General features: G+C 38.4%; 16 protein-coding genes across 22 annotated transcripts; 7 read left to right on the plus strand and 9 right to left on the minus strand.

Annotated features, from left to right (window-relative positions):
- Positions 1 to 1,495: 1,495 nt before the first annotated feature.
- Positions 1,496 to 8,877, plus strand: rraga (Ras-related GTP binding A). The gene is made up of 10 exons (XM_041800549.1): positions 1,496 to 1,656; positions 1,987 to 2,106; positions 2,988 to 3,087; positions 3,181 to 3,247; positions 3,347 to 3,569; positions 6,436 to 6,531; positions 6,625 to 6,747; positions 6,839 to 6,930; positions 7,024 to 7,139; positions 8,299 to 8,877. Exons 2-10 carry the CDS (start codon positions 2,080 to 2,082, stop codon positions 8,400 to 8,402), a joined length of 948 nt encoding a protein of 315 aa, XP_041656483.1. The 5' UTR covers positions 1,496 to 1,656; positions 1,987 to 2,079; the 3' UTR covers positions 8,403 to 8,877.
- A 4,987-nt stretch (positions 8,878 to 13,864) lies between these two features.
- Positions 13,865 to 19,938, minus strand: LOC121518957 (cyclic nucleotide-gated cation channel-like). The gene is made up of 6 exons (XM_041801666.1): positions 19,838 to 19,938; positions 19,618 to 19,728; positions 18,503 to 18,679; positions 17,959 to 18,066; positions 17,750 to 17,856; positions 13,865 to 15,488 (listed from the first exon to the last, which is right to left on the minus strand). Exons 1-6 carry the CDS (start codon positions 19,936 to 19,938, stop codon positions 14,008 to 14,010), a joined length of 2,085 nt encoding a protein of 694 aa, XP_041657600.1. The 3' UTR covers positions 13,865 to 14,007.
- A 5,025-nt stretch (positions 19,939 to 24,963) lies between these two features.
- On the minus strand, positions 24,964 to 54,167 carry LOC121519092 (plastin-3-like). Its single transcript, XM_041801880.1, has 16 exons — positions 54,096 to 54,167; positions 44,291 to 44,395; positions 41,863 to 42,014; positions 38,143 to 38,272; positions 37,818 to 37,950; positions 35,121 to 35,202; positions 34,867 to 35,032; positions 34,613 to 34,755; positions 33,574 to 33,669; positions 33,283 to 33,478; positions 32,622 to 32,700; positions 31,337 to 31,454; positions 31,123 to 31,253; positions 30,388 to 30,511; positions 26,185 to 26,309; positions 24,964 to 26,085 (listed from the first exon to the last, which is right to left on the minus strand). Exons 2-16 carry the CDS (start codon positions 44,349 to 44,351, stop codon positions 25,953 to 25,955), a joined length of 1,869 nt encoding a protein of 622 aa, XP_041657814.1. The 5' UTR covers positions 44,352 to 44,395; positions 54,096 to 54,167; the 3' UTR covers positions 24,964 to 25,952.
- Positions 54,168 to 56,956: 2,789 nt separating this feature from the next.
- On the plus strand, positions 56,957 to 83,128 carry LOC121518568 (transcriptional regulator ATRX-like). Of its 2 annotated transcripts, XM_041800930.1 has the most exons (35): positions 56,957 to 57,115; positions 58,457 to 58,563; positions 58,649 to 58,701; positions 59,146 to 59,174; positions 59,466 to 59,587; positions 59,926 to 60,042; positions 61,332 to 61,438; positions 62,317 to 62,384; positions 62,510 to 64,278; positions 64,886 to 64,946; positions 68,249 to 68,403; positions 68,602 to 68,763; positions 68,846 to 68,951; positions 69,541 to 69,634; positions 69,742 to 69,930; positions 70,083 to 70,227; positions 72,986 to 73,095; positions 73,285 to 73,428; positions 73,575 to 73,749; positions 73,854 to 73,991; positions 75,323 to 75,498; positions 76,120 to 76,237; positions 76,520 to 76,641; positions 76,721 to 76,794; positions 76,978 to 77,072; positions 77,151 to 77,307; positions 77,398 to 77,489; positions 77,579 to 77,684; positions 77,798 to 77,975; positions 78,499 to 78,690; positions 78,805 to 78,948; positions 79,193 to 79,261; positions 79,356 to 79,451; positions 82,441 to 82,569; positions 82,659 to 83,128. In XM_041800930.1, the coding sequence occupies exons 1-35, from the start codon at positions 57,096 to 57,098 to the stop codon at positions 82,749 to 82,751; spliced, it is 5,712 nt and encodes a 1,903-aa protein (XP_041656864.1). In that variant the 5' UTR covers positions 56,957 to 57,095; the 3' UTR covers positions 82,752 to 83,128. The 2 variants fall into 2 exon arrangements, with proteins under 2 accessions (XP_041656864.1, XP_041656865.1); XM_041800931.1 differs by lacking the exons at positions 56,957 to 57,115; positions 58,457 to 58,563; positions 58,649 to 58,701; positions 59,146 to 59,174; positions 59,466 to 59,587 and adding an exon at positions 60,656 to 60,710 and having other exon boundaries at positions 59,959 to 60,042.
- A 2,982-nt stretch (positions 83,129 to 86,110) lies between these two features.
- Positions 86,111 to 95,788, minus strand: ccdc61 (coiled-coil domain containing 61). 2 transcript variants are annotated; one of them, XM_041801620.1, is made up of 13 exons: positions 95,557 to 95,788; positions 93,139 to 93,296; positions 92,977 to 93,059; positions 92,231 to 92,391; positions 91,261 to 91,413; positions 90,967 to 91,174; positions 90,801 to 90,883; positions 90,445 to 90,662; positions 90,281 to 90,359; positions 89,998 to 90,195; positions 89,878 to 89,911; positions 87,363 to 87,429; positions 86,111 to 87,277 (listed from the first exon to the last, which is right to left on the minus strand). In XM_041801620.1, the coding sequence occupies exons 2-13, from the start codon at positions 93,284 to 93,286 to the stop codon at positions 87,183 to 87,185; spliced, it is 1,527 nt and encodes a 508-aa protein (XP_041657554.1). In that variant the 5' UTR covers positions 93,287 to 93,296; positions 95,557 to 95,788; the 3' UTR covers positions 86,111 to 87,182. The 2 variants fall into 2 exon arrangements, with proteins under 2 accessions (XP_041657554.1, XP_041657553.1); XM_041801619.1 differs by having other exon boundaries at positions 90,445 to 90,665.
- Positions 95,013 to 102,642, plus strand: itpkca (inositol-trisphosphate 3-kinase Ca). Its single transcript, XM_041801621.1, has 7 exons — positions 95,013 to 95,118; positions 99,421 to 99,520; positions 99,636 to 99,849; positions 100,095 to 100,299; positions 100,409 to 100,510; positions 100,597 to 100,668; positions 100,796 to 102,642. The coding sequence occupies exons 1-7, from the start codon at positions 95,107 to 95,109 to the stop codon at positions 101,000 to 101,002; spliced, it is 912 nt and encodes a 303-aa protein (XP_041657555.1). The 5' UTR covers positions 95,013 to 95,106; the 3' UTR covers positions 101,003 to 102,642.
- Positions 102,643 to 108,296: 5,654 nt separating this feature from the next.
- Positions 108,297 to 109,770, plus strand: LOC121519310 (potassium channel subfamily K member 13). The gene is made up of 2 exons (XM_041802192.1): positions 108,297 to 108,642; positions 108,761 to 109,770. The coding sequence occupies exons 1-2, from the start codon at positions 108,297 to 108,299 to the stop codon at positions 109,768 to 109,770; spliced, it is 1,356 nt and encodes a 451-aa protein (XP_041658126.1).
- A 3,541-nt stretch (positions 109,771 to 113,311) lies between these two features.
- ppm1nb (protein phosphatase, Mg2+/Mn2+ dependent, 1Nb (putative)) lies at positions 113,312 to 123,812 on the minus strand. The gene is made up of 6 exons (XM_041801583.1): positions 123,085 to 123,812; positions 121,954 to 122,525; positions 118,294 to 118,411; positions 114,779 to 114,893; positions 114,633 to 114,696; positions 113,312 to 114,528 (listed from the first exon to the last, which is right to left on the minus strand). The coding sequence occupies exons 1-6, from the start codon at positions 123,488 to 123,490 to the stop codon at positions 114,511 to 114,513; spliced, it is 1,293 nt and encodes a 430-aa protein (XP_041657517.1). The 5' UTR covers positions 123,491 to 123,812; the 3' UTR covers positions 113,312 to 114,510.
- A 7,454-nt stretch (positions 123,813 to 131,266) lies between these two features.
- On the plus strand, positions 131,267 to 139,008 carry rtn2b (reticulon 2b). Its single transcript, XM_041801734.1, has 7 exons — positions 131,267 to 131,335; positions 133,175 to 133,382; positions 133,570 to 133,708; positions 133,856 to 133,925; positions 135,624 to 135,670; positions 135,922 to 135,980; positions 136,096 to 139,008. The coding sequence occupies exons 1-7, from the start codon at positions 131,323 to 131,325 to the stop codon at positions 136,208 to 136,210; spliced, it is 651 nt and encodes a 216-aa protein (XP_041657668.1). The 5' UTR covers positions 131,267 to 131,322; the 3' UTR covers positions 136,211 to 139,008.
- Positions 139,009 to 159,141: 20,133 nt separating this feature from the next.
- On the minus strand, positions 159,142 to 186,592 carry nectin3b (nectin cell adhesion molecule 3b). Its single transcript, XM_041801963.1, has 6 exons — positions 186,453 to 186,592; positions 170,765 to 171,112; positions 168,833 to 169,132; positions 167,626 to 167,743; positions 166,593 to 166,744; positions 159,142 to 163,407 (listed from the first exon to the last, which is right to left on the minus strand). Exons 1-6 carry the CDS (start codon positions 186,529 to 186,531, stop codon positions 162,734 to 162,736), a joined length of 1,671 nt encoding a protein of 556 aa, XP_041657897.1. The 5' UTR covers positions 186,532 to 186,592; the 3' UTR covers positions 159,142 to 162,733.
- A 4,891-nt stretch (positions 186,593 to 191,483) lies between these two features.
- LOC121519219 (odorant receptor 131-2-like) lies at positions 191,484 to 192,404 on the minus strand. The gene has a single exon (XM_041802058.1). The coding sequence runs from the start codon at positions 192,402 to 192,404 to the stop codon at positions 191,484 to 191,486; it is 921 nt and encodes a 306-aa protein (XP_041657992.1).
- A 5,027-nt stretch (positions 192,405 to 197,431) lies between these two features.
- Positions 197,432 to 204,056, minus strand: ppme1 (protein phosphatase methylesterase 1). The gene is made up of 14 exons (XM_041801472.1): positions 203,775 to 204,056; positions 202,125 to 202,218; positions 201,777 to 201,869; positions 201,566 to 201,623; positions 200,226 to 200,277; positions 199,932 to 200,086; positions 199,672 to 199,762; positions 199,392 to 199,457; positions 199,168 to 199,294; positions 198,940 to 199,069; positions 198,682 to 198,726; positions 198,516 to 198,580; positions 198,108 to 198,175; positions 197,432 to 197,824 (listed from the first exon to the last, which is right to left on the minus strand). The coding sequence occupies exons 1-14, from the start codon at positions 203,858 to 203,860 to the stop codon at positions 197,821 to 197,823; spliced, it is 1,134 nt and encodes a 377-aa protein (XP_041657406.1). The 5' UTR covers positions 203,861 to 204,056; the 3' UTR covers positions 197,432 to 197,820.
- Positions 204,057 to 211,809: 7,753 nt separating this feature from the next.
- LOC121518749 (mitochondrial uncoupling protein 2-like) lies at positions 211,810 to 214,467 on the plus strand. 2 transcript variants are annotated; one of them, XM_041801312.1, is made up of 8 exons: positions 211,810 to 211,970; positions 212,202 to 212,334; positions 212,521 to 212,659; positions 212,747 to 212,954; positions 213,038 to 213,235; positions 213,320 to 213,421; positions 213,512 to 213,692; positions 213,785 to 214,467. In XM_041801312.1, exons 3-8 carry the CDS (start codon positions 212,534 to 212,536, stop codon positions 213,897 to 213,899), a joined length of 930 nt encoding a protein of 309 aa, XP_041657246.1. In that variant the 5' UTR covers positions 211,810 to 211,970; positions 212,202 to 212,334; positions 212,521 to 212,533; the 3' UTR covers positions 213,900 to 214,467. The 2 variants fall into 2 exon arrangements, with proteins under 2 accessions (XP_041657246.1, XP_041657247.1); XM_041801313.1 differs by having other exon boundaries at positions 211,865 to 212,020.
- Positions 214,468 to 217,651: 3,184 nt separating this feature from the next.
- LOC121518737 (mitochondrial uncoupling protein 2-like) lies at positions 217,652 to 219,855 on the plus strand. Of its 2 annotated transcripts, XM_041801284.1 has the most exons (8): positions 217,652 to 217,804; positions 217,916 to 218,066; positions 218,298 to 218,501; positions 218,608 to 218,824; positions 218,911 to 219,108; positions 219,191 to 219,292; positions 219,386 to 219,566; positions 219,717 to 219,855. In XM_041801284.1, exons 3-8 carry the CDS (start codon positions 218,376 to 218,378, stop codon positions 219,829 to 219,831), a joined length of 939 nt encoding a protein of 312 aa, XP_041657218.1. In that variant the 5' UTR covers positions 217,652 to 217,804; positions 217,916 to 218,066; positions 218,298 to 218,375; the 3' UTR covers positions 219,832 to 219,855. The 2 variants fall into 2 exon arrangements, with proteins under 2 accessions (XP_041657218.1, XP_041657217.1); XM_041801283.1 differs by having other exon boundaries at positions 219,191 to 219,566.
- Positions 219,856 to 219,919: 64 nt separating this feature from the next.
- Positions 219,920 to 224,194, minus strand: dnajb13 (DnaJ heat shock protein family (Hsp40) member B13). Its single transcript, XM_041801285.1, has 8 exons — positions 224,031 to 224,194; positions 223,810 to 223,913; positions 223,349 to 223,510; positions 223,126 to 223,274; positions 222,860 to 222,973; positions 220,553 to 220,666; positions 220,377 to 220,453; positions 219,920 to 220,073 (listed from the first exon to the last, which is right to left on the minus strand). The coding sequence occupies exons 1-8, from the start codon at positions 224,108 to 224,110 to the stop codon at positions 219,920 to 219,922; spliced, it is 954 nt and encodes a 317-aa protein (XP_041657219.1). The 5' UTR covers positions 224,111 to 224,194.
- An 802-nt stretch (positions 224,195 to 224,996) lies between these two features.
- On the minus strand, positions 224,997 to 235,816 carry rab6a (RAB6A, member RAS oncogene family). 3 transcript variants are annotated; one of them, XM_041801149.1, is made up of 9 exons: positions 235,479 to 235,816; positions 231,764 to 231,822; positions 231,589 to 231,642; positions 230,830 to 230,935; positions 230,378 to 230,489; positions 229,919 to 230,012; positions 228,310 to 228,376; positions 226,502 to 226,578; positions 224,997 to 226,403 (listed from the first exon to the last, which is right to left on the minus strand). In XM_041801149.1, exons 1-8 carry the CDS (start codon positions 235,546 to 235,548, stop codon positions 226,514 to 226,516), a joined length of 627 nt encoding a protein of 208 aa, XP_041657083.1. In that variant the 5' UTR covers positions 235,549 to 235,816; the 3' UTR covers positions 224,997 to 226,403; positions 226,502 to 226,513. The 3 variants fall into 3 exon arrangements, with proteins under 3 accessions (XP_041657083.1, XP_041657082.1, XP_041657079.1); XM_041801148.1 differs by lacking the exon at positions 229,919 to 230,012 and adding an exon at positions 229,404 to 229,497 and having other exon boundaries at positions 224,997 to 226,578; XM_041801145.1 differs by having other exon boundaries at positions 224,997 to 226,578.
- Between the last annotated feature and the right edge of the window lie 3,357 nt (positions 235,817 to 239,173).

Consider the following 239,173-nt stretch of genomic DNA (forward strand, 5'->3'; position numbering starts at 1 on the left):
CTTGCTTTGTGCACTGGTGCACAGACATGTTGGAACAGGAAGGGGCCATCCCCAAACTGTTCCCACAAAGTTGGGAGCATGGAATTGTCCAAAATCTCTTGGTATGCTGAAGAATTCAGAGTTCCTTTCACAGGAACAAAGGAGCCAAGCCCAGCTCCTGAAAAACAACCCCACACCATAACCCCCCCATCCACCAAACTTTACACTTGGCACAATACAGTCAGACAAGTACCGTTCTCTTGGCAACCACCAAACCCAGACTCGTCAGTCAGATTACCAGATGGAGAAGTGTGATTCGTCACTCCAGAGAACACGTCTCTGCTGCTGTAGAGTCCAGTACTTTACACCACTGCATCTGACGCTTTGCATTGCACTTGGTGATGTATGGCTTGGATGCAGCAGCTCAGCCATGGAAACCCATTCTATGAAGCTCTCTACACACTGTTCTTGAGCTAATCTGAAGGCCACATGAAGTTAGGAGGTCTGTAGCGATTGACTCTGCAGAAAGTTGGCGACCTCTGAGCACTACGCGCCTCAGCATCTGCTGACCCCGCTCTGTCATTTTAAAGTGGCCTACCACTTTGTGGCTGAGTTGCTGTCATTCCCAATCGCTTCCACTTTGTTATAACACCACTGCTAGTTGACTGTGGAATATTTAGGAGCGAGGAAATTTTAGGACTGGACTTGTTGCACAGGTGGCATCCTAGCGCAGTACCATGCTGGAAATCACTGAGGTCCTGAGAGTCACCCATTCTTTCACAAATTTTGGTAGAAACAGTCTGCATGCCTAGGTTCTTGATTTTATACTGCTGTGGCCATGGAAGTGATTGAAACACCTGATTTCAATTATTCGGATGGGTGAATGAATACTTTTGGCAATATAGTGTATAAGTTACAACAGAAAGCTGTAGCTTTGCTTGAGTATCATAGTAAAATTTAAGATAAGAGCCCAGGCTTAAGTAGTCTAAAAGTAATAATTACACACTAAAGATTCACAAATACCGTATATCTCTGGATTTTTATGAAAATATTTTAGGATTTACACATAATTGACCGTTTCAGAAAAATGTTTTTCAGCGCTCACAAAAATATTTGCCTTAATAAATATAAAAATCATATATAAAAAAGAAATATTCACAAATGTATTAATTATGTACACAAAAAATATATTTATTGAAATCTGTAAATCAGAAATAAATATTTTCATTGCAAAAATTTCTATTTTTTATCAAAAACATTTTCGTTTGTTGTGTGTCATTTAAGTACAAACCTTATAAGATGTATTTACAAGCCCCTCTTTTTGTGAATCACGCTGCATTTTCGTAAGACTTTAGACTCCTACGGCTTTTTCTTCATTTCCATAAGGACAGACGCCTTTTCATAATAAATTATACCGTGGTACCTTAACATAAACATGATCCGACGTAAGGTTGCCACTAACACGGTAACTTCTTGAGCCGTAACACCTACCGTCAGACAAAACTCAGGGAATACTGAATTTTTTAGCTCGTCATGTGATTCTGTCGTAAACAGGAAGCAGCTGATCTTGACTTCACTGCCTGCTTCTACCAAGTAATGCATACAACTTTGTTCTTCAAAAATAGAAACCATTGTCTGAAGCTGCTTGAATTTAAGAAATCTTTCTACTCTCCCGGGGTAAGTACTCGATAAATTACTCATATTTACTCAGCTAGCTAGCCTTGTTAGCTTGGCTGAGCTACCTGACATCTATCTGGACTGTTTACCGTGCCAGCTAACTTAGCATTAGCTTAGGTTAGGTGTTTATTCCGAGTAGACAGGATAATTTTATGAATTTATAAGCTATTTTTAAGTTAGTAAGTGTGTTTTTTAAACTAACGCGGGGTGATACGTTTATGACGTATCCGCTTTAATCTTTTTCTTTGCTGTAACATCGATATTCTGCTCCATAGAGCTAACATCACATGTAGCAGCTAGGTGAAAATATTTGTTTTTGTCGTTCCGCAGAAGGAGAGGAACAGGAGAGCTGCTGCGGACACTCACTGAAGTCATCTGACCTGCAGCTCAGAGAAATACTCCATATCGTGTCTGTAAAGGGGGATGTCAAGCACAGCAATGAAGAAAAAGGTAAAATAGATTGACACATTTTACTTTTTGTAGCATCATCAGAAGTGTTGAAGAATGATTTTAAGCCAAGTCCTTAAGATTTAAAGCTTTATCTTAAACAGTTGTTTTAAAATGAGAATGGTAGCTGTTATCATATATAATGTTCATGTATAAAGGTCACTTTGATAATCTTGTGGACTTTTCTGTAGTCAAATACACTGGATAAAACCATATGCCTAGGACAAGATTCTAGGAAATATTTCACCCCAAGGCAAAGAGCAAGGGTAGTATCAAAACAATACAAAGATTGCTTTAAGTTGAAATAGGAAATAAAAATACAAAGTGTATCAAAATCATGCTTAGTTATCAGTATGCGTTAGTGTGGCTTGGTTACAGTCTTATCTTCCTGACAGACACAAATTCAGCTACAGTTCTTGCCTTTATCGACATGGATTCTGTGGATTAAACCATCCTAGTATCTTCCTGAGAATTTAAGCTTAAAGTTGGCTTAAAGCTTTCAATTTAAATTTTATAATGTCCCATTAAAATTTAAGTAAAACAGTGGCAATCTTGGTTAGACAAAATTAACATTTTAACAATAATTATAAAAAAATTATAGCATCAGATTCTCTTATTTGAACTGTCACAATGAAATGATGGAGAGGTTTGGTCATCTCCATAAAAAGTATTCCTAGTGTTGATTAACATTACAAAATTATTCCACTGATAAAGCTATGGTGCTGGCATTTTTCTATTACTGAGAACCAATGTGAAATTCATCAGGTATTTTTTCATTGTAATTTGCTCTGAGTCAGGTGATTTTTATTTGCAACACAAGTTCTTACAGTGAGAGAAAAGCTTTAAACGTCATTGATTGTTAAATGTTGACGTCATGCTTTCAGGTGTTACTGATGGGAAAAAGTGGGTCTGGAAAGACCAGTATGAGATCAATCATCTTTGCCAACTACATAGCTCGAGACACACGCCGCCTTGGAGCTACAAGTAAGAGTACAAAAAAAGTGGTACATGGAGATATGTGTTTGCTGCTGGATGTTTCTTAAGCTTCTTACTTTTTTGTTCTTTTGTGGAGTGTAGTTGATGTGGAGCACTCCCATGTTCGATTTCTTGGCAATCTGGTCCTAAACCTGTGGGACTGTGGAGGGTAAAGCACAATTCTTCTTTATATGCAGGAAGATTCAAAGTTGTCCTCCTTTATTAATCCATGTTTGTAACTCTTCTCTGTACTTCTTCTAAATCTCAGTCAGGATACGTTCATGGAGAACTACTTCACCAGTCAGAGAGACAACATTTTCAGAAACGTAGAAGTGCTTATTTATGTTTTTGATGTCGAGAGCCGTGAGCTGGAGAAGGACATGCACTACTACCAGTCATGCCTGGAGGCCATCCTGCAGAACTCCCCTGATGCCAAAGTGTTCTGCCTCGTTCACAAAATGGACCTGGTGCAGGAAGACCAGAGAGATCTGGTAAGCTTAATCCTTATTTTGTGTGTGGTTTCTCCTATAAGAGGCACAGAAAGTTCTCATAGAGAAACAGTGCAACAACACTCTATCTTCTGCAAAATCAGTGCTGTCACTGTTTGGAATTAAAAAAATAAAAGGCTTATTTATTACCTGCATGACAACAGTGACACAAAGAAATTTTAGAATATTTTATTATACATAAAGTTGTCCAAAATTTTGAAACTACTTTTTCTTTCAATATCTTTCAATCAAACATATTTTTTGCAATGCCATTTTTTTGCCACACATTGCCGTGATTTCAAAACAGGTGTTGATGATTTTTACTTGTGTGAAATCAAAATTAAAAATCTGATGTCTTGACAATTCTGATATGAAGGCTCAAGAAGTTCTTATTACAGCCAAGTGTGACTTATTTGACTATTTTTTACACAGTAATGAAAGAGTATAACCAGGAAAATGTTGTACAGCAAGGCTATTCAGTTAGTTTGGAATTAGGGCCAGATCTAAAAAAGGACCCCACATGAACAGCCTGAAAGATATCACTTCACATAAAGCATGTATTATTATCTTTATAGCTTTCATCAATACAATTATTTTAGATTTTCTCATCCATAATAACTTCCTTCATTGACGCAAGCATAAACATCTTTGCAGTTGTGAAAGTTTTTACCCTTTTTTTTTTTTTTTTTTAAGATTTTTTTTGGCCTTTTTGCCTTTATTGGATAGGACAGTGGACAGAGTCAGAAACAGGGAAGAGAGCGGGGAGAGACATGTGGGAAACAGCGCCACGGGCCGGATCCGAACCCGGGTCGCCTGCGTACATGGCACATGCCTTAACTACTCGACTACCGGCGCGCCAAAAGTTTTTTACCTTTTGCCTAAAATCTATGCCACTAGTTTTGATGCTGATGTAGCTCTCTCTTGTTCTGTACTAGCCTGAAAAGGGTGCCATGAGTCTTCAGATCTTCTAGCAGCAAAAGAAAGTTGTCCTAAAATGCCTTCTCAGGTTGTATTCCTTGCACGCCAATATGCCAGTAGGCCTGACACAAACGGATAAAAACACATACTTCTACGTCCTGTCCCTGTTGAACTGTCTGTTCTCTGTATCTTTTTTTTTTATTATTATTATTTTTTTATCAAAGTAGGAGAGACCTTTTGTCTGGCTTTCTGGCCAAGAACATGTTGACAGGTGCTGAAATTTGTGCACTGAGATGCTGGATTAAAAAGCAGTGCCTTTGTCAGGCAGGAATGAGAGGAGATGTAAACAAGGATTACTGCAACATCATGAAGTGAGGTGAAAAAAACTAGGAAATTAATATGACATGTTCAAATATGCTAAAACTTGCATCTTTTTGTTAAGAAAAACTTGTGTGGATCTTTTTTAAGCATAAGTAGTCTAAAAGTAGTCTTAAAGTGTCACTAAACATAACCTTTGGGGCCTGGCCTGGCCCCAGGGCCTCCAGTTGAATAGCCTTGCTGTCCAGTATTAAGGCCAGTTCACAGTGTCATTTAAGGTCATTATATTAACACCCCTGTGATGGGGTGTAAATATAATGCTGTATTCAGAGATAGTAATAGAGGCAGCAATGGGATCAATAGGGCCATCAGGGGGTGCAGCGCTCTATGTGTCCAAGTCTGACTGTGTGTGTGAAGAGCTCCTGCTGTGCTGTGTTCCCTCGCCATCCTACAATGCCAAAACACACTGCAAAGTAACAGATATAATCAAGTATCATGTTATGGTGGAATCAGTATCAGTGTCTTAAGCTGTAATAAAAGCAGGGCTTTGTTTTGTTGTTGTTGTGAAAATGCACCACGAAGCTACCTTTGATCACGACTAAACAATACAATCCACTCATCACATTACATATATAATAGATTTTTAATGTACAACACCTTTTAGCAGTGAAAACAGCATATTATATTTTTGGAAGATATAGTCTACAGAAGACTGAATATAGAACCATCACCACTTAAAGAGAACCCTGCATGTTAAGACATGTTGTCCTATTTTAACATTTGTGTTTTCTACATGTACTGTATGTTGTACAGAGAAACACAAAAGATTTCTACATTTTAGGACATTTAACTAATAAATTCCCATGTAGGTTGCCATTTTGTGCTGTGCACTCTGTGTAGTGGTGTCATCTGGTTGCATTGTTCTTCTTCCTAAATCTCTCTGATTGTATCAACCTTGATCTGCATGACAGTAACTTCTCCTTTTTTCTCTTCACCAAAAGTGAGTTCCAGTTAAAGTTAAAAAGGTTTCAAATATGAAACTCCATAGGAAGAACAGTGCGTTTATGTGACAGCACTACTAGTGTGCACTGCACAAAAATGGCAGCGTACATGTGAATCTATTTTATAAATTTTTCCCCAAAATGTAGAAATCTTCCAAGTTTCTCTATGCAAGGTGCATATAAAAGTTGTGAAAGTTAGCAAGGATAACCGCAACTGGATGTAATTTGACATTTATTTATCTATTAATCATACTGAATTGATTTTTAAAGTCAGTGATGAGAAATATTTGCAGACATTGGTTCGGGAAAGCTTAGGGTGTACACTGTAGCTCCAGGCACAATGAACCCTCATAGGGTTTGTTGTGCCTCAAGCACATATTGGCTCAGGTGGGAGAGTGGGGTACTAAAGGGGAGGAGATGGCCAGATATGAATTTATGGAGACGCAGGAGGAGATGTGGTTGATTTTCTTTTTGAAATTCTGCTATAAAGCAACACTTCATAAAGGCAACAAGTCTAAATATGTGGGGTTCCTCCAAACAGTTAAAATCAAATGTCTACATTCTTGACTTATGAAATGAATTTGTTAATATTTCAAACTGGCAATCTTACTAACTGCCATCTGTTTTCACAGATCTTTAAAGAACGTGAAGAAGATCTGAAGAGACTGTCCAGACCTCTGGCCTGCACATGTTTCAGGACATCAATCTGGGATGAAACCCTCTATAAGGTTGAGATATACGACTGTCTGTTCATAAATATGCATCATAATAAAGTCATCACTGTAGTGATGACTTAATTATTTACTTTAATGTCTTCATAGGCCTGGTCAAGCATAGTGTACCAGCTCATCCCCAATGTCCAGCAGCTGGAGACCAACCTGAGAAATTTTGCACAGATCATAGAGGCAGATGAAGTTCTTCTGTTTGAGAGAGCCACCTTCCTGGTGAGAGCAGTCATGTGTGGTTCAACCATCCATACAGAGAATCTGAACCTTTTTGTTTAAGTTGTGTTATGTTTAATTTTTTTTAATGCAGGTGATCTCCCACTATCAGTGCAAAGAGCAGCGTGATGCTCATCGCTTTGAGAAGATCAGTAACATTATCAAACAGTTCAAACTCAGCTGTAGGTAAGTTCAATCTGCAGAAAAACATCCTCTTAACACATGCATTCTGCTCTATTTCTTCAGTGTTTTTAATCAATAAACTTTTTTTCATTCCAGTAAACTTGCGGCCTCTTTCCAAAGCATGGAAGTGAGGAACTCTAACTTTGCCGCCTTCATTGACGTCTTCACTTCCAACACATATGTCATGGTCATCATGTCAGACCCCTCCATTCGTAAGTTGTGCCTTTAGCATTTCTCTGCAGTGAGTTAAAACTAGACTTTGGAGGTACTAGGTTTAAAATGATCTTGCTGTTAAAAAAAGATACCCCCCCCCCCAACCACAGAAACACTTCCTCCTGGTGTGAATCCATGAAAGTGTGTTGAGAAAAAGACAAAAATGTCGACAGTCTGCAGGAGTTTGCTTGGAATTTTCAAGAACAGGCACCATTATTTGTTGCCCAGGACTTTTTTACTTTTTTGTGTCCATTTTATGAAAGAGAGTATGGATATTGTTTGATTTTACTACATTCATGTGACAACTCTATAATGTGAACAGGAGGGCCACATGAATGTAAGCAGTCAGGTAAGTGTTAAAGGTGACATATTTTACCCTTTTAAGACAAGTTTATATTGTTCTCAGAGGTCCCCAAAACATGCTTGTGAAGTTTATTGCTGAAAAAACACTGCAGTATAGGATTTTTGCATGTCTAAAACCCCCTCTGTTTCAGCCCTTCTCAGAATGAGCCGTTTCTGTGTCTGTAAATGGTAATTAGCTGTCTGACTCCGCCCCTGACCACATCTCTCTCAGGAAATGGATGCAGCATTCGTGATATTACAGATACTTTCTCTGTTTTCCAAAGTTCAGACTGGGATTCGAATCATCAATCTCCTAGATTGTAGTCAGTAGGGTAACCCGCTTAGCTATCCAGTATCTCAGCTAGTAGCTGAGAGGATCAGTAGAGGAGGGCGGAACTTTCTTCCAAGTGGGGGAGGGCCAACCAAACCTGGGGGCAGGTGCTAAGGGCCCCTGGCGAGGTCACTAGATGTAAAATCTGATAACGGCTTGTTTCAGCACACATTTTCTGAAAGATGGAGAAAGAGAGGGGGAGAGGGAATGGATTTTTCTGGTACTTGAGGGGATTGTGGACAGGCCAGGGACATATATTTGTGTTAGACAAGCCTTTAAAAGTGTTTTTTGCATAATATGTCCCCTAAAACTAAAACTGATTGAAATAATAGGATGAATCAGAAAAGATTTTTTTCCTTTCCTGTCATAAAAGTTGGTTATTGACAAACCCCAAGGAGACTGAGGGATCAACGGCAAACAAAAAGAAAAAAGTGGCTCCTTCCATCTTTAAGACTAATCTACATCTCCATATTTCTTTCTTCTAGCATCTGCAGCCACTCTCATCAACATCCGTAATGCTAGGAAACACTTTGAGAAGTTGGAGCGGGTGGATGGACCCAAGCACAGCCTGCACATGCGAATGCGCTAGTTGGTGCATTCATCCCAGTGGAAAACTCTCAGCCAATCAGACTGCAGACGACATGTTGCGGTCTTTCAGCTCTGATGCATATAAGCAGTCCTGCACTGTTTTCTCTATATCTTCACATTCAATCACAGTCATTTCTGGGCAGGAATCATTTTTTCATTTGTCTTTTCTTGTCAAATTTCTACAGTGATTACTAGCATCTTGAGAAACAACGCATTCAGTTGAGATATTTGCCCCCAGCCTGATGCATTGGATTATAAATGTTAAGTTGTGTTCACTCTGAAGGGGGGCTACCTTTGCTGTCACCTGTATGATCTTGTACAGTAAGTTCATTTGCTCTATGCAGTGAATCCCAGTGATTGGGGGATGTTCATCACCAAATGATGAGCAGCAGATACTGTTTGATTTTCAAATGCCGTTTGTAAGTTGTTGAACGGATGAAAATTATAGTTATATTCAGAAAAAAATGATTGTGCTGTTTTTTTCTTCGATAACATTTGACAATGCTCACTAATTTAAACATGCAGAGGTGGAAAAAGTACACGACTATTGTACTTGAGTGTAAATACAGTTACTTTGGTTACAATTTTACTTTTTCTAAGTAAAAGTACTGGTCAATAAAAGTACTCAAGTAAAAAGTATTTAACTTAAAGTTTACTTGAAGTACTGAGTAGCTACTAAGGAGTTGTACAGTAAATATGATCTTTCCTTATCGGCAAGAACAAGATAATAGATCTCTACCCTGGTTGTTCAGGTAAAGTGCTGGATCTATAATAAAGTTTAAAACAGCAAAAATGATGGTTAGTAAGTTCATATAGAGTTAAATCAACACTTAAAAGTGTCTATATTGGTCCCCACTACATCAAGTTAAACTACTGTACTATTGCACAGTATGGCAAAGATGGAGTCATTCTTCTGCTGTGTGCTACTATGTGGTCAACAAAAGTGGAAAAAGTACAAGAGTATTATACTCAAGTTAAAGTAGTGATGGGAATCCCAGCTCTTTTCAGTGATCCTGATCAGCAAGAAGAGCCAGCTCTTTTGGCTCTGAAATGAGTCTTCATTCAGGCATAAGTTTGGCTACATTTTGCCAAATTTAGTAGTGTCTTGACATATGATTGATGTTTGTGCTAGTCTTTTACTCCAACTAATGCTCATTTTTTAAACTGATGAAAATATGCAATTACGTTTCAAAATAAACTCTCTCCCTAAAACACCACACAGGCCAGATGAAATCTGCTCTATGGCTGGTCTGAATGACATATATCATCTAAAACAATGTTAGACCAGCAAGCACGGGTCCTTCAGCATGGTTTAGCTGTAGTAAAATAGTGTAGAAAAAAAGATCAACACACAGACACACACAACATATACTATATAATAGTGATAGCAATAATGATATAACTGGCTCTCAAACTGGATCCGGACCTTATTATTCAGATAAAAGAGATGGCTCTTTGTACCAAAACGTTCACAAACAAACCATCACTAAGTAAAAGTATAGTTACTCTGGTTAAAACTTACTTAATTAGAGGTAAAAGTACTGATCTTACAATGCTCTCAAAAATAGCAAGTACTCCCAAAAAACTACTCAGTTACAGTAATTTGAGTTAATGTAATTTGTTACCTTCCACCTGGGACATTCTGTATTTGGGACATTTATGTTCTAGTTCTTCACTGAACTGCTGCAGTGTCTAGCCACGACGTCTGTTGACACTCTGGACCAGTTGTCCCGGACAAACGACACATGGTGGCAAGTGTTTGACGTGGTGGGGTGTTCTGTTTGTGTAAGTGGGGAAGGAAAAGTGAGCTCATTGCACCTGTTAAGAGAATTACATGGAGTTGACATCAGTTTTAGTGCAGTTATAGCTGATCATTAGAAAAAGAAACACCAATTAATTTGCATAAAAAATACAATAATAAACAGCTCAGTTCAGCTTGCTTTAATCTTTTTGTTAGTTTCTGAATTAATACTTAAACCTAGCAAACCTTACCTTCCAAACTTCAGTCTTTGACTGCATTATGAACATTCATGACTACATTGTAAATGACAAATTTTCTCACGGTCACTACTTTTAACCAGGAATCTCGAGGTTAGTTTAATAAGTTAGAATGGGGTTGCTGATAGCAATAGCAGCAGCACCTGCTAAAAAACCTGAAGCTAATACTAGGGAGTACAAAATCTAAAGCTGGTTCTAAAATTAATTCAACCCCACTGAGCTCCACACAAAAATGGCCAACTATACAAGAGAAGTATTCATGTCTAAATGATTTGTCATAGTTTTCAAAAATAGGAAGGCTAAAACAGTAATAAGAGGTGTGGTGGCTTTGAGTTAGAGGTGAATGCTGCTTGTAATTTGTAGCACAAAGTTAGCCCAAAAAGTGAGCTCAGTGTTGAATTTTCAATGTTGAGAGGAGAACAGTCTTTCCTGATTAAAAAAAACAAACACATTTAAGTTGTTCAGTTTTGTTTATCAGCTAAACAACTCTGGTCAACAACCAAAAACAGAATCTAAATTCATTTAAAAAAAAAGTTATCTCATTAGCAAGGTGATGGAAAAGTGAGAAAATGACATCTACTGCATCCACCATGTTTGTGCTGAAACTTATTTATTTTTTTAGATTATACATTAATAAATAGCCTATTATATGAAAGAAAATCGTATCAGAGCTGTTTGCCTTGCACAAGTCCTGCAGTTGAGAGCCTAATCAAGATACTTTTTACTGGTCCCAGAGCTGGACTGGGAAAATTTGTCCCTGGCATTTTTTGGTGTGAACTAGCCTTTTACCCCTGGTCCAACATGACAAAACCAGAGCTGGCTACTTTGAAGGGACAGTGTTGTAAACGGACACATTCAGAAGAACACAACACACGATAGCATCCAGGAGACAACTCTGAATCAACCAGTGGTTTGGGTTTAATTTCCCATAATTTTATGACTTTATAATGTGGTAAATCTTTGACTTCATAATCTTGAAACTTTCAAGTTTATAAAGAAGTCTTTATATTTTTTAGAGTGGCTCTAATTCATCTTCATACAAAAAAGATAAGATTAGATTAACTTTTCTTAAGGGGTTTTTCTAGAGTTTTTTCCTGTATGTTATTTCTGTCAGAGGTTGGAATGGGTCACTTGAGTTAAACTCAAGTAAGAAAAGTCAAGCCACAAATTTGATGACTTGAAAGTATCATAAAGGACTTGCAGCTTGATTTCGAATTAACACCAGCCTTGACTTGAGCCTTATGACTTGTAAATACTTGAGATTTAAATTAGAGTCCATCAAATAAAGTGTGAGGAAAAATCAGAGAATTTGTTCTACATTTGAAGTTGCACAACGAATGGTAAGTTGAAGCTGATCTTTGTGGCAAGGTAATGCTGAAGATAATGTCAGCTAAACAACTAGCTTAAGTCACCAAAATGCTTAGCTGATTAAATTGTTGAGGCTGGATAAGGCAAAGTCTGAAAAAGCACAGGTAACATTATCTCATTTGGTGAATAGTGCTAATGTTTAAGAGTTGAAATTAAAGGTTAGGGTTTTTAGGACTTTGGACTTGCCTGAACACGCTTGTTTTTACTCAGAACTTGACTTGGGAATTACAACCACAGGCTGGAGACTAACCTGTGACTTGCTAAACGATGACTTTGACCTCAGAGTGTTCAGATTCTCTTCATTTCTGCAGTATAAGGAGGTTTTTTTGTTTGGTCTGTGGTACTCGATCCCACCCTCTCCTTCAGGGTCTGCAGTGCCTGTACTCATTACCTCCTGCCTCTTTATCACAGCCAGTTTTAGCACAGAGGCATTGTTCCAGCAGTGCTTATCGACATCACTCACGTGGTTGAGTTGTATCCCGGAATGTGGAGGCTGAATGACTGGAAAATCTCTGTCCCAGCTTTAGAGAGAGTCTCCAACACAGAAAAGAGCAATTAAAGACACTAATAACACTGGCATAGTAAATTTTATGGCAAGCTGCTGGGAGTCATTTTACCTAAGCTGAAGTAACATCATACAAAAGACAGGTAGAATTATCATCATTGTATGCTTGATATAAATCTGATCTGGAAAATAATTGTTTGTGCATTTGAACCCAGCAAACCACCTTCTGTTGTCTCTCCTTGGACTTTTACCCAGGAGAAGCAGCAGCAGACAAGGTGTGCAGGGCCAGAGCGTAATATACAACACAGCAGGAGAAATTAATCCCTCTGCTGACGCAACCAAACAAAAGATGTTTACAAGCTACCCAAAAACCAGTGGTGTTTCCTCCTGGAAACCAAGTGAAGCCAGGTTTCCTCAGTCTCTGCATGCTGTCTGAATACCATTTTTCCTTCTTGTTGCTCCCATTTCTTAAACCTACCACTTTTTATTCCCCTGAATGTGTGAATAAACGCCCCACTAAATCTTACGTGATACATGTATGGTGAAACTACAGTGGCCAAAAACTATTTATGTCTTTTCCCGTCTTCAAGGAAGCTAGCTGAAGTTGGTATCGCTTTGTAAAATTACTTAATTAAATGAAACTGATGGTCATGACACACCTGCAAATGTAATAACTGCCAAAAACACAATAATCCACAAAGGTAACACAAATCTTCAGGTTTTTTAAATAATAATCTCACAAACATAATAAATTTCCCTCAAACTATTACAATAATATTTGCATGAATTTATGTTTGTGGGAAGGTGAAAGTCTCTGGTCTTTAGAAATTGTAATAATTCTCCACAAGTGTAATATAAATATGAAAACTCAATGTTTGTGGTCATTGTTGTTTGTTGTAGCCTTTTTTTCCACAACTGCCAGTGGGCTCTGGGTAGCTTAAGTTGGAATCACATCCACAAATGTAGTCATAGCAGTTTTTTGTACACGATGAAACAGGAAGTTGTTATTTCAGAGTCTTAAAACGCTGGTAGAGCCATGAAATCTTAGCAGTTTTCTAGTTGTTCCCAGAGCCAATCTCTTTTAAATCTTTTCTGAAGATATGTTTATCAGAGAGCCTATCCTGATTTTTATGTCTTTTTGTAATTCCTTCATTTTATTTCTTTTGGATGAATTTGATGTCTCAATATTTTTCATTCTTAACAGTCACTTTGACTATGATCTTGTGACCTGCCTGCTTTTTGTTTTTGTTACTTTTCTTTTGAAAAGTGATGTAAAAAAAAGTATTATCATTATTATTGTTATAAAGCTGTATAAGTACAGCTTCATACAGCTGTTTTAATAGCATGCTGTTAATTGGCAGCAGTTTTATATATAAAAAACAAACAAAAAAACAAAAAAACATGATAGTCTTATTTTTCATTTTAGGGAATGAAGACATCAATATCCATTTCAGTTAATTTCATCTCAGTTAAACTCCTTGGTGCAACTTTGAAGATCACTCAACTGGTCTTGTATAATCAGAGATTGCATGGGCATGACTGCCAAGTCTAACACTTTCTTTTTGGACACTTTTTTAACTCAGTTTCATATTTATTGGCATGCATACTTCTCTTTACACTCAGCTGAAGTGAGAAAACATTCTTACTTTTTAGGCTAAAAAGGCATCATGATGTTTTGCTATACTCAAAATGAATCTTTGAGACAATGAGGGTAGAGATATCCTAATCATGACAGTTAATGTTTTGATGTTGGTCTCTTTATGTCCTCTTTTTGCGCACCATTCCAACGTGAAGACCCATCAGGTCCAGAGTTAGTTTCATTGGTAGTCTCTGCACCTGCGTCATTGTCATCGCTTGCATCTGCTCCACAGTCTGTTTGGTTCAGCTGCCGCTCCAGCAGAGTGATGCGCTGTTTCAGCCGCAGCTGAGTGTGCGTGTACTCGCTGAGCAGACGGGCAAAACGAGTCTGAAGAGTGTCCAGAGAGGATTCCAGCCTCTCCACCTTCTCCTCTGTGTCCTCTTTTTGCAGCCCACCGCTCTCTGCGTTCTCATCCAGCAGACCCTCCTTCATCAGGATCTCTCTGCCCCTCTCCTCTAGAACAGTCTTAGCATCTGGGTACTCGGTCACAGCCTCCATCAAGTCGTCCTTGGAGAGACAGAAGAGATCAGAGTAACCCAAGCTGCGAATGTTGGCTGTACGCCGGTTCCCCATCTTGCTTCCCTTTATGTTCAGGATGCTGATTTCCCCGAAGCAGCTCCCGGCTGTGAGGAGAGCATACTGTGTGACCCCGTCATCGCCCACCACAGCCAGCTTCCCCTCTTTAATGATATACATCTCCTTCCCTATGTCCCCTTTCCTGCAGATGTAGTCTCCTGGGCTGAAGACCTGCGGGCGGAGTTTGAGCACGAGCTCAACCAGCAGTCCTGCCTCACAGTCTTGAAAAATCCGTACTTTCTTCAGTGTCTCCAGGTGAACATTAATAGCAATCTCAGCCCGCAGTTTGTTTGGCAAGTTCTTCAGCACTTCCTGCTCGTCTACAGCTTTCTTATTGGTCCAGAGGTAGTCAAACCATTTAATCACACGTGTCTCCAGTTCTTTACTGACTTTGCGGAAGTGCATGTAGTGCTTGATGGCATCTATCCGAGCCTGAAACTCGGCACGAGTGGCATTCATGTTGGCAATCATGGAGCCAACATTTCCAACAATTGTGGCAAATATCAGCACTCCAACAAGAAAGTCAAAGACCACAAAAAGGTACTCCTCATCTCGCACTGGTGCTGGCATCTCTCCGATTGTGGTGAGAGTAAGTGTGGACCAGTACAGACAGTAGACATAACTCCGAGTCAGCGAGGAATACTCTGGTTTGGAGATGTTTGGAAACACCCACGTGTCCGAGCCAAACCCCAGAGATTTAGAGATAGCATAATAGATGCAGGCGTTCCAGTGAATGATGACCAGGATGTAGAGCACCAGGTTACAGATGCGGAAGATGTTGGGGTAGTTAGTGCGCGTTTCTGTGCGGTCAAAGAATTCAAACATGCGTGGGAAGCGCAGCAGGCGGTTAAACCTGAGCTGTGGGGTGTGGATGCCAGTGGAGATATAAGCCAGGTCAGTGGGCAGGATGGACAAAATGTCCAGCTTGAACTGTAATGTTCGGACGTAGCTGTCTCTAAGCTTGGCATGGTCCTTCACCAGCAAACCTTGTTCCAGAAAACCTGAGGCAAGAAAAACAAAGTACTAATTTAGCTGAACAGCAATCTCAGCTCACAGATTTCTTTATGCAAATCTGTGATTAACAAGTTTTTTACAGTAACAATCGATTAAATAATATGAAACAAAAACCTATGAGAATAGTCTTTGAACTCTTCATCTTTCCCCAGCTCTAAAGAGCTTTTGAGTAGAGTTATCCTAGTGCCAATACTTAATTGTGAAATACTTTAGATATGGCTTAAAAAAACAGACTGCAAAACCCATTAAAAAATAAATATATAGTTAAAAGGCAAAGCTGGCCTTTTGGTCTTATGAGCCAGGATAAACATCATACTAAATCTGTAAAGGGTAAGAAGTTTGGACTTCAGCTGTTACAAATCTATATTACTGATCCAGACTGAGATACATTTATTTAAACCATACTGTTTTATCCCAGTGGAAGAGTACTTGTCACCTAAAAATGTTTAAGTGTAGGGCTGTGTCCAAAACCCCTACATGCTACTACTACTACAAACTCAAACAACACACTAAGTAGCGGTTAGTACGCCATTCTGCCACAGTTAAAATCATCTCTGCATCATTCGACCTTGTTGTTGATGTATTTCTGGTCTGATCTGTACTGGCTAATAGACAACAAGTGAGAGAAATGGTCAGTCTTTAAATAGAATTCAACAACAATAAACATAATAATCATTAGTATAGCTTCATAGTACTTTGAGAGTTATTTAACAAGAGTTATATGTATTACAGTAGGGTCACTCCTATGTTTGTGCAGTTTGCTGGATGGTCGTTGAGCTCTGTTATTGGATAGTCCAGGAGCCACAATGCATTGTGGGATGGTTTAGTATAACCAGTGTAAACCAGCTCCACATATACTGGTCTAGTCAAATTAGTTTAGTATAGATCCGGGGATTTCTCACATAAACAAAATAGCATATTGAAATTTCAGATTGTACCACATACAGGAAGTGACATCACATTTAGTATAATTAGGGTGATAGCGTACTGTTTTGGACACAGCCTAGGTTTTGGAATAAAAGACTTTATGTGAGGATGGATGGGGAAACAGTCTCCCAGATGGGAAGCCTGAACATAGTTCTAGTCTAGTTCTTTCATCCTGCCTCCTTCACATGAACAAATCAGACATGGTCAAGCTATCAAGTTAAAATACACATCAAACAATTTTTGTACGTTTTGAACTCTGTCATAAGTTTTGATTATCATGATGCCCAAATATTTATTTTTCTGAGCAGCTTGGTTTGAATTAGTTTTTTGATGTAGAATAAAGAAAAGAGCAGATGTAACAGTGAGATGGACTGCTTTGTTGACTAACTGCTCATGTGCAGGGCCATTTGAGCATGGCAAATGCATATCAGCATGGCTCGGTTTGGCGCAGCCAAAAGCCATAGTGGAAAAGCCCCTATAGAGGCAGTTTTAGAATAACCAAAAAACATTTTAAAAAGAATAATTAAAATCATCTTTTATGATCAACGGTCCTTAAATACTTGATTCCGTGTTATTTTTCAGACTCAGGATTAACAAACACAGCCAGAACATTTTAACTCATGTGACCTTTTTATCATTTATTTTGTCTAATTACAGCCAGTGTCATGCTAAAACTGGTGCTGGATTAACTTGTGACACTCTGCTAAACATTCTACTGTACTGCTCACTTCCTAGTTTTAAGAACTTATAAGTGTCTTTGGAGATGTTAATGCTCTGTGGGAAGAATTTTTCTGGGCTACAAAATACAAAAAGAAAATTTTGGTGGCTTCGCAGTTGCCTCATTAAACCAAATAAACATCAGTGACTTATAAAATTTACCTTTTTATCAGAAAACCAACATTTGCATTGAAATTCCCTGTTTCTGAGATGGAAATATGAAAGCTGAATAAATATTGGAGTGTGTGGAGTGGAGTGTTGTAGGTGCACAAGAACTTTGGCAGGACCCAGAAGATTTTCAGGTCTCAAATTGGGCTGCGTCATACTAAAATTTGGGAAAAGCTGCCATAAACAAATAAAATGATATGCATTAATTTTTTCTTGTCATCAGAGGTGAACATTATGGACAGAATATCCTTACCCAATATAAGAACATATGCCTTTTATACCAGATTACAGTCCAGCCATGCACATTTCCATTTTTTTTGTACAAGTTTAAAAACCTCTTTTCATTGTTTAACTGGTTGAAAATGACATACTCTCCCAACTTCTCCCAGTTTTTTGCACAAACAAAAATGTTTATCAAAGTTATTTTAAAAAATACCTGTGCGTAGTCGGACGCAGGTGTCCATGATGTACACAAGGTCAGAGATGTAGTCCAACACCAGCCAACAGATGTAATTGCTCACCTGTAACTTGTCAAAGCACGCCCTTTGAATGTAAACAAAGAAAAATAATTTAGTAGGGTGTACATGCATTCACTAAATCTATCATCTCTCAGTGGAGGGCCTGCCAAGACTGTGGTGTTATTACCTGGCTACAACAAGGAACCAGTTGTAGAGCACAGCTGTGGCAATGACAAACAACCAGCGGTAGTAAGCATTATCGGCTGGAGACACCACAAAGAGATCCCATTTTTTCCTGAAAGTATCAAGATAGATAGATAAAATACTGGTGCTGCTGTCTGATAACAGCATAAGTATTACATTACACATGAAGAGTGATTTACAAAAGCAGATGTGAGATTAAAACAATGCAATACAACAGCTTTGCAATTAATGCAAACATCATTTATAATGTGAGAATTCTGCCTTTTGTTTGGCTTTGTTTCAAAATATCTCCAGTTATTCTTAAGGCTTTGTATTGATTCATGGCAATATAAACTATGGACCAACACAGACCCATGCTTTTAGAAATGTGAATTAAAATAGAACTTTTCTATCATCTTATGATCATTTTGGGGATTCATTTTTTTTTAATCGTATCTTTATCTTAAGAAGTAGCGCTAATACAGGGCTGTTGATGCATATAATATATTAAGTGTACAGTCATGTTTCAGGCAGACTGGCAGACATACCTAAAGATCCCTTTGGTGTTGTTACCATTTGCATCAGGCTGTGTGTTGCTGCTGCGGCTCGGGGCGATTCTCAGCTCAGGACCACGAAATCTCTCTAGGAAAGAGTCTGGTCTTTCCTCCTCCTCTAACAGGCTTCTATGTGCCCATTCCCTCAGTCTCAAAACCAGGCTCACCAGTCTGACACACAGGAAATATAAGAGCTTTAGCGAACATTTCATATATTGTAGTCAGGCAACAGTTTAAAAACCTTAAATGACTGCATCTTGACAAAACCGCCTGTAATACAATCCTATGTTGTTAGATGACGGCGTTAAAGTTTATTTTATTTCAAGTATTAAGGGATGTGCATTGATATTGATTGTTCATAAATTTAAATGGAAAAATGGTTGCACCAGATTTAGTTAGTTGCAACTCATACAGCAAAGCACCGACGCAGTAAGGACTATACAGTACATGTGACGACAAAAAGAACATAAACGGCATTGTTAAAATATAGAAAACAACGATTAAATATAAATTACAAAAGGTCATCTAGAATATACAAAAATATATATTGTTAATTGATCAGTACCAGGTGCTTAGGCCTTATACAATAATTAAATAGGACAACCTTAAATAAGCACAACATCACAAAGTGACCAAGATGCAACGGCAGCATCACCAAGTTACCAAAATGGGTCCAAGATAAATAAGCTACATTATAGAGCTAAAATAATTTGACAAATTACTTTTTAAAGCAGTAAAAATAAGATTTAATGTATTGTCAGAAATAAGATCTGACAATACATCTTAACAGAAGAAAATGTTAAGGAAATCAACAAAGATTATTTCTCATGAAGCTTGCAAAAACTTACACCTACAAGAGAAATTTAAAAAAGCATACTTTGGTTTTATTTCTAAGAAATAAGTATAGTGTCTCATCAAATAAGAATTCTGTTTTTACAGGTCTTATTTCCAGCCTGTGACCCTGAGAAGAATTCAAACAAACTTTTTGTCGTCTTTCAAACTTTGTGGGTACAAACGACCATGAGCTGTCTTGAAAAAAGCCATACCCTGATCGGTCAGACTTTGTGGTGGAAGCTGATGTGGCACAGCTGGACTTCAAAAGTTTTTACCTTGAGATCGCTCCACTCCTTTGAAAAGAGTTTCTGGAGTTTCCTTCATGAGGGTCGAGAGCAGCGACCCTTTGTAGCTCTGAGGATGTGTCATCACACACAGATGGTACCCTGAGAGCAAGAGAGAGAGAGAGAGAGAAATCCATTTTTTAAATATTACACATTTTTTATACATCAGACAAAAACTCTGAAAATTCTAATAATAATGAATGTTTTTCACCTGCTCAGAATACTCTCAGCTCTCTCGATCTCCTCCTCCAGTGTTGCCTTCACTGACAGATTGTGAGGAGACCGCTCCCTCTCAGCTGGCTGACCAGTCATCTTCAGATCTGCAGGTGCAGGTAAACATTTATAATACAGCAGTCTTTGGTTCTAAGTGAGCGGAGCCTTTAGTACAGAGCCACGATGACAGCAGAGCAAAGTGTTTGTAGTTAACAGGGAGTCTCTGGGATGTTTATGGTGTGTAGGACAGATTATAGTCAGGGGACTGAGGGAGGGGGAGGACTGGGACTGTCTGCCCCTAACCTGGCCTGTCATAGAGCAGCTGGTTGCTGAGGCAACTGAAGATAAACTCAGTGACATGACAGAGACGCTTGAAATAGACTTTTCAGTTATTGGAGACGAACGTAAAATTTGTTTCCAAAGGATGATAAAGCATCTAATGACACCGCTTCACCTTCAGCTGCACAGACAGGTGATGGGGTGTTTAGGGGACTGTTACTATTGTGTAACTAATTGGTGGATCATTAACAAAAACACATGCACACAGTTGGCCTGAAGCTCTGAGGCTCAATGAGCCAATCAGTTGCTGTCCCTGAGGAGCTGCATCACTTAGGAAACCAGGGAGCTGGGAGCCAAGTGTGTCATGTATGTAACATAACTGTATGATGGCTGCTGGTTGCAAAACGGTGTTTTCTCATGGTTCACGTTTACTTTAAGTATCATTTATTCTCAGTCATCTACCAGTTATTTTGTAAAAGAAAAATCATTGTAGAAAAATGGTTGTTTGGCACACTGATTAGTTTTAAGTAACTGCTGATGCTGAGAAGTTTGTCTGCAGAGGAAAGCAATTCGTCATAGATTATCAACACTGTTAGTGCTGTATTGTTTTCCTAACAATAGAGTTCATCATTAAGAGTGAATACGTTTTTACTTAAGCTTGAGTTTTTCTTTCAGAAAAACCCCCATATTTTTTTCAGTTAGTGTCGAACAGATTTTTTTTAAAGAACACACTGACTATATCTTAACTACCAATCTTAAGTAACATGGGGATATATATTTCCCTAAAGTTACATATAAATATGCTGCATTATATACTTTTAAATACAGTTGATGAAATTCCACTTCTCTTTACTAGCACTAAATAAGAAGTAGCTAAACCATTAGGAGTCTTCTGACACAAAACTTTCTGATTTTTTTTTACATCTTTACTCTCCAAAAGGATTTGGTTTGTTACTCATTGTAATTATGATAACAAATAACTGAAGAGGAAAATGGGGAAAAAAGGAAAAGAGTTGAACAGTTAATGAGTTTGTATAAAACTGTATTCTTACCTTTAGTTTATCCAATAAAATCCTCACGGTGACTTCACACAGACACACCCAGAGCAGCTCTTTCCAGTCATATCCATCCTGAGCGCTCACAGTCAGTGATTTAAGAAGAAAATTTAAACTGCTTCAAACAGTCCTGAAAACAGTCACATCATGGCCCGATCTTACAACATTTCTCTGTGATTTTTCCCATGAAGTGTTGCCCTCCAGAGCAAGAACACGTGCTCCACCTGATCCTCAGATGGTTGGCAGGATGGGAAAAGCGGGGTGGGGAAATCTATGTACGGTTAAGAGCCCACATGTCAGCTTGAGACTGAGGAGTCTACAGGGAGGACCAACGGAGCTCCTCCTCTGTGTGTTTCTGACACTTGAGAGACACAGAGCAGAGACATGAACAGGACGTTCGGTTTGATGCAAATATTTTTTTAGCCTAACCAGTAGATTGTATAATGATGCCAATGTAAATATACTGTGTGGAAAAGCTGTAAGCCTGTATTATATCTCATGTAAAGAATATTCTGTATCCTCTTCATCAATTTCAACAATTATCTTTAATGTACTGGCATTGTGTAGTGATATAAGACAATCGATTTTACACTTTTTACTTGAAACATTAGCTAGATTTCTTTTAAGTTTCACACCACAGCAAACAAGTCAAAAAACAACAACAAATGAATAGTGTAAACAAATGTAGCAGAATAAATGCTGACCAGCTCTTAAGGAAAAAGGGTACCAACTTATCGATGCATCACTATCAATGTTCACTGACTTATATCATGAAACATTACACATTGTGTTGTGGTCACATTGCCTGTTTTCCCCCTGTCTTTTTTTCTTTAAAAGATAATTGATAATATTTCTGTACTTACTTACAAGAGAGTGAATATGGTACTTTCATTTGAAATGGGGTAGCCTACTTTATATCATGGTACTATTGTTTTCACTCAGAAACTAGGATCTGAATACTTCCTGGCCTGTTTGCTTGGTTTTATCATAATATCAAACTTTTTAAGCAGTTTTTCCCCATGATGCACTAGTCTGCTTTCAAACAATTTTAAACATTTTTACAGTTTCAGATGTTTGTGTTCTGAAGCTTTCTCTTTGCCATTCAAACCTGTTTTCACCACATCCTGAGGTAAAAATTAAAATGATGAAGGCCACAGGTGACTCCTTTTCATCCAACATATAAAGCTGCGTATTAAACAGAGATTTAAAATACTCAGGAAATGTTAACATATTGAAGCCCAGAGGACTTTACATCTGACTGAGTTTCAGTTCAGTGAACAGTAAACTACTATCTGACATGATTATCCTCTTTGGTATTATAAGATAGTTGATGGAGTGTGAAAGACTCATACCAGTTAAAAAGACTGGAGGGATTTTACAGATCACAGCTTAGCCAAAATTATGATAAAAAAACAACTATAATCTATTTCTAATATGATAAATAAGAGTTTCTTGGCATGCATACTGGGATTTTAAGTGTTTGTGGAAATTTTACATTAGGCTCCTTGCCAGTACAACAAAAAGCAGATGTGGTAGGAAACACAAACAACAATAAAAAATATGTTGTTTAGTTTTTATGAGGTACAATTTACACTTTTTTGCCATGTAAAAGAAGGAAGACCATAAAAATATGAGGACTGTAAAACAGGAACTGAGATAAGAGAAAGGGGAACAAGGCAGTAGGTAAACGATTAGGAGACTGAGCTGTTTCATAATAGTGATGTAAGTTTATGTGTATGCTGTTTAACTTCAGTGGGGTTGGTCTAGACCCAAATGTATTTAAAGACAAGGACTTGGTCCGTGTTAGTTATGTATAATACATGTATAATATATTTCTGTAGTTGTAGCATTTTTCCATTTATTTACTTTGTCTAAATAAAAGGGAATAAATGTCGTTTACTTACAAATTCCCCAGCTGGCAGGTGGATGCTCAGTCTCCGATCTCCTAATGCTAAACCTATTGGCCATGCATTCTACTATTCCTTGCATTTAGCTTCAACATTTAACATTGTTTTAAATGCTGTCTTGGTTTTAAATTAAGAACAAATGAAAAAAAACAGTCTAAGAATTTACATACTCACAAACATAATGTCTATAGCAAAAGACTGTCCGCAAATAAGAGTTTTTATGCTTGATAAATGCGTTAGCTAGCTTGTTTGAGTTGCTAGCGCAATAATAAAAAAAAAAAACACCTGTAAATAAATATCAAATTCAGAACCTTTTCTTCCACAATGAAATAAAGGGGTTTATTACAATTTTATTTTAGGCCTGCTGAATTATTTTGTTAAAGACCGTAAGTAGGGGAGATTTTTGGTATGTTTGAATAATATAATTTATCTCATATATTGACATCTCAAACTCTAAAAATGTCAGGTCTGAGTATATGAACAGGTTGACAATGTAAAAACAGCACTTTAAATGTGAGTAGGGCTGCCAAGATTAATTGCATTAATTTTGATTAACTACAATTTGCAATTAGTGCACACATTTTTTAAACTGAGACTTAACTGCATGCTTTTCACAAACTGGTTAATCCATGTCAGCATTAAACTCCTCCTCCTTTACTTGTCATTTCAGTCTAAAAATCTCAGACAACTCCGTGGACCATTCAGAAGTCACCTAAACCTTGGGTTATTAAAAAAAGTACCTTTATGCTGATCACTTGTTTCCTTTCCATCCATAACAAGTTCCTTTTTCCATGGTTAAATTCGTGTTAAAATCTTCAATCCACCTTTATACGCACGTCTGTATCCAGGCAGGAAGTCAATTATCCTTTGTTTGGAACAGTGAAAATCCAACATGACACAAAAAGTCTTAAATGCAAATTGAACAAACCTTCCAATGATAACTTTTGTCAAAAATTAAAAAGCTCAAAATGCACTTTTCCAAATTATTATGCACAACAGTTTCAAAACATATTTATTATAGGTTGTAAAGAACTGAAAATGGTCATCTGTTGAATTTGCAGCATTAGGAGGTTATATTTACTGAAATCAAAAGCTATTTCAATCATAAACATCTTAACAGGCCATCACCTTCACAATTCTTGCATCCATTAAACTTGTGAGTTTTTGGAGAGTTTCTGCTGGAATTTCTTTGCAAGATATCAGAATTGCCTCCCAGAGCTGCTGTTTTGATGTGAAGTGCCTCCCGCCCTCATAGATCTTTTGCCTGAGGATGCTCCAAAGGTTCTCAGTAGGGTTGAGGGCAGGGGAGGATGAGGGTCACACCATGAGTTTCTCCCCTTTTATGCCCATAGCAGCCAATGACACAGAGGTATTCTTTGCAGCATGAGATGGTGCATTGTCAGGCATGAAGATCATTTTGCTACGGAAGGCACGGTTCTCCTTTTTGGAAATGAAAGTAGGGCTACCTCAAGTCCACTGAATTAGACTGTGTCAAACTGAAGATGCGCAGTAGAAGATTTACAGTAGAATGCTTATTTGAGTAGACAAGGCTTTACTGTGGTAAAACATCTCAGTGCTACTGTCAAAACTGTAACAAAGCCAACATATTGATAAAATAAGAATGAACATGTAATGGCTCAATGCTTCATTAACACTTCATATACAACCTTGAGACACTTCAAGGCCAGTGTTTAGGAATGGATTTTGTGATCTAAACATTTTTGAATTTGAGGAATGTAAACAACTTCTAGTCCCTGTTACTGAACAACTTCTGCATTTCTCATCCATACCAGACCTTTTTTTTTTAACCATTTTTAAAACAATGGAGCAAATGAAGGCCGTCAGCTCTTTGCCTTTACTAGAATTCAAGATAGCACACAAAATTAGCTTTCAAAGACATATTTATTGTAAAGCACTTAAAGGTAGATATGAACACGATACCAAATACAATTTGGCCGTTGTCACTGAATATTTATTAGCTACCTGGAATGAAGCAACTGCTTATATTTGGTAATGTTGAGTACAATGATAAAAGAGGAAACCTCAAAGCCCTTTTATACGTTGTCTTTGAGAAAAGAAGAAGGCACAGAAGATGGCAGGAGAGAGTCCAGTCAGCCAGCTCCTTATCCAACGTAACAGACAGAAACAAAACAGAAGTCCCATACAACAAAGACCAGACAGCCCCCCAAAACAGCATTTACCTTATGTAATAATCCCAATACACAAACAAATGACAAGAACAAGAATACAGAGAGAACAGCAGACTGATCATTTGTAGAAATTGACTGCATGGCTTCTGCATAGCGATATGTATGAATTCATAGTGCCAGTTATTAAGACATGCTTGTAACTTGATAAGTTTGGTATTTCTCAACCTGTGCTTCATCTATAACAACCACCTCTCTGATTTCTTCTTTTATCTTGTCAAGCATTTATTGATAAGTGTAGTATTCGGAATGTGTGTATCTTATTCAAGGATATAATTTACTTATCAGTCTGAATAAAAATATGTAAACAGCCTTGCAGCTAGAAATATGCACATTCGCTTTATAAGACAGCATTCTCATACATTAAACAGGAGGTCGGCATATTGAACGTAACAAGTTGCCCTTTAGCATGGGAGCAATTTCTTTGGGAATTTTTAGTATTTTGGACTCACTTAAATAAGAGGAAAGCTCATTATTCTTCAGTAAACACCCCAGAAGAGGCAAGGATACACACAAATTCTAATTTTGACTTCATACAATCATGTTACTCTCATACAATAACAATCTTTTTCTTTATTCCTTCAGTTGGGAGAGCTATTGCTCGTTTAAAATGCCAATGGCTTGTGGGTTGTTTGGTAAGTGTCATACTGATCCCAGAGAGTCTCTTAAACCTGCTTCATTCCCCGACCCATCAAGCAGGCAAACACTGTCATCACCATTTTGCTCTTGACCTCCACAAGGTCCTCTGGAAGGGCATAGACACGGGCTCCAATTTTTCTCGCCATAGATATGGCATATCTGGAAATGACAAAAAAGATGACGCATTTAACAATAGAATATGACAGTTTCAAAATCATAGCAGAAGACTTCCTCTCTTGTTTGTAATAAAAATCTTACTTGGCATTTTCAAGCTTGTCCTCTTCACTGAGGGAGCCAGTTTTTACCAGGTCGTAGTTGATGGAATCTGGTTGGATGGCGTCTATCAGTTCCAGTACTGCCAAACTGCTGCTGATCTCTCGATCCTGATCACCACGACACGCATACATTAGTGATGTAAAATATAAACTTAAAAATAAAATAAACTATAAAATGTAAACTTGTAATGCCTTTTTTCATTACACTGTTGAGACCTGTTTCATAGGGCAGGTTTAAATCGAGCTCTGAGTCTGCAAACCCTGGAATGAAAAAATTGGTGTTTTTGGTTTGAGAGGGGCAACTCAATTACAGGAATGATGGCTAAGTCAAGTCAGTATCAGAAAGAGAGGTAACTTGTTTCTGAGTTAGTTATCGTAACCGAGTCTGTGAAGCCAAACCGGGTCAGGAGAAGGCTTTCTTCAATGAACCCCAAGGTTTTCTCTGTCTCAAATATGGTTTATTTCTGCATTTTTTTTAATGTATTAAGTCCATATCAGTCATTTTTCATGTTTATTATGAATAAGAGTCCATGTTATTTTATATAAACACAAACATACCACATAAAACCTTTTTTTTACCGAACGTGACATACTTTTGTCAGAGAGCAAATAAAGGGGCTGCATTGCTTGGCATAAAGATACATTTACAATAATAAATGATAATTAAATCTGGCTTAATTGGTGAACTAAGCAGTATATAGCTGAGAGGATAGTCATGTCATGCGTTTGAAACCAGTGTTATGCTGAGGATAAAGCTAATATGAAAATTGTGCACTTTTATGAAGGAAACTAAAGCTTTGAGATTCAAGTCATAATTATGAGATAAAAGCCATACATTTATTACATTAAAGTAGTAAATTCACAGGATTAAAGTTGTAATTTCCATGATTAAAGAAAAGGCTAACAGGGGCAATTATTTTTATGGGCAATTTATAAATTCTCTTGATGGCTTATTCTGAATGTCCAATGTTTGTATGCTTCAAAAGTTATCATTATAAGCTAAGTTAACGCATGGTGATAGGTAATAAACTATGATTCTGATAAAAACATGTTCATACTATGTACAGGTTATCTGAACAACTATTTCTAAAGCTATAGGCTAAATATGACCAAGCTAAAAGCCTTAATATACTTTATAGGCTTAATGTTTCACCCTTCAAAACAACTTATCAAACCAAATACTCCAATCTGGTAGCTTTATGACTTAAAAAAATAAAATACTTTGTTCTTTTAAACGTATGACATATTTCAGGAACTATTTTTATGTTTTTTTTTTAATATACACAGTCATGGACGAAAGTATTGGCACCCCTGGAATTTTTTCAGAAAATACACAATTTCTCCCAGAAATTGTTGCAATTACAAATGTTTTTGGTATACATGTGTTTATTGCCTTTATGTGCATTGGAACAACACAAAAAATCCGAAGAAAAAAGACAAAATTGACACCATTTTACAGAAAACTAAAAAAATGTGCAGGACAAAATTATTGGCACCCTCAACTTAACATTTGGTTGCACACCCTTGGAAAAAAATAACTGAAACCAATCACTCCCTATAACTGTCAACAAGCTTCTTACACCTCTCAACTGGAATTTTGGACCACTCTTCTTATGCAAACTGCTCCAGGTGTCTCAGATTTGAAGGGTGCTTCTTGCAACAGCAATTTTAAGATCGCTCCATAGGTGTTCAATGGGATTTAGATCCAGACTCATTTCTGGCTTCTTCAGAACTCTCCAGCGCTTTGTCTCCAACCATTTCTTGTTGCTTTTTGGGGTATGTTTTAGGTCATTGTCCTGCTGGAACACCCATGACCTCTGACACAGACCCAGCTTTCTGACACTAGGCCCTACATTGCGGCCCAAAATTTTTTGATAGTCTCTAGATTTCATGATTCCTTGCACACAGTCAAGGCACCCACTGCCAGAGGCAGCAAAACAACCCCAAAACATCCTTGAAGCTCCACCATGTTTGACTGTAGGTACTGTGTTCTTTTCTTTGTAGGCCTCATTCTGTTTTTTTGTAAACAGTAGAATGACGTGCTTTTCCAAAAAGCTCTACCTTAGTCTCATCTGTCCACAAAATGTTCTCCCAGAAGGATTGAGGCTTACTCAGGTACATTTTTGCAAACTCCAGTCTGGCTTTTTTATGTCTCTTTGTCAGCAGTGGGGTTCTCCTCGGTCTCCTGCCATAGCGCTTCATCTCATTTAGATTATGACGTATGGTCCGAGCTGATTCTTTTGCACCCTGAGTCTGCAGGACAGCCTGAATTTGTGTGGAAGTTGACTGAGGATGTTCATTCACCATTCCAACTATCCTGCGTTGCATCCCTTTTTCAATTTTTCTCTTCCGTCCACGTCCAGGGAGATTAGCCACTGTTCCATGGTTGTAAACTTCTTGATTATATTACACAGAGTGGACAAAGGGCTTTCAAGATCTCTGGAGATGGTCTTAAAACCTTGAGATTGTTCATATTTTTCCACAATTTTGCTTCTTAAGTCCTCAGACAATTCTGGGCTCTTCTTTCTCTTTTCCATGCTTGGTGTGACACACACAGGCACACAACACAAAGGTTGAGTCAACTTTTATACATTCTAACTGGCTTCAGGTGTAATTTCTTGATTGCCAGTACCTGTTACTGCCACAGGTGAGTTTAAATGAGCATCACAAGCTTGAAATAAAATGATTTAGCCACAGTTTTAAAAGGGTGCCAATAATTTTGTCCGGCCCATTTTTTGAGTTTTGTGTAAAATTACGTCAATTTTGTCTTTTTTCTTCTGATTTTTTTTGTGTTGTTCCAATGCACAAAAAAGCAATAAACACGTGTATACCAAAAACATTTGTAAATGCAACAATTTCTGGGAGAAATTGTTGCATTTTCTGGAAAAATTCTAGGGGTGCCAATACTTGCGTCCATGAGTGTAGGTTCATACTCACTCTTTGTCTCTGACAAGGATCATTTCTAGTTTGGGAGGATAAGGTACATGGATCTGTTGTTGTCACCTGTTGCCATGGTGAATTGTAGCATCGATATTCCATCAATGATGGTTTTCAATGGCTGCATAGCCCACTCTGTTCTGTAGCGGGACTGCAGCAAAATCTGTTGTTTTGAAACCGAAAACTCAAAGTTTCTCATCTGAGTGTAGAGTAACTCAAAGCTCAGGGTGAGACTCAGAGTTTGATGAACCTCCTTCTTGAAATGGGTCCCAGGTGTATTACCTATATTAAGTGGTGTAGTGTAGGCTATATGCTGGTATATGGAGTATACCCACTTATTTTTGTCACCATAGCGTATACCCACTTTAGAAAGAAGAGTGTACCCACTTCTAAAGAGTATATAGATTAAGAACAACTTCTGCACCCACCACAACACCACTGCCCATATTATACCACAGTTAGCTGACAAAGTACAAGGCACAAGGCATTTAGTCAGTGTTGATATAAAGTTCAACAGCAATGAAGATTTTAATCATATGTATCACTTAACCAGGTGATATTTTTATAAGCATATAGGTCTTAAGGTTGGTTAAACCAACAAACAACCAGAGCACTGTGCACAGATTCTTCTTACAATAACTTGATGAATAGAAATAGATTAATGTACATAAATTACACAGTATGGCTTTGGTAACGTGTAGACATGCACACAGTAGCAAGAATTGAGGAACAAAGTTTGTTTTCCTTTTCTAGCAAAATATGCTGTTTTTCACAAGTGTTGCTACAATATTATGTTGTAGTTCCAAATAAACACTGTTGTATTAAAATCCTACTCAAGGTTGGTATGACCAAATCATAGTTTTACTGACACCAAATTAGTGTTTAATCACCCAAATAAAAATTATTTCATGTATCATTAATTTAGAATAGCCTTTATTCATACAGAAGGAGAATCTCCCACCAAGGACTTAATCACCTTGCACAGTGATGTTTGAGTACCACATTTATCACAGTAAAATTCCACTGGTTGTCACAGTTACCATCAGAAGTGATATTTGCAATATGGAATCCATCAGATACTGCTAATATTCCCACTTAAAAGGTCTACTTTTAACTGTGTCCAATGATCCTCACCAGCTAAGTAGGAGACAAGACATGACTGACACGTTGTCCAGTTTATATAAAAGAATAATCTAATCAACACACAATAAAATGTTGACAGTTACAGTAAACAGGGAAAGATGCTTACCTTAAAGCTTGATATCTTGGTTGTTTTACCAGCATCTGCCAATGTTTGGTTCACCCATTTTACGATTATGTCATCATTTGCTTTCTGTCCAGCACCAAGATCCTCCAGTACATTTAACGTGTATCTGGAAGAGTGGAGGAGAGGGAAGGAGGTTATCAACCTACAAACTTTAAACTCAAGTTTCATTAAAACTGAGAGGAATTTAACTGAAAACTTTTTTTAATCATTTTGTAAGAAGATGGTTGTAACCCTGTGTTGCAAAAAATCCTTGCTCTGTTTAATAGCACTTGAGGTTATTTGGGAACAACTGATATTTGCATAGGGTGTAATAATTTCATGTTATTCTGTAAATGACAATTTATTTAAAACTTCCATCTGCAAATTCTTAAGCATCTCAGTTTACAAATTAAAAGACAGCATCATAAACTTATCTAAACCTACCCCTTAATTTCTACCTCTATCTTGCTATACTTCCTAACTAAAATCATAAGATTGTCTCAATTTGTCCATCAATTATGAAACTTGTATTATGAATATGCAGTTTATTACTCATACAGAAAATATACAAGACATGCTTTTACATTCAATCGTGCATGCTTACTGTGCATACATATTTAATATAAACTGCAATATTTTAATCCAAATAACAAGCAAGCACCTTGTGATAACTATTCATTAAGGCACCTCTTGAGAATAATTTCTTTATACCGCTTTCTAAACTGAACTATGTTTTACCTTCTCATCAGCTGCCACACCAGAGCCAGAGTCAGGGTGGGATTGCCATCTGCCAGGTCACCCCCAGCGATGCCAACAAGGGAGAACTTGGCATCATGGCCCAGTTCTACAGCATAGTTACAATTCTCCAACTATGAGCATAAAAAGACAAATGAATGGAAGAGAGTTTTTTTTTTTTTTTTTCACTAGAGGTGACAGACAGAGCATGATTTACCTTCTTCATGTTGGCTCCTAGTTTGGGATAAGGTGGCTTGTTGACTTTGTTGTTCCACTCGACACAGATTTTAATCTTCTCATAGAGTTGAAGGATAACCAGGGCATCCTGTAAGTCTCTACAAGACGAGATTGTTGCAGAGATCAATTTATAAAATACATTTATATGATTAAATACATGCAACCGATAAAAATGTGCTCAGTGATGAGCTCAGGGTGGAACAGACACTGCCTTGGCTCTGTTTTTTCAGTGTGTCGTACAGCGCATTGAAATTTATTTTTAAAAAAATCACACTTTGTGACCACAGAGAAAATATCTTAAATTAGTTCTGATAGTATGCAGCGTTTCGTGTATTTTGGTGTTTGGATTTTTACGTCAAACAATGACATGGCCACCTACAACCAGGGCAAATGAAGGTGAGGATTTGATGATGAAATATATGTCAGGATAAATATTAACACATTTTCACATTAGCAAGTAAAATAAGGCTTAATGGGCATGTGTAGCAATCAAACTGCTTATGTTTTCCCTCTGCCTCTTAAATATTCATACGCATGGGTCAGATTTTCTCACATGTGTTTTTTTATAGGTCACATACTTTGCATGGGATGTGGCATACAGCAACTTCAGGCCCTGTTTGTGCATATGCACCATTCACAAACAAGATCCCAGCATTGTTTTCTACACATAAATGCTTTAAACAGAGTTTCTAAAATCTTCACTGTGGAAGGAGTTTTCAAAAATTTGCATTTTGAATGACTTAAAATGCTGTTTGTGTGCGTACAGAAGGTAAAAAAGCACAGAAAACACTCCCCTGGTTTACTGATGGCTGTAGTCTGATTGCTGTTGCCCATGCTTAGTCAGACTGCCTTATGTGGTGGGGTGTGGACTGACAATCATGTTCTTGTTTATGGTTCTCTATCTCTCTCTGGAACTTGGAAATGCTTCATGCTATTGCTACTGAAGAAAGGATTTGATACACTTTGAATTAGCATTTGACTAATGAACTGTTAAGGGGCTATTGTGTTGTTTGTTCTGTTATTATGTTGTTTTTTATGTATTGTGCGTATTTAGTACTGTTTCATGTCAGGACACCCTTCTAAAAGCTTTTGGAAGCTTATCTGGGATGCCCTTTTCATGCGCCTATCCTTCCCTGGTTGTTTTGTTGGATTCCTGTTGTTTCCCTGGTGTATGAATTAAAAAAATCGAATTAAAGTAAAATAAATTAAATACACCCTTACATGTGGTCAAGGCCCAAGATCAGACTTAGGATTGTGGTACTTACCCGTACAGATGGTTGACATGTGGGTTCACTCCCAGGGAGTTCATCCAGTTTCTGAATGTTCTTTCTTCCCTTGTCTCACCTGGACAGCAAAAGAGTAGTGGAATTTAAGTGGATAGTAAGTGAAGTTCTAAGCATGCAACTTGTCTGTTGTCATCACATCTCAATAGGTCTGTTTACATCTGTAACTTTTCTGATGTTGCTCCGAGAGCTGTAATTACTAAATGTTCTGCATATTTACCTGTGTATTCAGCAGAAGTCTAACTAGCAAACCACTACATTAAAAAAGTTACCACCATTTCATTGCAAAAAATATTCACAAACAGCAGAGTAATTGCTCTAAACATCTCAATCTTTTATGTTTTAAACTTTTTTTCATAAACAGCAAATGCTCATTTTGTTGTTCAAAGGCATGATTGCCTTCAAATAGCAATGACCCAACAATGCTCCTATATCACCACATTATATGACTAACACACCTCTAGGTGCTCAGATCAGCACATCTGCGATTTCAATAAAAAAAGCATGAAAATGACAAGCAAGTAGATCAGAAAACTACAACTGACATTTACGTACATTGACCTATGCATCACTTTGCATAAGGTGTAGGATCAAGCCAAAATGTCTAATACTAGAAGAAGTGGAGTTTTTTAAGTTTTCCCACCTTCCAACAGTCCCCAGTCGATGTCCTCATTCTCTGGTTTCTTCAGTGCTGGATATTTGTTGAATAGATTGGCCACAAAGGCGAGGTTGAGTTTGGGGTTTCCACTGACCACGTCTGTTGGAGTGACAAACTGTCTACAGCCAAGCTTGTCAGCCTGACACAGCATGAGCTCCGCCCTCTTCATGCAATCTTGCTCCTGAACAACACATAGATCACAAGCCCCATCAGAGAAACTGTACAGCTGTTATCATGTCATGAAGATACTCAGCTGTGGGTGCTGACTCCGCTTACATTGAGGCCTTTCATGCTGATGTCTATACAAGGTTCATCATCCTCTATGCCTTTTGGAGCGATTTGGTTCAGAAGGTGGAAATAGGCTCTTGAGTCCTGTGAAATAAAAACACTTAGAATGAAGAATAATTCTAATATTGTAATAAGCTATTTTGATTTTGTGCAGTTTGTTATCAATTTATTTCTGTCCACTGCTGGGTTGAAACCAAACTACACAAAAACTGAATGCAATATTAAACAAAAAAAGGAGCCAAGAATTTCAGACAACTTTAAATCACTAAATAAAAGGTAAAGAGAGACAAACCAGAAAGGGAAAAAACCCCACCAGTAACTAGATAGATGAAGGAGACAGGTGCAGAATGTTCTCTCTTTACCTGCCTGGTTGATTTATGGGGAAATGCCCTTCAATGAAAATACTTTTTTTTCAACTGACAAATATTTAACATCCCGCATAGCTGAAAAGCTGCTATCTAGTTTACTTTAGGCTTTTATTGATCCCAAAAAGGGGAAATAGCTCAAGCTGCTGCAACAGGAAAGAAGTTAAAATAAAATAACAGATAAATTAAACAGATAAAATAAAAACTCTCCAGTTTTATCAAAATAGGAACACATGAACATCTGAAGTGACATTGTACTGTGTCTGACAGAGGCTACATGTAAATTTATCTGAGAACTTAATAAAAAAGCATGCTGCTAAAGATACCAAAGAATTTTATTACCTCTATATAATGGGAAATCCTGCACACGGTATTTTTAAGAAGTACACCTTACACTTTGCCAGTGTTAGCCAGGAAAAGACACTACCCATTCAGTCCTATTATATGAAGCAGATATTCCAACATGTCAGAACAAACACAAACATTCACTGTGCTGACAGAGACCCTTGTTGTTGGACCTTGTTAACGGACAAGTGCGGGAACATAAAGCCTGCAAAACTTTCTAAAATGGCTCTAAACATATTATCATTTCTTAAAACTAAGAGGGTTTTCTATGCCTGCATCTTTTGTTTTCTTTATTCAGTGTTAGGGATTAAGCCCACCTGGATGTCAGAGCTGAAGTTGTTTATCTTTGGCTGGCCAGCATTTTCCAGGTGAAAGTTTGCCCAGCGTAACAGCAGTTCTTCTGGAGACAGCTTCATCAGGTCCTCCAGGGTTTCCCCTTCTCTCAGCAGAGCAGCCAGAGCTGTTGAGGGTGTCTTAATGATTAGTAAGGCTTCTTGACAACAGACCAGGAAACCCAAGTAACCACAGCAAACATGTGTAACATGATTAATCTATTAGCTCTGACCCATACCTTCATTTCTGCTAAGTTCAATGTCAGCAAAAAGGCCAATTTTGATGATCTGCCACAGTAGGCCGAGCACCAGATGGGGCTTCCCCTCGCTCAGGTCTGATGCACCTATGTTCACCACATGGCAACCAATAGCAGAGGCCGAGTTCACAGCCAAGTTCAGATTTTCCTGAAAAGTAAGAAGCAACAGCTGCTGAACAATTTCCACTGAATTATAAGAGAAACATCAACTGTATCTGATGGCTAACTTAGCTGACCCGATGTGTAAACACTGATCCCTTTCCCGTGCTTATGGTCCTTGGATCAATAGTGTCTGGAACTGACAGGTTGATCATTTTGCTGTGCAAACATACAAAACAAAACATGAAGTTTTATTTTCTTTACAAAGTATTTGTGTTGTAAACCAAAAAAAGTTTTCCTCCATATTTTCATAGTATAGAAAAGGTAAATCTTTTCACTCTCTGTAATAAGTCATTTGTTGTTCATTGTTACATTGCTATTTGTTTTTCTATATTTCAGATATTATTCTTTACTACTTTAACTGCGTTTTGACATCTGCCTGTTGTGTCTTTTTTTTGGTCCCTTCATTTGTGTGATTTTGTGATCTTATTGTGGTCTTTCCTTCTTGTTAAACTTTTAAAGACCTTCTCTATTTGGCCAGATTGTTGATGTTTTTTTTTTTTATATTATTTCCTCAGTTCATAGCATTGTCATGTCTGTAAAATGCACTTTGTTAACATCTATTTTTAAAGATTCTTTATAAATTAAGTTAATATATAATCATTGTTATTATTCTTAAATGTTACAATTTGGAGTTCACCTTTGTTCTATTTCATCCTTCCTGAATGCCAGAGGCAGTGCAGGTCAAGTAACTATACCACTAGGGTCACATGTGACATCTGTTGACCTGGACAAGTCTATATAGTCAGGTGTCATCAGGGGCTCTGCTCCTTTACATCTTCTGGCTCTGAGGTGTTAGACAATCAGAGTAGAATTTATTTGAAGCTAGTCGCTGGTAGCCCTTTACCAAGCCCTGTCACCTTGTAGCTTTTCTACCAAAGGTTGTTCCAAGGTCAAACCTTGATCATCCGATACAATTGGCTTGGTATGATCCTTCTCCAGGGGAAAACAATGACAGGTCAGTGCTGCTATCCCAGTGCATGCCTTAAAAGCGTATATGGACAGCAAACCAACATAGATCAGACCAACCGTTTATCATTGCAGTCCTAAAAAAGGTTATGTTCTCTCTAAGAAATGTTTGTCCTATTGGATTGTGGATGTTATCAACCAGACGTATAAGGCAGCTGGGCCCTCTGCCATCTGGTGTGTGGTGCCATTCCACAAAGGGTAAATTCACGTTGAGGGTGGCCATGAGAGGAGTATCCCTTGAGGCCATTTGTGCTGCAGTCTCTTGAGCAACTCCAAAAACATTCACAAGGTTCTACAAAGTGAACATGCCCATCCTCCACCCCATGAGTGTGATCCTCTTGCCAGATTCTGCAGCTTTGATGCAGTACGGTTGGTATATATTGGATTACTTGTGTCCATGTTGGTATAGGTCATCCAATGCTCCAAGCATTGAAACCCTTACTTTAACCCTTACCATAACCCTAAATGGGAGCTTGATCTCATTTAATTTCTTAAGCTTTAGCGTGTATTTCCATTCTGACAAAGACTGCAGCTTAGATGAATAGTGTGTGGCGGTGGCATGAGGCCTGCAGCCAAACTAAGGGGCAGCTGTTGTTATTTATGCACAATTATCACACACAGAGATTGTGTAAATCTGTATGCCTCTACTCAATTTGCTGCAAGATTGTGAGCATATGAAAGAACTGTAAAGGTTTTTACATCTGTAGTGGTGTTATCAGGCTGAGTTACTAATTATGGACCGTAAATTAGGCTGTACATTGACAGCAGAGTCTACACATCCAAAGGCAGACATACTGATGCTATGCGTCATTTTCACAACTGACAAGTGGAACAAGGGGTTAAAATGTTTTAACACTTGGTAACACAAAAGTTCTCAATGCATCAGTTTTATCAGTCGGTAAATCTATAACATAAAATTACTTTTCTCGGTACGCAACACAGTAATCTTACGAGTTACAACATTGTCACCTATACTTTGATGAAGAATTACCCTTTACTTCCCAAACAGCTGCATTACATATCCAAACACACTAAAAATGGATAAAACAGTCCATAATTTTGTAGGCTTTCATCCCGGTGGCTGTGAAAGAGGAAGAATTCTTCACCTGCTGTAGACATACCGGTATGTACACGTCACTGGAGCCAATTCTGGCCCAAACTTTTTAGATTTTAGTGATTTAAGTAGTGTCCCACAAGTGTCTAAAGTAAAAAAACTTACAATTTAGAATGAAATCTGTTTTTTCTGCTGTTGCAAGATGATGACATTCACTGATTTGAAATCATGGTGGTGGATGCAACATGGAATGGATCTATACACATTTATTAATAAAAAAAAAAAAAATCAACATTTTATGAAAAATGTGTGAATTAAATTAAGTGTTTCATTTTAGCATGTGTTGGCCTGCATTGTTTTGGTTGTCATTACTTATCTTCAGTGTGCTAACATCGTTTATTGTTCTTGGGTATTCGACAATAATCTTGTTTATACAGATAAACATAAGGGATTCTTTAAGTTTTGATTCAACAAATCACAGTAAGAACGGGAACAATATGTCATTGTTTCTCAACGTTTTACATGAAATTTAGTATTTATTGTTGTATCCTCCTCTGCAAGGCCACTTTTATTCTTGACAAACTATCTCCCGTACAGACTCATACTATTTGTTCATCATGGATAAGCTCAAAAACAGTAAGTGACGTTAAATGCAGGTATTAGACATTTATATCAGAGTGACAGCTGAGCAAGGGTGAGAGGGGAGTTGGGAGCATGCACGCCGACTTAAAGTGAACACAGGAAGTCTCACCAGAGGACGATGCCATCTCTGACAGACTTGAAAAGAGAGTCGTTGTTGGGATTCATGGGTAAAACATGCTGGCAGTCGGGGTCATTTGCTAGAGCAGTGTTGATCCAGTTTACAAAGGCATATCGCTCCTCCTCTAGAAGCATACACATAAACAAACTTAAAATATTACAGTATTAAATGTAATACCATCACATTTCATCATTTTAGTAGGTCACATTGTCCATTATGGACATCCTTACTGTTAAATGGTGCATTCTCAGATTCAATGCTGAGAAAAACACAAACAGCGACCTGATAACATGGTGGGATTTCTGTGTGTCTTTACCAGAATATGAGTGTTGTGTGCCTTCGCTTGACAGGTCAGACGTCCCTCCTATAGCCAGGATGCCTTCCTTTTTATTGATGGCCTTGCGGAAAGTTTTTGCTACCTGACTGCCCCTCAGCTCCTGGACAATCTAAAAAAAAAGATAATTACAGACAAACATTATATAACTCCTCAAAAGCCTGAATCAGATGGGGTCACAATATTTAGGCCTTACTGTAGCTGCTTTCTGTTCAGACTAAACCACAAACTATGCAGCATTCTCTCTTATTCTCCCAACAACTCACAACTGAAAAACATGGTGGCAAAATGCAAAACAAAAAACACCTAGGTCATTGCTTTACACTAAAAGTAATCTCTGAAACATTTTTACCACTGTAGAACCAACGATTTTTACTCACTTTTGCCATAAATGTGTTTGACTGTATATTCACATGCATTCAGAAATGCATCTCAAAATAATGTATTCCTATTCTGCACCATCTGTGACTATGGCCTCAATTCCTTAACAGAACTTAAATGGACACTTCTGTGATGCTATGTACAAAAACAGAGTAATAAAGGCGTTATGAAAGTCGGCTTCGAAGTGGAACGTTAACGCATAATTTTTGTACAGGGTACCCAATGATGTAACTGTCAAGTAAATGAATCTACACATATTTTCAAAAACAGAGGTAAATCACATGCTATAATATTACAACATCATTGTTTTTTTTTAAAGTTGTTTTGCAATGTATTTTTTTGTCATCCCTCATTATGATTTCTAGAAAAAAAATTGAAGAATTAACACATGGTTTAAAAATCCTTTATTGTTTTTAAACTACAGATTATATGCTTTGCAAAGTCTCAATCATCTTTTCTGTTTTACTGTTTTTTCCCTTGATGTCTTACCAAGCTCCTGTTAGCAGCCCAAACAGTGTGCAGTCAAAGCAGTACAACAGGAATTTCTCCTCCCTTGCATGAAAACATACAAACCTGCTCAGTGTTTCCCACAGATTGACTCTGCACTTGAATGGTAGAGATGGCCATTCTGCCTCCTTCTGTTTATGCTCTATTGACAGTATCCATGGACAGTATGCTTTATGAAGATGCTCAAATGACACCATTCCTCCTGTGACATGTTTAATTTGATATTCTGTAATCATAGCAGGTGAGCTGCAGGTGTGAAGGCTTGTTGTTGCTAAGGCAGCATATGACAACCATCATATGTGGTAGACTGCAGGAGCAAATGATGATATTACAGCAAGAAGCTGAAGAAAAATGCTGAAACAAAATATGAAGTTTTATTTTTCTCATAAGAGATCCCACATTAATCAGTGCATTAATAGGAGGGAAGTACAAGTAGCTGCTCTTTCACTTGCACAGATAGTGACTGTATCCAAATATTAAAATAAAAGACAATATGGTCAGCAAGTATATGGTAGTGGCTTTAGGTAGACCTGGTTGGCTCACCCAAGTACTGCAAGTGTGTGGGAAACACTGCTGAAACAGGGCTGAGAGGATATATGAAACAGGAAGAAAAAATATCCAGAAAAACATCAGCTGATAGGATTTATTAAAGCAACTGCACGTTGTAGTGATTTGAATTGAACCTGTGCTATTGGCTATTCAGCTTTAGAACCATTATGTAATGAATGTTATGGACAGTTACAGTAAACCACCAGGGCTACAGCTGTTAACCTTCTCCACTGGCTTCTCCCCACACATCAACATTTAATAATTATCCCTGAACATTAAATCAAACTCATCTCATGCAACCATAGACAGCTCTGTGGTCTGAGTTCATAGTGCTTTGACTCATGCACGGCATGTAAATGGCTTCTGACAAGTCAGCTTATACAATAACATATTCTATGGTCATAAGTGTGATACTTCCTGAACCTGAAGTAATCACTGCTTCATCAGTGACCTCAGTCCCACAGGCGCTGCTGTGACCACAATGAGCTATTCAGCCTGGCACTGGGAGACATTTTAAAAACAGCACAGCCAGCTTGACCACAAACACTCACTCACAAGGCCATGCAGTGCCAGCTGGCACTTTTTGTTGGCCAAAACAGGTAAAAGAAGTTACCACAGCTACAGACAACTGCAACTATCACGTTCTGCAAATGAAAAAAAAAATGACTTTATAGAATTTTTCTAGATTTAAATAAAGAAAAAGATACGATTCATTTAATATAGGGAGTTATTATTGATTCAAACATATCTTTACAAAGGGGTGCATTAGGGGCACACATATTTCCAAAACAAAGACTGTGCTGTTAAGCAGCTAACAGACAGACCCAAATGTCCTTCCTTCCCCCCAAATGCATTAACACAGCAACAACTCATTGGAACTAGACTTATTATCTCAAAAATGTTATATATAATTTATGTTTTAATGGTGTTGATTAATTTGGGGGATTTCTGGCATGTTTTGACCATCTCATTAGGTAAATGTAAGTAAAGGACATAAGAGGCTGTAGGACATAGACCGGATGATATACAGCAGAAACTGGGCAGACATTAAGCCTGGACTGATTTCAAAGTATGTGCCACAAAGTAGTCACTTTTTCACCAGTTTTGAGAAAGGGCAGAAAAAGGCTTCAACAAAACCTTGTCCAACTTGCAGCAATACACTGGTAGCATGAACTTTGACCCTAATTTTCAAAGAAATTATTTAAATATCTAATGTTTGCAGGATCAGTGGCATTGTTTGAATTACTTTACATCTTTGAAAAAATTGTTAATGATGCTAGTCGTTTGTTTGTCCTTACTTAAAAACTGTAACTTTTCAGAGTTATTTTTGATGTGAACAACACGACTGATCCCCATGCGTGTCCTGTTTTGAGCATTCATGATAAGAAACTTTTTCATTACCTTTAAAAAAAACAAACAAACAAAAAAAAAACAAAGGTACAACCCAGGAGGAACTCAACAAAGGCCCTCTCTTCTTCTTTCCAGCTAAAGCTAACTCACTGAAAGATGGCGGGCATTACTAAACATATACTAAGAAAGTTTTTAGCTTTGCAGTCAGATTACAGGGATAGAACTACATTTGAGTTCTTACACATCTTAATTAAAATGCTGCGTTGTAAATCTCTAGATTATAAACAAGCCCAGTGCAGCTAATGTTCATGACTGAAATAAATCCTAGCTAAAGTCAGAGTCATGGTTTATTTAAAATTTACAGGATATCAAAAGACATGTAAAAGACAAAACACAGCTACACTAGATTTGATCCACACTAACACTTGTACAAGAAGTCGTCTCTGTTAATGACTGTGCTGAAACTTAACACTAGAACTTTCATCACTTTGCCGACCTCACCTCTGTATTTCCTGGTTATGTATATGTGTGATTTGTGAGGGCTTTTCCACTGTCATGCATGAAACTGCTACAAGTTGCTGTGCTTGTGTAACAGCCCCATAAAGGAAGGTCAGGTGGGAATACAAAACCTGACTCATAGTAGAAGTTAAAATTTGCGGGGCACGCAGATGGTTGAGTGGTTTAAGGCGCTACCATGTACACGGGCGGCCCAGGTTTGAATCTGGCCTGTGGCCCTTTACCGCATGTCTCTCCCCACTCTCTTCCCTGTTTCCGAGTCTATCCACTGTCCTTCCCTTTACCAAACAAAGGCATGATAAGGCTCAAAAATAAATCTTTAAAAAAAAAAAAAAAAAAAAAAAGTTAAAACTTGCAAAGTTGGACAGTACAAATTGTTCAGCGGTCTGCTTTACTTACCGCCAGAAATTCATCAAAGCTGATCTTATTATCCTTGTTGCGATCAAGTTTCTGAATGATCTCTCGAACCTTGTATCCAGCTAGGGGATGGCCGGACTCTTTAAGGAGGACATGGAGCTCACAATCATCAATGTAATTGTCGCCATCCAGATCTGGAGAAAAACAGACTCATTAGTCAGTGGGTAGAAAGGTGGCGCTATAGAGGGTATGCATTGACATCACTGTCCTACTAGGGCACTCCTCCTCAGTCTGGTTGGATGTCAAAATAGCCTAAAATATGACTGCCTTCAGTAATGGAAAGACAGGAACTGCCATCCCTGCAGTTTATCACAAAGTTAGAGCAAATCAAAGTCCCCAGGATATCATTGTATGATTCACTAAATGAAAACTGGCACGGCCCCATGTTTATTCCTAATTTCACAACAGCACAGTGCAACTCTTAAATTTAATATTATATAAGTTTACGTTAACACAAGCAATCAGAATAAAAGGCCTGATGTGAATAAAAATGCTTCATCATATAGAAGATTCTGATCTGGCTCATTTATGTCTTCAGTCATAAACATTTGAGAGTTGATTTTAACTCCCATATTGTAACTCCATTCTGAGTGAAATGGTCTTCAGTGTTCGTCTTACTTGACAGTGTTGATCCACCAGAGTTAGGTCAACCCCCTATCATGCCTTTGGGCAGAGTGTTTAGATGTGTCTGATGTTGTAGGTTGTACAGTGATCCTTGCTGGGGTTCTTTAAGATCTTTGTCCCTAGTGGATTGTTGTAGTTTTCAACTTGAGACACATTTGCACCATGAGTGGTTATCCACCGAGTTATCCACTTGACTCTGGTTTATTCTTGCCAGAGGAGACCCACTTTACCACAGATTTTCAAGAGTTACTGCAGCTCTGTCATGTTTAAGAATATAAGTTTAACTATATGTAGTGTGAACCAATATAAACACATTTAAAGTGTTAATGTAACAGTATATGAGTTAAATTAACAGTCAGTAACTATATGAGTTAAATTAGGACTGTCAATAAGTCTATGTGTTAAATTAACACTGTCAGTAACTCTATGAGTTAAATCAGGACTGTCAATAACTCTTTTACTTGTACTTGGGTAGATTTATACATCAGAACTTCTACTTTTAATAAAGTACATTTTAACCCAAGTAACTGTACTTTTTACACCTTTGTCAGTTACATACACTGCTAATAATGTGTATTGTAATACATACTTTAAGTAGTCAATATTGGCCCTGGAAACCTAATATGGCTCAATCCTTACAAACCTACAGCATATGCTGTGGCATAGGTTCAACACTGAAGCATAAATAAGGCTTTAGATTGATTATTTAGCAGGGTAAAAAAAACATGAGCCAGCTTCATGCCCCTGAAAATGCTGACTTTAGGCACAAATTTGTCCCTTCCCTCTTTTCTCGAATATACCCCTCAGCTCTTTTCATTTTAGAAATCTTAACTGTGATTTTCTCAGCATTCAGGATAAACACTGATGCTGCTCCTCAATAACCTCCATGCTTTTTGCCACTCAGTGGATGAAATTGTTGCATGCCTATTTATACTGAGTATAAATTGCTATTGATAAATTGATTCATTCAACACTCTACTGCCCTTTTTGCTGAGCTTCATATCTATTTTAATAATCCTCATGTTTTTGTTTTATTTTTAAATTTGTATTTTATTTCAATTTCAAAGGATACATTTTTACATGATACAATAGAATTTAGAAAAACACAGTTCATAAGTAGCTCCAAGCCAAGTTCCTAATTGCCCATCTCCTACACTACAGATGTATCCTTTATAAAAATACCTATAACATAATTAAAGAAAAACAAACAAAAAACAAACAAACAAGGAACAAAAGAACATTGTAGCATTGAACCAGGGTGTAAAGAAAGATCTTCCAATTGGTCCAATTGGTATAATATTTAGGTATACTCTTATACTTGTCCAGCAAAAAATAAATGAAACAAAAATGCAATACTGCTTGGACAGTTGCAACACCCCCTATACAAAGTCTGATCTATATTGTCTTCTGTACTTTAACCATCCTTTCCAGATATTTCTGAAATTGTCCACTTCCAGCCTAACGGATGCAGTAACTTTCTCCATGTTATAGATACTGAGCATAACATCCACCCATTCATCCACCTTAGGCACCAAATCAGTTTGCCATCTCCTGGTGATTGCCTTTTTACTAGCCAACAGCATGATTCTCATCATTTTATTGTCATCCCTTCTTCTTAAATCTAAAATATCAATCTTTCCCAGACACAAAAAATAATCCTCATGTTTTTATAGAGTCTAAGCTTTATGTATGAATGGTGCTCTATAAATACATTTTTTGCTGACATTCATTATTTCAAGGTGATCAAATTTACAAACAAAATCATTGTACCATAGCTTTTACTCACCAATCTTTCCAAAGATCTCCCTCATCTCCTCTGTGTCTTCTTTTGTTAACTTTCCAGCCATGTTTCTGTGATTGACCTGAGCTGGTCAGTCAGAGAAAGGTGAGACTGTAGAGAAGAAGAAGAAAATAAAGTTACCAACAGGGTCTCAAAGGTATAGGACTGAGAATCTCTGAGAAACTCACTGACTGCAAAAAAAAAAAAAAAGAAAAGAAAAGAAAAGAAAAAAAAATTTAATCTCATCATGAGCACTGAAAAAAGACACTTGATTGACTTAAAAATGATAAAAACAAGCAGAATAATTAAATAGGATGATACCAGCAACTTGTAGACATTTTATTAGTAAGATGACTGAAAATGTGAAAGTAAAATAGTAAAATTATCACATTCATGGTTGCAGTTGTTCATTAGCTTGCTCTTAATCTTTTTTAAACTCTGAAAACATCTTAACTTATCCAGGCTACCACAAACCCTTCAAAAACCATCCATGACAGGATCTCCAGCCTCTTAACTCAAAGTCAGTCATCTCACAGCTCACTGCTCTACTTCTCAGATCACAAAACAGCTTGCAACTCTTCATTCCTTGCCAACACATATGTGACCTTTTCTCTCCAATGAGTTTTCTGATAGGTCTAAAGACTCTTAAAATAGCCTGATTCCTCCTGATCCCCACCCCTGCTGATCATATCTTTAGGCACTCTCTTCCTTTTCCAAGCCGTCTCACTCTCCCACAATCAGAGTCATTTCCTGTTAGTTCTATTGTGTAGAATGACCCCATGCTGTTAAAGAAAACCAGCTAAAGAGGGAGAGACCAAAGCAGCATTAAGGTGATATGATGAAGTTTTACAGCACTTTCTAACAAATCTAGGAACTACTACAGAATGTCCTTAAACAAATTACTTAGTTCAAATAACTTTATATTCTGATGTTAAAATTATCTTTTATGCTTCATGTGCTAGCTGTGATGAAAAGAGATAGAGACTTCAGTTATGGCAAAAGTAGCCTGGCAGCCGTTGTTCATGGTTCATCCTGAGGCAACTTGGATTTTTCTTTTTTTCTTTTTTTAAAATTTTGCTAGAAAAATGGTGTCATTGCCTGGCAAAAGTGATTCATTTAACCATCTAAAGACTCAAACCCTGTAACAGTCAGCCAGAATTATTCCCCGAGTTATTCTGGTCAACTAGAAAAACACAAAGTAGGAACCAAAATGACTGAAAGTAAGGAATTCCTCTGAATACCTCCTTCCCGTTCTGTGTGGCGGAGGAATGCTTGAGGCCTGGGCAGATCGGGCTTCACTCACAGAGAGTGGAGCAGAGTGTACTGCTTCGTTTTCCAGGGCTAAACTGGTATGATGGCATTCCTCTCCAACACAAGTGTTCAGAAAACAAAGATGGGGTTTTTTCTGCGGGTAGCTAGGGATCACTGATTTTTCCAGACAGTAAACGTGTCCCATTTCCTAATTCAAAACACGGATTGGGAATTTTTTTTCTGTCACTCTGTATTTTTCAAATACACATTTGTTAAAAGACCAGTTTGCTAAATGGATCATACTTCACCTTATTACTAGCAATCATTTCATATATTGTGTATTATTCTAAAGCTGTCTTTCTGTGTCAGCCTCTAGTGCAGATAAAAGCACACCAACAATGAATGCTACAAGTCTGTGCCATCCGTGCATCCTCTTTCATGAATGAAGCTATGAATAGCTGTCATGACAGATGATTCAATACTAGCCATGTGGTCTCTGAGATATGACTCACTTCCTGTAATACTATATCTACAATGAAAAAAGCTGAGGCAAAGATAACACTTTGTTTTACAAATCAAAGTAGGTTTAATGAAGTCATAGGATATGTTGTGAAACCTTGATCTATTTCAAAATAACAAGGTCAGACTGTAACATTTAACATATTCAGACTCTCCATGAATCACAAGGAACAGAGTGTTTTGTATAGAGACACACTAAATGAGGGCAAGCACAAACCCCTGACTAAACCATTAGGAAAATGGCGACGCCACAGTTGCTATATTTAACTTTTCTCCAAAAGGATGTGAAATGTGGCTGCTGAAGTCAGCCTGGCTGCACTAAAGGCCGACAAACATTACGTCCCCTGCCATCCCTCGTCACACCCTCGACAGGGGGAGAGTGGAAACAGAAGAGGGGTTAAGTACATGGAGCAAGGGCACAGATGGCAGAGGACAAATGTGTGCCGTATCGCAGAAGAATAGAGGGTTTGTTATTGGTGAAACCAACTGCGGCCATAAATCCCGTGTAAGAGAAGAAAATGAGTTTGGAGCGTCAGGCTCCAAAGACAGTTGCGATCTTTGACAGCTGGACTGTGTGCGGCCTCCCAGAGAAGACAAACATTGTGCACTGCTGAGGAGGAGATGGGCGATATGACCTGAGATTTCTGTCATGGTATTTTGTTTGCGCTTTGCCATTATGGTATTACAAAATTAAGAATATTCAAATGCATGTTCAAACACGACTTCCCTCAGTAGTTGATTCCGGTGAATTGTTGTTGTTTTTTACCATGAGTGTAGTTACCAACAGAGTTACAGTTCATGCCTGTGACTTTTTTGTCCTAAAGGAGGCATAGCACATGTGCATTGCCTTGCTATGAGGTTTACTCTCTGCTTTGTTCTTTCCATCCACCTTGTCACAGATTTCAAGAGTTTCAGCAACTGTCATTTTATCAATGTTTAAGACTTTTAAAATTATAGTTTGACTATATATAGTGTGAATCAATATAGACACTTTTAAAGTGTAAAATCTAACTCTATATAAGTTTAGTTAACAGTACCAGTGTTGCTGTGTATTTTACTTTATTATAGAAGTGACATTTCCTTAACCTGGTTGGGGATCTATTCACTTGCTGTCATGCCAATAAGAAAACATATTTTGCTGTTTAACTCCTCAGTAGCCACCTATTACTTCATACTTAAAGTAATCTTTCAGTTAGAAACTAGATTAAAAGACCAATACTTTTACTTTACCTTAAGTAAAGTTTAACCAGAGTAGCTGACATTTACTTAAGTACAATAGCTGTGTGCTTTTACCACCTCTGCAAAAACACTGCATTTCCTGATAAAGCTGTTTCATAATAGAAACACTTAAATAATCAAACAGCAGAGGACTTTCATTGTGAGGAACCTGTCATAAGTTAGGTGTTTATAACTGAAATTAAAGAGCTTTAGTAGAGCTACAATGTTTATTGTTTACAGCTGCCTTTTTGACCATTATCAGAACCACAGCCCATTTCTTTAAAACATATTTGACTTCAAATCAGCGAATCGTGGAATAAAATTCAACCTTAAGCAATTTTTAAGCTGGTATAATGAAGATGCAGTCACTTCTGTGCTGGGCTCTAGACAAACTGAAGCCAATCCGTTAAAGCACCAATCCCGTGTTTAAGTCTAAGATAAGCTGACAGCGATGCTCTACAAAGTGATCACAATCCCTAAATGTTAATGTTATTGACTGACAAATGTGAAAAGGAGAGAACACATGTTCACCTGTCGCCAATTTCCTTAAATTGTACACACAGACACCTGGTCTGACACAGGGAGGAGGTGGTTGTGTGTGGTGTGCAACTGTGTACATCCACATGGCTCTCCTCTTCTCTTGAAGTCACAGAGTGAAACATACAAAAACTGGGGCTCAATATTTGCTGTTGACTGCTCCAAAAAAACTTTTAAATGCAACTTTTATTTAACCCCCCACCATCACTGTACGGTAGAGCTATCGATAGCATAAGTCAGTATTGCCTAATGTGTGCATTACAACCAAACACAGTTGTTAAAATCGGTTATAACAGTATTGCAAAAATCCATTTCATGACGAAGTAATGCCATAGATGGTTTTGATACCATTAACTGCCCAGCTACTTTGAATGCAGTTGATGGATCCTAAATATAGGCGCTTATATACTGCTGAGAGACAGAAGGGGTGTGTGTGTATGTGGGGGTGTGTGTGTGTGTGTGTATGAGACAGAGAGAGAGAGAAAGAGAGAGAGTCAACTTAGAAAATCTGATTCAAATCTGGATCAAAATTTTGGACTCATACAACCCATTTCTCTTTATGGTTGCGAGGTCTGGTGTTCACTTGCCAACCAAGACTTTACAGTATGAGACAAACATCAGATCTATTCTATAAATCCATTATCTGTGTCCAGTGAAAAACAGCACCAAATAATGCATGCATAATGTATAAACCCAAAAGAGAGCATTTAAATTTTGTACACATCTGGAATGAAGCTCCATAACAAAGTCCTGGCCATCATAGAGACTGCTAAGAGATTCCTCCTTAGAAAGCTGGTACAGAGACTCTGTTTACCTGCAGAGTCCTCACATATGAAACCAACCAGCTTAAAACAAATGATTCAACAACAAAAAGATAACTATTTAAATCAATGACAAGAACTGACCAAAACACACACAGCAAACTAGAACAGTACTTGTCCCTAAATAGGGAATATGCAGTCGCAGAATACTTAAGAATTGGGACTGATCCACAGCTGAGGAAAGGTTTGTCTATGTACAAACTCAGTGAACACAGCCTCACCAATCGAGAGAGGACGCCACAGACAAAGCTCGATTGCTAAAAAAAGACAGACAGTGCACCCACTGCAGCCAACAGGGGGTGGATACAAAGCTGCACTTACTAACCACTTTTCATGCGCAAACAAAAATAATCCACCAGTATGAGCAATGAACAGAAACTTCCATATCTGCAGGGTGAAGTGCAAAAATTTGCAAATGTTGCAGCACATTACGTGAGCTGTTGTGACCAAAGAAGAGCCTCACACACCACACTACCATCATGAACATGACTTTATGCATATTAAAAAAAGAATAATATAAGATTTCTATATTTTTTCTCCATAATTTTAAAGTTAAATAAAGATTATTGGATAGCAATTATAGCACTTTTTCTGTTTATCATTATTACAGATTTGTAAACTAGTTTGACAATGACAAGTGATGTTTTCCATGCCAATAAGGCCTGCTGAATTGAAAATTAAGAGAGAGAGAGAGAGAGAGATACCAGTAAATAAGTATCTGCTGTAACATTATGACTACCTCTACAATCAAATAAAATCAAATTTAACAGTTCAACCATACTCTTACTTTTATGAAGCCTCTACATTTTCAGCATTTGTTGACATAGTCAGAAAGGTGGTAAATAAATTTAAGTCACAGTATTAAAATGCATGCAGGGAGCTACACTGTCAATGATCCGATGTCATAATTCAATATTCCCTCTCCCAGGAGAAGTTGGAGTAGAGTAAAATATGATCAACACTTATAGGGTATTGTCGGAGAGTTTGATGTTAGTTATGGCTAAAACAATGCTTGAAATAAAAAAAAATCAATATTTTCATTTGCAAAGTTATTGGAGGAGTACTTGAAATTGTTATTGTTAAAGTCAGGGTATCTGAGATGGTGAAAGTAGTACTGTACATTTTTATCAGGATTTTTTGTAATAAAACTACAAGATTGATGTCAATTTATCAAAAACTGGATTATTTCATTTTAGTTTTCTTACAATACAAATGCAAAGGGTCCTGTTGTATTAAATTTCTTTAGAAACATAAGTGATACTCTTTTAGCCATCTGTTTATAAAACTAAGCTTCAAAATCATGAAAAATGAGACAGTGAAATCTGCTCCAGGATGGTGTGGGTGTATTGGTTGGATGAGCTGAAGCCACGCCCACTCAGGAGAAATACGATCCTCTCAAATTAAAAAAATGCTACAATCTGAAAGGAGGAAAGCACTCACAGCATTAAACCGCCCCTTGACCTTGAACAAAAGACAGCATTAAACTGACTGTTAACTTCCAATAAAGGCAGGGACATCAGCTAACAACAGACTACAAAATAACTGCACTATGATTTTATATCACTGTAGCGTTAGGGGGGCAGGGCTATTCCCCACTGTGGGCTGATGCCCACATCTTTGGCTGGCCCACATTAAAACCAGCCAGGAAAGAGGTGAAAAACCTTTTAATGGTCTAAATCCAAAATTCAGTCACATGTAGATCTCAGTGTTTTCACATGTTTACAGCAACCTTATTCCAAGATAGCTAGAGTGTGAAGACACAAATTTTGGATTTTACTTTATAGGGTCTTTAAATGGTCCATATTTTTTGTCCTTTTTAAAAACTTAATAGGAAGGTTAAGTTTCATTAGAACCGCTTTCATAATATTTTTGTCGGGCCACGTGCACTTCGACTCCATAGTTTACTATTGCTTTCAGCTCTGTCTGCAGCATTTTTACACTGTGGTCATTAGTACAACTGTTTGACTATGAATACTGATGTTAAACATTCTTTGACAAACCTTTTTATGAAAGCAACCTTTGGTGTGCCTCTGCATTTTCATACTTTAGCAAAATCAGTGCACAAAAAGGTCTATTTTCCTCCCAACTTAGAGCTTACTACACACTTTCAGCTACACCAGAGATCAGTGAGCCTGTCCACTAAAATAGATATCAGGCTAAAAAATCTCATACAATCTGGGCCGTTGAATTAGGAGTGATGTCAAATGGAATGAAAATAAACAACAAATGCCTTTACATATCCGACAGCCCCTCTGGTCACATGACATCTAGTAGTAGCAAAACAACAGCAGCAAGATGAGCTTTTAGACCCCCAAGACATTTCACTAGTTACCAAAGACTCCCTTTCAATCCTCGGTTGTTTACAACTAGATACCAGCATTTCTTTTCAAGGAACAGCTTTAATTGTAGTGCTAAAAAAAAAGTTTATTTACAATGTTTACAATCGACTTTGATGAATCTTTCAGTCGATTTAAAGCTGAGGTTTGTTCCCAGATGGCTGAGTTAAATGTGTAGAGCCGACACACCACGCCCCATCAGTGTTTCATCCACACAGTTACATGGGAAATGTGAGGCACACAAATAGATTGGGCACCCTTCCCAAGTGTGGTCAAGTTCATATGAACACACCCAACAACGTCTGTAAGGGGAACACGGGCATTTTTTACTCAGTCACAATCGCCTGCAGATGTCAGGCAAACTGACTCATATTTACACCCAACAGCCTGTAACACACGGGCCCTTTATTTCCTCATCAGCTTGCATGGATAAGATAAGCACAGACACACTGACAGGTAAGAAGGAGATGACAACAAATACAGTACATTGAGTTTACACGCATCTTACATCATTTACAGCTGTAAACATCACGCCCTGGGCTGAGTTAAGGACGATTATAAAAGCTCAGGAAGCTGGGCATACAGTGAATCATCACGGAAATATTCAAATTCAATGGTCACTTTTCAGCATCCCTGATCACTATAGCTTGCCTTCTGTAGTGTAATACTTCCACTGAATGAAACATCGTAGCAAATGATGCAGCACATTACAGAGACGCTTAAGCCTACAAACATGTTAACACAGAAATCCCTACAAACCATCACACAAGAATGTCATTCAACAGGTCACTGGAACTGTTGTATCCATTGGCCACAGCCACACCCATGAGGGTTAGTCATTACTAAGCAAAGGCACAGAAAGCATTATCCTTTAAATACTAAATAATCACAGAGCAAAATTGTGTCACACTGCCTTTTCTTCACGCAAACATGACATGTGCATGCCCTTTAGTAGGACACTTCATCACTTGCTCGAAGGTGGCTGACCCTTAACTAGCAAAGGGTGCAAACATACAACATTTCTTTGAGAAGATAAATGAAAATTTTCCCTTTTTATTTTGTTAAAACAGCTGAGTCAATGCAATCTAGTGCTTTTCATTAATAGCTATCCTACATACAATACTAAAAAATATAGTAATGTGGCTTTTAACATACTTAACTTGATTCAGTCTTGCACAATTCATGTTTAACTCATAATATTTAACTATTGAAAGGTTTGTCCAACAATGTGTACATTTCTGCTGATTAAAATTTAATCCATTAAAATCACATCATGGCAAAGATAAGAGATTGTGCAGCTTGGTTGACAATTACTTATATTAACATTAATTTCATTATACAAAAAAAAAAGCAAAAAGTTATATATTGAGTAACTTTACCACTTTCATTTCCTTAAACAAGTTAAGACACCTGTTTAAAACCTTCAAAGCACAGAAAGTGGGGTAACCTGTTCATTTGCACAAGTGTGAGTGTCTTCAAGTGCAGAAACAAAATACTTGTACACACCCACTCCTTTCTTGACAGTCTGGTTTGTCTTTACACAGATAACATCAGCATGTAATGTCTGTATTTTAAACACTACGTGCTCATGTGTGGTTCTGTGGCTGTTGTAAAGCTTGGTACACATACCACGTAAACACATGCACATTCATAGGACAATCTGGCCACACCATTTAGGGTAATGGCAGGTACAGTCAAAATAATTACAGTGAAAGCACATTTTTCACTTCTGACACAAGAACAATGGCTTGTCCCCCGAGTCCTGACATAAGTAACGGATTTAACTCTTTTGTCTTTGGCCCTTTTCTGGGAAAAAAACAAACTCGTAAAGGCACCTGGCAATCAAAAAAAAAAAAAAAAGAAAAAAAATTAAAAATTAAAAATAATAATAAAAAAAACACCTGAAACAAGGACACAGAAGAAGAAATACTGACTTGTTACTGAATGTAACATAATCTTTGTTCCAATTAAACAAGATAAAATATAGGTCAGAGCGGTACTCAGACAGTCCTTGCTCAACACTGTCCTTAAAATAATTCACAATCAGGATGCCAGATGTACATGTGCTGCAGTCCCAGATGTCTCCACAGGAAAAATCTGGTAAGTCAATCAGAGCAGCAAACAAGTTCACATAGACCACTGTTTTACATGAGTGCCAAAACACAGACCCAGACTGCCCCATTTCAGAGGTAAAACCTTTAACAACATACCAAAACTCCCACATGAAAGAATACCAAGAGCAATGTCTTTTTAGGATCAATTAGCCCATACCTAATGATGATCACAGGGTGAGTTCTATTCTGCAAATGTGTCTTATTAGTTCAAACAAATGTGGAGAACAGAGAGGGCAGGGTATCTCCATTCATCCCAAAGTTAAATATTTGTGCTTGCATTGTGTAGTGTCAGGAAAGTACGCCATATGTCACAAGGTAATTGATCAGGTAACTTATTAAAACCACATGAAAGCGACCTCTTACTTTAATGTAAACCTTAAGTAAAGAGTTAAGGTATGAGTGTGCCATGTATGGCTCGTTTATGTGCCTGTCTGTGTACCGGGAACATTTTAAAAGTGAGTGCAGACTAAGCTATGCTGCTTTCTCCGGTGTGCGGAGGTGTATGAAAGGAACCCACCCATTTGTGTCCCACTTAATCCTTACAGTTACATTGATCATATTCTAAAAAAAAAGGTTATATCAAAAGCCTTAAGGAAAACATGAGACGAGACTAATTTTCCTAACTCACACTGACATTAACGGCTATGTAGAGTTACGAGTAACCAGAGTTTTGTCTTTCGGAGGCTGGTACTATTTTTTTTAAAAGTTACTCTATCACAAATTAAGGACCCAGGGACTATCTAAGGTCATTTGTTATCTCTAGCAACCATCCTGCGCTGTGATGAAAAGGCTACAGTGAAGATGTAGCTAACGCTAACCGGCTAACGACAGACATGCAAGTTTCATGGGCAGGGAACTATCCCTGTGTACTCCAGCAAATTCAAGCACGCAAAACAGAGGATGAAGGCTATCGCAGAAAGAAAGGACAACGAGGTTATTTTAGCAAAAGCTTCTGAGACAAAGCCTAGCTGTAAGTAGTTGTTGATCTAGAAGTTGCCAGGAAATTGGTACTCACTGTCGGTGCGCCTGAAATTCCAGACAGCGTCCAGTTCGCAGTCCTGCCTCCTCCACGTAGAGACAAAAGTAGACGGCAGTTGGAATGTTGGCCCTGCCCTGTCGGTGACGTCACCTCCAGACGTTGGTCTGCGCTGTGTGGCGCTTTATCTGTGTCGAAAAGCATGAAACATAATGTGCTGTCGGTCTGTTACTCAAGTTAAGTATAATTTAATAGAAATAAGTATGAATTACATTTGATCCGTGAGAACTGTAATTTCTAAGTTGAAAACTAAAACAAATAAAACAATATCTATCTATCTATCTATCTATCTATCTATCTATCTATCTATCTATCACCTACACGCATGCAAATTTATATTAAAAAATAAAACAGCATTTCAGTTGGACAGTGCAGCTTTATGCACCTGAGCAACGTGGAGGTGGCAGAGTATACATGGAAACTATATTTTGGTCTGTATACAAAATATCTATTACTCATCTAAAAGTATAGATTAATTAAGATATAAATAAGAGAAAAAAAAAACAGAAGGATCCCCGGGTAATTAAACAAAAGTATCATGGCAAGCTGTGTCACAGACCAGTATTGTGTTTAGCTAGTGTTGTCTCATTTGAAACCACACGGTGGTGTAATTACCAACAGCAAAGTCAGCAGGTTGCTGCACATCTTAGAGTAATATGAGACCGCACTATAAAAGCATTGAATATTACATGAAAGTCTTAAGTGATAGCACTCCAGGTTTGACTTGATTCTACCTTATTTTATTGTTGGTTCTCTGATTTACTGTCTCTGTCATATGTAAACAGAGTTTGTATATTCACTATAGTTGTTTTACATTTTATAGTCTTCTTTACTTTTCCCAACCACTGATTTTTTTAAAGTATGGGAACCCTTGGCCTAGTGATGTGTCCCATGTACACTGGTGACCTTGGTTCAAATCTGGCTTGTAGCTCCTTTCCTACATGTCTCTCCCCCAATCCCTTATTCCTATTTCTGACTATGTCCACTGTACTCCTATCTAGAATAAAGGCAGAAAAAGACCCAAAATATATCATAAAAAAGGCATCTCTGTGAGATAAGGCAAAAGAAGAACCATTTAAAGCCTGAATATCAGAAACCCTTTTACTGTAGAGATACATATTTGATAAAACAAAAAACAAAACAAAACAAAACAAAACAAAAACAAAACAAAACAAAAACAAAAAAAAAACAACTAAAACTGAAATTAATTATTCAACTGGCCCGTAGTGTAATCTGTCCACCAAATCTTTAGCAGGGTAATCTTTTTTTTAATTAACTGCTGAGGCCTTTTTTAGAGTTGGAAGACATTAAAAGCATGATATAAGGAAGGAAATATCCACCTGTAGTTGTTGCTTAGCTTACTCTTGGACTATATATACGAACAAACACAATGGTTGTATGACTATAAAATATGGTAATTCATGGGCAAATTAAGAGGATACAATGAACGAGACTGAGGCATTATACACAGTCATGTTTTCTTTGTGTATTGCAATCTTCTAGTGGTGGAAAGTAGCTAATTACATAAATGTGATTATGTTTAACCATTTTCAGTATCTCTATGCACACATACTTACATACAGCTATGTATGCATATTTTGTGCAATATTACATACATAGATACACTTATGTATGCTTTTTTGGTGCAATAATATATGCATAAACACGTCTGTTAATGCTAACTATGTGCAATAGGGATGTGTGCAATAATATTAGCACTTTAACTAACCAGGCCAAGGGCGATGTGCAATTTTTTCTTGAAGCACACTTGTGATCATGTGCAATATATCAGCACACTTGCACTTTAGCACTAAAGCACTAATTTCGTCTTATGCACTTTAAGTGCAATGGTCACTTTATTTCTGGGTGTCCTAAGCGAAGTATCATTATATTTGGGTTTTTGTATTTTATTATACTGTCCATGTTGTCTGATTCTGATGTTGTCTGATTCTTATGCAGATTTGTAATTGACTCTCTGTTGTATATACCATCAACCTGCTGGGGACTACAGATGGAAACTAGCCTATGGCTACAATCTGGCACATTTACATGTTCATGTCCATTAATGTGCATTGTCCCTTGTTACAAATAAATTAATAAATGAATAAATAAAAATTAACTCAAATTACTGTTATTGAGTATCTTTTTTATGTAGTTGCACTTTTTTGAGTTCATCCCAAAACAGCTGCATTGCTGTAGGTTAGTAACACCTTATATTAAACAACCTAGTTGAAGATCCATATTTTCTTATAGTAACTGCACATGAATGAAAGATCTTATTTCATTTTGAAAGCCCTTTGGGTATCAAAAGTACTTTCAGAAACTTTAAATGATTTACTTTTCACTTTTACTTGAGCAGATTTAGTGACCAGTACTTTTACTTCTACTTAAGTAAATTTTAACCAAAGTAAGTGTACTTTTACTTGAGTAAAATAGTCTGGTACTTTTTTCACTTCTACATCCTTCCTTTTAAGAGCAGTAAGAGAAGAACTGACATCTCTTAGGCCAGTGGTTTTCAAACCACCCCTGACATTAAGCCAAAATTTCAAGGCACACCATATTCATATCCAAGCTAAATAGCCTCTTAAAAGTTGTTATAATGTCTTTTGCCATTCTAAAGTTGAGGTAATAATAGTTGCAAAAATTCTCAAGGCACACCTTGACTTGCCTCCAGGTACACCAGTGTACCTTGCCACTTCATTTGAGAACCACTGTACGGAGCATGTGAGGGCAAGGTGGAACAGGTCAGTCCCACTCCGGAACAGCAGGTGGCAGTAGTGCAGAAAAGTTAAGGCGCGTCACAAAAAATACTAAAAGAAGAAATAAAACGTTCCCTGGCTGGTGTCAGCTTTTTCTGCTGCTTTCAAGCAAATGATGGGGTGCTAAAAGAATTTTGAGCGCCATGTTTTTACTTGAAAATGCCCTTATCGTGAGAGGAAAGGGAGTCGAACTCTGTTAGTTGTTTGTCTGCAACACGATATGTCCGCGGCGATGCTCAGGTAAAAACTGTTCTTGATATAGTTTTATTTACTGAATATTATAACTGAGAGCTAGCTTAGCAAGTAGCTCGTATTGCTGGCTAGCTGTGTGAGCTAATTGTCACATTCAAAGAAAGCATGCACAACAAAAATTCTAATTCCACCAAAATCATAAAAACATACCTGTTCCTTTAATAGGGGGTCCCCGGCGTGTGATTTTTGAACGATGGGTTTTCTAAAAAATAGGTTTTATTGATGTAACCGAATAATCAATAGCATAATTTAATTTTGCAGGTGTTACTCATCATTAGCTTAATAAATGCGTTAAAAATGTTCTCACGAATTCATATTCATATTGGGTTACTTGAACGTAACCTCTCTAAAATACTTCACCATGTTTCTCATCCTGCATAGCCCTCTAAAGAATAGTAACCTCTTTGGGAATCATTTCAATCTTATCTATCAATTTCATAATATAATTTGAGGGACTGTTGAATTTTAATTACGTCATCCTGATAGGTGTTTTTGACGTATCGGTAATTGCTTGCATTTAGCTTTTCAGTGTTTACTTGATTAACTGAAATATTAGCGTAAACTTGGAATTTGAGTTTAGGTTTGAGTCTTTCAATCTTCAAAAGTGGACAGTGCCACAAACTTTAGGGTTTGGATATATTAAAAGTGCCCTATAATCCTTGTTCAACGAACCACGAGGGTAGGTAAGGCTGCTGAGCTCACAAACTAAAACTCCACTAACTCCACTGTAACTTGGTCTCACAGCCAATATTAACAGCCCATATAGGAAGATGTTCATAGCCAAAATATCTGCAGAAATGTTATTATCTACCAATATGATCACTTTTTAAGCTTCTGTCTGCTGATAATGATATTAAGTGGATAAATTCATGCATCCCTAATTGATACACATTAAACTGGGTTACTAAAGTCTATTAGTCAAGATTGCGTAGGTTGTATTGCTTAACTGCATTTAAAAGACAAAGTGGAAGTCTTACTGGGTTTCATTCATACCTCTTTTTGGAAAAATGAAACATAATATAGGCTAATATTCTGTGTAACATGATCTGTTCTTTCCATATTCCAAAGCAGAAAGACTTCTGATACTTTACAAGGCAATAGAATATCAGATATTGATAATCAAATGGGTATGAGTTGATGGGAAATAGTCTATCCTACAGTAAACCATCTATCAAATTAATATATTCCAAATAACTGATATTAACAACATACTAATTAGAAAGCCAAAAAATGTCATGATTGATAAACCATTAATAACCTGTGTTGACTGTAAAGTTTACTATAACCATGCTCTGTTTTTTTGTTTTTGTTTTTGTTTTTTGCCTGTAGCACCACGCCCAGTAAGCTCAATGTATTGGTCAACAGACTGCACGAGTACCTAGCTCAGTCCACTGTCGAGGATGGCAATGGCTCTCCAAACTCACGGGATGCTGATGGTACAACTTTGTATTAACTACAAGTGATGGAAAGATTCTAATCATCATACTTTAATAACATTTTTAACTAATCTTTTCTTCACAGGTCTGCCAAACAGGAGTTCTTTGGGAAACTTGACAGGTCACGCTGAGACAGAGGTAATCAAACATCTCTGGTGTTTGGACCTTCTATCAAGTTTTTACATTTGGGTCAATGATGTTGACAGAAACCGTTTAATAAGGACCTCACAAATCTGATCAAATTCAGAAATTTTAATTTTGCTTGTGTTTGTTTTCCCCCAATGAGGGCGGGTCACATTGGAAAGTGGGGAGTGACGTTGCACTGCTCTTATCCATTGTGTCAAGATGGGCAGAACTGCATATTCTTCTATTTTGTTCCCTCTGAAGCCTTGTTTTCTAATTTTTTTGTGACAAATTCTGATTTCTGATATTTGCAGTACTTAAAATCTATAAATAGATATTTGAATAAGGAAACTTTGAACTGCTTCGTAGACAGCCAACTTTGATACATAACTGAAGGTTTTAAAATTTATGGTGAAACAGATAATGAACACTTGATTAATAAACTTTCTCAATTTTTAGGCTGGATTGGATACCAGATTCTCAAGAAGGTATGTTTGCCTTTCATTCCCCCAGACTAGATAAAGCTCTTTTGTGACAAATTGATCAGTTTTCTAGTTAATTTCTGAAAATACTGTATGTGTTATCAATGTAATGCTGCTATGATAGACCTCATCTGTGCCAGTTTTGATAATGAGGGTGGAAGATAATGATGACTGTGAAGTTTTTTCTGTGTATATTTTGATGATACTCTTAAAACTTAAGTAGTATTTGCCTCCATTTTGGTATTCAGAATAAGCTGTAAACTTCAGCTTTTTGGCTCATTTTTATGTGTATTACAGAAAACCATCTGTAGTAATAAAACACTCTGGACTAGATGAATCTGGGGACTCGGAGGCAAGTGAGGAAGTGGATTTACCAATCAACACAAATGGCCATCTCGATGTCTCTAGATTGCCCAAAGGTAAGTTTTAATGTTTCCTAATATCTTTTCTTTAATAACTCTGTCTCATAGGTTATATGCAAATTTACAGTGATGTCCTGTCCATTATTTTTGTTGCACACTTAATATTTGAATCGGTAAATATTTTAGGGCTGCCTTGGACTAGAAAACTAGATTTTTGCAAAGTTTTGCATGCCTTCATGAATTTTTGCTTGCTGAAAAGAAATGAATCAGTCCTTATAATTTTTGCATTCTGTCTTTTACCTCCTATAGGTAATAAGAGGATGTTAGGGCTGTGAATAACTTTGTTTTTATGCATGGATTATTTTGATTTATTGTGGTTTTGTTTTCCCTGACAGGCACTGTGCTGGTGAGGCCTGAAGCTGTTGAAAATGGAAGAGATGATTTCAGGGGTCCAGAGTTTCGCAGCCGAAAACCTGGTGTTCTGCGGAAAGAGTTTCCGAAAAGACGTGGGGGTCAGTCACTGCTGATGACTGCAGTCATAAATTCACATAAATTCACGTTATCTCAGATTAACGTACCCTGATGGCTAAGGAATGTCTTAGTGATTAAATTTATCATTTTAACAGCAAGTTAAACGTCTGTTAGGCAAAGTATCACTCCAGTGGTCAAAGTGGGCTGTAAATTAATTACAGTTTGTGTCAAAAGTAGGCTAATAATTATGTTTTTGGTAAAGGAAAGTTGGGTGAAGACAAACTCATCCAGATGCTACATAAAATTTCAGTTTCATAGTTTTGATGATAGTTTTGGTCGGTGTAGACCTTGTGGGGGATAACAGTGAAGGACAGGGATCTTTGGTGTCATAATGTTGCCCATTAAACACTATTCTAAGGCAGGCAAACGGGTTATTCCCTTGAGTCCTGAATCAGTAGTATTTTAGTATTGTATTAGTTTTAAATTCGGACGGACATTCAGAATTTTTTTGACAATATTTTATTCCTGCTGCATTTTTTGACTATTCAGAATATGTGTTGTGTCATTAAATATCCATTAAGGAAACATCCAGGGCATATAGCTGTGTAGAACAATAAATTAGATACTTGACTGAACATTTAAAATGCGCTTCAGGATACTTGGTTGCAACCACAGACAGACTGACTCATCAATGCATCAGTGACAAAAGGTCAGTGTTATGTTGACAATAGGTAATATTCAGTGTGAAATGAATCATTCTCCTTTTTTGATTTAGTACTCAAAAAATGGTATAGTTTAATTCTCTTGTAATTTGTTATGGACTAAGCACTGTAAGAAGGTATATCTTTGAAAATCTGTGTACCTGTTTTTGTGTCTGACTGGGCCTTTCTCTGCATTAACTAACTGAAAAAGAGACATTTGCTTACTTCAATGACAACGAAAAAATCCTCTGTGAGAGATTGTGACCAGTCCTCCTTCCTGATTTTCTTTGTATTTTATCACTTATTTAACATCCTTAAGTTTGCTGAACAAATATTTTGACCTTTTGACAGCTAGCTAATTTGTCCAGTATTTAAACTTTAGTAGACTTCTATGTGGAGTTTCACATTTCTCAGTCAATAGGTTTATTATTGCTTTAATCTTTGCAGTTGCTTCACTTTGACTCCACGCTGCCTTTGGCAAGAAGTGTCCAATCCAGTGGAGCTATCCATAGAGACATGAAATGTTTGATATGTTGACTTAAAGCGGAGGCTGAACAGTGAAGTCTGAAATAGTTTAAAACTGTATTGAAAACCATGATTGTGCTCATCTTAGTGGTATTCTTTCTCAGGTGAACACATGGAAATTGTCAGTTGCACAGCATGTGGCCGACAAGTTAACCACTTCCAGAGAGATTGCGTCTTTCGACATCCCGCTCTGAAAGTCCTCATTTGTAAGGTGAGTTTTCTTAATATGAAAAAATCCTCTGCATTCATATTTTACTTTTCTGTCCCCACTTTTTAAATCAAGTTGTAAATGTCTTTTAGATTTAAAAAACATACAAGATACTCTATCTACCTGCACTTTGTTTTTAAAGCGTGAGGTGTACATGAGATTTATTTTACCTTAATGAAGTAGTCCTCATACATTTTCTTTTTAACAGCTCATAATGTGGCATGACTTTAACATCACAGGATTTTCATCAGCCCTGCTGTGTGCTCCGTGTGGTTAGATAAATGAAAGATGTGTTGATTTTCAATGAACCATCAGTGAAAAGAGTCTGGCTACTGCTTAACATGCAATTAAACGAGAAGTCAAAAAAACATACAACACTCTAAAACAGTCAGCTTTCTTTAATCAAGGGAAAAATGTTGCTGACTTTGTCATGAATTTCACAGTCTAAAAAAAGCATATTTGATGTTGAAGAATAGAAACAGGAGAAAAGTTGATTTCTAAGGATCCCTCAACCCCCTGTTAGTTGGTTTTCTGTTAATTACTCCAGGTTTTCCTAATAAAACACTGGCAAAATATTTTTATTGCATAGTCCATGTTCTCTGCAGCCACTCCATCATTGTGATTTAAAGATGTTCAGATAGCATTTCTTTCTTTCTTCATGATCACATGAGAAGGATTGCCGTATTCCTTACTTTTATTATTCTCTGAGAAGGGCGTAATTACTGGATAAGAAAAGAATAGAAAAAATAGGGACCAGCCTTTTGAAATAGTACAGAAGAATTGAAGTCCACTGCATACATTTGTGTTGCTTACTTGTTTCTGATTGATGTTTTTGTGAAGCTGACTGTAACTTCATTTTATTTTCTTTATTTTTTGGTCAGTCTTGCTACAAGTATTACCTAAGTGACGACATCAGTAAAGATGGGGATGGTATGGACGAGCAATGCAGGTATAATTCTGTATAATTTGTGGAATTTAAAAATGTAACTTAAATCTTTAATCTCTACCCTTAACTTCCTTTTTTACAAATTTGTTGTAAACTGTGTTTATTACTTCCTATTTTTCATCATTTAGATGGTGTGCTGAAGGGGGCAATCTGATCTGTTGTGACTACTGCAGTAATGCCTTCTGCAAGAAGTGTATTCTAAGAAATCTGGGAAGAAAGGAGCTGTCAAGCATCCTGGAAAGCAAATGGTACTGCTACGTGTGCAGCCCAGAGCCCCTTTTTGACCTGGTAGTGGCCTGTGACAACATCCTGGAGAGCATGACGAGTATTTGGCAACAGCAGCGAAAGAGGAATCGAGTAGGGCCAGAGAAATCTGAACTTTACAGCATGTTGCCAGACTTAACACAAAACATTTCCCTGGATAAATGGGATCACACCGGTATGGATGGTAACGTTGTGTTCAATTATAACACACTCCAGGTTTCCAAGGAGATCACCAAAAAAGCCAAACATATGGTGGACTCTACAAACATCTTAAACCGAACTTTTGTCAATTTTATTCATACTGTGACGAGGAGCAAACAAACACCTGGAGTTCGCAATCTGTACTTGAACTCTTTTTTGTCCGTTGTGAAAGGTTTGCGAAAATCGCTGTCAGCACTCGAGGACAGCCTGAAAGAAGAGTTTAGTGACCTTGATCTCGTAAGCTGTTGGGAAAAGTTCTTCAGTGACGACATTGACGCCCAGTCTGTACCAGCTGCAGATGCAGAGCTGGATGCCTCCGATGAAAGATGCTTGGGTGTCTTGCAGAAACTGGCATCTGAACATCTAGAAGAAGATGACTCTGACTCAAAGGGCTTCACAGATGGAAGAAACACCTGTGACTGCCGTGAGGAGGATTCACATGAAGCACAAAATGATGGTCAGGAGCCATCTGAAAGTGAGGTTGATGTGTCTAAAAAACTTGTAGTGAAATTATCACCAATGCCTATGGAGGAGGAGCCACCAGCTGACAGCCCAAAGATGGAGGAGGACAGCCACATGAAAGATAACAATTCAGAGGAAAAGGTTGAATCAGAAGATGAAGAGACAAGTGTGGTTGGTAATGCAGCTGACAGCAAAATTGGCAATGACAACTCCAGTGCATCTCCGCACTTAGAAGAAGAACACGGCAACAGAAGATCTCCCCGTGTGAAGACAACCCCTTTGCGCAGGCAAAGTGATGTTAAGGTAAAACCATCTCTTTCAGCTGCTGAGAGCGACAGTGATACTGACCCTGAGGAAGCCTCCAGCGCAGTACCAGCCAAAAACCCTGAGGAACAAAGTCTAAGCAGAGAAAGGGATGACTCTGACTCAGATGAAGTCCCTGCAGCCCTGCTTGAGCGAGCAGCAGTATCGAACAGCTCTGATGATGCTCCGAGTGATGAGGATGGTGGAAAAACATCTACTAAAGTGGCGAAGAAATGTCTCTTTTGGCTCACTAAGACCACTCCACTCTCACCAGAGAAAATCCGCCGCAAACGCAAGATGCTTGACCGGGGTTCTCCTGAGCCTGACACACGGGACCAAAGAGTAAAACCTCGAAGGGAAAGCAGGACCGATTCCTCCAGCGATGATCAAGACTCCAAGAAGGAAATAAAGCAACTGAACACACTGCGGTCGATAGGAAAGCCTCACCTTGCTAAAAGAGAGGATGAAGGTGTGGCTAGGAAGCAGTGCAGTTTACGAGCTGAGAAGTCAAAGTCTAAATCTCCTCGGAAAGTAATGGAGTCATCTTCTTCATCCAGTGAAGATGATCATGTTGAGGACTCAGAGAGTGATGCAAGTGATCAGAAGATGAAGCCAATCACAGAGGACATGGCCTCACTGGGAGGAGCAGCTTTCCACCAGTCGTCAGGTGAGTTTCCTTTGATAAAAGACTGATGAGTGTTGTCCCAATTAATTTGAGATTGATTTTATACCTGAAGTGGTTTATACCTTCTACTACTCCTCACTGCATTTAATCAACTTTGATACAAACCTGCTTTAATGAAAGCTGTTCTAGAGGAATTCATCAGTTCCTACATCAGAAAAGTCACAGAGCAAGTTTGCATTACACGTTTCTACTCTCAAGTATCACATACTCTGTTTGATTTTGTACATTTTCTAAAAAATGAGTGACAGGTAAAAGTGTGCTTGTGAACAACACTTAATTTGAAATCCTGACTCTCACAGATAACAAGATGAATGTTAGAAAGTGTATTAAGACAGCAAGTGACTTAGTTTGAAACCAGATAGGTGTTGCTCACAAAGAAAATTCATTATTTACAGTTTTCCTCTTGGAATTATCCTCTTCTGGTATTTACATAAAGAGTAGTTGCATGAAGGCTACTCAGTAACTAGTGAAATACCAGGCATCTTCTCTCGTCTCTGTTATCTGCTTTTTGATTATAGACTCTCTGCTGAACCATCATGACTTTCTCTACTGAGCAGCTAATGTTTCTTATGATTTTTTGCTCTTTTAGGAGACGAGGAGCAGTCTGGGCCCTCTTGGGCAGCAGAAGATGATGATGATCCAGAAAATAGGTATGGTTCAAAAAGCCTGGATTTAGAGTCAGTAAAACAACCTCAAAGTGGGAGCAAAGCTGCAGCTAGGAATGCCAACCTCTCGAAATCTAGTAACACCCGTGTGATTAAGACTCAGTTACAGCCTATTCAAACAAGACCCAAGCGTAGCTGCAGTCGAGCCCTGGCAGTCAAATACACATTCTAGAGGTGCACTGTGAAACACAGGCCGGTATCTTAAGAAAACCCTGCTTATAACTAGCTAAGGCAAATACTGTGCTTATCAGTGTTTCATTTAGTGTGCAAGCTAGCACATTATAAATACTACAGATGCATTTTAAACAAGATTTTTTTATGATAATATTGCTTTGGCAAACCCTAAACTGGTATAAAAGGAAAACCTCCAAGTTGAGCCTATGAATTTCTTTTTTTGCTTTACAGCTCGACTTTTAATGTGCTACAGTTTTGTTTTCAGTGACAGTATTTTTACAATGCAAACTTCAGTGTACTATTCATTTTTACAGAAAGCACAAAGCACTATTTCATGAATTATCTGCTCATGAAACATTGGGAAAATAACATCTTAAATTCCTGTTTACTTTTGGTTTTACTGATACTGCAGTGGAAACTATTTTCTGTGTTCATTAATGGTTGGTAAGGCTTGAGAAGATTTTAGCATGTGTGATGTGGTTGTGTTTCACCCTCAAACCATCTTATTCCTCATATTTTGTTCTTAAATTAACCCCTCGGGGTCACATTTTGAAATAGTATTTCAGTTTTTGTTATGATAATATGCTCTACAATATGTACTGGACCATATGAACATATTTATGCTTTTCAGCTTCTGACTCCTTTATGATGAAAAGATGCATTTTCTTTAGATGTTGTTAGTGCTGGCAACCAAATAATCAGATTTTATTTAACCCTATTATTTTCATGTTGCAATCTTTGACATACTGACACTTTTGGTAAAAGTGCTTTGGGCTTGGCAACCTGTCCTTTTCTGTATAACTGTTCTGTGGTGAAGAAAAGGAGGATGACGTGTTGTTCAGGACTTGTGTCCCATACCTAAACAATGAATACAGTTGCATTTTGGACACCTCTAGCATAAAGATCCAAGGACAGATTTTCTCCACCATACCACTCACAGTACTGCGTCTAGTCATTCCCTTATTTCCACTTTTATCATCTGAGGTTTTAAGATGCCATCTGACCTGCCCAGGTCAAGAGTTAAGCCTGAAATGTAGTCAGTGTTCGAGGTTGGCCACAGAGAAATAAAGATGACCGCCTCCCCAAAAAATGATTACAAAAGATGCAGCAATAAAGCACAAGAGAAAATCTTCTGCCACTTACAATTAGAAATTATTCTTGGTCTGTAGTGAAGAAAAAATTCATTAGCATTAGTGTTACCTTTACACCCGTTGAGCTATACCCAAGATGCCTCAGATTTATTTTGGAAAGAATTGGCACCATCATCTTTCTGCCATTATGTTACTGCATCCATTCTCATTCACAGACGTCACTGTCATCAGAGCCATGCCAGTGTTTTTGTATGTTTTACCCCACTTTCTATACACAGAGAATACATTTCTGCTGACCATTTTCTAAAGCAAACTGTAGCATGTAAAGCTGATTAATGGAATTTACTCTATAAAAACTCACAGACACTTAACCATCTTGACACAAAAACTTGCTGTCACTTTTTTCAAAGGAAATGTGGATTAAAACAATTTGAATTAAAGCCTTTCAGGTCAGTTTTATCTAACACATATGAGACTGTTGTATATCTGAGAATTGAGAGTGGGCTATGAAACAACATCCATTACAATGCACGAAGCACAGCCTTCACTTTGTGCTTTTAATGACACCAATGTTTCTTTCTTATGTCTTTCCAGGTCGGATTTTCTGACAGCACAGCAGTGATTGCAGTGTTTATAGGCAACAATCGCTTAAATGTTTGGTACAGTAGCTTCCTATGGGCAACAAGTGTTGTTTTTCCAGGATTTTTTTGGTGGAGGGCAGGAGGCTGTAGAGGTAGCAGACCTTATCTGTAGAAAATGGTCAGCAGAAATGTAAAATTAAATTTGTGGTTTGTGGGCCAAAACATAAACTCTGAAAACTAGAGGCATGTGATTACAGCAGGATTTATGTCAACAAATGAGCGGCATTAGGTAGATTCTCTTCAGTGTTTTGCTGTTCATCTTTTTTCATAGCCTAAATTTGTCAAATATGATTCAAAGCCCTGTCCGTTTTTTAACGGCTGCTGTCACCTGGCATCACTTGAATAAAAACTCATTCGACTTTGGATCAATCATCAGTGAAATCAGCTGTCATCTCTGGCATTTGTGGTCCAACCTGAATGCACAACACAGGGATGGACAATAACCGTAGAGAAAGACTTTTAGCCAAATTAGTGCAAGCTTTTTGATTTGAATGACTTCAGGGCAAGCACATCTTTAGAAATTCTTGTTTAGTAGATGGTAGATGCTGAAGGATAACTCAAATAAGTTATCAAAACCCAATGTTATTAAACTGTTTTCCCTTTTTTTACAAACTGATATTTATTTTACATGAGCAATTTTTTCATCTTTATCCTTCACTGGCGCATTAATGAGTTCTTATGAAATGATTTCTTTTGTGTAAATATTTATGTACAGCCTTATTGAGGGATTTTTTTCCCTCAGCATTTTTCCTACCCCCTCTTATGTAAAATTCATCGGCAGGTGGAACAAATGGGGTATGTCCCTCTGTCAGTACGAGCCACCATTTATAACTGATCTAGAGGTCAGCGGTTGCTGTTGTTTTTAATTTTAAACAAAAAAAACAAAAAAACAAAAAAAAAGGTGGGCCAGAATCAAACTGAATAATCCCTTTGTAAGAAAACATGAATGAACTTACCCCTTCCTCCACTCTCCAAACTGAAACAAACTTTTTTTCTGTGAAGAAACCCTGTTGTAATAAATTCTTACTTTTAAAAATCTCTCTGTCTCATGTTTGTCTTACTTTCTCTGTTTATTTTATTGTATTTTTAGAGTAATATCTTCCTGTGTTGGCTGTTTATTTTAATTAGTGAAGGTGTCATCATTTTCAGACTTTTTTAATTGGCTTAGAATATGTTTGACCAGAAGTGATGCACTAAAACCTCTGATCAGATCCACACATGCTGTGTTTAAAGGTAAACAATTGGATGCCATGTTTATGTCAATTGAACTGTTCTCATATTTAGCTTTGCTTTTACTTTAAAGATATCAAACTAGAGACAATATAAGTGAGCATGAAATCAACCTCAGGTACCTTTTCCTTTTTTTTTCTACCTCTAAAAGAATCGCTAAGAAAATTCTGTTGGCCCAAATCAAAGCCAACTACTCCTCGGATGATGATATCTCTTCAGATGAGGAAACGCAGGATGATGAATCAGAGCTGGAGGTCAGCCAGGAAGACAAACAGCAGAGCGAAGATGAAAACACTGATAAAAATGGTAAGTCATTTTTTAAAAGAAGCACATCCTTAGGCTTGTTCCTGTGCATCTCTTGATAAGCACATGTGGCATCTTTAGGCTTAATAACATTCAATACTACCTCAAAGAGAACTTGTGATTACTTAATATTAGACTTTGAAGGTTCCCTTTTGGGTTCTAAAGGAGGAAAATTATTTTAAAAAAAGACTATCTGTGCAGGGGAAGACTCGACTTCAGAGCTGTCTGACACCACATCTGAAAAGCAGGGCTCCAGGCACCATCTACTCCATCACAAACTCACCTTAGATGAGGGAGCATCAGGTGGCAAGGCGGAAGCAGAGAGTGGAGAAAGAAAGCAGAAAAAGAAAAGAGCGCTTACCTGTAAGAATGACATGAGAGCATTTTTAACACAATAATGATGTAGATGATTTGCCTAAATGAGATGTTTTAAACTTCTGTCAAGCTGAAAGTGAGAGTGATGCTGGAAGTGCCGACTCAGATCCTGAAGATGGGATGAGCGAGGAGCTGAGTCTGTCTGAGGAAGAAGCAGGTGGAGACGAGCTGAAGAGGTACATTTTTCAGTTAATCAAAAGTAACTTGTAAAAATACAATAACAATCTTTTCTTTTGTCAATAATTTTTCAGCAATGGTCTGGTAACATCAGTGTATACCCAAAGGTAAATTGGGGAGAATGGTGCATATTGATGAAAGCAAAGTCTGGTCATGCAGTAATACATCTCAAGGTCCATAGAGCTCATACTTGTTTTTAAGAAAGGCATTGTGAACAGAAACTTGAATTTTCTTCCAAATGTTTGGCCTGCAGTTTGACACAACCCCGGTCATCCAGAGCATGACCGGGGTTGTGTCAGTCCTCCTTCTCGCCCATTGCTGCCCTCAGGCGGCCTTACTCGCCATTACACACCTTACATCAGCCTCCATTTTTGGTTCAAAAATTCCCTAAAAGTTCCGCACAATACTGTAACTGTGCATCATCACATTGGAGAGTTTTCTATAAAAAAAAACACAAAACTTGTGTGAAGCAAACATATTTCATTTGGTAATGTTCAAACGGTGATGAATTTGTGCTACAAGGGTGCTTGTTTATCATTTACATGCCATAGGTTAAACTTCATCAATTAATCTCTCCTTTTCTTTTAGCTCCAGACTATCCAGTAATAATAAGGACTTCAGCAGTCAAGAACAGAAAAACAAAGTGCCCTGCATTTTGTTATCCGACTCCAGCTGTGACAAGGTAACAGCCGGTCTTATTACTATTTTGTTCAAATTTTCAGTGACCTAACTTTCCCCTCCAGCTCAGGGGTGGGATGTCTAATGGCCAATATCTCTGTGTTTGAACAGAGTGACAGAGACGATGCTGAAAAAGAAGAGAGGGGTGACATTAAAGGAACCCCCAAAGGACGCAAAAAGATCCGCAAAATCATTGAAGACCAGAATCTATGCAAAGAAACCCAGGAAGCTCTCAGGGAGGAAGAAGAAAGATGCCAACGGCTAGCAAGCAGGGAGAAACAGCTGGAGGAGATGAGAGAGGTACTGCACACACAGCAGTTTTATGTCAATGACCAGAACATATTAAGGTAGTCCTGATAATATGATTCTTGTACCCCTTCATATCGTAACACTTAAGTATTTTAATGCCATTGCTGGTTACTTAGTGCTGCCTGTCTGCTTTTGTTTTTCAGATCATCGTAATAGAGGATGAGCTGTCTCAAGTGGTCTGCCCCATCACCACTAAACTGATCCTGGATCAGGATGAGGAGACCAAAGAGCCTCTTGTTCAGGTGCACAGGAACCTGGTGACAAGACTGAAGCCTCACCAGGTGGACGGTTAGTATTGGCTATGTCTCTTTGACTTACAAGGGCACTGATTTACTATGACAACAGCAAAACATGTTGCAATCTTCTATTGAGCACAGTCTGTATTTTTCCAATAATTATTCTGCTGAATTTTTATTGATAAACTAGCTCAACATTCAAGTCATTCCAGACACTATTGCCATCTTTTCACATTTATATTTCTCTTTTTATTTTCATTGTTTCAAAAGTTTTCAGCCTTTGTGTGAAATTTGACTCATTGAAATGGAGGGATACATTTTTGGGGATTTCCACATTTTACACTTTTTTAAACCTCATTCAAAGCCTTATTACTTATTTATACATTCACTTAGGAACCTTTAAAATATCATTTACATGTTAAGCAAAGTGTCAACGTTATCCTTTCATTCATACTTTTTTTTACAGTGATCTTTCAAAGTTGATTCTCTCTTTAGCCCGTAAAAGCATTTAACACAATGGCACAGAATCTTTCAAACTGAGTGTTGGAATCAGCAGAGTAAGAAGGCTCCCGGAGGTCATCTGGATAACTTTGAAACAAATTGCTACTCAATCCACATATTGCACACCACAAACATAATAAAGGCATCAAAATGTAGGTATTGTTATACCACTTGTGTTAAACTATTATGCAAAGCAGTAGACTCTTCCTGTTTGCCGGTAAATAGCCAACTGTCACAAGGCTTTGTCTGCTAACTAAAATCATGATGTAACACTTCTGAATAGCTCATGTAAAGGTCTCTTGATAAGAAAATCTGTGTCTTTGGCTATTTTAGATAGCCAGATTTGAACAATGAAAACTTTTTTATTTGATGTTAATTTTTGACAACCATGTATCATCTTTTGTTTGTGTAGTTTCTAGGGGTCCTCAGCCCCTCTGCGATTCAAGTAAGGGGGACTCATAGGAAAAAGGTTGAGAACCACTGTTCTAAATCCTTTACAGACTGACATTAATCAAACAACGTTAACCGTTTTAGCGCAAGCTTTTCCACAGAATATCAGATGTCTTTCATACAGAACTTATTTCCCACAGTTTAACCGATTTACTTTGCATGAAGGCGATCAGTATCACAGTTAACTCAGTCGTACAGACCTCCTTTCGTCCAGTGGAGATGAAAGGAAACGAGTCTTGAGGAGTCTTGTACTAAGCTAAGAGGCTAGCTTAGCCCCTTTATCATATAAAAATGTTCCTTGCATCCTCATTTTGTCACAAACATGCTTTTAATTGAAACGGCGATAGAACACCAACTGAATAAACCTTGTGAGGTGAACGACCAAGTAAAGATGAGTCATTCACAAATTAGCCTGCTCTACAAAACAGCTCTTTAATGTGAGCTAGCTCCTATTTGAGTGCCAGTTTCCTTTCGTCCATCCTTTGTTGCTATTTAATCCACATTTAAAGGCAAGATCAGAGTTTAATATGCTAAACCATGACAAAACTGTACTGAACCAAAGTGGATGGTTTTGTGGAAACAGACCATACATGAGTGTTGTGTGACACCGCTCATCCAGGCCTTTTTAATTACCTCTGCCAAGGAGGTTATGTGATTGGGAGGGTTTGTTTGTTTGTTTGTTAGTTTGTTAGCAACATACCTCAAAAAGTTGTGGACAGATTTTGATGAAATTTTGGGAGTGATCAGGAATTTTTTAAGGATTCTATACTATTGGGAGATAGACTAATGGCGGAGGTCTGCGCTCTCCGAGTGCTTTTCTAGTTCCTATCTGCTATACCATTTCTCTGTGAGCTTTTAAAAACGTTCCTTTTTTTGTCTGAGTACTTCTCTACTTTCGGGACACAAACATAGTTTAATAATGATAAATGTTCTTATTTTCATGTTTTGAATGTTTGGCATAGTCTTAAATAGCTCAAAGAATGCCCTTTTTGGTAGAGTTTCTTTATTCAGAATTCACTACATGCCCCCATCTGGAGTTCTCCAGTGCTGCATGATGTTATCTGCATAGATACCTATTACTAGACTACTTCAGTTGTAGCATTAGCACATTGGCAAAAGTTTTCCCAAAATATGTTCCACATCTTTCATACCTATATTTTTCAACTTTTTCAGATGCAGCATTAGCATTTAAGTGACAGCCTGACAAAATGTATTCATCATGTTTCATAAATGATTTTGTCAACTTTTTTTAGATGCAGCATATTTAAGTCTCTGCTTGTTCACTATGTCATATTCACAGCAAAATTGCATTTAATAGTTATTATTTAAGCTACTAATTTATCTAAGCCCATTTAAGACATTTTTTTTCTTTTCACCATAGCTTTATTTCCTCTTTTTTTTTCTTACAACTTTTATTCTCTCTTTTCTCCTCACTTCCCTTATGAAAATCACAGGTCTTAGGGGGAGCTGGTGCATACAGTCTGGCAGTGGTGAGCTCTAGCCTAAACAGCTCAACCTGATTCTGCCTCCCTTGTCTTTTTCTTAAGTCTTTCTGCAGACTTTTCTTTCTTCTTTGCTTTTCCAGTAATTTTGGCACTAGGAATATTTATTGCTTTGTTAGTTTATTTCACCTGTTTACGTAATAATGTAGTAGCAGAAAGACATCCTGCTGGTGGGTAATACGGGCAGTGGGAGCTGGCATGGAGGCCGTGGCTCTAGGCCAACAAAAGAAGCGATTTTAGTAGTTAGACAACTAGAAAGATATCATACAAGCTCAAGTCCATCTACCAGTTTTTCACAGCTGGGTCCACTTTTTTCAGGCAGTGCTTACTCATCCTGTTCTCTTTATTCACTAACAGGGGTTCAGTTCATCTGGAACAGCTGCTGTGAGTCTGTCAAGAAGGCCAACTCCACTCCTGGATCAGGCTGTATACTGGCACACTGCATGGGCCTGGGAAAAACTCTGCAGGTGAATACGTGCAACAGTGGTCCTGTTTGCTTTCATTCATTTTAATAATGATAGACAAAATAAGTTAAAGCCATTGTTGATACAGCTACTTGAACAGATCTTTAATTATCATTAATCATATTTAAAGCAAATCTTTATTTTGTGGTCAATTTTCCTTGCTGTTGTATTCATAGCTCTGTTATTTTATAGGTGGTAACTTTCCTCCACACGGTGCTGCTGTCAAAGAACCTGAAGTTCCACTGTGCTCTGGTTGTGTGTCCACTTAATACAATCCTCAACTGGGTCAATGAGTTCAAGAAATGGCAAGAAAACTTGGGGCAGGACAGAGTCAAGGTGTGAAAAGCAATGGCAGTGTATTTAATTAATCATGGAAATGCTTTATTTGTTTAATTATTTTTCTGCTTTGGATGCTTTATGTCTTATTTATTTTTGCCCTGTGTGCCTGAAATGTCTAAACACACTTGCTGATCTTACTTCAGGTAACAGAAATGACGACAGTAAAACCTCAAGAACGGGTCTTCGCTCTGCTGAGGTGGCAGAGAGACGGAGGGGTCATGATCATGAGCTATGAGATGTACCGCAACCTGTCATTGGCTCAGAAAATCAACAACATGGAGGAAAAGAAGAAATTAAAAGGCATACTGGTGGATCCAGGTGCAGTCACATTATACCTCTTTTGTGTTGCCACCTTGTTTCGCTTGTTTAAATTGTTAATCAGTAGGGGATTTTTTCCTTTCTGTTGTTGTTTTTGTTTTCAGGTCCAGATTTTGTTGTTTGTGACGAAGGCCACGTCCTACGTAACCAAGTCTCAAACATCTCCAAATCTATGAATTCAATCAAGACTCGACGAAGAGTGGTGCTGACTGGAACACCGCTACAGAACAACCTGATAGAGTGTAAGTCTGCATCAGCATGTGATCACTTTTTGCTTTTGGTTAAATCAATCCAAGGATGAATTTTAGAGGACTGTGATGCCTTTTATTACCTGAAGTCAATAAAAGGCATCTGTTTTTGTAAAATATTAAGTGGATTCTGAAGTTATTTTCATTACATTTGGTTTTATTTCTTTGGCAATAGCTTAAATTTTCTTGCCCTTTAAAGGGATATTTCAATATTTCTCCTCATAATTTTGCAAGTTTAAGATTAAACTTGGCCAAAAAACAATGCTGGCTCTATTGTACCCTATATCAAAACATTTTTTAACCCAGAAAGCCTTTTGCTTTGGCTACCTGCTACATACTCTTATGCATCAGCGTATCTGAACAGCTGTTTTGGTCTGCATTTTCATCAGAGAAAACAACATGTAGCTAAGCTAAAACATAACGAAAATGAGTAATTTCATCTTGAGTGATGATGACGTGCCATTTACTGAGGATACGAGATACTTCTATGACCCTGAGCACATGGAGGAGATGGAGACTCAGCGAAAAGACAGAGGGCAGAAAAACTTTTGTCGAAACTGGTTAGCAGAGGGATCCTGACTTACCTGCTTGTATAGGTGTAGAAAATGTGAGCCCATGTCCACAAGAGCTACTGTTGTCATGAGTGGGACTTAGTTACAGCACTTTCTCAGGACATTTCTGATTGAGGACTGTGGCTCACAGATGCCTGCATTCTGCATCACTCCCCATCCAGAGTTCCCCGCTTTACTGAGCCCCGGTGTTTAATTGTTCTTTGACTTTATGAAGATAAATTGGAGAAACCGACTCGGACCAGAGGAGCTGTGTAGAAATTTGTCATCCAGGTAAATTTATGGCTGTCGCTTTATTCTTCTAATGGCTGATAACTAGGCAAGCCACCATCAACATGATATGTTTACCTTTTGAGACATTGCGTCAGCCGGTGAAGTGGAAAACTGAGCTGAAATGATTAGTTTTAGATTAGGTACAAACAGCTGCTCAGATACACTGAGGCTGATTGTATCACCTACGTAGTAATGTTGAAATGAGTGTTGCGACAATATTTGGCATCCTTTGTTTGCTTTTGTGCAAGCCTGTTTTGAATTAAAGAGTGATTTTTTTTGGTTTGATTTAATTATGAATATATATAGTAATACAACTATAAATGCTTTGTGATATTTGCCTCTTATTTTGTCTTTTTTATTTAGTTTTTAAAAGTTTCACAGACCAAAAACCGCCACAGTTTGACAACCCCTATAAGATCTGAGCAAATTAAGTTTGGACTTGATTTTTACAGTTTGTCTATATATATGCATTTTCTCCCACAGACCACTGCATGGTGAATTTCATCAAGAAGAATCTTCTGGGCTCTCTGGGGGAGTTCAGAAACCGTTTTATCAACCCCATACAGAATGGCCAGTGTGCTGACTCCACACCAAAAGACGTCCGGATCATGAAAAAACGAGCTCATGTACTTCATGCTATGTTGGTCGGATGTGTGCAGGTAAAAGGCTGCTGCAGGTATACAGTGCTTAACAATTTTATCAGACCACCTGTTATATTTGTCTCAAAGACCATCAAGCATCATGAAGTGCTTTAATGCGGACTCTTTCATTTTCAGTGAGCTCTCCACGTTTTACCATTCTGAACAGGAATGAGGGATTTCAAACTGAATTCACCCAAATTTGAGCCGGCTCACTGGGCTTCTCTGAGAAGTCAGAAATTAATCAAGCATAACATTTGACCACTAAAACTCATTTTTCTGTTTAGGAATGCAAGTAAATAACTATAATTTGACATATAAATCAAGAAATGTTAATGTGCTTTACTATTTTTTCAGTTTTTTTGTAAATCAGTAAATTTGAAAATTCATGAATAACAATAACAATTATATTTTAGCATTAAAAATATCATTTGGGTTAAAGAGCTTCTACATATTGGTGTATTAACCATTGCAGACACATAAAAAATGATTTTGTTAATTACCAATGCTTTTAATTTAGGGCAGCTGTGACATAAATCTTACTTTGGTTAGGGTTAGTGGTCTAATAAATTTGTTAAGCACTGTATGTGCTAAAAATAGTTTTTCTTCCAGCTCTTAAAACTTTTTTTTTTTTCTTTTTAGAGAAGGGATTATTCTGAGTTGACTCAGTTTCTACCTCCAAAACATGAGTACGTGCTGGCAGTGAGGGTTACCCCACTTCAGTGTCAGTTGTACCGTTTCTACCTCGAACACATCTCTAGTAAGATCCGTCCTTTATATTTTTTACATATGAGCTGTAGAAATTAATTATAAGTAATAACAGAAAGAATTGGATTAACTTTCTGTTTTTAGTCTTCCATTTTCAAACTTGTCAATTAACAGACTGAAGCATTTATAGCCAGAGACTTTTGTATTCTTACATTAATGTGCCAAAGAAGGCACATCAATGCCTTACCATGTTGTAGTTTATAGATGGTTGAACCTTTCATGTGATGTCACTACATTTTGAGAAGTTGAGGATAAATGTTGATTTTTTTCCCAGAGGTTGGATCAGTAACAGACAAAGCAAAGGTGAAGATTGGAGCAAACCTGTTCAAGGACTTCCAGGTGCTCAGCAAAATCTGGACTCATCCATGGTGCCTTCAGCTCAGCAAAGACAAAAAGGTGCCAAAAAAGCCAGCTCTGTGATATAAAGATCTGTCTGCTTTCATGTGAAGTGTTTTTCACTGAGTTTTAATTACAGGAACTTTTTGGAAAGAAGAACAAAGTTAAAGCTGCTGCTCAGCTGAGAAATGGAGAAAAATCTGTAGCTGATCGGTATACATTTATAATTGTACTCTACCAGAACAAATGATTATCTACCAAATTTGACTATAATGCAGCCTTTGTGCACATCTTGAGCTTTAATGTTTGTTTGAAAGATGTGTTTAGAAGAAAAAACAAGACTTTGAGTATGTTTTAAGACATTTTTACATGTTGTATGTCCTCTGCTTGTTGCAGTGCTGTGATCCAAAATGAAGGAAATTTTTGGAATATCAGTCACAGCAGTGCAGCGGTCACCTTTAATGTGTTCAGTGGAGTGCCGATTCTGGAAGGTATTCATACACTTTAAATGATCTTACACAGTAGTTTGCATACCAGTACATTTTTGGACTGTATTGCCTTCTGTGTAGGAGAGAAACAAACCACTGGCTCAAGCTCTGAGAGTCTGAACGGAAGCTGGTTCAGCAGTCTGCTGTCAGAACAAGATGCCAAAGTCATGGAGCACTCAGGGAAATTGTTGCTTTTGTTTGAGATCCTCAGGATGGCTGAAGACCTTGGAGACAAAGTGTAGGTTTATTCTGTTACCTGATTGTTAACATGCTGACTGTTGACTATGTCTGCCTTCATGCTTTTCAAGTTTTTTCTGTTCATCTTCAGGCTTGTGTTCAGTCAGTCCTTGATTTCACTGAACCTGATAGAAGATTTCCTTCAGATCTCTCACCGGGCACGAGAACACCCATCGTCCAAAGGTACTCTGTTTATGGAGAAAAGGGTGTAATTGTGATGTTTTCCATGTGACACTTGACTTTTGATTAATCAGACTTCTTTGTTCTCACAGCGGGCAGTTGGATCAAGAATGTCGATTACTATCGTCTTGATGGTTCCACTTCCTCTGCTTTTAGGAAGAAATGGGCAGATCAATTCAATGATACCGCTAATGTCCGGTATGAACCAACCCACTCACTTCAGTTATATGGTGGTTATTCTGGACTAAGGCTAGAGCAGACTGTGTGACAATATTGTAACAAATTTTTTTCTTCATCTCATTTTATTGTAGTGGCCGATTGTTTCTCATCTCAACCAAAGCTGGCTCACTTGGTATCAACCTGGTTGCTGCTAACAGAGTCATCATCTTTGATGCCTCATGGAATCCTTCCCATGACATACAGAGCATTTACAGGGTGTACCGTTTCGGTCAGCTCAAACAAGTGTTCGTCTACCGCTTCTTGGCTCAGGTAGGCTTATTTTCCTGAATACCAGTTTATATCTTGATTTATAAATGTAAGCAATAACTGTTAAGTTTGCCTTGTGGAATTACACTACAGATTCCTGGGAGAAGTCAAGTCTCCAGTGAGAGCATACATGAAGAAGAGAGACTTTTAGTATTTTAATTATGTCAATTAAATAGAAATATGCTATGTAAAATTAGTGGCTTCATAAATATTCATTCCCTTCAAGTCAGTATTTAGTAGACCTATCCACACAGACTCGTTGTGATTGCAGCAAGAGGTGCATCTACTAAATTCTGACTTGAAGGGAGTGAATGTTTATGCAGTCACTTATTTTACATTATATATTTTATTTAATTGATGGAGTGTTTTTTTTTCTTCAAAAAGCAGAATTATATTGACCATGACTGATTTATAAAATCAATAAACGGGTTAAACATCCAAGAGGGTGAATACTTTTTATAGCCACTGTACATTTTTAAAAGTTTTTATTTGCAGCTTCAAACATTGCTGTTATTCTCTGTTTCAGGGCACCATGGAGGAGAAGATCTATGATCGTCAGGTGACCAAGCAGTCTCTGTCCAATCGAGTGGTGGATCAGCAGCAGATTGAGAGGCACTTCACCCTTTTTGAATTGACTGAACTTTACACATTCGAGCCGGACCTTCTGGATGACCCAAACTCTAAGAAGACGAAACGAAGCAGCCCCATGTCACCAAAGGTAAGATTTTTATTTTCAGCTTTCTGATTTAGTGCTGCTTTAAAGAAGCTCTCTGACAAAAGCATTAAGGAAGATTTTACTGTGTTAAATGGCTATTTGTTTTTTTTTTTTCAGGATAAAGTCCTGGAACAGCTGTTACAAACATGTAAGGACCAGATAGTTTCTTTCCATGAGCACGAATCTCTGCTGGACCATAAACAAGAGGAGGAGCTTAGTGAGGCAGAACGCAGAGCTGCCTGGGCTGAATATGAGGCCGAGGTAAAACATTGAACACTGCACAGTGTCATTTATGACAAATTTATTATTTATTTAATTTTATTTAACCAGGAAAACCTCATTGAGATCAAAAATCTCATTTACAAGAGTGTCCTGGACAAGAAGGGCAGCAGCACAAATGGAGCTCCATGTAGTGAAATAACATGATCCAGACTTCCTGCACTATTTAACTTCATAGTTCTACGTTTTAACAGTATGTCAATGTGTGCCTTTGTTCCATCCTCAGTCAAACAACACCAAAGTTCCTGTCAATTCAAACATGGACTTGGAAAATAATACCAATGCACAGCTCTTGGTATGACTACACATTCTCTGTAACCTTTTCTCTGTTTTGTTTTTTTTTCTTTAATTTGTTTTGGTAGAATAAATAACATAAAATGTCTCTGCAGGAGCTACTGAACAAGACCAGAGAGAAGGTATCAATGTCCTTCCTGTCCTTACAGAGGATGGTGCCTCACAGTATCGACGACTACATGTCACGACTGGTGGGTGACCTGAAGGTCTCAGTATAACAATGAGGGGATAAAAAAGCGACTTAAAATAGGTTTTAGTTTGTAAGCTATAGAAACATCCTTGAAAAGAACTCAAGAGCTAAATCTTACTAACGCTGTTGTCTTTTAGATTGAAATGATTTGTGTTCTAAAAATGAACTGTTTAAACCACAGAGAAAAGTTTTAGCATTCAAGTACTTCTACATCTTCCTTGTTTTCCTTAAATAATCTTGGTAACATAGAAGTCAGCATCAGTGGCAGCAAGCAGCAGAAGAGTAAAACTACCTTTATTTTTTTTAAGAATAAATACTTACCCAGTAAATCACCGGCCCTTCTTTGACTTGCCATTTTTGTGATCACGGACTTTATATTGAACACCCACAATATGAACAACATAAGGAATTTTCCTTGGACTTATTCTAAGAAAGTTTATTTGTTTCTAGCGGAATTTGGGTCAAATTTCCATTGGATTTTTTAAGGAATTTCCCCCTAGCATTTTATAAAATATTCCTGGGAATTTTGAGAAGACTTTCTGGAACTTTCCCAGAAATTTTGGGAATTTCATCCAAGACATTTTAAGTTGTAATTATTTCCACTAAATTTTGTTGGGGAGGGGGGATCAGGACACGTCCAGCTTCCTGCTCATTGGAAACTCTCACTGTCTTCTAGAAAAAAATTCCAGAGAAAATGCATCTTTTTTTCTGTTGTTAAAATTTCTTCCCTTATCCTACCAGTTGTTGTGATTTTCTGCTCCTCTGATAAACATTGGAGAGATGATTTGTTGAATGATTTGACTCGATTCAGTTAGTGACAAAATCAACATTAAAATTCAATTCTGCATAGACAAGGCTGCTCGCTTTCTCCCTTAATATTCGCACTCGCATTAGAACCGCTTGCTCGAGTCATAAGATTGGACCCCCAAATCCACAGTTATTACACTAAGGAAACATCAAACAAAATGTCCTTATATGCAGATGATATCCGCCTTTACGTAACTACACCACAACTTACAATCCCAATTATTTTAGACAAAATAAGTATTTGGTACATTCGCAGGATACAGAATTAATTGGACTAAAAGCACACTGATGTCAATCAGCTCTTAATCGACAAATACCTTCACACAATTTCCATTTGAAGTAGTTACAGACAGATCTACCTACCTAGGTACTGAAATCACAAAACATTATTCATCTCTTTACCAATGTAACTTTCCCCCTCTGCTGGATAAATTAAAAGATGTTATACAACACAGGAGAATTCTTCCTATCTCACTCCTTGGCAGAGTAAATGCAGTGAAGATGATTTTTTTACCACAAATTCTTTACCTGATTCAGAACATGCCAATTTTCTTAACCAAACTCTTTTTCAAGTGGCTGGAATCAATAATAACTCCTCTATGGAACTACAAAACACATAGAATAAATAATAAATAGTTCTGCAGATCTAAGTCTAGTGGGGGCTTAGCCCTTCCTAGTTTCACTCTCTACTACTGGGTGTCAGCCATCAGATCCTTCACATTTTGGTTGAACCCTCCAAATCCCCCACCTACATGGTTAAAGATGGAGCAAGAGGACTGTCATCCTTTTTTACATAGGTGCTATATGGCTAGCTCCTGTTCCAGTTCACAAATCCATATACAACCAGAACCCTGTAGTCCATGATTTATTAAAAGTATGGAAACAAATTAAATTACACTTTGGCCTCAAATCCTTATCTCCTTTTTTACCCATTGCTAATAATCCCACCTTCCCGTCATCTAGTCTTGATACAACATTTTCCACTTGGAGGGATTTGGGGATCTGCATTGTTAAGGATCTATACCTAGATGGCAAATTTGCCTCCTTTGAACAATTGCAAAGGAGATGCAATCTCCCAGCTAGCAGTTGTTTTTAGAAAGCTTCAAATTAGGGATTACACTCGGAAATACATGATAGGATTTGAGATAGAAAACAAGTCAATTACAGACGACTGTCTCTCTACGTCTCCACATGAGAACAAGTTTATCTCTTGTATATATAATATCTTACTCAGAGAAACCTCCCCTTCCTCTGAAAAATATAAAGTGAGCTGGGAAGCCGAAATGGGTATTCCCATTCCTAATGATACGTGGCAAAGAGGTCTTGAACAGATACATAAGTGCTCAAGTAACAGTAGACACTGCCTTATACAATATAAAATAATTCATAGACTTCACTTTTCCAAAACAAAATTACACAGTATATATCCGAATGTATCACCCTTCCGTGACAAATATAGTGCCTTTAATGCAGACCTCGTCCACAGCTTTGTTTCATGCCCGAAGGTTGCCTCCTTCTGGAAAGAGGTGTTTAAAATCATGTCTGAAATTATTAATAGTCCACTAGAACCAGACCCTTGGCTGATTATCCTCGGCGTGTCCACAACACCCAATAAATTTAGATCAACTCAACAAGAATTCCTCTCCTATTGCCTGGCTAATGCCAAAAAGCTGCTCTTTACGCTGTGGAAAGGAACCTCGGACCCCTCTACTAAACTGTGGTTACACCAGTTAACTGATACATTGAACTGAGAGGGGGACAGGGACGCCAGGGTGGGGTGATGATGATATTGGGGTAGGGGGTCCTGCTTCTTTTTCTGTTCAACTAAATTTTGTTTTTATGCTGATAGCTCATGTTCTCATGTTTGCTTGTTTATAGCAAAGGAAATGAGCACTGTAATATTTTATATACTGTATAATTATTTATACATTTCAAGGCTCAATAAAATTTACTTTGAAAAAAAATTAAATTCTGCAGAGTTCTAAATAATATGAATGACATCTGAAGTTACTAATTTTCTGTCCAGTTTGACCTTGAAGATTAGAAAGATTATTTTCTGCTGGTTTTTGTCACATTTCCTCTTCTTCAAAAGAATTAAAGCTTGTATACACGAATTCACATGCATTGGAGAATTTTCTTTTGTTCATTACATATCTTTAAAGATGTTTTTATTCCTGTCACAGCGGCAGCAGTATCCTCAGCTGCTTGAGGCCGAGATCTTTACCAGAGCTCACTCTTGGAAACTGTGTGATGAGAAAGAGCAGCAGCGCCTACAGGCCTTTTATCGTGAAGTTCTCGCACAGCAACAAACAGTAAGTCACTTTTACATTCGTCTGAGTTTCTTTATGTGTACATGTGGGCAAAAGACCAAATCTCAATTACTGATCACATCCCTCCACAGCTCACGCTCCGCATTCAGGCCATCCTTAACAGACGAAGGCTGCAGGAGATGCCAGGGACTGTTAACATGGGGAACCAGCAGGGACAGGCTTGAACAAGAAACTCAGGCTTTTGTAGAACAAGAAAGGAGTGCCTTTGTTTTTTACCTCACTGCTACTTTAGTGAACTGAATGTATGTTATCACTAGAGAGCAGCTATGCCATTGAAACAAAATAACAGCAGCAGATTATCATGTTTATTTGACCATATTTCTAGGACATCATAGGAATGTTCACACAGTTTTGTTTTGTCAAACTTGAAGCACTTTAGCAAAACAAACAAAAAAAAAAGGTTTATAGTGAGTTCTACAAATGCTCTTTAGAAAGTCTTTTCTCACACTCTTTAAGGAAGTAGTTGTTCGGCTGCTTCATGGCAAAAAGAAGTGCAAACATCAGTGTGATGTTCCCACACTGAATGTTAAATTAAATTACCATAAGCTTTGCTGTTTGAATGTTTATTTTTTAATTTTGTTTATATTCAGCATTCTGTAATAAATTAAGAAAAAAACAAAGGTCTTGTCTCTCTCTTGTCCAGGTTTGTGAACTGTTTCTAGGATTCTGTGGAAGCCCATTTCCATCAAATAACAATAACAGAAAACATGTGAAAGTAAGGCAATTCTTGACCAAAAAAAAATCCTAAAATTAATTCTGAGTTAAAAAGTCAAAATTATGAGATAAGAAAGTCAAAATTATGACTTTTTATTCCATAATTTTGACTTTTTATCTCATAATTATGACTTCATTATCTCATAATTGTAACTTCTCTCATAATTTTGACTTTTTATCTCATTAAAATGACTTAGGATTTTCTTTTTTTTTTTTTAATTGCCCAACTTCCACATTTTTCTTTTTTTAAGTGGTGGAAAGGGGCTTCTATAGGATTCAGTCCACATCTGAGTAAATATACTTTCAGTCTGGCAGAAGATTTGTTAATGTTTAGTTCAACACATACAAGCACCCTGAAGAATAAGACTTAAACGGGTGTTAATCATAAGTTTCATTACATGGTGTCATACTGATTCCTTGTGTATATTTGCCAAGGCTGGAAACACTGCTATGAAAAAAATTATGAGTATTATTTCAGAGAGCCTATTAATACATCCAGTAAATTTTACATCAACAAAAAACTAAAATATTTCATTTAGCATTTAGCATTTTTATTTTGAAAGGAGAAATATAATTGCATGCTAACGGAAGAGGATTGGGGCCAGTGAAAAAAAATTATTTGAGAGGCAATTTTTTTTTTTACTAAAAAAAGTCAGAATTCTTACTTTTTCTTCCAAGTAAAAAAATGATTTGCATCTCAACATTTCTTTTTCAGTGGCCCTAATCCTCTTCTGTACGTACTTGTGCCCTATAAATGGTCAGAAATAATGCTGCCCTGAAAGGCATAATATGAATTATTGTTTTCAACCTGGACCCATGAAACTTTATCAAAATATCAGTCATATCAATGTATGTAAATAAACCCAATTTCCAGATGTGAAGGATTCTTGCATAGATGAGGATGCAACTCACTCAGGATTTGACCACAGGTAGGTGGTTATTTTCAAAAATAATCCCTATAAACATCTTTGTCCACATGAAACCAAACTTTTACAAGCTGTAAGAAGTGAGCCTTGTCATCAGTTGTATTATTCAATGTTATTTCTGTAGTCAAGCTCGGCTCACTAAGAGAGCGCAACAGTGTGCCACATGTGAACATTTACTTGTCATTGCTCTGCATGACCATGTCATTTTCAAAGCTGTCCCGTCAAGCAAGTCTTAACCAGAGGTACCATCATTTGCAGCAGGGTTTGTGTCTTCAAAGTGTTGTTGAAGCTTCAGTGACCTCCGTGGTCTTTCAGGCATCTCTTCGTCAACATAAAGGGAGATCAACTGTGTGTGTACAGGTGCAGAATATTAGAATGTCATGATGAAGTTATTTTTAACTTTTAATTCATCACACAAAATGAAATATTTCATAGGTTTTTGTGTTTTAATCTTGATGCTTACAGCTCATAAAAATCAAGATTCAACTTTCTCAAAATATTAGAACATCACAAAAAACACCAATTACAAAACAGGATGTATAATACAGAAATGTTGATCTTCTAGAAAATTCTGTTCATTTCTACACTCAGAACTTTTCCCACAAATTACTGCATCTATGCAATATGGCACAGTAGCAGCCTTGCTCTGATAGCAGCCTTCAGCTCGTCTGTATTGTTGAATCTAGTGTCTCTAGCTTTGGGGTTCAGGTCAGACCAGTTGGCTGGCCAATCAAACAGTGACACTATGGTCAGCAAACCAGTTTCTGTTAGGTTTGGCTTCACTGTGGACAGGTGCCAAGTCTTGCTGGAAAAGGAAATCCCTATCGCCATAAAGCCTCTCAGCAGTTGGAAGCATGAAGTGCTCTAAAATCTCCTGGTAAATGACTGATAGTGTTGACTCTGGACTTGTTAAAGCACAGTGGACCAACAGCAGCAGATGACATGGAAGCTCAAACCATCACTCTGACTGTGGAAACTTCACACTGGACTCCAAGCACCTTAGATTCTGTGCCTCTTTGGTCTTCCTCCATAATCTGGGATCTTCATTTTCAAATGAAATACAATTTAATTTCATCTGAAAACCGGACTTTGAACCATTGAGCAACGGTCCTGTTTTTCTTCTTAGTCCAGGAGAGAAGCTAAAGACTTCTGTGGTTCAAGAGTGGCTCTTGCTTCAGTCCACTTCTTTTGAAGCTCCCCCAAGTTCTTCAATCTGCCTTTTTTTTTTGACAATACTCTGAAGGCTGAGCTCATCCCTGCTGTTTGTGCGCATTTTCTTACCACACTTCTCTCTTCCAGTCAACTTTCTGTGAATATTTTCTTTCTTTGATCCAGCCTCTGAGAAGAGCCTGCCCTTTCAGTAGTGACCTTATGTGGCTTACCCTCCATGTGGAAGGAGTCAACAATTGTCTTCTGGATGTTAAGAGGCAAAATCTTTTTTTTCTGTCAACACATAAGCACTGTAAGCAGAGTGCCTCAGTGTACTGAAAAATGTCCCAATTTTTTAAAGAATTTCTTCTCAAATCAGTTATTTTTCCACATATATAGCACAATTCTGTTGACGAGTGTAGCTTTTCTGCAGTCTAAGTGTTGGTCAGCCTGTCTGCTACTTGAACTGATGTAACTCGGCCATCACATCTCCCTCCTGATTTGCTCAGTAGGAGCAGAGCAGCTGTTCAGACATCGAGCCGTTCCCCTGAGAGGACGGCTCCTCGCACAGAAGTTTATTAGTTCATTAATGAAAGCAAGCCAGCTGCAGAGCTGGAAACACTTCAAGGTTTCCCTCAAGCTTCACTTCAACTGACACTGAAGCAGAGGAGAGTAGTGTGTACAAATCTGTTCAGGTGTGGAAAAGATCATTAAAGATGTCTTTACACGCAGGATACGTTTAAAATATTTTATATTTTAGGCGATAGAAAAGGCATTAAAGTAGGGACATTTTAAGTTGGCAATGAGGAGATTCTTACAGAATTTGGCCGTTTCACTCACGTTGCATGCACAATCACCATGACAGTGGAATGGATTAATCGACATAAACACAAGCACTTAAAGTGTGAGGAAAAAAGTTTGATGAAAAGGATTAAAAGATATATCGGGTCCAAGTTTATGTGTATTCTTAAAGTAATAATAGGGCTACTAACCTTTAAAGAACAGAAAATGCCCCAGTTCTACTGTGTATCAAGGTATTTAACTGTCAACGGAAAGCTGAAAATGTACAGGCAATGTCTAGTAAAAAGGGGAGCAAGGGAGAGAAAGTGCATTAAAATAACAAAGAAATGAAGCCAGTCATGTTCTCTTCATGCTTTCTGCTAAGGCTACAGGAACTGGAGTGTATCCCAGCATGCACTGGGCACAAAGGTAACAGCCCATCACAGGCTGAACAGTCTATGGTTACTATGCTAAAGCAAAATCACATCAATCACACCCACAAACATCTTTGATCAAATGAGTTGTGCGACTTTGAGTTAAGAAAAGTGAAGATGGTGTTTGTAAACAGGTAAAACTCCACAATAAACAATAATGCCCTCCCTTGCTGAAATGTGTTAAGACCTAAAAGAATGCAGCTCATTGTGTTGACCTGATGTGCTTTAAAAAAGAAAACCATCAAGAGAGTAAGGGGTTTTACAGAGTGAGTTACTGCCAGATTAACATCAGTTTAACAAGTAAAGCTGGGGACGTGACAAAGGAAGAGAAAACACACGTGTAGTTGTAAGTTAATTCATAAAAACTTCATGTAATAAAAAAATAATTTCAGTCCACAAAAATAAGTCCTTCACAGTGTTGGCTCTGGTTTCCTGAGGTCCTGGAAGTCCCGCCTTCCAGAGGAAGTCTTTTTTGTTATATTTGCAGGGCTCATGTTTGAAGCTCAAGTGTTCCTCTGTGATCTCCTGAGCTCCAAGCTGTGCAAACAGCAGGTAACAGGTATATCCATGAGTGGTTGCTGTGCAGAGGTTGTTAATGTCCCGTATCGAGGTCTCTCATGTAGTCCTGAAGCGCCTGCAGTCTAGCATCGATCTCTGACAGCTCAGCACCAGTATCCATGGAGCTCTCTGAGGTTGGTGACAATAATACATCATTTTTAGTTCAGTAGTTGCTACTTGTTAATTGAAGAAAAAGAGGCTTGTGATGAATTACCTTTATCTTTCATCCTCTGTGTTGGAGTACTGCATAATGGCTTCCTGGTTAAAAGGCCTCCTCTTGACTGGAAACAGATAAATCGCACACTTAAAATGGGTGGGTGATATGTTTTTCAACAAAAGCCATAAGGTAAGCCAAAAGCTCACAATAAAAGGATCCTGATCACAAGCCGAGTCTTTATTAAGGAAGCCGCTCATAAAGGATCCTCTTCCTCTGTGCTGTAGAGCTTCATTGTTTTCCAAAAACTGTTAACACACATCAGTAAGTGACACTGACAAATCCTTCCTTGCGATACACATGGGCACTTGGTGTATAACTACATATTAAAGCCTGGCTAAGAGTGTTGTTCAAAAAAGCACTACACAACAAGAACCGTGAGGTGCCTGAGTACCAGTCCATCTCTTCCTGGACACAGTCTCTTTGAGAATCTTCTCTCAGGCAAGAAGCTGCAGTCTGTTGGAACCAAAAACTTACACTAAAAAACACTTTCTTCTCCTCAGCATCATTATAATGTAATAACAATAATAGCTTTAATCACACACTCCGACATGACAGACTATATCCATTCCTGTGGTCATTAAAGCACATTTTACCTGAGCACTCCCTGTTCACAATTTGCATCATATGTATTTATTCTCGGAGCTGAACAATCATGAATACACATTATATGGAAAAAGTATTTGGTGACGACCATTAATTATTGAACCCAGGTATCTCAATCACACCTGTTGCCACAGGTGTGTAAAAAAAAGCATCTAGCCATGCAGATGCCATTCACAAAAACGTGTACAACATAATGCTTTGTTCTGAGGAGCTCAGTGACTTCCACTGTGGTACTGTGAAGGATACCACCTTTGCAATGAGACAGTTTGTGAAATTTCATCCCTGCTGGATATTCCACATTCAACTGTCAGTGATATTATTAAAAAATGGAAGCGTTTAGGAACAACAGCAACTCAGCCAAACAGCAGAAGACCGTGTAAAGTCATAGAGCGGGATCAATGACTGCTAGGGTGAATTATGCGTTAAATTTACCAAGGGTTCCATAGCTGAAGAGTTCTGAACTTCCACTGGCATTAATGTGAGCACAAAAAACTGCGGCAGAGCTTTGTGGAATGGCTGAGCATGGCTGAGCAGCCGCACTCAAGCCTCACATCACAAAGTCCAGTGACTAGAGTCACATGGAGTGATGTAAAACTCTGGCACTGGACTGTGGAGCAGTGGAAACATGTTCTGTGGAGCAACGAATCACACTTCTCTGTTTGACAGTCAGATGCGTGAGTCTGGGTTTAATGGATGCCAGGAGAATGATACTGGCCTAACTGCATTGTGCCAACTGTGAACTTTGGTGGAGGAGGGTTGACAGTATGAGGCTGTTTTTCAGGGTTTGGACAAGGGAGAAGGGAAATCTTAATACTTCAGCATACCAGGACATTTTGCACAATGCCATGCTTCCAACTTAGTAACAACAGTTTTGGGGAAGGCTTTTGTCTAGTCCAACATGACTGTGCCCCAGTACACAAAGCAAGGACTATAAAGGCATGATAAGAGTTTGGTGTGAAAGAACTTGACTTGCCCTCACAGACCTCAACCCCAGTGAGCACCTGATGAGCTGAAACAGAGATTGCGAGCCATGCCTTCGACCTCACAAATGCTCTACTGAAAGAATGGTATATGGACTTAATCTTGAATATTGCTTTGCTAGTTGTCTGACTGCACAAAGCAATTTTACACCGCAGGACACACCTACTTTCACATTCACACCCTTTCACTCCATATTCACACACCGATGGCAGAGGCTGCTATGGAGAATTGGCCATTAGTATGAACTAATTCCAGTCAAACACTTCCATACACATACAATTAGGGTTAAGCGTCTTGCCCAAGGACACACAGACATGTGACTGCAGGAGCTGGGGATCAAACCCACAACCTTCCTTGGTGTACTGGAAATGCAGCTCAATACCTTTGTACACATAGTGTACTTTGCATCAAAAACCCAAAGAACACTTCTTGTATGCTTAAACATGCAATAAACCTGACTTTGACTGCTGCTCTTCAGAATATTCTTCTTAAAAAATATAAACCTCCGAAGTCAATAAAGTCTCTTTAAAAAATGAATAGTTGATTATAATGTGTGGAGATTTACATGTTCTGATTGGCAAGAGCTTCAAGCTGAGTGCAACAATCCTGAGAAGTTGATAAAAAATGAGTAGAACTTGTCTCAGTTATCATGCTGAATAAACTGCCTTTTTATGACATTTCCCACAGAAAATATTCACAATCAGTGATTTGTTCGACCACTGAGAGACAGAAGGATAGGATTTTGTTTTATTAACAAGTTTAGAATGTGCAGAACAAGACCAGCACAGAGACAGAAAAAGCCCTGCTTTGTTCACATGGATCTAAAATCAAGACAAATCCAAATGTTCTCATAACAGCTTTACAGACCTGCAAAAGGAAGAGCAGAAATAAACAGCGTGCCAGATTTCCATTAAAAACTGTCACTCACCACATTAGGTCCATTGTATGCTGGTTTTCTTCCCCTGTAAACATAAAAAGATCAGACAGCTTGAACAACAGAGACCTCACAGGGATATAAAGAAAAAACATGTGCTGTAATCTAAATCACCTGAACAGAGTTTTGGCCATTTCCTCCATATCTACCAATGAGCTTTCAGACGAATTCCTGCTCCCTCTGCGCTCTATGGATAAACTCCTGCCTCTGCTGCTGGACCGGGCTGTCAAAGGAAATGCCTCTCTGGAGCGTGAACGCCCCCGCTCAGGGACGATAGGTGAAGTCAGCATGTCTCTGCGTACCTTCCTCTGTCTGACACAGAAAACAAGGATCAAACTATCAGCGTAAGAAACATTAACTTAACGTGCCTTGCACAAGAGAAGTAATTCAAATGTACTTCTTGAGCTCTGCCTCTTTCAGCCTACGCTGTCTGTCTTGGATGTAAGCGGTAGGGTCAAAGCGTGGCACCCGAGACCCTGTGAGACAGTGGGTGAGAGAATAGAGATCAAAAAAGATAAAAGAAATAAGACACATAGGGTATGTCTACAACAACACCAGTACCAGTGGGTGAAGGTGACAGCCTGGGTATGTGTGCACGTGGTCCTGAAGAGTCTGCCCTTCTTCCTCTTTCCTCTGACCTTTGACCTCTGTTTTCTATCCGCTCTCTGGATCCAGAGCGAGCTCTGACTGTCCCGTATCCTGACCTCCTCTCACGAGACACAGAGCGATAGATTTCCCCATCGACCCGATAGCTGAGGTGGCCGGACACAGGAGTCACTCTGCTGCAGAGAAACCATAATGCTGTGAGCTAAGTAGTTACAGAAAATTCTGAATTCAAATGATCACACAACGTTGGAAGTAAAAGGATAAAAGAGAGAGAGAAAGTAAAGATATAGTACATGCTGAGATTGTCTAACCCTCTCCGTAGTAATGCAAGCTCATTTGTCAGACTCTTGACACGAACGCGGAGAGCACGCTCCGATGCTTGCAGCTCCTCCAACTGACAAACAGAAAAAAAGACGTAAAAACCTGGTCAAGAAAATGAATCATAATAATACTCAGACTGAGAAAGAGAAGGACCACCTGCTCATTTAACAGCCGCTGCTCCTGGCTTCTCTTGCTCGCTGAGCGTTGACTCTTGGCCCTCTCCTTAATAAGCTGCTCCTCCAGCGTCGTCACCACTTCTCTGACCCTCCAGTCCTCTCGCCCTGATGTGGACCCACTTCCAGCAAGCTGCAGTCGCTCCATAACCTTCGCCATGGCCTCTTTCTCTTCTTTCACCAGAGCCAACCTAGAAAACATTAGGACATATTTTAAGCCTTCATGCATTCTTTCATTCATATCATAGTGATGGAAATGAAATGAAACAAAGCCCACTCTGTTCGTAGCCGCTGGATCTCAAGTTCTGCCGATCTATTAACTCCGTGAGAGGTGAGGGTGCTGAGCTCAGCCCTCAGAGCTCTCACTTCTCTTTGCAGGACTGCCGGGTCAGGCTTGCCCACGTAGGGTAGAGGTAAAGGGTAGTGTATCCTGAGACAAAGCAAACCAGAGCAGGTAGTAGTGGTGATACACATCACATTTGATCCATTATTTATTCTGATTACACCCCAAGTTTGGAGTCTCATTTAAAGAAAGAGATGTGATTTTTATCTATTTCATCTCATCTGGTCTGTTTTTTATCATGCATGTATCAGATAGTGGCTGCATGTTAAAACAATCAGAAGCCCATTGTAAGTAACATTACAGCCTGTTGTACTTAGCCAAATAAACTCCTTTACGGAGCAGTGTGTTCAGTCCAGAAACTTTTTTTTTTTTTTAGATCCAGAAACAGTGTTTTTTAAAACGGTGGTATATCAGTGGGTTCTGGACTTCTGTTCACACACAAAAAGTGTTATAGATCACTGAAAACACACCTTTTGGGAAACTTCTTCCAGGATTTATGTGTATATAACCTCTGTATACAGCGTTTATGTGTAGACGAGGAAACAGTTTCAGATTTTTAAAAGTACTTGTTAAGTAAAAAGGGATAACTGCTTGTGTTTTTATTATTGGAAATAATAACATATGTGTTTATAGTAAAAATCTGTGCAGAAACTTTCGATTTATGATGCTGTCTGAATGCAGTGTGAGTTATGGCAGGCTGATGAGCAGGAAAGCTGTATTACATATATCTTTTTACCCCCTTTTGGCTTATCTGAATCACATCCAATCAGTGATTAGTGAGTCCAAAATTAATTATATGATCTGGACCCTGAGATTTGTGATCCATTGCATTAATGGCTGTAAGCACTGAGAGAACAAACACTCTGAGAAGTGTAATATTTACAGAGTGTCCGTAGATACCAACCTGTCAAACTCCACAGTGTAAATGAGGATTAGATATCTTTTGGCGGTGAGAGCAGATGGCTGCTGTTGGCCACGAGGACGACTAACCACTCCTGCTTTTCTGTTACGCAGCAGCTCCAGGTCAGCATATGTCAACAGGTCAAGTGTCACAGAATCACTTGTCTACAGAAAAAAGAAAGAAACTTAAGCTTTAGAGCCATTCACCTAGGGAAAAAAACATGTTTTAATGGTGTTAGCCTTTAAATGTATTATTCTTCCTAGCAAAAAACATTTTATTTGGTATAATATATATGTTATATATCCGATGTGATAAAAGAGGCAACTCAGAAACTAACAAGCTGTTCTTGAATTAGTTTTGACCTAGCATCAAATAGCTGGACAGACAATTTGTTGAAACAACAAATACATTTTTTGCATGTGTTCTGTGCTTGTATTTATGGAACTGTTCAGTAAAAGAAATTCTTTAAATCTAACCAAAATTTCCAACCATTCATTTCCCTGCGGGCTCCTATCTTTTGGCTTCTGTGCCCTTGCATTAATGACTAGCAGAGAGGGAACAAGACAGCTCGGGATAACTGGCTTTTTTCGCTCAAGTGGAAACATTGAACTTGAATGACTGTGTCTCGTCTTCACATAAAAAGCCTAGGGCTGATCTGTGTCTCTTCTCAGTTTACTACTGACTCTCATGTGCATTTCAGCCACCTCTCTCTGTATTGTTGTTGTATCGAAGTACACCTTCAAGCATACCTTTCTGACAGCTGATTCCAACATGCTACAGAAGATAGGGAACTGCTTGAAGTTGCCAGTTTTGCGGGTGAGGTCTTCAATATCTAAACGAATGAATTATAAAATATCAGTGAGATAATTTTAGCATGTGATGACATTAAACTATGAATGTATACTACTTACATGCAGGATCAAAGTCCCCCCTCCACTGATCAGCTGTCATTGAGTCTGAGATTTCAACAACCAGCAAACCCTTGTCCACTTCAATCTTCACAGAAAACTCCACCCCTCGAAATACAATGTCCTCTGTCACCTCAGAGCCCTCCTCCATCGCCCTGAGTCTGAAAAAAAGGGAAAAAAATTCTTGTCAACTATAAAGACAGCTACAGACTTTAAGATCTAAGGATTGAAAGCTTGATCATTCATCTGACCAGCCAATGAATATATTTTCAAACAACAACAACAACAAAAAACAAACAAAAAAACAAAAAAAACCCCCAATTAATTCTCATCAAAAAACTCAGACTTATCACGGTGTGGAAGTTTATGATTCAGATCTACAATAACACCCCAAAGCAGCACAGAGGACATAAGACCTTCAAGATCACATCAACCCTTGGCAACAGGCATCTAAACTACGATCACAAACTACACCATCTTTGTGTGGTACTGATGAAATTTGTTTTGAGCCATTTTTCTCTATTTATCTTACTTGTGTATTTTCATTTTTTGTTTTACTCTTAACATCACTGAAAATGAGTTCCCTTGAAGATGCTCAAGATTCAAATAAAGGTTGAAAGAATTGCATTAGTCAACTTCACAAATAAAGATGTATCTTAACAAGGGATGCACAATATTACCTGTACGATATCAGCATCAGCAGATATTAGCTTAAAAAGTGAAAAACTGGTATCAGCAGATATAAAAATTTCTGCGGGTATTTATAACCGATATTTTGACAGTCAAATCTGCCTATATGAGCTTTAAATATTGGCTGTACAAACAAATAAGTTAGTGAAATTTAAACCTGGACCAACAGCCCTGGTTCAGCTGAATTGTTTTCTTTATTTATCATCTTCTCTTACACTTTAAAGTGTGTTTTAAGGGCTGAAATTTTTTAATTTGTTCATCCTCAACCTTTGAATTGTGTGTTTTAAGGACTGAAATTCTATATATGACCTACAATTAAATATTGGTATTGACATCAGTATCGGCTATGCGTGTTTTGTAAATATTGGTATATCAGATATCAGCGAAAATCCAACATTATGCATCCCTGATCTTAACCTAATTTCTGCTGTTTAAAGAAGTAAATATTTCTGGGGTGCAGATAGCCTAGTGAAGTGGTTTTCAACCTTTCATTTCCCAAGGCACACCTTATATCAAGCCATAATCTCAAGGCACACGTTATCCATACATAACAGCCTCTTTGAAACATGTTACAGTAACTTAATTTTTTTGTATTGTTTAGTAATAATGTATGATGGCCTAGCGCTTAGGTCCATTAGGCCATCTGTGGATGCTGATGGTCATCTGGCTGAAAATGGTTTATTCATCAGATTTTTTTGGAACAGACTATATTTTGCAAAGGTCTCCATGTACAGTACATGGGTGGCCCCTCTTTAAGTCTGGCCTGTGTCTCTTTTCTAGTAAATCTCTCCCGTCCCTGTTTCTGACTCTATCCATTGTCTTCCTACATTGTCTTTAAAGGCATAAAAGCCAAAAATTATATTTATAATATATATACATATATATATATATTTACAAACAATGTATCATAGAGCAGAAAACACAACACCAAGAAAGAAAGCATATAAGGTCAACTTAAGTCACATAATTCCAAAAAGAGGACACCAACTACACAATAAAATACGGTGCAGTATGTGCATGAAGAGCAGAGCTGGAGAGTGCATAGACACTGAATAACTGAGAGGTATCTACTGTCAAAAAGTGTGATTTACATTAGAGAGGCTTTTGTGTGCATCATCTCCAGAGGCTCATCTTACAGTCTACCCTCATAAGAACACGCCGCTAGGGGCGGTAGGTAGCCGACAGACCGCGTTTCAAAAGGTGTCATCATTTTATTGGGAAAAAGTGCTGCTTGGTGGATCATATCATGTGTCGACGACTCAGCGGCAAATGTCTTGAATAATGTTTTTCGAGGTAAGTTGTTTTTATTCTGTCTATTTAGCTGCTATGCAATGCTGCCAGATTTCGCGCTCGACTTCACTTTCTCCCGTTCACTGAAAGAGACACAAATCTGTGTTCACCTTATCTGTATCTGCACATGAACAGAAACTACTAGTAGTGTTTCCCTTCTTATCTGCAGCTGTAAGGCTGATTAAGTGGTCGGGTTTTGAAAATAGTCATTGCATGCTTATGAAACACAACTACGCTATCTTCTGCATGTTGTTGGCCGAGCAGCTAGCGAGAGTTGACATCTTATCAACCGTCCAACGTTAGCTAAGGTTAGCTAGCATGGATAACGTCGTTATCCATCGATAGGTCGTCTAAGTTAGTTAACTCTACTAACAGTTAGTTAACCAGACTATCTTAATGAGAAACCCACATCGTTACTCCGTTTAACTGGGTTAACGTTACCTTTGGCAGCAGTAATGATCCTTAACGAGTTACGTTGTCAACGCATAGCGCTTCGTTGAAAAAATATGGCGGTTCGTTGGCAAGGAGAACTGAACGTTTCAATTATCTTGGCCGCTGATTTGGTGGAATAACTTAGTCCAAAACAAAGTATGAGCCACCTGCACCGGGGAGACTGGGGCGGTACAACAACCGGGAACCGTTAAATTCTTCTTCTCCTCTTTGGGTTACCTCTGCTCCTTCTTCTTTGGACAGAATCAAAAACAGTCTCAACGGTAGTTCAGCTCAGCTCTGCCCCCCTCAGGTCGTACCTCTGTAACCGCAAGGCTAAAAGGTTATTCTGGGGAATACTCGAGTTATTTCGTTTCAAGCTCAAGTAAAAGAAGCAATGCTAAAATGTAAATGTTGAGTATGTAATATATTTTTAAAAGATATGTTCTGTTTAATTTGTAAGCTTTTCTTTACTATTGTATTCCTTTACTATGTTTACTACTACTGTCAAAGTTGAGCTAACTTTCTGTATAGTTTCATTAACATCAGAATCAAAACTGAAAAAAAAAAGTTTATTCCTGGAGAGAAACTTCGCTCAAGGCTGTCCACAAAGGAGTAAGAAGGGGAGAGCTTTCTGGGGCCGAGCCAAACTTTGGGGGCGATGGAGGCCAGCAAAATCATGGTCCAAAGTAAAGTTAATATGTAATAGCCATATTTTATAAATAACCTGTATAATAATCAGTCTTATCAAAGCAGCAAAAATCAAATCTTATTAATTAATGCAGCAGCTCAATGCAGCAATTAAAAAAAAATGTAAACCTCTTTTCTGAAAACAGAATTACCTTTTAATTGGTAATTTTAACAGTGTGGATGGGCGCACTAAACTAAACCATTTGAAAAGCAATGTAGCCAAGTCTTTATGGCTAAGCAATGATGTGCAAAGTTTTCAGGATGCCAGAAAATAAAGTAGAAGGAACTGAGGTAGCTCTAAGGGGAAAATGATAGAATAATTGTGAAATAGTCCAACATTAGCAACAAAAAAGGGTTAAAAGTTCAAAAAATTGTGGGAGGAAAGTGGTTACAGAGTGGCAAAAACTGATTAATTGAGGCAAAAATTGGATAAAAGCAGCAAGAATGGGTTAAGAAAAGTAGATAATTGTGAAAGCAGTCAAAAAGTGGTAAAAATTGGTGGAGAGTGTAAATATATGACATGTATTGGTGAATACAGGCATGTATGAGTAATGTAAACATCAGAGCCTAATTATAGCTTGTTACACTTGTCAGCTCCAAAATGCAGTAACTGTCAGCCAGGACACTTACACCAATACTACTAATCCATCACTCCATCACAGTGGATTTATTTATGCATTGGTATCATCAATAAGTCTCACCTGGGGAGGGCCCGTTTTCTTGGTTTTTCTTAGGAACCCAGCCAATTCTGTGGGCAAGCCAGGAAACATTAGTAGAAAATAAACAAATATGAATATAAATTTTGATAAAATATGAGATATAATCACAAAATATTGCAGTACACTTAAAAAGTGCAGAATATTAAAAAAAAATGTCAGAATTGAAGAACAATGTATGTACAAAAAGCACAGACAGTTGAAGAATAAAAACAATACATAAAAAAGTGCATATTCGATCAATTCTTGTAATAATTACACAGCAGACTTAGTAAAAATCAATTGTTAAACTACTTGTTGGATGGTACAGATTTAACAGTAATATCACAATGTTGCTGACCAGTTTGCTGAATAATTTTTGAAGAATATAGTTTGTCTTTTTAGTGGAAAGTAGTGTATTTTTTGTGTTTTATGGTGTGACGGATTGTCCAGCAGTGAAATACCTGCCACTTTTGTAAGTAAAACACAAGGCATCAAATTTATCAAATATAATTTATTAGCCTAGTTTTTTGGCAAGAAAAACAAGAGAATGGATCTCCAACCACGTTGTTCAGGTAAAGTCATACCTATGCTAATCAAACTCATATAAAATTAAATTCAACACTTTAAAAGTTTCTGTTAGTCCACACTACATTTAGTGAAACTACACTTTTGAAATAGTAAATACTTTACAAAATAACAGGGCTGTAATAACTCTTTAAAATCTGTGGCAAGGTGGGTCTCCTCTGGCAAGAACAAAGCAGAGAGTCAACCTCAAAGCAAGGCACTGCATACTGATGAAAAACACTCACAATGCATCCTTTAGGAACCCCTATAGACAAAGGTGGGAACTCTAACTCAGTTGATAACTTCACTCACAGTGCAAATGTGTGTCACATCAGAAACAAAAGCAATCTTGCAGGTATTACTGTGTAAGAGTTCTAAACAACGAGATGCATACAAAACAAATCTGAACATTCTGCCCAAGGGCATAATGGGAAACTGCCCCCAGATTTGAAATTGCAGTGGGCAGAGCTTGGATCAGTTGACTCTGTGCAGAGTTAAACTGACCCTGGTGGATCAACACTGTCAAAGAACGCCGACACTGAAGACCATTTCACTTAACCTTGCAAAGCAGATGGATACGCCGTTTCCTTGTTTCTCACTGGCGAATCCATCTTGCAAAGCTCCCATCTGAACCGTTTGGGCCCGGTTAGAAAGTGACAGGACCAATCAGCAATGAGGGGCAGTACTTTCAGTCGCAGCAGAGTCGTTACATAAACAAGCAGCAGCAAGAGCTAGTGCAGTTATGGAGGAAGAGATTAGCGTGGATGCTGTTAAAGTGCCAGTTTTATCAGAACATGACGAAATTTCTTCGTTAAAAGATGAACAAAGAACAGCAGTGAGTTGTTTTCTTTTCAAAAACGGCAAAAGTCGAGTACTTACATGTCTATAGTAATCATGTTTCGTGTTATTCCTCACTAGCTGTGCACGCAGCTCGATAGCGACTACGTCATGTGTTTTGTTGCTCGTATTAGCATGTAGAGATGTGACAGACAGAATGTTCATCCAATCACACTCCTAGTTTTTTTCAAAGCCTCTGCCTTTTCTCAAACGTATCCTATTGAAGCTTTCCCAGATGGATGTGTGAAACAAATCCATCTGGCATGTCAGGTTACATTTCACTCAGAGTGGAGTTTAAATGACGCTGGGAGTAAAAATCAACCTAGAAATGCTTAACAGTGAGATGTCAGCACTCCAGTGTTTTGCTGTTTTGGGATATGATGTCTCTTAGTATGTGCTTCTGTGTAGTCGGTAGCGGTGGAAAAATACAAGAGTGTTGTACTCAAGAGTACAGTTCCTCTGGTTAAAACTTAGTTTAGTAGAAGTAAAATGACTGATTTTAACAAAACTACAAGTACCCCAAAAAAGTACTCAATCGCTATAATTTGAGTAAATTTTATTAGTTACTTTCCACACACGATTATTTGTAAAGATCTTATGAACAGGAAAACAAGCACTTCCTTATGTCTGTTAACATCTTACCAGTTGATTATTTTACCATATACAAATTATTTACACTTTTTTGTTTGATTAGAAATACTCAAAGATAATTAAATAAGTCCAATATTTTTTTCTTTCAAAATCTCAAACCCCCTTGTTGATCTCTTCAACTCTATGCTGAAGAGATAAGACAAAACAAAGTTTCATTAGAAACAAGTGGTCCTGTAAATGTTTGATAAACCTGTTACACAAGTTAAGAGCTGACTCTGCCCTGTGCATGTCTTCACTTGGTTTCACTGAAGGACTGTTTCCATGGAGACATTGTTCACTCAAAAGGCAAAGAGTCGAGTGACGGGGTCTGAAGTCTGAGATCCTTGCTGCATAGCTGTGAGGACACAGAAAAACACAGGCAGCAGAGGAGTATGTCCTGGTTGGTGTGTGTGTGCTAAGGAATGGCTGACTGAAGTTTTCTTTTCTTCTGCTGCAGAACTCTGCATGGACGAAACAACAAAGTTGTGGGACTTCAGCTATAATTCCTATGACTCCCAAGAAACCTCAGCAGTGGCTACAAGTAGTCGGACATGCAGGTTTGTTCGTCAGAATTAGCTTTTTTTAAATCAATTTTGCTCCCTTGTTATTCAAATCCTGATACCTAAACACTGTCATTAAGTAAGATAAGTCCTGTTCTGCTTGTATTTTCAGGCAGTTTTCATGTTGGAGATTATGGTACCCTGCTGAAGAGGTTTTGTGAAGGGGAGCAGCAATGCTACCTCAGACTCATGAAGGACTCTCTGAGGCCCTTTGTTCCAGCCTACCACGGTGTGGTGCAGCGGGACGAGCAGGATTACAACATGATGGACAACTTGCTGACCCATTTCAATACACCGTCCATCATGGACTGCAAGATGGGCACTCGGTATGTTTAAACAAGGTCGTTTTACTTGTTACGAGCATCAGAGTAAGTTCTCTTTTGTGCAAACCAGATTTAGGAGAGGTGTAGCACTGCACGTATCCTCAAAAGGGCCTTGAAATGTTAAAGAATACATCCACAAACTTAGGTTTGAAATCAAAGCAGCAGAAAAATAATATTTTAACATCTTGCACCTAATTGAAATGTATGAGTCTTTTATTGAAGTGGTCTAGTGGCACTGTCTTTTACAGTACGTACCTCGAGGAGGAGTTGGTAATTGCTCGAGAGCGGCCTCAGCCTCGTAAAGACATGTATGAAAAGATGGTTGCTGTGGATCCAGAGGCCCCAACGGTCCAGGAAAGAGCTCAGCAGGCAGTGCTGAAGACCAGGTACATGCAGTGGAGGGAGACACTGAGCTCCACAACGACGCTGGGTTTCCGTATCGAAGGATTCAGGGTAAGATATCCCAAGTCACTGACTTATCTTGAACCATAAAGTTTAAAAGAATAAGAATGTTTGCATATGTGATCAAATTTTGCATTAAAACACTGCATTGTCTTTGCAGAAGGCAAATGAAGAATGCCACACAAACTTTAAAAGGACCAAAAGCAGAGAGCAAGTAATGGAAGCTCTTGACAACTTTGTTGACTCCAATATGACTGTCATAGTGAGTGTGACCTTCAATAACTGTTATCTCCTCATAGATTTGTTTGTCTTCTCGCTTATGTAAATGTCTTGTGTATCTCCCTCCAGTGGGGATACCTGAGACGACTGAAACAGCTACGTCAGGTCTTGGAGGCGTCAGAGTTCTTTCAAACACATGAGGTCAGATTGAGAGCATCATTTTAAAAATCATTTTGAAGTAGAGTATCTATGTTTGCTATTGTTGACTGATGATACAGAACATTTGTCCAGTTATGGAAGTGTTTTTCTAACAGCAGTATTTCTGCAGGTTGTAGGCAGCTCCTTACTGTTCATACATGACTGGACAGGCAGGACAGGAGTGTGGATGATTGACTTTGGGAAGACAGCCACCTTGCCAACACCCCTCACACTGAACCACCGCACTCCATGGGTGGAGGGAAATCGTGAAGATGGCTATCTGTGGGGTCTGGATAACCTCATTGAGATACTGACCAGTATGCTGCCAGTTACCTAAACTAAGTCTGGAAATGTGTTGAAATTGGATCTCTTTTAACACTCATAATTTCAGATTCACTACTGCAGATGGGCAGCTAGCTGAAAATCGCTGATTCATCAGATTTGTTGGAATAGACTATATTTTGTAAAAACAAGAATGAGGATATTAGAAATGGAAATTGTGATTAGAGCAATTACAATGCCACGCTTTGCCAATTGTGTTCAATGAGATACATTCCAGATTTGTTTGAAAATAAGGGACTCATCAATGGCCAAAAGCCATTTGTGTGGATTCTTCAATCAGTCCGACCCTCAGTGTCACTGTGTGCCAAACATGTTCTCAGTCTCCAGCACTGACTGTATATTAACAGGGACAGCACCTCCCACCTCCTTCTTTTGTACAAATTTGAAGCCAAAATACCCTGAATGGATTCTAACATCTTGAACTGATAAAGTAATTTTGAGCCCAGAAGTCTACTGTTGACGCCATGCCCCTTCTGCTAACCGAAGCACCTGCTAACCTGCAGTTAAACGTCAGAGGTTCCCCGCATCAGTACAGTCTAGAGCAGAACAGATTCTTGTGAAGGTTTAAAGAAAACACATTTATGGAAAGCTCAACAGTTCAGGCAAATTTTCAATATCTTGTCCATCGTATTTCCTCCTCTGTCCTGGTTATCTGGCTCAGAATACTGCAGAGTTAAGTTTTCAGCAGAGCTGCTGACTATGCTGTAACATCATCTTTTTCAAATAGCTTATTAAGACAGAACTACTCAGCAAAACATAATCAACATGAGAATACTTACCACAACAGAGTCTAGGTTTGACAAAAATTTATTTGACATGTAGTCTAACTTAATCATCTGGCCCATTTCCCATCTGATAACGTGAGACAAGGTTTATGACTTTAACTGAAACCTGTCAGCAGGTGGAGCACGAAATATTTTGGCTTTAATCCCTGGCAGCTGTTGCTCCGTCTATCTTAATATACAGTCAGTGAATTCAAGTCTCAATAGGAGACTCCTGACCCCTTTGCCTTGAGAAACTCATTGTATCAGGAAATGGATAAACATCAGCTAAAAGATTAAAACATGGCTGCTCCCTCCTCAGATGATCATACAAATGTCACACAGTGTCATTAAAATGGTGCTAAAACTATGATGTTATAAAGTGGATTTATTTTCTTCACTTCTTTACAGAACAGTACATACTTTTATATTTTCTCTGTTTTTTGTGTGTTGTTTGCCTTACTATTGTTGTAATGATCTGATCATGTTTAAATTAGGGCTGTCAAACTATTAAAATTTTAATTGCAATTAATCTCAGGATTTCTATTGTCAATCTCCCCTTTTTCTTGCATTTTATAATTCCAGTATTTTGCATTTAAAAGAGTTGGTCTCATTATTTCACTGCCTTAGCCTAAGAGAGATTGACTTTGTTTTTGGATACAGGTTTGCTTTTATTCTCTTTGAAAGAAAATTGACCACTGAGCTGTCTTTGAATTTTTAAAGTGAAATTAGACATAATGGTGCAGTGGCCTTATTTTAGATCTCTGTGACTGCAGGGAGACGTTGCAGTGGCTTAAAAATATCCTGTAACACCTTGGTTCCCAACCTGGGGTCCGGGACCCCCCAGGGGGGGCGCCAGAGATCTTAGAGGGGGCGCGAGGCTTTGTCTGCTCTGAGGCTGCCAAAAATAGGTTTGCAAATATTGACTAAAACCATGATAAAGCAGTTATAAAGTAGTTTATACAAAGGTCTTTTGTTAAGAAAAGTATGCATGGACCTTTTTTAGGGTTTTATCAGTGGAACAATTAAAATCTATGTTGATATTTGACAGCAATGTGTCACTTTTTTTTTCTCTCTTGGGTCCTAGGTGGGCTCCGCTTTTCTGTGGAGCGTGTAGGGGGGGCTCCAAAGAAAAATGGTTGGGAAACACTGCTGTAACAGACATAAAACATGCTGTTACTGTGATTAAAAAAATAATCCACTATTTATAGTCCTTAATCGTATTATGATTAATGCATTACTGCTGACAGCCCTAGTTTAAAAAAAAAAAAAATCTGTATATTAGTGTAGCTCTGTTCACACATTAGATGTACATGCAAAGGACATTATTTTCTTGGTGTTACTTGTGGTTCTGTATAATATATATATAATACATATATTTGTTATATTCAATATAAAAATTATTTGGTGAATTATTAAATTATGATTTATTTATTTTTACTCATTTTAAAGTTGTACTTGTACTTTCTGTCAAAGAGGGCCTAAAACAAAGGGATTGTTTTAACAATGCTAGCAGCACAAACAGGGACAGCAGTGTTAGCAGGTCAGTACACTGATTTGTATTTCAGTATCACAAAATGTCTTACAAACATTGTGCTATTTTTTGACATTTCCTCTCAAACTCCCATGATTTTTTTAACATTCGAGTAAAGTAGGGTCTCAGCTATCCATTTAGCCTTTGGCATTATTAGCAGTTGGTATTAATGTTACTAAGCAAAAGCAACAGGTCACATTTGAATCTTTTACAATAGTAAATGACAATCCCATCATCTTCAGCTGCACTTTGTGTGCTGTCAGTGTGCTAGCATGCTAACAATAGCTTCATGAAGAAGCTAGTGTACAAGTTCATACAAGTTCATTTGAAGGGACACAATTTGTGAGATCAAGATTATTTGTAATTGCATTATTTCCATAGAATTGTTTCTCAGCAACATGGTACTATAACCACATCCCAGTATGTCTACATTATGATCTAATTCATGAAGTTATGACAGATTAGCCTACTGTTTCCTGATCAGTTAATGCAATGCTAAAGTTTACACATTTGAATGATCATTTATCCTTCATCACACCTTGACATTAACTCTTGTACAAAATTGTTCATAGTTATTATTCCCGGGGACTCCAGACACCTTATGAAATTAGGTGTCTTTAATTTTTCAGTGTTCTTGTACATAGAAGTTGGTTCTATTTGATGTTTACTGTTTAAGAAACATTTGGGTTTTTCTACATGTGCATCCTCTGACAATGTCATGTGAGAAGGGTTTTCTGATAAATTAATTCCATCATTCATTTTCTACATCTGACAGAATAATTCTTTGTAGTAAAGAAACTTTATAAATGTTGTTGCTGCCGTGTGCTGTTGCTGCTTTGTCTAACAGTGGTGACAGCAATAAAAGGTTGATTGAAAAGTAATCATTTTCCCTCTAATGGTCTCATTTGCTTTTAAACCTCATACAGACTGGAGCATCAGTATTAATTTATGACTGCTTATTTACCCTTAAAACAATTCCTCATAGGAGCTTTTAGGTCATTAAAAAATTAACACTGAGAACACTGAAATTCTTCTTTGTGTTTTCGACTAATTTTGAGCAAAAATAAACTGATAAAATGAAGATTGACTTGAGATTTAAACAAAATTCTTCTAATGGTATTACGTATACATTTTCAGCAACATGATTGACATGTCCTGTGACAAAGTAAAGCAATACAGTAACGACATATTCTAGTCAACAGCATATCAAATGTTGTATTAACACTTCAAAAGGAAGGTACTTTTATAGTTGTATTTAATTCTTTTGCAATTTTGGATCTATGGATTATACATGATGGAGTTTGAACTGCATATTTCTATTCAAAGTGCTTTACAGTGCTTTAAAAATAGCAAAAGGGGTTTACCTGTGAAATCAGTTTGAATCTACTAGTACTAGTACTTTTTAAGAGCAAACAGATGTAGAAAGCCTCAGGTTCTCTGATAGTTTGTTCCACAAGTGTGTTAACTAAGAGCTGCTTTGTATTACTTGGATCTGGTTCTGGGAACAGTTTGTAGACCAGAGGACCTGAGTGGACTGGATGCCACATAAGGGACAAGAGATCATATATGTAGGTATCTCAGGTCAGGCTAATTTGCTGCTTTATATACTAGAATCAGGATTTTCAAGTCTATCCTTTGGCTCAAAGGAAACCAGCGTAGAGATCTAAGATCTGGTATAATGTGCTCTACCTCCTTGGTGGAAAAAAACACTCTGGCTGCAGTGTTCTGGATGAGCTTCAGCTGTTTGATGGATTTTTAATCAGTCATTGAAAACATCAATAAAATAATCTAGATTCCTTAAAAATAAATCACGGGCAGGTTCCTCTGACAGAATCACTCTGATTCTTGCTGTATTTTTAAGATGGTAATTGGTGGATTCTGTAACTGTCTTCATGTGGCTGTCAAAATGCAAATTTGAGTCTATGATTACAGTAGGGGTTCTGGCTTGATTTGTAGATTTAAGTGTCTCCCAGTTAAGGTAAACACCTTTCTTCTTTAGGGTCAAAGACAAGTATTTCAGTTTTTTTTTTAAACAAAACTGTCAGAAATCCTGGCACAGATACTCACTGATTCCTTCTCAGGGGAATGCAGTCATGAGATGCACAGTTGCGTATCATCTGTGATAAGAGATGTTAAGATATTGTAGAACCTAAACACGTGATAGCATAGATTTTAAAAAGAATGGGACCAAGAATTTATCTTTGGGGAATGCCACATGCTACCTTTCTATGCTCAGAGTCATAGTGATCATCTGACACAAAAAGATCCCTGCCTTTCCAATATTTGTGAACCAATTTTGCACAGAAAGTCAGAGATCTAATCCAGGTTAAAGCTATGTATGGACCTGTTTTAAAAGTAGTTAGATGAACAGTGGCTCTCTTTAGTGTTGTTAGCTTTAGCTAACATACATATGTCATTAACTTTGCTATGTAAACCAATGTAGCTAAATTAGATTTAGCAATGAAAGCATAAGAAAGCATAGCTTAAGCTAACGTATTTGTGTGCATAACTATGCGGCTTAGATAGCTGCTTTGTGAGTTTAGCTTTAGCTATGTTTTTATGTATAGCTAAGTTAGCATTAGCAACATGAACTTTAGCAAACATAGCTAAAGCTAACGTTGCTATGTAGATAACATATCTATATAGCTTAAATAGCTTCTTTGTAAGATTAGCTTCGACTACAATTTTATCTACAGCTGAGTTAGCATTAGCAACATGAGCTAGCAATATGAACTTTAGCAAACATAGCTATATAGCTTAAATAGCTTCTTTGTGAGATTAGCTTTGACTACGTTTTTATCCACAGCTAAGTTAGCATTAGCAACATGAGCTTTAGCAACATGATTTCTAGCAAACTTAGCTTAATGTAATGTTGCTATGTAGATAGCATATCTATGTAGCTTAAATAGCTGCTTTGTGATCTTGGCTTTGGGTATCTTTTATCTGTAGCTATGTTAGCATTAGCAACATGAGCTTTAGCAACATGAGTTTAAGCAAATGTAGCTAAAGCTAGCTTAGTTGCATTGTTAATGTAGATATGTAGCTTATGTAACAGCTTTGTGAGCTGAGCTTAGACTACTTTAGCTAAGTAGCTACTGTACGATAGCTACACTTGCTGTGCTTTTTTCCTGTAAGCAGACTGTTTACTCAGCTTTATAAACATTTTGTAATTAGGTTTTGCAGGTCAGGTTTTAAACCTTTAACTTTTGGTATCCTAACCCTTACCTTAAGTCCCACTCTAACCGTACAGTTTAGTTTGACTTTATTTAGAGTTTTAGCGTTCGTTCCATTCTGAGCTATATGGCACCTCAGATGAACGGTCCGTGAGAGTGGACATCAGAGCTTGTTTGCAGACTGTCGTTGGGAGACTGTCAAGCATTTATGTGGTCAACTGTGTCAAAAACAGCACAGTTATTGTCATACACAAACCCAAAGTTAATTTACAACCATACATTTGATTTTGCTTCATATTCCTACCATTAGAAAAACAACAACAAAAAAAATCAAGATTTTGACTTGGACATCTTTTTATCTTTGGATAATGACGCTGAAAAGAAAGGTAAATAAATGTATTGGTGCATGTTTGCTGGGCCTTTCTGTTATTGTCAAATTTACTGTTCAATTATTCAGAAAATAAATATATTCATTCAAGCCAACTGTCGTGATGAAGCCAACTACATAACAATTCACATTCATTAACTGCTAAAGTGATGGATATGCTTGTCTCTAAACTAGATCAGAACAATCCCAATAATAAACACAGTCTAAAGTTCAACACCTGATGCCGGGCTGACTGGTGAGATGAAGGCAGATGTGTCCTCTACACCTGTCGGCTCCTGTCACTCAGCCATCAGACGGCAGGCAGAGGAAACCCCTGCCCTTACCTGCAGCCCCTCATGAGATTAAAGGGATGAGCAGACCAAGAGAGTGAAAGTCATGCTCAACAAATCCTCCCACACAGTCTGCACCAACAACAAAAAGCCCTCTGAGGTGAGCTGAGAGTACAAACACAGTCTGATCTGATGATGGCTTCTGAGAAATAAAGCCCACTGGAGATAGTCTGGGTGAGAGTTCCCTGCTCATGGGTACATCTGTGGTAATAAAGACGGGATAGTAAGCCTTAGAAATATTACTGTGAACCTCTTTAGTAAACATCTGTACAACACCAAGGTGAAAGCTTTAATTCAACCAGGATTTTAATGTGGCTATTAAAAGTTCAATAATACTAAATAAACTTGTTTCACTTGTTGCTTTTGAATGTGGAGTAAAATTAGGTTTTAATTAAGGTTTAGATAGAAGAAATGCAGAGGAGATGGCTGCAGGAGTCAGGGTGTGCTCAAAGGCAGAGGGGGTGGGTTGGCAATGATGATGTCAGTGTGTGACCGATGAAACATCAGACAGCCTCTCAGTTTGAAAAAAAAAAAACCCTCAAGAGGCTTCCTCTCACTCTGACTGGTCATTGTTAAGCAGACCCATGGGAGGGGAGCAGCTGAACTACAGCGCTCCGAGAACAGACACTGCTCACAAGACAAGACCAGGTAGTATATCATTTTTAAATAAATCTAACTTTAACTGCTCATGAGCATGCATTTGAAAAGCATGAGCTTTTTTTGTCTTACATGTTTTCAAGAGATAACATTTTTTAATCACTACCAAAGCTCAGTACATTTCAGGCTAACATCAGTTTCTATGGAAAAAAATTAAAGTTATAACCTTACAGTTTTGCATGCATTTGACTAAACATGTCTCTTAGATATATTTGATCTCTTTTGTTACAGGATACAATATCTTCAGCTGCAAAACTTCTACTAAATGGTCCTTCTTCAAAGGTTTTTTTTAGTTTTGTAAGAAAGCCTAATGTTCTGTGCATCTGATCTTGAAGTGCGTTGTTTACACAGTGCATGTCTGTTGTAGGGGATGATGAATGAAGATTATCTAAGTGTGTGATAGGCAGTTGTAGTTGTAGTGCATGTTGTTGCAACGGTGCATCCGTGATGGCTCAGAGGAGAGCTGCAGCCAGCTGCTGCTGCCCACGGGCGCCCATGAACGAAGACAACGCCCGTTTCTGCCTGCTGGCCGGGCTCATCCTGCTCTACTTGCTGTGCGGGGCGGCCATCTTCTCTGCCCTGGAGCACCCCTTCGAGCTGAAAGCCCGCCGTCTCTGGAAACAGCAGCTGGATAACTTTACCCAGAGATACAGGGTGAACCTGGGCGCCCTGCAGACGCTGCTCAGGCAGTATGAGGAGGCGAATGGAGCTGGGATCAGAGTGGACACTCTGAGGCCTCGCTGGGACTTTTCTGGAGCTTTCTACTTTGTGGGCACAGTCGTCTCCACTATAGGTAAGTGTTAAAGCTTGTTTTGTTTTCTGATGTGCTAATTTGATAAGTTCTTTCAATCCTTTTACAAGTAATTGATTCCAAAATATTGACCTTGACCCTTTAACCTTTCCATCTCCAGGCTTTGGCATGACCACACCAGCCACCATAGCTGGAAAAATATTCTTAATCTTTTACGGTCTCATTGGTTGTGCTGCCACCATCCTCTTCTTCAACCTATTCTTAGAGAGGATCATCACCATGCTAGCTTACATTATGCGCTGGTGTCATGAGCGCCGGCTGAGGTGTGCTGGCGTCGGGGTGGTGTCAAACAGGAAGGAATCATCCGGCGAGGAGGACAGTCTCGAAGGCTGGAAGCCATCAGTCTATTATGTGATGCTGATCCTGGGTGTGGCATCGATAGTGATCGCATGCAGCGCCTCAACGCTGTACAGCTCCATGGAGAACTGGAGCTACGTGGACTCTCTCTACTTCTGTTTTGTGGCCTTCAGCACCATCGGTTTCGGTGACCTAGTGAGCAGTCAGAGGCAGCAGTATGAGTCTCAGGAGGCATACCGCCTCGGGAACTGCCTTTTCATTTTAATGGGGGTGTGCTGTATCTACTCCCTTTTCAATGTCATTTCTATTATCATAAAGCAGACTCTCAACTGGATTGTTGGTAAACTGGTTTGCCCAAGTCAACATCAGACTTGCTCCTGCTCTGCTCAGGGCTGCTGGAGGATCTGCTGCCCATGCCTCCACAAGAAAAAACACAACCAGAGACGTTTGCCTGCACACCTCAGACAGAAACGCTTAAAACGCAACACTGTACAGCCTATCTCCTCCCACTGCCCCCCAGGACGAAACCGCTACACCGAGGGCTCTGTGGAGACCGTGTGTGACAGTGAGACGGAGGCAGGAGCAGGGAATGATGGGGTTTGCGTTGGCCGTCGTATGTCAGGAGAGATGATCTCTGTCAATGAATTCATGGTGTCTAATAAGGTTTCTCTGGCGCTGCTGCAGAAGCAGCTCAGTGAAACAGCTCATCAGGGTCCACGGCAGAGCTACAGACATCAGAATGGATTCTCTGGTGGGGTGGGGGCTTTGGCTGTTATGAATAATCGCCTACAGGAGACAAGTGTGGATAGGTAGCACCAAACAGATGTTACTCTTGTGTACACTGCTTTAGCATCTTTAGCAATATACTCGAGTCAGCCAATAATTCATCCTCTTAGTATGACAGAAGCAAACTGTTTCCAATCTGTTTTCTCCAATTAGCAGTTTCTGCTTTCAGTGGAAGTCTATGCACCTAACAGCAGACCCCAGGAAAGGGTTTGGGATATCAAATAATGACCACATTTTGTTCTGTTTAGAAAAAGACAGCAAAAAGACGAACACAGTTTAAAGAATTCAACATGACTGTGAAGAGGGGTCTGATGTCCTGAAGTGATTGGCTCATACAAAAGCAATCAGATGGAAGAAGCAGTGAAGGAGCTCTTAAAGGGGAACTGCTGATTTAAGAGAGCAGCACACTTTGTCAATAAACATGGCTGTATGCGCAGTGGTAGTTGGTTCTAGACAACATGCAGGATTAAATACATTATCTACAGTCTTCTCCTAAATTACTAACTGCATATATAAAATATCTGAGATCTTATTTGTATTCAGCAGAGCTTCTCAAGGTGCTCAATAGCACTAAGAAAGAGATGTTTTAATTTGTTGATTGCTCACAAGTCGCCCATCGTGTTTCATCAATGCAGGTCATTGAAATTCATAGTAATCATGGAAGAGCTCTAATCTAGGGTTTTCAATGGAGCACATCTAATCAAACTGGGACCAAAGAGGACGTCCTTATGTCAACAAGTGGTGTGCGGAAAGTTGCTGTCTTATCAACAGAGCAGAGAAGAACATTCAGGTTCTCCTTGGCCAGCTGGAGGAGATCCTTTACTATGCAAGAAAGGCCATTTTAATCCATTCTGTGTTATCTCCAAAATGATTCTTACGTCCTTAGAGGTCTCTGCAGACAAAAACCTTTTTTTTTTAACCCTGCTTACAGAAGCCCTGATAGGACACACGTCAACTCATTTCATTTTACTGTGTTCCTGTGATAACAAGTACATTTTGGTTATTTCTCTTCAGTCAGTTTTAAGAAAGTGATCTCTACAAAGAGAAAGAGATCAAAATGCCAACATTTTGTGCTGTTCAAGGATGTGCCAACCAGTGGAATTGGAGGGAAAACAACCATTAAGAGCCACTTTTAGTCCTGAAATTAGCAACACATTAAAGCAAAATTGCAAGAAGCTTAAGAAGAGAAACAGCAGCAAATGTGGATTAAAAACCTCTAATTTCTGGAGGAGTGGAATCAGACAACACTGGTGCATGGTCTTTTTCAACCAAGCAGTCTAGTTTCAGTGCAGTTAATCATGATATGTCACAGTAAACCCTTATATGGCTCTTGATTCCACAGCCAATGTCTGTCCAGTCTCACTCATTGCAATTGGAAATGTGTCTTTTTAGAGATCGGGATTTGGCTCTGCTCAGTAATAAAAGCCAGTCTTGTTGCTTCAAAACGGCTCGTCATTTGTTACCAGTTTGACTTTTTAAAAGTGTTTAACAACAAAGCATAAGAAAGGGAACTTGTTCTCAAAGCCAGCTCCTTTGGTTTATGTAAAAGGAGAGAGGTGTAACTGTAGACCATCAATCTTATAACCAGACCCCATGTCCACTTAGCTATGATTCGTGCCTCATTTTTTAAGAACTGTTACTGTTGCACATTATTCTCATCCTCATTTGCAGTTGCAGACCACAACTTTAACATTTTAAGATATTTTTTAAAATTCAACTTAACTTATAAAGAAAGTCTGGCAGTTACATTCATAAAATAACCACATTGCAAACAGTACAGACTAAGCAGCATTTCATAAATAATAAAGGGCTGATGTCTGTTCTGTCCATTAAATTAAGCTAAAGCTTATGAAGCTAAGTCACGCTACCACAAAACTACATGCGAAACAGGTCTATCCTCAGCAAACGTAGCTTAATTTAACATGCTGTAGCTTTAGCTACCTTAGTTATGTAACAATGTTGCCTACATAGCTCACGCAGCTAATGTAGCTTTATAATATAGCCATGTAGCTATGTAACTTAAGTAGTTTAATTAGCCTTAGATTTAGCTACATTAGCTATGTAGCTACCTTTTCTACAAAGCTAACATAGCTTCATTAGCTTTAGTCTTAGCTACATTAGCTATGTCAGCTGTCTGTAGTTTTGTAAGCTTTGTAGATTACGCAGCTAATGTAGCTACAAGAGCTAAGCTAACTGTGTACCAATGTTTTCGTGGAGAACAATAATTTTTTCCTGTGTGCTGATGGTTAATTAGGCCTTATTAAACGTTTTGTAATCATATTTTTCTGTTCAGGTTTTTTGACTTTCATCTTTTGGTATTCTAACCCTAACTTTAATGTTTACTCTACCCTTACTGGAAGTTTGGTCCAATTTCATTTTGAAAGTTTTAACGTTTCCTTTCAAGGGAGATCTCTGGTCTGCAGCAAGACTGTCTTGCATAAAGGAGTCATTATTTTTAACAGGTTTGTCCGTGACCAAGATATCATTACTCTGTAATTTATCCCACAATTTATTTTTGGTTAGTGGTACACTGTTACCATTGAAAGCATGTTTATGAACAAACAAGGGAGAAAAGCTGTTAAAGAGTCAAAGCTAGCCTCTTAGCTCAGTACAAGACTGCTCAGGTCCATTTAGAGCTTGAATGTACTCACTTTCCCATTGCCATTGATTCCTAACTGTCTTCACTTCCTGTCCCCATCAGACATTCACACATGACTGCAAAGGGCCTATGAGTCAATATTTGGTTTGTCATTAAAACTCCTGAGACTTTATCCAAAAAATAAAACTGACTGAACTAAAATTAAGAATATGAGTAAGAAGGATATTTCTTATAATAAACATAACCCAAATATAAAGATGAAAGTAAGATAACAGTTGTACCACTGCTGCTTTCAGCTTAAGGTCCCTGGTTTTATTCTGGTTTGTCCATGGGTGAAGAGGAAACAAAGAACTGTTAACAAAACAAAACATTTGTTTTCAAGAAAGGTTTTTGTTTATTAGTTTGAATGAATACAAAATTTTTTATTAATGTATCATCTCAAATTTAGTTTACTAGAATCAGCAGTTGAACCTGTTTTTAGTGATCCAGATCATTTGGCTCAGCTCAGCAAGATGATCCGACTCTTCATTTGGTACTATCTTTGTGTCATTAGATCAGCAAAAATGATCAATGTTATGACATATTATTGATAGGTGTGCATGTTTTTTACATTTTTACTAATGAATGAATATCATATATAATTATTTTATGGAATGTCCAAAGTGCTTTGCAGGTCTGATGAATCCTGTTAATTGCCTGGTCTGTATGACACCCACAGTATAAAACTCAGACTCCATATCAAAGTACATGTGCTTGAATATAATGTCATTCCCATCCCTGTTGGTTTAACAGTCACGGGGCTGAATATTTGTGTCTGTATAATGTTGAAATGCTTGTCCACTCCAAGCTTCTGGACCTACCTGATTCATTTCCTCACTCTTAGTACATTCACAGCAATAGAGAGAAAAGAATATCCCCTACCTTAGTTGCCAGTGTGAGAAGAAATATGACAAGTTTTCAGTCAAATATTCTTTATTAGGTTTGGGACAATCATGACTTAACATGTAATGTCTGTACACAGGAAACGACTCACTGAAATAATGTAATAATTCAGATGTAATGTCCTGTTCTGAAACTGAACCTCTCCATTGGTGTTTGTTTTCTAAACAATACAAAACACGAATAAGGCATCACAGTACATCATCCAACGTATGGAAAAAACACATTTCACATGTACTTTGTTGAAGAAAGTCTTAAGAAATATGCTAGCTATACAAAGAAAAATGTATATGTGTAGAACTAACAGTGTGTATGTCAAATTGGTCAATAAATAACAATCTTAGGGTATTTTTTTGCCAATTTTGGATAGATGGAGTTGATTTTTTGGTCACAACTCAAAAACGTGCTTTTCAGTTCTTTTTCAAACATATTACCTAATTTTTCAAGCATCAATCAAACCAAGTCAATCTTATTCTACACTTTAACAAGCTCTTTAAAATCTTCAAAAAGAGTTTATGTGTTGTGTGAAATGTATTTTTTCTGGACTTTGAGTCTAGAATAATTAGTGCTTATTTGCTTGTCACCACATGGAAAAAAAGAAACATTTGTGCTCCCATCAGCTGACCAGCTGTTAGCACTGTTAGCACTCCCTGTTTTAACCAGGCAGATATATACTTTATATGTTCGCTACATGCTAGCTTTGGGCTAGCACTGACACATAAGTCCCTCCTGGATAGGAGAGACAAATTTTAATCATCAAAATCATGAAATAACTCTTATACTCTACCCTTATATACTTATTCTTATCATCTTTAAAATATAACACTATATATATATATATTTATACACCAATATTCCTTATTTATCCAACAATAAAGTACAATTTCACAGTAGTTTGTTTTAATCTGGCAGACTTTCATTGACATGATCGTCTGTTTTATCCGTTCACTGAATATGAGGCAGACGTTTGTTGCTGGATCTGTATCTCTGAGTAAGTTTTACAAAATGTCCTTATTATATAAATATAAAATGTAACAGGCTTTAATTAGATCATTTTTGCATTGTATTCATCACAACAAGATGCTGCTTGCTGGCATGATGTAAACAAACACCCTTGTCTGTTAGTAATTTCCCTTTTTGTTAAATTGCACACGAAGAAAACAGTTTAATATTGACATTAATTACAGCCCCGCCATGGCTCCTTGGAGACAAAAACACAGCTGACCTGATCAGGATCCTCCCAGGCCCTTTACAGACATGTCAGAAGGAAAATTATGATCAATATAAATTTTCTAGTTGCGGCGACAACATTTAACAGTTAGCATGGCATTTATGTTTAGTTTTCACTCACATTTGGTACTGTGGGCTTGTGCGTCTCTCTCTGTTGGTAGTAAGCAGAAATGATGCAGTTCCTCCTGTAATAGATAGAAGAGCCATCGTGTCAGTTACATTACAGAGTGGCTATACAACCCATTAAATAATCATTTTGTCTCTTACTTGCTCTGTATGCCGCCCCCTGGTGGTAATCCAGGGATGACAGTGGATGCAAGGACTGTGAGGACGGACAGCAGGTCAGGGTCCTCCCCTCTGGCACACAGCTCTTCATAAATCTCTATTAGATATTAAAATAAAACCTTTAATCATGTTTAAAGCTACAGTGAGAGGTTTTAGTCTGTTTATGAAATAGAGTGAAATTAATACTGATGTTTCTATATGACCCTCAAAGGTAAAAGAGACCATCAGGCACAAGATTGATTGATATAGTTTATTTAAATGACTGACAGCTGCCAGTAGGTTTGTGTCAGACAAAGTATTCAGCTGCACACAGTCTAAGCAGTTTTTTCTTTCATTTTTCATGGCAAAGATTCTTGATGTGTGATATATTTGACTGTTAAAAGGAGACAAGAAGAGATTTTTGTTACACAACTTTTTAGTTTCAAACATTTCACTCAGTTTCCCATGATATCATACACATTTTAACTGTTTGCTAGAGATTTTAAAAAATGGACAGATTAATTATCATGGGAAAGCATGCCTTGTTATCCTAAGATAAATTGATAAAGAAGTTGAAATCATGAGTAAAGTACCTAAATTAACTAACCTGAAATGGATGGGTTTGGTTCACACATCGATCTGGGAAAGCTTCAATAGGAAATGTTTGGGAAAAGGCAGAGGCTTTGAAAAAAACTCGGAGTGTGAATGGATAACCGTTCTGTCTGTCATATCTCTTCGGGCCAATCAGAGCAACAAAACATGTGACTTAGCCGCTATCGAGCTGCGTGTGCACAGCTACCGAGGAATAACGCGAAACGTGGCGACTGTAGACATGAAAGTACTCGACTTCTGTCGTGTTTGAAAAGAAAACAACTCCCTGCTGTTCTTTGTTCTTCTTTTAACAAAGAAATCTCATCAAGTTCTGATAAAACTGGTGCTTTAACAGTATCCACGCTAAGCTCTTCCTCCATAATTGCACCGTCCTCTTGCTGCTGCTCGTATACATCACGACTCGGCTGTGCCTGAAAGTACTGCCCCTAGTGGCTGATTGGTCCTGTCACTTTCTAATCGGGCCCAAACGGTTCAGATGGGAGCTTTGCAAGATGGATTCACCAGTGAAAAATAAGGAAACGGGCATATCCATCTGCTTTGCAAGGTTATAAATTAACATGTTACCACAGCAAAGTGGAATAAAAAATTAAATACGTGGATGTATGTCCTCAGTAAGAAGTGAGAACCACTGCTTAAAAGTATCTGGCAATTCTTTGAACCTTTGCACACAGCTTCAGAGAACAATTTGAGTAATTCTATTATGATGTGACCAAACTAACTGACAATGAGCCAGTCATCTCAGTAATTTCTTACCAGTCTAGCTGGACATTCTGAAGATGTCAAACTAAAATTAGCACAAAAAGTAAGGACATTTGTGTTTGGATAACTAGATAACTTCTTTGTTGTAACAGTGAACCTTGGCAATAACTCTTATACTGTTGGAAAGCCTGTTTATTTCCCTTTTAAATGGTGCCACATTTGTAAGGAACATGCATTTGTGGGATGAGCAGCACAGCTGAGTAGTGGGTTGCACCCTTGAAAAATATGCCAAGTCTTCTCTTCTAATGCCTAATTTTGCTGTTGCTATTGACTTATGTTTTGAGCTTCTGGTACCCCCAGCTGCTGCCAATCAGGTGCCTGATTGGCACCTATTATATTCAGTGATGGTACAGATTCTGCCTATGGCAATTGGATTACAGAATCAAAGTATGGAGACACAGAGAATGCTATGCAGATTGTTGCCCCGATATAGTAATTTTTGGTGGAGGCAGTGTGATCATGTGGGGCGGCATCTCCCTCACTGGAAAAACAAGGCTTGTCATCACTGCAGAACTATCTCGATGCAGAAAGATATCGAGATGAGATCCTGCAACCAGTGACAATACCATATATCTACAGAAGGGACCGAACTCTTCCTCCAAGATGACAACGTTCGCCCTCGCAGAACAGGGTTTATCAGAGACTACCTCCAGAATTTGGGAATGGAGAGGATGGAATGGCCTGCCAGCAGTCCTGACCTCAACCCCACTGGACACTTGAAGGATCAGCGTCAGCTTACCAGAGTGACCAGCACACCCACATTGGCAGAATTGCAGCAAATGCTGGCACAGTAGTGTGTGACCAGGCTGGTGACCAACATAAAGGGGAGTAGCCAGGCTGATGTGGCTGTGTATGGTTGTTCCACATGCAACTGAGGCTCCTGTTTGTCAAATTAATTGTTAAATAGCCAATATGTCTTGTTTCTTCAGACTTCAATGTCCAATCAACCAAAAAAGAGTCAGTGGCAGAATAAGATGTTTGGAATTGGTAGAGAAGATCTGGCACTTTTTTCATGGGCACAACCCACATACTCAGCTCTGCTGCTCATCCCACAAATGCATGTTCCTTACAAATATGGCACCATTTAAAAGGGAAAAAAACATGCTTTCCAACAGTGTAAGATTTATTGTCAAGAAGCATCGAACAAGAAAGAAATAATCTACCAAAAACAAATGTCCTTACTTTTTGTGATAAGTTCATATAATTAAGTTTGATGTTGCTCTGACACAACAGTAGAGAACTTAAGTATTTGGAAAACATCTTTTTAACTGGGCTAAACAATGATCTTTTTAGTGTCTAATTTAGCGGTGGATGAATAAAGATTTGGTATTCCAGAAAATATTTACTAAATGAAGACATACAGTGCTTAAAAAAATTATTAGACCACCACCCAAAGTAAGGTTTATGCAACAGCTGCCCTAAATTAACAGCATTGGTAACAATTGGTAAAACCAAAATCATTTTTTATGTTTCTGCAATGGTTAATACACCAATATGTAGAAGCTCTTTAACCCAAATGATATTTTTAATGCTAAAATATAATTATTATTGTTATCCATGAATTTTCACATTTACTGATTTACAAAAAAACTGAAAAGATAGTAAAGCACATTAATATTTATTGATTAATATGTCAAATTATAGTTATTTACTTGCATTCCTGAACAGAAAAATGAGTTTAGTGGTTGAATGTTATGCTTGATTAATTTCTGACTTCTCAGAGAAACCCAGTGAGCCGGCTCAAATTTGGATATAAAAAGGTGAATTCAGTTTGAAATTCCTCATTCCTGTTCAAAATGGTAGAACGTGGAGAGCTCACTGAAAATGAAAGAGTCCGCATTGAAGCACTTCATGATGCTGGATGGTCTCTGAGACAAATATGACAGGTGGTCTAATAAATTTGTTAAGCAGTGTACATGCATGATGTCTTTTCATGGTCACATCACATGCAGTTGGTGAAAAAACATCATAAAGCTGCCAGCCTTATTTATAAGTATCTGAAGACAGATGTGTCAAAAACGAAACTTAAATTATAAAAAAATGTCATTATTTTGTCATCAAACATTTATACAACAGGGTGTCCAAGTGCTTGTGATGACAGTACATTACCCCCCTATACTCCTTGTGTGTCATCTTTATCCACATACCTGCTACTTTGGACTCCAGCAGGTCCTCCAGCTCTGCTTCCTGGTGTAATGCCTCAGCTGACAGCTGGGGGGCTCCAGGGAAACATAGCAGGATGATGCTGATGTTGTCCAGGCTGCCCTGCAGAGCAGAACAGCGTCAGCAGAGGTGAGTAATGATGGCTGACCTTACAAATGTCAGCACAGCAAACATTATTTCATCCTGGGCGAGCAGATTTAGAAATAGATCATTTTCACCTCCAGCTCTGTCACATAGACGCAGCAGAGCAGGAAGAAGTAAGTGGAGTGTGGAAGAAGCTGTGACAGTTTGAGGTCATTGTGGCTGAAGCCCAGTTATGTAACAGGGGCATGATAGACATGATAGCCAAACAGTGGGGAGTGTGCACGTGTGGCCCGTGTTTATCCTGGTGTGCTCTGATGAGACTCAAGATAAACAATAAACAACAATTCTTCACTCCTGACTCTCCTCTCTTCCTGAGACTCTGTGGATCCTAACTATAAAACAGGACATGGAGTAACATGGGAATATGCTTTATTAAATAATGTTCAGTTCACTAACTGAACTGATGGGTTTTGGATTTCTTGTATAAAAGTATTCTCCACAAAACCTCCTTAATTCTACCAGCTATGACATTGTGGGCTTGCTGCAATAAAATAATTAGTCTCTATCTTTGGTCTGAAGCTATTCTCTATGCAGCTCATAAGAACGGTACAATGAGCAATTATGTGTTCTTGAATATCAACCTTCATCCGTGTGACACTCAGAGTGAGAGTGGCTGAAATGAGTCCTCATTGGACTCAGAATAATCCCATATAACCTGTTCTGACACCTCTGCAGTCTATTTTAAGGTGGTCTGTCACACTATCATGTCATGAACAGTGACCAGCAACTGAGATGAGCTATGAACAGAAGTCAGAGCAGTGTTTTCATTGTTGGTTGGACCTACACTCCATATGAGCATTTGCATAAAGCTTAATGATAATTTTAGCAATATAACTTTAGTTACTTTCAGCACACAACTTTGCTGTTTGTCCTTATATTCAAGACTCTCATGTAAATTTAGCCCTTTTCAAAATGTGAACCCCTGTCTTAAAACAGGATTACCTTCTTATTGGTAATAGGGCCGGGCAATTAATCGCAAATTAGATTAAATCGCAATATCACAATTTTCAAATCGCAGAAGATGCAAAATTTCTTTTACCTAAAATTTGTGTCAAAATACTACTTTAAAATGTAAAATTTTGGGATGGTGTACAAAAAAATCAGATTTGCTTAATTTTTTAAATGTTTTTCTTTAATACAACAGTTTATATCCAATTTGCAATTTAGTTTGTTCTAATATTTTGTAGCTATAGTTTTGAATGAGTTATCTTTGTTTTTGTTGGAAAATACATGAGATGAGGAACTTTAGAAATAATTGCGTATTAAACTGCAATTGCAATATTGGGTTAGAAAAAAAAAAACGCAATTAGATTATTTTCCCAAATCATTCAGCCCAAATTGGTAATGTTAACAATGTGGATGGACACACTGATGTAAGTGATAAGGAAGGTAATGTTGGAATTCAGAGCAAAGCACTAATGTGCAAGAATGTGAGGGTAAATAAAGTAGAAGAAACTTTAATGAAAAATAATAAAATAACTGGGAAAAGAGTCAAAAAAAAAAAACAAACTAGTGGCAATAAAAGAGGAAAAATGGGTGACAAGTCGCAGAAAAGTGACAAAAATGGTTATATGTAGTAAAAAGAAGGGGTCATATTGGGCAAAAAATTGCAAAAATGTGTTAAAAGTATCAAAAACAAATGGCAAAAATGGACGAGTAGAAAAAATGTGCCACAAATTGGGCAAAAAATTGGTTAAATTTGGTAAAAAGAAGTTGCAAAATGGACAGATGGCAAAATAAGTGAAAAAATTGATTTTAAAAAGTTGCTAAGATGAAATTGGTGAAAAGGGCAAATACTTGGTTCAAAGTGGCAAAAAGTGACAAAAATGGGCTTATAGAGCAAAATGGGTTTAAAGGTGTAAAATTAAATAGCACAATATATACTAAGAAAAAACAGCAAAAGTTGGTTTAAAGGTGCAGTGTGTAAAACTAAATATCAATATCTAGAAGTGGGTTCTAGATTGTATTTCCCTGCGGGAAACTGTGGCAAACAGTTGAATTTAATGTGTATCTGTAATGTGAATACAATACAATATTTATTTATCTTTTTTTTTTCTTTTTTTCCTCTATGTTACCATGGAAACATGTAAAAATCCAAGATGGCGGCATCCATGGAGGGGACCCTCCCTATGTATGAATTAAAGGTTTATTCTGAGTTGTTTTTTTCAAAATAGCAAATTTTTGAATTTAGTTGACTAAACACTTATTTAGATAGACCGTCTTAGAAATGTTTTGCTTTATTTTACCAAGTTTGTTCAGCTAAATGCTAATAGGCTAGATATTACACACTGCACCTTTAAAGTAGGAAAAATAATTGGGAAAATTGGATGAAAAACAAAAAAATGGTTAAAAGTGCCAAAACGAAGTGGAAAAAAATGTGTTTGAAAGTAGCATGTCTTAATAATTCTAACATCAGTACCCAATAATATTGTAGCTCCATAGTGTGTTAGCCAGGATGCTAGCACCAATGCTACTGATCCAACACATGCATTGATATCATCCATAAATCACAAATGGGGGCCTATTCTCTGGGTTTGTCAGAGCTCAGGCCTGCACTGACTTAGGTCTTGTCCACATGGAGACAAAAACGTTATATTTCAGTTTATTTGTTTTTCTATGGCAGATATTTCTGTTTAATAGTAGACCGAAAAAAGGGAAAAAGGAACAGTTTTGTCATGTCAATAAGGGGTTAAGGGCTGGTTTGCACCAAAAAAGAACAAGGCCACATTTTCTTCTCATTCCAGCACTGGATGTGCCTGATGACAGATATGGAATCTGGTCCATCCATCGGCTTTGCAAGGTAAGAAAAAAGAACAATTACAAAGTTCCCAATAAATTGTCAAATCACAACAATTTGACCAGAAAAAGTGGCATCACCTGTTATTATCATGAAGAAGACCTCTGGGTAAGATGTGCACTGAGTAAGTGTGTAGGTGTAAGTGTGTTTTCTACAGCTGTCTGTAAATTTCCCATCACCTTGCCTATATGTGATGTAACACTCATATAACCTCTTCCCTAAAGGTTCCTTATGTAAAAACAATCATATCACATTATATCAATGATTGAAAAACAAGATTTTGGGCAAGTTGTGACTGGACTGTAAGTACACGGTAAAAGACACAACCACTTGGAGAACACTGATAAAGATGAAAAAGTGTGTGTAGCATTGACTGAACTGACGCAGCCCCTGAGTTATCAGCAAAAAGGAGAGATCTTTCCTCAGAAGTGAAATGACCCCAGCAGCATTCACGTCGAGCCACATCAAGTCTACAGAGTCACACTAAAAGGGATTATGTTAATTCCTTAAATTGTGACATGAAATCCAAGCCCATGGGAAAATGATGTAACACAGATTTACTGTGAAATTGTGTTTTTGTTCATATCAGTTAAACAAATTTTCCACTTAAACAAGTATTTGGGAACCCAAAAGGGGCAGGGGCAGTTTTCAATGAAAAAGGATTAAATAATATTTTCACTGGTTTTTGAAAGCAGACTCTAACCTTATAGAGACAGAGGTCGATGACTTGGGTGCAGACATCTCTCAGATCGGTGCAGACACGCAGGCGGTTGTGGATGAAGGCGCACAGCTCCTCATTGCTAATGGTGTCCCACACTCCGTCGCAGGCCAGCACCAGGAACTCATCAGCCGGTGAGCGCTCCACCACACACACCTCTGGCTCCGGTGACACCATTTGCTGGCTGGGCGTCCGGTTTTCAGCCCCCTTGTAGCTGAAGTCCCCTAGAGCACGGGACACAGCCAGGGAGCCGTTGATCCTTTGGAGAGTCACTGAGCCACCGGCACTCTCTATTCGCTCCTTCTCCAGAGGGCTGTAAGGTTTGTGGTCCTCAGTGGAGTAGCACACCTGCCCAGACCTGCACAGCATAGCCCTTGAGTCACCACAGTTGGCGAAGTAGATATAATACGGTGAGATGAGAGTGGCCACCACAGTGGTGCCGCCTCTCTCCCAGCCTTCTCGACGTGCCACTGAATGCAGGTGCTTGTCTGTCTGCAGGAAGCCTTCGATGATGGCTCCTTTTACTTTTTCAGGGTCGTCCTCTGGGCTCAATCCCCCTGTGTGCAAAAACAGACACTTTTTGCATCCAGCAGCAAACAAAATCACAAAATAAAAACATATTTGGACAAAACAATGAAGTAATCACTAGTGAAAGGAATTTCTTACACAAAAACTCTTTCAATTATAAAAAAGGTCCTGTAAGAAACTTTCAGGTTGTCTAGTTTTTGTAGTCTACTCTGGGAAAAGTATAAGTCTCATCTCTTTGCTGATCTCTTCCTGTACAAATGTAGGCTGTGATTTCTGACAAAAAAAGGAATCTTCTTCATTTTAAATACCTAACAAGATTTCAGAGTCAATCTTTGGCTTGTAGAAATGTTAACGGCTGTTTCAGCAGCCTGCTGTTAATTGCCTCGTCTGACACCCACCCTGTGTTAGCAGTTTCATTAGCTGAAATAATCAATCCTCTTGCTGATGGACTTGTCTGCGTTTGTAGGTCATAAAATGGCATCAATATTAATTTCAGTCAGTTACAATGACTATAAAACACCTCACGCAAGCAACTCTACAAATCCTTGATGACATCTTTTATGTTTCATTCATGCATCTCTCTTTCACCTGTGGCCAATATGTGACCCAGAAGGTGCTGGGAGCAGTACTGTGCTACTGTGCTTCCTGCATGGCCATCGAACACGGCGAAGAAGCTCCAGTCAGCCAGCTCTCCTCCCAGCTGTGGAACACAGTTGTGGAAGTCCTCCATGTTGGCCCTCCAGCCCTGCATGCTCCCCAGGGCGTAGGTGAGACCCCAGCGAGCACAGCCCTCCTCTGCCAGTTTGTCCAGGACAGGCCTGTCTAGGTAAGGGCTGGGGATGACCTCCTCCTTCTCCCCCTCCCCTGGATGTTCCCCTTCTGCTGCTCCTCCACGCCCCCCCTTGAAGAAAGAACTGACCCTCTTCTCTGTCTCTTTCACCAGCTGCCGCATGAAGGCAGGCATCTCCACGCTGCCTTTCCTGGCTGTCCTCATGGCTCTGATGCACAGCTGATGTGAGGGGAATCTTCTTCTATCCTGGCCCTGGTGGAGGATGGGGGCTGAGGTAGGCCTGGTGGTGGGCCTGAGCCGTGTCTGTGTAGCCCTGCAGCTCCAGGGCTCAGAGCATGGCTGCCCGAGCTGATGGATGTTCTCAGTGCTGGCTGCTCTCCCTGCTCATCTCCTCTCCTCTGCCTCTCTGGGGACCTCACTGCTCTCCTCTCTCTCCTCCACTCATCCTTGCTCTCCTCCTGGTTTGGTCTCTCCTCTGTGCTGCTGTGATTTCACCTTCTCCCTCGCTTTTTCATCGCTCGTTCCTTCTTTCACCAGCTCTCCCCTTGCCTTGTTATTTTCCTCTGTCTGTGCTCTGATTGGCCAGCTATTTGTGTGCACCAATCCCAGCCCAGCTTGCATCTCCTCTGTCATGTCTGAGCTCAGCATCTCTCTCTTTCCGCCTATCTGCAGCTCTGCCCCTCCCACTTCTTTGGTAATCTCAACCTTTGATCAGTCGGGATTATGGGCTGCCACTGCTGTGGATTACAGGACTGTCGGCCATTTAGCACGCAGTGTGTGGCTGACTGTGTGAAGAATAAACACAGAGGAGGGAAGGCTTGTTATCAGTATGCATAAGATCATCCCTTTGAACTGATATTTTATTTCATGCAAAAGCAAAGTGACTGTGCAGTTTTCATAGCCTCCAACTACAGGATTCAAATAAATCAGTTTGCAATCAAAAACACAAGGCAGTACATTTTAAGTGTTGCAATGTGGTATAACGAAATACCATAAAATGGTTGTATAACAACAGTTTATGCTTGATCCAATGCATTTCTTGACCTAAATTACATTGCATTCAGGTACAGCTTACTACTTTAATGAGATTGCATTACGTTAATGAAATTACACAACATTACATTCTATTTTGTGATCTTGTCATTGGGAGTTCCTTTATGTGGCTGTAAAAGTTCTTCAGATTTTTTAGTCTTTTAATGAGAAAACCTGAAATCACCTGAGAGTGATTTTACTTAGTGACAAAGAGGACTTTGTTTACTATGTACTTTATGGTGCTTGACTCGTGCTACTAGGGTGTGGGCTGCATCCCTCTGGTGAGCCCAGGAGGTTCTGATGGGGGGACTAATGAGAAGTCATTTACAATAAATCAAAACCAAAACACAATTTTTAAAAACTACAATCACATTTTAAATAAGTATTAAACACTTGATAACATGTTTATGTTTTATTAGTGAAAGGTCCCAGAATGTACAAACCAGAGGATTTAACATCCTGTACAGGTCACCTTTTAAATATTTCTTTTTCAGTCTGATACACAGAACTGGTGTCATGGTATAACTGGTATTGAATTAACTGTTGACACAGCCAAACATTCTACTATTTTTAAGAATTCCTAAGTGCCACAAAAGAGTTTGCAGAGTCACAAAGTGTATTTAAAGAGATGAATATTTGTAAAGAATATATAGGTGACTTTACAGGTACCTGATCACATCAGTACAAATGATGGTGGCTCATAAATAGTACTTGGTACTTTGGTTGGTCTTTGGTTTCAGACTTCCAAATGGGCTGCAGGATACTGATGTTTGGGAAAGGCTTACAGAGGCAGACCATTGGAATTATATGATTTTAAAGAAGCTATTTAGAAATCTTTGTAACTAAAGACCAGTTTTTAGAATGGTTTAAAACTTAGAGTTCCTCTTCTTTTTTCTATGTTTTGTAAATCGCTTTGGACTGGTTTTCATGTGGGTTATGTTGTGATCCAAAGCATTTGCTTTGTCGAAAATTGCTACATCAGCTTGAAACGATAGCCGAGCCTGTCCCTAACCTTCACCCTAACCATTTACCAGTGCACACGAATGCAAAGTAGCACATCTCATTAGGTAACACAAATCAACAAAACACTGGACTCAACAGCTGTTCTGTGGGCTATCACAACCCACAGACTTGAATAAATCATCATCATTTTTAAGTCACAGCCCAACCAAAAAAAGCTGAACATAAAGGAAGCTCAGGCTCGCTGCAATGCCTTCTAGAGCAGTGGTTCTCAACTGGTGGGTTGGGACCCAAAAGTGGGTTGCAGAGCAGTTTTCATTGGGCTGTGACTAGATGTCTGGAAAAAAATGGCAAAAGTCCTGAAGTCCTTATTGAACATGCATCGGTACCTTTTATTTTACCCTGTTTTACTGTGAAATGGGGTATATTTAAATGTTTGATCAATATTTCAACTAATTTATCTCCTCTTCTTGCAATAATGGCTACTTTTCCCATGATAATGAATTAATTTCACAAGTTCTCTGGAAAATTGACAAAAAATGACACATAATGATAGGGAGAGAGGGAATACAATTTGCCAGTTTTGTCCCTTTTCTTTTTTATATCAGGTGTTTTGGTCCAATCATGCTCCAAACTGCAACACATTCATGAATGAACTAAACATGCGTTGTTGAAATATTTCTGAAAACCTGGGTTACGACCTGTCATAAGACAGACTGGTGGGTCCTGAGGCCGGATCAGCTGAGAACCACTGTTCTAGAGTAAATGGACTTGAGCTTGTATAGTGCTTTTCTAGTCATCTGACTACTCAAAGTACTTTTACACCATAGGTCACACCTACCCATTCATACTTTTTCACACCACTCACTCAACTTTCACACACTGTTGGCAGATATTTGCTATGGAGAACTGGCCATTAGTATTAGCAAATCCCATTCAAATGCATCCATACCCATTTACATAGGGCCGATAAAATTGAGGGTTAGGTGTCTTGCCTAAGCACACATCGACATGTGACCGCAGGAGCTTGGGATTGAACCCACAACCTTTCAACTGTGAAACGACTGACTTTACCAAAGTCACAGTTGCCCCTGGAAACAACATCAGTGGCCCAGCAGCTGACACACAGGTGAGCCTACCCAGCTTGTATTTCCTGTCTTGAAGACCAGTCCTGTCCGTCTTCTGATCATCTCTTTTCTTTAATCAAAGGATGTTAGGCTAGTAGATTTTCTGTTTATTTAGCCAGTGACAGTAATTGCAACACAAAACCCATCCAGAATACATCGAAGAACATCTCATTGACTCATAACAATTATCATTGATTTATTAAACCTATTACCATCCATCCATTATCCACCCTGCTTAAGCTGAAGCCAATCCTGACTGTCACTGGGCGAGAGGCGGGGTACACCTTGGACTGGTCGCCAGTCAATCATAGGGCTGATAGAGACAAACAGTATGCTCACACTGATACCTACGGGTAGTTTAGAGTCACCACTTACAATGTTACAATGTTACAATGTCATTTAGGAGACGCTTTTCTCCAAAGCGACGTACATTTGAGAGCAAGAACAACACAAGCAATGATCTAGACAAGAAGAAACAACATCAGTAAGTGCCATCAAGTGCTTCAGGTCCAATTGGACGCAAGTGCTGCCGTGTAGAGTTTAAGGCAGAGTACCTAAAATATACGTTGTTTATGTAGTTGTTTTTTTTTTTTTTTGTTTGTTTTTTTGTTTTTTTTGTTTTTTTGTTGTTTTTATGTTTTGTTTTTTTTTTAGTTATTTGACAGCAACAATGAATCAAGGAAAATGTGGGATCACTAATCGCCATTCATTAGACTTCACAACAACTATTTACCAAGTACCAAGTGCTGGATCATTCCCAAAGAGCTGGGCAAAGAAATCCCAGAAGTAGAGCAGGACAGTGCGAGCTAACTATAGTTGGGAAACTCATTCAACCACTGGGGGCAGCAGTGGAGAATAGTCTGGCTGAGACTCAATCTACTACTGGGGACAACAGTAGAGAATTGCCTAGCTAAGTGCAAAGTGTTCTCTGAAGAGCTGGGTCTTTAGCCTTCTCTTGAAAGTAGACAGGGAGTCTGTAGATCGAATGGAGTTGGGTAATTCATTCCACCATTTAGGGACAACAGAGGAGAAGAGTCGAGCTAGTGACTTAGGAGCATGATGTGCTGGAAGTACCAGGCGCCTTTCGCTGGCTGAGCGTAGTGGGCGAGAAGGGGTGTAGACCTGGATGAGGGACTCCAGGTAAACAGGAGCAGTTTTAGTTACTGCTTTGTAAGCAATGATTAGAGTTTTGAATTTAATGCGAGCTGCAACTGGAAGCCAGTGTAGAGAGATTAAAAGAGGCGTGACATGAGCTCTCTTGGGTTGGTTGAAGACCAGACGTGCTGCTGCGTTCTGGATCAACTGCAGAGGTATAACTGTGCATGCAGGTAGGCCTGCCAGTAATGAGTTACAGTAGTCAATACGTGATATTATAAGAGCCTGTACCAGGAGTTGTGTAGCATGCTCTGTCAAGTAGGGTCTGATCCTCTTGATGTTGTAGAGGGCGAAACGGCAGGATCGAGCAATCGAGGCCACATGGAGCTTGAAGGTTAGCTGGTCATCAATCATGACATCATTAACCTGTTTGTGGACTGTAGAAGGAAGCTGGAATACCCAGAGAGTCCCACAAATGCACAGGGAGAACATGAAAACTCCACAAGGAAAGGCCCTGTCCGATCAGGATTCAAATCAGGAACCTTCTTGATGTGAGGCAACAGAGCTAACCTCTGATCCACTGTGCAGCCCGATATCGTTTCAAATACATTGCTGTCAAAATCTGAGATCCAAGTAGTCTTACTTATGAGACATTAGTCTCAAAACAGCAAATATTTGCTTGCTGAGACTTTAGACACATAGTTGTTTTTTTTCCATCAATCATATTTGATTTTTATTATCATATAAATTTAGAATTTCTTCTTTGTGAACTGACTTCAAGAAACTAAAACTTTGATCTGAATTGTTATTTCCAAATCTTATTACATGCAACATTAAACTTCTTTGATGGCTTATCAAAATCCCATCTTGCTCTAATTAAAATAATGGCATATTTTTCTTTCTGATATGTAATATGGCAATAATGCTTAATCCCTTCTAAGCCTAATGTGGTTCATCACAGCAGGCTTTTATCATGTCTTAGCTGTTTATTTCATTTGAACTAGCAGAAATATGATTTTGGATTTGCATGATTATGTGTGCCACCACAGCATGACTCACAGCTGTTTTGTTTGGCATCTCTCCCCAAATAAGTGATTAAATTTGTGAAATCATCCACGATCACATCATCGTTCTGTGTAATCCTCCACAAAAATGTTTTGAGGTTTGTCATGCTTCTGTGACTATGAAAAAAAATGCTTGAGGAAGCTTGAAACGGGGGAAAACAGCCCCGTTGGTAAACACCCATCCATCCATTTTCTATTCCGCTTATCCCGTTTGGGGTCGCGGGGGGGGGGGGGTCTATCCCACCTGTCATTGGGCTGGAGGCAGGGTACACCCTGGACTAGTCGCCAGCCAATCACAGGGCTGACATATAGAGACAGACAACCAGGCTCGCTCACATTCACACCTACGGCCAGTTTAGAGTCATCAATCGACCTAATGAGCATGTTTTCGGTGGTGGGAGGAAACCGCAGAGAGCCCACGCATGCACAGGGAGAACATGAAAACTCCACACCGAAAGGCCCTGACTTGGAAGCGAACCCAGGACCCTCTTGCTGTGAGGCAACAGCGCTAACCTCTGCGCTGCTGTGCAGCCCCCCCCTTGGTAAACAGTAGACTTAAAATAGCCAGTAGATACTGTGGCTAATATGATACCTACACCTGCAAAAGCTGATGTTTTGGAAGGGAAATATAATAAAATTGTTTTCACAACTTCTAGTGTGCAGGAAGAAAATGTAATACTTGAAATGATTCCCAGCATCCAATACCAGGCATAAGCTAAGACTTATCATCTGTATTGCTAAAACACAGATACCGTCTGTATCAAACTTTCTACTGTCACTGTGTGTGGGTTAGTTGTGGCTCAGAAGTAAAGCTGTTTGCCCTCCAATCAGGTGGCAGCTTGACCCATAGTTCCTCCAGTCTACATGTTAAATACAGGTTTTGTTGTCCTTGCAGAAAGATATTTGACACCAAATTGCTCCAGAAGACAGAGCCTCTGGTACATGTATGTGTATGAATGATTTACTGATCAGTGAACCTTTATGGTACTACTTTGGTGTGGGAATATGTGTGTGAAGGGTAAATTTGACACTTTGTGTTAAGCACCTTAAAAGGTTGGAAAACTAGAGTGCGTAGAGAGCTTCATGGAATGGGTTTCCATGGACAAGCAGCTGCATCCAAGCCATACATCACCAAGTGCAATGCAGTAGATGCAGTGGTGCACAGTACACCATCACTGGACTCTAGAGCAGTGGAGACGCGTTCTCTGGAGCGGTGAATCGCGCTTCTCCATCTGGCAATCTAATGGACGAGTCTGGGTTTGGCGGTTGCCAGGAGAATGGTACTTGTCTGACTGCATTGTGCCAAATGTAAAGTTTGGTGAAGGGGGGATTATGGTGTGGGGCTGTTTTTTAGGACATGGGCTTGGCCTCCTAGTTCCAGTGAAAGGAACTCTGAATGCTTCAGCATACCAAGAAATTTTGGACAATTCCATGCTCCCAACTTTGTGGGAACAATTTGGGGATGGCCCCTTCCTGTTCCAACATGACTGTGCACCAGTGCACAAAGCAGAGTCAGTCCTGACCTCAACCCGATAGGACACCTTTGGAATGAAGTAGAGACTGAAGACTGAGAGCCAATGCACTTCTGGAAGAATGGTCAAAAATTCCCATAAACACACTCCTAAACCTTGTGGAAAGCCTTACCAGAAGAGTTAAAGCTGTTATAGCTGCAAAGGCTGGACCAACGTCATATTAAACCCTATGGATTAAGAATAAGATGTCACTTAAGTTCATATGCGTGTCAAGGCAGGTGAGCGAATACTTTTGGCAATATAGTGTAGCTACTTACCAACTTACCTATTCATCTACGAACCTACCTACAGACCTACCTGCCTACCTACCTATCTTCCTACCTATCTTGCTACCTAGCTATCTAACTACCCACCTACCTACCTATTTACATACCTCCCTACCCACCTACCCACCTACCTAATTATCAGGTTGCCGTTGTGTTATTATGAAACACAATGGTTTGTGAGAAGGCACCAGAAGTAACACCAAGAATTTACGCAAAGTATCACTGAGCAAAGATAAAGATGGATATCATTTCAATGACTATCTTTCATACTTATCTGGTTATCACTTTCATTGTAATACCGTTTATATTTTTACTATAAGCATTAATGCCTATGACTATTATTATTAAGTGTTGATGCTTTTGCCTTCTCAAATTCATGATAATAAAAATAATTGAATTAAATCAAATTGCAGTGATCAGAGACATTTGCACAGGAATGAAATTACTGTCTCTTAAAGAACGCTGCAGGAAAATCATTTGTATCTCTTGTACGCATTAAAAAATGAAACAAGGGTGTCCTGTTTCCATAGCTTCATTATAAATTCATTAGTCTGTTATGAGTACTGCTCTACACACAGCTGGAGGACAGTTGTGTTGAGACTGTGATTTTCTTCTTCCTTATTGATCCCTATTGGAGTAAATTTGACTTAAAAAGCTATTTTTCTCTGTCTGGGCTGCATGTGAGGCCTCTGGGTGCAGGTCAGCCACTGACAGGCTGAGGATCCCTGATAGTCCCTGAAAGCTAAGGGACGACATGCTGATGTCTCAGGTTCCCCATTTGAGTGTTTGTGTGTGTGTGTGTGGGTGTGTGAATCCAAACAGGGGGTATCCAATACAGGATAAAATTAGGCCAGCCAGGCCTTATATTGCTGACCAAGCTGGGTGGCCAAAAAAAGCCCAGAGTGGAAGCCGACAGTGGAAGTGAAGGAGGAGAGGAGAGCGAGCAGGAGCGCAGCAGAAATGGCGAACAAACGTAAGGAAATAAACACAGACATGTTTAAGTAAGGAGAATTAGAGTAGACAGAGGGGTGGTCTGAGTGTAACTGTGGGTTTATTTTTTCCTCTGTGCTGGGCAGGTGTGGATACAGATAAGATGAGCAGTCAGACACTGAGTGCTGCATGTCTTTCATTCTGTGGACAGATGGACAGACTTGGACTTAATGAGACCCTTATGCTGACTGAATAATGTTTGTTTCATTCTTTGAAGTCCACATTGTCCAACAAAAAGTGATTGATGTGTATTTTCTTGTCTGGGCAGTTTATATCATGTTTTTCTGCTGTTAATTGAATATAATATGAATTTGAGTTAAGTTGTGGTTGTGCCATGCTTGGAGAATGACTTCATAGGAGCAGCAGCATAAGTATGAGTGGCTCTTATTTACCTCAGTAGTCTTAGTAGCTTAATGTTGAATCAAAACCATAAAATACGGCCGTATATATTACCCTGAAAGCTAATAACTGTGTGCCCAAGCATGACAAATGTATGTTTTTGAGTATGTCTGTGTTTATGTGAAGCATTACAGAGTGTTTGATTTGATTGAACTATTATCTAGAAATTCATACTGGAGTGCAGAGCCTCGTTTAATGTTTAAGTGATTGAATATGGAATATCACACAATGACTCATCCTATAATTATTCCTTCATTTATTATTCATGAGAAATATGCATTATTCAAAGCAGTGCATAGATTCCAAGATCTTTTCCCTAAATATCTTCTTTAACAGCAAGAAAGGAGTCTTATAAAAAAGATGATGCTGCCTGAAATGCCCTAGGTTTAAATTTATGGTTTGAACCCAGATTTATGTTCTTTATTAACACCATAAAGGTAAAGGAAGAAAATAAAAGAGCTTTATTTATGATCCTACAACTTTTCATTTGGCATTTTAGTCTTGCCAAACAAATTCAGACATCTCATATCTACATCTATATAAGTGCCCCTAAATAGTTAGGCAATCAGACAAAAACACTGCTTAACTGACAGGTGATGCAAAATAAAACTATGGAAGTCAAAATATAAAGAGTCTAATCAACAATCAGGCTGACCCACAGAAAAAGTCAGGGCCCTGAAATTCCTAAAAAAATTAACTGTAGATGCAGGCAACTAACTGCTTCATGTGCCCGCTCCTACATCAATACATACATGTCTGCACAGGAAAAAACAAATGCATCACTCATCATTGCTTTACAGCTGCATAGCCCTGCATAGCTTATTTAGTAAAGGTCATGTGCCTCCCTGGGCCCCCTTTGGCAGCTGGGCCCCAGAAAGCTGAACCCCTTTTTCTAGTTATGCACAATGTTGGATTTTTCTGATATCAAATATTAACAAATTAATTTTAGTTAATACCAATATTGACACCTAAATGTAAATGTAGTGCAAACCTAAAACTTGGGTCCTTCAAACACACTTTGAGATTTATGAATGACGATGAAATAAGAAAAAGACTTCAGCTGATGTAGGTCTGTTTTTTCAGCCTAAAACTCTGTAAACATTTTCATACATGCTTCCAATCTTTGCAGCTGATATATCAGATGTAAATATCAGCAAAATGTTCATATCTCTCAGTACAATAGTGCTGCTAATATCTGCCAATGCTGGTGCCATTCTGATAATACTGTGTATGTCCACATTTTCCCCCCTTTAAGGTGCAGCCCTGAATATAACCATATTTATCCAAATATTTGTAGATAAAGTTGTATGTAAGGTACAAACTAAATGTTTCTGTCACTGATTTCCTCAAACATTCCCCTCTTTCCCTCTGTTAATCATATTTGATTTCGTTGTTACTGACCTGGGTTTAACTTCTTGTCTAGTTGTGGATCTGGTGTACTGGAAGCACATGAGGTGGACCGGTGTGGTGTTCACAGGGCTGGTGATCAGTCTGGCCAGTATCTTCCAGCTCAGCGCCATCACTGTGCTCTCACACATCTGTTTGGGTGTCATGTGTGTCACCTTCCCCCTCCGTTTTTATTATAAACTGCTCGAGCTGCTACGCTGGAACCCTGGGGTGCATCCCTTCCAGTGAGTCTGTCAACATTTAGTTAGAAAGCACAGCATTACTTCTATAACAGGAAGCTATTACTGAAAGTGTCAGTCATGATGCTCTAGTGATCAAATGTGGAGCCTCTATATCTTTTTGTAAACTTGAAATTTAGATGTAAGAGGCTCCTGTGATCCTCAGAGCCTGCATGTGTGTCCCTGTCTGCAGGTCATACCTGGATAATGACAGCTCTCTGACGGAAAAGGAGACAGTGATGCTGGTGGAGGAGGTGGTGCTGCTGATCGCATTCGCTGTCACAGAGATCAAACGCCTGCTTTTCGTCGAGAGCATAATCGACTCTATAAAGGTCTGATTGTGATGATTAAAAATTGACAGCTACAATTAAACTTGACAAAAAAACTGATACTGAATTGCTAGTACCACCAAAACCCTCACATTACAATGGCATGTTTGTTTATTGACAATCATTGCAACTCTCTGCTCTTTATTTTAGTTTGTCTTCCTCCTGTATCTGTTGACCTATGTCGGCGTCCTAATCAACGGGCTGACTCTGGTGATAACAGGTAAAAAAAAAAAACAAGTCTGATGCCTTAAATATTAGGATTGGTTGTATTTCTCTGGATGAAACAGCCACAAACAAATCAGATGAGGGACATAGGTATGTTCCAAAGCAGTGGTTCTCTTCTGGTCCAGCCTTCGGACCCATCGTCATCTCTTGAATAATTAATTGGGACCAAAATTTCAGAACATTTTTAACAAATTAATTTTATTTAATGGATTGAAGAAACCATCTGACTGAGCAAGAAGACTGGACAAGTGTGTTGTTACAGAGGCCCTTTTTGACATGCATGTTTATGCTGCAGTTCCATAAGGTGTAAATTTTGGTTGTTTTCTGGAGATTTTGAGAGATTAACAGGTTTAAATGAGAAAATCAGTTTCTTTTCCCAGGAAAGGTAAATAAAAAAGGGTGGGACCTCAAGGGGAAATGGCAAGAACAAGCCATGAGGTTAATGGAACTGTCTGCAGAGTTCAGAGACAGGATTGTTGCAAAGCAACAAGGGCCTTACTAAGAGAGATAACCAAGAACACAATGGTCACTTTGAGTGGCTGGATGGAAGCCTCTCCTTGGTGCAAAACACATGAAAGCCTGCTTGTCTTTCATTTGGAGTTTTGAGTTTTTTGCCAAAAAAAAAAACCAACAAAAAAAAAAAACAACCTGCACTGAGGATACATAGTCAAAATCTACAACACAGGTTACCAAACATGCAGAGATGTAGGCCACTCTAACTTAAAGGGACAGATTAGATCAAGTTATTAATGAGGCCAACAGAAACCAGAAAAAGTACACTCTTATATCGTCAAGTTCTGCAACCAGATGGCAGCAGCCTGTATTCACAAGAAAAGGGGTGACTCTTATTAGCAAGGGTGGCTTTGGCCTTCCTTGTGCCTCAAGCTCTATAAAGGAGAGCTTTTCAAATTTTATCCCTGCAATTTTACCGCTCATTTTTACAATGTTTTTTTTTTTTTTTTTTTTTTTTTTTACAGTGAGAGACTCAAACCGGTAGGTAAAAGAGAAATATAAAATGGACACGATAAAACAAGAATAAAACATTTTCGTAAAAGACGTGTTAATATTTAAAGTTCTCAGTTTATGATAAAAATAAATCTGTTGGTGAGCCACAGCACAGACCTCTTCTGTGTTGCGACAAAGGTCAAAGGAATAATAATGTTAGTGCTGATGATTATTAATTATTATACCAAGACATTTGTACTGTGGTACAATTTCCACAGCCTGGGATGTCTTGGGAACCTTCAGTGCAGAAGATATTTTTTAGCCTTCTCCAGATCTGTGCTTTCCAACAGCCCTGTTACTGAGCTCTGCAGGCAGTTAATCCGACCTCATGCCACCTTTTGCCATTGCCACCTTTTACAGGGAGGTGTGGGCCCTTCCAAATCATGTCCAATCAATTTAATTTATCACAGGTGAACTCCGATAAAGTTTTAGAAACATCTCAGAATAGATCTAGAGAAACAGAAGGGAACCTGAGCTGAATTTCAAGTGTTTCTGCAAATGGTCTGAATACCTATGTAAAGGTGATATTTCTGTTTTTTCTTTTATTAATTTTGAGTTAATTTCTGAAATTCTGATTTTACTTTACCACAACGGGGCACTTAGTGTAGATTATTTAATAGTAAAAATGTTTTACATACCATAGTTACATACCATTTACTATTTTCACAATTTACCCTTTGCTTTACAGCTGTGATTGCAGTTTTCTCCATTCCTCTTCTGTACAAAAAGCAGAAGGTGAGAAAGTTAATCCTTTTTTTAATCATAAAACATTGTATAGCAAAAAACAAACAAACAAAAAAAAACAAACAAACAAACAAACTTTTGAACAAGCTCTCATGTGAAAAATAACATCCAAATAAAAAGTGCATAAATATGAGTGCATAAATACAACGGCAAAACCGTAGAAAGTAAAATGTAATTTGATGCCTTTAAATAGAGGTTAGCTGCAAATATGCTTCATTGATACCTTTCTGTCATTTGTGCAGCTGCGGATAAGGAGGATGGTGAGGGCAGTCAAAGGCTTTGTAAAAAGAATCAAAAACATGTAAGTATTATGATCTTTACATAATAGTTGTTTAAAGTGTTACTATTTTTACTTACAACATATTTACTAATTTTTACATTTACTCTTTCCCACCTTTTTACATGGATTGATGCAGGGTTCTTGGTCTGATTGAATCAGTTAGACCTTCTCCTGCACCTGAACCTGCACCAGCAGTCGCACATGCACCAGTTGCAGCACCTGCCCCCAAACAGAAAGTGAAGTCCAAGTAACTTGTTTTTGGTATCATGAAGCACCCAGAATATTGGGATTTGAAAAATGTTGGAATGGTCTGTCCTCTGTGGGGCCGCCGGAGAGGTCACTCATTTCCATTTCTCCACCATGATGTTTGTTTATGGGAGCACGGTTTAATGGTTCCTGACAGCTGAAACAAAGCTGCCATTCACTCCTGGAGAGCGAGCGAGAGAGTATGAGAAGTATTTTATTTACTGAGATTGTTTCAATGGGCTGAGTATATTATAACCAGTTCACACAGTCATGTTCTCCAAGCAGGGACGGCACAGGATATCACTGTTTCTTTTTTCTTTAATAACAGGTCTATTTATACATAGCTGGTGAGCACTGTGTTCCTGTTAAGCTGCAAAATTATTCATAACCGAGCAGGGAAGTGTTATGTCTTTCATTATTTAGCATCATGCATTGTTGGCTGGATAGAATAAAACTGACATGAACACTACCTGAAATAATTATCAGTCATGGTTTTATGCTTGTTACTTAATCAAGCTATTAGCAAAAGCTTTCAAGAGGCAACTTTTTACAAATGTAATGAAACTTTTATTACAAATAGCAAGACCATTTCCCTCTGCTCATCATTACAAAATTTGAAAGCTAACTTAGCTTCCCTAAAGTTGCTACAACTAAAGATGTGTTGTTTGAAGCCTATCATAAGACATTCATTAATAGCACAAAAAAGTATGCTTGATAAAATAAAATGCTTTTATGCGTTCAGATCTATCTGTTAATCAAATGGTCAACAGCTGACAACATAAATAGTTACAGTAACCTAGCTAGCTAACTGTTGCACATAGCTACACTAGTATTTATTTATTTGGAGTCATGTTTACATCCTCATAGCTAGGTACCTGTCAGATATTCACTCTTTTTGATTTCCATGTTATCTGTCTGGCTGCTTTTGCTAGAGCCAGGGACTCTTTGAAGGAAATATGTAGTTATAACACAACTAAAGTTGCTAACTGTGTATGTGCAACAAAAGTTTTGTGGCAGAAAAGACTGCCTTATTGCACAAAATGTAAACCTTTGTTAATTTTAGACAGAAGAAAACATTTTTGGCCCTTATATTTTTTAGCTGTGGGTCAAAAAGCACACTATCAACACAAACTGTTACAGTAACTTAGCTAGCTAGCCAACTGGTACAATTAGCCGACACAGAGCTGAATAAGCATTGCAGTCTTGTTTATGTCCAGCTACCTAAATGCCAGCCAAATTGTCACTCAGTTTTTACTTTTTAATTTGTTCAACTTACCAAGGACTCCTTGAGGTAAATATGCGACTCTTCAGCCACTAAATGTCTTGCTATGCTAACAAGCTAAATGTTTACTGATTGATGCTGAATGAGTAGCCTAAAGGGAAGTGAGATTTAAAACATTTTTGTTGAAAATAACTGCATTTCAAATGGAAACAGGGCTTTTCCAGAGGTAAATTAACTAACAGAGACAATGTCTGGGTGATAACAATAAGCAAAAGAGCAACAATCTTAAGTAGAGCTGGAGGGAATTGACTATAAAGTGACAATGTCGGTGTTTTTTCCTTAAGCCTTTGAAGACATTAAGCCAATCCATAGTTGACATAAAATATTCTATTAAGCTAATCAGCTCTCACCAGGGCATAGGCTATTTGTCTCGTCTCTCAAACTGTGTTGATAAACAGTCACGCAACAATAGCAGAAGAGATGTTGGCCTACTTTGCTGTTTTGATACATTTGTTCTTGTTATTTTGAGTCTTAAATCATACACCACTATTACTTACTATATAGTCAAAAACTATTTGAAGAGGAACATTAATGCACCCTGTCTCAGATGTATAACTGTGTGATTCACATCTAGAAAATAAACTAATTTAACATACAACATGCTGCTGACAGCCTGTAAAGGGAAAAGAGCCTCAAAGTTAATTTGATTATGAGTGAAGGTCACTTGCAATTACTAAAATATCCACATGAGACAGTACCATGCTCTGTTTAGTTGTTTTTCACATTTAATCTTTACTAATATGAAGATTACATAATCCAATTTAATATTTTTTGTTTTAATGTCTGCTGTCAGTCAACAATTAGAAAAAGGTAAGCATAAATCAATTGGGTAGCTAATGATACAAACATCAGTTTTGGGTGTACTGTTATTTAACTGTTTGGTTTTCACTGTCAAATCTGAGCCAGTACAGCTGCAAGCAGCGATTTAATGCAGCTGTTCAGCAGATGAGCAGCTGTTATCATGTTCGATTTATGCTGGTGAATATGTGGTGCTCTCTAGTGGACGGTATTGCAAGATAAAATGCAGCTGCACTCATACTAACATGTCTTAATGAACTAGTCAATGTAATTTGATGATGTAAACCTCAGACCCTGCTAACATGGCAGGCAAGGGGCTATGGTTTCTTGTCTTTAGTGCCATCCACATTTAGAAAGTTTTGATTTATTTTTCCTACAACTAGAAGTATGCAAAAGAAAAATATTTTTGTACTGGCGCTTTAAAGATACACCAATTCAACAGCTCCCTGCAGTGATAGCATAGCACAGCAGTGACAGTATCAGCGCAATACTGATATTTTCTCTGTGAGGGTTAAGCTGTGAATGTGATGCTAGCATATTTATAATTTCCTTGAAAGGTGTTTGTCACTTGTTTCGGCCATAAAATGAAGCACAAAATTTAAAGTAATCATGATCCAGTCAATGTATGTGGATATAAACATTACAGACTTTAATGTTTTGTTTTGGATTGACTTATATGTTAAGGTATTTTTTTATTTGGTATTGTCATTAGTAATTACATATTCTGCCCCAATAAATGTTGTTTATGAAAAGTAAAGATGTGTTAGCTTGCAGCTCTGTTCATCACCCAGATTAGGTGTATTTTGGTGCTTGTGTTGACTTGAGCAAGACTGGTGTGAAAGTCCCTGCAGCTGATCTGAAGCCAGGGTTTAATCAACACTGGTACAAGTGAAACAGCCTGAAAAACCAGGATGCTGAAACAACTGCTGCTTGATTTACCCGCCTTACCTTCTGAAAACATTTACCGTTACCTAGCAAAAGCAAACTAATGATGCGTAAATAGGAGACTAGATCTCTCTGTTGTGAGAACATTTGAATAGCAAAATCAAGAAACAAATGTGAAAGCATGCTGGTGAAATTTCCTATAGGACATAGTCGGTGTTTCCATTTGTCATCTATGTCTGGCCGATACATATAATGGTCTTCAAATTTAAAAATGTGTTTAAAAAAATCTACCTTTGTCACAAATTAACGCAATAACAGTTATTGGGAAGTTAATACCTTGACTTTTTCATAAATATGGTGAAGTTTTCATCAACAGAGGGCAGCAAGAAGCCATTTTTATTTTCTATGAATCAACCTCCTGAGACCTTAGCTTGTTTGGAATTAATTTTTAGTTACACCCACTTATTTAGGATAAGAAAGACCTGATAAGTTTGAAAGTTCAGCCTTGTCTTTTAACAGGAATTAAGGAATTATTTTTTTACCAAAAATTATGTCCACAAATCTCCAGAAGGTCCTGCTCCTCCAGAAAATACACCACAGATAAAAGTTCTGAATTTTTTGGAAATTTTCTCTCCCAAAATCCTCACAATTCCTTAAAATTTCAAAGAAACTACCTACAATTCCTGTGAAGAATCTTAGAAATATTTTCAAGGTATCCATGAAAAATTCCCCCCAAATTTCTTCAAATATTCCCCAAATGTTTCAGTGACACTTGATCATAAAGCCTAATCTTTCCAATAAAAACTTCACCAAAATGCCATGTAAATTACTAAAATTTTTAGAGCAAATTATCCAAAATTTCAAAGCAATTCCCTCTGAAAGTTCTTATTAAATTTCCAAAAATGTACAAATACATCCCTCAAAATTCCATGAAAGCCAGGGAAATGCCCCCAAACATATTAACGAATCCCCCAAAATACAATAAAAGAATCTTGAAATTTTAAATTGCAATCAAATTCCCCCAAATTTTTATTCAATCTTTTTTCAGAATTTTCAGGAAATTCCCCCCAAAAATCAAATTCCTAAAAATTATTAATACATTCCTCACTTTTCCTTGAAAAAGCCTGAAACATTTTCAACTAAAGTCTTAAAAATATACAAATAAGTTTCATGAAAATTCTGAAAAACGTCCAAGCAAATTCAAAAAATATCCAAACAAATTCCCCACAGATTTAATTAAAGTCCTGAAAAATTAATAGCAAATTCTCCTAACATTAAAGATAAGATGGCAGATAAAGTTTATTGTTCCACACAGTGAGCAAATTTTTCTCTATACCCAAGACAAATTTGCTTTATATTAAGAAAATTTTTTAAACTTCAATTGACATTCTTGCCATTTATTGCAGAGATTATAACAGCAGTTACTATTCAGATGTTGTAGGAAAGCCAAGATGTTATGTCATCATATGTACATGTGTAGTCCTAATAGGTTAAGGCAATGGTGATAAGCACTCACCTCCAGAAGCTGTAATGACATGTTGAACCACTAGGTGTCACTCTTAGAAAGTGTCAACAATGCAGGAGACGATGGAGAGACTGATCACTGACTGATGCTCTGAAATTAAAGAATCCCATCAAACATGTTAGCCATCTCTTCATTGACCATACAGCAGAAGTCAGGCCTCCTCAGTCGTAAACACAGTGTCATCTACACTCAATGTTTGTGGTCATGAAAACTCCCTGCTGTGAGAATCACAGTGAATACAATGTGAGTGTGACCTTGAGATAAATTCCTCTCAGAAAGCCTCCACACGTCAATTCAAACTCTCTTTGAAATCTTCAAGGACTTCTTCTTGTTTCCATGTGTGGTGACTCAGAGCTGCCATCTCCTACTCTGTTTACTTTCACAAGGTTACTGAACACCTTCATTTGGAGCTTTTTTATTCAGCACAGAGAAAAACAGATGAGTTTATATCTACTGATGCAACAGTATCATGGCGTTTTAAAAACAATGTGCTCTTTAATATGGATATCACACACCAAAACAGCTTATGAAATATCTACATCTACAGCAGACATGTTGTCAGAGACAAAAATACCCAAAAATGTCAATATGGCACTTTAAACTGTTAGTCCTGCAGATCTTCAACATAAAAGTCACACATGGTTTATTTGCAGGAGCATATAATCCCCTCTGTTTTCAACAAACAGTCAATAAGTGACGCCACAAGTCTCCACTAAGTTTACACAACTCAAGTGCATTTCTCTAAAGTATACACCATATGAAAATGACTGTCTTCAGTAATGTCTTATATTACTCTTTCCCTGATTAGTAGGAGGTTAAAACTCTACTTAATTATGCTGACACAGAGGCTACATTTACACATCTGCAGTTTCTGCTGCTAGAAAGCATTTTGTCATAACATTAAGATAGAAAATAACAGAAGTGGGACAGAAACACCTTAATTAATCCCTTCATGGTCTGTGTAGCAGTTAGTACATTTGGTCTCAGTGGACCTAAGCCGTTTCAGATCTGTCGTGGTTCAGTCTGGTGATATGGCTGAGAATAGTCTCACATTTATGCATGCTGGAACCCCCTATCTAAAAGAAAAGGGTGTTTTTGTTAAAGCAAATGACCATGACTTTTGTCTGTTTTCTATTTCTATCTACTACAGCTGATGACAGGGCAGTGATTTCTGTAGAGGATCCTACCTGATGTCACACACTGGTAATATTTGCAAAAGAGAGTTCCCATTTTTACCCTTGAGCTTGACACCACTAATATTTATGCTGGAAATTCTGACCTGAAGGAGATAGAAAGGCTAGTTTAGCTTAGCAGAAAGACTTGAAGCATAGAGAAACAGCTAGCCTGACTCTCTCCAGAGGTTAAACAGGGTAAAAATGATTCCACCTCAATCACAATTGAATAAAGCAACCGGAAACACAATTCCAATATAGCCTGCTATGTTATTCAATGATCCCTCCTTAATAGCAAGTATTAGAGAGTATCAGCCAGTCAGTGTACAAAGTTTTAAGTTTCAGTTCTACTCTAAATTTGTGGCCTTTTTATTTTTTAACTGGTCTATTGTGACACTGAGAAAAAACGTTAGTTTCACAGCATTCTATCGACTTTTAATAATCTGCTCTTGTTTTTAGCATTGTTTTAGCATGTTTTGGATCTGGACATATAGGTGCTGTTTTCAACTCAATATCTATTTCTGCTTTTTTAAACAATCAAATGTAGGAGTCCTTTCTCTAATCTGATTCTATTCCTTTTCACCTCCTATGAATGAATGCAGAAAAAGCCCCCAAAACCACAAATGAGGTTGAAATGACTAGGCTATCTCTTCATTGAAAAAGCATTTCCCGTGTGCTGTTAAACAGAGCAAGGAATTCTTAACACAGCTTTTCCAAACATCCTAGTTTTATTTTGGATAACATTATTTTATTTTGCACACAGAAACAAAAATAATTTCACAAAATCCAAGAACTACAGGGTCTAATTATTAACCCCCTGATGCTAACAGTCAGTGGTGTGTCCTTTTTGCCTCCTGCAGTTGTTTGTTGTAGTTTTCATCAAGTCTCTGACACGTCTTCTGAGGAATCACAGCCCATTCTTTTTGGCCAATCTCTCAGCTACTTCAGATTTGATGGTCTTCATGCATGGACCTTGGTCTTCACTTCAGCCTACAGCTTTTTAATGGGGTTTAATCAGGGCTTTGTGCAGGCCATTCAGTAATGCTCACTTTGGTCTTTTGGAGATAATTCTTCACCAGGAGCCACATAGGTTATAGGTTGTTGTCTTGGCAGACAAAGTGACAACCCAGACCCAGTTTTGCTGCTGACTGCTTGAGGTTTTCTTTCAGAATCTTCAAATATCCTTCTTTCTTCATGATTCCTTCCACCTTTATAACATTAACAGTTCCAGATGCACCAAAGCATCCCCAAGGCATAATACTCCAACTACCATGTTTCACTGTGGGCTTGGTGTTCTTTGGGTGATACGCCTCTTCCTTCTTTCTCAACACATAAACAACATCTCTTTGGTCAAAGAGCTCTAGTTTGATCTCATCTGAACAAAGGACACACTGCCAGTATTCATAATTCTTCTCCAGGTTGTCCTTGGCAGACATCAGCCTGGCTTGAAGGTGTCTCTTCTGCGGAAGTGGAGTCTTTCTTATTTTGCAACCTCACAGTCCATTCCTGTGCAGGACTCCAGTAATGGTCTTCTTTGAGACTACAATTCCTGACTTGGTTAAGTCATTCACTTGTGTCTTGGCAGACGCTCTGGGGTCTTTAGACACATCTCTTACTAGTTTTCTTTCCAGAGACTTTGAAAAATTTCTCTTCCTACCTCTGCCAGCCTTAATCTGTACTGTGCGGCGCTCTCTGAATTTCCTGATGATAGCTTTGAGCTTTTGAAAAAAGTTAAAGAACATCATTACACAACAGTAGTTTGTGCTATGGCTCAACAAAAAAGGTCTGTTGTAAAGGGGGCTAAAAATTTAGACCCTGGTAGATTTTGTTTTTTTGTGAAATAATTTTGTTTCTGTGTACAATAACGTAAGCATCCAAAATAACACTAGGGTGTTTGGACAAGCTCTATTAAAATCCTTATCTCTGTTTAACGGCACTTAGGAAATACTTAAAAACAAAAATTAATTTTCACAGGGGGGTTAATAATTTCAGCCTTATCAGTCAATTTAAAAAAAAAAAGTATGCTGTCAACCACCTCATCTAACACCTAACACCTAAAGTGGATGCAGTCACTGATCTGAGCAGTAAAGAACTAAATGGTGTTGTTGATGATGGTCTTGTTTGCTTTTGTAGGTCATAAAGAGATACCAGTATTACTTTCTTTCTGTTTCAGGGACATTTAAAAACACTACTCACTAGAGCTTTAAGCTAAAGCTCATGCTCAGATATTCAAAACCTTAAAAACTGGCTGAATAATTCTGTGGATAAAATATAAAATGTGCCACATGGCAGCATGAGCAACCTCTGCAATTGGTTATCAAAGGCTGCATGTGAGTGTCGACCGTGGTCGTTTAGCTTTGGCTGCAGGAGTTCAGTACAGGCTATTAGGGATCTATTTTCAGCTGCGGATATTGACCATCAGAGAAGGGAGTTAAGTACTGCAATTATACAGCACTAGCCAAAGCCACACAGCCGCCACTGAGCATTGCATTTATCATTAGAAGATAAAGTTGGGGAATCTCAGTTAAACTTGCATGTGTATGCTAAGTGCTTGTTTAGAAATGAGAAGCACAGCTTTTTGTGACTCATGTTCTACTTTTTCCTCTGACTGTGACTGAAATGTAAAATGATGCATTACTCCAAGCCAGAGAGATGTCAATCAAACCAGATCTGTCAAGCCCACATAATCCTAAAAAAGTTTACATTTGGAATACTTCTTGGATGGCAGCTGTCACCTCTAAGGCTCGTGTAAGGCTGCTGAAGTGGAATTAGTTCCTTTTGCTAGTTTTTTTTTCAGTTTCCAGTCTAGTGATGATAAGAAATGTACCCTTTTCTCAGCAAAATAAACGTTATCTGCATTTGCTGTAAAATGTTAAGACTCTTTTAACACATACAACATTTAACAGTGTAAAAAAAACATGATGAAAATGTGTGAATACTGCTTATGAGGTGTGGTTGTTCCCTAATTCTACCAGATGTTTGGGCCTCTGGATGCTGACTCAGTGAATCACGTGAAGCCTGTAAACGTGCTGTCGCTCAGACAGAGTGAAGTGTGCAGGACGTCTGTCACACATAATGTTCTCGGTGGTTGATGAACACCCGGTCAGTCCCACTCTGATGACACACCCACTCCAAACGGGAAAGCTGCTTCTGGGTGGGCGGGTTTTTTGCTGCTGCTGGTGGTCCTGGCCTTGAAACAGGTGGGTTCTGCCCTTCAGCTGGCTCATACCTGCGCTCTGCTCTGCGAGTCTGCGGGACAGATCCACCAAAGATAGTGAGACAAAATGTACCTCCAGCTGCTGCTCTTTCATGGTACAATATTCAATAATTTTGTCTTCACATGATTTCTTCTGTCTATGTGAGTAGAAACAAAATAATTTTTTCCCTCTGGCATCTCTACAACTAAAAAGTGAAGGCTTGTAAAATCTGGAATTGAGCTGAGCAGATATATTAAATTTTAACATCCTAAGACTTCTCATGACATTTGTGGACATCATATTTTGGCTTTTCCACAACAAAGTAATCATTTGTGAGATAACTGTCCAGAAAGTCCAATGAAGTTTAAGTAATTTGCTTTAAATGTTTGGAGAATTTGCTTTTTGGATATTTCTGGGAAACTTGTTTGGAATTTTTCGATCATTTTCATGGAAATTTTGGGGATGTTTGTGTATTTTGAAGAGTTTCATTGGAAGTTGTGGGGGGATTTGCTTTGAAATATTTCTGAGATAATATTTTGGACGATGTATTCATAATTTTTTTGTGGATTTGATTTTTGGAGGTATTTTCATGAAAATCTGGGAAATGTATTTGTTGTTTTTTTTTTGGGGGGGGGGGGGTGGAATTTGTTTGAGAATGGGGGTTGTCCTTTGAAATTTCAAGATTTTCTATGAAAATTTTAGGGGATTTGATTAAATGTTTTGAGGGATTTTTACCTGTATTTTCACGGGAATTTGGAAAACGTGTTTGGAAATTTTCAACAATTTCATGGCAAAGTGTGTGACTTGCATTTTTTTTGGGAATTTGATTGGGAATTTGAGGATAGTAGGTGTTCTTTGAATTTTTTTCAGAATTTTCATAGAAATTTCAGAGACCTTCTTTGGTTTCTGTCATTGTCATGGAATTATAGGGAATATGTAAATTGGGGTTGAAAGTTTCCAGGAATTTACATGGATACATTCTTTTATTGGAATGTTTTGAATATGTGATAAAGACTTCCTGAAACATTTCGGGACTTCACAGAAAAATTTTGGAGAACTTTTTATGGATTAAAAAAAAATTATTAAGAATTTTCACACAAAGTTTATGTAATTTTTTTTTTTAATTTTGGGAATTAATATGGATTTTGGAAAGGAAAATTCCAAAGAATTTCCTGTTCAAAATAAGACTGATATCTTTGCCTCATTAGGTTCTGCTTATCCCAAATAATTATGAGAAACTGAAATGCATTTCAAACAAAAGCTCAGGACGTTAAACTATCAGTGAGAAGGGGTTAAATGGACTCCTGCTTAATAAACATATAATGACATTAGCCAGAGTGTACATATATTGATTTTTACCTCTTCCTGTTGTGTTAGTCTCTGTGGTGCAGCTATGATTCAGATGCAGCTAATGTACTTGTATGATATTGTGAAAGAAGAAGGGAGAGGGGGTTACCTGACAGAGCCAGGCCACTTGTGATGCGTGGACACCCAGAGGAACAGCCGGTGCTCTCCCGCTGTGGGGAGGAGGCGGTTTGTGTGTTGGAGGAAGGTCAATCCTTCAGAGAGAGAGAAAGAGAGAAATAACAATGTAAAGAGAATCTCCAGAATGAACCTCAGATAGAGAAAAGTGTGTAATTAGAGAGAAGCAGCATGAAACAATTAGTTTAATGATATTTTCTGCTGCGTGAAAATCCAATTATTGGATAAATTCAAAGAGGGGCTGTTGAGAAGAAAAACCTCAGAGTCACATATTACAACCCTGATGATATTATAGTGATGCCACCTGGGTATTTCTTTTAATTGGAAAATTATAATTTTGTACTATTTATGGTGAAACAAAGTGTGACATTTTGATATTCTGAGCATTTACAAGGCACCTAGGACATATAGACGATTTCTGGTAGCATGGTAGGAATAGGATCCAGCATTTCTGCTGTTTCACCCACTGTCATTATTCCCAGGTGAAACAAATAATTAATGTTTACTTCATTTTAAAATTATTTTTTTCAAGCAGCCTAGCAGCAGGCAAAGAGGTGGAGATAAGGTTGGTCTTCAGACTCCTGACAAACAGCTACAATGTGCCCACCTGACAATCAACCCAGCCACACCCCTTATTAAGTACATTTATGACTAACTCAAAGACCTAATCACGTCAAAAAGTATGAGTCTCCATACAATGTAAACCAAAATGTGAATTATCTATTGGCACTAAATCTGTCATTGAACTAGGCTGTAAACATGTTTATTCTGCTGTAAAAGTTGAGTTCTAATATGGGACTTAATGGGTGTATCTTGGTTTGCAGCTAGCCGGTCTGCTTCATTTTTCATCACTGAAGGTTGCAGCTTGATTAGTACGTATTTAAGCCAAACTATGACCTTTTCCCTAAACTTCAGGATGTGCTTTAGATGCCTGAACATAAGTAAAACACAAATTTGGCACTGGAGTGAAAATTAATATAACAGCAACCTTTGCTTTAAAGTCCCTTTAAAGAGTGGTGTAGTGGAGTGTGAAGAAGTGGGTAAACTCTTAATTTATACACTCTTTAGAAGAGGGTATACTCTTCATTAAAGTGGATATACGTTATGCAGGCTAGAAATTAGGGGGTATACTGCCTATACCCATGTAAACCCTGCACTACACCACCAAACAAGTGATTAAAAAATCAGAGGCGCAGAAGGCCTAGCAGCTAGTTTGTGCCTGGGTTTGGGGTTTGGGGTCTGGGGTCTTTTTAACTGGGGTCTTTTTAAACAGTATTTAGGTTTGTTGTATGACAGGCAGCTGTGTTATGAACCATCAGGCCAAATTGCAGTCGTGAAAAAAGTCTCTAAGTTTATAAGATTACACTTTAAAATAATGAAAAATAAGGCAGAAACATGGTCTAGGATGTTGTTTGCATGTTGGTTGAATGCACCAACCTGAATAGAGGAATCATCTTTCTGCTATGCTTTTACAACTCTCTTTTTTAAGCCACCAGAGAAACAATCACATTCATCATAGTCATTTTCTATTTTTCTTTACCAGATAGTCCTTTTTCCGAAGCAGTTTTAGAACCAGTGTCTAGTAACGTGCACCCCTAAGAATAATACGTAGTAATTGGTCTTTACCCTGCAGAGAGAGAATCAGCAACATGTTAATATTTTTATCAACAAAATTAGACAGTGATGTACCCATGTGACTGTCTGACTCAATTTTTGTTTAACTTTCAGTTAAAAGCAAAATGTTTTTAAAAAGCTGGGACAGGGTCATGGCTAACACTGTTGCTATTCAACAACACTATGTTAGTGTTTGGGAGCAGTGTTTGGGTTTCCCTCTGCTGTATTTCATGTTACATAATGTGCCAACTTTTTCCAAGTTATTTTACATACTGTCCTGACTTTTTAGTAAATAAGGTTGTACATCTTGTACCTAACCCAACAAACATTTTGGATTCATTATTACAAGCAGATTCTTGGTAACCTGCACATGCCAAACTAATGCTAGAGTGCCAGCTCAGTCTTTATATCTAAATGCGGCTGAATTTGACATGTGTGGGGTAAAAACATGATGTCCATGGAATCAAAGTCAGGATATTTTATGCTTTTCTTCCTTATTTTCACTGTTGTTACAAACACTGTGTCATACACACCCACCAGTTTAATTAAAGTATAATCCAAAATCTCTCTATTGCCTCTTTAAGCAGTGGGATCCACTGACAAGGACAACATCTCGTCTAAATCCACAGGGTTTAGGTTACTTGAGAACATGGGCATAGAGGTGATTAAAGTAAATTTGAAGATTTTTGACAGCTGCTCTAAAATCCCTAACAGTATGAGTTCCTCTAAACCACATAAAGACGGTTAATTCAGACTAATTTTGTCATTCACTAAAATCCTAATCCACTACTAAACCCAAACCTACAAACTGACCTTGACCATTCATAAAATGATGTCATGACAGGCATTGATTTTCTAGCGCTGTACATCACTGATGCTGCTCTTTCTCTTTCATACTCGGGATGAGAGGCAGTAAGAGATTACAGTTGGTGCTCTCAGAGACTCGATGTCCTACACTCGTGTCAGTGTGTGATGAAGGAGAGAGACGAGGCCTGCGTCCACCCGCCCCCTCCGTCATCCCACTGGGACTTCCAGCCACGGTCACACTTAAGATGCTAAGTTTGTCGTGGCATTGACCACAGACCAACACGTGGCCTGATTCACCGTCCTGTAAAGTGTCCGTGTCGGGATGCAGGGCCTACACCCATGCATAGGTGTTGAATGTTTTTCCCCTCAGTTCATGCTTTTTTCAGTCAGCAGGGTCTGAAAGGGAAACTGTTACCACTCTCATTGTGATATAATCAGACAGTTCAGACTCAGTCTGGGGCATTAACAGTGTAAGTCATTCAGTTGTCCCTAAAAGGGAAAAAATTAGGATGCAAATTTTACAGACAGCAGTATGTTTTGAATAAAGACATAGATGTTTTTGTTTAAAAAAAGGGGCTTTTATACAGGAAAAAGAGGTCTTTCAGTTAATGCCAGGGGTGAGAAGAAAGGAAGTAATTTTTAAAAATCTTACAAACAGGTGAGCATACTCTTATTTTGCGCCTTCGGCAAAATGCTTCTGAAAAAAGACATTTATCAAGCATCTAGCCACCTTCCTAGGTGCACACATGAAGTTGCGTTTCCCTGGAATGAGCATGTTCAATGACACTCTTAGCAGGGATTGATGAGGGGATCAACCTGCAACCTTGCAGATATGCTCCACAGGTTCGTAACAATGATTTGTATGTGAGGAGGACAAGGTTAATCAGCAGAACCTTTGTGTTGCAGTGTGGACTTAAAAATGTTAAATAGAAACAGACTTAATCAAAACAAACCCATAAGGTTTCATTCATGTGCACCAGACCACATAAAGGATCCTGTTCAGTGCTGTAATTCAGCCTCAGACAGTCTTATTCAGAACATACACAGTAGAGATTGACAAAACAAAGAGCACACACACAAACTGAGACAAAGTCACTCCTGGTTTGAATAATTTAAACCTAGACTTATTCTTTTTTGCTCTAACATTAAAAAACAAACACTTGAGTACTATAGGTGCACACAGAGCTAAACAGGGCAAGAGGCCTGCTGCCAAGACAGCAATTATGTACCGACCCTCAACCTTGTCCTGCAGGGCTTTCATTGCTACTTGTGCTCTGCAAGAGAGACGAGAAACTCTACAAACCCTCTGATGGGCTTTAGTCAACCTTGTAAGGATCATGTCATTAATTAACCAGCGGAGCATGATCTGCACCATGAATTATTAGTCAGACTTACACTTTGTCAGAGAAGTTGCTGGGTGGGGTCTTGCGGGCGGTGAGGATTACAATGAGGAAGATGGCGATGAGGAACAGGGCGAGGACTGCGCCCATCACTGCTCCAGCCACCGTGATGGAGTTCGATCTCTCTGCTTGAGACTGGTCTGTGAAGAAGACGAGAAAGGTTATCAGGTGATCACTTATAAACTGAATTCAACATGAGCTAAAATAATAAAAGGCCTAATTTAAGTCTCCTAAGAGGAACATTAGGGTTTGTTGATTTGGTGTCTCCTGGGAACATAGTGTACCTTCATCTCTTTGCATGAGTTCTACTACTTTATGCCAAAAAAAATCTCAACTTGTTTCCTGTAGTACTTGAGCCGTTTATATTCCTGCTTGCTTTTGTAGGTTATAAAACGGCATTTTTATTAATTTGAGTTTGTTATAGTGCCTGGAAAAGTATTCACCCTCTTGGATTTTTAACCCCTTTATTGATTTTATTAATTATTCATGGTCAATATAATTTGGCTTTTTGACTTAAAAAAAGAATTAAAAAAATAATGTCAACATGAAAAAAAAAAGATTTCTACAAACTAGTGTCAATTAAATAAAAAAAATGTAATGTAAAATAACTGATTGCATAGATATTTACCCCCTTGAAGTCAGTATTTAGTAGATGCACCTTTGGCTCCAATCACAGCTCTGAGTCTGTGTGGATGGGTCTCAATCAGGTTTGCACATTTGGACACTGCAATTTTACTCAATTCTTCTTTGAAAAACTGTTTAAGCTCTGCCAGGTTGCACAAGGATCAGGCATGAACACCCCTTTTCAAGTCCAACCACAAAGTCTTTTTTGGACTGAGGTCTGGGCTTTCACCATTTCTGTGTAGCTTTTGCTGTATGCTTCAGGTCATTGTCTTGCTGGAAAATAAATCTTCTCTCAAGCCGTACTTCTCTCGCAGACTGAATAAGACTGCCCTCCAGGATTTTCCTATATTTGGCCACATTCAATTTACCCTCTACTTGAACAAGCCTTCCAGAGCCAGCTGCTGAGAAGCATCCCTACAGCATGATGCTGCCTCCACTGTGCTTCACAGTGAGGATGGTGTGTTTGTGGTAATGTCCGGTGTTAGTTTGGCAAATATAACATCTTATCTGATTGCCTAAAAGCCCCATTTTGGTCTCATCGGCCCAAATAACTTGGAGTCTCTCACATGCCTTTGGCAAACTCTAGTTGAGATTTGCTCTGAGTTTTCTCCAACTGTGGCTTTCTCTTTGCCACTCTCCCTTAAAACTTTGACTGGTGAAGAACCTGGGCAACAGTTGCTGTATAAAGTCTCTCCCATCTCAGCTGCTGAAGCTTTTAAGAGTATTCATAGGTTTCTTGGTGGCCTCTCTCACTAGTCTCCTTCTTGCACGGTCACTCAGTTTGTGAGGACGGCCGATCTAGGCAGATTTACTCACGTGCCTTATCCCCTCCATTTCTTGATGATGGACTTTATGAGTGTTCTTTTGTCTTCATAGTGTAATGGTAACCAGGAATACTTATAGACCAGTGACTGGACCTTCCAGAAACAGGTGTCTTTATACTACAATAATTTGAGACACATTCACTGCACTCAGGAAATCCCCATTTCACTAATTGTAAGACTACTAACAGCAATTGGCCAGTTTTTTTTTGTTTAATTGACATTACTTTGTTGAAATCTGTTTTCACTTTGATGTGGAAAAAAAGGATTTTTTCATTTTTGTGAAAAAAGCCAAATTATATTGACCATGACTAATTTAGAAAATCAATAAAGGGTAAAACACCCAAGGGGATGAAATATTTATTGGCACTAAATACAACCACTAAAAGAGCTCCTTGCAGGGACTTCAGTTGAAGTCATTAATCAATTTATAGACTAACAGTGCCATCTCAACCTGCTCCCCTTCAAGGCAATGAGAGTTACAGCAAGGGTAAATGACACAGAAAACTGTATACATCTTACCATCTTCAGATAAAAATACAGGGAAGGCTTCTGTACTTTTGACACTTCAATTTTTGAGCTGAAAATGATTTATAGCTAGTGTTTTGTTAATTTTCTTCTATCTGTTAGCATGTGAGTACCATTGAGGTTAGACGCATAACATTTTAAACCTGCAATAAGCAAGAGTGTTCTTTAGTGGAGCACAGCTTGTTCTCAGCAGTACAAAACGCTCTGTGTGTTATTGTATGTCTTCTGTTCTGTGTCTTACTCTGGAGACGAAAGAAGAGTGATCCCATCTAGGTTTTTAAATTTCTTAGACTGAAAGGAGGATCAAACTTAAAAACTTGGTGGTGATTGACAGAGAAGTGACTGACACATTGTTGGTTCACTATTGATGATTGAAAACTAGTCAGTTAAGCAAGCACTTTGAAAGTATATAATAACTTCACATCCTAAAAAATAAGATTTTGTTTTGTGTCTTTTTAAAAAAATCTGTAACTAGGTTGTAACTAATGTTTATGAATACCCTCCCTGTAAACTTTACCTTTAAACAGCATTAAGGCACTGAAGGAGCAAAGAGACAACTCATGTACATTCACACACAGCACTGCTCCATCATGCTACCACATACACATTTCTTGCCTCTATTGCCAGCTCAGTGGCAGAATGACTTTGCACCACCCCTCCCCCATCATACCTTTTACACAGCTACGTTATGGCTAAGTGTAGCAGTTTTGCCATCGACAACCTATAGGAAAGAGGTTATGACACAAACACATCGAAAAAAGTCTATGGAAAACTCGCCCACTTTTAGGGACTCATGTGCTGAAGCCGTACCCTTTAATAAACATTCTACCTTAAGGTAGATACTATAGACTGTAAATGAAGATGGACAGAGCAACAGCTGCCTGGGAGTTAAGCCAAAATATTTAAAGCTCCTCCTGCTGAATGGATGTTACTGTCTTAGTTCTTTTAAAGCTTGCAGTTTTCTAAATACTTATTTATTTCTGTATATTTTTTTTTAAATTCGTTTTTTTAACTCATTGAGTGCCGTTGACGTATATATACGTCAAAGTGTTTTTTCGGCGGGTGGCACAAGGGGGCACTCTCACGCCCCCTGTGAGTAGTTTTGGGGCTTCTGGGATATGTAGTCAGAACACTACAGTCGGAAGTGACGGTAGATCAAACATCAGAGGTAGAGACCCAGGGGTCAAAGAGCAGAGCGATCGTTACGGAGGTAATCTAAGCTAAAAGTTCTAACTTAGATGTTGGAAGAAACTTTAAACTTTTGCCTGAGAAACTGCTTACTCACTGAAACCAACACTTAACTTAACGACAGCAAATCCAGGGATCAGCGCTTTAATTCATCTGTCTATGCCGACCAAGAAGCTAAAGAATGCCGCAAGGTTTCCCTAGTGCGTCGGAGAAATAAGGCAGCCTCTCGCCAGCTGGATGCATACAGCAACAAGCAGGAGAGGACCTGGGTGTATAGGGAGGTACAGTGGAGGCTGTCCAGTTCCAGAGTGTGAATGACATTACAGTGACTGGAAATATTGTTATTTATTTTGCAAAATTTTGCAAAATTATAACATTCAAATCACTGTTCTGCTTGACAGACTCTCTCATAAAAATGCATTTTTCTCAGCTTTCTAGAAAAAAGTGGTCTTTTTGGTGAAACTAGCCTCTATTCAACTTCAGATAAATCAAGAATGGAACAAGCTACAAACAAACTATTTTTTCCTTGATGAAATAGACGGTTTCTTCTTTCATTTGAGCTATTTGGTGTTTCAGAATCATAGTACAAAATATTCTGCGGGTCTTGAAAGATGACTCAAAATGGCCAAAAACGCTGGCACAAGCCACTTTCCATTTTATAAAAGGGCTGGCACTCAGTGAGTTAATACTAAAAGATGGGGTGTGACATCCTCGATGACAGTGTGACAAATGTGTAGCCTTACAGGCTTCTCAACTGAATTAGCAGTGTAGAGGAAGATAAGTGAAAAAATATAACGAAAACCAAAAATGCTGCCAATGAAGTAAATATCAGTCCTGCTGAGGACTGTAGACACCTAAGAGATTTTGATGTTTCTTTGGTTTAAATCTGGACTTTGGATAGTAGAAGGTGCAAAGTTTCAATATAATGGTTTCACATGTAGTTGAGGGGTATTTTGCCTTCATTTTATGAAGGAGACAAGTGCTGTGTATACAAACATGTGCTGTGCTCATTGATATAATGTTGTGGCGGAAATGCACACGCCAGTAGGGCTTGACTGCTGCTGTCATACTTCCCTGAAGTTAGTGCAGGCTGGCAAGTTTGATAATTCAGCAAATATGCTATTTTTTTTTTTTTTTTTGCTAAAAGTTACTATACAGTATGAGAATGACATCACTATATCGGTTAAATATGACTAAACAGCCAGCAAACAGTCAGCATAGGTTAGCCGTGGCCACTCAGGTAAAATCTGTAAGTATAGACCTTTTAAATCTGATGCCATGTCTGTCCTGCCATAGCCCAAACTGCAAAAGGGACCAGACTGCCAGGATACAAGTTCTAAACAGGCAAGGCAGCCTACTCTTGTCCATAAACTCCTCTAGGTAATCTGTATAGTACACGGTTTGTATAAGGAGAGCCTAGAAAGCTTTAAATGTCAGTATCACATGGCTGCAAATTATTATGTGAAAAGTTTAACATAGCATTGTCTTATTTGCAACAGAAGCACTGAATGGGCTAATGGTAGTGCTAGCAAATGTCAGTGCCAAGGTTTAAAAAAATTACCCTGTTTACTGGGGACTTAAAACCAAAGGAGATATAGGTAGCTACACTTATGGATGCCCATTTCAGTAGTTTTCCTTGAAAAAAGCTAGCCTACATGTATGATGTGCATATTTTGACATTTTGATAAGGGGCTAAGAAAATGGTAGGGCTGAAAGCTTTTTTTTGCTTTAAGATCACTGCCTGAGGATGGGGAAATGTCTTTTTCAGTCCAATGTTTACAAGTCTTTGTAAGTGCTTCAGAGGTGACAAATTTGACATTTGTATTCAGTAGGCTCATTCTGTCACTTAGCTTGCTGGTTAGCTAACTAGCAATCTAATTCACTTGCTTAGCTAAGTACTAGCTAGTAATCTGTATCATAAAGTTGAATTTCTATTTGGATGTAGGTATGTTTGCCAATGTTTCCAGCCACTATGTCAGTGAAATAGAAAATAGCTCACTAGCATGTTACACTGGCTATGCAAGTTATAAACACATAGGCACTTAGTCATATTTCATAGCCTACCTGATGGCACTTTTTTGCTCCAAATTGCACACTTCTGTACTAAATACTAAACGTTTTGAGTGCATGAGTGTGCATAATGGGTTCACACTAAAAAGTGCATTCAAATGTAGTATACTACTAGCAAGCTCAGAAATGTCAGAGAACTGAGTGTGGAACGATAGACACTTCACCCCCTCAGTGAACGTCATACTTGTTAAGTAACAGATGTTGTACAGATAGCATGCTAGTGCACTAGCTAGCTTTAGCATCCACAAGCTAGCTAATGTGTCATAAGCAACAGCAGCAGATTTCAATAAAGAAAAGGTAGTTTAAGGCAAAATAAGTTCATTTTCTTTATGCAAATAATTTCTACAAAAAATTAGAAATGACATGAATCTATTAGTGAGTGAAAATACTAATTAAATAGAAGTAGAAGAAGGCAGTTAAACTGTTGACACTATAACTATCTGCAAATTGGGACAGTACTAAACCCTCTGAGTAATAGTATACTAACAGAAGTATGCAATTTGAAACACACTGTTAGCGTGATGGTCGTGGTGTGCCTAGCCCTGATGAAACAGACTGACTTTGGGCTTTTGACATGAGCTAGTTATTATTTAAATGTCGTACACAGTCTTTGTTTCTTAATTTAAGCCTAAATTACCTGGGTTTTAAATTTGACCTAGGAGACAGGCAGCCATATTGGATTTGACCTCTCACAGCCCTCAGAGGTCAAATCTGTTTCCTCTTTATCTGAAAATAAACTTTATGTGCTATAATAACAGCTTAAAGTTTTATGCTTTTCTCAAAATGTCTATAATAATCAACTTTACTCTACAGACCATAATATGCATTTTTTTAAACTTTACTTTGGAATCAAATGAATAATATCCTAGACAATGGGCTGAGGTGTTCATTCAGGGCATCCCCACTCATCTTCTTGTTTACACCAGATTTAGTTATGCTACTGCAGATTTCAGCAAATTTTCTGCAAACAGTCTTGAAAATGTTTAAGACATTTTCATCTAAAGAAAAAAAAATCTGTATTATTCAGTCAGAAGAGGAAGAAGCTAATTCTGTTTTAAAACATTGTAATCAACTGCCCACATAGTCAAAATCATGGTTGTGTAGCTAAAATACTGGCTATGGTTCAGTCTAGTTAAATAAGGGTTGTTTCTTGAGTTCGTATAACCTCCTCATTAATCACTTTAAATCTTCACCTCCCTCCATCCTCTGTTGTCCTTGCTCTGTTTACCGTGCGTCTGTTTCTAGATGCTCTTGAAGTCTGTTGAATTAGCTTTGTTTGACCATATGCTTGCATGCACTCCATGTTGTCCACTGAGGAGGATTAGGATTAATTGTGATTAAGATGCATTAAACTCTTTGAACAGTGAGCTTTGGCTATTCAGCAGTAATGAGAAAAACTGTGGTTGTGGGATGCCGAAGGAACCGCAGGACAAAAGGTGATGGAGTGAAGAAAAAAGCAAAGAGTGTGATGGTCAATTCCAGTTGATTTAGCCGCTGAGGTGGGAGAAGAAAATCAATAATGTTGCTTGGATGAGAATCTTAAATAACAGTTCAATTATGATGCAGATTGAACAAGCAGGGACTTCTGAGCTCACCCCCTGAAAGCCACTTCTTCCTCTCTTTGTCCCCCTCCCCCGCTCCACTCCTCTCCCTTCAAACTGTCCTCTAACAGTTAATAACTGTTCGATTACCTTTGATAGCTGCTGAACTACAACAAGAGTCTCTTGAGTTGATAAAAAATTATCTTAAAATGCAGTTCTTTAAGCTGGACACTTCAAGGCCTGGTGACATAATTTCACACAAGTACATAATGTGACAGAGAATTAATACATGCATGAAGCACTGAAGGCTCATTTAGGCTGGAGAATGACAGATGTTTATTCATATTTTGGTAAAAATTAAACCTAGATGGAAGAGAAAATGAGTCAAAACAGATCATGCATGAACATTTAATTGGTTCAAATTTCATCCCTTCTGGAGGGACTGGGATTAGTGGTGTTAGTGGTGGATCAGCTGTTCCCCAAACTGGGAACTGGCTGCAGTGCAAGCCTCTTTCCCTCCGTCTCTCTTACTTCAGCACTTTATCACACACGCACATCATCACTGTGAAGCCAGAGAAAAGTGCATGCTGATGCTCTGGAGGTCAGCGCAGCAGACGGGCTCATCATGAATTTAACAGCACACATCTCGCTACCGAGAGGAGGACTGAGGGAGCAAACGGTGGCAGGACAACCCCATCCCCCCACCCCCATCCCACAACTTCAACAGCAGGGTCAAGGGGTTGTGCTATTGCCCAGACAACAGATCCCTCGGGGAGCAGATGCTGGTGTAACAGCAGAGCGGGTGACGAAGGTTAGAGCGGTGGGTGGTGTGTCATTTTCCCTCTATTTGATATCTTTTTCAACATTCTCAGCTCGTCGATGGAGACGATTTGATCCCACTTGTGCTGAGGAGTTATTATCAAAGTCTCAGCGCTGCATCCCTCCACACTGACAGAAATGTTTGCTCACTCCTTTGTGTGTTGTGAAAAGTATCCTTGGAAACTGTTGTGTTGCCGTCAGAAAGCAAATCCACTGATCTCCGGCATGAGTGTCTCAAGCAAATTTAAAGCATGCTGACTGACATCGTTACTCTGACTGAGCTGCTTCACTTTTCTCAGCCCGCCTTGCTTTCAAGGTCAAAATACCAAGACTGCTGTGACCACCATTAGATCTGCAGAAGACAGAGGTCAGCTGCATTAAAGACTCTCAACGAAAGTGTATCTTGAGGACCTGGAGTCCAAGCTTAACAGAGTCAAGGTCACATCAGCATGTTATGTCCTTACACCCCGAGGAGCTCTGTGAATGCAGCGGGGCGTAATGGGCCATTTTCAATTCCAGTGGCTAATTCTCTCTCTGCTCTGCCTTTCACAGCTGCACAGTTTAAACTCTCAGCTCCCCTCCTCCTACTCTGCTACATCCCTCTCCCTCCGCTTTCTGTGTCCAGGTAGAGCTCACAGGAAGAGACAGCCTCCATCAGCAGCTCCAGATGAGCTTGTTGCCATGGGGACAGTCAATGGGCTGGAGAGTGGGGACTTTGGGCCAGACATAAACACTCAGCGTTTAATTTTACCAGCTGGTAGACAGTGGGAGAAAGACACAGGGGTGTGGGGGGCGGGTGAATTCACAAAGGAGGCGAGCTGTGGGGTAGAATCGAGGGCCTTTCTGTCCCTGAAACAAAGCGAACCAGGACTTGTGACGAGGTGTCGGATCTCCCACGACTATAGAAGCACCAGTGGAGAGGAACGAAAGCACCATATTACTACTTTTTTTTGGACGCTTAAGACTAATGAAGATAAGGTGAAGCGAGGAAGCATGGATTACGTCATTTGCAGCGTTCCACATGTGCGCGCTGGATCAGGGTGGGTGGAGGCGGAGGGTGTAGGGGGGTGGCAGCATTATGCGTTTGGGAGTTAGAGATGATGTCATTTATAGAAGCACAAAGAAGAGCAGAGAGCGAATAGTCGGAGTAATTGCAAGCTAAAAAACCTCCAGAGAAAATAACTCACAGGTGCTAAGGTGCTTTATTGAACTAAAGTCTCTCAAAATGATTGACAAAATAATGCTCCACTGTTGGCACATAAATATTTTTTTCTTTCCAGAAGCTTACATTTTCTTCTATATATACAAAAAAACATACATGACCACAAGGTGCTTTTAAATGACAATGTGACTTCTTTTAACAACAGTGATTCTACGGAAACAAATAACCCCTGAAGAAACCTGTGAAGTAGACATGATTTTAACTCATTTTACATCAAAATTCATTCAAGCTTTGTCTTTTTGTTTGTATTTTAATGCCTCAAGGTTTGCAAATACACTGCGTCATTGTCAAGAGAAGTAAGTATGGCACATGAAGTCATATGGAGTCCATCAAACGTATAATGCAGTGACATTCAACGTAAATCTCACAGAGCAACAAAACATGTTCTTTGTAACGAGAAAACACTGTAATTTCTTCTTCTAGGTATCTAAGGCACTAGGTGTATTGAACCTAAAGTGAAGAATGATTTCAAGGTAAGAATATTGATGACTGATCCTAAAACTAAATGTCAAGACAGTACAAAAGAACTGCATTAATCCAGTTGTGGGGCATCCAACTGATGTGTCAGGCAAAAATAGGATATTGATTAGTGGAGTTTCCGTCTCAGCGCAAGGAAGCAAACAGAACAAGGAGTTAAGCTGCTGTGCTTCCTGTTGCTCTCTGGACTCATGTGAAAGTGAGCAGAGAGGCTGAATACAAATATTTCAGCAGCAAATAAAAGCCTAATTTTTAATTCAACAATCATGAAGTTTTTTTTTTAACAACTTAATCATGAGCACTTCCATTAAAGGGTCAATTCACTCAAATATTCTCATTAAGCAGTATTTAATATTCAACCTGAAACAAAAAATGGATCAACTTCCGTTTTTTTTTTTTTTCTTTTTTTTTAAAGATACAAAACCTTTTGGAACAGCAGCATCTCTTTATATAACACTGTTCTTGTTACTTTAGGAGATTCACCCTGTAAATGTTTCATCATGGGAACTCCCTTCTGCACAGAAAATGCCTTTTATGTAAGAGATGATGTGGCAGAAATCACAGAGGGAAACCTAAAAGCCTGTGCATATTAAATCATCAGTTTCTTAACTTGTGAAAGCTGAGAACTGTGTTGATGTAATTGGAGCAAACTAATAATTAACGTGGTAATAGGAGTGGAAAGCTTTTGTCTATGGAGATACTACAGTTATTGTTTACGCATCTTATTAAAACAACATAAATTGCAGTAAAGGAGTCATATCCTCTGCTTGCATGTAACAGTGGCACATTATCAAATCTCACTATGAGAATAGCAGCCTATTCACTGCACAAAATTCACACCCTGACAAATAATTAGTGAGAGCTCGTAACAATATAACTAATTCCCATTTTGACGACTGTTATAAAAAAGTGGCCTAAAGCATCTTTTCTCTTCTATTCAGTCTACAACACCCTGTATATAACAGCAATACATGAGTCATCTATATAAGCTGTAAGCTAGTCAGTAATACTGTCGTATTTATACATACAAGTTAAACAAATATTTGGCATCTGGCAGCAAATATTGTGTAGGCGACTGTCGTACTCAAGTTGGCATGTATTCACAAACACTAAAGTGCATGAAGGAAACTGTTGAATCTCCTCCTTGCAATCTGATTAGTATGTGCATATTCTGAAATACTAATTTTTTCAGTCCCTGATCACATAATCAAACTGAAATGTATCTTCAAATCTATAATAACCTGATCTAAGCAAAGTACGAGGGCACATTAACTTAAGGACACTGAAAACCCATTCTCTTCAGTTCAATCACAGTACTTGGTATGTCAAGCAGTGTTTTAACATTATGATAAACTATGAAATATAGCTTCTAGTAAATTAATGCTGATGCCATTAGAAAACTGGCCTGAATTCCCTTTTAAAAGTAAACAAGGGGGAATCATACCATAGCTACTCATATGATAAATGTAAGTGCATGATTTAAGGATCAGTGCAACTTTGTCACAATCGACCTGATATGTCTACATGTCTGTATATAATGACAGTAGTAATGAATGTTGAAAATTAAAACAAGTGGTGAACATAATCAGAATATGCTGTTGAAAACATGGCTAAGTAACAGTAAGCTGATTAATGCCTCAGATTGTAATTGTGACACAGTCATGTCTTGTTTCTACGGATTACTCAAGAGTAGTGAAACTGGTCCATCTGTGGTTGTTTGTGGTATGCGTGTACTGGCTGCACTTTTGAAAGATTTCTTTGTGTAACAAAATACTTTGTGACTAGGAGGCCAGCGTATGGTGGCTGTCATACTGTAGCCTGCTTTTAACAATGGCCCTGCTGATGGCTCTCCTGAACCTCCCTGGTATAGTGCCAGAGTGCAAATTCTCAACACATCCATTATAATGTGCTATCCGACTGGAGAATCTGGTTGGGGTAAACTGGAGAGGAAAACCAAGCTGAGACTTTTCCTTAAATCAAGAAGTAAACTAATGCCCTGATATTCCAGCTTATTCAAACTTGCAGAAATGTGTAGAACATTTGCATAACCAGGCTCGACTGTTCCATAACTCAGTCTGTTAGAGAGGGCTGTGCCTCAGTCATGCGGGCCTCCCTGCCTGTTCTCTCTCCATCCCTCCCTCCCTCCGGGGAATAGAAGATGAGCTGAGGACACACTGTTGAAATGCTCTTAAGGTTTCTGCTCTAGGCCATCAGTTTTAAAGGACTCTGCTAGGACTTCAGGGGTCACATCCTCAAGCTCACAAGCCTTCTTTTAGGGAAAGTGATGCAAACGAAGACATTCTAGTTGAAAGCAAACTAAGAAGTGGTCCATGATAAGAGTTTTGCAAAAGGCAGTGAATTATTTTTGACCATGACTCAGTGAGAAGAAGTGTCTGATTTCAAAATAAGATGAATCCCTTTAAATTAGTCTATGTGCCTCTATTGTGTCTTGCTGGGTTCTGGAGAAAAAGTACCTGTGACCATTTGAATATCCTGCATTTACTTCCAGTCATGGGTTTTCTACCATTCCTGAAAGTGAGCCAATTCTCTTCAGAGGTCAGAATATTTTCACCTATAATGTATAAGCTATATTAAGACACAGAAATACAAATCAAGTGTCACAGAGCCTGAGAGGGCTGATTTTGTAGAAACAAACAAACAGAACCTTCTTGTACAACAGCCATAAGTGATCTGTAGCCCCCAGGGCAACCACTCAACTGAAGCTAAGACATTAGTAATACTTTATACATTGGCAGTCCAGTAGTAAGGCAGAGACAGCACACACATCATGATATTTAGTTAGTCTCTACACACAAAAACTAGTGACATGCCAGGTTTCCAGGCATGTAGAAGTTTACTATCAAAGTGGCCGTGCAGTCCACAGTCTGTCCACATCCAGAACAGAAACATTACATCTCAAGTGTCAACCAGGACTCTTGTACGAAACACAGGAACTACAGAATTAAGATTAGTAGAAGTGTGCGAGTGCATACAGAAGAGAAATGATGTGTATTTTTCTAATTATATAAACTAAACCCTCTGTAATATTTCTGCTCCTGCAGGACCAGGTAGTTTATCAAACATACCACTCCCTACGTGAGATGACAGACCCATCTGTGTGGGAGACGTAGTCGCCCTCAGGGCCACTATTGTAGCAGTCATCTGACATGTAAGGGGAGCCGTTTCCCTGCAGTTTAGGTGATCGAGGGTATCTGGCACATCTGGGCTGCTGAGGACTAGAGTACTGTGCATGTTCACGGAGATGATTCTGCTGATGGTTGTGGTGTTGACTGCTCTCCCTCATTGCCCTGGTGTAGCCATTGGCAGGATACTCCTCTCTGTTATAGTTGCTTTGGAGACGTCGTTCACGCTCCTGTTTGAGATGGCGGTCGCCCCACTCCTCCCGATCCGGGTCCTGTTTGTGAGAGTTGCTGACGGCTTTCGTAAGGTGAAGCTCATGCTGCTTGGGGGCTTTCTGGAGGTCACTGTTTCCCAGGTACTGCTTGGTGTAGTAATCCCCATGGAAGGTCTGCTGTTTCCGCAAGTAACACACGCCCGCCAAACACAGCAACAGTAGCAGGAACAAGGCCCCACCAACAGCCCCACCCACTATGGAACCAAGATTACTCTCAGGTAGGGCTTCGAGTGTGGGGGAGCTCAGAAGGACATGCCCCTTTTCATCCACATAGGTGGAGGAGGCAGAGCCAGTAAGGACAGGAGCAGTAATGGTGGAAGGCATGGTGGGAGGATCTAATGGAGGGGAGGAGGGTGAGAGGGGAGAAGAGGGTGAAAGGGAGAGATGAACAGACAGAAAAGCAGAGAATGTCAATGCCAACTACATCAGCATTTTACTAAACTAGGGACAGGTTAACAAACCATGAACTAAACTACCACACAAACTAAACCAAATGTTTGCAGCAGTCTTCGGTTTACAGTGCTTCTTAGGAGCCTGGTGGTGCATTATTTGGTTATTTTAAAAACAGAAATACAATGTGGAAAAAATATAATAATATAATTTTAAAATAGGATAAGCCAGGAGCAAAGCCTTAAGTATTAAATATCTTGGGCTTAGCACAAACTTAGAAGGGTCCGGAGGCATGCTTCCCCCAAAATCTAATGTCCTACTCATTCTGAATCATATGCAACATATTGAGAATCAGTCATTTTCACTTCTGCTAAGTAAAAACGGTGGGAGATGTCTGACCATTATTTTTTAAGGTACATAACAGAGGTAAGGTAGAAATTTGGAGTACACTTTGAAATTGGAACAATTTATCTTAAATAAAAAAGGACATAAAAGCAGAATGTGTGGTTCTGGATATCGATTTATTCAATGAGATTATATTTTGTAGAAATGCAGACAATTTTAACATTCAATACATTGTTAAAAGTATTCCCATGTTGCTATGGGTAGAGTCCATTTGTTTATTATAATGAATGTCTTTTTGCATTCATCTATTACAACAGTAAGCAGCAACATGCTTTTTACCAACCTGAAAGATTGGGGGCTTTTCAGAAAACCTTTGAGGCCTAAGCACAGTAAGCCACCCAGTGACTCCACCTATGGGATAAGCTCATCAGCATAGTAAAATATGGACAAATAAAAATGTGCCTGAGCCTTGACATCTTTACAACATCATTGGTAAGTTTTTAAAAAGTCACTGAATGGCAGCCAGAAACCCTGTTTTCCAAGCAATAAAAGCCCTAAATATTTATTAAGAAAGTACTCATTTTGGTTAATCAAATTCATGTTTTCTTTGGTTTAGTTTAAAAATGTGATTTGTTTAGATTAAATAACTATGCCAAATCTTTGATATTCCCCCAAGAGCTTCTTTGACATTATTGTTTCTGGGCAAGGCCACTTTAGAAAAGACCATCTTTTATGCATTTTAGTTTAGTTTTGCTGTCAGTTGCTTTTGATATGGGCAAAGTAAACATGAAAGATAGAAAAAAATTAAGCTGAAGTGACTGCAAACCAAAGGCTGCTGAAAACAACTGTTACTAAAACATGAGTGAGATGTTTTGGCTGCAACAAAAACAGGTATCCAAGCATGGGGGACAAACAAAAAAACTACAATATTGTGTTGTTTCTCAAAAGTCAGAGCTTTACACCATCATATGCACTGTTACATTCAAGTTATCAAAAGGAAAATAATGTACCAGTTACTTACTGCAGTAAACACATTCTTTGTTTTCATAAAAGGTCTGAAAAAGTAGGTGACATGTCATCTTCATGTCATTTTTATTCAAACAGGTTGTCTCCCAGGCAAAATAAGAGTGGTTTCAGTGAAAAAGCGAGCTAGTTGCTCTCTTGAAGTGTCATCCAATGTAGTTGAACCATACATGTTTAAACATAGAGGTTTAAAAGCTTTTAGCTTGCTCCGGGAGGAAATATTCAACTTTTACTGAGCCCTGGTCAAAGGTACACAAATCCTTTTTCCCTACCAGTTGTTCGGGAGTTTTCTGTGGTGGCATACCATATTTTAGGATTATTGCACTCAGTAAGTTACAGTGCTTTAGCCAGTTGGTTTCAAGTCAATTTAAATATAACCACAGAGGATTTATAACATCATCCGTTACACTTTGCGAACAGGTGAAAATGTATCTCTTGCTTATTTAACAAACACTTCAAGCTGTGTACTTAGTTCCACAAAATCTGATGATGTAGCAACTGCCAAGGTTATCATTTGAGACGACTAAATAATTACCGGTTCCTAAATTCTCTTAGGTGTCATTATGTTTACACCTTGCAATCAGGACCCAGGGGTCACAATATTCAAAAGGTTAATGGGTTATAGAGGACAACACTTTTATTATCTGCTCTAAAAAAAGTTTTAAACCAAACAATTTTGTTAGTTTCATGCTTCAATTGTATGAGAATATAATTTTTTAAAAACTGGTTTTGCAAGTATAATGATAACTTCCCGATATTTCTCTGTGCCACTATTGGATCCTTTAACTGAACTGGATTATGGGTGATGCCCAAAAACCAGACATTCAAAAGCCAAAATCTGAATGAGCTAAAGTAATGAAAGAATCTGAGTCTAAAAGCTGTAATGGGGCTACAAAATTACCCTGCCACTCTAACCTCTAGCCAGGCCAGATGTGAGGAAAAGATTCATATCCAAGATATGACTAACACAAAGGTTTGTAGTCTGTAGTATGTGAATCGTGCTACTCCATGCAGAGGCAGTAAACCGACATATGTGTACACAAAGAAACACGCACACACATAAGGAAGAGTACAGCGACATGTGTAGGCTTGCACACACACGTACAGGTCCTCTCAAAGGAAAAGGAAATATGGATGATAAATAATAAATAGGAGTTGAAAAGAACTAGTTAATGTTTTATGAATCTGGGACATCATCTCACAGTCAGGCTGCAGGCTTTTGCCTCGTACTGCATGACACATGCAGAAATAAAAGAAACAGAAAGGATGAAGGAGAGTTGTAAAAGAGAATCACATCATAATCAAAACTTCATTCAGGAAGAAAGCATAGAAAAGGCGAGTTTTGTGGAACCAGAGGGGCATGCTCTTCATACACAAAAAAGCACAACACACTTAGATGCCTAGAGGAGAGCCAAGGCAGAGCACCCTTGAATAAAGAGGCCTTAAATATTTGCAGCTGTTTTGCTGGGGGACTCCCCCTTTGAACATCTAACCTAATGTTAATCAAGGCTAATCAGCATTCTATTAAGGCTAAATAAAGGATCATATATCATCAGCGTCAACACTGTACCATGCGTGAATGCTTGACAGACTGTCAGTATGTACAGTATGGACGAGAGTGATACAGTGTCACATTTCAGCTTGAAGGACAATGTCACAGGCAGCGATACCCTCTATGACGTGTGTGAGCACGCACAGTGCTTCCTAAGGGAAGAGCTAGCAATAGGAGTCAGCTGTGTTCCGGTGTGTATTCTCTGCTCACCTTGTATAAGAATGCGCACATCCCGACTACGGAGGTTGATGTCATTGGCAACCTCACACCTGTAAACTCCAGAGTCATTCCGCTGGAGGGGACGCAGGAAGAGCAAAGTACTGTTCAGTATTTCCACGCCCTCTGGCATTTCACTGTCCAATCTATGAGACATAAGAAATGCAAATGGTTAGACACAAAAAGAATGACTGGGGCTGTCAACAGATTACAATTTTTAATCTCAATTAATTGCAGAATTTCTGTAGTTAATGTCTATCTGTAGCATCCTTTTTATCCCGTTTTAAAATTCCATGATTTTGCATTCAAAATTGTTCTCTGTGTCATTTTGTTGTTTTTTTTCTACTGTCTTAAACAAAAGGAAATTGACATCCTGTCTGGATACAGATATGCTTTTATAAGAAAAAAAACAAACTTAACCATGGAAAGGGGAACTTGTTATGGATTGAAAAGGAAATCAGGGGACAATAAAAGGTACATTTTCATAACACAACGTGCAGATGACTGTTGACTTGTCCGCTGAGCTGTCTCTGGTATTTTTTAGAGTCAAATGAGGCATTAAGGAGCAGTAGGGGACTTATTTTACATCACTGTAGCTGCAGGGAGAAATCATAATGGTTTAACCAGTAAAAAAATAATGCACTTATTATTGACTTTAATAAATAATATTTAATTTTGACAGCACAACTAATAACCTCAGTAATGATTCTTAATTATATTAGACTATGTAATACAATATTGAAAACTGAAACTCTGACTCTGTTTTGGTTTCAAATGTTAATTGTAGCTGGTAATGTAATGCTGGCTTTAATGGTAATGTCATGACTAAATTTAATAAGTCTTAAAAGGCTTTCAAGTTTTACTAAGCTGACAAAGCTACAACTGAGGGTAAAGGGCAGATTCTTATCCAACAGGAAAAAGAGGAATCTTAAAATATTGGAAGGAAACCTTCATGCATCTTAAGCTAACAGCCTGATGGGTCAATTACAGTCGATATAATAAAGAGAAAATGTCGTACAATACAAACCTGATCCATCTGAAGTGATGAGCCGGTGGGTTTGCATTGGCTTTGCAAGTCATTTGAACATTTTCTCGACCTACATACCAGTCTCCATCATAGCCCACCACTGAGATATCAGGAGCAACTAGAGAGAGAGGGGAAAGATAAATAAGTGAGGTACCAGGACTAGCAAGCATGGAAGACAGCTGCAGTTTCTTTACATATCAAGAATATTCTCCAGTGGTGTTGCACTTATCAATGGTAAAAAAAAAAACAAACAAACAAAAAAACAAAACAGTTTTACATTAGCTCAAATGCAAAGGATGTCTATTTTTACATAAGATTGCAGGCTATACAGTATATGCACGATTCTTTTACCATTTTCTTTGTAATACACAGAAGAAGTCCAAAATCATTAATAGTTGCCAAAAAGAAGTTAGTCAAACGTCAAAGTTAAAATATATCTGTTAAACAAAAAAGTTTTCATATAGTACATTTACTCATTTTCCAAGTTTATTTTTCATTGGTACCCAGACAGCCAGTTGTACCCGACTAGGTACAGATATGTATCCTTACATCATCATGGGGCCTACTGACAGAATACATTTTTACTTTTGACAGTTTAAGGGCACGCACAGACATAACAACGTCAGAGGAAATACTTTGAAAAAAGCAAAAAACAAAACAAAACAAAACAAAAAAAAAAAACAAGGAAAACACCAAGGACAGCCTTCCTTACACTATATTAAATACCTGTAGGGAGTCTGCGTGGATAGTCCTTGATTTCATCTCTGTCAATTCAACTGTTTCTCCAAGGGGAATTCTTGGTGAAGTGCTTCAAATATATCAAACATCAATACTGACAAGGAGAAGCAAAATCAAGGAACTTGTTTTGAAATCAAATGACTTAACTTTTGAGAATTTTCTCCTTTACTTTCTGCTCAATGGGGTTTCTATAGTTGTTGAAGGAAAATATATGGGGGGAAATAAAATAACTAACTGGGTTGTTCCATCCAAATGACAGAAGAGAGCTTCCTCTTTATTTTATAATGTGGACTCCAAACTTACCTTTTGACTGAAAGATTTTTTTTTAAATAATTCATGTATAAACTTTGAAAATATATTCACTAACAAGTTTTGTCAAAAATACTAAATGCTAGTCTCAAAGCAGGACAGAGTCAGTCAACAAATCTACTAAAGATTTCTATAAAACAGTCATGCATAGAGCACTTACACTGTACATTGAGCTGGTAGGGGATCCTGAAGTCACTAGTTAAAGCTGGGTGGCGGACCACACAGGTGAGAGAGTGTCCCTGGATGTGACGTGTGGGCTGCCAGATGTAGCGCACTTGTGTGCTTGTTGTGCCGTTGGCATCATCAAACAACTGCACCTCTGACTGGCCAAACAAGTTGGACTCCCAGGACACCTCAGCAGGGGGACGGGCCCGCTCAGCTATACAGGTGGCCACCACAGTGTCATTGCCACCATCGATCAGGGCAGTTGAACCTGCAGATACGTAGACCTTCGGCTCCACTGTGAGTCAAAGAGTCAGCAAAGGTAGCAGAGGAGAAAAATAAAGATGGTACAACAAAATTTAAAGTCCTGTCTGACAAGACATTTAGAAACCCCAGTTCCTAAAAGATGGGATGTTGCCTGAACAGTGAATAAAAACAGGATGCAGTGATAGCAAATCCTTTTTAATTTATATTAAACTGAATACAGCACAAAGACAATATACTTAATGTTTATGAAAAAAACTTTTTTTCTAAACATATACATTCTGAGTCAGATGCCTAAATGTTCCAAAAAGTGGTGACAGAAGCATTTTTATCCTTTCAAACTTAAAGGGTTATAAACCCTAGCATGTTATATCACCTTTTATTCCTACAACACTGTAAGCATCTGGGGGATGAATACACAGATTTCTAAAGTATTGACATTTTTTTCCTGTTCTTGCTTGATCTAAATCTCAAAACTCATCTTTTTCAAATTGCATACTCTCTGTAAATTCCTCTGATTCATTCTAAATTTGTGCTCCATTGCTTGTTGGTTTTATTTACTGTTGTGTTATTTTATTGTGTTTTTATTCTTGTAAAGTGTCCTTGAGTGTTAGGAAAGGCGCTCTCAAATAAAATGTATCATTATTATTATTATTAGTTGCTCAACAGCGTGACATTCACATTGTTGCATTTTGAGCTACATAATATGCAATATATTTTCATTGGGAGACAGGTCTGGACTACATGCAGACCACTCTAGTAGCTGTACTCTAACTGTGTAGCCATGCTGTCATACCTCATGCAGAATGTGGCTTGGCATTGTCTTGCATAAGCAGATACGTCCCTGAAAAGACGTCAGGATGGAACCATATGTTGCTCCAAAACCTGTATGTACCTCTCAGTATTAATGGTGCCTTCACAGATGTGCAAGTAAGCCATGCCATGGGCACTTAAGACAACCCCACGCCATCAAAAATGTTGGTTTTTAAGCTTTATGTTGTTCACAGTCTGGATGGTCTTTTCCTCTTTGGCCTGGCAGCTACATTGGACATTATGTAAGACACAATTTGAAATGTGGACTCATTAGACCATGGCACACTTTTCCAGTTTAGGTCAGTCAATCTCAGAACAAGGGTCAGAGAAGGCATTGGTTCTTCTGGGCTGTTGATTGTGGTGTTTGCTTTGCATGGTACAGTCTTAACTCACAATTGTTATTCATTATAGGCTGAAAAGGATTTGTGAGTCACTGTTTCCTGTTTTTTACATGTCACATTACATCCCAACTTTTTCTGAATAAGGGTTTGCACATTACTTTTCAGATAAGACCATGCTTTTGCTTACTGGCCCTTTAATACATAGACTAATGTTACATACTGAATAACCTCAATGTTTGCTGATGATGTTATATCAATTATATGCCAGTGTATTGACCATACTAATCAATTACCTGTTCTTTTGAACAGATTTTTTATGGGACATGAAAGCATGGATGCCAGAGTAGGTGTTAGAGAGGGGATCAGAATAAGAATCCGTATCAGAATCAGCTGTGTGGGTATGAACTGAAGTCAGGTCATTGCAGCCAAGACTAATTATTACGTGGTGTCATATTAAACAGGTGAGCTACACATCCTTGTAAAGAGTTGTACTTGCATATATTTATACATACCAAGTACATTGACAGTGGTGGAGGCTTGAGTGTTTCCCAGAGGAAATGTTGCAACTTTGCAGGTATACATCCCAACATCAGCAAAGCCCACGTTTTCCAGTACAATAGTTGCATCATGAGAGGAGGGAGAGCGAAAATACAAGCGTTGTATATACTCTGGAGGGATAGAAATGCCAAACCGAGGATTGTAAACAGCCACTGTGACAGAGCCTGTAGGCAGTCGGCGCTCCCAGGAACTCTGAGTAAGGGTAAGGTTTGTGCCCACCTCCACCCTACACTCTAATGTCACGTTCTTTCCAAGCACAGCATTCACTCTGTCAGGTACCAGCACCTGACTCCCCCATACACCTGCAGAACAGAGAAACAAGATTTTTAAACCATTAACTATCATGTCTTCCTCTGGATCATTTAACATCATTGCACAAATAAAGGGCACTGGCATAATAGCTAAGATTACCAAAATATCTATCAATTTCTAAACAGTGAATAATTCAGTAAAAAGAGTTGCACTCCTTTTCAGGGGCTGTACAAATTTTAAGCAGGCAACGTTGTATCCCTGGAAATCTGGATTAATGTTCCATGAAAGTAAAGGGCTGAAGATCAGTCCTACAAATGGCAACAACACTGAGGGAGGGTTTGTGGTAGGATAGGTGAAGCTGTGCTTTGTTTTGGTCTGTTAAATATCTACTGGACATCTACTTTGGAATTCAAATATAACTTTAATGAAATCATATACTTTTAAGCTTAATTTAGATCTTAACTGCTGATTTTTCCTGTTAAGGTAAACTTTAAGATAAAGCCCATATTTACATAAGCAAAGATGAATCACTAAGATGCTTAACCTATATACTGATTTTAACAGGGACTAAATAATAAGTAATGACAATTTTGCCAGTAATATTCTTTGAAAATGGCTGGTTATTATATATAGTTTGCCATTATTCTAAAATGAAATCAGCCAACTAAAGCTGCTTTAATTTTACATTTCCTCCTGCAGTCTAAATGGAAAGCACATCTAATAACTTTTTGGGCCAAAAAGAGTACACTGCAATCAAACATCTGTTCCTTCGTCTAGTCAGTGGTAGGGCCCACTGATTTCCATGTTTTGGAAAAGACAACCTAAAAGTCCAAAAAACTTATCAAAAAACTGTGTATGCATTAATCAAAACTGATATGGAGTAAAAAATGGCACAGATTACATTTGCAGTACCAAAACATTATAGGGGATTACCGAAGTGGATGGGTTATCAATCTAATGCTGAGTAAGAGATCAACAAACTGCATCACTGAGGGAAGAGTATTTTTGGTGTTGCCTCTGACGTCAATCGTTGGGACAATTTCACATCTATGAAGTTCAATACTATCTGACATCTGCAGGTATCAGACTGGGATCAAAGCTTGATACCAGCACAGCAGGCGCTGGGTTTTCCACAAATAATACACAGCCAACGGTATGACAGAGAGCTCCATTGATGAATTTGTTCAGTCACTTTTGCTTTCCTCCTGACCTAAATTCAGGAATTAAAAGCACGCTGCCTGTATGTCCTCTGTCCAAATATAACTAACCCCTGCACTCTGTCATCTGTACTTGTCAAAGAAACAGCAGATCTCAAAAGCAGTGAGCTCAACATCATGTTGAGGGAAGTCAGAGGGAGATGAAGGGAACAGACTGGCAGAAGAAAAAAATAGACAGGAAGAGATATGCTAACACGAGGAGGATGACATCATCGCTGAGAGAAGAAAAAGAGGGCTGAGAGTGGGGAGAGTCACGTATGAAATACAAGTGAGAGGAAATTTATCCCCCAGGATGCCGGTACACAAAAACTGCGGAATTATGTTTGTGATTTAGAAAAGACAAAATAACACTGCTAGACTGCCAAAGTCTTCAACCAGATCACTAATTGCTACAAGCTGCCAGCAGGAAGACATCATCATAAATCAAAACCTGCTGCGCTGCTTGGCAACTGACTGCAAATATTCTATTGTTGTTTTGCCAAAAACAGCTCTTTCTCTGGCCAATCTCCCTCTAAAAGGCCATGTCCCCCAGTATTGGGATATTTCCTTACCACTAAAGAATTTAAGTTTGAAAGTTTTCTTTATTCTTTTTTCTATGAACTAAAAACAGTTTGAGAACACGTTATAATAGAGACCCTTGTTTTCTAATTAAATTTCCTTCTATGCTACGGATTCAGAGAGTAGATTAGTTGTTAGCGTTTACAATAAATGTCGGAACAAATCCCAACAGGCTCACGACTTAACTGTGACTCATTAGTCAAATTTGGGGGGGGTCTCTATCATAGAGTAAAGTAGTAATTATTCATAAATCCAATTTTCAAATTTAATGACCGACTTAGAAAACTTTCCAACACTCAGTAAGTGTCAGCTGTGATTATACACAAGCCAAATGCTCAATGTGGCTATCAACTCTTGATAGCATACTGTTTGCACAGAAGGCAACATGAGTCATCGTATTGCTCATACAGAGAAAGGGCAGTGGATATGAGTGCAACACTGAGGAGATGTTCAGCTGTGGATGTTGTGGAGGCACTATTCCTAGATTTTTTGCCATTTAGGTCCACGCATCGGTTTCAGTTCACACTCAAACACATGAATACATATGCACACACATAAAACAATGATGCTATACATAGTTCATAACATAAACTCAGCATTAGTTAAGTTTACCCAACTCATTTAATAAAGGATCTTCAGATTCTTTATTAGAGAATTGTATGTAAAGTATAGACAAATGCATTTGAACTTTTTTGCAGTACTTTAATCTGACATTAAAAGACCCCTCTCTTACATGTTGGTGATTTTAAGTGACCATCATTTTAAGTTGAGTTTTTTCTAGAACAGAACTCCCTCTTTGCTGTTTACTTTGTCACTGGCCAAATTCTCAAGTGTCACTGTGGAAACTCAGAGGGATTTTTTAACTAAAGGCCAATTTTTGGAAGATACCCAGTTGATTTGGCAAAATCATACTGCTGAAGCCTAATATTAGCATCAAATAGAGTGCATTTATTCCACTGAACAAAGACTGGACATTCTGTCCTCCATCACAGTCACTACAAGCATGTAAGAAAAATATTACTATGCAAGTAATGTAGATAACTAAAAACCCCAACTTTTTCAACATACATACTGACTACTGCTCTAATAAGACTTAAAGTTCTGTATATATCTACCCCCCCGGTAATTTTTTATTAAGCAATTCAATATCAAATACACTTGCTTTGTACATTCGAATCTCATTTTGCTTTTTTTATACAAAGTATAGATGCATTATATACACAATTATGAACTATATGGAGCAGGACTACTTGGCAATGACCTAGTCGTAACAACAGAAAAAGAATGAAGAATAAATCAAAACAGTTGTCAAGAAAAAGTGCCCCCCCCATCCCAACCCTCAACCCACATAAACATATTTTAATAAATATGAAAATGCAAGCCGTCTTGGTATCTCCTTCACCTTTAGTGACAGTTTTAGATAAGCTATGCATAATTCTAAGGAGATAACCCTAAAAAATACAGAAATCAAACACAGGGTGAAAGTAAATGCTTGATTAATTGTGGCAGTGGGCATCACTAAAACTGATCAATATATTATTTGAGTAAGGTTTTACCATAGACTGTAGAAAGAATTGGAAAAACCCTGTGTGATGTCAGCCGTCTGCTTACAATAGGCAGACTCAAACGGCTCTTAAAGCCAATCCGCGGAGTCTTCCATATTAAAATTGCAGTCTCAACTGAACTTTGGATCAACCTAAGGGCCCGCCCACTAAACGCAACTTCCTGTCAGCCAGCTAGCTAGCATTCTGGTTGACAGAAACGTAGCCTCTGCCTGTTGAGCTATCTGTCAATCAAATTAGATGTGCCAATCAGCGTGAAGTGAGGTTTATCCTAAATATAATCCAAACGATCACGGTACAAAAAAATTCACCCCCCGGTACAGTGAGAGCACAATAAGACACTAGCTTATGAGACACGTTTGGTTTTTTGAACCAGGCTGCAAACCAGTTTATTTCTAGTGTAAAAAACATCTGATTAACAGGTGTCCAGAGTTCCTGTGTTCCTGCAGCCAGCCTCAAGTGGACACTCACGGTATTGCAATTTTTTGCATTTCCGCATTTTTCAGGACAGGAGGCTGCCGCTTGGTTTCAACACAGTAAGAATAAAGGAACTTATGTCTTAATGATTCTTTTGACAATTCAAAATGAGACTGAAAATACATTTCTTAACCAGTAATCATGAGTCATCTCTGGAAACCCATAACATAACAAATTCATGTATCATCTAGCTTAGGACTTAGTGGTGTTTATCTGGCTGTTGTGTTGAGAACTGAAAAAAATACAAATCCTAGAGAGAAAGGAAGGATATTAATTATTTGAAATGACAGTAGTTGAAAAGCCCTTGAAGGATGGATTTTAAATTCAAGGGACTGTGGAAAGGTCAGGGTTGTATAAAAGACGTGAATGCATTTCTTTCTAAAAAATGTATCCATATACTCTGCATGCTATACTACATACAGCTCATTTTGTCCCCCATGAAGGAAGAACGCTTAAATTGATTCAGGGATGATTAAAAAAAGCTAGTGACTGAAAAGCCAAGAACCCATTCAGATTACATGGCATTTCATATACTGTTGATGACACCAGAAGATGTGCAATGGTAAAACAAACAAAAAATGATTGGAAACTAAAATGTAAAGAACAAAATACATAGCTACTAGCTAAGATTAAATTCTTGGCATTTAACATAGACTGTTTGTAGATAGTGGACACAGAAGACTAATCTGCTATTAAAAATATCTACTGTACTGTAAGTTACCCTGTGTCTAGAAGAAAACTGACTTTGTGACCTACTGGATTTTATCAAGGCTAAAAGTCAAAAATAATAGCAGTCTAGGGGCAAAGAAAGCAGCATTTTTACTGCACTGAATATGTAATGAAGAGGTATAGGGACCATATTAAATTTTTATTGGTGACATGACGACAACCTTACATAAGCGTGCCCTGGTTTTCTCCAACTCAGAAGAAGAAAACGATAAGAATAAGGGCAAAGTCTATCTGATCTTATATTCAGCCTATCTTGACATAGCAATAAGAATGCTTCTCTTTTCTTCTTGTGCTTCACAGACAAAGAAAAGAAACTGCTTAAGTTCTTGCAGTCTTTTTTATCCTCAAAGAGAGTCACTTCAGTAGACACACTCAGTTTGGTTTGCAAGTGCAACACAATGTGTTTTATTCACACACACATACAGAGAGAGAGAGAGAGAGAGAGAGAGAGAGCAGAAAACAGATTATAGATATCCTGGCATCAAGGACACATTGCTCCCTGGGGACACTCTGCTGCTCGTTCTCACTTTAGTCAATATTACCTTCACATGCACCACTTATGTGGCAGCAAGTGTATTAATATGTGTGCCTTGCCAGAGGGCAGGGTGTCTTGTTAAAAGTGGAAATCAGAACATAAAGGGTGATGGTGTTAGGGTGAAAGTGGCAAAGCCAGCTGTGAAGAGCAAGACAGGATATACTGAATGGCAGTTTAACCATACAGCGTATCAGACCTTCACATCAACTTTTCCCCCACACATGCATGGAACTAGCATCAGAACAAGGTTGATGTTCCGTTTCTAGCTGAGTGAGGAGGGCAGTAATGCAAAGTGCAGGGACATTGGTTATTTTGTTGACATGAAAAGGATAAAGCCAGAGTTGGAATTTTACTGCTAGATTTAAAATAAGACTAGGTTAAAACGTAGCATATGGCTGACCACAACTATCTGGGATGCCTGTTGAAATGCCAGACTGAATTGTGTGTTCTGGCAGAGTGATTTTTTTGTTGAGGTGTGTAATTGTGCTGTCCCATATGGTTGTGGGTTGAGAACTGAACGATCCCAACATAAATCCCTGTCAGCAGGAAACAGCTAACCTGGCACACCAGATTGACTAATATCCATTGCATGAATATATCTGACATACATCTGGGAAAGCTAATAAAATAACACTGCTTTGTCAAAGTATTTTCCAAAAAAATCAAACTCTAAATGGAGCTTGAGGGCAATAAAGAAACCATAAAACCAAAGTAATGACAAAATTTCACATAATGTTTTGTATAAAAGCTATGTTACACTACCTGGTACCATCCTTATTTATATGGAATTTTTTGTTTTTGGGGACTTAAATTTATTACACCCGCTTGCCTTTAATGGAATCTAATTGGCTACACAGAAACACATCCAGTCAAGCACAGCGCTAATGTTGTTAGCAGAACAGTGAGGAGAAAATATCCTCTCTTTATTCTGTGCACTTTTGTGCAGGGAGAGGAGACACAGGAGACACGCAAAACATCTTCTCTGCCAACACAAGCTTTTGGTGTGGCTCTCTGCTCTGATTTTAAGAAATGTGGTCCAGTTCTGAGTAAAACGGCATTCCTACAGCAACATCCAAGCTAACCACTACTGTGCTAGCAGGCCATGGATATACCAGACAAGCTGACCGTAATGATCAGAAAACCCAGAAACAGACCGGGAGTAGAGCGAATACATCTTTCAGCTGTCAGTGTTGCTGTCTGTGCTTGTTTAAATAGAGACACGTTGTCAAGTTCAGACAAAACTGCTGCTGCAGCTAAGTCTACGCCAATCACTCCACTAGCAAGCCTTGTATACAACCACTCACAACTAACTCTTTCCCCCATAACTATCACATACTCATGCCAAAACAGGTCGGCAGAAGAGCGACATCGTTTTCTGTCGTGGAAAGCTTTTAGTGTTGCTCTCTGCACTTGCTTTAATAAAAGAATGCTGTCCATTTGTGACTACAGTGCTGCAGTGGCTAATTTTGAGCTAATGGCTTCAACAGCAGGCCTCAAGCACTAACACAAGTAACCCTTCCCCCTTAACTATTTTATACTCATGCCGAAGCAGGTTGGCAGAAGAAGCGTTCAATGTTGCTCTCTGCACTTGTTTTTATAAGAAAATGTCCTCTTTTGACAAGCCTGTTTTACGTCTGAGATAGTTAAGAGCGCTGGATTTCGGCACGAGATTGTAGCAATTGTGCACAATTTATTGAATTCTGGTAAGAAGTTTGTCACTTGTAATGCAGGAAAATCCTGCAATCCCCATATAAAACGCTGCAAACTGACAAACCGGTGGGAAACATGGTTAAAATCAGCAACAGTTGGGCTCACGTCTGCACTTGCTCCCTCTTGATCTTCTCACCACAGCTGGCAGAAACACGCACAGTCCCTCACAGGTGTGTGGGGGCAGGTGAACCGAGAATATCACAGGGGATCAGTTCCTATACAGGCTATGACTGAGCGGCCCATCCGCGGGTCACTTGACAATCATTTTATCATTTTAAAACTCATTCATCTGGGATCAATAAACTGCTGGACAACCCCTTTTGTCTTTCAATTCCTTGTGTGCATGTTTCTCATAGCGCCTGATGCTATTGGCAGAATTTGTGATCGTTATTTATGCTCTCAAATAAACCTTGTCCACATGCAAATTACAACAGAAACTCTACAACCTTTATAAACGGAGTGCTGACAAAAGATCACACAGGCATAGAGACAACAGGAGGAGAGGGAGACATGCAATGTGTGTGGATAATAATAGTGAAGAGAGAGAAAATGAGTAGATAAAGTCAGTGGAGGACAATCAATCATCATTAAGAACATTTACCAAGATACATAACGTTACCTATAATAAATATGTTATTTGTTACAATAAACGGTTTCCTAAATAGTTTTTTGGTTATTTGTTTGTTAAATCTTTAAGATGTCAGACTCATTGGCATGTGGCTGGCCGTTATGACAGCATATAAAACTTGACACTTAATATTGGTCTAATACAGTCCTAAAGTTAAAGTTTATAAATATAAATAATTAATGAATAAATAAATAATGATAGATAGATAGATAGATAGATAGATAGATAGATAGATAGACAGACAGACAGACAGACAGACAGACAGATAGATAGATAGATAAGGGTCCGACATTAACGGTTGCCCGAATGACCGGGGCAACTTCAAAAAGCTGACGGGCAAGAAAAACTTGTAAGGACTTGCCCAATCGGGCAAGCATGACTCTGAGCTTTTCTATTCATTAATTTTATTATTTTCCTCTCTTGTTTCTGTTACTATGGAGCCCCCGAGTAGCCAGATGCAGTGTGTCGCTGCCTCCATTGGCTGAGCGTGTCTGCTGACGTGCAGACAGCTGCACAAACTTTCACTAAAAACCTTTACCTTAGAAGACAGGCTTTAACTTCCAAATTTAAACGTTCATTATTTTAAATCTGTATATAATTTTACCATCGGATGTGCCCAATGGAGAAGCGTGTTTAAGAGAAGAGAGCAGAGGAAGTTCGCCAGTGGTGCGTCTCTTCAGTAAGCTCATTCATTGAGCTGTGCTGTCGTGTTTAATCTGAAGCTTTCCATTTCCTCGTTTTAACTTTTTCTCCAGCCACATCCTGCTGATGCTCTCTCACATCCAGATCCTTTGACAATTTTGCCAATGGGCATCATCAATGAGCACAACTCACACGGATCACGTGTGGAGCTGTGGAGATAACATAATATCTAGTCAAAGTTGTTCAGACGTGGGTGTTTTATTTGATCTTTAATGTACTAATGATCATAAATATTGTCAAAAGAGCAGAAATATAAAACCAAAGCTCCAAAATGAGGCGGGGTGAAACGATGTGTCTGGACAGCTGCAGGTGTGAGGCAGGGCTGGTTTTAGTCATTTGGAGGCCCAGGGCAATATGAGTCCCCCCTTAACTAAAGAATTAAAAATGAGTGGAAAAAAATTAAAAAGCATCTCTTTTATGTTAATAATGGCACAGAACTCCAGTAAATGCCCCAATGTGAGATATAAATACTAAAATAGCCAACCATCATTCATTATTTTCTTTGAAAAGCATCTCAGAGCTCAAACTCAGCATATTCTAATATCTTAAAAAATCTGTAGGCCAGGTGGAACTTTCATAACGCTGGTGTTGGGCCAAAATTGGTATCTCCAAAATGACCACTTATCAGGGAATGAAAAGTTTATAATTTATAAAAATGATATAAATATGATTTATAAAAACAAATTAAAATCATAAAAAATTGAGATACAAGGTTTTAGCCTGATGTCAGTGATAAATGAAATAAATATATGCTCATTAACAGTGACATATTGGTTCTTCTGACACTGTTAATGAGCATATCTTTAAATGTGACCAATGTAAATCTTTGGAGTAAATATAACAGCTGCTGAACTTCAACTGCTGTAATTACCAATATCAGTCCTTCCCATTTCATCAACATGATAGTTGCTAATGCCAATATTAGAATGATTAGACTGTTGTGGTTATTACCGCTGATTCTACTTGAATTGTTAACATTACTACTGGCATCATAGCCACATCGAAGAAATGACAGATGAATTTATGGCCTTGGCAGCCATAAAGCCATGTATCTTAGTCGTTGTTCTCTCTCTTTCTGCATCTCCCTCTATCTCCTCACACCACCAAAACAGCTTAGGCAGATGGCTGCTCAACATGAGTCTGATTCTGCTTGAGGTTTCTGCCTGTGAAAAGGTTTTTCCTAGCCACCACAACTTTGCTCAGTGTTGCTTAGTGCTGAGAAAATGATGGGTTATTGTTAAGTATTTTGAAATAATATAACACAAAGTAAGGACTAGACTGGCCCTCTTTTTAAAGAGGTAACATTTGTAATGAACTTGTGCTATAAAAAATAAAGACTGATTGAGACTTATTGATTTTCGTGGCATCTAGTCAAGGCATCATAGCACATCTTGTAAACACTGACACTCTGAGGAGGACACAGCATCACTATTTAACTGCAAATTAAAGGGTAAGAAGTACATGTGTTTTTCAGGCCTTGAGCCTACTTTTTTTTGGGGGGGTGGTGGGGGGGGTTGCCTTTATTTTGCTAGGGCAGCTGAATAGAGACAGGGGAGTATGGATAAGACGCACCAGGGTCAGAATCTGGGTTTGATCCTGTGACCAATGGGTCACTGACAGGAGCCCAAGCATATGAGCATCTGCTCTACCAACTGAGCCAAACTAGCACCCAAGCCCACTTATTTTTAAGGGGGCACTTACACTAGGCCATCTGTACCATGCCTGGGCCCGTTTCAGCGTAAAGTCTGGTACATTTGACCAGTGTGAGTGCAATCGTTCTGTGCTTCGGCGCGGCATGCCTGGCGGCCCCGGCCCGGAAGGACAAGGTGGGCCTAGGCACGGCAAAAATGCAAATGAAGAAGCACAAGTGTGGGAATGTGACCTAACATGAAATAACAACAAGAGGACCCGCTTGAGAGCGCAGAGAGCACACCAGGCAGCAGCTTCATGCTAGAAACAGCAGGATTTTTTCTAGAGAAATAGAGAGAACTAGATATTCACTCTCATTGTATTTTTGTACAAGTTACAAAGATTTTATAAGAGCTGAAGAATTTAACTTTGCACAGCTCCACTACGACCTTGTTCTAATGGATCCCAGTCCTGTTCACATTTCTGACCAGTTTCTAGCAAAGTCTGGCTTTAAGAGAGGACTTTTGGTCTCGAAAATAAAGCTTATTCCCTTGATTGAGTCACAAACAGCAGCTCACAGGATAACAAACACCTTTTATCCTCCATGTGTAAAGGAGAGTGCCAAATATGCAGACAAGTGTGTGCACGGGTCAATCACACGGCTGATTTAACCTCTCTTATTATAAAATTATAATGCCAAACTATAATCCACTGAATTAACTTACCTCTAATTCTATTTCATTTCACCAATAAGTGAAATTGGGATCTTGATCACTGACGTTTTAACGAAACATCATTTATTAATCCTGGGGCGTTTTCACTTCCAGCTCTCGTCAGATGGTTAAAATTGCTCACGTCACCATAAAAAAAAGACTTTTATCTGAACATTTAATTCTGCTCTGGACACAGGCTGTCCTAGGACATGGGAGCTTGTTTGGTGCAGCAGGCATCCAGAATTACGCATGGAAATGGCACAGTTCACGACGCATAAGGGAATACCATGGGGATTCAGATAGTATACAGACATGCAGAGGAATGACTGTAGGGGCTCATACGAGTTAAAAAGTCAGGGTTTTATTCAGCAGAAGTGCTTGGAACTTTGATCAGGCTCATGATTACATGCTATGAGTGATAATTCTCTATTATGAACTGCTTTCTCTCCCTCTCTCTCCTTACTGGGCTCTGTATAGTTAACGTAGCTACTGATCCAAGGTCAGGTGAAATAACCCAGATGCCACATCAGACATCCTATAAATCGTTGCTAAAAAACCACACTACTGAGTCATCAACACATATAAATTCATCAACGGTGGATGCTTTGTGTGATGACATCACATCGACGCAGGGCATATCCGTGCCCAGGCCTGGATGCGCTGAGCAGTGTGAGTGCGGGCCAAAGGGGGAACAGGGGAGGGGGTCAAATGGGCTTCAGCACGATTAGAATACGGCACAGTGGGGATGGCCTAGTGTGAGTACACCCTAAGTTAGCCTAACCTAACGAACTCCTGTCTCTTCAGAATTCAAATGAGCTTACAACATTTGCAGTCACCATTTTTCTAATGGCACCCTAAAGATGGGAATCTTGACTATTTTTAATTTATCAGTGCCATTCACAGGTTCGAGGCCTTGCTTTGACATGTAGGTTTTTTGCAATATTGGTGACTACAGTGACTAGATCAATTGGAAAAACTGGCATATATGAAAAATACTACCGAATAACTATCTGCTTTAACCATGTTCACATTGTAAACAGCACTGAAACATTAGAACTATTTGAGCTTCCCACCTTGGAGGTAACATAAAAAATGGTGACTACAAGTTTCCCATGCTGCTGCAATGGTCAGTTGTCATTAAAAGCATAAAACTGTAGTTCCTCTATTTAAATTGCAAGTTGCATTTGTTCTGTGGATTAACACAACTTTCAACCTAAACATAGCATCATGGGGAATGGTCCCTTTGCAAACATAACTGTAGTTTTTTTTTGGCCAGCTTCGCCCCCTGGCTTTAGGAGGTAAGAAGTATATCATTGTAACTTTGATAATAAAGTTCACCATGGCAGAAGTTTTAAAACCTAGTGCTAAATGTGCAAGTTTCCTGAATGAGCTATGAAGGTTTGTTCTGTTTTATAGTGAAAAAGGGCACAACGAGTTTGACCTTATTGAAATGTACTGCAGTGTTAAACTGAAGGTAGGTATGTGGACAACTTTCAATGCTTCTTTATCTGAACTCTCTGAAAGATTTTAAGTATCTGTGTGAGGAAAGACTTTGCAATCTTGGCGATAAAAATTGTTTCTAGTGACACGCCAGATGGATTTATTTCCCACATCCATCTGGGAAAGCTTCAATAGGAAACGCTTGGGAAAAGGCAGAGGGTTTGAAAAAACTCGGAGTATGATTGGGTAAACATTCTGTCTGTCACATCTCTATGGGCCAATCAGAGCAACACAACATGTGACAAAGCCGCTATCAAGCTGTGCATGCGCAGCTACTGACAAATAACACAAAACATGGTGACTATAGACATATAAGTACTTGACTTTTGTCGTTTCTGAAAAGAAAACAACTCACTGCTGTTCCTAGTTCTTCTTTTAATGAAGAAATGTCATCAAGTTCTGATAAAACTGGCACTTTAGCAGCATCCACGCTGAGCTCCTCCTCCATAACTGCACCAGCTCTCGTTGCTGCTTGTTTACGTCACGACTCTGCTGCGCCTGAAAGTACTGCCCCTCATTGCTGATTGCTCCTGTCACTTTCTAACTGGGCCCAAACGATTCAGATGGGAGCTTTGCAAGATGGATTCGCCAGTGAAAAACAAGGAAACGGGCATATAAGGTTAGTTTATGGTCAAGACTTAACCAAAAGCGTATAAGGGCTTTAAATTTGGTAATCTGTGAACTGTCCAAGGGTTAAAGGACCACAGTGATGATAGTCTTTGCAGAAGGTCCCCTCCTCTGTAACTTTTCAGAGGAGTTATTCATTAGCACCTTAAAGTGCTATTTGAACAGAATTGAACTAGGCTATACTCTAATAAACAGTCAAAGGATAGAATCAGCAGAGACTGTACAGCCAGGCAATTCAGTTGGAGACCCTGTGGCTAGGTCAGGCCCCTGAGGTCATTTTGATGGCCTTTTGAGTATATTATTATACTTTAAAAATATTCCACACAATAATTCTAATAAAACCATTTAAGATGTAAGATTGTAAAATTATCTGTCCCATGAATCCCCCAGTTTATGTGTCCCACCTCATGGTGTTACAAGTGTTTCCTGTTAATAAAAATATGCTCATTCATGCGAACACATGTGCTGCGCTCCACTCAATGTTCTTTCTAGCATGTAAAGCCAGGCATACACTGTGCAATATTAAGCAAATTAAGATGAGGGAAACAATGACTGACCATGAGCCAACCAGCTGCTCCCAAATGGTGGGATGGATTTCTGTCGTGTTTGATATTTTGGTTGTATGAACTCAATCCCAAAAGAGAGAGCAGAGCCACAAGCAGCATTAAAAACTTTGGGGGATATTTTCCTTGTAAACTCTCTGGCAGTGTAAATCACAGCAGCAGTAACTGTTTGATGTGCCTTTCCCAACTATAACAAAGGAAGTAAACAAGCAGGAAATAGGCCTACCTGTGGACCTCCAGCTTATATTAGTTATTATGTAGCTGCTGGTTGTGTTTGCTGGTAATGCTGATTGTGTGAGAGATGGTGAGAGTGGTTTAGTCCCTGTGTGTACCTATTTGAAGCACATAAACAAGACAATAGATCTGACTTCAACCTTCATTTGTGGCACTTTTCAATGAAACTCCATTGACATTTGTTACAGCCCATCCCTGCTTCACTGGTATAGTGAATAGTAGTGTGAGCACATAAATTGCGAGATATGTGTTGTAATAATTCAGTCAGAGTGTGAGCTGGCATTTCACCACGACTGGTAGACACCTGACTTAAGTCAGATAAAATATCTGCTTCTAATTTAAAAAAAAAGACCAAAAGTAGATGCAAAGAATAGAAAATTCATCAGCAAATGGACTGAGAATTATGCGTCTATTAAAACCCCATTTTTTCCACTTGGTTCCAGTGTTTTCTGTGAGAAGATTTTGGAGCAACTTATGTTATAAGCAATGATGCCACACCATTTTCCAGGCTAGTACGGAACAAATGAAAGCTAAATCAGCATCACTAACAGTGGCATGGGTTTTAGGCAACAAGAAAAAGCCATTTACAGACACAAAGACTGTGAAAGCTTGCATCATCTGAGTAAGAAAAAATCCAAAACAGTTTGAGTTTTAGAAGTTATAAAGTTAATTAATTACGTATTATTACTTTCAAGGGATATGTCTCTGACTCTTCATCTGAGATCCCTTTGAAACTGCCCCTCAAGCCAAACTTATTGAATAGCCCTACTGTACGGCTCACTGAGACAAACTGGACCACCAACTCCACTGCATGTTGTTCAGTCAGCAATTCAGGCATCCTTTCTTACTCTACTCTCTGATATAGCAGAAAAAATGCCAGAGACCGTATTAGAATTGGTATTTTTTGGTCTACAACCATTGCTCAAGGTTTACCTGCTGTTCAAGGCTCTCATGTGCAATCAACTTGATCTTAAAATCATCATTTTTAAATGTAGGGTGTTTTTTCATTGTCTAATTATGCTATTTGTTTGGGGAGTTTTGAGCTTGGTTTTGTTTGCCACACTTGATAAAAGCTTTTCATTATACATCAAACGACTTCCTTAGTTATTATCTCAATCATAATTTTTTTTTGTTTTCCTTGCTTTTTTTTTTTTTTTTTTTTTTTTTTTTTAAAGAAGAGGGGAGTATAGTCCATGCAAAATCTTGGGGCAGTACAATTATTGTTGTGCTATTGAGCCAAGTATTTACTGGTTTCTTTCAACTTTAAAGCAGATATATTTGAGGACAGTCTCAATTCAAACTAGGAGTTGAACTGTCATATAAGTTTTGGTTTGTAATTTGGTAGCACCACAGCACCGGGCGCAAAGTTGGCGTGTCTCGAGTTGGAGTTCGGAAATTGCCCATCCCCTTAATTAAAACATAATGAGCTCGGGCTCCACAGCAGGCACATGGTAGCTGACCTGAATCACGACCTGCGAGCTCCTGGTATTTAGCTTTAACTCCCTTTCGAAAGACTCCTATTCAAGTCTTTAATATGTTGCAAAAGCTGTCTTCTCCACAAATATCCTTTCACCTTGTAAAAAGGATTAAAACGCTCGCAGAGCTAGTGTAGCTGCCTCAGAATCGACAATAACTCAACTGTAGGTTGGCTGACGGTACATAACGCAGAATATTACCACATGCGCTCCTTGGTGGTTTCTATGGACTGTTTCTATGGCAGCCTTAGGTCGCCCCATCATACTTGGTGGTGAGGCTGGCTAGCCATCACTCCGAAGCGTTTAAGTGAACTTGCTACCAAGTTTCCCTTAGTCTTTAAATGTCGCCTGCCACAGCTCTTAGACTTAAAACATCAACTAATCCACAATTTGTGCATATGCTGTAGCTAGTTTTGCCGAACTGCTAACGTTAAATGGTTGCATGATGCGCGAGGCAGTCGACTGTCTCACAAAACTTCTTTGAACCGTTAGTAGGGCAGATAAAACTGCCACACAAAATCCCAGACTTACCTGTAATACTGCACAAAAGGTGAAATAACGCGACCTTGCCCTTCTGTCTCAGGTAACTCCGTTGAGAAGACGGTAACATTGTCAAAAGCGGTGCAGTCTCCTGCTTCAGGACACAAGCGTAGGCTGCATGCCAATTTAACGGTATGTGCTGAACGGAGGAACCTCCTCAGCAACAACTCCGAACTGCATGTGGACTGTACCATCTACTAAGAATAGAGCGGGGGAGCGGGATCTCACCTGACAATGACATAAACGGTCATTTGTCGAGATCCACCAGCAATGTCCCCCTTGAGGAATGGTCCATTAATATACACATTACGTCATCTCTGTTGATAACCCGACATAGATTGATTAGTCAAATCACTTAATTCCTTGCCCCCTTTGCCGGTTACGCTCTGAAAACACATATATATTTTTTCCTGTTTGCAAAACGAATTACGTTGTGTGTGTTTTTCCCTGACTGTCAGACAGCAGGTGGATTTAAACAGATTCCACAAATTTCAATTAAATTTAATGGAAAGTTAGAGCACTAATCGAGAGGAATGGATACACTACTATGGCTTTAATACAGCACTTTTGTTGTCATTGTTGAACTTTAAAGGTAAAAACGTTTCTCTTGACCTCTTCATTTATCAATTCCTGGTCGAAACCATAAACTATAGACTAAGGTCAGACCATTAATATTGCCATCTGCAGTAGTTTCCCCCCTCCTGTTTCTATCATCTTAAAAAAAAAAAAAAAACTTTTTTTTTTTTTTTTTTTCCCACTCTCAAAATCTTGAACGATTCATATTCCACTAACCCAGGGGTTCTAAACCTTGGGGTCGGGATCCCATTGGGGCTCGCGAGACACTGGGAGGGGGTCTCAAGATGCCTTAAAAAAAATCAGAATATTTATTAAATGACACTGTTGCCACTTAACACCAATTTTGCCTAATTTCAACCCGTTGTCATCATTTTTTTCCCACCAGTTTTGCCAACTTTAATAATACTAATACTAATAATAATAATACATTTTATTTATATTGCACTTTACATTTCAGCAATCTCAAAGTGCTACAGAGCAGATGAGTAATACGATATAAAATTATTACATTAACACATTTTTGCCACTTCAAACCCATTTTTGTCCATTTTAAACCCTTTCCACTGCTTTTTGTCTGCCTGTTTTTGCCACTTTAAACAAAATCTAACCACTCTCTGCCTATTGTTGGCTCTGTTGACCCATTATTGCCACTATTAACCCCTTTTACCACTTTTTAAGCCACATTTCACAATTTATTATGCCTATTTCTGACTATTTCTGCTTCAGTTAACCCTTTCATGCCAGTTTATATCCGTTTTTCATCCCAGTTCACCAAATTTCCACCAGTCTTTGCCACTTTAACACCATTTCAGTCACTTTTTAAACCCCTTTAACCACTTATATGCCAATTTTTGCCACCTTAACCCATTTATGCTTTTTTTTTTTGCCACTTTTATCCAAATTTCCACATTTTTTAACCCATTTCTACTACTCTTAAACTCCAATTTCATCACCTTTCCCAGCATTTTTGCCATTATTAACCCATTTTAGCTATTTTTAATGTATTTTAATTCTGTTTTAAATTACCATTTTGAAGAGGGCTACTTACTGCACAAATGAATTAAAAAGATAAGAGTTTCCTTGATAAGAGTGGTTACTTTTCAGGTTAAATATAAAATACCACAGCTTGGTACCATGATTTTGTTGGTCCCCAGTTTGGCTGCCCCCCCCCCCCCCAATAGGCGGCCTGTCTTCACATGACTATTCTCGAATGTTCATGGCTGTTTAACCACCCTCAGGTACAGTGGGGTCCCCGATCTCTGACATCTTTTTTTAGGGGTTGTGGGCTGAAAAGGTTGAGAACCACTGCACTAACCCTGCTAAAAATGATGGGTTATGATCCCTCCTCCAACACACACACATACAAACACAACAAACACATAAATGTATAAATAAAAAAAAGAAGCAGCTGGCATCAGCTGTTTGGTCTCCATGTGAGCGGAAAAAGTGACTGCAACTATGTATATGCCCTTGTCAGCTCTGAGAAACCTGTAAATTTCCAAAGCATGTTGACCAAGTCTACAAGGGGAGCAATAATAATGATTATCATCAACATCATCATCATCATTATCATAATAATAATAATAATAATAATAATAATAATAATAATAATAATAATAATCTTTATCTGTATAGACCATGACTGCCCATGACATTTTTTTCAGGTCAAACATTCTGACATGCAATAAGGAGTAATTCTTTGAAATGTCATCAAATGACCAACACTTTTCATCCTGTTAAAGAGAAAAGTTGCATGTGCAATCACTTTTCGTTTTAATGTTTTAACCATACAATGCAATTTTCTCTGTCGATCTGAAATCATAACCCTCAAGTGATTTCTTTTCCTAGTGAGGATTAGCCACATGCAGACTTTTTCCATATAAGATAAGTTACTAGTCATAGTCAGTCAGCTAGTTAATCTTTGCAAACCTTTTCTGTTGGATGAGATGGGGGTTGGGGGTTGCACCCCTTCATGCTGACAGAAAGCTAACCAGGTCACTGGTTTAATTTGAGTCTCAGTGCTGCCCTCCAGAGAGCCACCAGGGATACAATTACTCTCCCAGAGTCCCATTCATCTGCAACTCTATGGTGCAAACATTAGTGTGCGTGAGACGGCATGTAAGCATGATTTTTCTTTAATCTATTCAGAAGTTGGCAAAATAAGTGCATTGAATATTCCCATTGTTCTTAAGTTCAGTCTGAAATTCTTCAGCTTTGAGTGCCACATGAAAGCTGAATGTCCCTATGACAAAGAATTTCTGATGAGGGAGAGAGCTGCAGACAAAAAAGACTGTAATTCAATACGGAGACTTCTTCCAGAATCACAGACACATTAGAATCTGTACTTCATGAAGTTTTCCCCTGACTTTCCACAAGCTCTCATCTTGAGGCAGTGGACTTCTCCATTTAACAAGGTTTAAACGAGATGAAATCCACTGTTTATATTATATTTTTGTTGTTTTTGGACTGTTCCACATATCCTTTGTCTCCCATCAGCACATTTTTGGAACTGAACTTCCATGTTTTTCAAGTGTCTCCTGATCTGTGTACACACTTGAACATTAACAAAACAGTTATTCGCAGGGGTTACTGTGCTGTTATGCTTAATCCCCCCTGGATTTGTTGAATTCTATCTCCTCCAATGAGCAAAATTTCTATAGAGAATTGTTTTATTCAGTGCAATTTTAATCCCTGGTATTACAGTATCTTTTAATACAGTTGAGGTTTTACACATAGCCAAAGAGTACACAGCCAATATTGCTTTTTTAAAAAAACCCTGCAACTTCTCAGTAATAATTCTTTCTTTCTGTCCCTTTCTATTGTTCATGTTTTTTGGTTCAGAAATAACCTGTGAGACCAGAAATAAAACTGATTCGGTGCTAAAAAACCCCACAGTTATGAAACCAAACCCATTTTCTTGGTAGAATAGGAGAAGGATCTTCTGCTCACTCTAAACTACAGCTACCCTCTGTCACCAGGTACTTTCTCTCTCTGGAATGTTTTTCAGCCCTTTAAGTGCTCCTTCACCGAGGCCAGAGAGGTATTGAGAGGGCTTCAGGATTGTGGCAGAGTAAAGATCGGTTAAATTAGTCCACCTCCCGCTCAGACGCTTCTTTTATTCAGCAGGTCAGCACCTCCCTCCCTGTGTACACACAAATTGGTCTCGCTCTGCAGCATATTTCTGACACAAGTGTCCATCTGGACTGTGAGAAAGAAGAGGGGAAGGAATTTCATCAAAAAGATCACAAGTTACTGATCATCTCTTTTTTTCACGTGTCTTTAAAACTACATAGAAGCTGTGTCAAACCCCATCAACTTACACTTATCAGCAGAGCAGTTCAACAGCCTGCTTAGCAATTTATAAACCAAAGATGACATCTGCTGGCTGAAAATGTGAACTACTTACATGCAGATTCAGAGCCCACAATGTAACCTTCCAAGACCCTGCATGTGCATGCGAGGACATAAAATTTTCAGTTTCAACTTATTTCTAATTTCTAATTTTGATTGAAATTCAAAAACATTTACATTGTAGAACAAAGTGTACTGATATATCACATCAGACACAGTCATCATTTATTTGATCAGAATAACAAATCACTGTCACAGTATATTTCTTTGTAGCCTGCACTTTCAAAGCACACATAAATGAAATCTAAAAACAAAGTAGGAATAGGGTTGAAATTAACTGGAATGCAATGTTCTGACAGTTGTTTACGGAATGAGAATGCAATCGTTACATTATTTATGAATGTCTCACCACCAATAGTGCAAACTCTAAATATGTTTGAGCACACATTAATTTGGAAACTTACTATTAAACTCCACATATGTTTGAGAAAATAACAGCAACAGTGCATGACACTTAAGCATGATAATAGCTGATACAGATATATAATGTAGTGCAGGGGTCATTAACTACATTTGTACAAGGGCCAGATGTTTTGACTGGTGCTTTTGGGGCCAGGCTTTCAAATTAACAAAAATAAAATAAATATATTTGTCAAAATAACATATTGTTGCATTAGTACTTGTATTTTCTGTAAGGAAAGTGGTCTTTTTTGATTCTCAGGCAGGAAAATTACTCTCTTTAAAAGCCTGAAGTGAAAAGTTGACACAGAAAACTCAAGATTTAATCTGGACTGGACTGATATATACATGTTTCTCATGCCCCATATTTACTTACAATAGATGACAGGTGGATTTCTGTAAATGGTGGATCAAACATAAAGTTGTTCTTGATAAAACAGTTGCAATCTTGATAGTTTTGGGGTTGATTTGAGAGCTGTACAGATTTAAAAACACAAGACACCCTAAAAACCACAACATCAGTTTTCCTCCTAACATTCTCTGAGTGAAATGATCTTTTAGGGGCTGGATGGGGAGGTTTGGGGGACCTGATATGGCCCCTGAGCCGCCAGTTGATCACTGATGTGGGGAAAGAGCCTAAAAAGTGATTGTGGTAGTTTTGCAGCCAAAGGTGAAGTAGTGTCTAAAGATGTGCTTAAAAGTGGTGTCTCTGAGGCCATATATGAGCGGGCTCAGAAACTTGGGAAAAATCATCAGACTCACGAAGAGTGCATACTGAACATGAACAGCAATGTTAGAAGGAATGTACCACTGGCTGCTTGAGTTGATGGTATTAAACAGAATGGAGGTGAGATACAGGCCCAACTGAATCATATGCAACAGAATTGTTTTGTGGGCCTTGCTGGCATTACGGGCATTGGAGGAGGCTGACTTTAAAGTAACCATGATAGCTATGTATGTGTAGATTATAACAATGCTCACTAACACAAAAAGCACAATGGTGAAGATCATGTTTAAAGTGGAAAAAATATGCAGCCTGAAGACGCTATCTCTGTAGCAGAACTTCTGCATTGTCACGGTTGTGTTCTCCAGACTGACAAAGAGGAACAGCTGTATGAACGAGTCAAAAGAGCCAACAGTCCACATTACAGCAATAGCTACACCCGTCCTCCTGGTTGTGGCAATATCAGCGTGCCTCAGAGGGAAACAAATCGCAACGTACCTCTCCAAAGACATGACAGCCAGATTCAGAGGTGACATTTTAACAGTGATGCTTGCAAACACTACGATTATGACACAGACATAGCTGACCATTCTGACGACAGCCACTGCAAAAATGTACATCAACATGGCACAGAAAAGCTGCAGGGAGTCAGTGAGGAGCAAATGACCAAACAAGACGTAGCGGGAGGACTCCAGGAGGAGAGGCTTCCTCAGCAGGGCGAACAGCATGACAAAGTTCACATAGAGAAAGAGCATACATGGCAGCACAGAGATCAGAACTTTGACAGGTGTGTGTAACAGCATCCCCTGTGTCACCTCTGATGAGGCATTCATGGCTACAGCTTTGTGCAGCTGGCATCAGGGCTTTAAAAGTAATTAAGTGAGAAAAAAAGGCAAATACAAAGTTACATCAGTAGGATACAATGAGTAGAAGGTAATATGTGCTACAATAGATGATATGAAAATTCTAAAACTACCAGTTGACTAGAAAAAAACAATTTTATGCAATCATGACTAAAACGCATCATAATAAAAATGCAAATATATCAGGAATACACAAAATCTATTAAGTGATAGGCATTATAATCAGATTCACTCTGTATCTGAGACATATAACTTACGTTTTACTTGTTAGGTCTAGTTTCACTTGACATAGTGTGAAAATATAAAGAGTGAGTCAGCCTTCAGCTCATTGTGCCCCTTTTATAAGTCACTAGTGGCATGACCTCATTCCCATCACAACCTGTTATTGCTCTTTATTGGCTGTGGAAAGTTTGAGCAGTTGTGTTCGACTTTTAGATCATTAAATATGAACTTCTCCCTGAATTAAGAGTAGCAATCAAATACATAAGGTGTTTGGGTTTATTGTTATTTCATAATATGGAATTAAGTAAATGGCCTAGGCTTTTCAAACAGTCTGTCATATGAGATGACCAGATGAGACCTCTGACATCTTTGGGTGGATTCAAACTCAGAACAGACGGACGAATGAACAAATTAATGAAACAAACAAGAGAAAGATTAGACAAACAAACATCTTCATTCAGCATAGAGATGAAGATTTTTTACACAGGGATTGTAATTTTTTAGCATTAAGTGTTCTGGTCTTCATTTACATCTAGTCCAAACTGTATTAAACAATGATGGAGGAGGATAAACAAATAAAAGACAGTAAGAGATCCATTCATCCATCCATCTTCCTCCGCTTATCTTGGGTTGGGTCGCAGTGTCAGCAGGCGAAGTAAGTCAGCCCAGACATCCTTCTCCCTAGCAATGTTTTCCAGTTTCTCCTGAGGGATTCCAAGGTGACCCCAGGTCCAACTGGATATATAATCCCTCCAGCGAGTTCTGGGTCTGCCTCGGGGTTCCCTTCCAGTTGGATGTGCCCGGAAGACCTCCACAGGAAGGCGCCCAAGAGACATCCGATCAGATGCCCGAACCACCTCAAATGACTCCTTTCAACGTGAAAGAGCAGCGGCTCTACTTCGAGGTCATTCTGAATGTCCAAGCTTGTCACCCTATCTCTAAGGCTGAGCCCATACACCCTCCTGAGGAATCTCATTCTGAGGTTCGGAGGTTTGGGACATAGATTAATCAGTAAATCAAAAAGTAAACCAAATCAGTAAATCGAAAGCTTTGCCTTTCGGCTCAGCTCCCTCTTCACCATGACGGTACAGTACAGCGACTGCAAAACTGCTGATGCTGCACCAATCTGCCTGTAAAAATGGCTGTTAAACTCCAGATGTGAATGCCACACAGGAAAAGAAATCTTGCCTCAAAGTCTTTTCATGCCAATTGCTTGTTTCACGTGTCGTTTGCAGAAGCATGTAGAGTCCATCAGACGGTAGAAGATGAATGGGTTCTAAGATTGTTAGCTGGTGAAATACAGTGCTAATGTTTTTTTCTTTTTTGGCCCTAAATGTCAGTCAGTTAACATTTCCAAGCTGTAATTCAGCTGGGTCCGCAGCCATGCACTGTGACCTTGGTTTTTGGGCCTTCTTTCATGTCACTACTACCCAAATATAAATAAGCACAGTGAATGGATAATGTGCCTTTAAAGTAGTTTGATCCAGAAAAAATTATAAAAAAACGAATTTAGGCTTTGTCAGGTTAAATGGATATACCAGGTGAAGCAATGTGTAACCCCATTTAGCACAGGCATGTTGACAATAACCAGTTGTGAGGACTGGCGACTACTGGTGCAGAGATAAGTTAGACCCACTTTGGGCTTTTTAGTCAAATTAATTTTTAATTCTAAACCCAGATAAAATGGATGCATCATTTTTTTCACATCAGCTGGATGGTGGGTTTTGAAGTCTTCTGGTCATCAAGTTTTTACCAGCTGGAAAATAAAGCCATCAATGTGTCATTGGCTTTTGCCGTCAGTTGAACATGGGGTTTTGAAATTAAGATAGCATTGAATTTATGCATGCTGATATCAACTAGATGATTGGTTATGACATCAACTGGACATGTGCTTTGATGGTAACTCATAATGATGGTGTTTAGACAGCAACTGGCAATCAGGGACTGATGCCAACAGGAAATCAGCTTTTGACCTCACTTGATCACTGGCTTTTGATTTTAACTGGTTTTAAAATGGTTGTCATCAACTGGATGTTGGCTTTTGCTGGACTGGGCATCTGATTTGGAAGTCAACTGGACATTGTTTTAATTGTCAACTTGAAAACAGGTTCTTCTTACATAAAAACACAAAGTTTTTTTTTTTTTAAACTTTAAATGGATGTTGGCATCAGATGCAAACTGTAAATGTTCCAAAATTGTCAAAAAAGTCAACTAGATAGGATTCTACTGTCATCTAAATGTAGGACGTTGACGTCAATCTGATACTGCATTTTTGATGTCAGTCTAACACTCGGTAATTTTCAATGTAATTTGGACATCTGCTTTGCATGTCAACTGAATTTCAGGTTATGGGGCCAGCTGGCTTTGGTGTCAACTAGATGTTTGGTTCTGATGTCAAATGGATTTTTTTACTTTAATTAGGTCAAGGATTTTGGCATCAACCCCCAGTGGGTATTGAAGTCAAACAAGTTGTATGTATGAAGACACAATGATTTTATAATGTTGATGGATGATGTGAAAACAGCACTGGCGTTTGACCTCAACTCATTTTTTTATGTTCAATACTGGGGGTTGGAAACGTGTCCAGTTGATTATGAAGGTGTCAAGTCAATTCACATTTTCATCCATCAATGAATTGCCCTTCCCACACAGGATCTCATCAACTGATGAATCAATCAATCATCAAAATTGGGATTTCTTTGGGTTTCACATTCACCTGGAAGGTTGGATTTTATATATGCTGGAATTTTTGTGTGCTGCTGTTCACAAACCAGACACCAGCTGTGGAGGTAAGCTGTTGTTCACTTTACATCAGATTTTGAAGTCCAGAAGTAGACTCCTGATGTTAGCATTTTGATGTTCGGTTTTGTCATCTGGGTGTTGAGTGCTGTTGTCAGCCACAAGTTACATTTCAAATGTTAGTTTTAATAAATGTACACGAACATTGATTACATTTACAGATTACTTTGTTGTCTTGAAAAAGGAGAAAAGTCAGAGATGTCACTTCAACCAGAATCAGTTTATACTCAGCATAGTACTTGTTTAGGTACCAGTTTTTCAGGCTCAGCTGTTTCTATTCTGTTTGGTATTTCAACTATCAGCTAAATTGGATGGACATATCACTAGCATACAATATGTTAATGGACAAAGTCATATGAACTACAAGTTCAGTGTAGTTCAAACAGTTCTTCAATCGCTAGTTCCAAATATGTCCCTTTTAGCAGTTCAACTGACTTCTTTAGTAGCCTCCCTTCACTTATTTCTTGTATAACAACATAGCGCAAGACACCTCATGTTATGTTAACTTTTCAGATGTAAAAGTCAAAAGATCTCCCCTTATAAAGTCAGCATGCTAATGTTTAGCTTTGTTGGGGATAACTGGGCTGAATTGTTGTATTGAGAGGAACTTCAGTGATCGGCAACCAAAATAAGTGGTAAAAGATAAATTCAAAGTATTTCTGAATTATAAGGTTTTGACCTCTTGGGATCCTAAGAGTTTGTATAAATATTTTAGTGCGCTATGCTGTCAGGAAAAATTATTCAACTTGGACTCCCAAATCTAAAGTGAGAGGCAATCCAAAGCTTGGTCCAAAGGGAAGCAACTGAACTCCTTTCAGGTTCTTGAAGATGTTTCATCTCTTCTCCAAAAGGCTTCTTGCACTATAGAAGTGACTGGGGTCAGGGCTAGAAATATAGCCTCTGAGAACTGAAGTAACCTTTTGGTAGGGGGGCGAAATGTCTTCAAAACCATGATCAAGTCCAGCTGCCCTCCTTCAGGCCAAGCTTTGGATAACTATGACCTGGATGAAGGAGAATCTACACAGACGTGATGGGCAATGCATTCACAAGACAAATAAACCAGGGCTTTAGTTTTTTTCTTGGAAATAGCTGATGCACAAGAGTCCTCCTTTAATACTAATGTAATGAAACCTATAGTCCTTGACTTGTATTCTTTTGGACCCCATTACACTCCCATGACCCTTTAGCAGCACCTCTACAGAAGACAGCTCCTCTACATTTCTGTTGCATGAGTCCTGTGGGGTACAGCTTGCTGAAGTTCTTTGTATTGCAGGTTCATTTCATTAATAAAAGTTTCAGCCTATACTTTTGAATTCAACGTTTGTCAAGTACAAGGTTATTTGTAAGGCAATATTTGACACACTTAAAGACCCTCCTGTTAGGTCATTGTCTGACTTGTTTACAGTTGGGTATCTCAATGATCTTAGTGACTGTACGTCTTTAGAGGCCAGTCAGTAATAACACATTAATAATTCAAATGTCTGTGTTCTCATTATTGCAATACAGTACCAAGTGTATTGGTCCACAGAGGGCTAATTACATTGTTTTGTTCCCTAAAGTTAATTGGGCACATAAAGAAAACATGTCTAATGTCTTGTGAAGTTTAGAAAACTTTACCTTGGTTTCCAGGTAAAAGTTTTTGTGTTTTCTTTTTCTGATACTTTGTGGAAGGAATCCACGAGTACACAGCAGCAATGTGAGTACAGTTATAATCTTGTACTATTAAGTGATTGAGAAACAAGCAGTAGACTGCTATAAATGAATTTCTAATTTGATTATTTTAAGTGTAACAATAAAACCTATGCGATCCAAGTAAAGAGATACTTAACCAATTTCTATATGACCTGATGATACTTTGCACATTGAAAATTAGTTTTTTCTTTTTCAATCAGAAAATTTCCTTTGGGCTTGATTTTGTTAAAATAACATCCTCATTTAAAATGATCACAATGCCTTTTTAATACACACACTGTAAATATTAGAAGCAGTGGGAGCATTTTTACAGCATCCATCTTTAATCATTGTTCGAATTCAAACATTATAAACACATATTAACCATGATGCAATCAGTCAAAAGAAAATAGAATAAACAAGGGGAGGCAAAATTTTAAGAAACTTAAAAAATATATATAGTGTAAAGCAATTTTACAGTCAAATCCCAGTGCTTCAAAATAAAAATAAGGCAAAGCTATAAGGCAAAATATCTACAAAACAATAGCAACATAATTATAATAATGATAATAATAATAATAATACTATTTTTTTTTCTCTTAAACTGATGATAAATTGTACGATGAAGTGGGTGAATCTTGAATCATTTCTTCTACGGCTGCTGGCTCTATATTTAAATGCTGAGAGCTGGAATTTAGCTGTGGAAAGATTGTTACACAATTATTTCACACAAATGAACAAGGTCACTTCTGTGCTATCATTCTAGTTTTTAAGCAGCTTTTAAACAAAAACATGTTACTTCATGTCTTTAAGAACCACAAAGAAAGAGCGATCAGTAAAATATTAAAACTCGAGAACCAGTCACATTTTATCTGCATTCTTTTTCAGTCTTCTCTCAATCTTTACAAAACTATTACAAATTTAAATATCATTATACTAGACATAAAAAATAAATAATCTACTCAAAAATCTTCCACCTACCACAGGTATCCTTCTTTGAACTCAGTAAATTTGTGCCGGACCATAAATGTTGCTAGAGCGTCTGCTACCTGGAACAGATGAAAGAACAGAAGCTTAGAAGAGAAGCAATGCACTCCATCCTGACAAATAAACAAACAAAAACAAGGCAGGTAAACTACATCATATATGGTGCAACAGGGAAAACCTTTTAAGTGCTTTATTTATTTGTTAAGTTACAGTTTGTTTGTTTGTTTATTTTTTTTTTAAGAAGGAATCTGAATAAAAAGCTTTTTGGGATTATTACAGTGAAAGGCAACACACCATGATGGCACTACCTGAGTCAAGAAAGGCTGAAGTATCAACATGCATCAATTTAAAAGTCGTCATAGAACATACATCTCAGTGTAAGTTCAGAGACAGAAGCCTTACTTTTTCAGGTGCATCTTCATGGACTGCATGACCGCACTGAGGGAGGACCTGCATCTGAAACTTCCCTGCGGAAAATCAGTGAGGATTTCAAAAGAATGCATTTATCCTGTGACAAAAACCCAAAAGCAGTGGAAAAATGCTGAAAACGGTCAAAGGTGCGTGTTACCTTGCATTTGTCCAATAGTAAGGTCTTTGTCAAGCCTGTCCACTCCTGTACAATGGATGAGGTTAAGTGTGAAATTGTGCAGTGGATGGTAAAATAGCTTGGAATAAAACTGGAGTCATTTTTATTCATCCACATTCTTTCATCCTAACTAGCAGAGTGAGGAACTAAAATTTCTTTGAAGCTGCCTACCCGCAAGCTTTTAGTGTTTAAAATGCTAACTAATGATATTAGCTCACTGAGAGACTGAGCAGATCTCACCTGCAAGCAGAAGCAGTTTTGGTACAGGACAGGTGAGAAAGAGTGCAGACAGGCCTCTGAACCAGCCCTCCCAGTACTTCTCTGTCTTTGACAGCTCCACTCTCCAGGTGAAGACGCTTTCCTTTTTAACCTGTGTGGAAGAAAGTAAACTTTTTAGTTACCTGTCAATCAAACACAAACACAGAGACTGTAATCAGTGTTGCATTATAGAAAAAAAAAAGGTATAACCTCTTGGTCATCCTCTTTCATCCTTTTCTTGTTTGATTCTTCTTCTGCCTCTTCATCTTCTTCCTCTTCTATTATACCTTCACCTATGCTATTAGATACACCTGGACTGCTGGTGGATTCCTCACATCTGGCAATATCAGATGAGAAAATAAGCAGATGATACACAACCCATAACATCATAGACAAAACCATGCATGCGCATGTGAGAAACAGAGCTGACATACTTTTTCACCTGGCCTCCCATTGACACTCGAGCTGATTCGGTGTTTCGGATCTGTCCGCTCTTCACGCTGAAAGCAGAGAAAGAGAAAAGTTCAATACACTGTGTGTACAAAAAGTTCACCTGCAGGTTAAAATTACAAACATGGTTTCATGGTTGATAGCTGTAAATACAGCTCTTGGTTCATTTAGCCCATAACAATCAGTTCAACTATTTTGAACCATGTTAACTTTGCTTTATTACAGCTTCTCTAATCTCACAGCATCCCCAGCTCCTATACCTACCTCCACTCAATGGCATTCTCCAGAGATTTAAATGTCTTTGGCCGACTTCTGAGAAAATTCTGCATACTATTCAAAGCATCCATCGCAGTACCTGAATGCAAGTCACATCATTTTTAGTCATTAATAAACCAAGGAACACAAAACAGATCTTGTCATTTCATATGGCTTAAGAAGTTTTAAACCAATAGACCCCCCCAAAAAAACCCAAAAAATTATTTATACAAAATATCCACGCCCCTTTGAGAAGCTTAAGCACTAACCCTCTACAACGTCAATGACACAGAGGCCCAGCAGGGATGGTATATGATTGGCAGCTGCTGTGTGAACTGCAATGGCTCCACCCATGCTGTGTCCAATAATCATGATTGGAGGGAGGTTCTCGCCGTAGAGGACCTCCACCACTTTTCCAATATCCCTTTAAAAAGAGAAGGCAAAAGTATCCTGTTAACCTCGTTAACCTGGTGTTTCTGTTAATATTCAACCAACAGATCCCAAAAGATGTTTACAAAAAGCCTTATCAGTTCTAACAGTCTGAATGTCACAAAGTAACTTACTTGGCCATTGTATCTGCAGAGAGATCATCAGGATTTTTCACTTTGGTGTCACCTGCACGTGACAAAAGAGACAGAAAATTCAATACCAGTTCTAGCTACGTTTCCTTATGTGCAAAAAATGGTATATATTTGTCATCTTGTAGTGAGAAATTTAATTTTTAGTGGTAATTTAAAGATGAAAATTCTTATGAGGTATTTCAGTTATTTTGAGAATAATTAGGGATGTACGATACTATCAGCCTGATATTGGAATTGGCAGACATTAGCCAAATATCGGTTCCAACAGATGTCAAAATTTCTGCCAATATTTACATCCAATATTTTGGCCGTGAATATCAGCACATATCAACAGTAAAATTTGGCCATGTATACTAATAAATTAGTAGCGTTTTAAGCTGGACCGGACCTATGTAAGTTGAGGTCTTTTTCTCTATTCATCCTCATTCTTTAAACCTTTAAGTTGTTTCTTTTTTCATTCTCAAACCTCAAATTGTGTTCAAAGGACTGAATTTTTAGTTTTGTGAAAAATATTTAAATATCGGTATCAATATTGGAAAAAATGAATCTGTAAATATCATATCGTGTATCCCTAATATTCAATATTTTCTGTAAAAAAAAAAATTATTAATTTATGATTATGTATTAACTATTACAGAATTCACCTATGACACAAAGACCAAAGTATCTTTTGAATAAAGCAGTTTTTAGTTTCTATTTTACATAAACTGCATTAGATTTTACATTAGAATAAGACAGAACCTTAAAATGTCTTTTTGTGCTCACCTAGAGAATAGAGAATCGAGACTGACCAAATGGAAAATTAATTATCAATCACAACATTTCTCAACCTTTTTTATCTGGAAGTACCCTTGAAAATTTTGAAAAATCTCAAGTCATCACAGTCAAAATCTCTTGATAATTAAACTGACATTTGACGTCCCTATGACTACTTTGGAATTTGTGCATTAACAGAATTAGCAAGACAAATAGGAGCAATCTCTTAAAACAATTAAAAAGACAATATTTTCACAAAATTGCCATTGAAATGTTTTGGCACACCTGCCAAATTAGGGAAAAATGAAATGCATGCTTCTCGCGCAGTGTGTACTGTGGTAACCCTACTCATTTGCTGACCCTGACAATGACATGATATCAGGAAAAGGGCATTTAAGACCATTTTGATAATTTATGATGGGATAGCTAACAATCAGTATATTGATGCATATTCAAGCCATGGCATCCTGTTTGAGAAAGGATGAACTATCACAACCCACGTAACCTAAACTATTCATACTACCCGTTTACCTAAAAAAGTGTGTTTTGAAACAAACTGTATCTACCATGAGCACGAAGGTCCATAGCCACCACCCTGCAGTTGATCCTGCTACAAATGACGGCCTACAAAGACAAAAAAGAAACCATTTCGATCTAACAAAAACAAATTCTGAAAAGAAACTGCAGCCTCTTCATTTTCAGCACTTTTAGGTATCCTTTTCAAAATAATATCTACTCAAAAAATCAACAAGATTCTGTAATAGCTGCAGTACTTACAGTGAACACTGCCCAGGAGAGAGCTGAGTGTCCCCCTCCATGGAGCAGGAGCAGCACAGGGCCATGAGCTCCACTGCAATAAATTCTGAAAATGTTCAGTGTAGTTAAAGAAATAAATGCTGAAGCTGTGTGAAAGTCAAATTTGCTATAGCACGAATTAAAATAAACAATGTCTTAAGCACTCTGAATTTCCTTGTTGCTAAAATGTGGTGTACAAATATAAGTAAAGAAATACTGCACCTTCTGTGATTTGAAAAAAGCAATAGGACATGTCGCTATTTAATCTAATTTTGGATTAATTTCCCAACGTTAATTCAGGCCGAAGTTATTTTCTGTTGAAAAGGATATATCTTTTCCATTTTCATTCTCCACTTCAACATCCTCCATGGTTTCAAAGTACTGACTCCAGGGTAGGGGGGAGAAATCCCTCTTACGTCCAGGTCTGTGAGCAGAAAATAAAATAAAAAGCACTATCAACATGATTTTAATGTGAAGAGAACAAACTTGTCTTTTACTGTAACTTTTTCCTGGACAACACTTATAACACTGCGCAGAAAAACTTGTAAGTGAAAAAATGAGCTACGTATAGGGCTGAACGATTTGCAAAAAACATCTAATTGCGATTATTTCCCCAAATATTGTATTTGTGATTAATATGCAATCATTCTTAGGTTAATCTTAAGTATTTTTCGACAAATTCAAGCAATAAATAATTCCATAAATAAGACCATGTGTATTGAAAACAATTAAATTATTCCAGAAGCAATTAATCCATGGTAGCATGACTCTGAATATGAGAGTGCAACAAGCTTTAAGCTGTAAAGGAGGCGGCTGGGGTGGGGGAGGTGAGGCTGGCAACCAGCTGATCGCAGCTGGGGTATGACTTTAATGAAGTAACGCAAGGCTTCATCAGTTTTAGATAGAATAAGATAGCTATTTTTGCTGGTATTGCAAATGTGATGTCATTTCCTTTCTTTAAGGGCATTATCATTTTTATGTCACTCATTTTGATTAAGAAAAATATACATAAAACACAAGAAGGAGGATTTTTGTAAACCATTATAAAAGAAATTGACACTTGAATGTTTGCATAATGTGCCTAAAATCAATGCAGCTGCAAAGAATTTATTTATTAAACTGGAATTTGAAACATTTCAAGTTAAAGAAATATTGCAACTTGTGCGATTTGAAAATTGCAGCAGACCATATTGCAATTTAATCTAATTTGCGATTAATTGCCCAGCCCTAGCTAGGAATAATGTTCAGATTTTTGCAAAAAATCATTTACTAAATTTAATAAAACATTACTCAACATTGCCACTATTTCAGTATTTACTCTTTTCCTGTGTCTTTTCTTCATTAATCATATCACTTCATGTACAGAGATTAGACTAGATTTATTTTAAAGCTCTATAGCTGCAGGCTTACAATCTTAAAGCTGAACATAAAACTCTACAAATGCAACACTTTAAATGTGCATGTGAAATCTGTACACCTCTCACAAGAGCGACAGCATGTAAATACAGTTGTGACATGATTTTATAAACAAGACAACAAGGGCTACCTGAGCGTAGACAAACCCCACCGCTGATCCTGTCCTCTGATTAAGGTTTTACCTTTCTTTTTGCAGACTTCGTCAAATCAAGACTAAAACCATTCAAACACTGCAAATGTTGTGACATGAATATGACACAGTACCATTGCATACTGCCGTAATTACACTCATGTCTCGGTGAAAATAACATTTATTATGCTCAAAGCAGCTAGTAAACAATCATGTTATAAACATTTTATAACATTATGGCCAAATGTTCAGAAATCTAGTGGAACAGCTAGCATAACAAGCTAACGCGATCAACTGTGCTGTCCTTATTGAGCTGTTATGATAACACTATAAATCAAACAGACTGGATAACAAATGTCGCCTATGTTAACATCATAATATGTTGCATTTGATGGCCAGCGGGGTTAATATGATGCTCGACGCTAGCTTCTCACCCCATTTTCATCTTGGATCCGGACTGGAAGCCTCCAGCCATAGGAGGTCTGGAGGCTAACAGGTTTAAATGCAGCTGCTTCTCCATGTTGTCGAAACCGGTGCCGGTGTCTGTCAGGATCTGTTTAACGTCTCCTGCCCTCTATTTCGCAGCATATGATTTTCTTTGACACCTGCAGGGACGTCAGCCGGGCATTGGAGAAATTTTAGCTAGCGCTAGCTAACTACGTCAGTCTGACAAGCTAAAGGCGGCTCGCAGTTTTCTTCTTCTCCTCCTGCATTTTCTGCTTCTGTGATTTTGGGTCGGCCTCTTCTTTGTTTCTTACTGAGGAGGTTGATTTAGACCTTTAAATTTGGTACTGCCACCTACTGACAAGTCTCGACAATATCGCCAAACTTTGCAACATCAATGATTGTTCTCACTTAAAAGTTTCCCTCATGCTAAGTTTATCTTATCTCTTTTTTAAATTGAGCAGATTAAGCCCTTAAAAAAAAATTAATTAGGTAATTATTCCCAGGAAAAGAGACACAACACCATATTTTAAAGCAGAAGTGAAAAGTACACCACACTAGTTAAACTACACTTTTGAAAGGAAATATTTTACAATATGCAGCAACTCTGTGGCAAAGTGGGCCTAATCTGGCAAAGATAACGCAGAGAGTCACCCTTACAGCAAGGTAATGTAATCTAATGAAGAATACACACTATGAAACCCTTAGGAAGACCTATAACCAGAGGCAGAAACTCTAACTCAGTGGATAACCTCACTCATGGTGCAAATGTGTGCATCAAAAACAACAGCAATCAACCACAAAATAGCAAAAGACCCCCAGGTGGGATCACTGAACAACAGGCAACTTACAAACAGAGCAAGGAATTTTTAACACGTCTTTTCCAAACATCCTTGTATTTTTAGGATGCTTACATTATTTTGACTTGCACACAGAAACAAAAACTACCAGGGTCTAAATTATTAGCCCCTTTAGAAGGGACCTTTTGTTGAGCCAAAGCACAAAACACTGTTGTGCAATGATGTGTTTTAACTTTGTAATGCTGGCATCTTGTAAAATCAAGTCGAAGCTGAGGGTGATCAGAAGAATCATCAAGAAATCCAAAGAGAGCCACATAGTGCAGAACAAGCCTTGCAGAGCAAGGAAGAGAAATATTTCAAAGACTCTGGAAAGATACTAGTGAGAAATGTGTCTAAAAACCCCAGAACAACCGCAAAGACACTATCGAATGACTTGGACAAGTAAGGAATTGTAGTCTTAAAGAAAACAGTCGCTACAACCCTGAACAGGAGGTTGCAGACCAAGAAAAACTCCACTTCATCCGGTGGTCTGGGACTGGGAATCATAAAGGTGGAATGAATCATGAAGAAACAACCCAAAACATGCTTGGCTCCCGGTGAAGAACTACTTCCAGAGACCAAAAGGAAAATTATTTAAAGGCCTGCTCAAAGCCCTGACTTGAATCTCATTGAATCCCTGCTTGAAGATGAAACCTTTTGAAAATAATTAAACTGGTAACCAGAAGAAAGAGGCAGAACAGTAAACTTGAAAGCTAGTCAGTGCTTTGAATTACATAACAGTGATAACTACTTGTCCAACAAATTTGACTTTAATGACCAACAACTATATTGATACATGCAAAATGTTTATGAAAAGATTCCAAATAAGTGTTATTAATTATTTGTATTAGAAGGTGATTGGTATTTCATTGAATATTACTTTTTTAACGACTGTTTGAGAAGTGAGAGAGTTTGAGAATTTATAATCTGGGCAAGCAATAATTTTGAACACAAGGTGGCACCATTACATTTGTTACCTAAAGTTTATCATTGGTATTTAGTGTTTAGAGATCCTCTTCATACTCATCATGATAAAGCTCTTCCAGCTTCAGAAAATTATCACAAGATAAATTTCTACCACACTGAGATACATCATGGGAAGTGTTGTCTTAAAATCACAAAAGGAGAGAAAATCAGTCTGTTTTAGCTGCTGTTCATCAAACCCAACCTTAAAAACATCTTGAAGACCTTATTTCATGTGGACAAAACGTTTTAATTGTGGCCTTCTGGGAGATCTCCAATGCCTGAAACACTGATAAACACTTCTAATGATAGACTAATTGCAGTTATATTTTGACACTATCACACTGAAATTCAGTTTCACCCAGCGACTGAAAGTTACATAAGGATAAATGTTGTAACAGCTGGCTTTCTGCAGATACAGGCATGTTAATTTGATTGTTAGAGATACAATAGAGGGCAGGAAGAGGTGAAAGTGTTGGTCAAATGTGATTCAGCATTAATTGCTGGATCAAAGATGCCTTCAGTGATTAGTGTGCTGTGACAATAGTCTAATCCAACTATTTACACAATTGTAGCAGCAGCTGCTATGGTCCAAACTTTGAGAGCAATAGCTGTCAGTCAGGGTGTCTCTGACTAAGCATTTTCACGGCTGACTCTGATTGGTCAGATTTTTCCTTGTCATAGGTCTTTTTTCCCTCTCTCTTACTGATCTATATTCTCATTTTCAACATTAGAAATAAAAAAGAGAATTCAACTTTTTATCATAGAACTAAAATTACTTTTTTTCTTTGTTAGGGCTTGATCCACGTTTGTCTGCATTATCCTTCTACGACCCTGCCTGCACATATGAGGACATTGAGTCCTGGCTTTCCTACAGCAGGATTTCTTCTTTAAGAATTTTTGGGATAAAAAAACAAAACAAAACAAAAAACAAACTGTCTGCATTGCCCATTTAAGTTTAAGTAATTCATTCACAATACTGGGTAAAATTGCTATAAAATTTTCGTTGAATTGTCATGGATATTTTTTGGGAATATATGTAGGAATTTTTCATGGAAATTTTAGGATATTTTTGAGAGTTTTTATTACAAATTCTTTGCAGTAAAATTTGTTTGTATTTGCATGGAAAATCTGGATTCTCTTTTGGATGTTTGGGAGATTGTTTTTGCCATTTTTGTGCTAATTTGGGAAATGTATTTGAAATGTTAGGATATTGTATTTAAGGTTTTTTTTTTTCTTGAAAATGTTTAGGTATTCTCACTGAAACTTTGAAAATGTATTTTCTCCGTTTTTGGGGTTTGACCGGGAATTTGAATTTGTGATATCCTTTGAAATTTTTCTAATTTAACGGATTCATCAGGGAGTTTATTGGCATGTTCAGTGGAATTTTCTAACATTTTTCATGGATTCTTGGTGAATTTAATTTCACATTTTGGGGGATTTGCTTTGACTTTTGGGAGGAAATTTTTTGACAATTTTCAGCAATTTAAATTGAATTTTTGGGTACATTTTGAAATTAAATGGGTCTTTATGATCAAGTTTAACTGAAACATTTCAGGAATATTTGAAGAAATGTTGTAGTTACTTTTTGTGGGGAACTTCAAAGATATATTTAAGATTTTTTTTAAACAGAAAATATGGTTAGTTTTTGGAAATTTTAGAGAATTCTTGTTGCTACTGGACTTTAATTTGGTAAAAAGTAAAATATGTTGTTCCATAAATAAATAAATGTATTTTTAGAGGTGTTTTTGTAGGTGACTATCTTTTATCTATTACAACACTTAGTACTGACCAGAAAGATTCAGGGCTTTTGTGAAAACATTTGGAGCTTAAGCCCTATCAGCAATCTCGAGACTCTGTCGGTATCAGAAAACATCAAACATGTTTCCTCATACACATCAATCTAAATGGCCGAAGTACAAAACATTCCCCTATTTCTGGTTCAACTGATTAAACAGCTGTACTCTCCATCTCTACCAATGTCTCCTCTCTTTTTTCCTTTGCAATAACTGCAGTGTAACCATCTGCTGCTCAATTCTTATCAGCTCTACTTCCATCATAATACACTTGGTTTCAGTCTTCTGTGCACAAACAAGCATGTAAAAAGGTGGCAGGACAAGGAACTGGCATAAAATCACACTGGTGATAGTGTTTAGGCCAGATATTGCATGTATGTAGTGCTCATAGCAGCATAGCTATGACATAGATTTGTTGAAGGAGTATAAACCAGGGTTTACAGCTGAAATCAACCAGGGTGAAGCCTCTACAGCTTATTTTCTACTGTTGAACTGAGACTCCTGAGAAACAGATGGGCAGATGTTACTGTGGGGGATGTAAGGACCAAGATATGGTGATATTTACGACTGCAGTGTGAATGCTATATGACAAAGGAAATTGAATAAGAATATAAATTATTTTTATTGTGTACCTTGCTATTTTAACCAATTCTAGTGTGTAGCGGGGTTATGAAACCATCAACAGAGCAGCTGGTGTGTCTGTAAGGCTCAGTGAAGGTAAACAACAATGGTGAGGGGAGGAGTGGAGACTCCTTTGAGGAGTGGGAGCAGTCATCATGCTGTTGTGACATCACAACCACAGATAAATCAATATGGCCTGTTTTTCTGTTTGAGCAGAGGTTGGCTCAACACTGTCAGGGTTGCTGTAGTGGAGAGTTATCACAGAATGATAAAGTTAGCATGAAGGAGCATCTATGTCCTCACCTAAACAAAGCTTTATCTTGCTTCTTTTATGTGTGCTATGTCACATACTGTGAAGATCTGCAAATTTGATTTTAAGTGATTGTTTTTAAATTGACATAGAGCATACAGATCCTGAGTCTGGATCAGTGAAAGCTGAGTTAAAATCTCTCAGACAGGCTCAGATAGGTATGAACAATTAACGAACAGCTGACTCTTTCCTGGCACGCTGGGCCATTAGCTGTCTCTGTGACACATCTCTTGGTGCAAGTTATGAAACATTGTATGCCAAAATGACTTCATCTCTTACCCAATAAGACATTCAGGAAAAGTAAGGACATATAGTCATGACAGAGAGTTATGTGATTAAGATGTGTTTGGTGCTCCACAAACCTTTGCAGTGACGCAGTGCCTGCCTTTATTTTTAGTGCAATGTTCTGTATTTATAGTGTAATGGAGATAAGCTGTTTCACCGCACTGACTCCAGCTTCGTGGTATTCACAGTGCCGGACAGCAGAGTGGTGACGGCTCAGATTCATCTTCTGGAGCTGTCTGGGGGGTCACTGGCGGCTGGTTGAATCCGGACCAGTGGCTTGTTTACTGGTCCGACTGTGTGTAAAGGTTATTCACACAGTGTTCTCAGGACCCTGTTTTTAGCTCCGGGTCAAGAAAGCAGCTGGTGAACGCAGATCACCAAATTTTCCATACCACTTCTGGGTTTAGGCTTGAATCATTTCCAGTATTTTACTTAAGAGAGAAAGCAAGATCTACTCATACAAAATCACTGAGAACAAACAGCCATTATTTCCTTCACAACTTAGTTTAATAAACATCTGATACCAATGTCTGCAAACAATCAATGAACTAATACCTTTTTTGAAAATGCTAAAAGTTTTAAATCAGCTATAACTTGTGTGTTTGAGTGTTTGAGTGTTTTTCAGTGGAGGTCCTGGGGATCCCCAGGGGATCCATTGCAGGTTGAAAGAACTTGAAAGGAAAAAAGAACAAAGTAAGAAATAAAAATCAGCAAATAACACTATTTGTGTTAATAAAAAACTTAGGATTTTAATTCTGTATTTCATACTTTGAACATTTCAGCTCATAATTTTGGCTTCTTATACAATATTTTTCAAACTTTTAGATTCATAATTTAAAAATTTCATTCATATTTTGACTTTTTTAACTAATTGTTTTGTATTTCATCTCAAATTTTCAACATCTAACCATAGTTGACCTTTTAGACACCCCATCTAAAAACAGGAACCATATTTTGACTTTTAATTTCATGTTTTAAACTTTTTGGACAAATAAATTTACTTCTGTCAGATTTTGAGCCTTTAAAGTTTTCTTTTCAATTTCTTTTAAATGTCAAAATCATGTATAATCAGTGATATTTTTATTCATATTTTATTAATGGTTAAATGAGGTTGAGAGTTCAGAGTTGACCCTGTTAGGCCCTCAGGTTAGACCTGAATCCAGATTCCAGCCCCTGCTGGGACTGAGTTTGACACCCCCGATTTAGATGAATATAGATTAGTTAAAATGCATTAGTCTTTAAATTATTTTTCTAAACACCTGCTTAATGTAGAGACATGTGTAATTCAGTTAGCTTTTCATTAGAGATGTAAAAGTACACGCAACCATGGAAACTATGCTAATCCTGATACAGGCTGGATATGACTATATTTCTGTTTTCATGATGGAAAGCAAACAGTTTTAGGAGCCTTATCTTATTGGTTGTACTATTTTTTTCCATTCATCAGTGCCTTGCAATAACTGCTTTTATTTTTCCTGTTTTCTGCTCACTTCTAAATTTGAACTTTGCAACAAGATGCATTTTCAGCAGCAATGTCTTCACTTGCATCAACCATACATGTTTCTTCTTCAGCTACTGATGTGAAATAAATAATTCAAAAGCAGACAGTGTCCTCTTGGCTAAAATAGAGTATCTTAATCATATTTTTTCTCAAACTTAATTAAACTTTCCATATTTTATTGTCTTTTTGTTATATCACAAACTTACATCCCTGCTTTCTGTGTTTCAGTGACTAAGAATATATGTTTGCACATTCTACCTCTTATTCTATTGATAAGAAATTCAACAGTTGAAAGAATTTAAGATTACTTAATTGACATGACAGGAACAGCAGCCCACAGAAGGATCTAGATCAGCATATAAATGTTACATAAGGTTACTTTCATAGGCAGTAAAAACAGTTAAAAAAGGAAAGCATGTCAGCAGCGCACCTCTTTGTCATTTGAATTATGTAAGTTTGACCTTTGCACTGTGATGTCCAAATGTAGAGAGTAAAAGACAAAGATTGACAGAATAAAGACAAACAGATAAGACTGCAGCATGCATTAATCTGCAGTGCTTGAGATGGGAAAACATCTTGACAAATGTAACAGCAGGTGAAAAGTTGATATATGAGTGAGATATTTCTGCACAGTCAACCGCATGACTTGACGTAAGCCTGCCAGAGGTCTGACCTGGAGCTGCAATGGAAAGTCGCATCATCGACACTGCACCACCTAAGAGTCTAACACTTGACCCTGTTCAGCACCCAGACTCTTCTTAGGGTGCTGCTGGTTTGCATGGACACATGCTAATGGCTAACAGATGCTTTATGCATCCACCCACCGTCATTCATGGTATGGATTGGCTGAGGAGCATGGCGGTTCCTTTTGCCTGGAACATTTTGTAACTTTATGACTTGAAGGGAGGAGGGATGTGGGAATTCCACAAGCTCCTCAACTAGTGGTGTGTTTGGTAGTGGTGCACAAACGCTGTAGAGGAGCTGCAGTGTAAAATGTTATCAACCACAGAGCTCTTGTCAGGCAGCTGAATGCCCCCCGGAAACATGTAGGGAATCCAGACAGGCCTCTTTGTCTGATTGGCCGATTATATCAGCCAATCCAGACGTGAGGCATGTTCCTTGTTGTCCTGGTAGTAATATGAGCTGTTATCCTCACAAAGTTCAAATCTTATGTAAAGTGGGTATAAAACTTAGAAAGGTGTCATTTGACACCGTGTTCTTTTGTCAGCCTGGTTTTTAAATTATAGCTAATATTTGTCTCTTTTTTATGTTTATTTCTAACTTTTGTGTTTTCTATTCATTATTAAGCTTACGTCTCCACTCCTCCCCTCACCATTGTTGCTTACCTCTTGTGCTCTTTCTTGTATGATTTTTCAGAGCTTTTTATATAAAAGGCACTTGAAGGGTCACATATTGTGAATGAGCTTTGACTGTGCAGCTCTGGTTACCCCCTTTGAATACATTCAAATATACATTAATACTCTACTTCTACTCCTATGCCAAAATATTGTCAGACAGTATGCTTTATTGTGGTAAAAAGCTGTGAAACACCATGAAAAAGTGTGTCTATGTGCTCCGTAGAGGAAAGTTTGAAGACTTTAAGTCCACAGCAGGCTGCTATGATGACTCTTTAAGAAGCAAATCAACAAGAGCTCAAATATCCGTCTGGGTCTTTCAGACTGTGGTAAACACCCGAGGTGCACATGACAGGTGTGCACATGTGCAAAAGGTGCCTATAAATTGCGCGACATGTTCAGCAGGGAACAGAAAGCAAACAGCATGAGAGAAGGACACTGAAGGGACTCATTTACATTAAGGATTGTATATTTCTCACACTTTGCTGGATTCTAACTTTCCTGAAGGACTTTTAGGTAAATTTTCACAAGAAGATAAAGTCTTTTTTTACTTAAAGCATCTGAAGGTTTGGGGTTGACTTTTGTCTCTCACCATCAAGCAGATTTCAAATGTTAACCTTTTAAAAATACTTTTCCTCATTATCTTCTGACTAAAGTTTAATGTATTACCCACTTATCATTAGACATGCATGGTATCATAATGTTAATTCTCCTTAAACTAAAGTACATGATCTTTGCTTTTTTCAGTGAGTGGTGGTATGCTTGCTGGTTTAAATCCCACTGAGTTTATGGCCCAAAGCATTTCCACGACAGAACCACTTCCACAGACAAGTGTACTTCTGGAGAAAACCTGAAGATTTCTCATCGCTCTTGCTAACAGGTATGCACAAGTTAGCAACTTAAGAACTTGCACACTCAGTGTTGCAAATTAGAAGGAACATTTTATACTGTGGCTTTGTAGAGATTACCTGATTTTATCTATGAGTGTTTGCACAGACTAGTAAGATAAACACGGATGCTCTGAGTAAATAGCATTAAGAGCAGATATTTCCATTTATGTAACCAGCACAGACATAGAAATGGTTGGCATGAAGCCCGCAGACGTGGTGCCCTCTGGAGCAGTTAAGTTCTTCGGAGCGGGAACAGCAGCCTGCATTGCTGACCTTGTCACCTTTCCACTGGATACCGCCAAAGTCAGACTACAGGTGAGACATCATTTTGTTAGTACTTTAGTTGTTGTCATGTCAGATCTTCTCTTAAACGCTGCTAACAAAGCTTGCACATCACACCAGATTCAAGGGGAGTCTCACACTGCAGAAGGTGTCAAAGCCATGAAATATCGAGGAGTGTTTGGCACCATCACCACCATGGTGCGCACAGAGGGGCCCAGGAGTCTCTACAATGGACTGGTGGCAGGCCTCCAGAGACAGATGAGCTTCGCTTCCGTCCGAATTGGCCTTTACGACTCTATGAAGCAGTTCTACACACGAGGCACTGAGAGTGAGTTACATAACCCAAGCATCATTGTGTTTCACACACTTCTCTCCTGCTTTCTCTGAGACTAATGAACGCATGCTGCACAGGTGCTGGGATTGTTACTCGCCTCCTGGCGGGCTGCACCACAGGAGCAATGGCGGTGGCTTTCGCACAACCGACGGATGTGGTGAAGGTACGATTCCAAGCTCAGGTACGGCTGGGGGACAGTGGGAGGAGATACAACAGCACCCTGGAGGCGTACAAGACAATCGCCCGAGACGAGGGAGTACGTGGACTTTGGAAAGGTACTTTCCAATAAAAACATTTATTGGTCTGAAACTTGGCTCTCCTTTTACAGGTTTTAAATTTAAACCTCTTCTTTCTTGTAGGTTGTATGCCTAACATCACCCGTAACGCCATCGTAAACTGTGCAGAGCTGGTGACCTATGACATAATCAAGGAACTCATCCTGAAGTATGACCTAATGACGGGTGAGGCGATAAAGCTGATGTAGTGTTGTAATCCTTTTTCTGACACATTCAAATACACAATGACATAACTTAACTCTGGCTCTCTTACAGACAACCTGCCATGCCACTTCACAGCTGCCTTCAGTGCCGGCTTCTGCACAACAGTCGTTGCTTCTCCAGTGGACGTAGTTAAAACGCGGTTCATGAATTCAGGCGCCGGGCAGTACAGCAGTGCCATCAACTGTGCTCTCACGATGCTGAGAAATGAAGGACCCACAGCCTTCTATAAAGGGTAAACATGTACTCACATTACAAGCTGGCCAAAAAGCGTACCAATACATTTCTGGGACATGTCTTCATTTTTTCTTTGTTTGTTTCCTGTAGATTCATGCCATCTTTCCTACGACTGGGCTCCTGGAACATTGTGATGTTTGTGACGTATGAACAAATTAAAAGAGGAGTGACACGAGCACAGCAGTACTGGGAGTCACCGTTTTGACCTTGTTGATTGTTGGACAAGACAAAAATGCAAAGAGCAATAATCTAAACGTGTACAAATGACCAGCAGAGACTCACAGGAAGAGACCTGCAGGTTCTGGCATGAAGCTTATCTTCATAGAGATTTAAGGACTCTAACATAAAGAGACATTTTATGCACTGTAATGGTGAACGCCTCCATTACAAATATTCTTTTTCAGGTGTAAAAGACGGACATAAAAGGGTTATTCCAGAAGGTTTGTTTTAAATGTTAACTTACATACATACTTAAACCTCTGTTAGTAGCTTTGTTTATGAATTTTTTTTTATGTTTACAAGAATATACTGTGAGACTACGTGAATGATGTTGTGTTAGGGGAAATGCACTAGTCAGACTGAGTCTGGCAACAGAGACCTAAACTGTGATCATGTCTATGTTCCTTAAGTGTCTTCCTGCATTGTGAGTCACGTGAAGTATTTATTGTAACCAGGTTGTAGAGTTTAATTGTAAATAGCATGATTTATTGCTGGACAATAAGTCATAAATATATCATGCACAGAATTAAAATATCACCAGAATGGAAACATAAGTGGGACAATCTTTTTTCTGTCTACTTGAAGTACTTATTACTTTGTTGTCTTAACGTCAGCTACTCCGTGAAAACTTATCATACATATAGTGTAATTACATAAAAGTGGCGTGGCTGAAGTGTAATGATACTAAAATTGGTTGTAACTATGGAAGCTGCTTGAAGAGAGAGAAGCATGATGGAATGTTCAGTCTGACCAAGAAATTTGATTGCACCAAATGAGACAGTTCCTATGGCTCATAGCTGGTCCTCATATAGAAAACATGTATAGGGGAGATTTGGTAAACAATTTTGGCATTCATACAGCCCACATGTGACTGACTCCATAGCATTCCCAGAACCTTGCCCAATCAATGCCAAACCATTCATTTTGCCCACATATGTTTTGCCATGCCACGTCTCAGCGGAATGTGCCAGATAAATGCCACATTTGGCTCATAAGTTAATGTTATCAGGGCATGTGACTGAATGTCTGATTTAGACGTCTAGAAAGCTGTTCACCTCTTTCCTGGCTTGGTTTGATTTGAGCAGGGCAAATATCTATCAGCCACAGTGGCCTACGGTTCATTAAAGGTACAGTGTGTTGAATATGGAATTTTAGCGACATCTGGCGTTCAGATTTTAGAATGTTACCAAAACATCACATCACTAAGCGATGAGAGCCTGTGAAGACCAAAAAGGATCGTGAGCCAGACATCATTTACAGCAGTGACGAGGTGAGGGTTTATTCGTTCATTTTTGTAACCATTATTTTTATAGATTATAGGTCCGTTGTAAGCTCCGCCTGCCTTCCAGGTAGATTTCAGGACCGGCGAGCAGGTTTGTATTTAAAAATCGCGTTTTGCTCCTTCTGTCCCCAAAACGTTGCCGTAGACAACATGGCGGTTCGTTATGTCAGCCTCCGTGAGTGCGACCCGCGATAATGTAAATTTTAAAAGCTTTTTTCTAATTTTGTAAAGAGAAAATGAAAGTTTTAAGGGGATGATTGGACACTTATTTTAACATACTTCACATAAATATATGAACATTATATCCCATTTACACCGTTTCTGTTCGGCGAAATGCTGCCAAATTCTACACACTGTACCTTTAAAAGCATCATAAGAGAGATATTTGTACCAGAAAACAGTAAATTTAATCCCCAACTTCTGTCCCTCTGCTCTGGCACAGAGCCAAGCAGTTTTAGAGTCAGACAGTTAGTATTTTATACTAACCCCCTAACCCTAATCCTTGTAATATTTTGGACCACTCTGGAAATTAGGAGGGAAATTTACCCTAACCCTAGTAACACTGTGACAATTTTCTGGTAATTAGGTGGTATTCTACCCTACCCTCTTAATACTGTGGTAATTCTCTGGTAATTAAGTGGTATCTTACCCGTACCCCAGCCCTCTAACCCTAACCTAAACCTTTGTAATATTTTGGCATTTTCTGGAAATCAGATGGTATTTTACCCTGATCCTAACCCTCTAACCCAAAACACTAACCCTTGTAATTATGTCCCAATTCTTTGGAAATTAGGTGATATTTTCCCCTAACCCTCTAACTCTTGCATTTGTAATATTTTGGCAATTCCCTGGTATTTGGTGGTGTTTTACCCTAAACCTATAAACTACAGTGTCGTTGGGCATTGTTATTGAAAGATGATATTTCCTAGCTCTCAAACCGTAAACCCTTTAATATTGTGGCAATTTTCTTGAAATTAGGTGGTATTTCTAGTCATTCAGAAATAAGATGATAATTTCCCATGTAAGCTGCTTGTTAATTGCCAGATAATTCCTTTATTTTGTCCCACTAAATTAAAGTAAGCCCTATAGTAATCTTAAGGGTTAGGGGTTATGGTTGGTGTGAGGGGTAGGGATAAGGAAAGGTGTTGAGGTAACATACCATGCAATTACCAGAGAATTGCCACAGTATTACAAGGAATTACTTGATAATTAATACATTGTTACTAGGTAAATACCTCCTTAATATTCCACATCTCTGAGTTATTGCTTGGTGTATATGCCAACTTATACAAAGTTATTACCACCTTATTCCTGATAAATGACAAGATAATCCTATCTACACTCCCAAGAAATAAGGTGGATTGTTTTTTAAATACGTAGAGACAAGGGTGCTGACAGATCCTGATCAAACTTATACAAAAGAAAATGCAATTATCATTCCTCTTACTTTGACCAAAATGTTCTTGATCTCAAACTCTCAGCAGCAAGAAGAAGAAAATAAACATACTCCAGTTTTTCACTGTGTTTGTCTGTACTGTTATTCACCAGGACAAGGTCAGCTGACATAAATTTTGTCTAACGTGCAGCCTTCAAAGCAACATTGTGGAAGTATTTAACAGCTATATCTAATGAGGGAGAGAGTAGCACAGACCTGCTGACGTATGGCCTCTAACTGAATACATTATTGTGTAGCATGCATTGATTGAGCCAGAATGAAGTTTCACACTTGGGTGTACAAGTACAAGGCCGTCATACATGTGTAGGTCAACATGTACCCAAGTGTTCATTCTTAACATTGCTATCCACATATTTCAAATTACAGGAGCTGTCCTGTAACATCACCAGTGTAAATTGATGTAACACTGGTGCTTTCACACAGTGCTGTTCAGATAAAGATTTTGTTGGTCAACTTATTTGAAAGGGTATTATCAGTGAAAATACAAACTGTATTATTAATCATTGCAGGAGGGAGTCATGGGAGAAAAAAACAACAAGCTGTGGTGAGACATTAAAGAGTCTGAACATGCGGATCTAATTTGGTGGGTAATGCACGGCGTGTTCTTGTGTTTTCAGCATGACTCAGCATCTACTCCTCAAGCGGGTGCTCCCTGTACCGTGATGCTGTACAGGTCTAAACAAATCAAGCAAATTTGATTCAGCAAACAAGATAATTAACTCTACACCGCAAACATTTATTTCCACTTATATCTTTTTTTATTGTGCCTTCTTGATCAAACATTTCAGACACATTTCAAACACACTTTTTAACAGTGTTTTTCTTTAATTGATAAGAGATTGCTGATAGAGTCAAAAGGACAGAGCGGGAAAAAATGAAAACAATTTAACGCCAGTAAGATAAATGCAGCCACCACCATTTGTCACACAGAAGAGCTGAGGTTTATAGTCTTCCCATTGGACCAGGAGGCAGCCTGTATGGATGCAGTGGGGGTGGGGCCCCGGCAGCAAAACATGCCATGATGTAACAACGGCTATATTTTAAGAGGAGGCTCTCTGACCCACAGTCCTGAATGCTTTTCATCCACTGATCCAATTGGACATTGTTACCTAGAGAGGCATCTTAACCCAGCATTTCCACTAATCAAGCCACGGTATAACCATATATTTTGTATGACTTTTTTTTTTTTTTACCGGCAAGGTGTTTGCAGCTGTTGTTATTGTTCCACTGCTGTTGTTTTTGATATTTTTCCCCTGTCTTTCAGGATTTGGAGTATGATTTTAAGGTTTACAGCTTCTGAAAAACCTTCTATGGAAAAACAAGGAGACCAATTCATAGCTGGGACAAAATTCAGCCAGAGAGACACCTTTAGAGAATCCTGATCTCTGTTTTTGTCCTAAACTGGTCCAGTAAAGGTAAGAAATAATAAAATAAATTCAGACATATCCAAAATTAGATGAAGGAGAATTTATCTATATGTACGTGAGGCACTTTTAAGTGTGCCCAGTCTTTCCATTAGTGCACAGAATGCACTAAACATCTTTGTTTCTTTTATTTAGTATCACTAACATTTGCACTTTAGGATCTCATGAATATGGTAGAAAAAAACTCGTTATTAATAGGGGCCATGATGGTATTTTTTTCAGATTTTGAAGGAGTTCCCTGCCTTGTCCACATTAATAAACCACTTCTCAATCCTCTACCTGATCAATTCCTATTGAAAAATGGTTGGATTTGGACCTGCAGATGTGCCTCCGTCAGCAGCAGTCAAGTTTGTGGGAGCAGGAACTGCAGCCTGCATCGCTGACCTGTTCACTTTTCCTCTTGACACAGCCAAAGTTCGGTTGCAGGTAGAAAAAAAATATCTCTGTGAACTATGAAGTCCAAAATACACTAATTTTTAAGTCTAGTGTGCCTGCCCTACCCTAACCTATCATGACCTTTCATCCCGCAAAGATCCAAGGAGAAAGCAAATCCTCCGCAGCTAAAGGGAAGCAGTCTGCAGTGAAATATCGAGGAGTGTTTGGCACCATCACCACGATGGTGCGCACTGAGGGGCCCAGGAGTCTCTACAGTGGACTGGTGGCAGGCCTCCAGAGACAGATGAGCTTTGCCTCAGTGCGCATTGGTCTTTATGACTCTGTGAAACAGTTCTACACTAAAGGCTCTGATCGTGAGTACCACTGAATGTAATTGATAAAGGAGGATAAAGGAGTCCTTCACTTATCAGGCCTGACCTTTCCCTCCTCTCTGATCCAGATGTTGGCATCGGCAGCCGGCTGCTGGCAGGATGTACCACTGGAGCGATGGCCGTTGCTTTGGCTCAGCCAACAGATGTGGTAAAAGTTCGCTTCCAGGCTCAGGCCAGGTCTCCTGGGCATACCAGGCGCTACTGTAGCACCATCGATGCTTACAAGACCATCGCGAAGGAAGAAGGCGTTCATGGGCTGTGGAAAGGTAGCTATAGCTTTCACAGAGTAACTTCGCAATAAAGTATGTGCTCTCTTTTCATGCATCAATATTTTACTCTCTCCTACAGGAACAGCTCCAAACATAGCAAGAAATGCAATTGTTAATTGTACTGAGCTGGTGACATATGATTTCATCAAGGACATGCTGATCAAGTCCACTCCCCTGACAGGTACAGAACAGCATCAACACAGGATGAATAGGTCAGAAAAATCATCTCAGTGTTTTGTTTTTGGAGCAATATTTTACATTCTTTCCTCCACAGATAATCTGCCCTGCCACTTTGTATCAGCCTTTGGTGCGGGGTTATGCACAACAGTGATCGCCTCTCCTGTCGATGTGGTCAAGACAAGATACATGAATGCTGCTCTAGGCCAGTACACCAGTGTCCTCAACTGTGCTGCTGCCATGATGAGCAAAGAGGGACCACTTGCTTTTTATAAGGGGTAAGCACTGATGGAATGGGAAATACTAATCACATTGATGAGGATATGAATCGCATATTTTTTAGAGAAAGAAAAATTCTTGCAAACATAAAGGATAAAGCGGCTGCTACTACAAATAAATCACAGTATTTTCTGTTTAATCCTCTTCAGCTTCATGCCATCTTTCTTACGCCTGGGCTCCTGGAATGTGGTGATGTTTGTCACATACGAGCAGCTGAAGCGGGCCATGATGGCAGCCAATCACAGCTACACAAACATGCTGTGACCATTTCTGTCTGTTATAAAGCTGGTGCTATAATAAATCAGTGTTTACTTGTCTTAGAATAAACACATATGTTTCAGTCTTGCATCATTTAGAAATGAAGAGCTTGCTTGATTAGTTGCCTCCTCTCAGCAGACAGCTTCTCTGGAAACTGGACATCAAATGTGATGATGAGGTTTCCTCTCTGAGAGGCATCCTGGGACAGCGGCATTCCCTCTCCAGTCACCACCTTTCTGTATGCTGGGCTGATTTGTTAAGCAAACCAATCAGAGTAGAAAAATAATGCATGTAAAGACAGTTCTTCACAGGTGTCTCTGCTTCCTTGTAATGCTTCTAAAAAAATCTATTTTTCTATACTTGTCTCTGCTTTTACTGATCTTAATATTTATATCTGAATTTCCACTCTAAGGATCAATAAAGGATGATCTTACCTTATTTCTTATTCATTTATTCAGTGTTTTTTAATCCATGGCTAACATTCAAACTAAACAAAAATACAGTATTAAAGGTGAAGTGATCAGAATTTCTGGATATTGAAAAGCACTTACTGCACAATGTCATTGATGGGAATAGTGAGTAGCCTGCCATCTAGTGTCTCCACATCCACAGAGAACCCAGTTAGGGCCTGCAGGAAAGATCAGGGGCCGTTATCATGTAAAAAAAAAAACCTTACTCATATTAAAACCACTTTTTAAAACTTTCAGTTCACAGTAACACGACTTACCATCTCTAGAGAGATCTGTGCCTTGTAGATCAGGTCATTTTGTTGTCGTACAAACAGAGGATGGCTCTTCTGTCGCACTATGAACACAATATCAGCTGGGATGCTGTTTGGTCCCTAAAGACAAAATACAATGCAACTATTAGGCATCTTTCTTTGAGAAATGGCTTATTAATGTGTGGGAAAAACAGTATACGCTGTATTTACATGTTTGTTTCCAACACATGTATGAAGCAGGCAAAAGAGGTAAAAGGGACCCATTAATTCGTCTTAATTGGTTTTTCATCTAATCATGTACCAGAGCAGTAAAGACATCTGCTGAAGCCACCTACTGGTGAAGTTCATTCAGTGTGATTTCAGCGACTTATCAATCAAACATAACCAAAATATTACAGTGCCTTTAAAAAGTATTCACCCCCTTGGATGTTTTATCCTTTGATTGATTTTATAATTTAATCATGATTATAATCTGGCTTTTCTACACAAAAGAAATCTCAAAAACCCTCTTTAACGTCAAAGTGAAAACCGATTCCCACAAAGTAATGTCAATCAAATACAAATATGTAACGTAAAATAATGACTGCATAAATGCCCCCCCCCCCAAGTCAGTATTTAGTAGATGCACCTTCGACTCCAATCACAACACTGAGACTGTGTGGATAGGCCTCAATCAGGCTTGTACATCTGGACACTGCAATCTTACACTATTCTTCTTTGCAAAACTGCTCAAGCTCTGTCAGGTTCCACGGGGATCAGTGTGAACATCCCTTTTTAAGTCCAGCAGTGGTCCAGCATCCTCGTTGTCTTGCTGTCTTCTCCCAAGCCGTAGTTCTCATGCAGATGGAATTAGTCCTCCAGGATTTTCCTATATTTTGCTGCATTAATTTTACCCTTTACAAGCCTTTGAAGGCCGGCTGCTGAGCAGCATCCCCACAGCATGATGCTGCCACCACCACGCTTCACAGTGAGGATGGTGTGTTTGTGGTGATGTGCAGTGCTTGGTGTCCACCAAACATAGCGTCTTGTCTGATGGCCAAAAAGCACCATTTTGGTCTCATCAAACCAAATAATTTGAACACTGAACATCGAGTCCCCCACATGCCTTTTGGGGAACTCTAGTCAGGATTTAATCTGAGTTTTCTTCAACAGTGGCTTTCTCTTTGCCACTCTCCCATAAAGCTTTGGCTTGTGAAGAACCTGTGCAACAGCTGTTGTAACAGAGTTTCCCATCTCAGCTCCTGAAGCTTGTAACTCCTTAAGCGTATTCATAGATGTCTTGGTGGCCTCTCCCACTATACCGCTTTCCACATTATTATTCATGCATAATAATGTGGAAAGTGGTGTAGTCTCATTCTTGCACAACTCGCTTGCGGCCACTCAGTTTGTGAGGAAGGCTTTGATATAGATTTACACATGTGCCTTATTCCTTCTATTTCTTGATAATGGGTTAAAATGAACTCTCAGGGGTGTTAAGTTCCCTGGAATTTTTTTTTTCAAAGACATTTTTTCTTATCCATCCCCTGACTTATTCATTTCAACAACCGTTTCTCTGAGTTGCTTGGAGTGTTTTTTCCTCTTGGCTGTGGAATACTGATTAACCACAGACTGGACCTTCCAGACACAGGTCTCTTTATACTACAATCATTTAACTAATAGTGAGACTACTAGCACCAATTGGCTGGACCTCTGTTCAATTAGGTCAGTTACTTTAAAGGGGGTGAATATCTATGCACTCATTTAATTGCATAAAATGTTTTATTTAATTGGCATTACTTTGTAGAAACCTGTTTGTACTTTGACATTAAAGGGTATTTCTTTGGTTAAAAAAGGCTAATTATATTGACCATAGAAAATTAAACTCAGTATTGAAGAAACTTTTACTCATGCTAAGATAGCTAAGTGTAATTTGTAGTAAATTGATAATAGTGCATTTTAAATTACACAAACAAAAAACATAAACTAAGCACTAAACGAGTTTTTTGCTTCTCTGTGAAAAGTCTACTTTCTGTTTGGTTTTTTTTGTTTGTTTTTGTGACTCTGGAAGCACAATTAACTCTGATCTAGACTATACTGAGCTCCATTTGTTTAAAAATGAGCTCTACAGGGCATCAAAGTAAATCAGCACCAGGGACAGTGCCACAAGCCCAAACCTAGGTCATAACATACATTCTTGTGAAAAACTGTGCAAAAAGCAGGGGCATAAAAGAACAGCTTGTTTTTAACCAAACATCCTAGCTTGAAAAAGTGTTTTAGCCCTAACTGGAACAGAGAAACATAACCAATCACAAGGTAATAGTGTACTTCTGTTACCTGATCTCCCTCTTTAGAAAAAACTATTTGTGTGCCTTCTTTCCACCCAGGCTGCACATCTATAGTCAGGATCTTGTCTTTAATACTGGAGGTGCATCCATCTTCATTCATAACCTGTTGAAGAAATAAGACAAACATGTATCATCTGGTTTGTTTTGACTTTGCTAGGACAGATTAGTTTGACAGAAGTTCTTAGTCCAATCAAAAGGATGTGTAAATGATTTAATGACTGTGATGTTAACAACATCAGATACAGTAGCACTTACCCTACGAGATATCTTAATCTTTTTATTGCATCCGTGGAAGAGATCATCCAGGGAAAGATGAAGGTCTCTTTCGATGTGAGAGTCTTGGGTCTTGACCATAACTCGTTGCAGGCCACCAAACTGAAGTGGTGATTCTTTTGTATAAAAGTCTAGTGACAAAATATGTGTAATTATTGGAATTTGTCTACACAAATGCATACACGATGTCAGTACTTTTTATTACCTGCAAATGGGTTGTCACCTCCAAAGAAATGTCTGAATGTTTTGTCTGGGTTCCCATGGTAGGTGTATTTAGATGACCAGGCCCCACTGCTGCCAAACTCAGGTGGGATCCCACCTTTAAGACCTTCCTCACCAAACTTATCATAGGTCGCCTTTTTTCGAGCTGTAACAAATAAAATGGAGTTATACACAAACTTCCAGTCTAAACAAGGTAGATAAAGTCATAATCAGTCAAAAGTAGATTGTTATATTGATACATTTAATCAAAATTGACCTTCACAGTTTAGATTTTTTAAGAATTACATCTTATTCCTGGGTCGTTGCTGTGATTTATTTCCACGTTTTGTGGCTATAATGTGATAGTTCATTAATAAGTTAAATAAATCAACCATAGCCACGTAAGTAAAAAGTTACTGTAGTAAACAAACAAGTTAGAGTTTACGCCTTTCTTTTTCAACTTACGGTCACTGAGCACGTCGTAGGCTTCACCCAGCTGACTGAATCTCTCGGCACTTCCCTTTTCCCTGCTGCTGTTTGGATGAAACTTCAGAGCAAGACGTCGATATCTAGACAGATGCAAATATAGAGCTGGTCTTTGACAGCTACCAGAAACGTTTAAAAGTTATAGCTGACCTAAGGTTTAAACGGTTAGCTAGTTCAACAACAACAAAAAAAAAACTTACGCCTTCTTGATATCTGCGTCCGTTGCATTTCTGTTTACTTCCAGGGTCTCGTAGTAGTCAATACTCATTTTATAAATCATTAAATTCTCAATATTAACTTTAAACCTGACGTGTACGCCCACAGGCAGATATTAAACAACAAAGCAAGTAAAACAGTACGGAAAAACGTGAAAAGTTGCCAAGACCAACACAAATAGCAGCGGTTGTCAAGCTTGGTAACTAGGGTAACAAATGCATCCAAAACTCTCGCGGGAATTGCGCTCGTCCAATCGTAACAGGAACCCATCCCTTGCAGAAAAGGAAAAATCAAGGCAAAACCCATGGTAAAAACGACATGATTTTGCTTTGTATTTGCCTCAAATTTTATTTACAGTCTGAAAAGCTCCCCGGTCACCGTTAAAGCTATTGTAACTCCACTGACCTCTATGACACCCAGGCCTGCTCACAGAAACTGCTGGGCCCTCATAGGCCCAATTTTAAGACCCTCCTAAGATATGATTGAATCAGATCAGCTTCCAAGCAGATTTAATAAAGTTTAATAATTTACCGTCATGGTCACATGCATCTCTTCTTTTAATATTTTCATCATCCTTCACTCAGGTCCCAGTATGGCCCAAGAATGGTTTGGATGGCTTTTATTCCTTTGAATCAATGGCATCACTAGTCAAAAAATGCATTTAGTATTTACTCTGGTAACACTTTTGTGTGATGACCTGAAACAGTTCAGTATAACAATAAAACAACTAAAGAACACTTATTTCGGGCCAAGACTGAATTCGCTATATGTGAATGTTTTAATATTTCTAATACATCTGCATATAATTGATGTTGAGGTTATTGATGCATGGTAGATCTATGAGGTTTTGATTGTTAATACTACTACAGGTGTTTCCTATTCAGGCACAAATTTTCCAACATCCTTATCAATTAAACAAACTTCCAAATAAGGCACAGATGAATTCCAGCAGCAGTGACAAGTATCTTTTATTCTCTCATTTAAAACCATTCCAGACAGAAACGTTAAGGACTACTATGCTAAACAAACCTGACACTCTTCCATAATTCACACAAAAATTGCACAGTATAATTATGATCAAATTGCCATGTAGAGCTGATAGAGGGCACAGCAGACGCTCTCTACTGATTCTGTTAAAGGTGGTCCAGATAGATGCATATTTTATTAGATATTCAGGACTCATACCAAAAGAGAAGATATTAACAGCCATAAAAAAGAAAGGATGAGTCCAATAGAAATAAATATTACAAGTCATTGTGGATTAAATACATATGTAGAATCATCACTAACAAAAAATCAATGCCAAAAAAATAAAATGAGCAAAAGCAGTCCTTATTGTGTTTGTAAAACATACCAAACTTAACTAGATAAACCCAAGGAAGCCCTCTAAAATTAAACTTCAAAATGCATTTACCTCCAAGCCTAACATTTAAGCTGAGTTTTATGATTATGACTCTTTATAAATGACAAAATCATCCTCGAATGCTATCATCAAAGAAATAGTTTGAATCTATGACAGTCGTAGTCTTTAGAAAAAAAAAATCAAACATCTAACCAAATAAAAAGGTAATAGAAAAAGGAAGCCAAGGTAAAAATAACCCATTTCAAGGAACAAGTGTGGGAAGAGAGGAAGGAAGGACGGTAATGTGAAAGGTGACATGATAGTGTTAGATGTGAGTCATGTTTGTGCTGGTTTGAGACCGTGCTTTGGTGTGTGACCGTGTCCTAACTTATTGTAATGTGCTGGTATGTGTGGAGAATCGGAACTCTTCTGGTACCAGGACCACAAAGAAAGCACAGACATTTAAATGAGCTCCTGGCTCCTTAATCCAGCTGCACCGTGGGTGTTTGTGTATGAATATAAAAAAGTGAGCCCCCCTAAATATCATTGATTTACTTCAACTTTTTCCACAAACATTTTCAGGCAGTTAAAAAATAAAAACTTGAGAACACCTTTCATTAATGAATTCTTGCCAATTAACTGCAACAAAACAAATATTACTAAAAAAAAAAAATGCTCAAAACACTCACATTGTGCTTATTAAGCTAAAAGCAGTACTTAACTTTTTGAATATTACACTTTATAACACAAACTTTAATCAGACATATTTCTTTTGGTTTTGTTCAAAACGTCTTTTTAGACAAACTCATCAAACCAATCTGTTTTTTTTAAATGACAGACAACAGAAGCTCAGAAGAGGAAGCTGAGCTCTGCTTTCAAATACTGTTTAAACGTACCAGTATGTTTGTTACAGTGCAAATATTCAGTTTATGTAATAATGACTCTCAGAACGTTCCAGATGACAGAGCAGGTTTCCACAATGACGGATAACGGATGTAGTGTTCTTCTTTTAAGGCTGGGGAATAAAGGAAGGTGAAGTAAAAGGGACAGATACAGAAAAAAACCTGACTGGGTTTTAGAAATAGCCAGTAAGAGAATTATATGAGCACTGACATATGCAGGGGATTAGCAGGAACAGCCTCCTTCACTGGCAGGTAGTTCTGGTGGCTTCTCCAGCTTTATGTCAATCACTGAAGAGTTTACAAGTTAAGAAATTACACACAACAGGACAAATGCAACTCAAAAACTATAATTCCAAGGTTGTAGGAATCAAATTCTTACTTTTGTTTGAATTAATAGCTTTCAGTCATGTGATGTGACCACAGAGACGCCTGGAGGGCAAAAACACAAAGGCTTGGAACAGTTGCAGCTACCAGTGAAGACTACATGGTGCTGCAGCATTGGCATTAATTCTCCATTGTTTCAAAACGATGCATGTTTTCATCACCTGACAACCACAGTAAAACTGAGATATCAACTGAAACTACAAGTTTCTGTCATAAAGTTTAAATCAGAACTTCAGTTCTGTGATGCTTATGTTCTGTAACTACAGTAAAGAAGAATATTTCCCTTTACATCACTGCCAAGCACTTGCAAAGCAGATGGATTGGCCAGATTCTATGTCCGTCACAAGGCAAATCCATTTTGCCAAACTTCAATCTGAAATGATTGTGCCAGGTCTCAAAATGACCTGACCAATCAGAGTCATCTGAGGAGAACGAGGCTGTCGCTACAGGCGGGGTTTAGTTGTGTTCTGCCGCCAGAGTAGGGATTAGTTTGGAGGTAGCCTAGGCAATAGTTTTAATCAGGATTGATTCCTACCTTTCAATTTACAGGCAGAAATGAGTGAAGCAAAGGTAGGAAAGCTTGAACAACCCTTCAAATCATTATCATGGGTATTTCTAAAACTGTTAGTTTTGGACAAGATTTTTAAAAAGGTTCTGAAACAACGTACAGTGCTTAACAAATTTATTAGACCCCCTGTCATATTTGTCTCAAAGACCATCCAGCATCATGAAGTGCTTTAATGCGGACTCTTTCATTTTCACTGAGCTCTCCACGTTTTACCATTTTGAACAGGAATGAGGGATTTCAAACTGAATTCACCCAAATTTGAGCCAGGTCACTGGGCTTCTCTGAGAGGTCAGAAATGAATCAAGCATAACATTCAACCACTAAAACTAATTTTTCTGTTCAGGAATGCAAGTAAATAACGATATATTGACATATTAACCAAGAAATATTAATGTACTATTTTTTCAGTTTTTTTGTAAATCAGTAAATGTGAAAATTCATGGATAACAATAATAATTATATTTTAGCATTAAAAATATCATTTGGATTAAAGGGCTTCTACATATTGGTGTATTAACCATTGCAGAAACATAAAAAATGATTTTGGTTTTACCAATTGTCACCAATGCTGTTAATTTAGGGCAGCTGTGGCATAAACCTTATTTTGGTTGGGGTTAGGGTGGTCTAATAAATTTGTTAAGCACTGTATATCAAAAATTTATGGTCATGAATATTTAATAAAACCCCAACTATTTTTAAAATTTTAAATATTGGCCTATGTTGCTTGACTTTTTTTAGTGCTTTTGGTAAGTTGTCGCCATGATTGGGGTTCAGTCTGAGTACACTGTAACTGCTGTGAACTCAGAGGTTATAATTACACTATAATAAAAGGTTTTTGGAGGAGTATTTCTTTAATAGTACACCCAGTAAGAATGTGAGTCAGTGCACAACCAGTGCCCTCACTGGAGAAATAAATCTAGGACGACACATACATTCAGCAACAATAGCTGACTGTCACACTGCTGCTCTACATCTTCCTTCTGGCAGTGACAGTAAGAGAGCGAGGAGACCTCCTGCTTCTCCTCCGTCATGTCCAACACGAACACTGACACAAACACAAAGGATACTGTCCTCTCTACTCTTGTCCTGTGTGGTATCCATGCCAGGAAGGGCCGCTGCCACGCGACGGAAAAGCTGGAGGGAGAGAGAACCAGATGTTTTCTGTCAAAGAAATATACTCCAAGTATGACAGAAACAAAAGCTGAAATCGAGATGGCGTGCTGTGTTTAATCCCATAACATGATTCAGCACAGCGCTCACTTGAGGCTCTCACAGAGAAGGATGTCCATCAGAGCTTTTCCAAGATTTATTTAAATTAAGCAGCATGTGTTTAAGCTGCTGCAAGGCCATACTGTCTGTGTCTGCACAGCAGAAATGACTCCACAGGGTCTGTGATTCTGCTTTATGGACATCTTTCTCTGAGAGAGCTTGGAGAATTAAAAGTGATTGTTGGATTAACATGAATTGTGTTGAATGTAAGATGCTGCTCAACATGCCTGTACCCCAATTAACATCATTAAATAGACCACTGACTGTATAAGAGAAGTGTACGTAGTCACTGAGTCTAACGCATAAAGCCAAGGCAGAGGTGTGTTCAACCCACAATCTTTAAATACATGCAGTGTGCAACTTAACAGATTTAAACTGTTCAGTAAATTAGGGTTCCATATAAAGTATAACACCCCAAATGGTTTTAGGGCATGGACCCCTTTACCAAGTGGCTACCTGATATCTTAACCAGGACAGATGGGTAACAATGTGCATTCACCCTGTTGTCCTAATAGTGTAACTTCTTTTTACAGAAATCTGGCTAAATCCACTTCTCAAATACAGCAAATGTGTAGAACCAAACTGTAAACATGTGCAGATTTCACAGCAATAAAAATGCTTCTAATCCATCTTCAACCAGCAGTGGAGTGGCAGGATTTGGTTTTCAAACTCTACCCACCTCAAAGCCTGTCTACTCAAATGTTAGGCATTCTTATTACCTCATGAAGGTGGGAAAGAGCTCAAAAAAACAAAGCCACCCTCACTTCAGAAAGAGACACTCAATGCAGAAAGCACACCTTTATGCACACATGCATGTGTGGAATATGAGCCAATCAGAAGAAAGCATGAGCGCCATGAGCAAATACACACACACAAGGTGCACACGCTCTACCTGTTTGACATTGTAGCCTGTCTTTGCACTTGTTTCAATAAACAGAACATTCATCTCTTTCGCTCTCTGCTCTCCCTCCTCTGTGGTTATCTGTCTGTGATGACCCATGAGCCACAGCGTACCACACACATACAAACATAGGGGACACACACACATTGCCACAGACATCGACAAAGAGACAAGGGAGAAAATACAGACTGTGATTATGCTGAAGTAGATTATGAAGCCGTGCCCCTTCCTGCTGCTGCTACCACGAACTCAAGACCAAAAGTCCTCCAGTGAAACCTTTGGTTATTCCATTTTTGACAGAATATTAAAATAATAATAGAAATTTGTCTAGAAAATACCAAATAAAGGAGGTTCTAAATGAATCTAGGTTTATCCTTAAAGATTTTTTACTCAAATTTCCAAACATTTACCCTCTAAATGTGGCAATCCTGGTGACTTTTGGATGTGATGCTCAGGCGGCAGCATCTGCAGCAGGACTACAGAGCACGACTCACACTCACTCTTACCTGCTTAACATTGTAGCCAGCTTTCGCACTGGTCTCAATAAACATTACATTTAGTTCTTTGGCTTTCCGCTCACCCTCTTCAATAGATACTTGCCTGTGGCAGATAAGGGGGGGTTAAGAGATGCACAGCAATAGACATTGCACAACTTCATTAGCCGTGTGGATAAAGCAGATCACACAGTAGACACTTTCAGATAAAAGTTATCAAACATCACAGCAATTTATTCATGTGTTTAAGATTAACACATCAATATCTTTAATCAGTGTGGGCTAAAACTAGGAGAGAAGGGCCTCAGAGCATAAGAACAGTCAATCACAGCTTTGACATCTGTAAAGGGTGATGCTAACTTGCTTTGATCTTCTGCCTCAGGAAGGACTCAGGGTCTCAGTATTGACAGGGCAGCTGAAACAATCAATGACTTCATTAGTATGCTCTTAAAGGAGAGAGGACCAGGTTACCTTTTATCTGCAAGGTCTGTCTTGTTCCCCACCAACATGATAATGACATCACTTCCTCTCTCCGTTCTCACATCGTCTATCCATTTTGTGGTTTGCTGGAAGGAGTTGACATCTGAAAGAAAGAAGGATTGAGGAAAAACAGGAAGAAGAGCATCAGTATTCAAGAGGTGAGAGACCTCAGCTGTGAAAACAGACAAGTTTGTGACAGGAAGATGAAAAGGAAATAGAACCACAGCATCCAACAGCTTAAGAAAGGCTGATGTTGAAGAAAGAAATTTATGATCAAAATGTAATGTCTGCTTGTGTACATTACGCCAGTTAAATGAACACATTTATAAACATTTATATATTTTTAGACAGACCCCTTTATCTTTCTGGTAGACACACATATCAGAGGACATACAAATGTGGCACGTTTGTAAGAAATCTGATCACACATGTAATCCACCTACTTGTGATGTCGTACACTACAACAGCGGCAGCAGAGTCTCTTATATAACTTGGGATAAGGCTGCGAAATCGCTCCTGCCCCGCTGTGTCCCACAACTGCAACCGAATCTGTGGGGCAGGAAGGGGAAGGGGATGGGAGGAGGAATAAAAAGTAGAGAAAAAAGGAAAAAAAATACAGAGGGGATGAAAATAAAACAAGAAAAACTAGGTCAGAAATGAGGTAAGCTGTGGTGACATAAATCAAATTGAATGAAAACTAAATAAAGTAAGACAAATGGGGAAAAGAGAGAGAAAGGACAGAGAGCGGAGGGCATGCAGGTAGTGAACGACCACCAGAGAGAGCAAGCTGTCTGGGCCTGGAGGGGAAATAAATAAATAATCACCCTTCACTTGTCATTAAGCCTCCTCTCTTGATCAAGTAAGGTGTTAAATTTCAAATCAGGAATGAAGACAGTAGAAGGAGGGGAAGAGAGGAGAGGAAGAAAACTTGTGTTGAGGGGAAAAACAAAGAAAGGAAGGATCGTCGTGGGGTGCAGCATCCAGTGCACACTTGGAAGGAAGTGTTGACATTTTTATCTTGTCACAAACATATCTCTTTATTTATGTTAACAATCAACATTCAGTGTCCCTTGACACAAACTCCACCAAATACAACAGCTAAGACAAAATAATATGAAAAAACATCCCAACCTTGACACTGACCAAATCAATAAACATTAAGGTCCCTTTAACAAGCAGTAGTCAAAAACACAAAAACTCACTGTTCTGTCTTCGAGGTACATGGTTTTGGACAGGAAATCGATTCCTATTGTGGCCTGAAAATGTATAACAAGTCGTTAAAAAATGCAGATCTGTATTCTTTAACTGAATATCTGGTATTAGAATAATATGGAAATTGTTATCTGTAAGTGAATAGTTAGAGGGTTTTTTTCTCACCTGATAAGTGTTGTCAAAGCTGTCATACATGAACCTGGTGATCAAGGATGTCTTTCCCACTAAATAAAATATAGAAAATTAAAAATGCTACATATAATATAAATAAAAAAAGGTACAGAAAACACTGTAAGTACAATGAACACACTTTCATGTGAGCTGTTATCATCTAACCCAAAATAACTGCAGTAATATTTTGGAAATTTTCATTATTAATCAATGAATTGCTTAATGTAAAATATGTCAAAATGCAAAACAAAAAAAGATTATATATATATATATAAAATGGAAAAAGTAATCCTTTATAACTGCACAGACCATTGTTATAAATTCTGATTTGGGATGCATATAACCTATTTTTGCCCAAACCTGACATGATAATATTCCTGGTTATTAGCCAATACAGATTTACAGAGACATTTTAAAGGTAAAGAACACCAAGCCTCTCCTTTACTAGACTTTTACAGTCACTCTTATTGTGACAGTCTACTTGTTTAATTTTAGAAATAGACATAAAACAAGACAGCCAACATTTTATTTTACACATATGATGGACAAATTCTTTTTCAAGTATGCACAGCCAGTAATGGAAAACTGAAACTTATTTCTTTGGGTTACATGTACATTATATGTAGGGATGGGTATCAAAATCCTGTACCATCATCTGTTATCTACTGATAACTGAACTGAATTACAATAAAGATATTGATACTTAATTTTGATACCCTGTGACCCCAATGCAACCCGCTGCTGCCCCAAATGAAAGGCAAGACAGCTGTGACAGAATTTTTATGACTATGTACACTCATTTTATTTCAACTGAGCATGAATGGTTTTAAATTAATTTGAGTTCAGAGCAACGTCTCTGCTTTACTTACATTTTCCTACCAAGGAATACTCACTTTTGATTGACACATCTACTTAATGACAATAATAATAATTACAGTAAAAATAAAAACAAAAATAATGATAGTACTCATCATCATCATCATCATCATCATTATTATTATTAGGAATTGATTCAATGCTTGATCCAAACTTCATGTGCCTTTTTGAGAGCCATAAGCACCACTGTAACAGCCTTTATGATAGATGGTAGATTTTATAGTTTACCACATAAAAATGTAGGGTTGGGATTGCTTGGTTTTATTCAGATACCTGTGCTAACTGAATAATTTTTTTAAAGGTGCTGATGCCTAAATGGTGCCTGAATCAATACTTTTATGAGAAAAAAGGTGTTTTAAAAGTTGACCCATGTTTAAAAGCTTCCAATAGAAAATGTAAGAAAAGGAAACAGGTGTTACTTCTTCACATAAAGTACTTCATGTCTTGTCTTTGGAGTGGTGGGGGTTGTTTGGGGTGGTGAGGTACCAAAATCTGTCTTGTAAGTCAGTTAGTTAGGTATCAGATGTGTTGGTACCACATATTGATACTCGTCTTGATAAAAATGTGTCCCTTTTTTAAAGCTTGTTCTTTTAAATGAAAAGAAATTTTTCTAATCTTAAACACGTTTGGAGGGTGGTACGTTGAGGCAATCCTAACAAAACAGCTTGAAATAACACAAAAACACATGCTTCTATCCATCCATCCATAGCTATTTTTTTATTTTCTTTACAGCTGAGAAAAACACATTCTTCTTAGCTGTAAAAAAAAAAAATAACTTAAGCTGAGGTAGGCCTCTTGATTCCATGTCAAATTGCGCAAATTGATTCATACATTCTGACAAATATGCATGGCTGGCTGCATTCTTTAAAGGAATGCCTTCAGTTTGTGCCAATAAATTTGCTAACATTTTCTATATCTGTCAAAATGATAACCAACTGTACGAGTTATTGTCTGCCTATATTGATATCATGCCAATAATATTGAGCTTCCCTTATTCTAATACCATACTGAAAAGCAACCCAGTCCAAAAACCCTCAAAGATTAATTTCATAATGATGTACAGAAGAAAACAAATATTACATTTGAAAGCATGAAACCAATTTAACAATTAACAATTTAACAGTTCTGTGATCAAAAATGTAGGTACATTCTCATAATTCATAAACAGCCAGTTTGCCTCTTTGTTCCAATCTGAAGTCAAAATTAAAAATGAGTCTTTAACAAAGTAGACTCTGACATCAGTTAACAACATGTATAGGGCTGCCTGGTGCGAAACATTACAGACAATCTCTAATGTCATTCAATAACATTAAAATGTAGTAATACAGTGTAGCATTAAGTCTACACATTAAAGCTGATTGCTGTCTATGAGCTACAGAATAAATTCTTTTACATTAGCGGGTGTGGTGTATTAAGACTGAGGGTTGAGGAATGTTGAGCAACAAGATGGGTTGGCAACCTCCAAGTTCCCCAATTATAGTACATCTGAAACGGTTTAGCGTTAGGAGTCCAGCCTTTAACTGACCAGCACTGAGGATTTTTTCACACCTCTTATCCGTGCTGAAAAACTGTTATTGTTAGTCAACGTGATTTTTCACAACCATTTTGTTCTTGTCAACAACATTTCCTGCTGATGTTCACTGTTAAATCACCACTACACTGAGTCACTGACATGGCGACCTCGGACACACAGTGTTCGTCTGCTTCAGACAGTTTTGCTGAGCTCAAGTTACATTATCAGTTACACCGTGCATCAAGACATCATGACAAGACTAGAGAAAACACTGATGTTTACAGTTTTACAAGGTGCACCAGCTGATCCCAGATTGCCTCATCTAGATAATAGAGGAGAGTCATATTGAGGGGCACAATGACTGTAAAATAATAACAGGAAACACAGAAACTCCGTTTTTTTTTTTTTTTTTACACTATCTCATACTGTTTTAAACTACCTTAGCCTCTGTTGATACTACTCTGCTCATAAAGTTATAATTCTGAAGTACTGGAAACAATCCTGGAAAAGAAAAGTTGGACTGTCCCATATTCAGAATAAACTTTGTTCTGCTTTGCAAAATCACCCATAGCTCTACATCAGTAAACCAAAACATGCTTGTCCCATGTCAAGGATGTACACCTCACAACTTTCCCTGCAACCTTGTTTCTCTTCCAGTACAAGTAAACTCTGTGCTCAGTCTGTCCGGAGAGGGGAAATGAGTAGGGGGAGTGTAGGAATGCTACGGAGCAGGTTTGGTAATTGGGGTGCACCTACCACCTCTTCCCAGAGCCCCCAGGGTGTAACACCTGATGTAAATGTAAAATCACTGCATTATTTATGGACTCTGACTGAGACTGACATCATCATATACAGCTCATCACTTCTGGTCAACGGGAAAGTAATCATGTAATCAATACAACTTTTAATATTCTCTAATAATCTCTAAAACAACTTCAAAAGCTATATATTGTCGCCATCACTATATTTAATCGTATAATATACCTGCCACTGGTAACTTTCTGCTAGCTGCTACTGTCTATTAGCATCACATCACAACACCCTACGCAAGTTAGCCAACAGGCTCCAGAGTCTTTTTTACAGACACGACTCGTGTTAACATATCAGGAAGATGTCATACTTCATTACCATGAAGCCGACGTGGACAAGAAATATCTAAAAACTTAGTGTGTCGCAATGTAACCCTCTGCCAAGTTTAACGCTACGCTGCTAATGCTATCGGGCTAACTGGTTAATCACCATACAATTAAACTCCAGCGGAAGCTAACGACTCCTGCTGAGGAACATCGCAGCAACTTTTAATATTAGCGTCAGACTTACCGCTCTGTTCCCCGAGAAAGACCAGCTTAAATTTTCTCAAAGGGTTTCCGAAGTCTCCGGCCGCAGACATGGCTGTATGAAACAAGCTCTGACGTTACTTTTCGGGAGCTCCCCAGCTAGCCAGCTAACGCTAGCTAACCAGTTGTTCTAAGATATGAAAGGTACGGGGTCCGTAACGTTTTACCGGTTGGCCAACCCTTTACACGGGCCACTTTGAGAGATTAAGTGCCCAATAATAGCCTCCTTAAGATTTGAGACACTTTATGATAACTCACTAACTACAGCGGCCAAGTTAGCATTGCTGTCAGTTGTCTGACATGTCTAGCCCAGCTAGCCACCCCGCAACACTCTTCTTCTACACACTTAATGTGGACTCTGTTAGACATTTTGTTGAGCTGCCCTCTACTGGCGAGAGCACATACAAAGCAAGAAAATTGTTTATATCGGGCAGTTAAATTACGCAATAGAGTTAAACCAGAAATGTAACATATCCAATAATAAATCCGCTTTTTTTTTACTAGTTATAGAGTGTAAGCATTGGTCTAAATTAAAAAGTGAAGCCTCCAGTGACAGACCTATGTTGTTAGGCTGTACTTCCACTAGAGGGCGTACTCACACCGGCGCCAATATCTCTCTTACAATAAACCCCTGTGATAATCCATTGACTTTGATAATCTCATTCATTAGCTGTGCTGTGTAAGTGGACATGAATAAGACATATACTGTTATTGGAATGACATTCAAAAGCCAGTAAGAGCTCGCTTATATTTTGAACAAGCAGTGAAAATTATACCATCTAAAGGCTTGAGAGTGATTTACATATCATGGTGAGATTTCACTGCATTTCATTCACAGGCATGGATGTAAACCCCCAAATATTTTTGTTAACAGATAACAATAAAAAACATGAGATAACTTTAACCATGTCTTAGATCAGGGCTACCACATCTTTTTCAGATAGTAATAGACTGAGGACCCCCACTATCCCTAGAGGTGTTTAAAACAAATGATGTTGAATAAAGCATCATGCAAAAATTCACATTTTAAGCAATTTTGCACACATTATTAACATTTAAGCACAGATCTCACTAATTAGCTATGGTTTTATTCTAAATTGAACTTATTTTGAAAATTTGTTTAACAATCATGGATAAAATATAGCACTTTAAATCCATTTAAATTTCTCTTTGTATATTTGGCAAGCACCCCACAACCACCCCTAGGTGTCCCACAACCTCTCCAGGGGTCCTAACCTACACTTTGGGAACTACTGTCTTAGATTTCTTGATACAACCATTCTACTAGATAGATATAACTTTCTGGGTGTCAGTCTTTGCAGGAAGTGAAACGTTAAGAGTAAGTAAATCTATCTCCCAATAGTAAATTTACCTGACATGGGCGATATGTATTCTTTTATTCAAGGAAGACTATTCAGAGAATTGCAATGCACACAAACACTCATATTTGCAATATTCAGGCCAAGTTTGTTGGCAAGTTTTCAACATCAAGCCAGCTGGCATTATTGTTTCTGTGAACAAAATGAGATCACAGTTATGGGTGGCACTATGTCTGTGTGATAGTGGAAGTCTAACTTGTCAAGTCTATCAGTCAGGCACTTTATTCTGTAATGTTTACAGGACCAACTGGAGCTCTTATTATTTACACAAACAAGTGGAAATTCTTTTTTTTTTTTTTTTTTTTTTTTAGTTTCACAAGTTAAATTCAGAGGTAGATGTGATGGGACTCCAAGTTCAGCTTAAAGGTTTCAGAAAATGTTATCCAAATTAAAATGATCAAGCAGAATGTCTCATGTGAAGATCAGCCATAAAGTTTAGAATAATTAATAAACTGTGAGTAAACAATACCAGTCATGTTAATCTAAAGCAATAATAATGAACAGGTAAAAAAGTAGATTTTACTATCTTTTCATTGTTTCTGAGGTAAAATCTCAGTAAAACCCTCAGCTTTAGACCAACACATGGAATGTCCCTTTAAGAATAAAGGTTGCCATAAATTAAGAGCCCTAAGTCTTTTAAAGAAGATACCAACTCAGTTCCTCCACAGTCTTCTTTGAATCAATGCTTTCAGCTCTGTATTTGCTGTTCTTGGAGAGGAAAGAATAAAAAGCAGATTTGGGGATATTTTGATCAAGGCAGTTGATAGAGATAGTAAATGATAGATGATCGAGCAACAAACCTTGAGGCACTTCCTTGTGTTTTTGTATGAGGGGTTACAGCATCTAACTGAACAGCTGGGTTCTACCAGAAAGATATAACAAACCAGCCAATAAGGAATGTAAAGATGAGTGCTGGGTCGCCAGCACCATCTTTTGAGGAATGCTTTCTGTTTGTTCGCAAACTGTTATCTGGCATCTTTACAAAATAAATAAATAAAAATAAATAAATAAAAATAAAATAAATCAAAAACTAAAAAACAACTGAGTGGCTTCTATATGACTGAGACTAGAAGAAATGAAGAAACATGAGGAAACAAAAATGCACTCTACAGGGGCAACTGAATTTTAGCATGAAACAAACAGAGTAATGTGTATATAGATTCATGTGAGTTAGCAGCTCAGGACTGAACTTCAAACCATCAGTCACATATCCAGACATTAAATACCCTGTGTTTGGACATGGGGTTAATACTTTGAGTGAGTTTAAATGCTTCAAATACACAGAAGCTTGTTAGCACCTTTATGGTGGAGGGGTCCAAGAACTGTGAATTCACAAGCCAAATAACTACAACAGCACAGATGTACTCTCAACGCTAAAATGACACTGTTTGTGGCTCAAAATAAAAATAAATAAATATCTTTTTAAAAAGTCATTTATTTACAGTGGATGGGGTATGTTTAATATCTGGCTTAATGGTTTCTACAGTCCAATTAAAAGGTTTGATAAGAGATCCGTTGTTCATTTCTAGAGAAAAAAATAGATAATGTAATGATACAACATACACTGTATAATGAAAAAAAAACAAACACATTTTTTATCTCCTATCTTCCATGATGCCTGTGTGAATTCTGGGTGTGACCTCTCGGGCCTTATGTCAAAAAGTGGTGTATTCCATAGTAATGAGGTGACATGTACTTTATTGGCTCCATATCTATATTAATATGTGAATTGATATGTGTATTATCAATATCAGATGGTCTTCTCTACAGTTCGGTAAATCACTTAAAAAATCTGTTGAAATCCAACTCAAAACAATGCGTTAGTATTTTTTGTAAAACGACATGTTCTTCATAAACTGCATTTGACAAGACCAATCAGTGCCGAGGAGCAGTACTTTCGGGCACAGCAGAGTTGTGACGTAAGCAAGCAACAACAGAGGCTGGTTCAGATATGGTGGAAGACATTAGCGTGGATGCTGCTAAAGCGCCAGTTTTATCAGAACTTGACAACATTTCTTCGTTAAAAGAAGAACAAAGAACAGCAGTGAGTTGTTTTCTTTCAAAAATGACAAAAGTCGTGTGCTGACATGTCTATAGGCGCCATGATTCGTGTTATGCAGTTCTCTATGAAGTTTACTCGTCTGTGTCTTGGTTTGGGGCAACCATGTCAAGTGTTCTGTTGCTCTGATTGGTCCGTATAGATGTGACAGACAGAACTTTCAACCAATCACTCTCTGAGATGGATATTTGAAACAAATCCATCTGGCATGTCAGGTTAGTAAGCAACTTCACTCATGGT

Source organism: Cheilinus undulatus, linkage group 12, assembly GCF_018320785.1.
Source record: "Cheilinus undulatus linkage group 12, ASM1832078v1, whole genome shotgun sequence".
NCBI lineage: Eukaryota > Metazoa > Chordata > Actinopteri > Labriformes > Labridae > Cheilinus > Cheilinus undulatus.

What these genes read in the sequence shown, in the direction of transcription:
- LOC121518749 (XM_041801312.1), top strand. Translation starts at nt 212,534, where the DNA reads ATGGTTGGCATGAAGCCCGCAGACGTGGTGCCCTCTGGAGCAGTTAAG. An exon ending in CTACACACGAGGCACTGAGA is followed by an intron (nt 212,955 to 213,037) that starts GTGAGTTACATA and finishes CATGCTGCACAG; the next exon opens with GTGCTGGGATTGTTACTCGC. An exon ending in CCCACAGCCTTCTATAAAGG is followed by an intron (nt 213,693 to 213,784) that starts GTAAACATGTAC and finishes TGTTTCCTGTAG; the next exon opens with ATTCATGCCATCTTTCCTAC.
- rtn2b (XM_041801734.1), top strand. An exon ending in GCATAATCGACTCTATAAAG is followed by an intron (nt 133,709 to 133,855) that starts GTCTGATTGTGA and finishes TCTTTATTTTAG; the next exon opens with TTTGTCTTCCTCCTGTATCT. An exon ending in GCTGACTCTGGTGATAACAG is followed by an intron (nt 133,926 to 135,623) that starts GTAAAAAAAAAA and finishes TTTGCTTTACAG; the next exon opens with CTGTGATTGCAGTTTTCTCC.
- LOC121518957 (XM_041801666.1), bottom strand. Translation starts at nt 19,938, where the DNA reads ATGACTGGTCAGCCAGCTGAGAGGGAGCGGTCTCCTCACAATCTGTCA. An exon ending in AGGAGTGGAGCGATCTCAAG is followed by an intron (nt 18,680 to 19,617) that starts GTAAAAACTTTT and finishes CCTGTGTGTCAG; the next exon opens with ACTGGTGAGCCTGGTTTTGA. An exon ending in AACACCAAAGGGATCTTTAG is followed by an intron (nt 18,067 to 18,502) that starts GTATGTCTGCCA and finishes TGATACTTTCAG; the next exon opens with GAAAAAATGGGATCTCTTTG.
- LOC121518737 (XM_041801283.1), top strand. Translation starts at nt 218,376, where the DNA reads ATGGTTGGATTTGGACCTGCAGATGTGCCTCCGTCAGCAGCAGTCAAG. An exon ending in CAGCCAAAGTTCGGTTGCAG is followed by an intron (nt 218,502 to 218,607) that starts GTAGAAAAAAAA and finishes CATCCCGCAAAG; the next exon opens with ATCCAAGGAGAAAGCAAATC. An exon ending in CTACACTAAAGGCTCTGATC is followed by an intron (nt 218,825 to 218,910) that starts GTGAGTACCACT and finishes TCTCTGATCCAG; the next exon opens with ATGTTGGCATCGGCAGCCGG.
- LOC121519219 (XM_041802058.1), bottom strand. Translation starts at nt 192,404, where the DNA reads ATGAATGCCTCATCAGAGGTGACACAGGGGATGCTGTTACACACACCT.
- ccdc61 (XM_041801619.1), bottom strand. Translation starts at nt 93,286, where the DNA reads ATGGAGGAGGGCTCTGAGGTGACAGAGGACATTGTATTTCGAGGGGTG. An exon ending in GGGGGACTTTGATCCTGCAT is followed by an intron (nt 93,060 to 93,138) that starts GTAAGTAGTATA and finishes TCATTCGTTTAG; the next exon opens with ATATTGAAGACCTCACCCGC. An exon ending in ACAGAGGATGAAAGATAAAG is followed by an intron (nt 87,278 to 87,362) that starts GTAATTCATCAC and finishes CACCAACCTCAG; the next exon opens with AGAGCTCCATGGATACTGGT.
- rab6a (XM_041801148.1), bottom strand. Translation starts at nt 235,548, where the DNA reads ATGTCTGCGGCCGGAGACTTCGGAAACCCTTTGAGAAAATTTAAGCTG. An exon ending in GCTTTGACAACACTTATCAG is followed by an intron (nt 231,643 to 231,763) that starts GTGAGAAAAAAA and finishes ATACATTTTCAG; the next exon opens with GCCACAATAGGAATCGATTT. An exon ending in TGTACCTCGAAGACAGAACA is followed by an intron (nt 230,936 to 231,588) that starts GTGAGTTTTTGT and finishes CCTGCCCCACAG; the next exon opens with ATTCGGTTGCAGTTGTGGGA.
- ppm1nb (XM_041801583.1), bottom strand. Translation starts at nt 123,490, where the DNA reads ATGAGGACAGCCAGGAAAGGCAGCGTGGAGATGCCTGCCTTCATGCGG. An exon ending in GGGTCACATATTGGCCACAG is followed by an intron (nt 122,526 to 123,084) that starts GTGAAAGAGAGA and finishes TTTTGCACACAG; the next exon opens with GGGGATTGAGCCCAGAGGAC. An exon ending in GGGGGCGGCATACAGAGCAA is followed by an intron (nt 114,697 to 114,778) that starts GTAAGAGACAAA and finishes TATCTATTACAG; the next exon opens with GAGGAACTGCATCATTTCTG.
- itpkca (XM_041801621.1), top strand. An exon ending in ACAAGTAGTCGGACATGCAG is followed by an intron (nt 99,521 to 99,635) that starts GTTTGTTCGTCA and finishes TTGTATTTTCAG; the next exon opens with GCAGTTTTCATGTTGGAGAT. An exon ending in ACTCCAATATGACTGTCATA is followed by an intron (nt 100,511 to 100,596) that starts GTGAGTGTGACC and finishes ATCTCCCTCCAG; the next exon opens with TGGGGATACCTGAGACGACT.
- LOC121519310 (XM_041802192.1), top strand. Translation starts at nt 108,297, where the DNA reads ATGGCTCAGAGGAGAGCTGCAGCCAGCTGCTGCTGCCCACGGGCGCCC. An exon ending in CACAGTCGTCTCCACTATAG is followed by an intron (nt 108,643 to 108,760) that starts GTAAGTGTTAAA and finishes TTCCATCTCCAG; the next exon opens with GCTTTGGCATGACCACACCA.
- LOC121518568 (XM_041800930.1), top strand. Translation starts at nt 57,096, where the DNA reads ATGTCCGCGGCGATGCTCAG. An exon ending in TGTCTCTAGATTGCCCAAAG is followed by an intron (nt 59,588 to 59,925) that starts GTAAGTTTTAAT and finishes TTTCCCTGACAG; the next exon opens with GCACTGTGCTGGTGAGGCCT. An exon ending in AGAACACCCATCGTCCAAAG is followed by an intron (nt 77,490 to 77,578) that starts GTACTCTGTTTA and finishes TTGTTCTCACAG; the next exon opens with CGGGCAGTTGGATCAAGAAT.
- rraga (XM_041800549.1), top strand. Translation starts at nt 2,080, where the DNA reads ATGTCAAGCACAGCAATGAAGAAAAAG. An exon ending in AACCTGTGGGACTGTGGAGG is followed by an intron (nt 3,248 to 3,346) that starts GTAAAGCACAAT and finishes TCTAAATCTCAG; the next exon opens with TCAGGATACGTTCATGGAGA. An exon ending in GGGATGAAACCCTCTATAAG is followed by an intron (nt 6,532 to 6,624) that starts GTTGAGATATAC and finishes ATGTCTTCATAG; the next exon opens with GCCTGGTCAAGCATAGTGTA.
- LOC121519092 (XM_041801880.1), bottom strand. Translation starts at nt 44,351, where the DNA reads ATGGCTGGAAAGTTAACAAAAGAAGACACAGAGGAGATGAGGGAGATC. An exon ending in AGAGATGGCATCGTCCTCTG is followed by an intron (nt 35,203 to 37,817) that starts GTGAGACTTCCT and finishes ATGTTTGCACAG; the next exon opens with CAAAATGATCAACCTGTCAG. An exon ending in TAGGAGCCAACATGAAGAAG is followed by an intron (nt 31,254 to 31,336) that starts GTAAATCATGCT and finishes TTATGCTCATAG; the next exon opens with TTGGAGAATTGTAACTATGC.
- ppme1 (XM_041801472.1), bottom strand. Translation starts at nt 203,860, where the DNA reads ATGGAGAAGCAGCTGCATTTAAACCTGTTAGCCTCCAGACCTCCTATG. An exon ending in ATGGGAGGCCAGGTGAAAAA is followed by an intron (nt 199,295 to 199,391) that starts GTATGTCAGCTC and finishes TGATATTGCCAG; the next exon opens with ATGTGAGGAATCCACCAGCA. An exon ending in ATGAAGATGCACCTGAAAAA is followed by an intron (nt 198,176 to 198,515) that starts GTAAGGCTTCTG and finishes CATCTGTTCCAG; the next exon opens with GTAGCAGACGCTCTAGCAAC.
- nectin3b (XM_041801963.1), bottom strand. Translation starts at nt 186,531, where the DNA reads ATGTTACCGTCTTCTCAACGGAGTTACCTGAGACAGAAGGGCAAGGTC. An exon ending in CCTTTTGTGCAGTATTACAG is followed by an intron (nt 171,113 to 186,452) that starts GTAAGTCTGGGA and finishes TCTGTTCTGCAG; the next exon opens with GTGTATGGGGGAGTCAGGTG. An exon ending in CACCACTGTCAATGTACTTG is followed by an intron (nt 169,133 to 170,764) that starts GTATGTATAAAT and finishes TTTGACTCACAG; the next exon opens with TGGAGCCGAAGGTCTACGTA.
- dnajb13 (XM_041801285.1), bottom strand. Translation starts at nt 224,110, where the DNA reads ATGATTTATAAAATGAGTATTGACTACTACGAGACCCTGGAAGTAAAC. An exon ending in GACGCAGATATCAAGAAGGC is followed by an intron (nt 223,914 to 224,030) that starts GTAAGTTTTTTT and finishes GCATCTGTCTAG; the next exon opens with ATATCGACGTCTTGCTCTGA. An exon ending in AGATTAAGATATCTCGTAGG is followed by an intron (nt 222,974 to 223,125) that starts GTAAGTGCTACT and finishes TTTCTTCAACAG; the next exon opens with GTTATGAATGAAGATGGATG.